General features: G+C 39.3%; 11 protein-coding genes across 24 annotated transcripts; 9 read left to right on the top strand and 2 right to left on the bottom strand.

Annotated features, from left to right (window-relative positions):
* The first annotated feature begins 1,574 nt into the window (after positions 1-1,574).
* marveld2a (MARVEL domain containing 2a) lies at positions 1,575-18,403 on the top strand. Of its 5 annotated transcripts, none has more exons than XM_023292446.3 (9): positions 1,575-1,658; positions 3,517-3,575; positions 5,651-6,622; positions 8,120-8,340; positions 10,695-10,730; positions 10,843-11,006; positions 12,283-12,454; positions 14,878-14,928; positions 15,249-18,403. In XM_023292446.3, the coding sequence occupies exons 3-9, from the start codon at positions 5,668-5,670 to the stop codon at positions 15,366-15,368; spliced, it is 1,719 nt and encodes a 572-aa protein (XP_023148214.2). In that variant the 5' UTR covers positions 1,575-1,658; positions 3,517-3,575; positions 5,651-5,667; the 3' UTR covers positions 15,369-18,403. The 5 variants fall into 5 exon arrangements, with proteins under 5 accessions (XP_023148214.2, XP_035814132.2, XP_023148217.2 ...); XM_023292449.3 differs by having other exon boundaries at positions 1,596-1,658; positions 3,517-3,608; XM_023292447.3 differs by lacking the exon at positions 1,575-1,658 and adding an exon at positions 1,667-2,002.
* A 1,161-nt stretch (positions 18,404-19,564) lies between these two features.
* oclna (occludin a) lies at positions 19,565-29,831 on the top strand. The gene is made up of 9 exons (XM_023292437.3): positions 19,565-19,636; positions 20,207-20,295; positions 21,216-21,882; positions 21,973-22,140; positions 24,852-24,979; positions 26,012-26,194; positions 27,562-27,733; positions 27,945-27,986; positions 29,138-29,831. Exons 2-9 carry the CDS (start codon positions 20,246-20,248, stop codon positions 29,234-29,236), a joined length of 1,509 nt encoding a protein of 502 aa, XP_023148205.2. The 5' UTR covers positions 19,565-19,636; positions 20,207-20,245; the 3' UTR covers positions 29,237-29,831.
* A 1,613-nt stretch (positions 29,832-31,444) lies between these two features.
* ankrd34ba (ankyrin repeat domain 34Ba) lies at positions 31,445-40,077 on the bottom strand. Its single transcript, XM_023292434.3, has 2 exons — positions 39,808-40,077; positions 31,445-33,739 (listed from the first exon to the last, which is right to left on the bottom strand). The coding sequence occupies exon 2, from the start codon at positions 33,689-33,691 to the stop codon at positions 32,102-32,104; it is 1,590 nt and encodes a 529-aa protein (XP_023148202.2). The 5' UTR covers positions 33,692-33,739; positions 39,808-40,077; the 3' UTR covers positions 31,445-32,101.
* Positions 40,078-49,914: 9,837 nt separating this feature from the next.
* On the top strand, positions 49,915-113,927 carry rasgrf2a (Ras protein-specific guanine nucleotide-releasing factor 2a). 7 transcript variants are annotated; one of them, XM_035958233.2, is made up of 29 exons: positions 49,915-50,655; positions 82,202-82,308; positions 83,400-83,547; positions 83,788-83,877; positions 83,964-84,217; positions 86,025-86,104; positions 86,724-86,917; positions 87,391-87,500; positions 89,207-89,325; positions 89,415-89,578; positions 91,751-91,814; positions 91,897-92,033; positions 92,124-92,206; positions 92,858-93,106; positions 93,257-93,349; positions 94,700-95,208; positions 98,476-98,601; positions 98,692-98,781; positions 99,582-99,688; positions 101,863-101,975; positions 103,987-104,047; positions 104,138-104,167; positions 104,373-104,476; positions 104,770-104,854; positions 108,039-108,236; positions 108,313-108,392; positions 108,475-108,592; positions 110,437-110,505; positions 110,600-113,927. In XM_035958233.2, the coding sequence occupies exons 1-29, from the start codon at positions 50,377-50,379 to the stop codon at positions 110,693-110,695; spliced, it is 3,957 nt and encodes a 1,318-aa protein (XP_035814126.1). In that variant the 5' UTR covers positions 49,915-50,376; the 3' UTR covers positions 110,696-113,927. The 7 variants fall into 7 exon arrangements, with proteins under 7 accessions (XP_035814126.1, XP_035814125.1, XP_035814131.1 ...); XM_035958232.2 differs by having other exon boundaries at positions 49,916-50,655; positions 91,748-91,814; XM_035958238.2 differs by lacking the exon at positions 104,138-104,167 and having other exon boundaries at positions 49,916-50,655.
* A 3,708-nt stretch (positions 113,928-117,635) lies between these two features.
* On the top strand, positions 117,636-126,555 carry ckmt2a (creatine kinase, mitochondrial 2a (sarcomeric)). Of its 2 annotated transcripts, none has more exons than XM_023292436.3 (10): positions 117,636-117,788; positions 119,849-120,043; positions 121,586-121,784; positions 122,465-122,560; positions 122,654-122,875; positions 124,396-124,481; positions 124,988-125,111; positions 125,600-125,734; positions 126,016-126,141; positions 126,244-126,555. In XM_023292436.3, the coding sequence occupies exons 1-10, from the start codon at positions 117,703-117,705 to the stop codon at positions 126,358-126,360; spliced, it is 1,386 nt and encodes a 461-aa protein (XP_023148204.2). In that variant the 5' UTR covers positions 117,636-117,702; the 3' UTR covers positions 126,361-126,555. The 2 variants fall into 2 exon arrangements, with proteins under 2 accessions (XP_023148204.2, XP_023148203.2); XM_023292435.3 differs by lacking the exon at positions 124,396-124,481 and adding an exon at positions 124,668-124,753 and having other exon boundaries at positions 117,637-117,788.
* A 4,429-nt stretch (positions 126,556-130,984) lies between these two features.
* Positions 130,985-139,503, bottom strand: ube2l3a (ubiquitin-conjugating enzyme E2L 3a). Its single transcript, XM_023293136.3, has 4 exons — positions 139,365-139,503; positions 136,092-136,187; positions 133,786-133,972; positions 130,985-131,805 (listed from the first exon to the last, which is right to left on the bottom strand). Exons 1-4 carry the CDS (start codon positions 139,389-139,391, stop codon positions 131,651-131,653), a joined length of 465 nt encoding a protein of 154 aa, XP_023148904.1. The 5' UTR covers positions 139,392-139,503; the 3' UTR covers positions 130,985-131,650.
* A 1,472-nt stretch (positions 139,504-140,975) lies between these two features.
* Positions 140,976-173,200, top strand: zfyve16 (zinc finger, FYVE domain containing 16). The gene is made up of 18 exons (XM_023293133.3): positions 140,976-141,170; positions 145,571-145,679; positions 146,723-148,671; positions 151,837-151,933; positions 159,492-159,668; positions 159,770-159,906; positions 160,110-160,326; positions 162,371-162,493; positions 163,295-163,450; positions 163,540-163,764; positions 164,197-164,279; positions 164,933-165,037; positions 165,588-165,738; positions 165,867-165,947; positions 166,026-166,188; positions 168,469-168,574; positions 168,673-168,849; positions 170,168-173,200. The coding sequence occupies exons 2-18, from the start codon at positions 145,610-145,612 to the stop codon at positions 170,324-170,326; spliced, it is 4,176 nt and encodes a 1,391-aa protein (XP_023148901.2). The 5' UTR covers positions 140,976-141,170; positions 145,571-145,609; the 3' UTR covers positions 170,327-173,200.
* A 6,847-nt stretch (positions 173,201-180,047) lies between these two features.
* LOC111583885 (SEC14-like protein 2) lies at positions 180,048-198,158 on the top strand. Its single transcript, XM_023293137.3, has 12 exons — positions 180,048-180,191; positions 181,695-181,770; positions 188,546-188,589; positions 188,891-188,953; positions 189,044-189,232; positions 189,887-189,982; positions 190,064-190,124; positions 190,197-190,280; positions 192,644-192,750; positions 192,838-192,977; positions 194,111-194,280; positions 196,133-198,158. Exons 1-12 carry the CDS (start codon positions 180,138-180,140, stop codon positions 196,264-196,266), a joined length of 1,218 nt encoding a protein of 405 aa, XP_023148905.2. The 5' UTR covers positions 180,048-180,137; the 3' UTR covers positions 196,267-198,158.
* Positions 198,159-202,610: 4,452 nt separating this feature from the next.
* Positions 202,611-250,374, top strand: LOC111583879 (metal transporter CNNM4-like). 2 transcript variants are annotated; one of them, XM_035958591.2, is made up of 8 exons: positions 202,611-204,118; positions 209,971-210,114; positions 217,001-217,135; positions 218,506-218,675; positions 225,369-225,465; positions 238,631-238,720; positions 241,314-241,489; positions 242,573-250,374. In XM_035958591.2, the coding sequence occupies exons 1-8, from the start codon at positions 202,648-202,650 to the stop codon at positions 243,107-243,109; spliced, it is 2,820 nt and encodes a 939-aa protein (XP_035814484.2). In that variant the 5' UTR covers positions 202,611-202,647; the 3' UTR covers positions 243,110-250,374. The 2 variants fall into 2 exon arrangements, with proteins under 2 accessions (XP_035814484.2, XP_035814485.2); XM_035958592.2 differs by lacking the exon at positions 238,631-238,720.
* A 2,436-nt stretch (positions 250,375-252,810) lies between these two features.
* Positions 252,811-276,911, top strand: LOC111583882 (metal transporter CNNM3). Of its 2 annotated transcripts, XM_055019337.1 has the most exons (12): positions 252,811-253,518; positions 255,055-255,389; positions 256,806-256,982; positions 258,133-258,290; positions 261,499-261,642; positions 261,713-261,871; positions 263,166-263,335; positions 266,233-266,329; positions 267,575-267,705; positions 268,257-268,383; positions 268,568-268,634; positions 270,815-276,911. In XM_055019337.1, the coding sequence occupies exons 1-11, from the start codon at positions 252,826-252,828 to the stop codon at positions 268,615-268,617; spliced, it is 2,241 nt and encodes a 746-aa protein (XP_054875312.1). In that variant the 5' UTR covers positions 252,811-252,825; the 3' UTR covers positions 268,618-268,634; positions 270,815-276,911. The 2 variants fall into 2 exon arrangements, with proteins under 2 accessions (XP_054875312.1, XP_023148902.1); XM_023293134.3 differs by lacking the exon at positions 268,568-268,634.
* A 5,603-nt stretch (positions 276,912-282,514) lies between these two features.
* LOC111583887 (interleukin-1 beta-like) lies at positions 282,515-287,915 on the top strand. The gene is made up of 6 exons (XM_023293139.3): positions 282,515-282,798; positions 285,349-285,400; positions 285,594-285,783; positions 286,283-286,465; positions 286,568-286,701; positions 287,351-287,915. Exons 1-6 carry the CDS (start codon positions 282,764-282,766, stop codon positions 287,564-287,566), a joined length of 810 nt encoding a protein of 269 aa, XP_023148907.2. The 5' UTR covers positions 282,515-282,763; the 3' UTR covers positions 287,567-287,915.
* The last annotated feature ends 443 nt before the right edge of the window (positions 287,916-288,358 follow it).

Below are 288,358 nucleotides of genomic sequence, written 5' to 3'. Positions count from 1 at the left end.
GTGTCTCTATGTGGTCAATTTATGTCTCTTTGTATTTGATTTGTGTCTCTATTTTGCTGTTTCATGTCTCTCTGGTCATTTTGTGTCTCTTTATGATTGGAAATGTCCACAGACACTTCAGAGTGCGGGACCCAAGGCCTCTGCTGTCTGGCCTCTCAGTAATCCAACCAAACATTTAGTGTACAAGAAGGGCCAAAGCAAACTTTAATTCCTCCGAAGGTTAAGGTCTTTTAATATCAGGAGGCCTCTTCTATGCACATTTTACCAGACTGTGGTGGCCAGTGTTTCATTCTTTGTGGTTGTGTGTTGGGGTGAGGGGACCTGCTGCAGGGACAGAAACAGTCTGAATAAACTGATCAAGAAAGTGAGCTCCACAACTGGTGTTGAGCTGCAATCAGTCCAACAGGTGGCTGGGTGAGAATGCTCAGGAAACTGAACTCTGTTATGAGCAATGCTTCTCACCCACTATACAGTCTGGAGGTGTTTTGACAGAACACCTTCAGCCATAGACTCATCCCCCCTCAGTGCAGGTCTGAGCAGCAGGAGGTCCTTTCTACCAGCTACAGTCAGGTTTTTCAATGGATATTTTAACGTAACCCTTAGAAGCATAAGTGGGTCAAAATGACCCGATAAGGTCGTTTTCCTGCAATATCTTGGTAATGAAAAGTTTTTATCATTTCATATTTCAGCTATTCCTCAATATCATTCCATTTAAATTTTTAAGTTACCTTTCATACTTTTAAAGATATTGTAATATTTGTATTACTCCCCCAAGCTCTTTATCACTGATAATATCATGCAAGAGGTGATGAAGTACACAAACTTGGAGGAACGGAGAGCAACAACAGCTGGAGGAAAGAGTAGAAAAATGTCAACAAAATGGAGGTTGACATTCTTCTATCGCTGTTCTGTGTAAAATTCTTATTTTTCAATTATTAAAATGTTCAAAATGTGTTAGAAAGTGAAAAATAAACATATTTCAAACATGAAATCATTCTTGTGTGGACCAGAATATAATACAAACAATGATACAAGTGATTTTTTCCTAACCAAAATGAGAAAAGTGGCATAAAAACACACTGATTCTTTTATGGGTCATTTAAAAAAAAATCTGTTATGGAAGAGTGTAGGATCCAATCACTCGTGTATCTAAGGGTTAATGATACTATACATATGTGCTTATTTGAATAGCATATACATTTTTCTAATTTAGTGTTCTGTAAGGTTTGTGGGTTGTCTGCGTCTTAACATGCTGCTGTTACATAGTAGTTTCCTGTGAACATCAATAAAGTATTATTCTATTCTATTCTATTCATGTGGAAACAGTGCATGTAGCTGTCACTGAGGACCAGAGTTTTCTCAGTAAATGTTGACCCAGAGTTTTAATTCGCTGAAGACACCTACTTCTTGACTAAGGCACTGATAAATTATTGATTAGTGATCAGACAGCAGTTTTCCAGCAGCTGTAGGTGAGACAGTGAGTCACAGTATCAGTGTGTCTCAGGTGTGTTACTGAACCCTGAACACAGGTAAACCGCTGCTCCGTGCTGACGTCAGAGGGATGGGCGGGTCACGTGGTTGGCTCCGAGGGAAACCTGTGGTTTAACGTTACTGAAATGGGAAACAGAAGAGGAAGAGAAGGAAGCCGAGCGAACAAGGTAGGAGCCCTGCAGTCTGCTCTCATATCTCAGCTTTTACAGTACGGATGCGTGTAAGGAGCTCAATATTACCCAGCAGCACTTTGCTGTCTGTAAATTAAAGTTTTAATGCGGTAAACTTGACGCTGCGTCAACTTCACGGACACTCCGAGGGAAGTTTACGTTTACGTTATCTGACCGGATAAAAGCTGCACAACCAGTCGTTTAGGCATAAAAACACAGATTTATCGCAAAAAACCCGCCAAGAAACATGACGTGAGCTGAACATGGAGTCAAAGAGAAGTGTTAAAGTGAGTTTTCCGGCTGACCGAGTCTCTGGCTGAGAGCCAGCTGAAGGTCCGCAGGTTGGTATCAGGCCTCCTTCACTCAGTCTCAGTATGTAGACATGAAGACAGTAAAGAAGCAGATATTCCCTGTTTGGATGATTATAACAGACTCATCCGGCTGATGTAGTACATACAGAATTCATAAAGTCACTGTCCTGATCGGTTGGAGCCGCTATGTTTGATCATATCTGTGGTATTCAGGTCCTTAACTCTGGTTAAACAACTGTTATTACCTGAGCCACGACTCAATAGCATTGACAGTCATTGCCACGATGAATCATTTGGTCAATTAAACGTGATTAAAATTAGGAACAACTCATCACAGCATCCTGGATGCACAATGGTATCCTTAAATATCTTATTTTGAGAATATCACTTGATCCACTAAAAGCAAAATTGTTGAATTGCAACTCTGACTGTATATTTAATTTGTTTTCGTAAATGTTAAAACTTCTGCAGGGACCCTGTGAAGTCCTCAAATATCTTGTAAGTGTGCAATTTACTGTAAGGCACAGAAAGTGTTAAATTGTCACAAATTAGGACACTCCATTACTTAGTTTTCTTGAAAGATGACTTAAACGATCATGTGATCATTAAGACAGCTTTGTTGTTAATCAACTAATAATTGAATTACAATAATAAAATGCAGTTACAGGCTGTAGCACTTTTCTTAACAATGTGCTTCACAAAAATAGAAAATGACAAAAAGGTTCAGCAGTTACAATGAGAATAAGCCCTGTAAAACTATAATGATAAAGTCACCATTAATCCACAGTAATTTCCTGGTTTTCTATGAAGGTTTTTAATAGTTGTTCAGACAGCAAAAGCTATTTAAATTTGTAAACTTGGGCTTCTGTGATTATTAATCATTAGCAATTCTTCACTGTTTTCTCACATTTTATTTAGTAAAAATCCATCAATTATTAAAGGAAATCCATCCAGATGGAAACATATTTCACATATGCAATCTAGCACTTAAGTGGCTCATCGTTTATTTTAAAGGTTCCAGAAAATTGATCCAGCAGCTGATTTGAGCTGTGATATTAACAGTGAGGGTGGAGGTATCCACATCCTAGAACTGCAACTAAATTATTTTTATTATTTATGAATCAGTCAGTTATTGTTACAGTTAATTATTTGACCGATAAAACATGGGTAGAAAATGGTGAAAAATGCCCATCACAGTATCCTGGTTGCACAATGTTGACCTCAAACACCTTCTTTTGTCTTGAAAAGGCCCAAACTTCCTGTATATCCAAAATATTAGGAATATTAAATATTCATTATCTTATCTGCAGATACATGATGCTTGTTTCTGCTCATTTTATCTATTTTATACTTAGTACAATACAATGTTCAACAGCACCACAAACGGCAGGATCTGAAATGACTCTACACATTGAATGAACACTTACTTAAATAGTTTAAACACTAAGACAAACATTTGAACCTACATGAACAAAGGATTTATTGCAATGCTATGGTTTTTTTTTGTTGTTGTTTTGTTTATCTCCTTTATCTTGTCTCTGCAGGTGATTCTTCAGCACACTGTATGTTCATACAAGGTTTGCATTCTGACCTGCAAGCCAATGTAAGTTGTGCTGAGTGACTGCGTGTGAAAGAGGTATTCAAGCACAGTTCATACTTTTTCAACCTCTCGAGGTCCAATCCTCTCAAAGACATTGGCTTTCAGGGGCTGACTGCTGGTCAAGAATGTATTTTTGTGCTGTCTGAACACACCAGTGGTTATTACAACAACAGCAGCATTCAGGAGCCATGTTTGGTTGCAGCACAAAAATGCATTCTTGACTCGGCTTGCATGAACGATGCTGGGATCTTCACTCATGAGGGCTCTGGCTGAAGGGTGTTTTCTCTGGTCGCGTCAGATACTGAGGGTTTTAGTTCAGTGCTCCTCGATACATTTGCATGAATGTGGGGCTTGAATGTCTAATATGAAGTTCCTATGAGTCTGGGACAATTTCTTTTTATTTTTTTTCATTTTAAATTTTTATTTTTGCTTCGCCTTTCTGTTTTTTGCCTGCTCTGTTCTGTTACTGATTTGATTTGTTAATAGCATGGTTAGAGCTCAAGAAATAATGTTGATGGTGGACAGAAAATGAACTAGCAATCACTGAACAATCATCCAAGTAAAAGTATCAAACATTCATTTACTTTGGACAAATTACTGAACAGGCCTGCCAGGCCCATGCCCAAGTGATCAAGAGGTCCAGAGGCATCTGGTCCAAAATCTCTATTCAGAACAGGCAAAAAATGACCACAGCGACAGACTTAAAATGACTACAGGAATAACCCTAACCCTAACCCTAGAAAATGACACAAGATTACTAGAAAGAGATGCAAACAAAGTAAAACAGATGCAAAGTGGATGCAAAACTACTGCAAATGTACACAATGACCACAAAGACACTCATAATGATTAGAAAGACACAAACAAACCATAAAAAATATGAAACTGACCAAAAAGAGATTCCCAGTTAACACTAATGGATTTGTAACTACTATAGACAAATCAAAAAGGAACATTTTTACACACAAAACAGCCACAAATAGTCTTAAAGTTCACAGAAAGACTCAAAAAACTACAGAGAGATGAAAACTGACAAAAAAACTGTCATAAGGAGATGCAAACCAACTAAACAGGGCTGTAAAATACACAGAAATGGATGTAAAACTACTTCAAACAGGAAAATGACTACAAATACACATAAAAAGTCCATTATTCAAACAGCTGTACTCATTACTACAAAGACACAAACTTGCCATTAAAAACATGGAACTGACCAAAAAGAGAATCCATATTAACACAGACACATTGAAACGAACCATTGCTGCAATCAAAATATCTGTAAATTTGCACAACAACGACCATATTGCTCAAAGCAACTGTAGAGAGATGAAAAATGACATAAACCAACTTAAAAGAGAGAGAAAAGTGATGCAAATTTACTCCTAACAGAGAAAATGAGTGCAAAGAGACATTAAAGGACCACCTCTAGATGCACAACAGCTGCAAAAGAGACACAAAGTGATCACAGATAGACACAAAATGTCCACAAACTGTTTTCTAACAACCAAAAAGAGACACGAAATGATCACAGAGACACAAAATGACCACAAGTTTTTTAGCAACCACAAAGAGACACAAAATGACCACATTGAGTTTCTTATCAACCACAAAAAAACACAAAATGACCACAAAGAAATATAAACAGAAATAAAAGAGACACAAAATCATGCAAAATGACTGCAAATGACTATGTTATCATTTTTAGCTTCGGGATTATGTGATGCCTCAATGTTTATAAAACCAGCAAAGAGTAAGTCAATAGTATAGTGTTTAATCAGTTAATCTTATTTTATTGACTGACAGAACAGTAATTTTACAGTTCATTAATCGTTTTTTTTGTTGTTCATCAAGCAAAAATGCAAAGTATTCACTGGCAGGTAAATGCAACAGGACTGTAAGTACTTAGACAACTGGAGACGACTTACATTTGTCCCAAAAGAATCTTGTTTTGGTATTTTTACTTGATGAAAGACTCTACCAATCAATAAAATATCAGAATTATTAGTGTTTTCCAGTAGATGAATTATCTAAGTGCCAGTTTAACAGTATGTTATGATTGCATGTGTGAATATTTACAGGGACCATCACCATCCTCATGTCCTATGGAGGAGGTTTTTACGGACGCACTGAGCGTGTCCGCCAGGCGCCCCACTATGACCAGGTTCCCCAAGGCTCGCTACCCCGAGCAGATTCCTACGACCTGCAGCCACTGAGGGAGCAGCGAGCGCCTCATCTCGCTCAGAGCGCTGACCCTCTTCCACCTCCGCCGCTGCCTGACCAGCCTCCCGTGGGCCCTGAGTTTGATCCCAGTGGCAGCGAGGACAATGTAGACCCAGACCCCGACCCTGCCATCGACATCAAACCGGTCCACCGCTTCATCCCCGACTCCTGGAAGAACTTCTTCAGAGGTAGCAACCGCAGCAGCAGCAAGACGTGGTCCATGCCTGCCTCCTCATACAACAACAACAACAGCACCACCGAGGGAGTGCGCTGCTCCCCCCCACATTCCCCCTCCATTCCCGGATCATACCGGGATCACTATGGCGGCTCAGGTGGCAGCTACAACTCACGCAAGGAGCTTCTGGAAGCACGGGATGGCCATGAGTCCGTGTCAGGGCGCACCCATCACACCGGTCTGACCTACAGCGAGCGAGTGGAGGAGTACCATCAACGCTACGCCTACATGAAGTCGTGGCCGGGGCTGCTGAGGATTCTGGGCTGCGTGGAGCTGCTGCTGGGAGCAGCTGTGTTCGCCTGCGTCTGTGCGTACATCCACAAAGACAACGAGTGGTTCAATATGTTTGGATACTCGTCTCCTGGAGGAGCGTACGGAGGAGGTTTATACGGTGCCAACACAGGTGGATACTACTACACTGGCCCCAAAACACCGTTTGTCCTGGTGGTGGCAGGGCTGGCCTGGCTCGTGACTGTGATTGTATTAGTGCTGGGAATGACCATGTACTACCGCACCATCCTGCTGGACTCCTCTTGGTGGCCTCTGACTGAGTTCGTCATTAACCTGGCTCTGGCGGTGCTCTACATGGCAGCGGGTAGGTAACCAAGGTGCATCTCCAAAACTGTTGATCTTCAGATTATCAAGAGAATCTGTGTGTTTTAAAAAGTTTTTTCCAGTACTGCAAACCAAAGTCCATAACTGGTCCCACTGAGCAAACCCCCATTCACAGAGTTTAGTACTTGAGTTACTCCTTTATTTACTTCTTTGAAATATAAAGTCCCACACATCTATGGAAGCAACACAAACATGACTGGAAGGAGAGAGAACCCAGAATTGTCTGTTCTGACACAAGTCACTAAAAAGGAACGCACCACATTTTTTGAAGTGAATATAGGTGTTAACAATACTAGAAGAAAATGATGGTTCCACATGTGCCAGTTATTTAGTTAATTACAGTTTTACAGCATCTACAAACTTGGCATTTTTACCATAACCCTGCACATCAACTCTAGAAAGATGTTTCAAAATGCTGCATTTATGTAACTTATCCAGTATGTATCATTTTTTTAAGTGCCACTTTACTCAAATAGTTCTTCAATTTTTGTCACCTGAGTGTTGGTCACAGCTGAGCCACTAATAGCTTCATTGTTACAATGAGAAATGCAGATTTTTTTTAGTTTTTTATAGCATCAAGCAGCTTGTTTTGGAGAATTTTTTAATGAAACGAGTGGGAAAATGTGATTTTGATGAAATATCACAATTTTAAGCTGTAATTCGGATAATTTTCCTGACTAAACTGTACAGCAGAGATAAGTAGTTCAAGAACTGTGGGATAGTTGAAAATCTGTGATTTTCTTTGTTCTTACCGTTTCTATTCAAAGTCCCACAACCCAACCTTTGATGAGGCACACAGATTACACAGTCACTCACTTTAAAGTGCCTATTTTACTCGCATACTTCACCAACAGCCTCATGCAAAACTAATTCTAATACCAGCTTGTTGTTTAACTTGTTGTTTTAATACACAGACAATAGCAGTGTAGCTTTTTCTTACATCGCCACATGAACTGCTTGAATCAAAACAAGCATGTTGTTGTGGCCACAAAAATAATAAAACAGGCAGTACAATTAAAGATTTTGTTAACTGAATAAAACTGGCAATTTCTCAAAGGGTCTTGACTATAGTTTGAAGTTTGGTCAGTTAATACTGCTTTATGTTCTCATTTGACTGCAATATACCAGCTTTATCTAATATGAAACATTTCAATTTACTGGCCCTTATTCATTTAAACATTAAAAAGTTATGTGAAATTTTCATCTGCTACGCAACTAGAAACTACAGCTGACAAATCAAAGTAGGGAAGTCACAAGTACAATATTTACCTTTCAATTGTAGTGGAGTAGAAGTGTCAAGGAGCATAAAATGGAAAGTAAAGATACATCAAAATTGTGTAAATATACTCACATTTCATCACTGAAGAAATGAAATGAAAAAACACGAAAACCTCTTGGCTTGATGTCAATAAATGTGATGTTTTTGAAACTTTTATCATTCACTTTAAGTTGAGCATGTCTGTGTTTTATCTGCCAGGCATAGTCTATGTCCGAGACACGACTCGCGGAGGACTCTGCTCCTACCCAGTCTTCAACAACGGCATCAATGGAGCGTTCTGCAGGACGGAAGCAGGCCAGACGGCTGCTATTATCTTCCTGTTCGTCACCATGGTTGTGTATCTGATTGGAGCCATCGTGTGTCTCAAGCTGTGGAGGCATGAAGCTGCTCGCAGATACCGGGAACAGTACGGTCACGAGGTAAGAAGATATCAGCCAGCTTCACATTGTTTGTTAGGTTGTGTCCAGAGTTTTCTGAGCAGTCTTTCTTTAGCTTAAATCATTTCAACACTATGTCACCTTGATTGCTTAAAAACAGGGTGTTTGTTGCTATAGTTCAGCAACAAACCACATAGTTTGCACACAAGCTTAAGGTTGTGGAGGCGTGAGAAGGTGGAGTCTGTGAATCTTACCTGAGACCTGGCAGTGTGTTACCTTTTGAGGGATCTGGTTACTAATAATTTAATTGATTGTTAATATATTTACCAATAAAGACGTGTGTCAGAAAATGTGTTGTACATTAGCTGCAATGCCTGATTGTGCTACCAGATGGAGCCTCTCATTGAGTAACACTGTAGCAACCAGAAGAGGCGCTCAGTCACACTACTGACAGTTCCAGCAGAGAGCATTGTGGGGTTTAGCTGTTGAAACATCACCATGAGAAGGTCTTCTGTGACACCTAATGCCTTCTGACCAGTTCTCCTTTTGTAAGTGAGATGAAGTACACTTAGACAGCATCACCGTAGCCTAGTGGCTATAATCTATAACATATGTCTTTTGAGCAGCCGTGTCACATTACACACACATGGAATGAAGTCCATGAACTGAATTTATTTCATGTTCATGATAAATCAGTTATGGATTGATACAGCTGATTAATGATTAATCATCCCCACTAAGAACCCACTTGTAACTATGGCCTTTGTATATTTTTTCTTAGTTATTTGTCATTTTTATCGTTTATTGGTAAGTAGCAGTGTAGATGGACAGGACATGTGAGAAAAGAGCAGAAACGCACGGCTTGAAGGCATTTGCACTGATGTGGTATGCCAGCAGCTTTTCAGATCGTTTGGTGAAACAAAGCATCTGCCTCGGTGTTGCAGAGGAAAAGGTGCACGCAGTCTAGCTTTAACAAAACTGCTTCATGCTGGTGCACTGTTAACTCCTCTTATGGTGTTTATTTCTTTGTTTATACGGCGGTCTCTCATATATTGTCCAACATTTTGTTAAATACAAAGTGTGACCAAAAAGCTCAGAGATGGCCTAATAAATAAAAAACTGGACCTCATTTAATTTTGGGTGAAAGTCATCAAAGTCATCTCCTTGTGGAGCAATACATTGTTGCCAGTGTTCCTGCAATGTTAGTAACACTCCTTGAAAGTCCTGTTCTGTAAAAAATGGCAAGCATCATCTGTAGTGAGCACTCAGTCACCTAAACCGGGAAAACTGGGCAAAGGAAGGAGTCGCAGGGAGACAAATCTGATTAGTAGGGCAGATGGAGAGTACCAATTATGTTACCTTGAGAGGGATGTATTCCTGGTGCACAACCATGTGAATGTTGTAGAAAGCAACAAGCATGCTCTTGGTGCTTCTGGCCTGACGCTTCCTCTCCAGTTTTGGAGACTGTGGCTGCTGTTTCTTCTCTTGATGGTAGCTGCAAACCCACCTCTGGTCACCAGTGATGATCCTGCCAGTGAAGGCTGGATCGTCTCAGCTGCTGCCCGACACAGAATGTTGTGTTTTCTTTCTGTAAAAGACTGAGATCCATGTGGAAAGCACAAATGCACAGCTCCCAGGTCTGATGTTGTGTGAGCACGCACACCACGAACAGCGTCAGAACCTTTTGGCCACACCTTGTACGATTGTTTGCTTTCTTGTTGAGAGTCAGATCATACTACTGACTTTAAGACCATAGCCAGGAGTCATTTAGCCTAGCCAAGCGTAAAGACTGCAGCTAGGCTTGCTGTGTCTTGAATTTATCTTTTTTTTTTTTTTTAATTCTTTCCAGTTTCCTGTTTGAGATATAGCATGTTTATCCAATGACACTCTCCCCACCCCTTTTTTAAAATTGTATTTATTTTTTTTTACTAAAGCAGTAAAATCATGCTTTGAAGCATTGTATTTATGGGACTGTTGCAGGGAAAATAATGTGATTTAAGATTTAAAGTGCAAGGGAGCCCAGATAGCTCAACTGGTTGAGCATGTGACCCATGTACTCAACGGCCTGGGTTTGATTCCAGCTCACAGCCCTTTACTGCATGTCTTCCCCCCATTCTTCTCCCTGCTTTCCTGTCTGCCTCTTGACTGTGCCTATCAAATAAAGTCAACAAAAGGCAAAAAAACTTTAAGATTTAAAGTGCAAAACAACCATAAATGGGTATTGGTGTTGCGTGAATGCCCATGCTGCCCATAAGTACACACATTACTTTACATAATGCAGCAATACCTATAGCACAGCTGTGAGTTTGATGTGCAAGATCTAAGAAAATAGAAATCATAGTTATTTTCTCCATATTAATAGATTTATATTTTTATATTTCTGTGTCTGTGTACAGATGCAGCCGTCTGACATTCGAGCTGGACGGTCACTGGTAAGCATTCTGCACATGCCAGATTTAATAGCCCATGTCTGGACCGATAAAGCAAAATAGCTCTTTGTATTTTATGAGGTAGCTCATGTCATGTGTTGCTGTGTCTCTGCAGATGGTCCCAGTTTCTGATCCAGCTCCCAGAACTCCAGAGCAGGTTCAGGGCTCCTCAGTCATTCCCATCCAAGCTGCACCAAAAGCTGCTCCTGCAAAGGTTTTACAGGGAACTATACCATCAGGACACATTCCAAAGCCTGTTATTGTCCCAGACTACATTGCGTAAGTATTACTGAAAATACAGAAGTGAAGAGAAATAAAATACAGTACACAGCAGGGCTGCACACCAGTCTGCCAGTTGTTTTGTGGAAATTTAGTTTGATCTTTAAAATGTCAAAGAGGCTCAGTTTAATGTCACAGAAGACTAAGGGTAAATTCACTTCTGTACTTCACATTGTTTGCTCAAGATTTGTACACAGATGCATATCTAACATCTGATTAAGTTTTAATTCTGGTCTTGTTCATGTTTACGTTGGTTTTATACAGACCAGTTGCTCTTTTTTTAGTTAATTATTTTGAATAAGATATATTTAAAAGATTATGCCGTTGCAGAACCCAAAATTTCATCTTCAAGAAGTCCAAAATCCAAAGGTTTTCAGTTTGCTTTCATACATAATAAAGATCACCAGCAAATTCCTTTGTTTGAGGAGCCAGCACCTGAGAGTGTGAAGAATATGTCTCTTTTTTGTGAACAGTCTGCAGTTATTTTTCTGGTGATCATTTGGCTGATATTTTAATATCGCTTTTAAAGTCTTCTGTCCTGCATCATGAAAATCATCATCAAGGCATGGATCTTCATAATAACAACTTTATTTATGTAACACTTTTCCTAACAGCATTACAACATGCTTCACTAAATTACAAAAATAAAACCAGAATAAGGAGATAAAATAAGAGAAGGGACATATGCACAGTGGAAGCAAAACCAGTAAAATGAATAACATCAAATGAAAATAAACTACAGGAACAGCATTAATCATTCACTTCTAAAAGCTTTGACAAAGAGAAATGCTTTCAGAGTTTTAAAAGAGACTGAATGACTTAAGTAGGCAGATTAGATTTTTGTGACCAAATAAAAGTGAAACTAATGTTACTGATTGAATATTCTCTGTTATAAATACTAATAAACTAATCAGTTTTCTTATTTGTTTTCCATCAGCTGCAGTACCAGGAGTTAAAACAAACGTAACAACGTATTTATGCGATTTCACCAACTAAATACTTGTGGGGTTCCCATGGCTTTGAGTTTTAGTTGAATAACCCTGTACTATACTATATATACAATACACCTGTACTATACTATATATGTACAATATACTGCAGGTGTCCGCCCGGGTTCCACCAGACTAATCGCTAAAATAATCGATAGAATACTCGATTACTCAAATAATCGATAGCTGCCGCCCTAATTAGTTTATTTTATTAGTATGGCATGTTATATAGCATTTTCGGCTGTGATGAGATAAATGAATCATGACTCTCCACCTCCATCCTGCAGTAAGTACCCAGCGATCCGGTCAGATGACGAGCGGGACCAGTACCGAGCTGTGTTCAATGACCAGTACGCAGAGTACAAAGAGCTGCATGCAGATGTGCAGGCAACCCTTAAGAAGTTTGACGAGATGGACGGCATGATGCGCACTCTGCCTCAGCACCCCACCAGCCAGATGGTGAATGGTTACACATGCCTCTCACACTTCTACATATAACACTCAGTGAAGCTGCATTAACCTTGCTAGATTCTCTCCTTGTGTTCAAGTGTGTAACTTTGAAAATAATAGCTTAGTGTTTCAGCGTGTGGAGAATCAAATGACCCAGGTAAGTCGTTTCAAACGCCCTGTAAGAGATTACAGTCTGTCTCTGGTCATTCATTGTAAATTCTATCATGTCAGTATGATAGACTTTATTTGTAAAGCACCTTTTGTATAGCGTGAAGCAATTGTTTTACAAATAATTTACGAGCTAATGACAAAACCATTCAAAGGAGAAAATGACACAAAGAAATCTGGGTTTGGCACAAATTTGGCATATAGAGCAAGAGAAAGCTGAGTGGGGGTTTACCAGGCTGAAATTAAATCAAGGCTGAGAGGATGCTGTTTTTTACTTGAGACTGAGATCACAATCTTCCTCATCCCTACGCTTGATATGAATATTAACTGAAGCTCCTGACAAGTAGGATTATATGCTGCACTGCTGCCATGTGATTGGCTGATTGGATAATTGCACAGGTGTTGCTTGCTCTATGTGTATTATATACATGTGTATAGAGGCTGTGAGACCTGACATATACACCAGTGAGCAGCAACATTTAAATCACCTGCCTGATATTGTGAAGTACCCCTTCATGTTGCTTAAACAGCTCTAATCCACACCCGGCAGTACTCTAGACTAACTTAATCACTGACAGCACTGTTGCAACTGCAGCAGCAGCAGCAGCAGCACATGATTTAGTTGCACCTCTCCACCCCTCTGTTGGTACGGCAAGGATTAATCAACCTTCCATACTGATGAATAGTTGTCGTTGCATACACTAGCTCTGCATTGATGTAAGCACTGATAGTGACTTCAGACTTGTATTTGTAAAATACTTTAATTAGAAAATATACCAATACACCAATCTTTTAGTGAGGGTGAACAGGCTAAACTATACACTACAATTTACTGTTGTTTCATAAACAACTCACCTGCTGGTTAAGGTAGATGCTGTTAGATGGATGCAGTTCAATCAGACAGGTGTGTGACCAAAAATTACTTTGAAAAGAGTAAAATGAGGTGTTCAAATGTTAGAGCAGGGATGGGCAACTGGCGGGCCACAGCCCACAGCATCACTTAGTGCAGCCTGCAAATTGCTTTCTAATTAAGGGACATATGCACAGTGCTTCCCAATTTTTAATCGTTGGCTTCACTGCTTTTGAAGCAGCAGACTGTCTCGACTAGAGGTGTAATTTTGCCTCCAACTGTTAAAGGCGCAGGAGGCCTTTAGTTAAGCAAGTATCTGCTCTCTTCTTCATTGAACACAGGAGGTAGCTAATCTATTCATTCAGCAACAGAGATGTCCGCGCCAAAACAGAAACTTGACCATTAAAACCGCATCTTTCAGGCAACATGGGAAACAGATTACCTCTTCACAGAGTTCAAAGGCAAACAAGTGTGTTTAGTGTGTCTTGAAACAAAATCAGCCATAAAAGATTTCAATTTAAGTCGCCACTACAACACCACGCACAAAGACAAATATGAAAAATACATCAGAGCCGCTATCGTCGCTGACCTAAAAGGGAAAAGTCACAGACAACAGAGCATTTTCACCAAAACTACCACTGCACAGGAGTCAGCTCTCAAGGTGTCATATGTTCTAACAGTTAGAGCATCACACCGTCTCTACCTGCCCGCCTTTATTCCATCCTGTTGTCATCTCTTCCCCAAGTGAACAATGAGCCAAACTGTCCACGTGATGGTAAAGAAAGTCATCACACCAGGACACTTTCCCTCATTCCTCCATAGACCAGTTTTGAAGACCGTTGAAGGCACTTTCAGATGTGGACAGGAGTCAGCTTGAACACTGACTGATTTGCAGCTTTGCAGACTGAAACACAGCAAGTTGTGGTGTGATGCTGCTTCCAACACAACTTCAAAAACTGACTCTTGACTTGTCGCCTCATACGTCCTACTCACTGACAGGAGCCCTTGTAACCAGATGTACATTTCATTCACTTCCCCAGTTTTAATGTTGTGTCTAAATCGGTTTATGAGCTCCAAGCTGCTATGCCTTCAACAAACTTACCAATAGTTTCAGGGCAGCAGAACACAGGGCTGTACTTTACATCTGTAGTCACATTTACCCCATCGGTCTGATTCACTGCCTCACATCAGCTCAGCAGTGACTTCATTCAGGAAGTGGTCTGATTGTACATCTGAAATATTACAGTCAGTGTTTTTGTTGTAAAAATGCGCCTCATTTCCCCGTCCTGTAAGTTCCTGTTGGCCCTTCCTGTTCCCTCCATGATCACATTCCTTATCAGCTCCACTCACATTGCTGCACCTGATTTTCATACTGAGTTTCACTCTTTAATCCTCCCTCTGTCTCTGTTTGTAGGAGGTGGATCGCATCAACAGAATCCTGCAGGACTACCAGAGGAAGAAGAACGTGAGCTTATTTTTTTTCACCTTGTGTTCCTGTGTTAGTTTATGTTCCAGAGATTCGTCTGGTTTTCTTCTGTTCTTTTAATGACAAAAGGTTTTTCAGACGTTCATGTCAACGGAGGCACATTATCATTCAGCTAAGATGTCCTCCACACAGGAGTTTATAGCACAGTAACAGATTAATAGATGAGGCTGATGTGACACCAAACACAAAGATTCTTTCATGAAGTTTGTTGGCGAGAAAAAAAACATAGAACATGGTTGTGTATATACAGAATGTATCTGGTCTTCAAAAACAGGTTGTTTCTGCTTTCCCCCTCCCAGGACCCCACTTTCCTGGAGAAGAAGGAGCGCTGTGAGTATCTGAAGAGCAAACTGTCGCACATCAAGCAGAGGATCCAGGAATATGATAAAGTCATGGAGTGGAACGACGGATACAGCTGAGCCTCCAAGACGTCTGTATGCTGCAACGCAGATACTGAACTGCTTTTACCAGCTGGCCACAGTGCTGGTGGAAATGACCAACTTGATGTGGAGAATGAAACCCAGACAAAACCACATGTGGGATTTCAGACTGTTTTGGGATCTGTACAGCAGTCATCTGGGAGAAACACTTCTATCAGCACCTCTATTATATTTCTATTATATTTCTATGTTTGTGTTTGTTTAAGCCAAAAGAGGCAGAATGTTTTATACTTAGAGGAATCATTTAACATTTTGGAGGAGTTTTCAAAGGAGAGTTAGATGACATGATGATCTGCTCTCATATGTAGCCGGTTAGCTTAGCTTAGCACAAACAAAGCTATTGCCACGTCAGTGTGACCTTCCCTTCAACTGCTTTCCAGTCTGTTGACATGTATTTTGTCCATCTGGCTGCACCACTCCAGCTGTTATGGTGGTTTATACTATAGTATCTTGTACAGTTTTTAACTGATCCCAGTGCTGTGAGTGTTCCTTTAGGTCCCTGTCTGCAGCCAACACACTTCTTGTATGACATCATGCAAGGGTCCAGCTTTTCCTTGATAATTAACCATACAGAGTAACATCTCCCCTTGATCAGTTGGCCAACCTGTGTTTCTGCAGGGTTCCATTTTTAATACACTGGGTCAAGTGAATAAACAAAAAACAGGTCAAAGAACTTAGTGTCTTTTGCTGGTAGCTTGGCTATTTGAAATAGTGGGACCCTGCAGGCATCCTGGACATTTGTGGGACTGCAGGGATGCCCCAGTAGACCCTCTCTAGGGCCACTTTGAGGGTGGAAACTAGTACCTGTTCCAGGTTAGGTGCTTCTGATCAGCTTTGAAAAACTGCTGTGTGGGGCTCATTGCTTATTGTTAAAATTAAGAAAATAACGAGCACCATTTTTCTGTCCTCTTCCAGTAGCAGTCCTGTTCTCTCCAATGTCGCCATCTTCAACGTAAAATTCACCAAATAGACTAACAAAGCAAACTTGCATTGTTCTGTTTCCTACATAGAATGAGAGTTACATCCACTACCTACCATTTTTTCTTGTTTTGACTCAGAGTTAATGTTGTGGTCGAACCTGTTGGATCCTAAATTGCAGTGGAACAGAAACGCTAAAAGGGCAGACTTCTGCCTTAAACATTCATAACACCTTGTGCTTGCCTCGACTTTCTGCATTGGAAAGCCGCCTAGAGTCACATCGTAAAATGAATCTCCCCACAAAATGGGCAATCTGGATTATCCTGAGAATTTAGATGTTTTAAAAAATGTTTTTCCAATAGTGTGAGCCAGAGTCCTGCACCAGTCCACTTGAGCAAACCCACATTTGCAATGCTCAGTACTGGAACCAGCTGTTTTCAGAACCACTCAGATCATGATTCACGAAAAACCACCTCATGTTGCACATGTGAGTGTTTTCACGTCCCCTTTTGCTGTCGACTCAGCTCAAATTGGATGGTACCAAAAAATGTACCAGGTACCTTCCACAGTGGGGGAAAAGACTGAGTGGAGTCGAACCGTGCAGCAGAAATAAGACTGAAACAGGGGAACCCCATAACAAATATCAGATATTAGCAGCTCTAAAGTTCACTAACTACCACATTACAGCTTGTTCTAGTGTTAAAATAAGCACTAAACACTAGGTTATGTACTATCTGTATGAGAGTGTTTGCTTAGAAATAGAAATAGTTATACATAACCCCGTGTTATTAGAAATACCATGAGTTTGTGAGTTGTAGAGCTGCTTGTATGAGGATTTAGTTTTTTTCCTACAGAGCCAAGCTAACTTGCTAACTGTTTCCAGTCTTTTTGTGAAGCTAAACTGTCTCCTGGCTGCAGCTTCATCATTTAACAGACAGGTGAAAAACCACAAAATGTGAAATTATTCCTTTAAGATGGTCTGAATATGCAATTAACTCTAAACTAAATATATATCTGATACTGTGACTGTAACTGTTGCTGAGACTGTCCATTTAATTTCACAAATGACACTGGATTTAGATGTTTGAATGAAAATGAAATGTAAAATAAAAATGCTGCATTATTTCTGTACAGATTTACCTCCTCTGTCAGTCTGCCTGGCCACCTTCCTGACAGTCTTTTTTTTTTAACATAGATGTCGCAACTTTTCAGCCTCATGAAACCACTGCTTATCCAACTGAATCCACTGCGAGCTGCTTTTTTAAACTGCTGTGCCGACTGTTTGGATTGTTTTATTTGCACGCTGTCTTTTATGTATCTCTGTCTCTCAATCCGAAAATAGTACTCAAAATGTCATTTTTGTAACACTGTTCGACCATTTCATAGAGTAAACATTTTGTATTTTATAGGCATTTAAATACCGGAAGTGCCTGTATATCTCCATTTATTTGCCCTATAAATTTCTCAGTAGAATGGAAATTTAGTCACGAGGTTTGCGTTCCTCTGTGATTGTAAATATGTTGCTGTAAATGTCCTTTTTCTTTCATAATTTAAGTGATCAATCGGTGCTTTGTGCTCTCAGAATACAATTCTGCTTATGCACTGAAAATGTGGTTCGTTTTCTTTGTTCATCAGCAAACGGATATGTGAAATAAAAGCACTAGATCAGAGGTGAAACAGCTGAGTAATCGACATAACAAACAAAAAGTCATTTTTATAACAGGCATTTTTCAGGCAGCAACTGTTGCTTGAGTAAATGGACAATTTTTTGGGCAAAATATTAATTATTAATGACTAACTGTTTGCTGCTTACTGCACCTCAACAATTACATATTGATCATTATATTCAGCTTATGTCCTCTGTAGTAGAATTTGATTTTAAAATCTGAGTGAGCCTCTTTCTTGAACATGAGTTGTTTGCATTATTTTGTGAGTCCCAAAAGTGAGAAGATAATGTTAAAGATTATCAGACAATAATTCCCAATAATATAAAGAAATAATAGAAGAAGAAGAATATTCTTTTCACCTACAGAAAGTTGGTAACAGAAAAGTAAAGATGATTTGAATTAATAAATGAATTTGTTTGACCAGTTTAACTCTGACCCGTTTGTGTTATTTTTAGGTAATTTTATTTAATAATAAAAATGGTTTGTTCTATATAATTTACTTGCATTATATTTGTTTAATTTGTTTCTATCACTCTTTTTAAAAGTTGTATATATTCTTTTCATGTTATTGGCAATTTTCACACATTTCATTCTTTCTAATTCTAGTGCCCTGACTAAAGCATATCATAACTCTGCTTAGGTTAGTGTTTACTAAACAAAGTTTATTATTACTCCGCCAAGGAGGTGGAGCCTTGGCAGAGTTATGTGACAATCAGCATTGGTTTGTCTGTCTGTCCGTCCGTCTGTCTGTCAGCAACGTTACTCAAAAAATGGATTAACAAATTTGGATGAAATTTTTGGAAGGTCAGACATGCCACAAGGACCAAGTGATTAGATTTTGGCAGTGATGCAGCTTTTAGTCTGGATCCACAGATTTGTTAAAGATTTCAGCCATCAGAAATCACAACCACTGAGCAGCCTTGGCGGAGTACTGCGTTCTCTGAGTTCTGTTGTAAGTATTCATGTTTTACAATTGTTTAACACCTAGATTTTTCATTTTTCATTTTTTGGTTTATTATATTTTAAAATTCTATTTTTAAATTAATTGATTTTAAATTCCCTATTCTAATGCTATTTTTAAATTTTTTTTTTACATTTTATTTAGATTTTATTTTGTTAGCTTTTTTATTCGACATTTTCCTGAATTTTACTTTTTCTTATTTTATATTTGATCTATTTTTTTTATGTTAAGTGTATTTAATTTCTTAAAAAAATATTTACAATTTATGTTTAATTTCTTAATTTTTTCCTTTTTTTTGTTTATTTTTCAGTTCAGCAGAATAAATTTTAAAAAATGCAAAGAATGAACAAATGTGTTAACTAACTGGAGGCTTCTTATGGATTTATTGACATTTATATTTCTGTATTGTCACACTGGCTGCACATTAATTAAATTAATTTCATGTATTCATTTATTTTAGTGTTTTCTGACACATTTTGACACTGATCGGCTGATAGTGACTCTGGTCCTCTAACCTCCTGAATCCCCTCCAGGTGTCTACTTGCAGTGAGGTAAACTACCTGCCAGGTGTAATGTGACACCTGTGGAGGGGGCGGGGCTAAACTGACTGAGCAGAGCTTCTTTAGGTGTGGTCCAAATGTTTTTATCAGCAGCTGCAGTTTCAGTTGAAGCGTTTCAGGTGAGGAGTCTCACAGCGACAGGTGAGTGTGAGGGATTCACTATGACAAATTTTCTTCTTTTACTTTTAAATCTCTAATAACTACCTCAAAGGAATATGTTTTTGTTGAACACTGCTTTAAATCGAACATTTCATGAACAGTATCTGTGCTGCTGTAAACACTCTGAGTTAAAGCAACATTAAAGTGAAGGATTATTATTAATTAAACAGTTGTCAGTAGTTTTTTAATATCCTAATTGTAATTTTGTTGATAAGAAATGGGAATATTTGTGCTTTTGTAGCTGTTGTTTATTAATGATGTGATGTTTTAAAAATGACTACTTAAAGAAAATGACTGCTTAAAGTTACTCTGTATGTGTGAGCTACAACAGTTCATAAATAAATCAATTGGTTGACCGATAGAAAATGATAAAACATGGCAAAAAATGCCAAATATCCTACAGTTTTTGCTTGTATCTAAGAAGTCGGTTTTTAATCTTTTATTTTTTTTTATCCATGTCAAAGTAAATTCAGCATATTTGTGTTTCAGGAAGTTCTGATTAAAGAACGGTGACAATAATTGATCTGCCCTGACTGTAGAATGTTCTTGTAGTTTGTTTTTGCAGATCAGCAGTCAGTGGATCCATCAGTCATGTCTTCAAGGCCCAACGGGAGTCCTCCTCCCTATGAGTCAGACGGATAGTGAGTGTCTTCTCTCTATAATATTCAGCACTTCATTTCCTGTTATTGATCACTTTATCAGTTTCAGATATTTACAGTGGCCAGCACGGACTATTGCAGGTCAATTAAATCAGCTGTTTTAAATGACCTTACCTCAGACAGATTGTACATGTAGTTATATTTTTCTTGTGGAAGATGCTTCAATATGATGGAGAAATATTAGAACCATGAGAGGATTATTTATCAAGCTACATCCACTTTTACAGAGATGTGTTGACAAGGTCAAAGTTACACTTATTTATGGGGTTTAGAGGTTCAGTAGAGCTCCTTAGAAATGGCGTATAAATATCATTTTGCTTATCAGGACAAATGTATACTTTTCTACATTTGGTATTTTTCTTTTGGACACATACACCCAAAAAAATCTGAAAAAAACCTTTAGGGGTTGTGTTATGAAACAAAAATATGAAAGATATTTCAGTAATATTAGTCTTTGTGCTGTAAAAGAAACTTCTAGTAGGGTAAACCAATTCTAAAGGCATACTTTCAATTTAGATGTTTCCATTACGGTATTTATACCAGAATGAGTTCTTTAAGGGAGATGATATGATATTTTTGTGATCTGTGTCCCACATTATTGCTTTTTAAAATAAGCAACATAATTTTCATGGTGGAATATTTTGTTAGTTATAATCTAAGAGCCAAACATTAGTTACATGTTGTTCAGTTGTTTATCAGTTGATGTTTGAAGCAGCATTTACAAGTAGTTTTCCCCATCATTTTTGTGTTTGTCATTGATTCAGTGAGAAAAATTAAGATGTCTTGGGTTTTTGGGGGATAAGTTCCATTTAAATCTTCTATCTGCATCTTAGATGAATAAAAATGAGATACTTGTTATTTGTAATACATTTCATTACATTATGTTTTCCATCTCTTTACAGCAATGGTCCTCCACAGCCGGCCTATTCTTACTATCCAGATGATGAGTTCCAACATTTCTACCGCTGGACGTCTCCGCCAGGCATCCTCAAAATCATGGGAATCATCGTCATTGTGCTGTGTGTGGCCATATTTGCTTGTGTGGCCTCCACGCTGGCTTGGGACACTCAGGGAGGCCTGTCTGGCTTTGGGGGCATCGGGGGCGGCTATGGTGGGGCCTACGGCGGCGGAGCCTACGGTGGTGGAGCCTATGGGGGCGGGTTCGGCAGCTTCGGAGGTGGCAGCTATGGAGCTGGAAACAATTATGGCTATGGCGGCATCGGAGGGAACTACAATGACCCACGTTCAGGCAAAGGGTTCATGATTGCCATGGCGGCCATCGTCTTCATCTTCGCCCTGGTTGTCTTTATCATCATCGTGTCCCACCAGAGCCTGTCGGAGAACAGGAAGTTCTACCTGGCTGTGGTGATCATCTGTGCCATCCTGGCGCTGCTCATGCTCATAGCCTCCATAGTGTATCTGATGGCAGTGAACCCCATGGCTCAGTCCTCTGGGTCGGTCTACAGCAACCAGATTGCTGGCCTGTGTGCTCAGTACCAGCAACCACAGACACAAGGACTGTTGGTCAATCAGTACCTCTACCACTACTGTGTGGTGGAGCCGCAGGAGGTGAACACTTTGGATTTTACGTCTTTCTGCCTGTATCTGCTCAGGAAGATTTCTTGTGTTGGTAACTCTGTGTTTTAACTCTCCCTTCAGGCCATTGCTGTGGTGTTTGGCTTTTTGGTCACTGCCGCTCTCATCATCATGCTTGTCTTCGCACTGAAGACCCGCCAGAAAATCAGAAACTATGGTAAAAGCAACATTTTGTGGAAGAAAGTGAAGGAGATCGACGACCTGGCACCACCTCAGGACGTGGAGGCGTGGGTGAGTGACAGTGTGCTGTTGGGCGACTACAACTAACCTTCTGAACCCCAAGATGGCCATTTTCTTTTCCTTCGGTCACATTTTTACTCACTATGGGTTCATTTTTCATAACGTAAAGTTTTCTATTTCTATGGAAATTGCACAACCATGACTAGAAGAGAGTACCCAAAAATGTCTTCTGTGCTGTCTGATAGTTAAAATGCTATACATCATTAAAAAGAAAAAAGGATAAGTCAATTTTGTTTTTTCAACAGTCCACAGGCGTTCCCAAACTGGAATTAAATGGTGCCTTAACTGTTTACACACCATTTCATTAGTTTGCACATCAACTATAAAGATATTTCTCCATGCTGAATGTATCTTCCAACAACTTGCTGCTCGGTGTACTGTCTTTAAGCCATGAGGCATTTGTGGTATTTCTGTTTTATGTCCTTGTAAACTGAATATAATTGAGTCAAAGTGTTGTCTGGAATTTTATAACCTTTTATAACCTTTCAGACACTGAATGATTCTATTTATTCGGTATTTCCTAAATCCAACCAACTAATGCCTCGAAACATTTCGTTTACATTGATATAAAACAGAAAATCCTTGGTAAATAATAAGTTGAGAAGGAGCTGATCCTAGCAGACGTCTCCTACACCTCTGCCTGCCTTTGTGTTCTGGTGCAATAAAGTGAGTGTATCAGGCGGTGAAACCAGTTTGGCGACAGTCACCTGTTTATCAGCTGGGGGAGGGGAGTGCAGTAATAGGCTCCTTCTATCTATAGTAGCATGCTTGGTTTCAAGGTGTGGCACGCTCATGGATGACAGTTTCAATCTTACCTCGTATAGTAAGAGGAATTCTTGGGCTTATTGCTGTCAGTGCGCCGAAGAATTTAAAAAATCAGTATTTACATTTGGCGATGAATCATCCTTTCTGCAGCTATTTTGTAACAGTAGCGATGAGTAGATGAGTCACTTTGTTGGAAGTCATCATGACATTCAGTCCTTGCAGCAGAGTTCCCTTCAGAGCAGTGAACAGGAAGAACAGGTTGGACTATAACTCTGAGCCATAAACCCACCAGTTAGCAGCACAAAACAACACAACAGCAACTTGATACTGGGAACCAGAAGCATTTATTTTATTACAGCTTGTGGGAACCTGCCTGAAAGTGCTGAGACGGTGCGACAGCGGCGACCTGCATACATGCAGACTGATGTTTTGCCGTGTTCAGCTGGGTGTAGCTAAATTACAGTACATATTTTCACAGGACAAGTTCATGCATGTGTGTCATGCCAGAGCTGGTAGAGATCCAATGTGTTTGTTGGAAGAAGACACCCATCAAATTGTCAGAAAGCACAGTTTACTGTTGCTCTATGCTTCTCAGCCACGGGTACTGAAAAACATAAACTACAATTTGATTCCACAACATTTTAACACAAAGTAGGTGTGACAGTGCAACAAAAAAAAATAGATTACTTTTGGACATTTGACTTCACTATAACGATAAGCTGCCATATAAATGTGGAAAATGAAGAGCTAAAAAAACAATTACAAAGACTACATTTACATTCTATATGCGGTTTGGTCTTTTACTGAATGATACAATTTAAAAATCTGTGATTACTAAGATTTTTCAATATCTTAGTAACTGTTTGCTGTGCCATTTACATAAAATTTACATATTAAGTTAAGTTAGCTGACAAGCTAAGCGCTAATTAGCCACACTTAGCAGTGTAGCCTCTGATTTTGGATATCATGTGATTTGGTTAAACTGTTTTAAATCCCTGTGCAGTATATTAAATTTATGCTTCATATGTTAGTCTAACTGCTTGGTACACAGTTGAAAACAGCAGAATAAGATAAATGTAACAGAACAAGTAATTCTGTGAGTTAGCAAGCTAAAATTGTAGCCTTCCCAACCACTGGTGCTGAAAAATGTGAGTGAAAAATATTTTTAACACATACTGAGTGCATCTGACTTCAAGGATTTGCAATTGAGTGTGCGGAAATGTACCAAAAAGAGGTAGAAGAAGTACTAAGATCTACTATTAAACAAAAAATTAACACTACCTCAATGTAGAAATATTAGCAGTAAAATATACTTGAAGTACCAAAGGTGCAGAACAATTTCTGATTTCAGCAGACATTTCTGGTTAATGTCTTTAAAAATGGAATATCTTTGAATTTTAAAGTATTTTTTGATACAACTATATTTTTCAGCCTTACTTTTCCACAATTTTATAATATTTCAGTAAATGACCATATTCACTAAGTGTACTTGGTTACTTTCCACCACTGCAAACCAAAGGAAACTAATACCACACTGTAAGATATTTGTAAAAATTTTGAACTGAAAATGCGAATGAAGTCAGAGTAAGTATTTATTCTGATGAAAATGTGCTTCTTCTTCTTTTTTTTTTAACATGCACATTTTCAGCACTGATGCACTAATATGTAGAATGTACAGTTGGCCAAGATGGAGATACTTTTAAACTGCAGAGGCTTGCATTTAGAGATTATTTATCTATTAACTGATTATTTAGTTTCTAAATAATGAGAAATTGATGAGAAATGCCCATCACAGTTACCCAGAACTACATTACCATTGATAAATGGACTAAATGCATACTTGAATATATTTAACTAAAATGTTTATTTCTGGATAAGCCATTGTATTTTATATATACACATTCTTATGTTGCATATCTATGCGAATCTGTCGGCAGGTAAACAATGTGTCTGTTCCCCCTGAAGCGGCTCCTCTTTCAGACTACCCTGAGAAGCTGAGGGGATCCAGGAGCTACCTGGATGATGAGAGCAACTATGACAAACCCCCCTACAACTACACCCCTCCGTGAGTGTACTGACAGAGTGGTAAACAACAGTCCCAATTCAATACTACATAGAAACTGTAAATGTTTGTCCTTTATATTTGACTATTAACAGTAGCAGTAAGGAGGAGGAAGGTGTTAAACATTCCCAGCTGGAGTCAGAATGGGGATGTTGGTATTTTTATGTGACCACATGGTCAGCTATCCCTTAATTAGGTGAAAATAGCACTTTCATAATCTATTTTGTCAATACGAATATAACTAAGGACCTCTATTTGCTATACCTTATCTTACTTCCTCACTCCTACTTCAACTACAGCTGTCTACATGGGAAGACAGCAAAACCCCACTTCTAAGAACATTTTGAATCAGTGCAAGCTGAATGGAATTTTTATATTGTATTGAATTGGGATTAGGCTTCAGCCTCATGTCTTCAGTCTGTTACTGTCATTTTGGAACTCATGTTTATGCAAAAATGTAAAGTAAGCTGTGATGTTTTTTTTTTTCTGGAAAGAGATCAAAATACAAAAGCACCACGAGTGTCTGAACAGAATGAACATTCATTCCACTTTCAGTACATTGTCTATAAAATGTCAGAATACAGTGGAAAAGTGGCCATGATAGTTATTATCACAAAGCAAATCCTCACTCTGGAAAGCTGAAAGCAGATTTACTTGGAATTTCTACTTAAAAATAATCCAGAATAACTGATTCTAATAGTTGACTAATGTAAACGGTAGAGCCGTTAAAATGCAAGTGACCTCTAAAGCAGTTTCGTGTATCACACATGATTGCAACCCTGAAACTATGCGACATACTTTTCTGCTGACAATGTGTGCATACCACGAAGGAAACAAGAAGTTATTGTTAACCTGTTTACTCATACACAAGGAACTGGCAGATCATAAATCAAGATGGCTGTTTCTTTCCTCCTCCATCACATGAAAGACTACCTGCTGAAATAATTATCTGATTCCACTGGTTTATTTTTGCTTTATGAACCAACTTTATCATGCATTTCAAATAACTTACCGTAATTGTTCTTCATCACACAGGCCTGCAGTTGAAAATGAGCCTTTGCGGAATGAGATTCCTTACAGCAGTAACTCAGAGGTAGCAAGTTCAGCTGGACGGCCCAAAAGGAGGCGTCCAGGTCGGCCACGCCGCGCCGACGGACAGGACTACGACACGGACTATAACTCCTCTGGAGACGAGCTGGATGACAATGACTTTGACAGGTACAAAGGAGGGATGTTAACGTTAGTTTATTAATTGCAGCTGTTAATTTAAATAAATCATTAAAAAATGTATTGACCAGGGCTGCACAGTGGCTTGATGGTTAGCACTGTCGCCTTGCAGCTAGAAGACCCCCGGTTCGCATTCTGGCCTTCCCAGGATCTTTCTGCATGGAGCTTGTATGTTCTCCCTGTGCATACGTGGGTTTTCTCCCACAGTCCAAAAACATGCTGAGGTGATTCTAAATTGTCTGTAGGTGTGAATGTGAGTGTGATTGTTTATCTCTATGTGTAGCCCTGTGATAGACTGCTGTCCCCTGTCTTCGCCCTAAATCAGCTGGGATAGATTCCAGGCCCTCATGACCCTAATGGGGATTAAGCGATGTATAGATAATGAATGGATGGATGTATTGACCAATAAGGAAAAAGATGCAAGATATGGCAATGCATGTCAGAAAATGTATTGCAGACTAACTATAGTGTCAGGTTAGGTTGTGCCACCAAGTGGAGATTCTTACTGTTTATTAAGGTGACGTTACAGGTGTGTCTGCTTATTTATTTATTTATTTAAAAGGATCCCCATTAGCTGATGCCAATGGCACCAGCTAGTCTTCCTGGGGTCCGAAAAAAGAAAACAACCTTACATCAACAGATCATATTTCCAGATCACATCAGTCAAAATAAACATCTTAATGTATATCATGTTTACGGTAATACTAACCATAGCACATTAGTGCTGTGGAATCCTACATTTTATTACATTTAAACAAGTTGATATTAGTCTCCATTAGTCTTTGCTGACTGCCAAAAATTGAGTTATGCTCCCTGCTGTTTGGCTGCTGTCGTGCTAATGAACTCTCAAGTTGCTCTGAGTATAAATTCATTTTAGAGGTGGCAGTAAAAACAGGCAAATTTCCTGGGCTGATATAGTTGCTCCATTTGTATTTCTGGACATTTGTTCCTGCCGAGCAGCTGTTTCCAGCAGCTGGACTAACAGTAACTACAGTGAATATGTCACTCCATCATGTAGATCCAATATAAGGATTATTTTCATATCAAACTGCTGTAAAGAGTGGGATTACTTCACAGGTGATTCACTGTGGAAACTTGTAGCTCGTTTGTTGTGTTTAATACTTTGGACTTTATTTCTGTTTATTTAAGGCATTCTATGCAAAGGAGGACTTTCTAAATTTTACTTCACAATCACCCCTGGTGGCTGACCTTAAATTAGTAACACTATTTCTCTTTCTGATAAAATCCCCCAGAACTGTACTACTTTTACATATCAACCACCTCAGAGTGTCTTCTTCTGGGTTTGACATGTTTTTTTTCCCTGTAATTTAAGTTTCTACCCTGTTTTTTTATTTCAGTGAATTTCCTCCAATTGCCGATGAGCAGCAGCGCAACGACTACAAGCGTGAATTTGACCGTGACCACCAGGAGTACAAAGACCTGCAGGCAGAGCTGGACGCCATCAACAAGGACCTGTCGGACATCGACAAGGAGCTGGATCAGCTGGAGGAGGGAAGTCCACAGTACCTGGTGAGATCCTGAAACACTGTCTGATATATATATAAAAAAAACAACAACAAAAAACCCCCCAGATATTTCCCTTAAGAACTGGTGGAGACCCCTAAGCGGAGCTCACTCAGGTTTAAGAAAAATGACTTGAGAGAGGCAGCAAAAGAAAGCCCATGTGTCCATCAAAGTCAATTGGAAATGTATGACTGAACTGTTTTTGTTTTTCCAACAGGATGCTCTAGATGAGTACAACAGGATAAAGAACATTAAAAAGGTATGTGGGATTATTTAGTGGGTCTACAGCATTATTGAAAACTTTACAACCTACGTTCAACATGTCAGCATGTCCCCTTACTTGATAAGGTGGATATAATGTAGCCATGCAGGCAAATGTCCCTTTATTAGTAGATACATTCTTGTGAACACAATAACTGAGGAATGATGCATAGTTCAAACTTAATACTCATACCAACACTGTATGGAGTAGAGGATAGACTAGATTCTGGAGCACCTTTCATAAATTTACATGGTAATGAGGTAAAATGGATCTCCCAGGAACTCTTAGAGCATTTTAAACTAGCAAGTTGAAACTGATACTAGGTATGTAGCCTTTTTTGGATGAAAAGTCTTGTTAAAAGACTACTTAGCTAAATTAGGGGGGAAAAATCTGCCATTTTCCACTGCAGGCTGTTTTAGGGCAGCTCAAACCTTCAGGGTTTTCTGACCGCAAGAGTCTCTCTGAAAAAGTACCTCCTCTGGCTTGGTATTTCACAGAGGCCCTGAAAGACCACTGTGGGGTTCTTACCACTTATTGGTTAAATTCAGAGAAGCCCCCTCTATATGTCCTCGTTATTTGATGCCTAGGATAACATCAGAAATTTCCCTGATCTGGCTGTTGATGTTGCACTGTTGCCTCCAAGTTCGCCGAAGCAATGACCAATAATAGTTACAGGTTATAATTCCAATTCTATAAGCATGTATTAGACAGAAAAATAGAGGCTTGTTATGTCATGGTAATTTTACATTTTCTATGTTAGAAAAGAGAAAACTGCTAGCTGACAAGGACAAAGAGATCAGACGTCACTGGGACGTACAGAGCAGTTTTCAGGGTCATGCAGAAAATACTTACACTGGAGTAGATATGTGTCATTCCCACAAAAACATCCCTGTAGGAGGTTCTAAAGGGTTGGTTCCTGCAGTCGGAAGATGTACAAAAGTTCAGGCCGTCGTAAAACAGCCCGCAAATTCCTGCAGTTGAAAATCACCCAATCCTGGATGACAGAAATGAGTTAATCTGATTAAATTTTGGTGTGCCTTGCTGCATAAGATTTCCTTTCAAACAGGTAAAACTACTAGCAGTGCAGTATATGTGTTTCTTCGCTACATGCAGTCAACTCAAACTCTGTTTTTCATTCATCCCCACAGTCTTCAGATTATCAGGTGAAGAAGCGTAGGTGTAAGTATCTGAAGTCCAAACTGAACCATATCAAGAAGATGGTGAGCGATTACGATCGCAGAGCTTGAACAAAACGTGAGGATCAGATGTCGGTCCAAGACGGGACAGAGGGACTCGCTCAGGTTCGGAACTCTCAGCGTAACTGTAGAGGACGGAGCCACAACAATTTACAACGAGCACATCGCAGCCATGTCAGTCTGTTCATCTGTACCATAGCAGCACAGAAAACAAATATTCTGGGATGTATTTTGCCACTGTTTGTATTATGATTATCACCTGCCGTGTTACTGTTGTGTTTATTTATTTTGCTGATTGAATCTGAATATAAAAGTTGTAGCAGAGTTCTGCTACTAGACTGTGGAGTGAATACAAATTCATACATAATCCTAGTTTTTATTGGTTTTGCTCTTTTTGTACTGTGTTTTAATTCACGTTTTTAATCAATTCTATTTTTTTATGAACATATAAATATGTGGGATGTTTTTAGGAGGTTGTAGAAGTAAGTTCATGTGTGTTTTTCTGTGTTTTTATTCATGGAGGGTTGAGCAGACAGACACTTTGAAATGATTATGCATATTGAATGCATAGTTATGTACTTTGACAATGATTTGTAAAGCATTTTTATTATAATAAAGTCATTTATGACACATTTTACAGCCACAATGGGAGGTGTATTTTTTAAAGAATTGCAAGTGACTACAGCTTTAGCAAATAAGTGTGAAAACAAGTCTAATGCTCAACTACTGCGGATTCAATGCCACAATGTGAGGGGTTTTTAGAGTGATTATAATGTATTTCAAATCATTCTGATGGAATATTTGTAGAAAAATTAATCTGTGTATGTTGTTGCCTTCAACGATGACTTTCATTGTACCAGTGGGATGTGCCAATTATTAGTAATTTCCTAGTTTTGCACATAATGACTGTAAAGCTGCTCTAGTTTAGATTTTTATATTAAAGAATCAAACCACTGCACATAATCTAAAACATCTAGCTCACAGTGACGCTTCAGTGGAGCTCAACATGGCTTTTTAGCATCTTTAAGCTCATTATTTTGATTCCAAATCTTTGAGTCCCATCCACTCTGTTTACCAGAAAGATGTTTTATTAAACTAATGGTAGCAATAAACAGCAGACAGAACAAGTTAACAACTAGTTTGTGAAGAAAGTTGAACCATTCGCCGCTAAATAGCCAGAAATTTTTTTAGGTAGTGATGGAGATCAAAATGAAGCTTAAGAAAGTAAATGAATACATTTGCATGTATTAACTTTAAATTTGCACTGAGATTTATTTATATTAAGGAATGAAATGCCCACAGATAATTTCAAAGAGTTGACAAGTCCAAAGCTCTCTAAGTGGCTTTTTAGCATGTTTCAGCTCCTCGTTTTGATGTTTCCAGTTTCATTAATCCTATTTTCCAGAAAGAAGCTCTGATAAACACAATCACATGTTGCCATAAACAGCAGACAGACAAAGTTAACAACTTACTGATGAAGAAAGTGAGACTTCTTGCAGCTGAAAAGATACATATTTTTCTCAGACATTGATTGGGATCAAATCTCAGGTAAAAGAAAGTAACCTAAAACATGCCTGCAAGTTAAAGCTAACATTACTGCAGTGAGGTTTAGTACAAAGCAGGGTCATCATAGCCAGGCTTTCTTCGTGTTCGTCGGCTCAACAAAACCTAAAACCCTCAAAAACTGCTGTTGCTGCAAATGCTGCTGTGAGTTTATATATCTATTTACCACTAAGTGAATCTCAGTGCAGCTGCTAATTTCAAACATGACAGGTGCAGACTAGAGTTCTGACAATTTAAACTTCATTCATTTTAACATGACATTGAAGAAGTACATTTTGGTTTGACACTGTCCCATAATGATGGAGATGTGGAAACCACTGATGTTTAGTTATTAATTGAATACTGTCTGTAATAAATATCAATACACTGCTTCATTCTCTAGTCTGTGTTGTATTAACTGCAGTACTAGCAGTGTAAAATAGGACCAAGAATAAAAACATATTTGTGCATTTCCTACATCACCAACTGAATTCATGTAGGTTTCCATGGCAATGAGATGCATACAGTTTGTGCTATTGTAACTACATGGCTTTGCTCAGTGGAATGTATAGCTCAACAGGTTTGCACACATAACATATTACCTCAGCTGAGAATCTGTATCACTCACAGAGAATCATCAGATGCTGCTTACAACTGATTTAAATGGGAAGCTCTCAGACCCTCCTCCAGCAAATCTAAAACAGTCTCTGCAGCAAATCAGGACATAAAAATACTTTTATTCATTTCCTACATCACCAGTTAAATGCATGTAGGTTCCGATGGCAAAGCAACACATACAGTTTGCAGTATTGTAACTTCACAACTTTGCTCACTGGGATTGATTATTTACAGTTAAACAGATCTTAAGTTATAGTATATCCCTCAGCTGAGAATCTGTAACACTTAGAGAGGATTGTCAGGAAAAGTGTTGGTGATGGGGAGATGCTTCTTACAGCCGATTTAAATCTCAAACTTTGAACAGAACCTCCTCTGGAGCATGTTAGCTGTGCAGCATCCATTAACATGGTGACCTAGCAGGTTAAAAGAGAGCTGCTTTACTGACACTGAAAACTCACCAACTCTTTAATTTTGCTTTGTAGTACCCCCCGTAAGTCTCCTTAATGTGGACTGCTGACACCTTCAACTTTATAAAGTGAAATTACATCAGATGTGGTGGTTTCAGCTTGATTCACCGCTATCAAGTGGCCTGAAAGATCTAAACTGCACACTAAAGCTACGAGACAACATAGCACGCTAATTAGAAATTGTATTCCTCTTCGGTTTTTCTAAATGAATTTCACTACACAGACACTGCATCACATGCCAACAGAGTTATAAACATTTAAACACACTGCTGAACTTTTTCTCTGAATTTCAAGCTGTACTTTTGAACTGTTCGGTCTGCATCGAGTGTCTCCTCATTAACATCCTTCTTGTCAACTCTTTGGGCTGCCCAGGAGGAGCAGAGGGCAGGAAATGTTTCTCTGAGAAACTACCTCCACTGCCAGAGCTGAGGTTATAACCATTAAGGATGGGGGTGTTGATTAGAGGTGGCAGAGATCGAGGCCTGGCCTGGGAGTTGTGGTCCAACAAAAAGGCACCGGACCCTCTGCGCTCATACCCAGACAGAAGTCTCTTGTTGGGACCCGACAGTGAATCCCTGGAGCCCAGAGTGCTGGAGCAGCGTATTGGTGCCAGCCTTTTACCATCTGTTGGGTCTCTAGCTCTTTGCTCTTCAGGGAGAGTTTGAATGTCTACAGCTAGCTGGGGGTCAGAGCTGTAGATGTCTGTGCCTAACTTGCGCCTCTGGATGACGCTGTGAAGGCTGGATGAGGCCATGCTGTGAAGGGGTGTGCTGAGGTTTTTGCCACCGGAAAGCGAAGAAGAGGAGGTGGATGAATCTGTACTAAGGTTTTCAGAATGCAGATTGGGGTGGGAGGCAGAGTGGGATGATAGAAGACCTGGTAAGGACATCTTTTGCCCTACATGTTTGGCACAGTCAGTCTTTCCATCTCCTTTATCCCTTGCAAATTTTCCTTCACACCAGTTGAAGCTGTGTGTAGTGTTGCCTCCATCTAGTTTGCAAACTCTAAAAGAGAGTTCATCGGTCAGGTTAAAGCCTTGGCCCATCTCTGAGGACAAAGCTGCATGAGTTTGCTGGGTGAACAGAGACGCCGGGATCTTTAACCAGGGCTCAGAGTTCAGCCTTAGCAGAGGCTGCTGCAGTCCATTTAGAGCCGCTTGGCCTAGCCCTCGAAGTCGTGACGGGGAACATGGATGGGAGCTTACACCACAGATCTGCCCTTCTTTAAAGGAAAAGATAGGTTTTGGGGGGCATAAGGAGGATGAAGTGCACTGGGGGGAGGTGATGAGTTGGACTTCAGATGGTGATGCAGGAGCCGTTGGTGTCACTTTGTCTGGCTGATCGAGAGGACCAAGGGGAGCCATGCTGAGGTACTGCTTTGCCTGCAGTTTCCCACATGGGAATTTGTCTGTTGTTATGATGATCACCTCCTTCCCCTTCGCCTTACATGTGTCGAGCAACAGCTTCAGCACTTTCCAGTCTCCGGCCATGACTGCATAGACTAACGCTGATGTCCCAGTATGGTCTTCCAGGCTAATGTCCGCTCCGTTGGCCAGGAGCAGAGACACCACTTCAGGATCGGCCAGATCCCGGCACGCATGCATCAGCGCAGAGCGACCTTCTTTGTCCTGGATGTTGGGGTCTGCTCCTTTCTCCAGAAGAAACTGAATGAGCTTGACCCGGCTGGCACTCTGGGTGTCGGTGTGCTGGGTCCTGCAGGCCACCATCAGGGGCGTCTGCCCTTGGCTGTCGCTCTCATTGATGTAAGCGCCGCCCTCCAGAAGCAGTCGAGTGAGCCTCAGACGACGTAGGAACACTGCTCTCAGCAGCGGATTACCTGAATCCATAGCTACACCAGGATTACAGCCGTCTCCCTCCATCCCTGTTAGTCCCAGATGGTGGTTTTGGAGATGTAGTCGGACAGATTTCTGTGGGTAAAAACAAAGCAATTTTAAACAGTGATTGAAAGTAGAGCAGCTGCATACAAAGGATTTTCATAGACAAAACAATCACACATGTGCAACAGGCACACAGGCATTCATGGTTCAGACACACCAGACATCCTCCCTTTTATTTACATTATACATTTATCCATTTATTTAATTTCATTTATTCCATTTTTATCATTTAGTTTAATTTTCTTCTTTCTTCTCCCCTCTTTTAATGTTCTGCAGATTTTCCCTGTTTTGTTACATTACAATTAGTAAAATATGAACTAGGAAAATCTCAGCAAACAAAAATATTAATTTATATATTAACCGTAAAAAAATCCAAAACTATATATAATGTCCATATCAAAAATTTGATGGTAATTCATTCTTTTACAGCATTTGATTGTAAAGTTAATTAAGATTAATTTACATGTTGGCTGTAAAACAACAACAACAAAAAAAAACTGTACATAATGTCAAAATCAAAATTTGAAAATTAGAATTTGCTCTTTCACAGTGTGTGATCATGAAATTACAAACATTTAATGCTGTTTTTTTCACTGTTTGGTGTGTTTATAAGTGTTCCACTATTTTTAATGTATTTTTCTTCGCATTATTTCTGCCATATTTTTACAGTTATTTTATGTTTTTTTAATTATATTTTACAGTGTATGATAAAACTAGGCCACATAATGTGGATGGGGCAGATTCTGTAAATGATGAATTAAAAGAGGCTGTGAAGCCCTAAAGAAACATGCTGAAGTATAATGTATACAGAAGTGTATACTTAATGCCTTGTAGGTACCTAGGGAGCCTTGTTAGGTGGGTGAATACTGATAAAAGAAAATGCTTGATTTAAGTGGTAATTTCAATATTCCATTTTCTTTGCCAATATGTACAATACAGAAAAGCAAAACATAGGAGATTCTTGTCTTTTTTTTCTGCAGACAGAATCCTTTCAGCTGTTCCTTTTCTGCAGCACCAGTAGAAGCAGCCACTTTCTATCAGCTTTTGTGCTGTTTGTCCTTGCTTCTCTCTATTAGGCCAGATAAGGTGGCAGCGTCTCAGACAGTAACATAACATTTTCCCGTATGAGTCACCGAAACCGAAACACTGCAGGGATTTACATCTGTAAAGGACAGAAATTATTTTGTATGTATGCAACGTAGCAGCAGCCATGTCATGTGTCTGTCTGAGGCCTATGGAAGTTCAATTTATCAAACATAAGCTGTAACATGAGCTGTGACAGTGTTGACACATTAAATGGTAAGTATGAAAAGAAAAGATAGGTTTATCTAAAGAGAAAAGCACGTCTTGGTAGTTGTTTTTAGAAAAAGAGAAAATCATTGATAACATAGTATGTAAAGTGTGGTAGAAAAATAGGAGTAACAATAAAATTACCAGTAAAACTCGTGGCTAAATTCTCGATCAACACGTTGCATCATGTGTTTAGAAGCATCACAAACTGTATATCTAGATGCTCGTTTATATCTGTATGTGTGTGGCCCTCTTAATTTACTGTGTAAAATAGCACAATTGCCCTGCATTACCTTATTCAGCAGTATACACTATTTAATTATTTTGTACATTTCAGATTCATACCGAAGACATCAAAACTATAAAAGAATACATATGGGATTAAGCTGTAAACAAAAAAGTGTTAATCTTCAGTATTAATGTACAATGTAGAAAACAATCCAAATAAATAAAAAGCATTGAATGAGAAGGTGTCCAAACTTTTGACTGGTAGTGTATATAAAATGTATCTGCTGGTAATTCCACATTATTCAATACACAGATGTATTAACCAAGAGAAAAAGCTCCAGCAAATCATATTTAAATCCCTTCTGTCTCTTTTTTGACGTTCTTTGTAACAAAGAACTATTTTAATAAATTACACATGAAACAAATACAATAAATGTTTTGAAGGAACTTGTAGAAGGACTAGTTTCATTACGTTGCTGTCATCAGCTCTCTAGAACATTTGTACCAGGAAGTGAGTATAATGAATTGTTCATGAGTTTAATACGTTTAGATGCATTAATCTCTCACTTATCGGGAATACCCCGATGAAGTAGGCTAGCTATCATTTGGCTCATCTTTTAGAAGGCATGGTTCAGTTCATTTTCTCTTAAGCAGCTCTTTTAAACATTTTTCCAAGTTTAATAAATTATCAATGAATGAGATGCATTATAAGGTGATTTTAAGTCAGCTCAATCACATAAAATACATTAAATCCACTAGAGCCATATGTTGCTCTTTAGATCATTTGGACCAAGGAACTAGTTTAATAAATGAATAATGAGTTAAATACATTAAAACATATCATTTAAATGCAGCTTAACCACGCAAACTACATTAAATCTCCTGGAGCCAGGGAGTAAAGCTTTAAAAAGAACGAGCTTTACCTTTTTCTTATTCACCTCTCTTAATCACATATATCGAGGAGCTAGTTTGATAAATTAATCATGACTTAATTACACTAAAATATTAGATCTAAAGGCAGATTTAAACACATAAAATTGGAGGGACTATTCTGCTAAGCTAAGGTAGTTAGCCTTTACCTATTTAGCTTTAAGAAGGAAAACTTTAGAATTATGAACTGGTTTGCTCTCGACCGTTGCACCAGAGGCCACTCCACTAGCCTTGCTTTTCTCTGATTCATCTCTCTATTTGTATGTTGTTAAATGAATCATGAGTTCAATATGTGATTTAAAGGCAGATTAGCCACATAAAAATGCAGGAGCTGTTAAAACTATGCTACGATAGTTAACTCTTAACTAGCATTACTGAGCTAGATTTTAGGAGAACTTTAGAAAGAGCTAGCGTTGTCACTTCTGTAGCTCTCTTTACCATTTGTATTACGTTGTACAAACCAAACCAATTGCACACATTCAGAAAGGTTTTCTAAAAGTAGTTTAACCACATGAAATCATTTTTTCAAATTCTGTTAAACAGGAGAATGTTGGTAAATTGAGCTAAGCTAAATGTCAACATTCAAGATTTGCATTTGTCACATGTTCATATAGTATGGGCAGTGTAATGGAACATGACCGTTGAAGTTGTGCAATAAAAACGAGACAAAAAGCATTAGAAAACTGATAATACAGGAGTGAAACTACCAAAAAAGAAAACAAAGACATTCTGGTGGGGTCTGGACACACTACTGTTGAAAAATTTGTTCTTATTTTTGAAAGAAAAGCATTTTTTTTTCAATGAGAATAACATTAAATGAATCACAATTTCAGTCTAGACATCGTTATTGTGGTAAATGACTATTCTAGTTGGAAACGGCTGATTTTTAACTACATAGGGATACAAAGGCCCATTTCTAACAACCATCACTCCTGTGTTCTAATGGTACGTGTTCGTTAATTGTGCTGAAAGGTTAATTGATGATTAGAAAATGCTTGTGTAATTATGTTAGCACATGAAAAAAAGTGTGAGTTTTCATGGAAAACATGAAATTGTCTGGGTGAGTAGTGTATATTTCACAAACTGCGAGTGCAGACACTTGGATTTGACCTCTGTTTTCTAGTTTATCAGATTTTTTTCTTCCCCTCAAAAATCAATGTTATTTTTGTGGTGTGTTATTTTAATGGTACGATTCAGATCTCTAATGTGTGGCAGCAGACATGAGCAGAATCTTGTTTGCGTTCTGTCACATTTGGACGCAACCATCTTCGCTTGCTGGTCGCATCCAGTTAAACGCACTGGCTTGATATAGTCAGACGGCATGTTTTCATCCGGCTGCTGACGTCAGCAGTGAAGTCTTCCTGCTGGCAGTCATACGCGTCAGAGACAGAACACCACCTGCACTTGATTTGACAGACGAGGTGGAGGAGGTTTGCCTTCAGTCAGGCTGCTCCTTATTTGGTCAACACTTAAATCTTCCCTTCACTGTTGTACAGGTCAGATACTTATTAAAGCACTTTACTCCACAATTATACATGCTGGTATTGTTTCCTGCAGGCCTCTTAGGATTACCAGACACTTGTGTTTTGGTGATCTCTGAAGCTGTGCAAGTGTCTTCTTGATGGTACATTTTAGTGATTTATTTTCGAGGTGCACATGCCATGACCACTTTAGTTATTTATTCATTGTAGAAAGTAATTCTTACACAACTCGTTACATTACTTTTGTGTTTCTCAGAAACGTTGCCTGAAATGCATTGTCACTGAATTTCCATTTAACGATGCAATTTTAAAGCTTATGGCCACATGTCAGCACAAAGCCCTCTCCTAATAGGAAAGCCATTCAGAAGATCTTCATTTAATGCTCTTTTATAATTAAAACACAAAAGCAACAGTAACGCTGGGGAAGATCAGCCCAAACAGCACTTCACAAAAATGTTGTGGCGAGAATTCTATCAGTTGCATGTCTGATAGAATTGTGGTGACACTGGCAATAAGCTGTCCTACCTCAAAATAAAAGTAGAACCTGTAACTGCAAATCTGTAAATATATGCAATTATAAGCACATTTGAAAGTGCACTTTGGTAAAAACAAAAATGATTGTAGAAATAAGTACAATTACCTCCAAGTTTAAAAGAAAGTGCTCATTAGACATATGCAGGTATAATATTGGATAATTATGCTTTTTTTTTAAAACAAGCAGTGTTGTTGTTGGTTGAGGTGGAGCTTATTTTACCTGTCATGTGTACCATGTTTAATAATTTAACTATGAATGAAATGCATCAAAATCTGGGTTAATTTAAAAAAAAAATCCCTGAGAGTTAGACACTACTTTGCTATGCTAGACTACTTAGTGTTTAGCCAGGCAGCTTTTAGAAGAGCAAATTTTGTTTCATTTTTCTCTTCTTCAGCTCTCTTGATCATTTATACCATGAACCTTCTTTTGACAAATAACCATGAATGAAAGCAAGATATTTAAAGCTAGCGTAACCATATAAAATCCATTAATCAGAGGCTAGTCTACTAAAAAGGTGAGTTAGCTTTTAGCTAGTGAACTTTTAAAAGTTCCAGATTTGTTACTTTTCTCTGATTCAGCTTTCTGAATGAATTACACCATATTAGCTGATTTAACCATGAATTAAATACATCAATTTTTTTTTGATTTAATGGAAATTTTAGTGAAAATACATAAGTCCCCTAGAATCCAAGATGCTAAGATTGGCTAATTATTATTTTTTAGCTCATGAGCTGTTAGAGGTACTAGTTTTGGAGGAGGAAGCAGGAGAACCCGGAGAAAACCCACACATCTACTAGGAGAACATACAAACTACATGCAAAAAGATCTTCTAACTGCACAGCTTTAGTGGTAACCACCAAGCCACGGTGCAGCCATTATTTGTACCAAAGATCTAGTTTAATAATCTAACCATAACACAATACAAAAATAAACTGTGATTGGTAACAACAGAATCAGATGCTATTATGTCATGTTACGCCTGGGAGCAATGAAGCGGTCAGTTGTTCAGCTGTACCTGGTTTAGGATCACAGGTAAAAATGAGGTACTATGTCAAGTCATTCTTATTTATATAGCACATTTAAACAACAGCTGCTGAGATTGGGTCATTAATTCACCTAACAAGTTTAAATAGTATGGTTAAAACCTTACAATATTTCATATATATATATATATATATAGGGCTAAATAACGTGGAAAGTCTACACTTTATTCTCACACTGTGCTTCGTTTCCCTGCAGAAAGCATACTTACAAGCTGCACTGCACATTCACTATTGTATTGCAGCCTTTTGTTTTCCTGTACAGTTTTGCAGATAGAGAATAGAAACTCCACTTCACCTGAACAGGATGAGCTCAACACTCATCCTGCAGAAGAGCCCACTGACACCACTGTGTGTGCTGATATCGCTGCACACGTTAGAGCCACTCTTAATGCCTATGTTTTAGTCAGTGATGATTAAACACTGCATTACGCAACATGGTTAAATATTATGCTTTCACTACCTCAAAGCTTAACATCATTTGTGCATTAAATTCCACTCACCAGACTGTCTTAAGAGGTCGCAAAAGGCAAAATTCAGCTGCAAACTTTATCAGGAATTGCTGCTACATTGTTGTATGTATGTAGGACTCACCAGGCTTCAGTCAGTCAGGATCAGTCCTCTCCTGCAGACAACTACTCTCCTGTTGCAGAGCTGCGACTGACGTGATGATGTATGTGTGTGTCACAATAAGTGAGAGGAGCTGCAGTAGTCAAGGTTTCCCAGATTGTGTTTGCTCCTCGGACAAAGTATGTGATGAAAGAGAGAGAGATGCAGGCTTGTCGTCAGGCAGGTCTAAGAAACGGTTAATCCATCACCACAGCAGCAGTAGCAGCAGCAGCAGCAGCAGCAGCAGCAGCAGCAGCTCAGGAGAGTTACAGGGAGGCAGAACAAGAAAGGTTGACAGAGATGAACACACAAGGTGAAGCAGTACAGCAACCTGCAGCATGTCTGATTTGTCTTTTCATTAAAGGAGGTCTGATTCAGCAAAGGCTTTTTAATTGTGAAACTAACCACGCAGGACTTTCTTTGCAGAATGGGAAATTATTTTGCCCACCTTATCAATGACATCTCCATGACAACCATCAAGGAGGCCGAATGACGGCACATGTTGTAATTGTGCTGAAAGAACTGTTCTTTGTGCATGTGCATGCGTGTGTGTGTGTGTGTGTGTGTGTGTGTGTGCGTGCGTGTGTGTGTGTGTGTGTTTGTGTTCGTGTGTGTGCGTGCGTGAGTGCGTGTGTGTGTGTGTGTGTGTTTGTGTTCGTGTGTGTGTGTGTGTGTGTGTGTGTGTGTGTGTGTGTGTGTGTGTGTGTGTGTGTGTGTGTGTGTGCACCTGTGTGACAACCAGATCCTGTGTTTTTACTGTAATTATTGTGATATCAAAAAAAAATTCTGAGAATTACTGGCAGGGACTAAAGAAAGAACAAGTAGAGAGGAAGTGACAAATGGTGTAGCATCAGTCTGTTGCCTTTAACATCAGAGAGGCTGTTGTGGATCTGTGAGCTGCATACAAAGTCCTATATGTGCTGGATATCTTGTTCACTATGACTTTTCCAGCACGGATACACACTAAAGAGGACACTATCCACAGCCTCACACATGTAAACAGACCACCGTGTGTGCATGAATATTCTGGCTGCCTAATGACCGTGACTGCTCTTCATCAGACTTTTTAAAAAACCAAGCTATTTGCCCCAATATACATCATTGGTCTGGCTAGCGCAGAGCCATGACAGCCACATCAAATAGGAATGTAAACTGGAATTATCCTTTAAACTACATTAGCAAATACAAAACATTTTGAACACAGTGTTATAAAATGTGCCATGCCGCATCATCTTTTCTTTGGACAATATTCTCGTTTGTATCTTCTGCCCAGACTATTACTAACCCAGCTGTTACAGTAATTGTCCAGACCAGGCTGCAGGGTTGTCATCACTTTGCTGTAGCCATAGAAACACTGTGAATTCACAGTGCAATTTGTAAATTAACCACAAGATGGTAGCATTGTAATTCCACATGTAATTCTTCGTTTTGTGACTGAACATTGAATTATTTCCACAATAATATAAACATTTGTTGGGTTTTCCATGACTAATTTTGTAGGGTTCAAAAAGATTTAATAGCAATTTTTGAAGTTGTTCAATAATTTGGTGGAGGAAGCTGCATAGTGGCTTAGTGGTTAGCACTTTCGCCTTGCAGCTAGAAGATCCTGGCCTTCCCGGGATCTTTCTGCATGGAGTTTGCATGTTCTCCCTCTACATGTGTGGGTTTTCTCCTGGTTCTCCGGCTTCCTCCCATGGTGACCTGTCCAGGGTGTCCCCTGCCTTCACCCTAAGTCAGCTAGATAGACTCCAGCCCCCCAACGATCCAAATGATGATTAAGTGGTGTATAGATAACGGATGGATGGATGGAATTTGGTGGAGTATATAAAATTATAGGGTTTTGTGGATGCAATTCTACTCCATAGCTTTGCACCTATTGTGAAATTTTCTGAAAAACCTGATTTTAGTTCAGTGATATAAAAAATTAAATACTAGCTCTAGACAGCCTGTGTAAGTATACCAGTGATTTCTAAACTAAGGTGTTGATCATGTCAGGAAAAATCTAAAAGTCTCAATTTCTGAATTTGGAGACTAGAGAGCTTGGTTTTCAGTCTTTTGTCAAGGATTCCATTTAAAAAAAATTTTTTTTTTACTTTGTTTCATATTCAAGGCTAAATTCATACAATATGTGAAGATCCTCTGTGGTTCAAAAAGTACAAAACTGCATGGTTTGAGTCCTGTACAGCAGCAAAACAATTACCTGCTCTTTCTGTGCCCTGTTCTGATGGAAATCACCACTGTGAACAAGTACTCTTAGCTGGGAGCAGGAGACACCCACGGCACTGTATGTTTAGCCATCATGACTAACCAGCCACCTGCTTGATTGCCCTCTTAGGGAAAGAACACACTTTTTATTTGGAGATTTTTCATATAACTTCCATGCAGTGCAGGTCTAAAACTGGGATCCTGCCTTGTAAGAGAAAAGCTGGAGAATGTTTACACACATATTTTCAGAAATTTACAATACCTGTTCAATTACATTCAAAATACACAGAGATTCATAAGAGTGTCCAGTCCATAGTTGGCTGTCAAGTTCAAGAAAGACGTTTATGATATGCACAGATGGATTACTAAATGGGCCCAGGAGCCTAAAGAGGCAGGGAACTTGCCCAGAGCCTCTTTTTCACATAATGGTTAACATTTCTTGTTTGCAACTCAATAAAACAACCACAAAAAACAACAATGATCAGCTGTAGTATCTGACCTGAGACATGTGTTACTTAATAAGTTAGTAGACTGGAATGTGCTTCGTCTGTTCTTGACTGTTTGGAGTAGCTTGATGCTGTGTTTAGATAGCGGTCCCTATGTCAAGGAGGTTGATTGACAGGGCTCTTTGTTTTACTTTTGGCTTCTAACAGAAACCATATGTTATGACATTCATACGTGACCAAACCTAAATAACTGAGTGCATACTGTTGTTCTGAGAGGTTTATATTGGCTCTGAATTCTCCATTGGGCAGACCATGGTGCCTGATCAGATGCTGTGTTCTTTGCAATAAAGTTATTATTATTATTATTATTATTAAGCAAGTCGGTGTCAATGAACATTTTCTTCAAAATCTGCACACCCTTGATGTCTGAGAAACTACACAGCACAAAACAGCAGCAAAGTGACCAGAAAGAGATGCAAACCAATAAGAGAGAAACTAAATGAACAAATGTAGCTGTAAAACATTTGCAGTGACAACAAAAAGACCAGAAATACATTAAAAGTGACAAAAAGAGATGCAAAATGAACACAAAAAGACATAAAACAGCTACAACGATACACAAAACAACATAAAGACATGCAAAAATAACACAAATTGGTGTAAAATTACTGCAAAGACACAAAACGACATGAATGAAATTAAAACTGAATAAAAGAAATAAAAAATGAACACAAGTAGATGCAAAATGACTAGAAGGCAATACAAAAAGACAAGAGAGAGATGCAATATAATTAAGTATCGATGCAGAATGAACACAAATAGATGTAAAGGCAACTGGAAAGACACAAAATGACTATGAGATGCAATCCAACAAAAAAGAGATTCAAAAAATTCACATGGGGACAACAATAGACACAAAACAACTATCAAGACAAACGCAGAAAAAGAGGTACAAATTCAACACAACTAGATGTAGAACAACTGCAAAAGCACACAAAGACCAAAGAGACTGTTTCTGTTCATTTTGAAACTTGTTTAGTTTCAAAATGAACAGAAACAGACAGAAAACCAGAGATGTGAACAACAGCAAAGAGGTGCAAACAACTACAAAACCCCCCTAAGAGCATCAACTCTGTTTGTAGTCTTATACAAAAGTATAGAAAGACCTGCATAGATCATGTATTAGCATCAGTCCACTACACTAAAGAGTAGCGATGCAGTGGGTCTCAGCTGCCTCTAGTTCCACATAGAAAAAAATAACACATCAGCTCACATGGAACAGATGCAGAGCCAACTGTGAATGAAGACGTGAAAAAGAAAGTTAAATGCTGATCTTCACTGCACACAGCAGCAGAGAAAGGCAGTAACATGCAGTTTAAATAATGCACATGATGATCAGTAATATTTGGTGATTCGTGTGCAGCAGACATGGTGGCAGAGCGCAGTAATAGTAATCCTCCATAATCCTTGCTGGCTATATCTACAGATGAGAGTGTCGTATTAAAACCCCTTATGGCCCCACCCAAGACCACCCAGCATGCCCTGCTGCCTGCTCTTAATCAAATAAAACATTTTTATCCAGCCACAATTTAAAACTGCAGCAAGAAACACAATCACAAAGAGACATAAGGTAACCACAAAGAGAAAAAAATATACTACAAAATGATACAAAATAATGACCACGACACATAAAATACCACAAAGACACACAAAATCACCACAAAGATATGCAAATTAACCATAAAGACACACAATATAAACAAAAAGAGACATAAATGATCAAAAATATCCCCAAAACAATCCTGAAGAGAAACAGAATGACCACAAAGTAATGCAAAATAACCACACAGAAACACAAATTGACCACAAATATGCAGAAAACAACCACTAAGAGACACAAACAACCAAAGATGTGCGCGAACTGTCAGTATTTCATCATGTGAAAACCACCTGTCATGTTTGTCTGATAAAGTGTAAGAATTCATGGGATAAGATACTGACCAGATATTTACAAAAAATCTGACCATTACTAGATTTTATAAGCTGATTCTTTAAGTAGTGTTGCAGGTGCTGCTACACGTTGAGCTGCTCCACTGTAGTTTATATTGTGATGTATCGTATGAACCACATTATGAATGACAGAACTCCTGTGAAATGCAGTGGAGTAGAAGTAATAATGCTTGAGCGATGTGAGGATGAACAGCTGAGGTGTCGGGTACATGCTACGTTTCTGGCAGTTGGTGGGATGATTATTTTGTGTTTTAAGCTTACAGAGCATACAAACCAGTTGAAAGTGAGCAGCGAGTGTCGGCTGACGGCTGGCTGTGCTGTAACGTGTGCATGTCCTTGCCCTCTCCTTTAACCTCAGAGGGATTGTTTCTCTCTCTGCTCCTCCCTGTGCAGCTCTGCTCATGATACTAAGCTGCAAAGGGACGTTTTTTTCATTTGTCAGCGTTGCCACAGTTTGCCTGTGGACACAGCGGTCAGATGTGGTCTTTAATGCTCTGGAGCTGATCAGATGCGACAGGATGAGGTTAATCTACCACAGGAGTTAATGGGCTGCCTCTCCAAGACTTTATAGTGTTTACCTACAAAAGATTGGATTACGTATGCACAGAGGCTTTTACATTCACTCATAGCAGCTTTCAAATTCTCACTTTCTAGTTAGCAGTTCATTACTAGAATTATGTAATTAAACTGGAGAAAGACTGTGTGGTCACTAAAACACTCCAGTTTTTGCAGTGTCCCACACAAAGAAAGACTCAGCTATTCATGAAATCATTAGATTTGGAACAAGCTGATACTGTGAGGAATAAGATGAATATAACAACAATGATTAAAGGAAAACAACAGTAAGAATATGTTAAGGGGTTAAAGGATCAGGGTTAAAGGTAATTAAAGCACACGTTAACTGGAGGGCAGCACAATGGCTTGATGGTTAGCACTTTCGACTTGCAGCTAGAAGATCCCTGGTTTGTGTCCCGGCCTTCCTGTGATCTTTCTGCATGGAGTTTGCATGTTCTTCCTGTGCATAAGTAAGTTTTCTCCAGGTACTCTGGCTTCCTCCCACAGTCCAAAAACATGCTAAGATTAATTGATTATTCGAAATTGCCCTTAGGTGTGAATGTGAGTGTGATTGTTTGTCTCTATGTGTAGCCCTGTGATAGACTGGTGACCTGTCCAGGGTGTCCCCCGCCTTCACCTTAAGTCATCTGGGATAGACTCCAGCTCCCCGTGATCCTAATGAGGATTAAGAGGTGTAAAGATAATAGATAGATGGATGTTAACTGGAGGGACAACATATACCAGTAGCTGCAGTATGCAGTATGTGCAATATCATTTATCACCTTTCAACAACTGTGTTGTATCTAAATTATACATTTTCTCTTATGAATGCTCACAAACAAATATATTAGAAAGACTATATTAAAAATACACTCCTCAAAGTAGGCAACAACTGAATACACCTGTGACCTCTGACACACAAGTTTGAAAACCAATTTGTTCAACTGCATGAGCATGGTTATACAATGAGCTGTGAACAGCATTACTTTCTCAGTTTTTGACCTATGGCGGGTGTCTATCTGCATGTCTGCATCATGGCTCTACATTGAACCAAATTACCAGAGAAATTTCAAAAATCTCATTGTGAGACTGGGCTGCACAGGCTTGGTGGTTCACACTTTTGCCTTGCATCTAGAAGATCCCCAGTTCGCGTCCTGGCCATCCTGGGATCTTTCTGCATGGAGTTTCCTCGGCTTCCTCCCACAGTCCAAAAACATGCTGAGGTTAATTGGTGATTCTAAATTACCCTTAGGTAATTGAATGTGAGTGTGATTGTTTGTTTCCATGTGTAACCGTGTGATAACCTGGTGATCTGTCCAGGGTGTCCCCTACCTTCACCCTAAATCAGCTGGGATAGACTCCAGCACCCTGCGACCCTATTGAGGATTAAGCGGTGTATAGATAATGGATGGATGGATGTTTCACTTGGGAGGTATTTAATAAACTTAATAAACTGTGGATGGATGAGTGTGAGACTTCAAAAAGATGGAAAATGATAAAGGAAGACTAGTGATCAACAAAAATAAGTGAAAACACAGTTGCAGCAATAATCAGGAGATAAAGAAAGAATCATAGTACCACTAGTCAGAAGTCGTGCTTCTAAAATGATGCCAGGGACAATCTACTAGTTTGTACCAGCTAGCTCTGAAAACAGATGGGCAGCTGCTTCGGACTTCATACAGCAGTTATCAAATGAAATCAGGGTTTTTGTGACAACTCAGACAGTGTGAAGAACAGTTCATAATATCAAACATGAAAAAAAAAACCTGGTGAATATTGGTAAGACATTCTTTGGTCAGATAAGATCAAGATGAATTAGTTTGACTCAGATGGGGTCCAACATATTTGGTGCCAACCTAGTCAGGACTATCGCAGTGAATGCATAGTCCTGACAGTGAAGCACAGAGGTGAGAGCGTGATCATATGGGGCTGACTTGAATCCAAATGAACATCTTTAGGGTATTTTAAAGAGTAACGTAGAGCAACACAACCCGTCCAGCACAGAACAGTGATACAATTTTTGGTCATTTGACATTTTAATGATATTACAAGTGTGTACTAATTTACTTTCATTTAGATGAAAACTGTTCCATCCTCTGGTGTGTTGTCTTCCCCTCAGAGTGCACCATTTACACGTGAGTGTATGTGTGTGTACGGATGGGTTTGAGGAACAGGGTGTGGTAGGAGTTAAGGAGTGGTCCCCTACCAGGCAGTTCTGTTTTAACATCCCAGTGGGCTCAGATCGGCGCCAGCGTGAGTTTCATTATTCTCCATGAGCCCTGCTGATGTGGGCGGCAGCTGCACTGGGAAAGCTACACTCCGGCTGCAGCAGAAAGTGTTTCACTGTGTATCTTTGTCACTGTGTGATAGTATGAAACAGGTCAGCGCAGCATGGAGTGGAGTCAGACTTCATTGCAATAAACTGATACTAAGCTGCCTAACAGATTAGACTGTGTGGTTCATTGTGTCTTTTGATGGCGTGATCTGTGTGCAAGTGTGAGTGCGATCCATGTAAAAAGCTGTATAAGTGATGGTGGAGGTCACAGGGAGGTCTCTCAGGGTTTAACACTCCTTCACCACGCCTTCCAGCACTATAAAACATGAACTTCACAAAGTCGCCATCTTGACTGTCTTAGACTGACACACTCATATGTGTATGCGTATTATTTTAAATTTTTAGCAGCTGCCAGCTGGCAAGCTAGTTAGCTGCATAATACAGTACTTTTTCCTCATAGATTGGTTGCGCTCTTATCTTGCTAGCTGTATCATTAGCATTAACTTATGTAACAAACTTCCAGTACAGAACTTCTGTCTCCTCCTTGTGGCAGAGAGAGCAATCACAAAGACACTGTTAAAGTGTTCTAATATGTGATGCAAAATGACTGTGAAAAGACATGCAAAACAGCTAACATGAGACACGAGTAACCCAAAAGTGACACACAATGATCAAAATGTGACACAAAATAACTCCAAGAGATATAACATTGCTACAAAGAGATACAAAACAATCAAAATGTGACACAAAACAATCACAACAGGATGTAAAATGACCCAATTGTGACAAAATCTGTGAAATATGACACAAAATGACCAAAATGCGACAAATAAAGGCTACAAAGAGATGTAAAGCGACCAAATAATGACACAATAAATGGTGCAAAATGCTCAAAACACGACACGAAGCAATCATAGATGCAAAGTTCGCAACACGTGGTACAAAACAACCGCAAAAGAGACGTGAAATGATGTAAAACATCTGCAAGATGCAGTTGGAGATAAACAACTATAGCGTCAGTGTGGCTTTCAATTTTAGTGTGTAGCACCTCTTTGGGATGAGTTGGGGACTTTTTCATGTCTGAGCCCAGCGCTTCATAGTCTGTCCATGACAGTTATTAAGAATAGCATTTGTCACCTTCACTTATATTCTCAAGTTGAAACAACAAGTTAAATTTTACAGTGAAGCAGCCGCTACATCGTGTAAAGTGAAAGGCAACGTCTGTGGCAGCTTAACTCAGCAACACACAAATATCTGCACACACACACACACACACACACACACACACACACACACACACACACACACACGCACACACACACACTCACACGCACGCTAAAGCAGTACAACATCTGTTTGTCCTTTCAGGCTGAATGGCAGATTCAAAACAAACACCCTTCTTCTGATGCATATCACCACTTTACAAAAATAGACACTTCTGCTTTTGTCCAACTCACAACTGTGTGTTTTGGGACACACACACACACACACACACACACACACACACACACACACACACACACACACACACACACACACACACACACACACACACACACACAAAGAGCAATTTTAACAGCTCTAACATTTGTTTGAGATAATCACCAGAAACAGACTATTTATCTGTCAGTATCTCAGTTGGGCAGGAATAATAACGATTTACAAACAGAATTAGTCTGTGAACAAAAGGTATTTGAAAGATCAATGCAGAAATTATTATGGAAAAATACACATAATTCTAGTAAGCAAAGACGACTACAAAAAAAATTAGCCATCTACAATTTAGTGTGTCTGACCCTGTGACTGTAGAAAAGATGGAGGCAGCAACCATGACCTAACCCACTGTTTCACGGACTACAGTGTAGGCTGCTAATATGAGGTACGGTGTAAAAAAGGTGATGTTTTGATGTCTGGTGGCATTTTCCTTCATTTACAATGTGGGCTACAACCTCCTACAATCACAGACACTGGCTGCTCCTGTAGGCTGGATTCAAACCAGACCAACATGATGGCTTGTTTGGAAATTTTCACCTGTACTGTGAAAACTGTTCGCCAAAATGTGTTGGTGAGAAATAAGCCAACATGTCTTCATTTTAGAGCACTAAATGTGAAAGTTTTGCTATGATATCTATAATGTAGTATTGCCTAATCCCCAGACAAACCATGTTCATGGATGAATAATACAGCCGGATGAGAGACTGATTTAATGAGTCTCAAATGAGACAAAGTGCTAATAAACAGTATACTTTTACAGGTGTAGCTGTTGAGGTCGATTTGACGTTTTTAAGCAAAATAATTCAACCTCTCAGTTGAAAGTGACAGCAGGAATTCTGCAGTGTGAGTATGGAGCTGCCTCACAGGTGAACTGGCTCAGCTCCTGTCAGTGTTCCAGTGAAGGAACGAGTCATTAACACCTGCGCTCTTCATGGGCAACAGAGAATAAACCAGGAGCTTTGCTCTCTCTGTTCTCTTCAACTTTCGGTTCGATCAATGACGCGCTCCCACCGCACCTGCGCTCCCGTGCGCCGCAGCGGCAGAGAGCAGCACGGCGCGGCGCGGCGGCGCAGCAGCGACCTGTCTCTTTAAGTTGGTGTCAAAGCCGATTACCGCTGATCTCCGTCGTGATTCTGTTTTCACCGTCTGTTCCCTCAGTCTATTTTTGTTCGCGTCGCTGACGGTGAGGTTCGCTTTTCCCACACATGAATTTACTTGTTTTTTCGTAATTTTTTAATGCGCCGACAGAAAAGCACCAAAGTTTCCAGCATGCAGATGCGCTGAAGTGTCGCTACTCTGAGGTTCAACCTGCGAGGAAAGACCCGCATCAGAGCCCCGGTCCGGGAGCTGTTGAGGCTGATGCGCGCTGCGCCACGGACGCTCCAACTTTTTATACCATGGTAAGCCTGGATTACCTTTTCCTGCAGACGGAGATATTAACCGCGTTCTCTTTGGCGTCTAAAAATAACAGCGGTGGCCGTGCATGGGGTGCTGCGGTGTGATGTGACGCCCCGGGTCGCTGTTTGAAGTTGGCACCGAAATAAACGCTGAACTCCGTGTGCGCATAAAATGCAGAAGAGCGTGCGGTACAATGAGGGCCACGCTTTGTATCTGTCGGTGGTGGCGCGTAAAGAGGGCAGCAAGCGCGGCTTCCTGAGCAAGAAGACCACAGAGAACAGTCGCTGGACGGAGAAGTACTTCGCCCTCCACCAGAACGTGCTCTTCTACTTCGAGAACGACCAGAGCGCGAGACCCTCTGGTATCTACCTGCTGGAGGGATGCACGTGCGAGCGGGCACCGGCACCCAAAGTGTCCGGGATCAGCAAGGAGCCCCTGGAGAAGCAGCAGGTGAGTCCCTCCTCAGAGCTGACCTGCTCTTTAGGATGAGGATGCAGGTCACTTTATAAAGAGGGAGGTGTCTGGTTTTCACTGTAATGTGCACAGTGGTGCCAGAAAGACACTTTAAGTTTACTTACATTTTAATTTCAGGATGCAGGCTAAGAGGTCAAAAGTTTAGTTACATTTAGTTTAAAGATGCAGGAAACTTTTACATTTTTGCCAAAAATATTACATTTACTGTCATAAAGGAAACATGAAAGAGGCTTAAAGTTCACCAATATAATTAATAAGAATGCAGATTGCGTTATAATCAGACTTTGCTAAAGATATTCAGTTTACTGTCAAGAAGTGAAATAAAAACATCAAAACTTCTTGTTTGAGGAGCTAAGAGTTTACCCATATTTTAATTTCAGGATGCAAATAGTTTTTTAATTAAGAAATGTCACTGTGTTACTTTAGCATGAAGGTGGTAGTAGTGTAACATTTAATTTACTACCATAAAGAAAAAGAAAAACATCAACATCTCATATTTGAGAAGCTAAAAGTTTATTTACATTTAGTTTAAGGATGCAGGACTTTGTTACATATCATGTTTTCACTTTATTAGGCACATTTTTTGCCCAAAACATGACATTTGCTGTCATGAAGAGAAAGAAAACCATGAAAGACGCTTAAAGTTCAACCACATATTGATTTAAAAATGCAGGATGCATTATAATCAGGGAAATGACTTTAATATGTTCAAATTTGTCAAAGATATTCAGTTTACTATCAAGAAATGAAATAAAAACATCAAAATCTCATATTTAAGAGGCCAGATGTTTGCTTATATTTAGTTTAAAGATGCAGAAATCTTTTAAATATCATAGTTTCACTTTAATTGACACATTTTTGCCAAAAATACTACATTTACTGTCATAAAGAAAAAGAAAACCACAAAACAGGCTTAAAGTTCACCCACATAATTAATAAGAATGCACGCTGCATTATAATCAGAGAAAGGACTTTACTTTGATATGTTCAAATTTGCCAAAGATATTCAGTTTATTATGAAGATGCGAAATAAAAATGTCAAAGTTTCTTGTTTGAGAAGTTAAAAATCTACCCATGTTTTAATTTCAGGATGCAAGCTGCTTTTTCAATTAAGAAATGTCTCGGTGCTACTTTGGCATGGAGGTGGTAGTAGTGTAACATGTACATTTCTGCCCCAAACATTTACCATAAAGAGAAAGAAAAACATCAAATCTCATATTTGAGAAGCTAAAAGTTTATTTACATTTAGTTTAGGGATGCAGGAATCTGTTAAATATCATGTTTTCACTTTATTATGCACTTTTTTGCCAGAAATATTTATCATAGACAGAAACCCCCAACGAAGCTTAAAGTTCATCTATATTAAAATAAAAATGATTTCGCTTTAATAGGTGTTAATTTACCAGAAATATTCAGTTTACTATCAGGAAGAGAAAGAAAAACATCCAACTTTTGCATTCGAGAAGCTAAAAGTTGCCCACATTTTAAATTTTTTATGTTTTCACTTTTCCACCGAGGTAACAATAGTTAATATGCTCATTTATGACAAAAATATTCAGTTTACTGTCACAAAGAGAAAGAAAACCATCTCTAATTTGAGAAGCTAAGAAGTTTACCTACAGTTTAGTTTTAGGATGAAGGCTGCTTGTGCAATCAAGAAATATGATGTTGAGACTTTAATGTGCGCATTTGTGCCAAAAATATTTAGTTTACTATTAGGTGAATAAAAACATCAAATTGTCATATCTGAGAAGTTAAATGCTGATCTCGATTTAGTTTGAGGATGCAGCTTGTTTTTATAATGGTTGTAATAATATGGACTCTAATATGTGACAACAATGAGGCAGACAAACAGAGCTCAGCACTTTCAATCAGCTCATTGTTTGCAGAATTTGTTCTTGTAATATTTGATCTATGAGAGCTAATTTTAAATGACCCACATTCACTTTTCTGTTGCTGCAGTGTATCAAGATGTTTTCATCCCATCAGCAGTTGCCATAATGTAGATTATTCTCTGTAAACTCTAAGAAAAGGCATATTATTGTCTACTGGCAACCTGTTTGTACAGTTTATTCTAATATTTAGACATAATCTAGATGATACCAGCTAATCTCCTCACCTTCTGCAACTTGTTAGATGTAACTCCTCTAGCTTGTCTTGGACATGAAGGGTGCTATACAAATAAACTTGCCTTGCCTTGCCTACCTTATAGAGGCTAACAGAGCAGACGTGAAGCAGTTTGTTCACAGCTTCAGTGTGTAAACAGTTCATTTGCTCATGTGACCGGTGGTTTCTACTTTCTGCATTGTGTTTATTGAACCGAGACATAGACCTTTTTTGGAGGTGATCTCCATTTATTACAGCCTTGACAGCCGATAAAAAACACACATCCCTCAATTTACAAGACTTGTACTCCTACACAAATTAAATAATACATAACTATGTTCGATTGGGAAAGTGAACTTATACACTACCGTTCAAAAGCTTGGGGTCACTTAGAAACGCCCTCTGTTGTTGAGATTCAAGGAAACAAGGGATGTCATAAATCAATGCATAGTATCTTGTTTTGTCCAAAACCCAAAGATATTCAGCTTACTGTCATAGATGAAGGAAGAAAACCAGAAAATATTCACTTTTAAGAAGCTGCAATGAGAGACTTTTTTTTGTTTATGAACTATCAAAAGTGTCAGGATTTCATTTAACACTTGACACCTAATCATTGGCAACTGAAGTAACTGTTGCAGCTCTAGTTGCAACAAGTAAAATGTTCATTTTGTGGGCTGGATATCTCATTTGCTATAACCTCTGCAGCATTAACACTCAATAAGTGAAAAGATGTTCACAGACTCACACATGTAAACAAAGACCACTATGCTAGTCTTTATTTCTCATGTTGAAATAAACCAAAATTACTCTTTTAAACATTAGCTGTCAACATGCAAATACATTACGAGGAAATTGTTTTTGTGCAATAAATGAAGCTAAATATGAGGACATCCATACTTAAAGATGGTTTGCTGATAAATGACGAGTGAAATGTCGTAAAGATGTAGTAAAGTCTTTAACATTAGAGACATTAGAGTATGACGAGTAATCTCTTATGAAAAACATAAACTACAACATGTTGCTTATCATACATTTAGAGGCTTATAGATTTATTGACCGTACATCAAGGGCAGAGATCTAAATAATATAATATAAATATCTTGATCCCAGTCCAATATACCAACAGTCTGATGGGCTTTAATGGTCTGTTTAAGTGAAAGTATTCCAGCTCACTGAATGTAGGCTGTGGATACAAGACTGCCACAGGCCACACATTCCATATGGTACTCTCCTGTACAGTTTTTTGCATGTTACCATTTATACAATTTGCTTTACTTTGGGAAACAACAACACAACCTCCAAGCAATAACCTACCATGCTGAGAAATTCAAATTTTGACAAGTATTTGGATCATACAGTAAGTTTAATGACAGTGCTTGTCTTCCAGCATGCAAATGTTCCACCAAAACAATTTTCCTGTAACTATTTTAAGGGGAACACGTTTTCTGCATCCTTTGCTTAGCTCCGCCCAAGACGATTGCATATGTATGTATGTAAACACTACCGTTCAAAAGTTTGGGGTTTGAAATGTCCTTATTTTTGAAAGACAAGCAGTATTTTTTCAATGAAGATAACATAAATGATTGAAAAACAGTCTAGATATTGTTAATGTAGTAAATGACTATTCTAGCTGGTTGATTTTTAATGGAATATCTACATAGGGGTACAGTGGCCCATTTCCAGCAACCATCACTCCTGTGTTCTAATGGTACATTGTACTAGCTAATGGTGTTGAAAGGCTAATTGATGATTAGAAAACCCTTGTGCAATTATGTTTGTGCATGAATAAAAGAGTGAGTTTTCATGGAAAACATGAAATTGTCTCGGTGACCCCAAACTTTTGAACGGCAGTGTATACGTATGATAATAATAATTCCTTGTTTTCTTGGTACTAGTTTTTACATATTTGAAATAAATATCTGAATCAATCAATCAATCAATCAATCGATCGATCAATCAATCAAAAGAAATACAAACAAGCCAGAGCGTTTTTTCTGCCAACAACAGAATAATGAGGAGAATGGTCTTGCAATGTGGGGGTAAAGATTCAAGATGTGATGAAACTATTATATACAGCGCATATGAAAAGTAGGGTTAGGGTTAGGATCTTGGAAATTTTCTCCTTTTATTGCTTCTCAACATTGAATCATGGTCAATTTAATTTGACTTTGACAAAGTGAAAACAGATTTCTACAAAATAGTGTCAATTATTTAAAAATATAAAACTCAGTAGAAGTGATTGCATAAGCATTCACCCTCTTCAAGTCAGTGTTTAGTAGTTACACCTTTGGACACAATTACAGCATTGAGTCTGTGTGGATAGATCTCAATCAGTCTTGCACATCTGGACACTGCAATTTTACCTCATTCTTCTTTGCAAAACTTCTCAAACTCTGTCAGATTGCACAGGGAACCGGAGTGAATGGCTCTTTTTAGGTCTAGCTGCAAATTATCAATTGAATTGAGGCCTGCGCTCTGACTTGGTCATTCCAGAACATTCACCATGTTGTCTTGAAACCTTTTCTGTGTAGCTTTGGCTGTATGCTTTGGGTCATTGGCATGCTGTAAAGCAAATCTTCTCTGAAGTCGCAGTTCTCTTCAGACTGCATCAGGTTGTCCTCCCTATACTTTGCTGCATTCATTTTACCCTCTACCTTTACAAGCCCTCCAGGGCCTGCTACAGAGTAGCATCTCCATATCATGATGCTGCCACCACCATGCTGAACAGTGGGGATAATGTGTTTTTATTGATGTATTGTGTTTGGTCTCTGCCAAGTGTAGCATCTAGTCTGATGGCCAAAAAGCTCACTAATACCCATAGTCTTGATGATATCTTCTCTGTATATTTGTGTAGTTAACAGAAAACAATAATGTGTATGAAACCTTCTGGTTTAATAAGTCTTTTTTAAATGCTCAGTGGCATGGAAAAAATCATTAGACCACCCTTGTTTTCTTCAATTTCTTATTCATTTTAATGACTGGTACAACTAAAGGTACATTTGTTTGGACAAATATAATGATAACAACAAAAATGGCTCATAAGAGTTTAATTAAAGAGCTGATATCTAGCCATTTTCCATGTTTTTCTTGATAACAACCAAAATCACTTAAGTTCTTGCATCAATAGCTACGATATTGTACTGCCAAAAACAATGCCTTTAAGCATTCCGTGCTTTCTTTTAGTCACATGATATGCACAGGAGTTTGTACTTGATTGCATAACCATTGTTTTTGATGACTGCAGCCATGTGTCTTGGCATGCTCTCCACTAGCTGCTGCTATTGTTCTGCTGTCACAGCAGAACAGTGTCATTCCCGTTGCATTCCTGTTGCACAAATTCAAACAAATTTGCTTTGTTTTTGGGCTTGTGGTTCTCCATTTTGTGTTTGATGATTTTACACAGGTTTTCAACTGGATTTAGATCTGGTGATCGAGCAAGCCAAGGCATGGTTTGAATGTTCGGGTTCTCCATCCAGGCTCTAACTGACCTTGTCGTATGGCAAGGGGCATTGTCTTGTTGGAAAATCCAGTCATTCGAGGCAATAAAGAGTTTTCCAGCTGATGGAAGTAGACTGTTTTCAAGAGTAGCCCTGTACATGACCTGGTTCATTGACCCTTCACGCAATTGCATGTGTCCTATTCCACCCATACTGAAACAACCCCAGATCGTCATAGATCCACCATGTTTTACTGTAGGGGAAAGACAGAAGTGTGGTTTGTAGGCTTCTCCAGGCTTCCTCTTAACCAGTAAGTTGGCTGGAATGGGCATCAACTGAAAACTGAATTCATCACTGAAGAGAATCTTAGCCCAGTCATCAACAATCCAATCCTTGTGATCCCCAGCAAAGAGTAACTGGGCTTTCCTCTGTCTTTGTTGTTAGGGCTTTTTCTGTGCCGTGTGACTTCAGACCAGCTTCAAGAAGTTGGTTTCCAACTGTCCTTGCCAAACAAGTCACATTTCTTGACAGTGCCCACTCCTTTTAAGGTCCCTGGAGGTATGACGATGATTCCTGACACAGGAACGAATGAGTGACGGTCATCTCATAGGGTAGAAAGACGTTTCCTGCCGCGACCAACTAGCAATTTGGTCGTACCGTGTTGGGCTTATTTTTTCTTGGTGTAATGAACAGCTGTCTTGGAGTTCTTCAGTTTTTTCGCTACCTGTCTCTCACTCATGCCAGTTTCCAGCAGTGCCAAAAAGGCTGTCTTTGTGGCTTCACATAAATCTTTTGTTTTAGGCATTATGTGAGAGCTGACAACTTCTGAGTTGTGCTGTGGCTTGAATGTAAGCAGGAAATCACTCTAGCCTTTGCATGTGCAGTGCTGCTTATGACATGAAATGGCCTCTTATATACCCTGCGAATACAATCCCCAGTTCTCCCTCTTGATAACAGTCACTGTACTATTGGCAGTATACGTTCGTTGCTTGTGCAGTTTCCCAACAACAAACAGCTGAGTTCTTTTTCCTGCAGATATGCTCACAATCCCTGTTTAATTACAGATAATTATGTCTTCAGTTGAGTAGGGAAGCTCCAGAAGAACAACCATCTCACAAAAAACAAATAAATAATTGTATATGTAGTGTACTCAAAAGATTAACCAACAAGTCAGGTTGCTGGATACTTAAAATAAATAATTCAGTGGTATTACTGATCTTTTAAAGTACTTATACTAACACCTCACCTGTGCTTTGAATCCTATTATCATACACGGAAGTACTGGTAGGAGGACAGACGAGGATGTACTTTACAATAGATTATTTACAGAACAACTTGTGTTTGAAGCTTGAAAGAACTTACCAAGTACTATGAAGTCAATTATATTGTTTAATTTCACCCCCTGTATTACATGCAAGAGTATTTAAAACAAAATTTGAAACCCATTTGAAAAGGTTCCCCTTGTGTCTTCATATTGAGGCTTTATGATCTCACATAATGCATGTTTTAGTGCACACTCACAAAAAATAAATAGTTTTTGTATCCACCAGTGCTGCAGGAATACTTTAAACTATAAATAAGGAATAAATGTGCCTTGGAAATGTTTTACATATAAAACCAATTTGAATATTCTGACTGCATTGGATAATTATTTGTGTTAAAGAAGGTTTTAAGTCTCATTATCTGCATATGTTAGAGTAATTTTATTTAGTTTCAACTGTATTGCTTTTACAGTAATTTTTTTCAGGATGATATCAAAAAATTTATATAAAAAAAACAACAACACGTGCTTTCTGGTTGTTAGAAATTTGAAGGAAAAGGTGTTGATATATAAGGATGTTTACTTCAAACCCCCTCACAACTAGTCATCATCAAAGGTTTACATGCAAGAAAGAATTGGTCCCGAGTGTTACATTCAATTCAATTCAATTCAATTCAATTCAATTTTATTTATATAGCGCCAATTACAGTCAAATTGTCTCGAGACGCTTTACAGAACCCATATGCCTGACCCCCAGAGCAAGCCAAAAGGCGACAGTGGCAAGGAAAACACCCTTTTAACAGGGAAAAAAACCTCGAGCAGAACCCGGCTCTAATGTGGGGGGACCCATCTGCCTGCTGGCCGGGCGGGTTGAGAGGGACAGAAGAGGTAGAGAGGTAGAGATAGAGGGGTAGAGATAGAGATAGAGGGATACAGATAGAGGGGTAGAGATAGAGACCTAACTAACTGAACCAATCAGAATGAGAAGCTGCCTCTCAGTTCACCAGGCTTTTTTACTCTCTAGTGCTGCTTCTGCTAACTCTAAAATGTCTTATAAGCAAAGTTCGTCATATCTTCTGCTGTTGGCTGCAAGAGTGAACACGAGTCTTCATGCACTCCTAACATCTGATGAACTGAAGACTCAGTGGATTACTTTTATCTTTGATCCCTACAACAGTAGAGAAATTCTTAGTGTTCGTGCATTGTGGGGCTAATGTGGCTAATATTACCATTAGCTTTGATGGTATGTCCATAGGTCAGAGCTCTGTGGAAACTAACACTGAGCGATGATCAGAGATGGTGGTAATTTCAAACTAATGAACAAGGACTGGGTGGGTTAGTGTGTTTTCATGCCGCCTGTTGTACTGCAGTTGAATCTAAACTCAGGTTGTGTTTACGTCTGTTAGCTTTTCTCCTGCTCACTGTGCTTACACTGCTTTTAAATTATAGCTGAATTTAAACCATCTTTGCAGTATTTTGAGCTGAAATAACTTCTGTTGTTCAGAAGCCACAACAGAATCAGAAGACAAGTTTCTGAGAGTCAACAGCTTGGTGATAGGCGGCTCACAGGACAATTTCGAGCACAGCTCAATAGTGGTCATAGTAAGAAGTCTCAGTTTCAACTGTGAAGAGAAGACTTGGAGTTGCAGGTTTGACAGGTGGAGTTGCAGCAAGAAAGCCATTGCTAAGATGTCATAATAAGAAAAAGAGACTTGTCTGGGCCATGGAACATCACCAGTGGACTACTGAAGACTGGAAGAAGGTACTGTGGACTGATGAATCAAAATTTTAAATCTTTGGTTCATCATGTAGGATTTTTGTATGCTGTGAAGTTGGAGAAAGGATGGTTCCTCAGTGTGTGATATCAACTGTCAAACATGGAGGAGGGAGCGTGATGGTCTGAGGCTGTTTTTCTGGATCCAGGGTCGATGACTTGTACAGAGTGAGAGGAACCCTGAACCAAAACGGCTACCACAGCATTCTGCAGCACCATGCAGTAATAATAATAATAATAATAATAATAATAAATTTTATTTATAAAGCGCTTTTCCAAAAACTCAAAGACGCTGTACATAAAATACAATAAGATAAAACAAAATTGTTAATTAAAATCAATAGATAGTAAAACAAGTTCAAGATAAAATACAGAATCACTTAAGGAAAGCAGATCTAAAAAGGTGAGTCTTTAAAAGGGATTTAAATGTGGTGAGGTTGGTGCAGTCACGGAGGGCATGGGGGAGGGAGTTCCAGAGTGTGGGGGCGGCGATGGCGAAGGCTCTGTCCCCCCAATGTCGCCGGCTGGTCCTGTGCGGGATGGAGAGGAGGTTTGTGTGGGAGGAACGGAGATTCCTGGGGGGGGTGTAGGGGAGGAGCAGATCGGTAAGGTAAGAGGGGGCAAGATTATGGATGGACTTGAAGGTGAGGAGAAGCAGTTTGTACTGGATGCGGTGTGAAATGGGGAGCCAGTGGAGGTTCTGCAGGACGGGGGTGATATGGTCGTGAGAACAGGTTCGGGTGAGGAGTCGGGCAGCAGAGTTTTGAATAAGTTGAAGTTTATTGAGAACTTTGGAGGTGGAGCCGAAGAGAATGCTATTGCAGTAGTCAAGGCGGGAAGTGACGAAGGCATGAATGAGGGTTTCAGCGGCTGAGAAGGAGAGGAAGGGGCGGAGACGGGCGATGTTGCGGAGATGGAAATAGGCAGTTTTGGTGATCTGATTAATGTGGGGTTCAAAAGTGAGGTTGCTGTCAAATATCACACCGAGGTTGCGGATGTGAGCAGAAGGAGATAGGGTGGTGTTATCAATGGTAATGGGGGAGTGGGGAAATGGTGTGAGTGATTTAGGTCCAATAAAGATGAGATCAGTCTTGTCGCAGTTTAGCAGGAGAAAATTTTTCCTCATCCAGGATTTAATGTCGGCCAGGCAGCTGGAGAGAGAGGGGAGGATGGTGGTGGCGGTGGTGTTGGTGGAGATGTAGAGTTGGATATCGTCGGCGTAGCAATGGAAGTGTAGGTTGTGGCGGGACAGGAGGATGGAGTGATTGATTGTGTCAAATGCTGCAGAGAGGTCGAGAAGAATGAGGATGGTGACTTGTCCAGAGTCTGAGGAGAGGAGGAGATCGTTGGTGACCTTGAGGAGAGCAGTTTCAGTGCTGTGATGAGAGCGGAATCCGGATTGAAAGGTTTCATACAGGTTGTTGGAGGTGAGATGAGTTTTCAACTGGGCAGCGACGACACGTTCTAATGTTTTGGATAAGAAGGGGAGGTTGGAGATGGGCCGGAAGTTGTGAGGGGAGGTTGGATCCAAACCAGGTTTTTTGAGGATGGGGGAGACAGAGGCGAGCTTGAGGGGTGAGGGGACACAGCCAGTACTGAGGGAAGTGTTGATGATGTTAGAGATGAGGGGGGAGATAACAGGGAGGCAGTTTTTGAGGAGGTCAGTGGGGATGGGGTCCAGGCAGGATGTGGAGTTTTTAGTTCCAGTGATGAATTTGGGCAGGTCCAGGGGGGAAACGGGCGAGAAGTGGTCCAGGGGGGGAAAGTTCAGAGGGTTTGGTGGAGGAGAGGGGGGATCAAGTGAGGTGGGAGAGGTGACAAGGCTGCTGTGGATGGAGATGATTTTGTTATGGAAAAAAGAGAGGAATAGGTTGCACTTGTCGGTGGTGAACGAGTTTGAGACGGTGTCCGGGGGGGCAAGGAGTTTATTGACAGTTGAGAAGAGGGACTTGGGGTTGTTGGAGCTGGTATTGATCAGGTCAGAGTAGAAAGTGGACCGTGCAGATTTCAGGGCGTCTTTGTATTGTTGGAGGAAGTCGGAGTAGGCTTGACGGTGAACTGTCAGGTTTGTTTTCTTGACAAGACGTTCCAGCTGTCGTTTATGGGCTTTCATGAGGTGGAGTTCGGGGGTGTACCATGGAGCAGAGTGGGAGAAAGTGACTAATTTGGATTTGAGGGGAGCAAGCTGATCAAGACAGGAAGAGAGAGTATGATTGTAGTGGTTGATGAGGTCAGTGGGGTTATTGATTGATGGGGGAGGGGAGATGGACAATGCAGTGGTCAGTGAGGTGGAGAATACAGAGGGGGAGAGTGATCTAGTGTTTCTAAAAAAGATTGTCCGTTTTTCCTTGGGCAGGGGGGTGGGGAGGCTGATGTCCATAGTTATTGCTAGGTGGTCAGAGATGGAGAGATGACAGCTGGAGATATTTAGGACTGTAAGACCAGAGGAGCAAACCAGATCGAGGATGTGTCCATGGTTGTGGGTGGGGAAATTGACATGCTGGGTGAGGTTGAGTGATTGTAGGAGGTCTAGGAAGTCAGAGGCAGATTTACTGTGAAGGTTGTCCATGTGAAAGTTGAAGTCACCAAGGATGAGGACTGACGGAGATGTAGCTAATAGCTGGGTGGCAAAGTGGGAAAAGTCAGGGAGAAATGAGGGGTTTGGTTTAGGTGGGCGGTAAATGATAGCAGTGACCATTGGGGTGGGACCGGGTAATTTAAAAACAAGGTGTTCAAAGGAGGGGGAGGCAGGGATGGAAAGTGGGATGGTTGTGAAGACCTGTTTGTGGATGACTGCGATGCCGCCTCCTCGACCTTCTGGGCGGGGTGAGTTGAGGTACGTGTATCCGGAGGGAGTGGCTTGGTTGAGTGGGTAGAAGTCCAGTGGTTTGTGCCATGTTTCGGTTAGACAGAGGAAGTCAAGTTTATTGTCCAGGATGAGTAATTGTAGAATGGGGCCTTTGCTGGTGACGGAGCGGGTGTTGAAGAGGGCAAAGTTCAGGTGAAGTGTGGATGTGTGATTAGGGGAGGGCTTCTGGGGACAAGGCTGTGAGGTCCGTGGAAGTGGGCGAAGGTTAGCAAAATGGCAGTTTCTGAGGGAGGGCTGCCGAGGTTGTCTGAAGCTGATGATGGTGGGGATTTGGCAGCTTGTTGAATTCTGGTAGAGCGGGGGTGACGGGCAGGGGGAGCCAGAGGGGGGAGGCAGTGGGTGTGCTGGAGGGGAAGATGGGGGGAGTTCCAGGTGGGGACAGAGGGGGGCGCTGTAGCTGGGAGGCGGTTCAGTGGAGCGTGAAGAAGAGATGGATGTAAACACTGGCACTAGTCAGTCTGAAGTGTGGACGGTGTATTGGATATTTGAGACTAAAAGTGATCTGCCGGACCTGTTTGGATGAATGCCATCACTGTTAAAATATTCTGGCCTGTTCCAGAAACAGTTAAAATTGTCAATAAAGTTAATTCTGCTGGCACAGCAGAACGAGCTTATCCAGGTGTTCAGGCTGAGCAGTCTGCTGAAGCGCTCAGAATTGTTGTTCACCATTGGTAGGGGCCCGCTAATAAAAATAGACTTTCCGCAGTCTTTCAGTAAGTCCGTCAGATTTTGAAAATCACGTTTTGTCTGCTCAGACTGGGGGCGCGCTGTGTCGTTGCAGCCGACGTGAAGGATAATGCGGTGTACAGAGGAGGGGAGTGAGCGGAGAACGGAAGGAATTTTAACAGCGATATCTGCAGCTGTAGCACCGGGGAATGACAGTGTGATAGCGTTAAAGAACCTGATGCCTCTCATGATACTGTCGCCAATGATGAGCGTAGTGGGGGCGAAGAGTGGGGCAAGTGGTGGACGGGAGGTTGTGAACTTACGGGAGAGGTGGAGTGGAGGGCTTCCAGCTGAGGTTGCGTCGGGGCTGGTGTGCAGAGGAGCCGCCGCGGGTGCCAGCTGTCCCTGTGGCTCGGTGTGGGTAAGGGGGGAGGTGATGGTGGAGCGATGGAAACGCAGCGATGAGGAGTCTACAAACTCGCGTTGTAGACAGCTGCTATGATGGTCCAAATCTTTGCCGACGGACCCGGCGGAGTGGCGGCGAACCGCGTCCCGCAGCAGACGTCGTCGGGAGGTTGCGGAGGATATCCGGGTTTGGGACCGCTGGGTTTGTTGCTCTCCGGAGGAGGACCGAGTGCTGCCGGTCGCCCGCGGAGGGGAGACCCTGCAGGTGGAGCCAGGCTGAGCCCCGGGGCCACCGCACGTTTGCGCGGAGGTGGTCTTTGCGCCGGCGTCCAGCGGCGACCGGGTGGTAGCCGCCCCCGATGAGGAGGCCGGCCGATCCGCAGCGTTGGACGTCGAGGGGTCCAGAGCCTTTGGCGGTCCGTCGGCTGTTCGGATGGGAGCCGTAGAGGCTCCGGCAGCTGGCAGGTTGGAGGAAGAGGAGGCGTCGCCGCCGATCAGCGTCGCCGCCGGGTTGGCGGGCCGGGGCTTGGCCGGTAGGGACAGAGCCGCAAAGCTGATGAGATTTGGTCGGGCCGGGGAGACGGTGTGGTCGTTGCAGCTGCTTCTGCCACGAATGACAACCTCGGACCAGGATGGATGTCGGTTTGGAGTTGAGCAGGACGAGGGCCGAGGGCTGGCGGGGACCCACGGGAGGGTGTCGTGGAGGGAGGACTGGACTGAAGCGAGGTAGCGGGACTGCTTGCAGGCGACGTTCATGTAGGAGGTGAGTATATCTGATTTGATTTTTAGCTCCTCAGTTAGACGACGGATGTCTGCCTTCAGGCGGATGATGGTTGTGTTGGCTGCATCTAGTTCAGAGGTGTGGGGGGCGGACAAGGAAGTGGTGTCCGGTGGAGAGTCCCTGGCTGTGTCCGCCATGTCCCTGGCTTCCGAAAGAACTAAACAGTGAACTAGGTTTGTTTCTGTGGTGCTATAGAGCCCTAATCTGCTGCTGTTAGCATCCAAACACTGTAACACACCGACGTGATTGAGCCACCGCAGCTAGCTAGCCGCTGCTGATAGCCACTGTCCGTTAGCAGTTAGCTGCGGTTAGCCTCGGACCGGCGGCTCCGTCCAAGTCTGAATGTTCTTTACAAGGTGGTTTACGCTCAAAGTCTTTTCATCAGAAGGTGTAGCTTTGTACAAAAATAAAAATCTGTCAAAAGTCTGTCACGGCAGGACAAGGAGTTTGTCTCGCTGCGACTAATAGTAATGTGGGAGCGGGAGCCCGACAAAACACGTCCTTCTACCCTCTGGTATGTTCCTAGTTGATCAGGAGGTCATCTTACAGCAATATAATGACCCAGAACATGAGACTTCTGATGAACTGGACAGAAGAGTGAAAGCAAAGCAACCTACAGGTGCCACATATTTATGGGAACCTTTGTAACAGAGTTGGGAAGAAATTTCTGAAGAATATTTGATTTCTATTGTGGAAAGAATGCCATGAGTGTGTTCAGCTGTTATATCTGCCAAAGGTGGCTACTTTGATGAGTCAAAAGTTTAGAATACATTTCGGTTTCTAAATTGCTATTTTTTAAAAAAATGTATTGTTCGTTTATTTGTTCTATGCTTTCATTTCAGAATACAAGACATTACGAGACATTAACATGCATAATTTCCAATAAAAAACTGGAAAAAATGGGTTGTTCTAAATCTTTTTAGCATATATGGTGGAAGGTGAAAAGAGAGAAGCTGTAAATACTGCCAAAGAAGTTTTTAATAAAAGACTCAAGTAAGCATCTGAATACTATTGTAAAGGCAAAAATAGGTTTTTAATGGCTAGACTCTTCTCTTCTGTGGTTCCCCGGTGGTGGAACGAGTTACCAAACTCTGTTCAATGTGCAGAGTCCCTCTCAGTCTTAAAGAAAAGACTAAAGAAATCAACTGCCTGTAGACACCATGGTCATATTATCACACTTGAACTTGTTTGGTGGCACTTATCCAGATTGTATTCTGCTGACTACATCCTTGCTTGTGTTGTATCTACTCTCAGATGTACGTTGCTTTGGATAAAAATGTCTGATAAACTAAACTGTAGAATTGTAGTTTGTCATTTTAATATATTGAGTTGATGTTGATGTGAAAATGCCAGTTTTAATCGTTTTAAGTTTATGACAGTAAAGTGTGCAAAACGTAAAAGGGACTGAATACTTTCTGAAGCGACTGTATCTACATACTTGATAATGGATATTAATCTGACTAAAGTTTTGACCCTACAGAAATACACATTAAAACCCAACAAATCCAAGGACTCAATGGATCTCCTGCGACCGAGTCTTTTTGTTTAATGAGTCTGTATTTTGTTCAAACTAACAGACAAAATGTCTAGTGTAAACCTTTGAAGCAGCAGTTTATCTATCACATATGTATGCAAATGCTTTTCAGACATGCTAAATAGAAAGCATGATGGTGACCACTTGACAAAAGAAGAAAAGCTCATTTTTAAATAGTGCTTCGCTACAATCTAAAAAATAATTCAAAGGACCTATTCCCACCACTTAAATACATGGTTGCAAGATTTAAAAAAAAAAAAAAAAAAAAAAAAAAAGCTTTTTTAGACAAACCTTTAAGTTAAAACAATATTTTGATGGTTTGGGTTGACACAATAATGTTGTTCATTGCATTAATGTAATATTGTATGTTATTTTAACTCAGATTTCTGCATTAGTTGATTTAAAACTAAATACAAGTGGAGGAAGCTTAATGAAAGTGGCTTGATAACGGAAATATTTTTTACCTTGCGTTCAGCATTTTAACTCCCCTCCTCTACCTTAGCGTGCTCATACAATGTCAGACAGGCTGATAATGAAAAATTTTTTGGATTGTGTAATTCATTCCCCTAACTCAGTGCAGTTTGTTGGATGACCGTAACTTCACTACAAGTTTTCAAAGCTGAAAAAACTTATTCAAACTGTTGTGGCTTTTTTTGAGTCAAAACATTATTACTCCAACAAGGAACACGGCAGAGTAATAGTGTTTGTGACAATCAGTGTTGGTTTGTCTGTGTTTGTGTGTCTGTTAGCAACATTACTCAAAAATGGACTAATAGATTTGGATGAAATTTTCAGGGAAGGTCAACAATCACACAAGGACCAAGTGATTAGATTTTGGCAGTGATGTGGTCTGGATCCATGGATTTATTAAAGATTTCTGTACCATCGCAAGATAGCGCCATGGCGTCACTGTAACTATGACAACAAGTGAGCACTACGTCAGCTGCCTGCTGACGATCACATGATTGCGATCCCACTACAAATCGACTGCAACAGACTTATCGGGACTTATCCATCGGAAATGATACAAGGAAAAATTGATTAAATTGTGGGGGTGATTCCAAGTCCCATCAATTCCTGCCGCCCATTACACATTTAGGTCACGTGATTCAGTATCCGTACATAACGTACACATGCATAACACACCTGTGTTCAGCAAAAGGTCATTTTGTTTGTGGGTACATCTAATTAAATGTCATCATATTAAATGGCCACATTCTATAGTGCTGTTATTTTTGATGATCGATAACTACTAAACAAATACTGCATTTCTAACAAAAAAAAAATGCTGCATTTCTAACAGTGACATATGGGGGAATGAACAGCCTTGGTGAAGTACTCCGAGTGCTTTTCTTATTTTTTTAGAGGGTCAATAGCACGAAAAAGTCAAAATAGGAAACAGTGTGTGAAGAAGAAGGCAGAGGAAGTGGAATACAGTAAAACCGCCACACATGATGTATGAAATGAGAATCCAGTTTTCAGTCATCATGCTTGCAGTGTGGAATGTCTGCACACAGACGCCTGTGATGAAACAGGCCTTAAGGGCAAAAAGAGGTGACAAACTGGTACCTGACGAATTAGTCAATCATCTGATATATATCAACAAAGCGTTCTGTCTCACTGCTGTCAGGTAAAGACAGTGGAGGAGGACAGTCTGTTAAGCTGCCTCCCTGCAGTGTGGCAGCCTGGCATTAGAGTCACGGGGGGCTGTCTGTCTGTCTACCTGTCTGTCTGCCTGCACTGTAGCTGCTGTTTACTCCTCACTGAGTGCAGCCACTGACCCTGAGCTTCATCCAGACTGGACAGTACCGTCGAGCTGCATTCAACACCCTCTGAAGCAGGCAGCTGACAAGACAGCATTTGGTTCTAGAGAAGAGCAAAATGTCAAAATGATGCCAGTTGTCAGTCAGACACTGTACAACAGAAACAAACAATCAGGTGTTAACGTTCCAGCAGACCTTGATCACATGTAATATGCAGTTCTGTTGAAAAATTACCCAACTCTAAACTTAAAGTCATGATACTTCATGAAAAGTCATTTTATTCTACATGTCTCATTGGAAATTTTGCTAAAAATGAACAATTTGTTCAAGATTCTGTAAAGCAAACAATTGTGCACTCCTTGATGAAAAGCTCAGCCATGGTCATGGTGTTTCCATAGAGGTACAGGACTTTATATTACAGTGAAAATGAGCCCACAGCGGGAAAAAATGTGACAGAATTAAAACAAAAAAACAAGAAATTGCTTGGCGTTCAAAGGGATAAATAGGAAACTGATTGACAGTTGTGTAAAGAAAATGTTCAGACGCTACTGGTCAGTCATTCTGTGAAGGGGGTGTGAGTGTTTTTGGTTTTGGAAAATTGAAGAAAAGAATATAATGCTCACAATAAGGAACAACTAAATATCTGAACTGATATTCTTCTTTTTCCAGTGTTCAGAATCAGTACTTTGTCTGATATTTGACAGAAGCCTAAATACTTGTGACTAAGCCACTCTACAAGGTTTTTCTGTATCAGAAGATTTTTTAGAAGCACGTTTCCTCCTTAAAAGTGACTTCTATAATTAACTGATGATCAAAATAGTTGCTGATTAATTTTCCGTAAATAGTCTAATCAACTATTGTAGGTCAGCATGACTCAGTTTAGTAAGAACAATAAAGTTGTAACCGCCTCCATATTTTAAATTGATGCACAGATATTGTGTTCTTTGTGTTGAGATGCAGTGCCACTGAGAGGAAGCAACCCAGACTAAAAGACTGATGACAAACGGTCATTGTTTGATGTCCAGTTAATGAAAGCCACTCTGATTCAGATCAGGCAGGTTTTTGATGGAGCCACATTAAAGTCAGACAAAACATCAGAGAGCATCAAAGCTCTTTTGATGTCCACTCTCTTTACAGACACTCTGTTAGCAACATTATAAATACAATCACCTGTTATTAATAACCATGTTCATTAGCAAAGCTGTGATCAGTGTATTGATCATTGCATATGTTTGAAACATTAAATTTCAGAGGCATGTGTGTCATGGACAGCCCTCATAAAAGGCAAAAATGTTTGCAGCAGATTTGTGGCAAACTTGTGATTGGTTTGTTGCAAAAAAAAAAAAAACCTGAGTTGTTCACTAGAGGCAAATTTTCAGTCACATTCTGGCAGCAATAAGATGCTTGCTAGTGGCAAACTTCTAGTGGCAAATTTTACAGCGATGTGATCTGGTAGACTGTTGTAGTTAAACTTTGGCAATGTTTTTGCAAACTTGCAGCAAGGTCAAATTCTTATATTCAGACTAGATCTGTGGCAAACAAAGGACTTTTGGCTAACTTTGTGGAAAACCTATGCAGCAATTTTCATATTTTACAAAATTTTCATGGGTTCTGACAAAACAACTCATCAATTTCAAATCAAAACTTAGTTTAAAACAATGCAATTAGCAATTTCTAAAGGCTGCAACTTTGGATAGCCATAGGGTTTATATTTTATTGAAATTATTTACCTTCTTTGCAGGCAATGCAATATTTAGCTTCTGCTCCAGAGCCATGAATGACCTGTTTCAATGTCAGAGAATGGTGCATGCTGCAGTGGTTTGCATGTCCTCGTACCTGTTGAGCTCCCTGCAAGTGTTTTGGGTCAGCAGAAGGCCTGGCAGGTTAAATGGTGATTCTAAGTTGTCTGTAGGTGTCAACATGAACATGAATGTCAGTGTTAGCTGGGATTAGCTCACGAAGTTAAACAGATGTCCACCGCTTTCCAGTTTTTGTCACGGAGTGGATCAGACACAATGGAGACAGGACAGACCAGTGTATCGAAAAATGAATTAATTTAATGTACAGGAAGTAATCAATCTACAGGAGCTAGCGTGAGCAGAGAAACAGAGGTCAGCGCTCCTAAGGGAGACGAATATAGGACTGGCGGCTAAATTACACGAGCAAGACAGTTACAAATACAAACCTAGAAAGACTTAATCTTACGAAAGCTGGTAATATTTTAGTGAGGCAGAAAACTAACCAGGACCCGGTAACACGGAGCTAGGAAAGTGAGCTGGGCTAGAACAGAAGTGTGGCGGGGTGGAATGGCGTCTAGGGCAGGTGCAGGGTCCAGGTGGTGAGGATCCAGAATGAGTATGGAGAAAGCCAGGTTTGGCTGTGGTTGTCGGGCTGAAGGTGCAGACAGAATCCAGATGGAGCAGGCGAAGTTGGTTGAGAACTGAGGCACAAAGACAATGAGTTAACATGCAGAATATTCACACAGAAAAAGAGCAGAACAAAGGCCTGGGTAAAACTAACTGAAATTATTCAACAGTCCAGCACTGAGTAGTGGTCTGAGTCAGGCTTTTATGGCAGACATGGATGGGTTGCAGGTGGACCGCTCAGGTGATTATCCAATGGTTGCGCCTGCACACATTCCACGCTTACACCTGGGGAAAAGGAGAAGCAGGAAAAGGAGAGGCACATACCAGAAGGTACTGCATGGTGCTGCAGAATGCTGTGGCAGCCATTTTGTTTCAGGGTACCTCTCACTCTGTACAAGTCACCGACCCTGGATCCAGAAGAACAGCCCCAGACCATCACGCTTCCTCCTCCATGTTTGACAGTTGATGTCACACACTGAGGAACCATCCTTTCTCCTACTTGACTGTGCAAAAAAATCCTAAGTGATGAGCCAAAGATTTCAAATTTTGATTCATCAGTCCACAGTACCTTCTTCCAGTCTTCAGTAATCCATTGGTGATGTTCCGTGGCCCAGACAAGTCTCTTTTTCTTATTCTGACGTCTTAGCAATGGCTTTCTTGCTGCAACTCCACCTGTCAAACCTGCAACTCCAAGTCTTCTCTTCACAGTTGAAACTTAGGCTTCTTACTACTAAAGATCTACATTTTTAAGTGGTCTGTCTCTTCTACTGTTAATTGCCTTTTCCTCACCATTTTTATAGCAACGCACTACTTTCTGCAGTACACTACGGTTCAAATAATGCTCTCGAGGGTATGGTGACACGGTGTGTTCCAGCACTACTTTTATGCAGACAGAGGGGATTGTAAGTAATCAAGAAAAGTTGGAACACCTGTAGGATTTGGTAGCACCAACTTTTATGGCTTGATCAACCTCTATTGCTGCAGTACAGCTTTAAGTTATTAAACCTTTTCTTGTTGCCTGAAAAAAAGCCTTTTTGTATAATTGTGAAATGTACTTTTTTTTCAGTTTTGGATAATCTTACCTTTTTTTTTAAACCTCTGGCAGTTCACCACTTTGTACCATCTCAAGCTATTCATTGTACTTGCACTACCCATCCATCCATCCATTATCTATACAATGCTTAATCCTCATTAGGGTCGCGGGGGGGCTGGAGCCTATCCCAGCTGACTCGGGTGAAGGCAGGGGACACCCTAGACAGGTCGCCAGTCTGTCGCAGGGCTACATACAAAGACAAACAATCACTCACACATTCACACCTACGGGCAATTTAGAATAATCAATTAACCTCAGCATATTTTTGGACTGTGGGAGGAAGTCGGAGTACCCGGAGAGAACCCACGCATGCACAGGGAGAACATGCAAACTCCATGCAGAAAGATCCCGGGAAAGCCGGGACGCGAACCAGGGACCTTCTTGCTGCAAGGCGAAAGTGCTAACCACTACGCCACTGTACTTGCACTACTTGAATTTTAATTTAAAAAAATGGAAAAATAGGGGCATTCTAAAACTTTTGACTGGTAGTATATATTTATACATAAAAATGACTAAATAATAAACCAAACAAGACTAAAGAATCTAGAGGAGTTGCTGGACTTTTCCCAGCTCTGTGGAATCTTCAGGCTTCTTAAAAACAGCTTCACCAAGGAGGCAGCAGCTTTAATATAACCTGAGAGACAAAAACAAGGGATTATTGCTGGGAGTAGACATTTCAAATGTGAATGACACCTGATTTGATTTACACTTTCTGGAATGTAACTGGTGTTCATGTTTTCAATAATAGCTGCTTTATCTGTATTTCTTTGCAAACAACAAGTTCATTTCTTTGTTCTTATGAGGATGAAAAGTCTTACATTGACTTTAAGTAGACTTTTAAAAGCCTTCTCTGTGGCAGATTTATTTGCAGAGCATAAGAAAGGAGACAACACTCTTTATGTACAGTATAATATTACATGTCTTCAAAGGTTGTGAGCATCTTGTCTGTGCACGGCACTTTTAATAAATACAGTAAGCTAGCTTACTAATGCACAGAAATGTCATATAAATCCTACAGTATTTACACATTTAAGATGCCAGAACTATAAAGAATGTTCTGTGTTCAGGTGTTGATGACAGGAACAGGCTGGACCAGTGTTTGCCCGATAAACGCAGAGACCTAAATGGATTAGTACAAGAGGAAATGAACAGGCAAATAAATGTGAACAACAATCAGTGAGAATTAAATTCCCTGCTGTGATTACAGCCTAATGAAGTGGAAACATTTAAGCCAGGCTAAAAGCTGAGGTAACTAATTGAAAGATTGTTGTGTGATTGTTTCTGTGTGTTTGCTTGTATCATGCACAGCTGTTTGTTTCAGAGAGCAACAGCTTACAAGAGAAATTAACTGCACAGGTCCGCACTATGTTTTACTGGTTATCTTAACCAGTGATTGGTCTGTGAAAAAAATCTTCTCCAGTTTGTCTACAATAAGCAATTTCCCCTCGGTGATCAATAAAGTTTTTCTAATTCTGATCTAAAAAAAAAAAAGACATTTACAGTAAGAAAGACTGTGATGCTCAACTTCAGACAAGGACAATTAATGGTTCCCTGTGGAGTTTTTGACTTCTAACAGCTTTAGTAGTTCCAGAGTGGCTTCCTGTTTGTTTATTGCCTTGTGCTATTCAAAGAAAATCATTGGATTTGTTAGGTTTCTCATTATACAATAGTGTTCTAAGGTCTTGGGAAGTGCCCTGAAATTGTCTATGTGGTAATTTAGCACGTGTGTCATGGCAGGCATGGGTTTCCAGTGACTCCTACAACTCATAATTTTCTATGATGGAAGCACTGAAAAACAATCATGTTTGTTACAAAAGACAATCATGCATTTTGGTTCTTTCTTTATTACAGGTCTTCTGGAAATATGACAAAATGTGAATTGTTAGATATACAAACTTTGGTAAACTTTTGTTGAAGACTGTAGGTCACTTTTACGTTAATGTTCCTCACAACTTCAGATATACCCAACACAGAGATGCAGAGAGCCATGATATGCACACAATGTTCATCAGTCACTCAAGAATAGAAGGTATACCAAATATACATATACATAAATGTGCCCAACTGTTTCAGTCGGGGCTGCGCAGTAACTTGGTGGTTAACACTTTTGCAGCTAGAAGATCCCCGGTTCACACCTTCCCAGGATCTTTCTTGCTGTTGTTCGCATGTTCTCCCTGTGCATATGTGGGTTTTCTCTGAGTTCTCTGGCTTCCTGTTACAGTCCAAAAACATGCTGAGGTTAACTGGTGATTCTAAATTGTCCGTAGGTGTGAATGTGAGTGTGATTGTTTGTCTGTATATGTAGCCCTGTGATAGACTGGTGGCCTGTCCACAGTGTCCTCTACCTTCACCGTAAGCCAACCGGGATAGACTCCAGCCCCCCATGACCCTAATGAGGATGAAGCGATGTATAGATATTGAATGGATGGATGTTTCTCTTGGGAGACATTCATATGGATCCTGCTGCTGTGTGATGCTGTAGGTATTTAATAAACTCAGAGGAAAAACTTCTACAGACAGCTAGGAGCAACAATCTAACCTGTCTGGTGACTGATCCTGTCTCCATGTTGAGGATCGTTTTTAATTACAAGTAACTAATGAAGCTACTAGCATTGTTGGTCCACATGTGCAAATGTGTGCAGATCTGTCACTTTAGGGACACTTATATGGATCTTGCTGCTGTCTGATGCTGAAGGTGTTTCATAAAACTCAAAAAAGATTTTCTCTGTAATGTTTTCAAAAGAAAATTTGTGCTGGAATGTAGAAAAAAAGCCTTTTTTTAATCATTTCACACAAATCAATGTACTATTGCTTGTATGTGTTTGTTTATTAATGTGACTGGGTGCAGTTTAGACTTCAGTCATGTTGAAGGTGATGTGGAAATGTTAGTAGGTCCAAACTAGTTAGGCTGAGTGCATGTTTGAAAGGTTCCGAAAGGTCTAGCATTTGGAAGGGTTTGTGATTTGCTTTGCTGCAAATGCTTGTCTCTATTCCAGCGTTAATCCCATTTGCAAAGCAGCAAATAACAACAAACAGCAGCATTATTTGAATCGACTCTTTGTTTACGGCAGTGTCTCCTTGCATCATCGTTATTGTGTCGTCTTCTGCATTACAAGAGTTGTGGGCTGTGACACCTAAAACAATGAGCTGAAGGAGGCTAAAATGCTCTGAAGAGCTCTGAGTTCATCGGTATGATCGAGTCTTTCCTGCCACACACAGTCATCTGTTGTTTTGAAGATACTAATGAAGTGAAAACTCTTTCAAATTCTCATCTTATTCTGGAGTACGTCAAGCACGCCGTAAAAAAACAAAATAGATCTGAAACTGTAGCTTTATGCTAATGTTGCTGCCCACTATAGGCTACTCACCCATGCACCACCTGACTTAGTGTTTCCATGGTGATAAGGGTTGATAGTTGAAGTGGCTTGTGTGCTGTGGCACATACAGGAAGTTGAGAGAGGTGAAAATGAAAAGGAGAGCCCAGTGTTTTGCGTATAAAATTGAGAATATAATATGTTAAATCACATTATAATGGTATTCAAAGTTCACATTTTATTCTCATTTTTTCTGTAGTACTGTCTGAGTTTGAGGTTGTATCTAACATGTGGTGCTGCTGTGGGATGCTGCTGTGCTTGACTAAGAATAGCATCTTTGCTGGTCTTTTTGCCTGCAGTCACTGTCTGAATACCAAGTCAACATAAATGCACCTCACACACAGACTCCACCACACACTGCTGGTACCTGTGCTATTTGTAGCTTACCTTTTACAGTCCTGTGAGTGGATGTGTGTACCTGTCTTTCTTTCTCTGAGTGCATCGAACAAAAAGTCAAAGTGGCCTAATTTTTGCTTCTCCAAGCTGTAAGTCAGCGAAGACCGTTCAGGTGTGGAAACACCCCAAAGCCACGTAGATATTTGAAATTCTGCAGACGGTACAGCTGCCCAGTGTGTGTATTCATGCATCAATGCATGACTTAAACTGCAGTGGTAACATTGTCTTAAGAAAGCTTCAACTAGCAGTTAAAATCCTGCGGTTCCTACGTTGCTCTCCAGTTACATAAGAATAATGCAGTCATGAAAATGCATTCACAGCAGTTTTAAACGGACATTAGACAATATCATCATTTTGGTTAAATCTTGGAAAGAAACAGTGTCATATATACACCCTAATCTCTTCAACTTGGGGAAAATGAGGCTTTTGGAGGTCTGACTTCACAAGTCATCTTGGTCAATAACTAACTTGGTACTTATGTATTAGATTAGCTTTATTTTCACATTTGATTACATTCTATGTTAAATTGTAACATAAATTTTAGATAACACATACAGAAATTGTTTTGGATTTTTGTATATGGTTTGATTATTGCCAGTTACTTCAGAGCTGATGAGGCCAGGACAAAAGTTATAACTTCACTCTAAACTTTATCAGCATTGTTGTTTAAATCCTGACATAAAACTCACTAAAACTCCTCTGGCCCAGTGAGGCGCTCTGGGGATGTCCTGTGGAAATGGGATGGTGGCAGTAAATTGTGTGGGTCCTGTGGGTTGCAAGGTGGGACCTACCTAGATCAGGCTTATCCTGGCACAGATGCTCAATAAAATTTGGATCTGGGGAGTGTGGAACCTGGGTGAACACCTTAACTCTGTCGTGTTCCCTGGACCACTCGTGACACTCATGTTAACAGTAAGAACAATTTGTATTTGTATATTCTTAAAAAACCCACAGAGGCTTATTTCATACTGTCAGAGCATGACATTATCTTACCGCAAAACTATTTCTTTAGATCCCCTTACACCAGTAAAATAATTTCCATACTATTGAAAGATTAGTATGGTCACTACCTGTCAAGAAAATGAAATGAAAGTGATCTCGGTACCTCAGCCTTCACTAAAATGTAACGTATAAATGATTGTTGTTGCAGGAGAAACATGCTGCTGTAATTTCTTGTTTTGATTCCGGACTCAGTAATGGTTAATTGGTCTGTTGCCAGCTAATAAAGTAATCGAGCCAAATATTTGATAATTCATTTCTTTGAGGTGGAATCATTTTTTAAGGAAAAACATAAAGTCTCTGACTGCAGCTTCTTTTTAAAAGTGCCTGTGGCATTTTTCGGTACTTAGAATTCCTGGTATTCCTGGTAAGTTGTGAAAAAGGGGAAATGATGAGTCAGAGTATTTTATTTTGTTGAAAACAAGGATGCTGTATATTTTCAGAAAGACCAAAATAAATGCACAAAAAATTGAAACATTTGCCAATTGTAGCGTCTCAGATATGACAAATTTATGCTTTCTTTATCTTTATGATAGTAAACGGAATGTATTATGGAACAATTGAGCACAATAAAGTAATAACATGATATTTTCTTGATTTTAAAAACAGCCCGCATCCTTAAAATAAATCTCAATAAACTTTTAGCTTTTCAGATATGAGAATTCAGTGTTTTTCTGATGTTTTTTCTTTTTTCTCATCTTGCTGACATTCCTTTTTTAAAAATTTTTATTCATTCATTTTTTTACCACTTTTTTTTACATTTTATCGACCATACAACTAATTGACTAAATGATAAACAGTCAAGACATTTATTGACAATAAAAATGATAAAAATATTTTGGTGGTAGTGGCCACACAAAATTAGTACAACTTCCATGTTCATCATCAAACTGGCCTACAAAACATATTCCTTCACACAGTCAGGGGAAAAGGTATAAAATAGTAAACACATTTGTTGTATTTGTGTGATATCTTGCATGAAATGATATTGGAACAGCCAGAGTAGTTGGATGTAGCACAGCGTCGCCTGTAATAGCTGCATAGCCTTATTTAAACTGGAATGAATGGTGCATTTTAGGAACTATTTTCAGAGGCGGATTCATACACACTTGGTGTTCTAGTGAATATTTACAGCAACGGGGAGTAGAGTGTTTAACAAAAATATCAGCAGATTAATGCTTGAATATTGATGGCAGTGTTGTTGGAGATAAGACATCGTATCGTATTGTGACGTAAGCTTTGTTAGAGTTGTAATGATTAGTCAGCTGATCAACTACTTAACTATCTGAACAATTTCCTGTTAATTAGGACCCAGGCAAGTGGTGCAAAGGTCACCTTATATCTGTAGATTATTATTATTCCGACATAATCACATTTTTGCTTAAGACTCATGAAAATATGCCTCAGAAGTGGTGAAAAACTTTCTTTTTTAAGGTTCTCTGTCACATGTGTGGTGAAATGGCTCAATAGTGACCTTCACCAAACTTCAACCAATGGCCACATTAGGCCTCATTTACATGTATGCAATTTTTTTGTTGTGATATTTTGGTACAGTTAGAAGAGTTGTACACCTGAATGAGTGTATTCAGTACCAGTTTGCTGCTCTCCACAGAGAGATGATGTGTAGAACTGAAACACAGCAGGTCACGTTGTGTTGTAAGTGAAGCAACAAATTGTCTACAAGCTGCAGTTCTCATACAGTGGTATGAGATTGTGGTGGAAAAAGTTTTCAGACACTCTATGCATTTGTGAAATATTGCATTACGAATCACTCTTAGGTCTTCAAGTGCAATTTCTTTTAGTACAGTCACAGCCAAAACACTAGACAAATCCTAGAAAAGCCATTAAAAACTTAAATTTGATTGATTCCATAAAAACTATATAAGAAATTTTTAGTATTGCGTCATTTTGGTATCAGTGATGTTCTAATGAAGGGTGTGTTTTTTTCTTAAAAGATACGATTTTTGTTGCCGCACTTCGTGTCTCTAAAAAGCCAGCACATTTTAAAGTTCTTCAGAGACAAAACAGGCTAAAACAAGGAACCTAATGCAGGAAACATGTCTGAAGATACAGATTCTCAGCCATGAAGCTTATAGCTGCCACCAGATAGCCAGGAAGTGCAGATGCAGTCCATCAACAGTTGGATACACTCTGCAGAAATGCAGATGAACCAACAGCTTGGAAGACAAACAAAGATCTGGGTGTCCAAGGGTTTCTTCAGCAAGAAATGACCACATCCTGATCCACATGTGCAGGGAAAACCACCAAATGACCTTACAGTAGCTTCAGTAGCAGTGGTCAAAACAAATTGGTGTCCAGTGATCCACCCTTGGTGGCCGACTTTCAGATCATGGCTTAAGGTCCTACAAGGCTGTCAAGAAGCCCCTGATCAATGAGAGGCAGAGGTTAGCCCAGCGTTGTTGGGCCCAAACACACAGGAACTGGACAGCCAGGAATTGGAAGAAGATTCTGTGGTCAGATGAGTCCAGTTTCCAGCTTTATCTTCCTCCTGCTAATGTGAGGGTACCCAGAAGGCCAGGTGAAGCATTATCTCCAGAGTGCTGCTGGTGTTGATCATCTCACTGTCTGTCATGGCACATTGAACTCTGCCAAGTATTGTGCCATCCTCCAAACCCACATGCTCCCTTCAGCACTTGCACTGTTCTGTTCAGGTCGAAACTGGATGTTTCAACAAGATAATGCCCCTTGAACACATCCAGGTCCAGTAGAACTTGGCTGTAACAGCACAGTATCCAGGTTGTAGAGTGACCAGCTCAATCCCTGGACATGAGCCCCGTTGAAAATTTGTGATAGATTATCAAAAGGTCTGTTTCAAAGCATAAACCAAAGAATTCAGAAGAAGTAAAAGCAGTTAAGATTACCTCTGAATAGTGTGAAAGGCTCGTGGGGAACATGCCTGCAGGATTAGAGCTCTACTTGTGCTAATGGCAGGACTACTAAATATTAATGTGATGATGTGATGGTTTATTTTTTTGTTCAGTTTTGAACACATTCTCTGTTATTTGTTGGCTTTGATACCGACAGTGTTGAGAACTGACATATTGAAACTGTCAAGAATTTAATTTTGTTAGTTTTTTTTGTAAACAACAAACGAAAAAAAATATTTGTGGCCTTTGTCTGTCTAATGCAGCCACACCTTTTGAAACACAAAAAAGATTTTTCAACAAATATTTCACGATAATATTTGAGATTGTGTAAAATTTTTAAGGTGTCCAGAAAGTTTTTCCACCACTGTATTTGTGCATAGCAGACGATGATCTGATTTTTGTGACTGGACGTTGGTGATGCTGGGTGCAGGGCGAGGCAGCTTAAACCTCCCTGTTTCTGTCTGTCTCTCTGTCTGTCCGTCTCCCTCATTGTTATCCTGAGCTTAAAGCAGGCTCGTGGTTGGGGAAGCGGCATTAGCAATGCAAGGAGCTGTACAAGCCTTGCTGGTTATGTAAACCCTCCCTCCCCCCAACACACACACAAACAAGCCCTTAAGCCTCTCTGGTCGGTAGCGGCACACGCTAGCAAGTGTCTCTCACCCGCTTATCGTTACATCATTACTATACAGAACTGCTTCCCTCTGCAGCGGCCTCACAGCAAACTACACTGTCAGATCATGGAAATACGCAGGAAAGTCCTGCCAGCAATGTGTAGCTTAGGATTTATTTGGATAATTGGAGGCAGTGACTACTAAAACAGACAAATCTCTTTGTTACTGGGTTGTGTAATGAATATAAACATTCATAAGAATTAATTCCAGGGCTGCAACTAGCATTTTTTTCATTATCGACTCATCAGACAGTTATTTACTCAATTAAGATTCTAGAAAAAACAAAGGAAGTGCTGCATTGGATCAAGAACGATAATGTTGGTAGTTTAAAAATGAAGAAAGTCTGAAAATAATCACTGCCTTGCCTCTTATAACTTAATATTAATCAGCAGTCCAAAAAGGATCCGGGGCTCTCTGATTTTAAATGTAAAAATGTCTTAAGTGAGAGACATTTTTAAGAGACATTTTTGGTAAGAACAGCCTCCCATTTCTTACTCCGCCCAGGAATGTGGTAGAATTATGTGTCGATCAGCGTACATTTGTCCTTCTGTCTGTCTGTCTGTTGTCTGTCTGTCTGTCTGTCTGTCTTTTTGCAACATTACTCAAAAACGGACTAACGGATTTGGATGAAATTTTCAGGGAAGGTCAGAAATGACACAAGGACCATGTGATTAGATTTTAGCAGTGATGCGACTTATAGTCTGAATCCATGGATTTGTTAAAGATTTCTGTAGCATTGCGAGATAGCAGCATGTTGTCACTGTAACTATGACTACAAGTGAACACTACTTCAACCGCCTACTGACGATCACATTATTGAGATCCCCCTACAAATCGACCGCTGTGGACTTATCGGGACTTTTTAAAGGACTGAGCAGCCTTGGCGGAGTACTGCACTCTCTGAGTGCTTTTCTTGTTTTAACAATGTGTTTGTGTGACACTCAGGGCTATGTTTAATCGTGAAAGAAAATACAATAGTGACAAATACATGCTTTCCCTTTTGCTCCTATATTGTGTAACATACTCCAGAATTTCACATGTACACAACTTTTACATAAAAACAATTTCAAATGTTGGCAGGTCTGTCTGTCAAAGCTTGTTTAGGATGTTGAGCTCTATTGATTTAGCAAATCATCAAATTAATTAAGTGAAATACATAAAAGCGTATTTATGGTGCTGCTGGGTTGATGTTTGAGTGCTTGAAGGGTTCGTTCTCCTTCATGCATGTGTCATTGTTAAATTTGCATATAAAACACTAAATGACACAGTGTTGAAAGTGTGATGTTGTTGCTGCAATTTCAAGGCATTAGGAAAGAATTCATGCACAAACACATGGCAGCGAAAAGTTTGCATGCTCAGTGGATTTACACATGCATTCATGTACTTTATAAAGTATTTATATCCTGACTATAGTGTCCCATTGACCCTGAGCAGGATATAGTAAATACATGTACAGTATGTATGATTAAAAAGACTGCAGTCTCTGTTGAACCTAAATATTACAGCAGTGACATAAATAATTTGTTGTTTTCTTTAAAACAATACATGGAATGTTCATCAGTCACAGCTGGTGTTGTAGGGATCAAGAATAAAATAATAATATAGGAACATAACAGCCATTTTATGTCTTAAGCCTGAAGCTTAAGTCTAATATTTGTGACTGACAGCCAGCTAATTCAGCTCTAGTTTGTCTGTAAGCTCCACACGCCTCACAATTCAGGGTCCCAGACAAACTCTGAGCCTTTTGCTGCTTTTCTTTGGCCTTTTATGGCAAATTGTTCTGCTTATAAACAGTACATGTTAAGGTAGTGCGATAGAGTACATTAAATTTCACAAAAAGCAACTTTTTGCTGACACGTTAGCCATACAGTAGAAAGTTAACAAGACGATAATGTTTCACTGAGGTTTTTACTTGAAATGATCTGATCCAAATAATTTATTAATGCAGGTTTAAGTGCCTCTTGTTAAAGATGAATCAGTTGAGCTGCTGAGACATAGCTCTTCTCAGATTACTGTACACAGCGTATTTAAAATCAGAGTATGTAAAATGTATGACTGTTAAATAAAACATTATATATGAAGTGGTACTTAAATGAAGTTTTAATATTTGAATAGTCAGTGGCAGTATTTTCTTGCTCTTTTAAGCTTAAGGAAGAGAGATATATGAACTGAACCTCATTTTGAATTGGATAAAAGTCTAATTACCACTGCTTGTAAGATAGCAGGATTGTTGTTTGTCTCTGCTATTTTGGTGCTTCCCGACTGAGTTTGGGAGTGAGAACTCTGACACATGGAGGCTTGATGTGGAAATGTGACGAGTGTTGAAATGGTCCATAGGGCTGCAACTAACACAATGCATTGTATGCTCACCCAAAACCAAAAGATGGTCACTATTGGTATCCTGCAGTAAAGGAAACAATACATTCCTACATTTGAGATCCAGCAATTTAGTTGAAAAATGACTGAAAATACTGTTTTTGTAGTGTACCAGGGGTTGGTGAAGCAGTCTGTGTCCTATTCAAGTTTATTTAAGTCACTGGTCAACAAAAATATACACCCATACACTGCTGTTCAAAAGTTTGGGGTCACTTAGGAATGTCCTTATTTTTGAAAGCAAAGCAGTTTTTTTCAATGAGGATAACATTAAATTAATCAGAATGACAATTCTAGGTAGAAACGGCTGGTTTTTAATGGAATATCTCCATAGAGGTACAGAGGAACATTTCCAGCAACCATCACTCCTGTGTTCTAATGCTACATTGTGTTAGCTAATGGTGTTGAAAGGCTAATTGATGATTACAGAATCCTTGTGCAATTATTTTAGCACATGAATAAAAGTGTGAGTTTTCATGGAAAACATGAAATTGCCTGGGTGACCCCAAACTTTTGAATGGTAGTGTATGTCATGAAAAATACAGTGTGTTGCACTGAATTGATCACTGATCTGTGTGACTTCAGCTTGAACATCACTTAAGGTTAAGACACAAGTTAAAGTATGACAGCCTCCATCTCATAAAAATAATAGCGTAATCAAGAGACAGCAGCCATCTTTCAACATGCAGGACGTTGAAAAACCTGAGGGTTAGGGTGAAGTCTTTTAAAGAGGCTTTTGATAATGTGTCTGTTTCCTCTAACACAGCACTACTTCTTGGTCATTTTTGGCCACGATGGACAGAAACCTTTGGAGCTGCGGACAGAAGAAGAGTCAGACTGCAACGAGTGGGTGGAGTGCATCCAGCAGGCCAGGTATGAAAATCAACAATCTACAAATGTTAATGTTTAATTTGCAGTATTGATTTGAGAATGAATATATTGACTTGTGCTCAGTTTAGGAAACATTTTCATCTACGTGTTACTTGTTACCTCCACTACATTTTGGACTATCTCTGTCATGCAGTCAAGCATCCTACTTATTCAACATACAGTTTCTTTTCATGCATTAAAAATTCAGAGAACACTCGGCTAAACTGCAGGGTGTGTTTCTTCAGAGCAGAGGAGATGCTAAGAGAGGAAAATACAACGTACTGCATCAATAAATAACTGCAGCATCGCTCAAAACCAGTACACAGAAGTGAAAGTTCTTCTAAGATACATTCATCATGGTGAAACATCTTTCTAGAGTTTATGTGCAGAGTAAAAGTTTGTAAAAGTTGTGAAAATGTTACATATCTTTAGTATGTGGAGCCTCCATTTTTCAATATTGGTAACACCTGTGGTCACTTGTGGTCACTTTTTGATTTATGGCCTTAGACCTGCTTTATACTATACAGAGGCCATTTGTGAGTTCTCTGTACTTCTAGTCATGATTGTTCAGATCCCTTTGAGTTGCAAGGCTTTATACTGCACTATAAAATGAGCCCACAGTGGGTAAACATGTGACAGGAGCATAGAAATGACCAGAAACTGCTGAGTTCAAAAGGTTAGGATGGCTGTTAAATAACTTGCCAGAGATTCCGACTTCTTCCTGCTCTTTCTTTGTGCTGATGCACATTTGACACAGCTACCATGTGTTATTCCATATTTGTTTAATGTGTGTGTGTTTGTATGTGTGCTTTCTGCTCGCAGTGGTTCACATTTAGGTCACACTGGTGCTGTATTGCTACACTGGTTACATCACAGACTTGAACTCGCCACTCGACCTCTATTTCTCGCTGCTCTGCCTCTCTGTGACTGTCTCTCCTATTTTTAATGTGGAACTCAGTAAAATGAAAACCACCTGTGTGTTTGTGCATGTAATGCCAGGCTGCTGCCTTTCAAAGTCACTTCAGCTTGTAATTGTCACATACCTGCACATGTCAGATCTTCACCCACTTGTCCTTTTCCCATGCTCCTTTTAGCTACTCTGACATCATCATCGAGCGTGAGATCCTGATGCAGAAGTACATCCACCTGGTCCAGATCATGGAGACTGAGAAGATCGCAGCCAATCAGCTTCGCACTCAGCTGGAGGACCAGGACACAGAGATCGAGAGGCTCAAAGCTGAGGTATGCATGAATGCATCCACATCTGCGTGCACATGCATACATAAATCCATGCACGTGCATGTGCACAGGCACACACACACAGAGCTTATGCAGATCAAAGCGTGCAAATGCATCTGATATGATGAGACCCATTACTTCGTTATCATGCAGGAGATCTTTGGTTTTTTTGAACCTCTGAAGTGGTGCCATGAATATTTCATTCTCTGTGCCAGTATATTCACATGCAGACTGTTGTTTTAGATTGTAGTGCTGAATAAAACCAAGGAGAGGATGAGGCCTAACCAGAACAACCAAGAAGAGGAAGACCCAGATATTAAAAAGATTAAAAAGGTAAACTGTTGTAATCACATCACAAAATGTGGAGAAGCTAAGTAAAAAGAATAAAGGGAGACACCTAATGTGCTATGGCCGTGCAGGTGCAGAGTTTCATGCGTGGCTGGCTGTGCCGGAGGAAGTGGAAGATCATCGTCCAGGACTACATCTGCTCTCCTCACGCCGAGAGCATGAGGAAGAGGAACCAGATTGTGTTCAACATGGTGGAGGCTGAGACAGAGTACGTCCACCAGCTCTCTATCCTGGTCAACTGTTTCCTCCGGCCGCTTCGCATGGCAGCAAGCTCCAAGAAGCCTCCTATCAGCCACGATGACGTCAGCAGCATCTTCCTCAACAGGTGCAAATATCAGCTTTTCACACTAATATTTTTTCTTCCTGTTTATAATCACAAGGGCTGTCACAGGTTCAAACTTATTTAAACTCCTTCAGTCTGTATGATGCCGTTCCTCAAGTCTCTTTCTTGTCTGACAAAAGAAACAGAGAAACATGAAAATGGCTTTATTGGGAATTCGGCTGTATTAAAATACAGATTATGTGGGTACCCAGATAGCTCAACTGGCTGAGCGGGTGAACCATGGACGGGGGACTACCCTGTCGCAGCGGCCTGGGTTTGATTCCTGCTCACGGCCCTTTACTGCATGTCTTCACCCTACTTTTCTGTCTGCCTCTCAAATGTACCTATCTAATAAAGCCAAAAAGGCCAAAAAATAACTTAAAAAAATTGAGAATATGTGAGCACAGAGAGCAAGAGAGAAGCGAACAGGTGTAAATACCACCTGAGTTTAGCTTGCACTGAAACACAACAAGCAACATGAAAACACAATAACATACCCAGTCCTGGTTTATTGGGTTTTAAATTAAAGTTCCACCGTCTCTGAATGTCCTTCAGCTTTTCACAGAGCTCTGATCTGTTTGCACATGATCAAAGCCAATAGTAACATTAGTCACATTATCCGCTAACACTAAGGATTTTCCTATTGTTGAGGGGACATTACCATCAAAAGTAAAAGTAATCCACTGGGTGTTCAGTTCCTCGCATGCTGAGAGTCCAAATAGAGTTCTGTATGATTAATTACATGACTGTTTTGAGTGACAGGTAGGTGCTGTCACAAAACAGTTCATGTCATAACACAGCTCCACTAATGCGCCACGAGCTTCTGGTGAGACTCCTAAAGGTTTGTGTGGAAAAAAGTGAGAAGACAAAGAGTTGACCTTTGTCCATTTGTTTTGTTTGCCCTAATTGCTGTGGTTGTAGACAAAGGGCACTCCAACAAAAGCCATGTTTAACGTAACTAGTTGATCTGTGCTCCCAACTCCCCCTACTGGTCAAGGCTCCTGCTAATATTCAGAACGTACACTTGCGTCGATATCATGTGCCAAATAGAGTTAAAGCAATTCCTACCTAACTTTACAATTAAGTACTACTTCATATTTGTTTTACATGCTTAGATGAGGAGGACAAAAATGTTACGACTTCAATCTAAGTGATTTTTGATACTGTTGTCTAACTTAATTTATGGTAGACATTCAATTTCATTGTGAGACTAGAGTGATTCTTTTGTGGTCAGTTGACACAGACATCATGTCCTCATCAATGGTATGCTTTGTGATTTCGGTACAGCTAACTTCTCAGCTGATGCATACCATACCTGAGTACACCTCTTCCAAACAAGCCTGGACAAGGCCACTGGACTGTGTCCGTGGTGAAAACACAAAAACATCAACCCAGTACTTCTTAAAGTTTTGTTGTCATGCTTATCAAAATTTTAGTCTTTGTTGTCAAAAAAAGGATATTGTGATCTACAGCATGGATCACCTGCATTCTGCCTCAGTTTTAATAACTGTGGTCAACGTTTTTGTGTGTTTGTTTTTACAACAGCAACTGCAAAGCATTTTTGTTCCCAACTGCATTTCTGGCTGACTTCTTCTCTGTGGTAACAGCTCATAGACATTGTCTTATTTAGACCCATCTGCCAAAGTAATCAGTTTGATTTCTTAGAAACAAAGTTTGAATAATTCCTTGGCCAAGGATAAAGTCAACACTGTCTCACATGGTGTTCAAATTTCAAATATTAAGTTACAGTCCTCAGAGCTAGACTACTAATCTCATTCAGAGTGAACTGACCCCGGTTTTCTCTCTTCAGTGAGACCATCATGTTTCTGCATGAGATCTTCCACCAAGGTCTAAAGGCTCGGATCGCTAACTGGCCCACTCTGGTTCTGGGTGAGTATTGCAAAGTTCTGTTAATACAGTTGTCAGGAAAATTCTTCAGTGGAGTCCTGACTTCTCCAAATTAATACTCAGAGTCGTCTCTCAAGTCAAAGCAAAGTTTTACTTGCGCAAGGAATCACTTGAACAGAGCAGAGTCTGAACGAGTGGCTGACAATAGATGGAAACAGTTTCGTTTTTAAGCAGGCACATGAACAAGTTACATTGCTATTATCAGTTTCTGAGCTACCAATTTCAATCGGCTGCTAGCAGGACCAACTTGTTGTATTTTCATGACCAAAGTGAATCATGGAAATTTACTGGGTACATTGGGTTGTATGAGTTCACAGTCACACAGTTATACAGTAGTTTGAAATCATAAAGAGCATTTAATCATAACATCATTATAATTTTATAACAACAGTGTGCCTGTTTTAGCCCATTAAATACATGTGCATTACATTAATGAACAGTTAAACCTTGTCTAAGATAAATCTCTGACTGCCTTCAAGGAAGGAAATCCATCTAAAAGTGCATTCAGCACCCATCACTCTGCTATTGTCTACTTAACTATGATGTCTTTGATCTCAAGCTGAGTGCTGAAAAGTTGTGTTGTGTTCTTTTTCCCACCCAGCGGACCTGTTTGACATCCTGCTGCCTATGTTGAACATCTACCAGGAGTTTGTGCGAAACCACCAGTACAGTCTGCAGGTGCTGGCAAACTGTAAGCAGAACAGAGACTTCGACAAGCTACTCAAACAGTACGAGTCCAACGCTGCTTGTGAAGGCCGCATGTTGGAGACATTCCTCACTTATCCCATGTTCCAGGTACTGCACACCGATGCTTAGACAGTAACTACTCTTCATGGAGAGATGTATTTACTATTCTTGAATAAATGGTACCCACAGGCACACTAAGGCGTAACTACACTAATGACAAATACAGTAACTCATAAATCTGCCTGCTTGTGCGTTGACAAAAGTTTTTTTTAGATTGGGAGAGGAAAAACTGTGTTTTAAAACATACTTATGTGCAGGTATGTCTAAATGATTGGATTCATTGGTTGTTGTTTTACCAGATTGTCAAAGTTATTATTTAAACAAATTCTTGAGCCCCAGGTTTTACTACTTTTAGAATAACTACTATTGAATATACTGTTAACAACATTTGTTTGGCTAACTTAAATGATGTTGATGCTCGTCCTATTTTTTTTATTTCATATATCATATATTCAGACACAAATGTCTCTAAGCTCACATGTATTGTGCATGTCCATTTGTCTGTTACGTTGATATTTTAGATCCCTCGATACATCATAACTCTCCACGAGCTGCTGGCACACACACCTCACGAACATGTGGAGCGCAAGAGTCTGGAGTTTGCCAAATCCAAACTGGAGGAGCTGTCAAAGTGAGTCAGCCCACCAGTTTTACGATACGTACCAAGAAGTAATTATGCTGTGTTTCACGTGAGAGTCTAGCAGTTATTACTGAAGTCTATTTGTGCAGAGGGCTACAAGGTTTCCAGACACAAACTGGCAGTTTTGAATGATATTCCTGGTACAGTTAAATTAATATGGCTGATGATTTCAAACCATTGTAATTGGTCTACTACTAATTTCTCCAACACAAAATTGTGCCTGGTTTAAATTTGGCCACCATCCTTGTTAGAGTCAAGTCTCCCTACGCTGTTCCAATTGGTCCTGCAATGTGCAGAATGGTCCCTCAAAATCTTATTATATACGTAAATATGTCAACCACCATCTGTGATGAGTGCTCAATGTCTAAACTGTGCCACAATGGTGTCCTTTCAACTTCAGTTTCATTTTGTGAAAGTGGAAGAAGTCACAAGGAGCCAATCTGTGAAGTAGTGCTTGTGGAGAACTGCAGTTATGTTGTTGTGGCCAAGAAATGTGCTTGTCTTTATTGCACTGAGTGGGCATGCTGTCGTATTGGAACACCCACATCATTGCTCAACAGCTGAATGTTTTCCTTTAGACATGTCAGGACGGCACAGTAGTCTTGACATTGAGTACCTGGGAGACAAATGCAAAATAGTGTGAGTGTTGAAGAGCATGCTCCAGGTGTTCCTGATGCTTATTTTGCATTCTTGCACAATGTGGCTTCTTCTTCTTCTGTTAAAACTGCTGTTTGGTTGGGTGCCCGTATAGCCCAACACGTTGAGTGGGCAACCCGCGTACAGGGGCTGGTCCCCGATGCAGCTGGTCCGTGTTCGATTCCCGCTCGCGGCCTTTTGCTGCATGTCTTCTCCCGTTTCCTGTCTCTCTCTCACTGCGCCTATCCAATAAAGCCGAAAAAAGGCCTAAATAAATAAATAAAAAACTGCTGTTTGGTCTCTGGATGGTAGCCGCAAACTAGCATCGTGTTACCGGTCTTAATCCTTAACATGAAGGGTGGACCTGTTGATGGAAATCCTCGCAAAGTTTGCTGTGGTGCTTTTTCTGCAAGTCTACAGTGAAATTGCAATTGCACACCTGCTAGTGGTCGCAAAGACACAGGCATCAAAGGTCCTGATGTTGATGATGCAACATTGTGCGGAATCTTTACTCAACAGAAACTTAACTTTTTGGATATTTTTTTCACATATACACAGAAACCACAGAATGTTTGGTCATGAAATTAGCTGAAAGTCCTGAAAATGCAGTGAAATAACGGTAGCATTGCCTAAGACCAAAATGTCTATGAGTACTGTATTAGCTAACTTAGGATATATGTTATCCAGCATGTCTGTAGCAGATGTTGAACTGTTGTCTCAGTGTTTTTATAAAACACTTGTCTTGTTTGACATTCAGGCTTTTGATGATTTCTCGTGTTAATGTTTCATCACATTTTAGATGTATTACTCACTAAATATTGAGCTGAGGGAGGGTACTTAACAGTTACATCTTAAATCAAATTGCAGCATTTTTCAGAAATATCATAGTTAGATATTTTCCCCAAATCATTCAGCCCAAGTTCATCCAGACTTATGAAATCCTCATGTAATATTTACCTGTGCAAATAAAAAACCAGGTGATGTCAAGAACTTGATCATAACTAGAGATAATTGATGTGTTCAGTGTGAGCTCACTCACTGATGTTTGGCCGTGTTGTCAGGATGATGCACGATGAAGTGAGTGACACGGAGAACATTCGGAAGAACCTGGCCATCGAGCGGATGATCGTGGAAGGCTGCGACATCCTTTTAGACACAAGTCAGACCTTTGTCAGACAAGGTGAGCTTCTGTCTCTGTGTTTGTGAACTACCAACACTGTGTGTTAGTTCTCCATCACTTCACTTCTGACTCTCTCTCTCTGTGGACAGGCTCTCTGATCCAGCTGCCATCCAGCAGTGAACGGGGCATGCTCAGTAAGGTCCGCCTGGGCTCCCTCTCCCTGAGGAAGGAAGGCGAGCGGCAGTGTTTCTTGTTTACCAAACACTTCCTCATCTGTACACGAACATCTGGAGGGAAGCTTCACTTACTCAAGGTCAGCCTCACGTGTCCGCAAATATTTCATTATCAACCCAACCTTAATGGTTCCATTGAGGTTTGAAACTTCTTTGTCAAGGGAGATCTGTTCCCTGTTTGGATCATCCACTTGCCCACTATATCATCCAATATGGAGTCAATCAGCCATTTTGTAGTTTTGTTTGAATTCTTAACTGTAAATTTCACCAACCATATAGTGCAGTACAGAGGCTGTACAGACTTAGACCATCATCCATTCTGGTATGAGAAGAAGAAGATTGGACATTTATGTTAGCTGTTGGCTAAAGGGATTTTCTTATATGGTGGAGTGATGGTGAGCATAACACTGCTCAGATGTCTCAGACATGGAGTTGCTCGTCTTCAACTGTGTGAGCCGCAAACATTATTAAAGCACCTAATGTAATCATATTTGAGACTTAATTTGCTCTGCCAAAGTTAGAAATATGTTGCAAAATATGATGCATTGCTAAAGAGCAACCTGCAGGCTGGTGACCCCAGCGGATGTGTTGGAAAATGAAGCAGAAGCTGGATTTTAAAAAATGAAATTGAGAATGTATATTCGTATGCACGGCTTTATAAATATAAGCCTCTTGGCTGTTGCAGAGTCCAGGAACAGATGAGGATTAGGAAAAAATAATGACCATCAGTGCCAATTTATTTAGTGTTGTGAGGAGATCCAGTGGAGAGAAGGAATCAAGACAGGTGTTGTGTGCTGAGTGTCCGACCTTTGATAATGTTGTGTTACATCACAGTACACTAATGTTTGTCAGTGGCTGTTTTTGCATGGGTAATGTTAGTTCACTAATAATATATTGAACATGTTATGGATACTGGGGCTCAGAGACTCAGGTGCAGGACAAGCGACAGGAAACATTCACCATACTTGGTTTCCTAAACTAAGAATTTAACAAGTTGTTACCAGATTGCAGTAACACCACGACCGGTAACCACAAGAATAACCTGGATAAACTATGGTAGGTTATCACCAGCTAGTAGCAGAGCTATGTATTGAACAACAACTAAGAGTAGAAAAGCACAAAAACTAACTGACTGGCTCTTTAAGGCAAGCTAGGAACTTAGCTGTACACAGACTTGGATGGGGGGCACCACAGAACCTGAGATGGGGGGTGCACCGGTGTGTGGCTTGGAAGGGATAGGAATCCGGACAAGTGTTGCAGGAACGGAGGGAGCCGGCTGGACTGTGGCTGTCTTGGCAGGGTGAAGGTGGAGGGTTGACGAAAGACAGAGGAATTCAGGCAGACCGTGGTGTGGAACGAGACTCCGGGTGGACGGTCAAGCAGAAATTCAGACTGAGAACAAGGGAGAAAACAATGAGTTGCAGGAGTAACAAGGCAGTTGGAGAAAACTAAAGTTGGTACTGACTAGGCAGTTCAACGATGCGGCGATGAGAGATGGCATCATCTTTCTTACATGGTCAGTGAGTGCAGATTGATGATTGTTCCCGCCTACTTATCCGCCAATTCTGTTGATTATCATTGGCAGTACCTGTCCTCACACCACATGCTGTACACCTGCCCACCTGAGGAGAGAGAGGGAAGGGGAAGGGAAAAAGAAGTCAGCCACTAAGTGTAACAGAACATTAGTTTAGAATATATACTTACAGCTGCTATCCCCATCTTTCTTGAGCAATGTCAATGTGAAGTGTAATATTCAAAACAGCAATGTTGTTATGTCCATGCCTTCTAATGCGGTGCAGAAGCTCTGGTATTAGTTTGTGTGACAGAGATTATCACAAATATCCAACACTCATGCAGGCTCACAAGTGTGTCTTCTATTTTGCAAACGCTAAGTGGTGGGGAGGCGTATGACCATTGACCAAGATCAAATTAAAAGTATACTAAAGTAAAGTTTGTGGTTAATGGTGTTAAACAGACAAGTTGCAGTAATCGATAAGCAGTTAAAAAAGTGTCAAGAATTACGCTTTTTCTGGCTTTATAAGAAAAACCGGACTTGTCTAAAATACACCTCAAACTTAACTCAAGCTTTTTTACATGTTGCTTGAAAGAACAACATTTTCTTCAGAAAGATGTTGTTACATCTCAGTTTGGTTAAAATCAAGGATAACCTTAGTTTTATTCTTTGCTTTTTCTCCCTCCTTATACTGACAGACAAGTGACAAAAATGTGTCATTTTCCCCCACTAACAGCAGGGAGGAACACTGTCTCTGATAGAGTGCACTCTGATTGAGGAGCTAGATGCCAATGATGAAGACTGTGAGTATCTTCCTACAATCTTTCTTTGTACCATCCTTCACTTTCCTAAGATGTGGCCACTGATTTTTTTTTTTTTCCACAGACAATGCAGCAGGTCAAGGCTTCAACCATCTGGAGTTTAAAATTGTGGTGGAGCCTCCTGACGGCCAGAGCTTCTCCGTTGTCCTCTTGGCTCCGTCCCGTCAGGAGAAAGCTGCCTGGACCAGCGACATCAGCCAGGTAGGAGGTCAAAGATCCAATGACAAATTTGAAATGAAACCACCTGAAACCAGGCCTCATGTTCTTCTGTTTGTCTACTTTCTGTTTCAGTGCATCGATAACATTCGGTGTAACGGCCTGATGACCAGCGTGTTTGAGGAGAACTCCAAAGTTTCTGTCCCGCACATGATCAAGTATGAAAAAAGAATTTGGTATTAACTGTTGACGCATATAGCTACACAATCAGAACATTCTGTTAAGAAAGAAGATAATTATACTTTTAAAATACATATTTTTTATAATAGGTTAGTCCAGAAATACAATGTTTCAGTACTCAAACCTTCTTCAGATATAACTGAGTAAAAAAGAACATGCCAGGCAGATATAATCCTTCAGACTGTATGCATCTAACCACTTATATGTATATCCCATCATCAAAAATAGACATGCACACTGCAATAAGCAGCAATAAACACCCCAAAATTGATTGTATAAAATCAATTTATCCAAACCATCCAAAGTGATAAAAGTGTACTGATAGTAAATCTCATACTAAGTGTACAGTTGTCCTACCTATGAATATTTCCTCCTATGCAGCTGTCTAGTAGCAGCCAAGTAGCCAGTTTTACCCTAAAAATTAAATAACACACTAATGCCGTAAAGGAATAATGATAATCAGTCCAAATTGTCTAAATGTGTAGCTGGCAAATTCATTTTATTAAATGTTGCAAGTTCTGTCCATATGTCATGATAATTTATCAAACTTGAGCAATTTATGGTAACATAAAATCCGTGTTTATTTGTGCTAACTCGTTTTAACTGAACACTGTGTTTTTCTCCTAAAGGTCTGACGCCAGGCTGCATAAGGACGACGTCGACATTTGCTTCAGCAAGACGCTCAATTCCTGCAAGGTCCCTCAGATCCGATACGCCAGTGTGGAGCGCCTGCTGGAGCGTCTGACCGACCTGCGCTTCCTCTCCATAGATTTCCTCAACACCTTCCTCCACACCTACAGGATCTTCACCACAGCAGCCGTGGTCATCGACAAGCTGGCTGACATCTACAAGAAGCCGTTCACCTCCATACCGGTCAGGTACGTGTGTGTTTGTAACAAGAGTGGCTGCAGACATCTCCGTAATCATCCATCCCTGCTGTGTGTCCCCTCACATGGCTGCCTTCATTTCATCTGTCTACCTCTCTGTTTCTACGTGCTCCTCTCATCCTCCCACACGCCATCATCCAGGATCGAGCAGCATTCATGTGACCGTCTGTCCATCATGTCCCTCTGTCCTGACTACAGTCTGAAGATCACACAGCTTGCACTGGACCAGTCCAAGTAAATACCATCACTGCTAATATATTCCACTAAAGCCTGGCTCAGACTACAGGAGACGGATTTTGAAATCAAGTTGCATCATAACAAGAAACTTCACAGATATTCTTCTCTATAATATCAGACATGCAAACACTACAGTATCTGAAAGAAACAGTTCATCTCACACTATAGGACATTATTAAGATTATTGTGGCAGAGGCAGCAGTCAGAGCACAGAGCACCACCTCATGTGATCTCATGGGGAAATAGATAACAAATAACATGGAAACTTGTGCAACAAATTGCTGTTATAATACTTACAGAAGCAGAAGGCTACAGAAGTCTGGATGAGAAAATGTCTGGAAGATGAGGTCAGTGTAGTTGGTCTATTCTTTAGCGAGAAAGATGTGAAATATTAACTATCAGCTCTAATATCTGTAACTGACATCACCCTGAAAGACTAAAAACAGTGTCTGATGCTCTAGGCAGTAGCGTGTTAATCAAAATTATAACTCATAAATATGTTTGATATCAGAGCACTGCACTGGGATTAGGATCCTGAGAGACCCAACACTAATCTCACAGCAGCAGCTGGTCAAAAAAGAACCTGCAGGTCCCTTGATTTAACACAACCAAAAGGATGGCGTCAACAAACGAAGCTAAAAAGAACATTAAAGCTGGTTTTAACAGTGTAGCATGACTAATTCTTATGAATGTACTTGTAATTTTGCTATGTTGTTACTGACAAGTATGCCTATATTTTATGAACTGTCATGAGAATAAATCTGAAACAAAACTGAAAACTGTCTCATTAAAGCAGGATTTTTTTTTTAGTAAATTTCACACATATTTAGTTTTTCAACAATATATTTTAACAAATTAATTTTTGTCAGTTAGAACCAACTTACTAACAACTAACAAAGTAGCCACTTAACCTGTACTTGTAAGTGTAAATGCAGTACAGTCTTGTGGAATCAGAGGTTAGTCGTCCATCTTTGTCTCTCTAACTGTGAACTTGAAGAAGAAACACAATATAGACCTATGTGCTTCTAATCCACATCAAAATGAGAAAATTCAGAACAAAGCAAATGTAAACAAATTCACATGCTCTCAGCACAGTGCTGCTAGCCAACTAAGTTAAAATGACTGTGCGATAGATTTTGTGATTTCAATGGATGCCACTCTATTGTTGATCATTAGATCCATACATTACCACTGTTATTACACCCTCCGTTCACGCCAAGATTTCAGACCAGATTTCTTCTCTTACTGTTGGTATGAGATAGGGGTAAATCGGCCTGGATCTTCAGCCGTCTGAGCCTGGCCTGATTCTCCTCAGAGCAACACGTCAACTCGTCTCCTTCCTCTCAGGTCTCTGGAACTCTTCTTCGCCACCAACCAGGGCGTGTGGGGAACCGACCCGTTGAACAACAAATCACCAAGGCTGTGTCGCAAGTTCTCTTCCCCACCTCCCCTCTCCATCCCCCCTCGCACCTCCTCCCCCGTCCACTGCCGCAAGCTCTCCCTCAGCTCGCCGATCGGTATGAAAGCAGGAGCTTTGGACCTCTCCACCACCCCCTCCTCCTCAGCAGCCAACTCCCCCACCTCCAGCCACAGCCCCTCCATCTCCTCTCCTCCTCCCGGCTCAACCAGGCCCCCGTCGGGCTTCTCCTCACCTCCGCCCACCGCCACGCGCTCTCCCAGCCTCCCCCAGGCCTCTGGGGTCTCCTCGCCGCCCCCCATCTCCACCAAGGCCCCGCTGGACCTGAGCCGCGGTCCCAGCTCTCCAGAGCTGAGTCCAGCTGCAGGGGAGGACGTCAGCGGAGAGCTGCCTCGCATCGACGCCTTCTGTGGGAAGCTGAGGCGCAGCATCCGCAGGGGTGAGTGGCTGCAACACAAAAGCATATGATTCACACTCTGTCAGTCCCATATGAACATCAGCACATGTGTGGGCACACGCCTGAGAGTCGACTTACTGTTATGAAGTTAAAAACAGGGAATAGCGCCAACATTTCCACCATCTGCTGCAGAAATGGCTTTAAATTCTCCTCATTCGATTTATTTATTACTAATATTACAGTAGACTGAGACACATCTTTGGTTGTGGCCTGCCAGCCCAAACAGACAGACAGAAATGGGTCACCATTACCCAACAGAGGAATAATCGTGCTCTTAGATCACCATCTGGCTCCAGCAGACAGCTTGTTCACCATAAAAACAGCAGCGGAGCACTAGGTCAGAAAATCACTGACAACAAACTGGAAAGGAAGAAAATGAAGAGTCGAGCAGAGCCTCTTACGTGGCAGCAGAAGTGCCGTCGAAGAGGAAAATGACAGTGAATGGGTGAAATGGAGAGCCCTCCAATAGCACCAAATATAGCAGCTTTTGACCTGCAAGTTCACAGACACATGAACAACACACCGTTTGTATGCATGCTCATTTAAAGAGAGATTATTTTAATCCAGAGTGAATTTTTAGATTAAATATTTATGATTAAAAATAAGATTTATGTTCATAGTCATGGGATAAAGCACAACGTGGATTTCACAGAAATGCAGCACAAAGCAAACACTCCTAATACATAGATCAGCCCAAATACAGATGAGTGACTAATAAAAGGCACAACCAACCAACCGGTGTTGTAAGGTGTTGCGCCACCATGTGCTGCCTAAACTGCTTCAGCACTCTTTTAATTTATCACCTGTCATTATTATAAAGAGCATTATTATTATTCATGTTCACTGGGGGTAGCTACAAGGTGCTGCTGTTACATTAGCAACCCCATGAAAAGTGTAGGATCCACCAGCTAAAATGACTACATTAACATGCTCCAAAACAATAGCAAATGAAAGTTGCTGGATGTAACTCCAGGAATTTGGTTTGTGTACAGTACCAGTCAAAAATTTGGACACACCTTCTCATTCAATGGTTTTTATTTGTTTTAATTATTTTCTACATTGTAGACTAATACTGAAGACATCAGAGCCATGAAAGAACACACATGGAATTATGTTGTAAACAAAAACGTATTAAACAAATTAGGAAATGTTTTATATTTTAGATTCTTCAGAATAGCCAGACAGCCAACATGCAGTCCTTCACAGTTTCTGAGTCTGTGAACGGCCTCTTTTTCGTGGCCCTTTCCTGAGCTGTGCAAGTCCGCTTCATTGTAGTACAGCTCCGGTTGTAAGATGCAGTCAAACTCTGAATTATAGCCGCTCTCTCATGACATCCCTCGGGAAAGTTTGTCCGAAACGCGGCATGTTTTTCAATGTGGTGTCTTCGGACATGATAATCTTTCAGCGCTGCAACGCACTCGTTGCAGAGTAAACGCATTGGTTTGGCGTTCGGACTTGGTGGTAAATAAATAAATACTTGTCAGTCCACGCAGGATTAAACCGACGGTTTTCCTCGCCGATTTGTCGTTTCAGGATAGAAAAAGACATGCTACTATTTTCGCCTGTATAGAACTGCTAATGTTAACTTTTCAAACGCGTCTCCTCAACACAATGCATTGTGGGTTAGTTGCTAGGTTACGGTAAGTGTTGCATTCAATGTTGGCAATAATGTTGGAATTTTTGTAAGAACTTGTCAGTGTTACTGAAAGATGTTTTTCTGTTTTTCTCGGACCCAAGTCCCAGTCACTCGGCAGTTGCTTTCGGGCATCTCGAGGGTTGCTTTCGGGCCACATGTGGCCCGCGGGCCGCTAGTTGAATAGGGCTGCTTTAGATGGTTGGAAAGGGGTCACTGGGGGGTGGGCCAGTTGTGAGGGGCCCGCGGGCCGGATGTGGCCCGCGGGCCGCCAGTTGAATAGGCCCGCTCTAGATGTTTTACACAGCAGAGAAAGTGTGTCTTAAGCCACTGTGCATTTACTAATATGTTGTTATTGTAGTGGTTAAACAGAAGTTACATTGTGTGGGTGTGTAGTCTAAGTTGAAATCAAAATTTTCAAATGCTCCTCATAGTCATTTATTTATTTAGCATTTATTTAACCAGGTTAGTCCCATTGAGATCAGAGATCTCTGTAGAGGCTAAGCCAATGCTTGAAACTCCTGAGGTGCTTGACCAGGACTTAAAAAGTTGACGCGCTGACAAACTTTACCGCATCTGATGAAGAGAGCCCAAGACAAATGCTTGCGTTCCAATAATCTCTGCTTTTATTGCTCTAAACAATTGCAGTTCAACAGTCTTTATCTAAAACAAACAATTTATCATTACCGGTTTCTTCAGCGGTCAAAACTGTTTTACCTTCCAGACGCAACACCTGCCCGGACAAAGATTGGTTCCTATTTATAATGTAGCGCACTCATTGGCTCCTACAATCTCCTTTACAAAGGAGACCTGGCCTAGAGGGCAGCAGCATAGACACATTAAAAACAGTAAACAGCAGATAAAATTAACAACATTAAAACTTGCTCACATACAAGGGCTTGAAGTTGAAGTTTAGATTGCAATTTATTCCAAGCATTAGGTGCAGAAAACCTAAATGCTTTCTTGTCCAGTTCAGATCGTACTTTGGGGACGACAAATTGTATCCATAGATCAGAGGTTGTGATTTCCATGTTTCCTTGTTAAAAGTAAAGACAAATAGGAAGGAATAATACCCAGAATGGTTCTGTAAATAAACCCATACTAATGACTGAGACGTTGGACACTTAAAGATGTCCAGTTAACTTTAGAATAGAGCACACAGTGGTGAGGAAGGGGACCACCGTTGATAATGAATCTCAGTGTCCCATGGTACACACTATCCAGCATGCTAAGACAACTAGCAGAAGGCTTCATATACAACACATCTCCATAGTCAATAACAGGCAAAAGGGTTGTTTCCACCAATTTTATGTTTCACATAAAAAGAACTCCTCTCTGAGGAGCAGTTGTCAGCAGATTATAAAACTGTGTTAAACTGATGCATTTTCTGTTGTCTTCCATCGGTCTGCATCTCAGCTGTCACCCAAGTGTCTCACAAACGTACACTCACTGTAACACTGTGACCCTAAAAAACAGCTACCAGCTAATTCTGAGTTAAATTGGATCTTTCTAATGACACTTTCCACCCTCTCTAAAGCTCTGTTATTCTGGTTCTTCTTCGTCCCTCATAAAGTCACCGTTACTCATGTCTGAGGTGTGACTTTGTCCCCTGACAGCCGTCTTGGAGTCAGTATCACTGGACAAGTTTATTCCTGAATCACCAGCCAGCAGCGAGCCGGGCGACATGTCTCCCTGCCGCTCTCCTTCCACGCCGAGGCATCTCCGCTACCGACAGTCAGGAGGTACACAGTGTACCAGACTCACACATTCTAATAACCTGGGGAGCAGGCTTGGGGTTTCATGCCATTTTTAATGTCTCTGCTTCCTTGCAGTCACATCAGGGGAGAACGCTCGCTGCACCATGTCACCAGCTTCAGCATTCGCAATCGCCACTGCTGCTGCTGGGCACAGCAGCTCCCAGGGTGAGCACATCAAGACATGAAGGTCACAAAGCTCACAGCTGAAGGAGGGAACTGTTGTTTTTCTGTCAATTACATAACTGTAAAGCAGCAGTTAAATGGAGGGAGGGGCATCAAATCAGCTGCAGCACAGAGTTATGACTGTAGTAAAAGTTGAAGTGAAGTCATCTATCCAACTCACATCCTCCAGTCTGAATACAAGACTTTTCCTTTTGGACCAAAACACATATCAGAATGTTCAACAGCAGCACTTAAATGCATTTATTCATGTATACACTGGCGTTACAAAGTTTGGGGTCAGCCAGACAATTTCATGTTTTCCATAAAAATCCACACTTTTATTCATGTGCTAACATAATTGCACAAGGGTTTTCTAATCATCAGTTAGCCTTTCTACACAATTAGCTAACACAATGTAGTATTAGAACACAGGAGTGATGGTTGCTGGAAATGTTCCTCTGTACCTCTATGGAGATATTCCATTAAAAATCAGCCGTTTCCAGGTAGAATAGTCATTTACCACATTATCAATGTCTAAACTGGATTTCTGCTTAATTTACTGTTATCTTGATTGAAAAAAAAAATGATTTTCTTTAAAAAGTATGGACATTTCTAAATGGCCCCAAACTTTGGAATGGTACTGTACATAATGTCTGGACTGTATGAACTTTCACATTTTCTGCTCTTTGGCCCTTCAGTACTTTACCTGCTGCAGGGATGCTGCTCTGTTTGTCTGGAATACGTTCTGTTCTTGATCTTAAATGTGTTTCCTGATTTGATCTTGATATTTTTCTCCCTTCTAGGTTTTAGTAATTCAGAGAAAGCCTGTGACAAAGAATTCATCATTCGCAGAGCTGCAACCAACAGAGTTCTGAATGTACTGCGACACTGGGTTTCCAAACACTCTCAGGTGAGTCAACATGTTGAAGCTTCCCAAATCCCAAACAGGTCAAACAGTGGGCCACTTATATACATGTTCCTAGATCTGACACATAGACATAGATGTTCAAGTCTCACCTCTCTGTGCATATTTCATCATTTGGTATCGCCTCCTCCTAGCCCCGTAAAAATAACCATGACAGAGAGCAACACCAGTAGCCAGTGTTCATGGAGAGATGAAGAAGATTCATATTTATTAGATGGTTATGAACAAGCTTTTATTGAAACAAAGAGATTCTAAGACACTGAAACAACACACCAACACACACCACCACATCTGCCTGTTTTTGTATGTAAGAGGTAAAACTTTAACAGAATGGTCATCTCCACAGATTTGACTCCCAATTCAGAACAGATTTTTAATGTAAAGGCACATATCTCTAATAACAAAACAGATGACTGGATTAGGTAGCAGGTGTCAGCTGTTTTTTACTGAGCTTGGAAAATCCATTTCACTCACTGGACACCTGCAACCTGGAATAACCTGCAGAATAATCTATAGCTCAACCAATTTTTATCCTTTAGAGCAATTTATCTTCTAATGTCATCTTATTTTATGTACAGCTGTGATTGTTTTAGGTGACTGAATTGCTTCAGTTTTTATCTTATCCAAGTTGACATATTTTATTTGTTTTCTCACTCTGCTAAATTGTAAATATAGCCTTAATAACTAAATGTAAATCCGTTTGAATAAATGTTGAGTGGATCATTGCAGGACCTAATGACAGCATCAGGAGACAGGATTTAACTTCTCCCAGAACCTAACTTTTTCTGGACTTGGGCCACATTATTTCTAGTCTTTCAGGGTGAAAGTGAACTACAGTAAAGGAGGACATTTTGAAGCACTTTGGAGCCATACATGAAACACACTGTCACCACAGAGCTAGAATGAAGGTGTTTTCTTACACACTAGGTTGCTGGAAACTACTGGAATTGATCTTTCAAAAACAGATAACAAAGCAGGAGAAACAGATGATGGCTCAATTACTGACTGAAACAATTATCCAGTATCAATTCCACTGTCATTAAGAAGATATAAGCAGAAATTTTGACCTTTGATTCAATATTTTTTGGTCTGAATAAAGAAAAAGTTCATGCAATGAATAACAGTCCAGGAGGCAGTTAATCCTGAACATCTGTATGATCTAACGGCTACACAAATGATGTTTTCATGTGCAGACAGCTCACAGTAACTCTACAGTCTTCACACTAGACCTGGATTTACAGTGTGTGACTATATCAGTCACAAGTGAACAAAATCAGTGATTCTGACTGAGACTGAGGGCTGCGATGTGAACGTGGCCTCAGCAGCTGGAGACGACAGCACCGTTGTGGAGGCCACCTGAAAGAGTGTGCCGTTGTCTGTTTTCATTGTGTCTCGTCTCTGTCACTCTTTCCCCTGACGGAGCTGCTCTTTGCTCTGCGTGTCTTTTCTCCCACCCAGGAAGCTTGCAGAAAGGTCAACCTCCTCCCCGGGGAAACTCAAAGGACTCTCATTTTCTTTTAAGATTATATAAGATGCTATTTTTGTAGCTGCATGCTGTCGTTTGAAAGTGAACTTTTTTTTATGTTGGACTTATTGATGAACGCACTTCTGGGGGATGAGCATTAGGTGGCTGCAACTTTCCAAAAATACAGACATATTTCCAATAAAATCTCCATTGTTCTACAACGTGGAAAAAAATGAAGCTCTAAAAAAGCCGTGAATTCATTTTTGCTCTTTTTACCATCCCCTACTTTCTTGACACTGCAGTTCTAGTCTAATTTTCTGGCTGTCAGCAAATTATTATATAAGACAAATTAATGTTCACAGTTAAATTACTGCCTGGAAAATACATACACTGCCGTTCAAAAGTTGTTGCTATGTAGATATTGATATTTATATATATATATATATATATATATATATATATATATATATATATATATATATATATATATATATATATATATATATATATATATATAAAACAAAAGCAGAAGTATCACAATTTTAAGGTCAAATTCAAACATGTTGGGTTCTGGGTATCAGAGGGTGAATGGGACCAGATCCAGATATTAGATACACCTCACATCTGCATCATCCTCATTACGCTCCAACTCTACGCTGCTCTGTAAATGTGTATTACTGTGTTTTCTGCTCAGGACTTTGACATGAATAGCGAGCTGAAGATGGGGGTGATCAGCCTGCTGGAGGAGGTGCTGCGAGACCCAGATCTGCTGCCACAAGAGAGGAAAGCAACGACAAACATACTAAGGTATACAGTTTGGCTGCTTCTTAAAAAGCTGACGTGCTTCATTGTTTCTTGTGTCCTCCCAGTGAGAATGGAGGAGTCAAAGTTGCCAAATGAGAAATCCGACAGCAGTTACTTATACTATGTTGTATCAGCTGTCAGTATCAAATTAACATCATTGAAGGGACTGTATTTATGCATCAAACCACTTCATGAATATCTTCCTTGGAGGACATGTCTGTTTTGTGTCCAAGAAGACCCCCCATGCTGGCAGAGGGGGACACAAGGAAGCATAAGTTAGAATCACGAAAAGCAGCCTGTGTGTGTTTGAAGGCATCATTGGGTTCTTGTTCTTATCTCCATATTGTCACAAAGACATCTTTCTGAGCCATCTGAGGGTAAACAACACATTAGTAGTACCTATGTCCAGTGCTACCATGGCTGTTTGGTCACATGATCCAGCTCTTGCAGGTCATAGCCAGTGATGGAAATCATGGATTCATATCCTTTAGTTCAGTAAAAGTACCAATACAACAGTAAAAAAAAAATGCTCTTGTACAAATAAAAGTCGCGCTTCAAAAATCTTACTTACACTTGGGTGACAGCAGTTTTTTTCAATCAAGATAACATTCAGTGAATCAGAAATCTAATCTAAAAATTGTTAATGTGGTAAATGACTATTCTAACTGGAAACGGCTGATTTTTAATGGAATATCTACAATAGGGGTACAGAGGCCCATTTCTAGCAACCATCACTGCTGTGTTCTAATGTTACATTGTGCTAGCTAATGGTGTTGAAAGGCTAATTGATGAGTTTTCATGGAAAACATGAAACTGCCTGGGTGACCCCAAACTTTTGAACGATAGTGTAAGCATAATAGCAAAATGTAGGTAAAGTATAACAGTAAAAATCTTGGTTTGGCTCCTGTGACTGATATATTATTATGTATCATCATTAGATTATCAACAGTGAAGCATCAATGTGTTAGCAGCATGCTACTGTTGAAGTTGCTGCAGGTCTAAACTACTTTATATCCTCCCTACAAGTTTTCTGACATCATAGGTAGACGGCTAGCTAACGGTGTGATTCCTGAAACCCAAGGCGTAACTCTTCTTGTTAATGAAGATCACTTCATTTTCACTGTAAAGCTGTAACAAAGCACAAATTGCAAACAGAAATCAGAACACAACCAATACATAAACACACAACAGAAAAAGTAAGGCAAACACATTAAGTACTTTCAGACAAGTACTGTCCAAAGCCACAACACTGAACTAAAAACAGCAGGAGAAGCAGCAGCACCTGGCTCCAGTCATGGCCTGAAAAACGCTAAAATTCTATTTGAAAATCCCCTGCTTTAACAGTATTTTCTACAGAAAAATCACTAGGGGGCACTGCTGCACATGAAATTCTGCTGAGGGGCAGAACAGGGACAGAAGATAAATCTAAGGGCTTTAAACATGATTAATGGGAGTGGAGTAAGGGGCGAAACAAGTTCTGACCCAGAAATCTGTTTTCAGTTTTGGTTTCAGAGGTTTTGGTCCATCCATCCATTATCTATACACCGTCTAATCCTCATTAGGGTTGTGGGGGGGATGGAGTCCATCCCAGCTGACTTACAGTGAAGGCAGGGTGGTTCATCGAAACATTTATCTAAACTCAAATATGAGAAGTTTAGAGGTAAAAATCACTATTATGTGGAGCTGTTAACAACTTTAGACATCTCAAATGTGAGCTTGACTACTCACTGTTCTTTGGAAGAAGCCAAAAGGGTCTCATCTTTAGTAATGTGTTGTAAATTTTTTGTAAAGCTTCTTGTAAAGTAAATATGGTACTTGACTAAATGTACTTGGTCTGTTGAAAGCCTCCAAACTTCAGAGGATGAAAAGTATATTACAGCTTAGAAGGATTACTTTATATACATTTTATTTATCAGTTTGGTTCTGTTGCTATAAAAATAAACTGAATAATGAACTAAATGTTACTTCTAGCAAATCAATAAAAAATATTTAAATACACTTTCTTTCTCTCCAGTGCCCTTTCTCAAGAGGAACAAGACGACGCTCAGCTGAGGATAGAGGACATTTTACAGATGGTCAGTATTTACACACTGTAGGAAGTTTATTCATGAAGCAAAAGATTTGAAACAGTTGTTGAAATAATTCATCTCCTGATTGTGGAACAGAAAAGCTGCCCTCTTCTGCACTTCATTGTGGTAAGAATCGTGTTGTTGTTGTGAAGAGCTCCCTCTTAATGAGAACGTGTAGTTTCTGTGTGTCGAGGTGAATTCTCCCTCATCTAACCACTGGATTCCCGACATGTGGAGTCATTAGGTGTTTGTGTGCTGCAGCTTTTAGTATTTCAGTACCATTTAAAATGCACTTTGTGTACATTTAGTGTGTGTGTCTGTGTGCTTTTAGGCAGAGAGTCCAAAGGCGGAGTGTTTCGAGTCGCTCTCAGCCATGGAGCTGGCAGAACAGATCACACTGCTGGATCACATCGTGTTCAGGAGTATTCCCTATGAGTCAGTATCAGCACTCACAGAGTTGTTTGACACGATCAGGTTTTTTAATACCTGCCATTACAAAGTCTGATCCAATATTTATATTACACAGTAACCCAGTGCACTGTCAAGAAAGTGTAGTCAGACAATTGACATTTTTGACCACAGAAATGTATTCATCATAAAATCAGTCAGTAATGTTTTTGAAAAATAGCTTCCTGATAGTGATTTAATGTAACTCAGGTTAAGATCAGAGTTCATACAGAGCAGATATTGACATTATACATAAAGTGTGTGTGTTTTCTGTCCTGCAGGGAGTTTCTGGGTCAGGGCTGGATGAAGGTCGACAAAACTGAGAGGACTCCGTACATCATGAAGACCAGCCAGCACTTCAACGATGTAAGACTAAAGTGTGGCTTTCTTCATGAGCTCAGGTGTAGTTGTTCATGTTCAATAGGTCTGGAGGGACTGATGGTGTTTCCCTGCTGGTTCAGTAGCAAATGTCACTGCTACATCCAACGATATGTGTTCCACCGACATAAACCACTTTCTAACAGCAAGTGCTGCTTGATACTTTCATCTGATGTCTAGAGACCATGTGAGATGGAAGAACAACTACTTTTAACTGGTCTACAACCGAGGCTGGCTTCATCAATGTTTCTCCTTCATTAACCATTTTTTTCCAAAAATCTAGGCATACATGTTTTCAATGGCTTTTGGTTGCTCTTTATGTTCCTAATATTTTAGAATTTTATATTCTGTTCTACAAATTGATTTCACATTTGGTGACCTGTCCAAGGTGTCCCCTATCTTCGCCTTAAGTCAGCTGGGATACACTTCAGCCCCCTGAAATTGATTTTACCAATTAATATCCTGCTCTCTCTCTTTTTTTAGTACTCTATTTTACTATACAACTTGGTTTTACAAATGTTTTTTGTTCTTTTTGTCGGTTTTTTAGTATAGATTTGTTGTTGCCTGTCTATCGACAACATTTTAGTCACCTTGGGAAGTTGTAAAATGTGAGGTGTGAAAAAATTTGATATCACTATGCAAGTTTCATGCACAATTTTAGTGCTGTATGTATAAATATACACTACTGTTCAAAAGTTTGAGGTCACTTAGAAATGCTTATTTTAGAAAGACAAAAGAAGCCTTTATCATCACAAGTACATTTTTACAGCACTTTGAAATGTTGTTTTTCAAATATCCCAATTGGGGTCAGAGCGCAAAGTCAGCCATGGTATGGTGCCCCTGGAGCAGGAAGGGTTAAGGGCCTTGCTCATGGGCCCAACAGTTTGAACCTCTGACCTTAGGATCAGTAGTCCAGAAACTTAACTGTTGTGCCACCACTGCTGTTTTTTAAAGAACAGCATTTTTTTTTTCAAAGATAACATTAAATGAATCAGAAACACAATCTAGACATTGTTAATGTGGTAAATGACTATTCTAGCTGGAAACAGCTGGTTTTTAATGGAATATCTCCATAGAGGTACAGAGGAACATTTCCAGCAACCATCACTCCTGTGTTCTAATGCTACATTGTGTTAGATAATGGTTCTGAAAGGCTAATTGATGATTAGCCTTTGTGCAATTATGTTAGCACATGAATAAAAGTGTGAGTTTCCATAGAAAACAGGAAATTGTTTGGGTGACCCCAACTTTTGAACGGTAGTGTATGTTTAATTTCTATCTATATTGAATCTGTATGAATGTCGTGCAGGTGTGAACGCTAAGCTGCTGCTGTCTCTTCTGCTGTTGGGTATCAAGCTTCTAAAACATCTGGTTTGAAAGTCTTCTTGATTATCATGGGTGTGGTTAACCTCACCACCTTTAGCTAGTCTGTTTGATCAGTTACAGAGGGCCCTAGCAATCTAATCAACTATCTCAAAGTGTTTTACTTGAAGGGATGGCACAAGAACAACACATGCTTGGTAGGTTGGCAAGAAACAGACACATAATGAACTGCACACTCCTTATATGCATTTCATGCTTGGTGAAGTTCTATATGATCTAATGTAAGGCTACTCACTGGTGTCCCAGCATGAAGGCTGCTCTTGGAAAGTGGTTTGTGTTGGTGGAGTACAAGCAGCATCCCACTGAACCCAGAGCAGCAAACTTTGATCTAAAAACAACCTCTGGTACGTAGAGGAAGACTGCATCGGGCATGTTACAGTCTTTCATGTAACCTGTAGTGTTTACTGTGTAGACACTGTTCCCTGACTTCAGCCTTTAAAGCAGAGCCTCCTCCCAGGTGACATAAGGCTGATAAAACTGCACCAAATATAGGTAGAAGTGCTGCTCAACCCCTCCCACATCGAAGGTCCCTGTATCAGGCCAACAGGCTGTATCTGTTATTAAATCCCATTTTTAGATGTTTGTAAAGTGCAGCACATTTGGCGAAGAGGCTGTCTGGCACTGTTGTGATTAAGATAGATGCAGCATTTGTTGTGTTCATTTCCACTGAGATTTTTTAGAACAGATTCAGTGACATCATTGTCACTGACTCACTGTTATAAGTCTGTAGTTTACTCTCTAATGTAAAGTATTGATAAGACAGAAGTATGTTTTTCAGGTCTCACTCTGACCTGCTGATGAGGAGATATATTGTATTTCCAAATTCTCCTGAACGTCTCTGATCCATAGAGGGTGTTCATTTTGGGTTAAGGCCACATTTTCTTTGTGGTTCCATAACTCACCAGGCCTCAATGTTCACACAAACACAGATATGAATCCAACACTTCAATGCTTCTTTAAACTTTGTCAGCTTTTCCTTATGACTGTCTCATGCCAAAAAGAACAACGCCAATAATGCTACGTCTCCTGCCATAATGCTTCAGAATTGTTAAAAAAAAAAACAAAAAAAAAAAAACAAACACATAAATTGTAACAAGAAACACTTCAATTACATCACAGATCAAAATGCGGAGTTCAGCTACAAGCATGTACAGCACTACTTCCAGCGAACACCTACTTTTAGGTTCATAGCACAACCTACTGGACGACTGTCTGCAGAAAAGGATCCTGCTGTTGGACCATCATATAGTAGGATTCAGTGCAGAGTCTCAGCTGTTCCACTACATAACATAAGGTGCCTATTTTGACTGCAATTTTTTACCGGTTTGGCACCCTTAGGGATAAAAAAAAAAAGGTTAGTTTGACATCGCTTCCCAAGAGGACAAATTCTAGATTTTGACATTTTGAGTTTCATATGACATCAGCTCATCATGTCCCTTGTTTGCAAAATCTTAATTTTTGCTGAAAATAGTAACTTAAGATGTCAAATAAATGTCGTTATTGAGTTAAGCACTTGAGTAAATGCACTTAATTATATTCCATATAAGACTGTTTTCAAATTAAGCACAAAAGTCATGTAGTTAAAATGAGTTTTTGAGACGTGTCACTTTAACTTTGGGTCATTTTGGAGACAGTCATTCTTGATCCTTTTTGATTCTGTTGCTGACAGATGTTTGCCCACTCAGTTTATATCACTGAGATGAATTACTAGAAACAACTCTCAGTACAAAGTGATCAAGCTGAACAGCAGCACAAACATGCAGAAACTAGAGTGAGTCTCCCTCCTCAGATGAGTAACCTGGTGGCGTCTCAGATCATGACCCACACGGATGTGGGCTCCAGGGCCAGCTCCATAGAGAAGTGGCTGGCAGTGGCTGACATCTGCCGCTGCCTCAACAACTACAACGGTGTTCTGGAGATCACCTCCGCCCTCAACCGCAGTGCCATCTACCGGCTGAAGAAGACCTGGGCCAAAGTCTGCAAACAGGTTTGTATCCTCTGTTTAAAAATTAGTCCTCTTCTGTGCACCAGACTTTTCTAACATTTCTCTTGTTTGTTTCTAGACAAAAGCACTGATGGACAGGCTGCAGAAGACAGTGTCATCAGAGGGGAGGTTCAAGAATCTCAGAGAGACGCTGAAAAAGTAAATACTTCTGAAGGAAGGATATGATAAATGTGTGAACCTTTTTACAACAGCTGTGTAATGTTATGCCCTGTGTGTGCAGCTGTAATCCTCCATGTGTCCCGTACCTGGGCATGTACCTCACTGACCTGGCCTTCATCGAGGAGGGGACACCCAACTTCACTGAGGAGGGCCTGGTGAACTTCTCCAAGATGAGGATGGTAGGGGATACTCTTTCTTAGAAGTAACACACATCAGTCAAGCGATTATTGTTTCATTATAAACATTTTTTTTGGTAGCAATTTCTTCATTTTTACAGCTGGATGGTAGTTTGCTAGAATAAAAGCTGATATGGCTATTTCCTGGAGGCAGCACATTCTTTTATGACTCTTCTTTGGAGCGTAGCGTTTTTAAAATCACAATAGCACAAGTGTGAGGAAGTCATCTGCTGTAATTGAGCTGCAATTTAAATGCCTTAGCTTTCCAGCTAGCACATTCACAAACAACAGTAATCAAAAATTACTGTATATGCAAAGGACAATCCAAAGGAGATCTTCACACATCTATTTCGTGAGCAGGTGCATAGAGGGACGAGCATATCCAAAAAGTTCAGACAGACTCCCGCACACTATCTAGCTTGCAAAGATATATTTATTGGTGCAACATTTCAGTACAAGACCGGGCAATGAAACGTTGCACCAATAAATGTGTCTTTGCAAGTTCAACAGAGTGTGAGAGTCTGTTTGAACCCTTTTCAACATTTTTGACATTTCACACTGAGCTGATCTGCCAGTGTCAGGAAAAGGCGTGTTTTCAGAGCACATTTTTTTGCATTTAGCATGTCATTGCATGGCATGTTGTTGCACAAATGACTCTTACCCTAACCCTAACCATCATGCATGGTATTTTAACACTGGAAAATGACATGTGAAAAGCAGGAAATGTGCCTAAAGTGGTGTGCTATTACATGGGTCATTCCAGAATTGGAGGACATTTGGGCTTCAAGATTTTTGAAAAATAAACCTTCTCTTTTACAAATTTCTGCTACATATTCATCCATTATAGGTAATAAACTATCAAAGACTTGATTTGGCTCAGCTTACACATCAATGGTACCATTTTTATTCCATGCTGTATTTGCTGTCTGCTAACAGCTCTGTCTGCTAGGATTTCTAATCACAGTAACAGGGTTGCTAATCTACGCTAATGTTAGCTTCTTCTCAGGAGTAGAAGCTCGATATTTAGCTAGCTGTTACTGCTAACCAAGAGGACAAACTTACTGATGGAAAAAAGTAAAAAGAATTTGTCTTATCCTGATAATATGAGGTAGAGTGAGACACTCAGTCAAGGCTGACAATGTTATGAAAATATGAAAAATTGAAACGAGGACATATATTTGCTCTCCCCATTCTTTTAGTAAACTGTTTGATGATGTTAATTCCAGCATATCATGTGATTCACTATGTTCTTCTTCTTCTACCAGCTAAAAAGGTTATGCTAACAGGGTCGCATGCATGTTTTGGGGCACATGTTCCATTCATGATAATTATTATTTAAAATATTATGTTCCCAGAATTACAAGAGACATCAGTAAAAAAAATAATACTCAAAAAAAAGGAGATTTAGGTTTTATTTTAACTGTTTCATTTGAGATTCAATTTGGTCATCAAGGGGGTGGGACAAGAGAAAAATGGCATTTTAGGGGGAACTCCAGACTTATTTGGTATTATTAAAAATATTTTCAAATATTATTTTCTCCTAGTTATTTTTTTAGATTTGGTCTCAGGGCAAGTAAATTTACACAACAAGTGCATGTTTTAGTATGTTGGACTTGGATTATTTGAAATTTGATGGGTGGGACATAAAATGTCCTCCAATTCTGAAATGACACTTATGCAGTTGTAGTAGATCATGTTAGAACTGCCCAGAGCAACTGAAAACTTTTGGTAAAGCATTTCTACTTTAATTATAACTGGAAAGAAAAAACATTGGCCAGGGCAGGTAATAATAAAAGTCACCCTACCACCCCTTGCTGATTGTTTCTTAACTCTCCCTGTTCCGTCAGATTTCTCACATTATCCGGGAGATCCGTCAGTTTCAGCAAGCACCTTACAGGATAGAGCACCAACCCAAAGTGAGTCTGATGAGATGCCTTCAAATCTACTATTGACTTATTTGTGAAATGTGAAGTTTTAGAATTAAACTTAAAATATTGTGTGTCCTTCCAGGTGACTCAGTTCCTGCTGGATAAAACCCTGGTGATGGACGAAGATACTCTCTATGAGCTCTCACTCAAGATCGAACCCCGAGTTCCACCTGGATAGCTCTAAATTCATTTCATGCACAAACATATCATACACACACAGTTACACATGCATGTATATACATGTTTTTACAATACCAACTCAACAAAGCTTCATTCTTCATAAAGCAGTCATTGTTCTTAGGAAACTCAGGAGAAAATGTGCCTTGTTGAATGAATATCTGAAGTGTATATTTAATGAACAGACCGTATAAGATGTGACTCTTTACCATTCGATTGAACAATAGTGACTGTAGTACCATCCTATTAGCTAATGAACATGGCACCAGAAAGTAACCAGTTGCTGCTATCACACTGTAAATAGCAACAATCTGCCTCTATAGTCTTGCATATAAACACTGTCAGATCAGTTTTACATTATTTCTATGATCATGGCTGAATGAACCTGCTCTGGGCCTCTGCTGACCCCCGTTTCACCTGCTCTCTGTGCACTGTGTACCAATACAAAGCCACAGGGTTGCTGTGTGGTAGTTTGCAGGTTAATTTAGGATCTAGATGGGTTGTTTACCCAGAAAAATTGAGAATAAAATGAAGCAGACAAGCAGAAGAATTGTGTTTTAAAAGTTTTCTGTAATTGTATAACTGGAAATTTGATACTTCTTATAAATACATTATAGAAAAAATGTTAAAAGTAAAATTTCAAAGTCAGATTCTGGTCTTCAGTTCTGACCAAAAAAAATTGGAGGGGGAATTCAGGAATGCACAACCCAAATTAAATATACACTACTGTTCAAAAGATTGGGGTCATTTAGAAATGTCCTTATTTTTGAAAGAAATGCAGTTTTTTTCAATGAAGATAACATAAAATAAATCAGAAATCCAGTCTCGACGCTGTTAATGTGGTAAATGACTATTCTAGCTGGAAACAACTGATTTTTAATGGAATATCTCCATAGGGGTACAGAGGAACATTTCCAACAACCATCACTCCTGTGTTCTAATGCTACATTGTGTTAGCTAATGGTGTTGAAAGACTAATTGATGATTAGAAAACCCTTGTGCAGTTATGTTAGCACATGAATAAAAGAGTGAGTTTTCATGGAAAACAGGAAATTTTCTGGGTGATCCCAACTTTTGAACGGTAATGTATGTCACACAGATGCTTGCAAACTTCGGGATACTTAAAGTTTAAAAGCCAAATCATGGCTTGCTCATGACTCATGTAGACTTTGAACATACATGCAGTTTCATTCACACTACAATAGATACTCATCAATTTGCTGCCCAGACGGTTATACCTCATGTTGAACACAGAAAAACACACCCATAGACATTTCTGAAAGGCTAAATGAATACTGTGTAAACCCTGCATTTATGCCAATCATGCTGTTTCAATATCATATTTTGCGATAATGAAACAGCATCTGACTCTGACTTTTTCCCGGCTACAGCAGCTGGTTGCAGGTTGAACTGTAAAACTGTGTCAGCGCAATTATTTATGAGGTGTGTTGAGCACAATGGGCAGATAATGCACAGGATTTCTGGAGAACTTAGAGCTTCCCACTGGGTTTGGGCTCTTGATGGAAAGCATATACACATCAAAGCCCCTTCAAAGTCCTGTAGCGACCACTTAAATTACAACTTTGCTAATTCTTAATTATAAAGAGGTACGCTACTGTTCAAAAGTTTGGGGTCAGCCAGGCAATTTAATGTTTTCCATGAAAACTCACACTTTTATTCATGTGCTGACATAATTGCACAAAGGTTTTCTAATCATCAATTAGCCTTTCAACACCATTAGCTAACACAATGTAGCATTAGAACACAGGAGTGATGGTTGCTGGAAATGTTCCTCTGTACCTCTATGGAGATATTCCATTAAAAATCAGCTGTTTCCAGCTAGAATACTCATTTACCACATTAACAATGTCTAGATATGTATTTCTGATTCATTTAATGTTATCTTCATTGAAAAAAATGCTCTTCTTTCAAAAATAAGGACATTTCTAAGTGACCCCAAACTTTTGAACAGTAGTGTAGATGAAAGAGAATCTCCTCATACAATGTCACCTCATGACAAGCATTTGTTTTGACACCTATTTTTTTTTTTAACACATGCACAGGCAGTGTGCATATAGCAGCACGTATGGACACAAAGTTTGGGCTGTATGCAGATATCCATACTTACGTGGAAAGCATGACGGATGAGTCAAGTCAGGACCTGATGATTAGCCACTAAAACACTTACAGCATCAGTTTTATTTAGTTATGAGTTCACCAACATTCCCAAATCAATTTACAGTAATATGGCAACAAACAAACTGCCACACAGTGAACCTAGGGTTGCTAATTCAATTCAGTTTTATTTCTATAGCGCAAGTTACAAGTCAAATTGTCTCAAGGCGCTTTACAGAACCCATATGCCTGAACCCTAAGGTCCCTGTTGCAGGTACTTTTACCGAGCTGATAATCAAGCCATGTGATGATGTGTGTCTGTGTGTGTGCATGTGTGTGTAGAGACATGCTGAGTTTCCTAAACAGCTGAAGTACAGTTTAAATATTTTATCTACCTTAATGATAACTGATTTGTCTGTTGTCGTTGGGCTCACAGGAGACGTCGGTTTGGGCTTCACTTTTTATATCATCTCATAAAACTGAAAGTTTATGTCATTGCAGATTATGTTGTATTACATTTGCATGTCACAGCAACAATCCTTGTAGTTTATACACATTTCAAATCTTCAAAAATACTAATTACAAATTTAAAACCTTCTTGTCCTGCTTGACAAGCAATCAGTCGTTTCAGTTTTTTAATAATTTTGTACACAAAAGTGTCATTTTTTAAGAGGAACGGCCTGAAAGGTTTTCTTACATGCCACAAAACCATACACTTAAACAGTTCTTTTACATGTTTCACCATTATTATTATTATTATTATTAGTTCTTGTCAATGTGATCATTTCATCATATTTTTAACCTCACTGACTGTATTAGTAAAATAGTATCTTTGCACTATTGATTTATAAAGAATGTCAGTAGACTCTAAAGTTGTTCATAGCATGAATATAGCATGATCGTCACCCTCTGTCCTTTAAATGATCCTTGTAGGAAAGGTTTTTTTGGAATCTTTTAACATTTAAATGCATTAGTTACAGACCTTCGCTTTCTTACACTGCTGTATACTTTGTAGTTCCACTTTTTCTGTTTTGTTTTCCATGCATTTCTCTGTGTAATGTACAGATATTTACACACTCCAGGCTTAAAAATAAAAGCAAAAAAAATATTAACTGTAATATTTGTGATTTGTTGTTGTAGCAGGTAGAAAAAGCAAACAAAGCAGCTTGTGAAAACACAGCTACAGCGATGGAAAAACCCTTAAAATTTTACACACTCAAATATCATGAATTATTTGTGGAAAGATCTTTTTTGTGTTTCAAAAGATGTGGCTGCATTAGACAAACAAACAAAAACAAATTCTCTATTTTTTTTTGTTTGTTGTTTACAAGAAAAACTAACAAAACTAAATTCTTAACAGTTTCAATGTTAGTTCTCAACATTGTCATTATCAAAGTCAACAAATAACAGAGAATGTTCAAAACTGAACAAAAAAAATAAACCACCACATCATCACATTAAGATTTAGTAGTCCTGCCATGAGCACACAGTAGAGCTCTAATCCTGCAGACATGTTCCCCACCAGCCTTTCACGCTGTTGAGGGGTAATCTTGTTCCATTCTTCTTGAATTATTGCTTTTACTTCTTCTGAATTCTTTGGTTCACACTTTGAAACAGACCTTTTGATAATCCACTACAGATTTTCAATGGGGCTCATGTCCAGGGATTGAGCTGGTCACTCTGCGACCTGGATACTGTGCTCCTGCAGCCAAGTTCTACTGACCTTTAATGTGTGGCGAGGGACATTATGTTGTTGAAACATCCAGTTTTGACCTGAACAGAACAGTGCACGTACAAAAAGGGAGCATGTGGGTTTGGAGAATGGTATAGTACTTGGCAGAGTTCAGTGTGTCATCACAGACAGTGAGATGACCAACACCAGCAGCACTCATGCATCCCCAAACCATGATACTGCCTCCACCATGCTTTACAGTAGGTACTGTACATGCTGGAGATAATGCTTCACCTGGTCTTCTGGGTACCCTCACATTAGCAGGAGGAAGATAAAGCTGGAAACTAGACTCATCTGACCACAGAATCTTCTTCCAGTTCCTGGCTGTCCATTTCTTGTATGGTTTGGCCCAACAACGCTGGGCTAACCTCTGTCTCTCATTGATCAGGGGCTTCTTGACAACCTTGTAGGACTTTAAGCCATGATCTAAAAGCCGATCACGTACAGCGCAGGTGGAACACTGGACACCAGTTTGGTTTGAAAACTGCTACTGAAGCTTCTGTGTTTTCGCTGCACATGCGGATCAGGATGCGGTCATTTCTTGCTGAAAAAACCCTTGAACGCCCAGATCTTGATTTGTCTTCCAAGCTGTTGATTCGTCTGCATTTCTGCAGAGTGTATCCAACTGATGAAGGACTGTATCTGCATTTCCTGGCTATCTGGTGGCAGCTGTGAGCTTCCTGGCTGAGAATCTTTATCTTCAGGCATGTTTCCTGCATTAGTTCCTTGCTTTAGCCATTTTTGTCTCTGAAGAACTTTCAAATGTGCTGGTTTTATGTAGACACGAAGCATGGCAACAAAAATCGTGTCTTCTAATAAAAAGCATGACCTTCATTCGTGGATCACTGGTACCAAAAGGACCCTGTACTCAAAATTTCTTTTGCATCATGGAACCAATCAATTTCAAGATTTTAACAGATTTTTTAGGATTTGTTTAGTATTTTGGCTGTACTGCAAGAGTTTGCACTTGAACACCTGAACTTAAAAACTTTTTTCCACCATTGTAGTACAATTTTAAGAACAAGTTAAATTATAGTTGCATAATCATTATTATCATAATTATTATGTTACTGACAAAAATACAAATCATTTAAAGGATAAATTGGTTTTGACTAGTTTAACTGTACATACACAGGATACTGTGTATGTACTGTATTGACACAGTTGTATGTCTTTGTCAACCAGTGAAGTTACTCTTTTCATCCATCTCTCCTTGTGTTTCTGAGTTATTACATTGAATAATGGCCAGAAAAGCATTTTTGCAGAACATTTTGTTTGACCTTTTGAAATTAATATCTCAGAATATTATCATAATAAACCCTTGTGTGAAATTTTATCAGAATTAGTATATGAATTCTTGAATTTTGGCCACAAACAGGTTTTGTGAGGTCACAGAACCCAAAATCAGCTGGGATGGGTTTGAGCCTCCTACAGTCTTCTACTGAATAAAGTGGGTATAACGGATGGATAGACAATACTAGTATTAAATATTATACTTTAATTAATACTTAGCATTTTAAGCGCACACGAAGTACACAGATGTTTTCAGAATCAATACAGTGTGCATGAAGGAAAAAAGTTGCATTTCTGCATCCGAACTGTTCCTTAATGTTACATAGGTGGTCATGACCCCTGTAGTAAAACTCCTTTAGGGTGCGCCCTGCAGTGTAGTGTGGAGAGGGTGAAGTGTACCGTGGCTTCACAAGTTTCAAAACCTGGCGAAAACCTGTATTCTCTACATGCTTGTTAGAAAATGTATTATAAATTAGCTGTAGTACCTGGTGGTTCCAACAGGTGGAGCCTCTCACTGTTTAATAGTGTAGAGACCTGAGGAGTGACCATGCAGAGGGCACTGCTGGGGTTTTAGCCACCATGACAAAGACTTCTGTGACACTTCTGTGATACCCTATGTTTTGACCAAATCAGGGACAAAACAGTCCAATATTAAAATGAGATGTCATTCCAAGACATCCTTGTTTGATACTTAGTTTTTACTTTAACACATATGTAATTTTACATACATTATAATATTATGATGTATTATGATGATAGGGCTGCACTTTCGCCTTGCAGCTAGAAGATCCCCGGTTTGCATCCTGGCCTTCCCAGGATCTTTGTTGTGTTTGCATGTTCTCTCTGTCCATGAGTGGGTTTTCTCCGGGTACTCCGGCTTCCTTCCACAGTCCAAAAATATAATGAGGTTAATTAGGGATTCTAAATTGTCTGTAGGTGTGAATGTGAGTGTGATTGCTTGTCTCTATATGTAACTCTGTGATAGACTGGTGACCTGTCCAGGGTGTCCCCTGCCTTCACCCAATGTCAGCTGGGATAGATTCCAGCCCCCTGCAACCCTAATGAGGATTAAGTGCTGTATAGATAATGAGTGGATAGATTATGATGGTATGTGCCAGAACTATATAATATTATGATGATCACACAGGTACAGTTGCCCTGAGCATTGATTCTTAGTTGGCACCACTGGACATGTCTCCTTCTCTGTTAGCTTACCATCTGCGGTGTCTCCGTAATGTTACTATGAAATAAGGCAATACAATACAAACAAAAAAATAAAATAAAATGATCTTTCAAAAAAACATTTTGCAAGTGAGCTAACAATAGGCTGGTGCTAGTTGTGTAGCAGAAAGCTACAATAACGTCATGTAATCACGATCAGTCATCAGTGATGGGCTGTTAGTTTCAGGATGAGCCAAACTTATCTTCCTCTTGAAAACGTCGTAAACTGAATAATATTGTGTTAGCTTTGGTAGTAATAAACTGCAATTATATTTTATTTAAAACTTTTATCCAAAGCGCCTCAGCACTCAGGATCTTTGCCAAGGACACTTGAACATGGTGAATCACAGAACCACTAAACTTCTGTTCTAACTCAGCTTTGTTTTGTTCTGTAAATCTTCTTTTTTCCCTGCCTTGGATTTAGCCTTTTGTCCATTTTTTCTTCAGCTGCAGTGTGCAGAGCTCTCAGGGTCAGACTGTGTGAGATTTGCAGCAGTAAGAGGAGATCATGCAAAAATATCAAGGTCATACTGGACGGTGATATCGGACCCTCGGTAGTCATGGTTAATCGTGGCTCTGCAGTTCCTCCATTGGTTTCTAACGGTCTGTGTCTGAACTTATGATTGGTCTCCAGTTTTTAATCCCACATGAGGGGGTGGAGCCCCCTGAGAGAGGAGAGTGAAAAGCTCTTTAACCAGAGACCTTCAGCAAGAAAGCAGCAGCTTCTCTACAGGTACTGTAGCACCTCTTCTTAATTCTCTGATCAGAAATTAGCCTCCTTTAAAGTCCAGTACCTATTAAACCTTCAGAGCTAGCATAAAGATGTAGTGTGTGTACATCTTGAATTTTAATATTATGTTTTTGTATGCTTTTCACATTTACAGATCATGCGGCAGGGTGTATCTGATTTTCAAAAGTCTAAATATATTAATAGGAAAGGTAGATGGAAGCTATGGACATGAGATGATATTTCAAGGTGATACAACCAGGATTAAAGACTAAAAGAAAGCACTTTTTTTTAGGCCTTTCGTGAATATTTTACTTTAAGTACTTGATATCTGTGGTGGTGTTATATCTTCTGTGTCCTCTGGAGAGGACAAAGCTGCTCTTGCAGAGTTAAAAGGTCACATCGGCCCGGGGAGGGCAGGCTGATCCTGGGTCTGGAGTGGGTTTGGTATAATCCCGACCATAAGACCACATGATCCTTAGCGTCAATTAGCAGAAGAGGCTTCTCAAGGACTGATTTCTCTGATAACCTTACATTTCCATTTAATTTCCCCCCTTCTCCTGTCTCCCTCTGCCTTGGCCTCATGTGGCCTTGATCTTGTGATCAGTTCAGAATGTCACAGTGTATCTGAGCCAGACATGGCTTGGGTCTTGGCAGTAGATCCTGGCACCACTACTGCCCTCCACTGATCTATAAATAAAGTTACCATTGACCCACAGAGTGCACTGTAAGAGGAAAACGTCACAGAGCGGGTAATAGCAGCAGATGAAAATCATGTGACTCCTCCATTATCAGTGTATTGCACAGGACTCACCGGCCATCTTTCACCTCTGACAAGGATTACCAGGAGTGCTGATGTCCTCACAGTTTCCCTCTATATTAAGACACAGTCTATTGGACGTTGTCTGAGAAGGACAAGCTAGAATATTATATCTACCAGCTGTTTTATTTAACTAGATTTATCTCTTTTGATGGGCAAATTTCACTAGCACTTTTTTTGGGTAATAGTTAATTCCCAAAGCATTAGCAGTCATATGAAACCAGTCATTCTGTGGCTGGGAGACTGTGATGATGCTAAGACGCTAAGAGCATCTGCTGTTCTCCTACTGCTCTAAGCTTGTTACTGTACTGAACCAAAACCTGCGTGGGAGGTGGTGGGGGTCGTCAGAGCAGCAGAATAAGTCTGAATAATGTATAATGTTGTAGGGTCTTAATGTTGTATTAACTATATTTCTAATTCTTGTAAACTTGTTTCAAGAGATAACTATTGTAGTTTCAAGCAATTTTAGCTGATTATATCAAGTTCCCACATTTTCTAGTTCATTTTAATTAATAAGATTAATAAATGAATCTTGAAAATATATACATTTAAGTGTTTCATTTTAAAGCGAATCACATAAATTCCACATGAGTAAAACAGCTACTGCTGCTCTGCTGAGCTAGGTTAGTTAGCTTTTTAGCAGGAATACTCAATCTACTGTTGTTATTTTGTCTGTTATTGATATAATATAAAAAATTTTCATTTGTAAAGTTCTGGTGTACCCTTAGTAACTGCCAAAGTGTAGTGTAGTTTTGGCAACAGGTAACAGCTCAAAAACCATCCAAGTGCAATTTGTGTAGTAGTGTAGTATTTAAACCTTTTAAGTTTAAAGCATAAAATTAAGATTTTATAAGTTCAACATCTGTTTTGCATCTTTCTGTGACATAGGGTAGAATAGCCATATCCAGTTCTGTGCTTCCTCAAAAGTCAGCATTGTTAAGACAGAAAGATTCCTACTAGAGTTCGCCAAGTTACAGTTTAATATGCCATTTTTTTTCTGGATTCACTTCACCCCTGAAAGGCATTTCACTAATTATGATTGGCTGTCTTGCTAAATTTTGGCATATTAAATGGTATCGTGGCCTGCCATAGTAATGAGAAGGCTATAGTGGAGGCCCTGTTTGCTATGACTAGATAAGTAGTTGAATGCACCTGTGACTGTAAAGCCTGAGTGACACTTGAAATGTCTCTATTCATACACAGTTCATAAACAAATGTTTGTCTCTTCTGTCATTTTTATTTGCAGTTCTTTTGCTACTGAGATACCCAGGAGTTACCCAGCTAGCAGAAAGATGGCGAGCTCTTTCACACGCCTGATCTCTGGCCGCAACACGGCTGTGGCGTTGGCCAGTTTGGGTGTAGGAACGATGGCCACCGGATTCTTGTTGAGCGAAAACAGCTCCCTGGCTGCTGAGGCCAAGAAGAAGCTCTATCCTCCCAGGTAAGACAGGGCAACACAGTTGATACTGGACAATGGTGCAAAATGTGATGGTTTCATTTCGTGAAAAATAACACAGGACTACACAGAAAGCTGTACGTGCAGTGGATGGACAGTCTCGACAAGCCAGTGAAAAGTCCGCACTATAATTATCATCCTTGACTACACAGAATCTGACTACGTGCTTCACATGCACATTTCAGAAGAATGACTCACTGCTATGTTTTCCGGAGCAGAAGTGAAAGGTGACGTTTATGAACTAATTTGTGTGTTCAAAGTACAGTGCCATGCCTCCACGAAGGCTACAGTACTAATCACATTTGTGAATCAGTGTGACTGTGTGGTTGTCATCAGCTCACTGTCACTGAACTTCTGAGAGTATGAGAGGTGGATAGACCGGCAACATCCGGGAGGCTCAGCCAGGCTCTCAAGTTACATCTGAGTTACCTCTGACTCACTCTCTTTTACACTTCACACAGTTTTTCACCTTCCCCCTCTCTTCCAGCCTTTGCTGCTATATATATGCTGTATATAGAAACAGTGCTGGATAAAAAACAATGCTGTAAAAAGTTTCTGTTCACTTGTTAATGTCACTGAGACTTGCTTTAGACTGGACTCCCTATGGTCCTGACTTGTCAGAACATTTCAATTTTAAATTTTCACTTGGTAAAATCCACAGAAAATAAAATACCACAGACCTTGTATAGCGACATATCTTCAATAACTGATGATAGACTGTTTCCAACATTTTGATTTGTTAGGTTTTCCACGCATAGTTTTGTCGGGTTTTAACCCTAATTGTTAATCAGGTAGATGTGTAAAATACGAATAATGTAAGTTCTTGACCCTGATATCTAAATTAGTCAGCTCAGTTTGTATAATAGATAACAATATAGAACCTTAACCCTAATATTTGAATATGTTAGGTAAATTTGTAATATATTTAATATTGGAGGGTTTAAACTTTTATATTTAATATAGTCAGATAATTTATATAATAAATAATATTGTAGGATCTTCATCTTAATATTTAAATCAATCAGGTAATTCTGTATAATAATAATATTGTAGGTTCTTACCCTAAAAATTTTTAATTAGTCGGATTAATTTATATAAGAAAACATTGTAATGGTCTCAACCTTAATGTATGAATGTGTTAAGTAAATTTATAACTGTTAATCATATTTCTCTGCTGGAAAGCACTTTGTCTAATGCTGTTTTTGATGTGCTATATAAAAAAAGTGACTTAAGTCCTTATTATCTGCATGGTTTGGTTATGAAAATTTATCTGTTCTGACTGGAGATTTGTTTGTGAACATTTAAAGAGTAACTCCACACAAGATTTGCAAGGACAAAAACAAAACTACACTAGCGTTTGAGGTTTTAAAGGTAAAAAACTTTTGAACGTCGGCCTACACCTGACATTCCCACTGGGTGTGGCTGCGTTGTAGGGCTGTGCTACATCACTGATGCACAGGTTGTCCTTCTTAGCAGGCTTATTGGACTGGGTGAATTTAAATCTCTTTGATTCTCCCTCTCCTGTAGCTCTGATTTCCCTGACCTGAGGAAACACAACAATTGCATGGCTTCAGCTCTGACTCCAGCCATTTATGCCAAACTGAGGGACAAGGTCACCCCCAACAACTGGACCCTGGATCAGTGCATCCAGACTGGAGTGGACAACCCTGGACACCCTTTCATTAAGACGGTGGGCTGCGTGGCTGGAGACGAGGAGAGCTACGAGGTAACATGAGACAAAGATCAGAGTTTAAGTCGAAGTTATTATTCTGAGGAAGCAGAGCTGTGAGGGCTTACGCTACCGTTCAAAAGTTTGGGGTCACCCGGGCAGTTTCATGTGCTAACTGAATACTCACACTTTTGTTCTAATGTAGCATTAGAACACAGGAGTGACGGTTGCTGGAAATGTTCCTCTGTACCACTATGTAGATATTTCAGTAAAAATCAGCTGTTTCTAGTTAGAGTAGTCATTTAACACAATGACAATGTCTAGACTGTGTTTTTAATTAATTTAATGTTATCTTCATTGAAAAAACTGCTTTTCTTTCAAAAATAAGGACATTTCCAAGTGATCCCAAACTTTTGAACAGTAGTGTATGTCAATATTATATTGCCTCCATTTTTCAAGCAAGACCCTACAGTGCTACAAATATACAAAATTGCCTGACCACTTTAAATAATAAAGTGATTTAATTGTTTATTATTAAAATAGTCAACTATTAAATTTGATTAAAAATGTTAATGTTCAGTCCGTATAGTATAAAATACAATGAAATTCACCTAAATTAAACAGTGAGCTGAGTCTCTACAATTAAAAGTACCTGGGTGTTTTAAAAGGTGCTATGATTCATTTTTGACTCCTGAAAACAAATTTACATACTTACTTGACTTTGCTACTGTCACCAGGTGTTTGCTGACCTCTTTGACCCCGTCATCAAAGACAGACACAACGGCTATGACCCCAGAACCATGACACATCCCACTGACCTGGACGCCTCCAAGGTTGTACCACAATCCCATCACTGTCCATCCATCTGTTGATCCTGCACATATAAAATCATCATTTTATTTCCCATCTTTATCCTCAATCTCCAGCTCACCCATGGCATGTTTGATGAGAATTACGTTCTGTCATCCCGTGTCCGGACCGGGCGTAGCATCCGTGGGCTGAGCCTCCCCCCGGCCTGCTCGAGGGCCGAGCGTCGTGAGGTGGAGCGGGTGGTTGTGATGGCCCTGGCCGGCCTGAAGGGAGACCTGGCTGGACGCTACTACAGCCTGGGAGACATGACGGAGAAGGAGCAGCAGCAGCTCATTGATGTGAGTTAGTGACTTTAGCTTTTAATCTGCACTTTTGATATGGATAACTTTGAAATGATTATTTTTTTAAGCTTTAAAGACCCTGACAGTCTATATACTTAATCAACCTCTTATTACAAGTATTTTTTTGTGTTGATATGTAATATGCAAAATAATGAAAGTATTTTTTGTGCATCAATTAGAGCTGAAAAACACTTGAATCAAAATGAAACAAGGTAATAAATATTAATAAGGGATATTAAAAAATGAAATGGTGTTCTTTTAGAAAAGTCTGTCAATTCATTACACAATGAGATCCAAACCATCATTTTCAAACAGAGGAAACAATAACTGCAGAAACGCGGGATTTCAAGGCTTCTTTTGTGAACAGCGTGACAATTATATTTGTAAAACCTTAATTTTATGATTCTTGAGGGTGAATATTAATTATTGTCACAAATTTTATAAAAAGCTAAAATAAATAAATAAATAAATAAATAAAAAAAATTCAGGATACACAAGCTAAACAGGAAAACATCCACTGCAAGAACATGTCTTTTTGGAGCTTTCAGGTTATTTGAACTAGTGAGGTAAAGTTTAAAAAAATCCCCCTTAAGTCAAAAAATTTAAATATATGATATAAAGGTAATTAAAGCAAATAAAATCCTGTGAATTTCACTGGAGTTGGAGGCAGCTGTTTCTATCTACTCAGCTAGGCCAGTTAGCTTTTAGCAGCACTAATTTATCTGTACTGTTTTCTCCATTGTGATTAGATTTAGTTGCTGCATAATTTAATGTTACACTGTATGTTACATAAAAACATACTTTATCAACAGATTACAGCATTAAAATAAATATTTTAAATACAAAAATGCAGGAAATATGAAAAAGTAGGTAAATTAGCTAAAGCTACATATACAAGCTATTTCGCTATGTTAGCTAGTTCTAGCCAGCCAGAGCACATCATTGCAGTTCATGTTTAAATGTGGTGTTGCCTAGTTATTAATTTCGACAGAAATGACATATTTGCGGCATAATTCTGTTTAAATTTTAAGGTACTACATGTCAAAAAGTAAAATTTTGGTCTTAATTTAATTTTGACCAGTATGTATCCATGTTTGTAGCACAATTGTGTCACTGCTCTGTTATTTGTCACCTAAAGTGGATTTTTAACTATTGTCACAAGCACAATATTCTTTTCTGTTTCAAATAAGCTAAAAGTTAGTCTACATTGAACAAAAGCTAATTTGACTTTAATGAATGCATTTAAATAAATTATTTAAAGGTGGTTAAAGAAAGTTGAATTTCTTCTCATTTATTTTACAAGAACTGAACAAATGTGGAATCAACATGTACAGCATTCTTCCAAGAGCCCCAAGGGGTTACCAGCACTGGAAAGGCAGGTTTTGGGTTTCAGGGAGGACAACACCTGGCAGAAACTAAAATGAAATAGACTACATAATGTAGTGGTTGCATATAGATAAGTCCCAGTCAGTTATGGATGTTTTTGCTCTGATCATTTCACGCTGGACCACATGAAGGATCACTTTCTGTTTGACAAGCCTGTGTCTCCATTACTCACCTCGGCTTTCATGGCCCGAGACTGGCCTGATGCCAGAGGGATCTGGTAAGGACATCACTGCTCAGTGAAACCCATCTCAGAGAGAAGACACTTTGCTGGATCCTCCCTTTTCCCTTTAGTGTGCAAAGCCCAATGTTCTCCTTCCCACTATAAGAATGTAGTGTCATGTAGTCTTTCTACACTCTGACATCCTTCTACCTCTGTCTCCTCCGTCACCTCCCCCTCCTGTAGGACCACTTCTTGTTTGACAAGCCCGTCTCTCCACTGTTGACATGTGCCTTTATGGCCAGAGACTGGCCAGACGCCAGGGGCATCTGGTATGATCTATTTAGCTCGGCTGCATGTCCACTGCTGTGTGACTATTTATGATTATATATGTTGGTGGGAAAAAGGCAGTTAAAACAACATAAATAATGTGTATTCTTTGTGGTAAAAAAGCATGTTCAAATTAACCGTGCACTGCATGAATATCACAGTGAAATCTCAAGTCATGAAAGTAGAGTTTTACCTGTGCAGCTCTTTGTTTAGTGCCTTGAACCAATTCTCTGCAGGCACAACAACGAGAAGACCTTTCTGATCTGGGTGAATGAGGAGGACCACACCAGAGTCATCTCCATGGAGAAGGGAGGCAACATGAAGAGAGTGTTTGAGAGATTCTGCAGAGGACTCAAACAGGTACAGTGGATTCTGTAAACACATTTATCATTCTGATCATTTATATGAATCAGTACAAGCTTTTTTTATTTCGCATTTAGTGATGGGGATGTACAGTTAAGCCCAGATTATTTACATTGATGCCAAACTTTGATTTACAGTAATTTTTTGTGCTGAATAGTATGTTTCTTTTGGTTGGAAAGGAAAGAAATAAGTGAACAATGAGCATTGATTGATAGTGTTTTCAAAACCAGGTTTGCACATGAAAACAACAAATTCACATCAGATGTTTTGGTGTAAAAAAAAAATGGCAATACAGTTTTTGCTTGTTTACATGAACAGGAAAAGACAGGTTTAATGTTAGATATCATATAGTGATGGGTTGCTCTGACTGCAGCTGGAGGAAAATTGTCTGACGGACTTAAAGTATTTTAGCTTTTTGGATGCATTACACTCAGCACCTGCATCTTTGTCAAACCTTTCAACTTTTTGCACATGGTGTCGCACAGGTGGAGCATCTGATCCAGGAGAGAGGCTGGGAGTTCATGTGGAACGAGCATCTGGGCTACGTCCTCACATGCCCTTCCAACCTGGGCACCGGCCTCAGGGCTGGTGTGCACGTACGCCTGCCAAAACTCAGCAAGGTAACATATACCATTTATTGTAGACTTGTAAATGCTAAAATGGACTCCTGTTTGAGTCACGTATGGTGAAAACTATAGCAGCTAGCTGTAGTAGGAAATCATTTCACCCTTTAAAATAATAAAACTTCTACTACTTATTCACTTTTCTTCACATATAGAATTGTTCAAAAATGGTTAATCATTTTGCAAAGAAACCAACATATAATAACTCTTTCTGTTCTTGATAATGTGCTTTTAATATTGCTATCACAGTTTATAAATGATTGAAAATCGCCCTGCAGGATCCACGCTTCTCCAAAATCCTCGACAACCTGCGGCTGCAGAAAAGAGGCACAGGAGGAGTCGACACGGCTGCTGTTGGAGATACCTTTGACATCTCCAACAACGACCGTCTGGGCAAATCTGAGGTTGTATTTACTGTAAAAACATTCACATCCTAAAAGAGTGTAATACACAGCTGTTTGAGCCACCATCATGCTGCAGAAATGAGCTGTGGTGTGTGTTTCCAGGTGGAGCTGGTTCAGCTGGTGGTCGATGGGGTCAACTACCTGATCGAGTGTGAAAAGAGGCTGGAGAAGGGCCAGGACATCAAAGTGCCAGCCCCCATCGCTCAGTTCAGGAAGTGAAAGCTGGACTCATCAGTGTGAGCTGAGCCTGCTGGAGGAGCTCAGACTACAGGGGAGGTCGTCTCTTAATGCCTCCCACAAAGGTCGCAAATATTCATGGTAAAATAATCGTAGACATGATCTGCACTTAGGGGAAAACTCTACCTCAAGTTAACTGTAAACCCCGACTTCACTAAATAAACAATATGAAACATTTGGACTCTTTGATATTACTTTATTACTTCTCATGTACACTACTGGTCAAAAGTTTTAAAATGCCCCAATTTTTCCAGTTTTCTATTGAAATTCAAGTAGTTCAAATCCAATGAATAGCTTGAAATGGTACAAACATAAGTGGTGAACTGCCAGAGGTTTAAAAAAAAGATAAGGTTACCCAAAACTGAAAAATAATGTAGATTTCAGAATTATACAAAAAGGCCTTTTTCAGGGAACAAGAAATGAGTTAACAACTTGAAGCTGTTCTACAGCAATGGAGGTTGATCAAGCCTTGAAAGGTGGTGCTACCAAATCCTACAGGAGTCCAACTTTTCTTGATTACTTACAACCCACTCTGTCTGCATAAAAATACTGCTGGAACACACCGTGGCACCATACCCTCAAGAGCATTACAGTATTGTACTGCAGAAAAAAGTGTGTTGCTATAAAAATGGAGAGGAAAAAGCAATGAACAATAGAAAAGAGACAGACCATCATAACACTTAAAAATGTAGGTCTTTCCTTCAGACAAATTGCAATAGAAGGTCAAGGTATCAGTGAGTACATTTGTCCTTCACCATCAAAAGGCACTCAGAAACTGGGGGAAACTCTGACAGGAAGAGGTCTGGAAGACGCAAAGCTACAACAGAATCAGAAGACAAGTTTCTGAGAGTCAACAGCTTGGTGATAGGCGGCTCACAGGACAACAGCTTCAAGCATAGCTTAATAGTGGTTGTAGTAAGAAGTCTCAGTTTCAACTGTGAAGACTTGGAGTTGCAGGTTTGACAAGTAGAGTTGCAGCAAGAAAACCATTGCTACTTCATCAGAATAAAAAAACAGGCTTGTCTGGGCCATGGAACACCACCAATGGACTACTGAAGACTGGAAGAAGGTACTGTGGACTAATGAATCAAAATTTGAAATCTTTGCTTCATCACGCAGGATTTTTGTACACAGTCAAGTAGGAGAAAGGATGGTTCGTCAGTGTGTGACATCAACTGTCAAACATGGAGGAGTGAGAGGTACCCTGAACCAAAACGGTTACCAGAGCATTCTGCAGTGCTATACAGTACCCTCTGGTAGTGCTGGGCGATATGGAAAAAATCATATATCACGATATGGATTATTTTATATCACAATAACGATATATATGACGATATACCACAACAAACTATGTTTTCAGTTATTCTCTGAAAAGTTTGACAAAAATTTAATTGCTTACTTTTCTCCATGAAACTTTAACCTGTTGCCAGGGCTGGATCCGAATATTAGATCCCCATGGTGGTATGCGGATATTTATTTTGAGATCCGAATATTCGCCCCCTCCTACCTCCACCCCCACCCCGCGTCGGGCGTTACGAACCGAGCCGAAAATTCGGCTCTTTCCTCCGTTAGCTCACCGCCTCTGACCTCACGGACCGAACCGAATATTCAAGTCATTCCTTCGTCCGTCCGTCAAATCCCCCCCCCCAAGACGGAGTCTCTTTGCGAAAAATCTCTTTTTTATTCTACTTTATTTTCACGTATATAAACTTAGAGTATGCATCGTGACAAGAAAACACTAATACAATCGTCGCAGGCTATTTAATGATAAATATGCTGTAATAATTGATAAAATTAGGTTAGAAACGATAGAAACGATAGAAGAGAAATGGCACGATAGACACTTTTCTATCGTTCTCACGATATGTATCGTCATATCGCCCAGCACTACTACAAAGCATTTTCTAAAATCACTTAGGGCTGTTGTGAGTGTGATTCTTAAATCATCAAAACCTCCTCTAACCATACGGGCAGAAAATATTCTGTCTACTGAATGAAAAAAAAAATTTAAACTGTTTAAGGAATGAAAATAAACATGGTTGTTAGAAAATTAACGTAACAGAAAAGAGTCATAATGAGTCAAACAGGTTAAAACTCAGGGTTTTCAAACACTATGGTTGCTTTAACATTAACACAAAACGATAAATAGTATTAAAACATGAATATATTTTAATGCATGAGCTGCACCGTCTTGATGCTTGTAATAACTGGTAACAAGTCAACTGCACCAGGAAGCATTTGTGGGAGAAGTTTTTTTCAAAACTTTCTCTCTATGCTGTACAAAGTGATTTTACTATAATGAAGATAATATTACTGATTTTAAGGCCTCAGATATGTGCATCAACTGTGAATTGAAATCAGAAACTCTGCTCTACTCTTTCTGGGACTGTTTGAACCTTCAAAAGCTATGATTCGGCTGGGAACAATGTTTAACTGCTGTCCATATTTCTTTATCTTGTTCACCTTTATATTCAGAAAACTTTATTCAGAAAACTTTATTTTATCCCCAGGGGGCAATTCTAATTATATTCTGCAAGAAGGTATTAAAACCAGAGGAGGTATGCACCGGCAGAGATAATGTTTTTTCTTTTTTTGAAATGAAAAAGGGTTTTGAGCAATTACACCTCCCCAAGATTGGAGGGCCACAATAGGATACTTTTTTGCCCTTTTTAAAAAATTGTTGATTAAATATAGCTGTTCGATCATTCTACCATAAACATAAGATTATTTTTTGAAGTATGAAAGGCATATTTATTTATTTTTAATTTTAAGAAAACTTAGTTTTATTTTTATTCTAATTATTTTGCTGATATATTAAGTTGAGCTATTTTATGTTTTATGGGTGAACGCTTGAGGAACTCACCTCTGACTGTGTTCTGTATAATAACCTGTTGGAACACCTAAAAGACAACAGAAGTCCAGGAGAGGGCAATATTTCATGCACCTGGTCAGGTTATTCTTTGTCTTTGTGTGCTTACACACAGAAATCCAAACAATCACATTTGTTGAAAAAAGATTAGGGAAAATAAAAGTGTGCAAGTCAGTGCAAATATGTACATTTACCAGAAAAAACTACAGTTTTCTTTATTACAAATTAACTTGCAAGTGTTACTAAACAGAAGCAATGATTTTGAGGAAATCTAAAGATATAAATGGTATATGATAACGAAGGTTTTTATCACATTAGACATGCACTCATGTTATTTGAGGCAAACAACATGAAGTAGCCTCCAGTTTGGGCATTACGGGGTTTTCATCTGCAGCAGACCGGAACTGTTTGGTTTTAAAACCATCCATCTGTCTGTGAAACCAACCAGCCTTCTCCTGAACTCACTTCAAACTGTTAAAGATGTCACCAAATGAGACAAAACACTGTTGTTGACTGCTATTCTCGGTGGTACCTAAAAATAATCTGCTCCTGCACAGTGCTTCACAGTGTAAGTCAGTAATACAAAACCATCTACATGTTATTATACAGCTTTGGGTCAAAGGATTTCATTGACATTTCCTGAATTTCACCATGAAGAAGAAAAAGACTGATGAGTCTAACGAGTTCCGTACATTAATTATTAAAATATTGGAAAGGTTTTGCACTGTTTGGTGATGACACCCTATTGATTTTCTATGAGATTTCACCTTTGCAGAAACACATGATAAATTATAGAGTCAGTTACGCTGTGTGGTTACTGTCATTTGAAGCCACACCTGAGCAGAGTAACTTAATGGTCAAGAATTTGTCTCTGGACGAACAGTTCAAATACTTTTTGTGGACCGCTGGCTAAATTAAACCCTTTTTTCAAACCACAACTGCAGAAATGAGATTCTTAATTCAACTTTATACATTTTACAAGGAAAGATAGCATTTACATTTTGATACATTAAGAACAAATAAATATCAAATTCTGTAAAAAAAATCATTTAAATTGATTTTGATGCAGAAAGCATGTATATTAATTCATAAAAATACTCTGTACAGTGGGGAAGAGAAAACATATGAGTAGGTGGATATAATTCTTTTTATTTTAATGTAATTCTGAATTTCAGTCGTGAAAACTCTTAGGAGAGGAAAGATATTTGGGAAAAATTGGGAAATATAATTTCAATATAATATATATATATATATATATATATATATATATATATATATATATATATATATATATATATATATATATATATATATTCACTATAAATCAAGATCTTGTGCAGCTATAAATACTTTGGTGCTTCAAACTTCCCATTCATTGAACCCTGATGCCCTTTTAGTACCTACATTTTTTTTCTCTGCTTGGCATTTATGTTCAACAATTAGGGTGGATATAAAAAAAAAACTGGCTGATGGCATTGTGTTGATTAAGCTGTTTAACTGCTGTTCGCAGAAATACTGGAACCAGTCAGTGTTTGTTCAGTTTTGTGACGAGTAGAAAAAAAGTCAAAGTTTGACTTCTGCAGAGTTGGATAACTTTTAACAGACAGTTAAAAGACAAAACTAATATATGTGCCTGTAGGACCATGTCTGCCATCCAAACATGCAACAGCTCATCAAACATAAGCACATCTGCTTTTCCATTGATGTACAATATATGCACTTTCTGAGGACGCCAACAGAGGTGGAAGAATTTTAATTAGATGTGTTTTTTTTTCTTCAAAATACAAAAACAATTCAAATGACTTGTAATGTTGATGCCTTTTCATAAACTTCTTTGCTTACATTTAGACTCTGCATCAGTAACAAACTTTAATTTGTATGTACTGGAACAGGTGACCTCACAGAGTACAGTGTATCTTCAGAGATAAAGAAACCAGAGAAAAAACAAAGGGAGAGGGCAACAGATACAAATAACAGCATCAGATGCTGTTCATTTTTCAAACAAAGCCTAAAAATGTGTAAACAGGTCTGCATAAGCCAATGATTAATCTGAGAAAACATTCAACATTTATAAGTAAGCAGAACAGCACTTTTAATTATCTGATTTGACTTTCCAGGATGCCACCTCTGACAATTTTCTTATTTTTTTCTAAAAAGAAATCAGTAGAAAGAAGTCAATAAGAACCAAAAGGTGACACCTAGAGGCCGGAGCCTGCCTATTCACCAAAAAGTCCTGCTTTTTTTTTTTGGCAAAGTGAAACAGAAACACAAGCCTCTATTAAGGAGGAGTGGCTGGAGAGTGCTAAACAATGCAGGTACATCTCTGTGAACGTCGGGGGTAAGAACAGAGAGAGGCTGGAACAGGAACAGAGAAGAGGCCGGCGGCAGGTCAGTGCTGTGTTATCAGTCCACAGGTCGCTTTTCACTGTGTTTCTTTGTGAACTCTTCTGCGTTCTTCATGAACTTGGCACGATCTTTAGTGTATTCCTCTGCCAGGTCGGCCCTCAGCGGATGCTCCGGCTGAGGGATGTTCACCAGAGCGATCAGACACTGAATCACTGCAGGACACAAGAGAACACAAGTCATTTATACACACAAATATTTGTTCATACAACCAATGATGTTACAGATGATGGATTTCTCAGTCAATACAATGGAAATTAAAATTCTGACTTCTCTAAAAATGACAAAACACTCCTACAGTAGTGAAATTGAGCAGTGTTTAACTGATACGATTAAATGCTGTCAGTATGTTTTATTTTCCTCTCAGTCTCTCTTGTCGTCTCCTCTCTGCTCTGTGGAAACAACCTGCAGCTCACCTGAAAACTCTGAATTTTTGACTGCTGAGTCAGTCACTGTTACACAGAGGAGCACAAAATTTTTTTTCTTTTTTTTTTTTTTTTTACAGAAGCTGGTGCAAACTGTATATTTTTGGGTAACTGTTATTTTGGATATGGGTCAATATATAATTGCGGGACTTTTTGTAACATAGTTGACAGGTATCATAGTTAGCATTTTTGCTGTTTTCAGGCCTATAAATCAACATGGTCGCCTATAACCAAACACCACATAGCATTTTTAGAGAAAGATTCTTGTAAAATATTATATATACAATTTAGTAAAATTGAAATTGAAAGTTATTTGTAAAGATATTGTAGTAAACCTGTTGACGTGATAAATCCACACTTGACTCACACACTATTTTATGTTAAATAACTCAGAAAGCCTTGGAGTCTGGCCAGGCTTTTCTTCAGGAGGAAATGACATCATGTGGAGCAGGTCATGTGATCTGGAATTAACTCACTTCCTTGAGAGGTGTTTCTGTAATGGGTAACTTAGTTGAAAGTGATTTCTCCAACACAGATAAAATTTGTTATTTTCCATATAAAATTTGATATATTGTCAAAAAAGAAGAATCTGTCATGATTACCTCAACTTAATCAAAAGAACACAATCAAAACATTTTTGAATTAGCTAATTTTATTATTATTTTGCTAATTAGAAGGTGGTTGTTCTTAAATTTGGACGGTTATTTAGCTGACATTCTAGTGATATTCAATCATTTTTTTATTAATAAGTGATTGTTTCCATAATAAATAATTATGGAATTTGTAAAGACATGATCAGAATGAACATAAAAAACATTAGTTTATTTACTTTTAATAAAAATTAATGCCAGACATATTCCATGGACTTCAAAAGTCCCTCAATTATATATTGATCCATAAGCAAAATACCTGATTTGATAAAATATCACATTTGTAACCTTAGATGTGGCTGATTCTTCTGAGGAACCAGCACATCAGAGATGAACAGTTTAAGCATCATCACAATGTTGAAATTCTGACAATACTTTTCTTCAGCTCTGTTTTTTCCGTTTTTTGCTCTGATAAACAGTATAATTTAGGTTACTTTTTAAAGATAACGTGCCTTTCAAACCCAGGGGTGTGTTTTGGGGTTCAGAGGGTAAATAGTTAATCAGATTCTTAAATATCCTAACCATTTTAATTTGAACACAAACTTACACATGCTTAGTAGCACTTTCTAGGACTAAATTCTGTTATATGGAACCTTACTGGTTTACAGCATCTGGATTTTAGCCTCATAAGAGGAGGTTAATGTCTCCTTTTCAGATGCAACCTTTAATCAGCGCTATAAATAAATAGTATATTGATTACTACTTACCCGACTGTTATTTCTGGTACTGACTAGTGAAAGTAACAACGTTTAATCATTTAGTCGACTAACTGTGGACAAAAAAACCTGTAGAGCTTTTTCATCTAAGACCAGACTCCACACACAGGAGAAATACTGCATGGTGGATGCTCTCAGTGGTTTCAGAAAAGCTGCATATATAGATTAGAGCTGCTCAGCTGTGATTAAACTTGCCTATGTGGTTTCTCGGAGAGGAGTTCAGCAAACAGTTACAAAATGTAAATACATTAAAGCATCAAAAATACCAGCAAGGAGGAAGAAAGGCCACATTTGGAAGACAAATATCTGATGTCAGCAGTGAAACACAGACGCTCTTGGCTCACCTTGGCAGGTCCTCGTGGCTGGCTTCCAGTTCTCCACGCTGATGATGGGCAGGCAAACTTGGCCCTTCTCGTCAATGTTGGGATGATAGATTTTTGTCTTGAAGGTGATCTTGGGCGGCTTGAAGGGGTACTCAGCGGGGAAGACAATCTCAATCCGAAAAGCTCCTTTGTCATATGGAGGACAGTCCTTGAAGAAGACAAGGGTTTGTGGATTTGGGAGACAACAGAAAAGTTCAAATTCAGTCATCCTATCTCAGTTAAAATAATGTTGAAAAATGTTCTGGTAATGGTACAGTTTCCTTTGTCTGCAGCTGGCAGGCTGAGCTCTTTCAGATGATGAAGTAAACAAACTTGTGCTGTAGCTTGATGTGTTAAGATAGAGCGTGCTGATGGTGTGATCAAAGGAACACAGCAGCAGAGAAAGCTGCGTTTCCACCTGAACTTTTAGTTCCAGGAATTTTCCAAACAATTAAAGCTTGAGTTATTCTCCTGTGTTGAATCTATACTAGTGTCCTTACGTCATTGGAGCATTTATATTTGTGTGCTGGTGTGAGTCTAAAAAAAAATGTGAGAAGAAGTTTTAAACCAACTAAAAGCTACAATGATCTGATGGTAATTTTTTTCCAAACAAAAATAACAACAGTGTGCCAATACTAATACTTTTACTACCACATGGCTGCTACTACTATTGTACTGTTGTTGCTACTGTTTTGTGTCCAACTGCTCAACATGGTTTGAATTGACCCCCAGGGACAAATAAATTTCATTTGGAATTTAATTCAACTTAATACAATGACAAGCAGTAGCTACTTGATGTAACTCCAGTTCTATGTAGGATCGATACTATCAGCTTCATCCCAAACAGCCAAGGTACTGAACAGGGGCTTGTTCTGTTTGCAAGTCAGGATCCTTTGGAAAAATTTGTGACTTTGCTTGTTTTTCCTCTTTTGTCAGGTAAAATTAGGTTACCTGACACAAACTGAAGTTGGGCTCAAACTAAGAATTGTTTTCATTCCTGTTGATTATTTTCTGTCAATTAGTAATTTGGTCTAAAAAATGTCAGAAAATTGTGAAAAAATGTCTTGTTTTGGCCACAACCCAAAGATATTCAGTTTACTGTCATACGACTAGAAAATAATTCAGAAAATATTTACATTTAAGAAGTTGCAATTTTCATTGCACCTGGTTTCTCTAATGAAAACGCAGGTAGAGGAGCTGACTTAGCCTCAAGAGAAAGTTCCTGTGGTGGAAACTTGACTAATAAAAGACCAGAGTGACATTTGCAGGTACATTCACGTGTTTTTATGGGTTTCAGCATAGTAGGTAATCGACACTAAAATGTTAGCAGGGCACATTTCCTCTTTGATGTTGGATAGTGGGTCGTTCAACAAGCTGCAGGACAGGGTGTGTGCTTTCAGTCAGACAGGAAGGAGAGATTCACCTGGAAGATAATTTAGTTTGTTGTTCGAGCTCAGTGGTCAACTCTGACTTTATTACTTAATGCAAGATTTGATGGGCTGTATTAACTGTGCACAGGACAGGTTTGAATGTCAATATGGGTTCTGTTGCTGGCAAAAAAAAAGCAATTTTCAACTTCATAACAAACAATGTTCTGCTGGTGGATCAGCCTTCACTCAGTGTAATCACCACACTGATTTCAGGCTTTTTCATGATTAGTCTTTATACAGTAAAAGAATCTAGTCTGTGTTACCTTACTTGACAGAAATGTAAGCATTTTCCTGTTATTTCAGACCATTTCATTAGAATAAATATCCATCATGCTTAACTAAATACAACCCAAATTAACTGGTCAAAAAATATCTATATTTTTTACATTCACTTCTTATCATTTTATCTTTTTGCTGCAGGTGCTTCTTCTTTCACACTAGTTAAAACCTGTTATAGGGAGCCAAAAATTCCTGGATGCAAGAAACACTCTGGATTTATTGAAAAGCTGGAACAAGCTGAAACTGTCAGTCAGCAAGGGATAAGGTGATTTTAGCCACAATATAATTTAAGCTTGATGTAACGTTGCCATAAATGTTGTAAAACAACAAATTACCATTTGCAAAGACAGATTTTTGACGTGGACATTATTTACAGTTTTGGCTCATTTTTTTTTTCTTCAGTAAATTTTTCCTGTTATTTTGTTACATATTATCAATATTATCATATATTAACAAAACAGAGAAAATCTGTAAAATAACAGATTGTTAAAAAAATGATAGCTAAAAAAACCTTAATGTATTTACAGTGTACTGGAGGAAGGGGAACAGGGTAGGCTACAGCTGCAGTTCAGTACTTACAGGAACAATAAGGCCCTGCCAGGCCAAAATATTTGACTCATCCACTATAATGTTGCGGAAATGCTTCATCCCAGATTTGCGAAGGTCGTCGAGCTCCTGCAACAAAAACACAATCGATTTGAAAAGCTACTGAACCATGAGATCACAGAGAATATATATGATATGAAAACATAGATATATATTTATAATCCAGACAGCAGTGGAAGTATATTACTTTGTAATACTGTCCTGATGGACCGAGTCCAGAGAGACGGCAAACAGTTGCATAATGAGTCAGATCTGGATCAGTAAGTTTGACCCAGTAAATATTCGCAATAAAATTAAAAATGACTAATAACGTTGCTGCTCATTGACTAAATCGACTAATGGTTTCACCTCTCTGTATTAAAAAAATATTTAGGACTGCAACCAAAAATGCTTTAATTGAATAACATAAATATAAAGAAACTAGAAGTTCACATACACTGTATAAAAGGACACAAACTTTTTTCCTCACTGTCTGACATTAAATCAGACTAAGCTTCTCCTGTTTTAGGTCAGTTAGGATTACCAAAATTGTTTTTATTTGCTAAATGCCAGAATAATGACAGAGAATTTTTTATTACTTTCTTCCAAGTCAGAAGTTTACATACACTAAGATTACTATGCCTTCAAACTCTTTGGGAAGGCCCAGATGATGATGTCATTGCTTTGAAAGCTAGTGATCGGTTAATTGACAACATCTGAATTAATTGGAGGCTCACCTGTGGATGTATTTTAAGGCACACCTCAAACACTGTAACGTGTGACATCATGGGAAAATCTAAAGAAATCATATCAGGAAGACAACTGTGGAACTCCACAAGTCTGGTTCATCCTTGGGATAAATTTCTAGATGCCTGGTGGTTCCATGCTCATCTGTTCACACAATTATATGCAAATATAAACACCATGGGAATGTCCAGCCATCATACTGCTCAAGAAGAAGACGGGTTCTGTGTCCCAGAGATGAACATGTTTTGGTGTGAAATGTGCATATCAACCTCAGAACAAAAGCACAAGACCTTGTGAAGATGCTGGATGAAGCTGGTAAGAGAGTGTCATTATCCAGAGTGAAGCGAGTCCTGTACTGACATGGGCTGAAAGGCTACTCAACGAGGCAGAAGCCATTACTCCAAAAGCGACATTAAAAAAAAAAGTCAGATTACTGTTTGTAAATGCACACAGGGACAAAGACCTTAATTTTTGGAGATATGTGCTGCGGTCTGATGAAACTAAAATCGAACTGTTTGACCATAATGACCATTGCTACATTTGGAGGAAAAAGGCAGAAGCTTGCAAGCCTGAGTACACCCTCCCAACTGTGAAGCACGGGGGTGGCAGCATCATGTTGTGAGGGTATTTTGCTGCAGGAGGGTCTGGTGCACTTCACAAAACAGATGGCATCATGAAGAAAGAACATTATGTGGAAATATTGAAGCAACACCTCAAGACATCAGCCAGGAAGTTAAAGCTTGGACGCAAATGGGTCTTCCAAATGTACAATGACCCTAATCATACCACCAAATTAGATACAAAGTGGCTTATGGACAACAAAGTCAATGTTTTGTAGTAGCCATCACAAAGACCTGCTCTCAGTTCTGTAGAAACTTTGTGGGCAGAGCTGAAAAGGCATGTGCGAGCAAGGCGGCCTACAAACCTGACTCAGTTAAACCTGTTCTGTCAGGAGGAATTGGCCAAAATTCCAGCAAACTATTATGAGAAGCTTGTGGAAGGATACCTAAAACATCTTACCCACGTCATACAGTTTAAAAGCAATGCTACCAAATATTAAAGAAATATAGTTACATTTCTGACTTCGAAGAAAGTTATAAAAAAAATTCTCTCACTCATTATTCTGGCATTTAGCAAATAGAAATAATTTTGGTAATCCTAACTGAGCTAAAATAGGGAAAGTTTAGTCTGATTTAATGTCAGACAGTGAGAAAAAAAGATCACCAAGTGGATTTTTTTTCCGAAAAACACTAGATGATGGAAGGTGAAGTTGACAAGACAAACTTAATAAATAAATTTAGTTGTGTTAAAAGAAAGTTTGCTGTAAGATAAACTGAGTATTTTGGGATTAAATATTGACTAATCAATATTCAGCTGCAGGCCCAGTCATTTCCTGTGGTTGGTATTTGTTCTGTTTACTGACAACAGGTAGTAAACCTGAGCAGCCTTTTCTGCTTCGCCTTGCCAGCAAGAACTTATCTTCTTCCTCATTCACCTGAACTGTCAAACTGGATAGTTGGGGGATTTCAGGAAGCTGTGACAACACTTCACGGATGTTTTCACAAGAGGGTGAATTCCTCACCACAGAGGATTTGGTATGTCAGACTCGAGGGATCAAAAACAAAAGTGAAATGGTTAGAGAGCTGGCAGCAATTACAATCAAGTCAAAAGGGGTTTTAAATGGAAATCAGGAATATCGCAGTAGAGAAACAAGGGATGTTATCTTGGTCCCGCGCACATACATAACAACGGTAGTAGTCCAAGTATTCATTTTCATTACTACTAAATCTTAGGATTTAGGACATTCTAGTTGTGCCATACTGCTCAGAACACATTTCTGAGTTCTAACCACTTCTAGCCATGGTTATGTTGTTTTCACGGAGGTACAGGATTTTATACTGTAGTGAAAAAATGAGCCCACAGTGAGGAAAATTGTGACAGGAGCAAAAAACACTCAGAAACAGCTTGAAGTTCAGGAGCTTAATGATATTCAAGCTACATAAAAAGAGAAACCAGCAAAAACACCAATATTCGGTAGCTTTTGGTTTAAAAACGACTCAAACTGGGAGGTAATTTTCTTCTAAACGATCAATCGACTAATCGCTGTAGGGATTGATTATTTGTTTAAGCGCAGCCGAGGTCTGACGTCACGCCCCAGCCCCAAAGTCTCCATGTTTTCGTCTCAGCTGCCTTCAGACGGTGACAACGGCTCAAAGAGCTGTCTCTAACCCAGCGTTTGCTCGCCTCTGCCTGCAGACATCCACACAATCCGGCTCGGCTGACAGCCCTCTGAAAGTGCTGAATCACGGCCCGCTGCCGCCTCAAACTAACTAACGGGTTCCCTCTCAGTCACAGTCAGTCGGACGTCATTATGCTTTCATTTTGTCGGACACACGAACCACACACACCCAGACATTTTCTCTCGGTCCACAGCGACGTAGATACACGAATATAGTCGAAACAAGTCGATTAAACGCTCTCAAAGTGGAATAAACAGATTAATTTCGGATTTATTTTTACCTTGCATAGTCTCCTGGTCGTAGTCATTGTGATACCGAGGTTGTCTTCTTCTTCTTCTTCTTCCTGCTTCTGTCGTTTCCTCTTCTTCTTTCGAGTTTGGTGAAAGCGGCTGAGGGGCGGGGTCCTGCTGCGCTAGCGCCTCCTATCAATCCGGAGGGTGTAGGACAGACCGGGGCTCAGGATCTGTTTTCAAGAATATCAAAGTGGGTCAGTGATAGTTGTCAGTACCTTTAAAGATAGATAGTAAAATAAAGATTTTAACGCCAACTACTATCGGTTAAAAGCGGGTCTGAGTTCTGTACGCCTGTACTCAGGGCAGAAGTTGGAATGCCCTAAAACCTGCCTAAGAATCCTTTCAGTTTTAAAATTTGTTTTCCCAGCATCATAGTAATTCACGCGATAAAAGGAACAGCTAACAGCTAAGTCGGCGTACTTTGTTCAACTAAAACGGTTTTCATCTCACTGTATGCATTGTAGGCACGGATTGGAATACATCAGAACTTGCCTGGGAATCATTGCGTTTTTAGTACAGTTTTAGTGTCAAAGAAATTCAGTAATAGTTGTCAGGATACCAAATGGTGCACCATGAAAATAAGCTGCTAAGAGCTAATTCGGCCCAGGTTACTTTCCAAAAAATAACCACATTTAGGCATAAAAGGTTCTCAACTCTGTGTGCGTCGAAGCAAAAGCAAACAAATGAATTGCCCAGGACTTTGCCGCCACCCGGTGGCACTAACGTGTTACTAACCAGAGGATAAGCCCAAATCAAAACAGGGTAGAGTTGGGATTTTATGGCTCTTTGAAAGGAGCCGGATCTTGAGGAGCCTTTCCTTTCAAAGAGCCGTTCAAAAGACTGACTCGTTGTTATATTCATTTATTTTTTAGAAGTCAACCAGGGGAAGCTCGTTTTTTATCAAGGAAACAATCACTGGTAGAGGTTATAAGATACGATATGGATCAGAATAATTCAAACTTATACATTCCACCAACATATACTTTATATATACTCTATTGAACTTTATATATATATATATATATATATATATATATATATATATATATATATATATATATATATATATATATATATATATATATATATATATATATATATATATATATATATATATATATATATATATATATATATGTCATCATTTGGTGGTCATTTGTATCCCTTTGCAGGTAGTTTGTCACCTTTAGGTTGCCTGTGTCGTTCTGTGGTCATTTTATGTCTCTTATTAATCATTTGATATCTTTTTCTGGTCATTTTAGGTTTCATTTTGTCCATGTTGTGTTTTTTTCTGGTCATTTTGCACTTTTTATTGGTAATTTTGTATTCCTGTGCTATTAGAATTTATTTTTTATATTTCATTAAATTGCAAAAATGGTGTAAAATCTCAATTGTTGTTGTTGCTGCTGCATTTAAGGCTCGCAAAAATGGTCATTTCGATTTTTTAGTAAACTCCATAACTGTACATTCATATGTATTGTATACTATTATGATATTATATTGCGAAAATGAACATAGCTGTCTGAAGGAAGTACATGAGCACCACTATGTGCAGTTTGTGTGCAGGTAAAGTCAGACTGCCTCCAGCTCTGAGGCTCACTCTGACCTCCCGACAGTCTGTGCAAGATGGCCGCCTGAGTGGAGCTGTTCTTCTCCAGTAAAACTAATCCAGCGGTGAGCTGCTCGGACTGCTTCAGCTGTCTGCTCAGAGGATGACACGACGACACCGTCTGCTCCTGATTTAAGTCTTAAGGAGAACAGAAGCGTGGAAGTCATGGAATAAAACAGCGCTGGTAAGGAACCAGAAACAAACCGGGTTAACAACCCACAGCTAGCTCTCTATATTAGCCAGCTAACGCGTCCAATAACTACTAACAGGCTAACTTTAGATTCACCTGCTTTTATAACTCCAGCTGACAAACTGCAGGCTGTTTATCGATGTAAACAGTTAGCCACCGACACCTATATAACTAGCACCGAGGGTCACTGTTAACTGGGTTTGTTTAGGTGAAATGTTGCTAATGTTTTCTGCTAACGCTCTCATACAGGCTGATTAGCCTGTTTGCTAATTTCGCACAGAGAAGTTCGCTTTCACACCGACACTGAAACATGTATGTAAAAACTGCTTTTCTGTGATATATAAAAACGTGCATTAATGAGGCGAAGTCGTAAAAACAGTTAGATAACATTGGTTAGGTTGCCATCGGTGCTCCAGGGGTTTCTTTGAGCCGTCAGGTTGTGAGACTTCAGCTGTAAACATGTAAAGTCAGTGTCTTTGTCCTGTTTGTCACGGTGTCCTCACAGTATTTAGACAGAGCGACACATTTCGAGCAGCAGAACTGGCTGACAATGATATAAGCCATAACCAACCATAGTTCACTCAGTATTTACACAGTTTGCCTTCCTTAGCCAAACCCTACCTGTCACCAGGTACCAGCAGTTTGTTAAAATTTGAAGAATACTTCATAAATTGTCAAGTATCAGACGAGTCTAATCAACAACTACAAGTTAATCGACTTTGATTATCAACCGTAAGGATGTATTTAATAATAGCGACTTCCTTCTTCCGTAAATATTTATCCTCCGTGGTAACTAGTTATTGAGTGACAGCAGCAGACAGGAGGCATGGAAAAGCTCACTGTGGAAAAAGGAGACATCAGTGTGGTTTTAGTGTTTGCAACAACTTTCTTGTTGGCTGTAGGAACAGTTTGAATTCCATTTATTGCAGAAAAACACAGAGTCAAATGTATCATCAAATTCAAACCTCAGACTCTTTGAAAGTAATCTAATGCATAAGATTTGTGACCCGAGGAGTGGACAATGAAGCAAATTTGACATAGACAGACATTCTTTGCTTGCTTATCATAACCTAAAACTCAAATTAGAGATAAAGGTTATCACGGTGATGGTTTTAAACTTCAGTCAAGGTTTTCATTATCACACATAGAGCACACTCTCATAAAAGGTGACATTTGACATGTAATTTGACACTTCCTCTGCACAGAATGAAACATTGGCATGATGTCTACTTGAGTCAGATGAACAAGTTATTGCAGTGGAGAGCTATGAAGAACATATATTACTATGGCAAATAGCAATACTGTTACTGTAATAGATGCAGGAGAAAAGTGTTGGTATGAAAGTGTTAGTGTTTATTTTACCACTCTGAATGCAACCACTTATTTCTGAAGTCACACAGCACACTAGAGCTGTTAAGCTTTAAATTTCATACATTTAAACACCCCTGCCTTTTGTAATATGGCAGCTGGGATAACCCCCGTGTGACCATTGACATGATAAAGCAGCGTACAGAAAATAGATGGATGGGTGGACATTTGACCATGATATTTAACAAGTGCATTGAGGTCAGATTTTTTTTTCCCATAATGAAAGAGACGTGGAACTAACTTTTAGACAAATAAAAGTGAAGTTCTAGTTATTGAATATTGAATATTGAATTGAATATTCTCTGTGATAAATGCCAATAGCCTAATCAATTTTAGCTGCATTGTAACCTGCAACACCAGAAGTGTATAACAGGCTTGGTAACAAATTAGGACAACCATAATTATTAATTTTCCCCATCACCCACTGAATGCACGTAGGCTCCCGTAGAACCACAACGCAACACATACAGTTTGCCTGCTGTATTTGCACTGCTTTGTTTAGTGGAATTAGTAATTAACATCTCAACAGATGAAATCTGTTCCCTGAGCTGAGAATCTGTATTGCTCAGAGAGAATATTGTCGGGAAAAGAATATGTGAAAGTTATTGTAGCTGATTTAAAACCCAAACTCTAAACACACCTGTGCAGCAGGTTACTTGTACAGCTTCAGTTACATTTGTGATCTAGCAGGTTAAATGAGAGCCACCTTTGTGACACTAAAAACTCTGGATTTAGGCTTAACTTACCTCCTTAACACATTAATCTTGTTTCATAGTACAACACTGTTTTCTAATTGCAGCATCATCAAGAACCTTATCTTTTACAGACTTCTGCTGTGTACTTAAGGTTCTTTTGAAGACAGCTGCTTGTCACTTTAGAACAAGGCCTTTTCAAAATGACAATTCAGACTCTCGTTATCAAGCAGCCCATTTTTAGAAATATTTTGATGTTTTTCTTCCACTTTGTTTTCAGTGAGATATTTTCAGCCACTTTAAAGATGTGCTTTCTTAGAATTTGACCCATTTTCATTCTCAGTAATTATTCCCCAGTCCTGATATTACAGCTCTGTGAGTTCAGGCAGTGTTTCAGATAAAACATTTGTACTTAAGGAATGATGAAGTGATAAAAAGCTGGACTTGCGTGCAAGTTTTGTTTGTCCTGTGGCTGTTACTGATTGTGAGACTGAAGCTGAACTTTGTGGGAATTATAGTATTATCAATCCGCACTTCTGCACCACTATTTGTGCAGGCTTCCTCCTTGTAATGTTACACAAGAGTTGAATTGAGGATGTTAATGAAAGTTTAAAGGTTTTACTGTTTCATTTTTTGGTTCACACTTCCCTGTACTATTACTTGTGGAACTAAGAAAGTCTCATGACATTGGCCTCATGTGGGCAAACCTCCCACAGATATAGTTAACTGATGATGAAAGAAAATCACATGATTGAGCTTGATATGCCTGCTCTGAAACTAGTTTGTGTGGAGGTAGTGGTAAATGGTTGTTGTTGTTGATGCAGGTAGTGTACGCTGTTGACTTTTCAAAATTCAGATCCAAATCTGTCTCATTTATAGGCATATTCTAGATGTTTTGAGGCTGTATTTAAATGCAATTTTAATATTTCCAACAGTATGTGAGGACTAACAGAGTGACAGCAGCCAATTTAATACTTTACTGCTTTTGCGATGCAAATTGTTGACTAATATTAGATGTTACAAGTCCTCTTTATTTAGTTTTGCACCTGTCTTGTATATGTATATTGTCATCTGCAGGAGATTTCTGAGATTCGTTAAAGCTATGATGCAAACTAACTGTATAAGGTCTTTTTAGCTGCATGGACAATATTTATTTAGTCTGACTAGAAATTCAACGTAATTGTTCACATAGATGATAAATTGAGTGATCTGACAAGATGCACAACTAAATGCCCCAACACGTTTTAATCATACTATACGTGTTTGACATGTGGTCCTGCCCCCTGTGAAGCATCTAATCAGCTGGAAATTAAACAAAAGAGGAGGAAGATTAAGCTTTTTGCAACATTAATTGAGTAAATTTAATCCATTCAGTTGAAGAAAATGATCAGGATGGACCCACATCCTTTTCAGGGAATAGATTTTGTGTTCCTGCTGGTCTTTTTTTTTCTTAAGCAACACGTTGTTCTCCTGTAATCCTTGAACAGGAGCAGAGTGCAGGAAGACCTTTATGGCTAATAATGGTAAACTGTTTTCCCCTTAATCTGGCAATTAAAAAACAGGAGCCAGTGGATGAAAGTCTGAAGCTGGCATGAGAGTTGTTCTCAAAGACTTTTTACCAGCTAGCAGTGGAACATGGGCCAAACATACCTAGAAAAAAAAAAAGGTTTCTAACTCTAATCATGTCAAAACATCTTAAAAGTTGTCTTTTTCTGATGGAAAAGTTTGCATTACAGTGAAGTCCACCAGTTTAGTTAAATATGTACACAGTAATGTCACAGTTCAGCTGCATGAGAAATCAGAAAGTTCGATTTGTAATCTGGCCCTAAAATCATCATCTGGACTGTTGGCAGCTCAGCGTCAGGGGTCTGTGTGTCTGTCAACTACATCTAGGTTGACCTAGTAAATATTTATGCAGCTTTAAGGTGTGGCTGGCTGCAGTTTGTCTGATTGTGAAGTCTGATAACGATGCTGCCTGGTTAAGCTACTTTTGTGATTTAGTAGTTAAGGCTGAATTATTCTTTGCACTTTAAAATCTAATGACATATCTGCCGCTTTGGTAGTATAATTTGACATGCTTGACTTTGTTTTTGTCCAGTCATGCCGTTGCTATGAAATTGACCAGCATGCTTCGCTACACGTAGAATAAGTAAACAAGACTGTCACAGTGGGTTAATGTGTCAAGAAATGACCTACTTTCTTGCTCCTTAAGTAGATTTGTACACTACCACACAAAGCCAGACAATATTAGCCTAATACATAACATAGCATTTGAAATAACACTTAAAAAAGCGAAACATGAATATTACTACCAGCCTTTTTGTTTCATCTCAGGAATCGGAGGGGGTAAAGGGCCCTTTGTTGTAGCCCAGTATGGACAGCTTCTTTAAAGCAGCTGTATGTGATCTGGACAAACTGCTTGATGACTTTGAGCTCAATACTGGTAAGATCACTCACAAAACACATGCATACTAACAGCTGATGATTCATTGTTAATCCATCAACTCCTGTAAGCAATTTAACCATTTTGTGATTTGTCTGTCAGAGAATGTGTCTTAGATTTGTTGTACAACAAAATTATGCCACCAGATGAAGCCTCTTACTGTCTAATTAAATGGAGTTAACAGGTGTGTTTTTCAGACCCCATGTAAGAGTTCTACAAATTGTAAAGCAAATGCTCTTTGGCACGTAAGGAAGAAAAACTGCCACCTGTCATCACTTGTCATTTTGATGAAGACAATAGTAGAAAGTTGCAAACGTTTCTTAAAGTTATTCTCTGGTGGTTGTCTTCTTTAACTAGCCATCTGAGGCTCATGCTAAATTAGCATGTTGATCAGAAGCAGTGAGCAGCTGCTGGTAATTACTTTGATAATTCCCACAGGGAAACTGCTCTGTAAACAGTTGTTCAAATATGTGTAACTTACAAAATTTTACAAGAAAACATTAGGGTACAGAGTAGATGATGGTACATGTGGTTCCTGAATTAACAAGAGGGAAATGTAAACAACAACCAAGATGGCATGTGAAAAATCCTATGTAGTGTCGATGTAGCCATCCAGCTAACGGTCCCAATATGTGAGCTCTGATGTGACCAAAGTGGCGGCATTTATTGTTAATAAAAGTAGCAAGCATTTAACTACTTTCCAACCACTTTTGGATTTGGGGTTCAGAGTAATTCCCAAAGCCGTGTCAGTGAAATGCATAAAAGTACACTTAGTAAACCTCAAGAGCTCCAAGTGGCTTCTGGCCATTTTTTCCTCCTGTCACATCTTTCCTCATTGTGGACTCATGTTTTTTAACAGAGTAAAAACTGCATCTTGATAGAAACAGCTCAACCATTTCTAAAAGTAGAGAGAAATAGAAATGTCATCTTTGCAGTCTTATTATTGTATTACTGAAAATTATTTCAAAGTTAGTTATGATATTTTTTAAGTGTATGTGGGTTTAACTTTGATCCTTTTTTTTTTTTTTTTTTTTAAATTACAGAGGAACTTGAGTGCAAACCTGTTTTCCTGAAACCCTCAGCATACCCCTTCTCCTCACTGGGCCCTCAGTGTTTACCCTCAGAGGGGTCCTCCATCCCACCGAGCCTTCCTGACCTGAACTCTCTTCATTATGGCTCTGCCACCGGCTGCCCCGATGGCTCCAACAGTCACAACCGTGGCGCCGATGACAGAGAGGTCAGAGGTCAACCTCTCACCGGGGTCGACCTACTGTCGTCTGTGGACCGCAGGCCAGCAAAAAGCTCCGCCCCTCCCTTGCCGGACAGAGCTCTAAAGCCAGTGTGCGACCTTGTAAACGACACTAGTTCGGCCATCCTGGTCAGAGCCAACAGCCACGATGCTTTCAGTGAACTGGATGTGGCGGAAAAGCAAATGGAGGAGGAGGAGGCACTGCTGGTGGACTTCGAGTGCCCTGTGGTGACAGAGGAGAAAAGTGGAGTAAGCCACAGTGGTGGCTGCAGAGAAATCCAGGAGGAACAAGCCTCTGCAGGGAACGATGTACAGTTGAGCTTGGACTCCCAGGAGCAGAGCGGTGGATACTCTGCCTCACTCAGTCTGCTGGACGTCATCCTTCCTGCAGCAGCGGAGAGAGGCTGCGAGCCCACCGATGATTCACTATCACCAACAAGTAGTGAGCCAGCTGGTAGAGAGGAGGACAGTGAAAGAATGGCCAACTCTTTAGACCACAGTGAACCAGAGCCAGTTAATAGCACTCAAGAAACCTCAGTGAATGAAGAGGATGAGCCGCGTGAAACCTCTGAAGCAGAGTCTGCTGCAGGAGCCTCGTGCAGTGAGCCAGTGGGCTTGTCATGCCTGCCCATAGCTGTGTCTATGTGTGGAGCTCTGGTTAATCCAAAGACCCCCGAAGATGAAGTTACAGAGCAGTGTGATGAGCCGGATGTCTCTGAGAGCACAGAGGCAGACTCTGTGTCAGCTTTGGAAGCTGGGGGAGACGGCTCACATTTAGAGGAACCAGGTAACTCGTATGTGCCTCAGCTGATTGCAGAGGACAGACTGTCTCCAGAGGGACAGCATGTCTCTCCTGAACCTGCTGCAGCTGTTACTCCTGCAGACCTTCCCTCTTCAGAACCCAGCCCGGTGGATCCTCCAGAGTTTGGCTTTGAGTATCTGCCTGAGAGTGACCAGGCTGAACTACTGGTTACAGACGAGGAGTTGGATGCTTTCCTGCAGGCTCACACTGAAGCAGAGCAAGGTGCAGGCATTTCTTACTGCAGCAGCTCTGGAGATTTTATCCAACCTGAGTCTCTCTCAGAGTCAGACGGGGCTCTGGAGGAGAGGGTGGTGGAACAAGAGCTGAGGAGGTGTGGCCAAGCGAGGCTGGAGGAGCCTTGTCCAGAAAGTGACAGAATGATTTGTATATCTGTAGAGGGAAGCTTAAATCCTGGTGCTCCATCAGTATCACAGGACTCTTGCCAAGAAGATTTGTCCGGGGTGAGCGATTCTTTGACCAGCAACACTTTCCAGTCCCAGCACAGGAGTAGCCCTGATCAGCAGCCCTCCTATGGAGGTGCCAGACCTAAACAGCTACACTACCAAACTGCCAGATCTCCACCAGCAGGAGAAGAAGGAGAGGAGCAGGCTCAGACACTCAGTGCTTCTACAACAGGAACAGAGGGTGAGGAGAGTTCACCTGTTAGCCCCGGTGTAACAGAAGAGCCTACAAACTTTAGTCCCACATATGCCACTCAGGAGTACAGTGAGGGGTATGATGAACTCTCAGAGCCCCCACCTTACCCCGGGGAGTCTCCCACTGACGGTGCCAGGGCGGTGAACTGGAAGAGGGATGGAGTGGAGGAGCTGGGGAGCAGACAGCCAGCTTGGGTGCCAGACTCTGAAGCTCCCAACTGTATGCACTGTTACCAGAGGTTCACTTTTACCAAGAGGCGGCATCACTGTCGAGCCTGTGGGAAAGTATGTCACTCACTGAATCCATTTTGTTTTACATTGAAATATGTGTGAAAATCCTTGGACATTACAGGCCAGCTGTAAATACAAATTCTAATTAATCTGTCAATTTTTTTTCTTAAATAATCAGTTAATATTTAAAGGGGACATACTCAAGTGCTTGTTTTCGTTGACTTGCACTTACAATTTTAAAGATATTCATTTTATTATTATGGGAAACAGAGATAACTGACAAACACTGGCACGTAATAAGCTGAAACCAGTTTATTTATTTTTTTTTTTTAAAGTTATTTTTTTGGCCTTTTTTTTTTATTAGATAGGCGTAGTGAGAGAGAGACAGGAAACAGGGGAGAAGAGTCGGGGGAAGACATGCAGCAAAGGGCCGCGAACGGGAATCGAACCCGGGCCAGCTGCGTCGGGGACCAGCCCCTGTACATGGGTCGCCCGCTCAACGCGTTGAGCTATACGGGCGCCCCGGAAACCAGTTTATTTTTGAGACTTTGCCTTAAAAGATTCCTGAACTCCAAGCGGTTTCTGAGCATTTCTTGCTCCTGTCACATTTGCCCTTACTGTCGGCTCATTTTTCAGTCCTGCACCTCAAAGGAAACAGCACATACATGGCTAGAAGTATAGAAAACTCAAAAATCTCTTTTGTTCAATATGACACAGAATGCCGTAAGTCATAAAAAAGAAAAAAAAGTTAAATTCCTCAGATTATGTCATTATTTTACATAAAAACACAAAATCAACATGTATGTCTTTTCAAGTGCCAACAGGTGTTACAAATAATTAGGGCTGCAACTAACGATTATTTTAATAATCGATTAATCTGCCGATTATTTTTTCGATTAATCGATGAATCGGATAAAAAAACAACACATTTTTAATTTCCGCCGCTTTATTCAGAAAGAGAAGATTTGGACTGACAGAGCAAATAAGATCATTGAAGCGAAGCCTTCGTCTTCAACCATCGACAGAAGCCTCATGCCAGTGAGCATCATGTTGAGGATGCTCTCAGTCAGAACAGCTGCTTGCTGTGGTGGACATGATGTCTTGCTCATCATGAAGCCTGTCATTGTTTGCTGTTCAAGAAATGAGAAAGATAGTATAGTTTGAGTATGTATTATAGCACAATTTACAACAACTCAGTAATTATCTTGTTTTATTTGCAGTATTAGGTTAAGGCAAGTAAGTAGTCCAAAGAACAAAACACAAAGTACGCATGCACACACACACACACGCACACACATATAGATAGATAGATAGATACATAGACAGACAGACAGACAGACAGACAGACAGACAGATAGATAGGACAAGCACCATAAAAAATACTACATACTAAATAAGTTACTTTAACCCCTGTTTGGTCTAAATGCAGTTCATCCTGCCTCACTCCAACACAGACCAGTGTCTTCACTCAGACTTTGTGAGAAAATTAAAACTTGAGGCTTAATCTTTAAATTATTATCACCATTGTGGGCAAGTTACGTTTATTTATAAAGCATATTCAAACCTTGCTTAAGCTGATTAAAGTGAAATAAAAAGTTTCACACACGCGCGCGCGCGCGCGCACACATACACACACACACACACGTGCCCTATCACTGTCATTAATCAGCTAACAAACGCTAGCATCAGGAGAGCTACCAGAGAGACTAACGTTACGTTTCCTCACTGTAAAACAGAACAAACGTAGGATAATGTAGTGACTTACCTGCTGTTGAGCTCCTTCATCCTCATTGGCGACTCCAACGTGTTTCCGTTTCAGGTGCTGCATCATCATCGTGGTGCTCCCGTACATCATATCACTTTCGTAAAGCTTGCATGCTACGCGTGTTTGTTGTTTTGTGAAGCGTGAAATGCTGCCACAGTTTTGAGGATTTCGGTCTGACTATTTTCTCCGTGTCGGTCATGTTTGGTTGAAATTACTCTGAATTTACTTTCGCTTTGCCGCCACCTCGCTCTGTTCAACTCGCTCTACAGGTGGAGTTATTTAAAAAAAACAAACTTTATTTCAGTCAGCCAGCATTGACAAAGCTCTGCAGGTGAAGTAGACGCTCCGCGACATGGCGAGTGACGCACGAATCGCGCGACACAACGAATCGATAATGAAATTCGTTGCCAACGCTTTTAATAATCGATTATTATCGATTTTATCGATTCGTTGTTGCAGCCCTACAAATAATAGAACAAAATGGTGACTATGCATACCATAGATATTTTACTACTTAAAAATGAATTTGCTTTCATACCTGTCTCCTGGTCTGTGTAAGCATAGCCTTCTGCTCTATTGAGCAATATAACAGACAAGTTAAAGTGCTGTTTGCAGACTTTACAATCAACGTCCATCACTTTGAACAAAATACAGCCACACCAACAACTTCTTTGACATGGTGTCAGTTTGGAGCTGACTATGAGTTAACGTTCAGTAACTGTTAGAGTTGAAGTTGTGAAACCACAGGGGTGTTCACTGGTAGTCTGTTCCTCCTCCCGCCAATAAATAATGAATTAATCCTGGAACACTTGTTAGATGTAGCACCTTTCTCCTGGTTAAAGTAACACTGGAAATTGTCAGACTAATGACAATTTGGTCGAATAAGGGCATACATACATACAGAGATGTGTTTGTGTGTGTATATAAGCAGAATAGAGCAGGACAATAAAAAAAATGCATTCCATTTAGTACAAATAAGTTACTGACAGAGACATACTTTTGTTTATTGACAGCTCTGTTAGTGTTTAAAATACATTTTAATCCTATAGGTCTTATAGCTCAAGTCCTTGTTTCACATCCATTGGTCCTTTTAAATATATAACTGCAGACATGAATGAATGAGACATGACTTGCGTGTTTTAGAAATAGTTAAATAAGACAGATTACATCCCAGCACCAAATATAGCACAGTGATGGAAGCAGAGAGCATGAGTCAGCAGTTCTTTTTCCAGCTTCTCTATAGATCTCCACAGAACCGTGTGTCCTAAAGCTGCAGCTAAGTCCTTTAAAGGCCAGTGATTAAAACAGAATTAGAGTGGACCGTTTAGGACTTGTTATTGTTCACAGCACGAGCTCATGCTGTCTACGGGACTCCATACACAAACACATTTGGACATGCTGTGAATTGTTTTGTTTTTTTTTTCTTATATGTCCTTTTCTCTGCTTTGTGTCAGGTTTACTGTGCTGTGTGCTGTAACAGAAAGTGTAAGCTGAAGTATCTGGAGAAGGAGGCTCGTGTGTGTGTCATCTGCTTTGATACCATACACAGAGGTAAGACCTTTTTTTATGTCTAGATACAAAAGCTGATTCAACTAATGCTTACATGTTTATTTATTTAGATCTCCATTAGCTTCTACCACAGTGGTTGCTATTCTCCTTGAGATACTCAAAATGCATCCTAATAAACACATGAAAACATCTTAATAAACAATCAAGTAAAGCAATCCAAAAATAAATGAATAGTCATCCAAGTTGCTTTAAATATGTTCAGTTATATATTGCCAAGATACGTTTTTATTAGGGATGCACAGTGATATCGGCAAATCATCAGTATCTGTCGATAAAGGCTTTAAGTAAGTTTTAATAAGTTTTGTCTTGTTTGAAAATGTTGCATAAAAATAAATATGGCACATTTTGCTTACAATTTGAAGTAGTCTGCATCTGCCAGTGTGCCAGTAGGATGTGAGAAGGTATAACATGTTAATTCCATTACAGGATAGACATGTTGTTCTCTGCTATTAGGTAGTAATATATGTCCTTATCTTGGTATCAGCAGTTGGCCAAAATGAGTTGGAAATTGGAAAATAACACATCAGCTAAAATCTGTCACTTCCCCTACACCTGCAAATGCTAGCTAATTTTCTGTATATGTAAGGCAGTGTTGAGATGCCTTGAACAGAAATGATTTTTAGAGAAAATTAACTTTTAGGTAAAAAACTGTTTGTCTTTACCTAAGAAACATGTGGGTTAACTATATGTTTGATACGGACAGTGCAGCCTTTCAGATAATGAATCATTTGTATCTATAACACTGCTTTCTTAATAAATAGAAGCCAAGCGTAGTGAAGTTTAACTTCAACATAAACCATTTGACTGAACAAATGGGGTTAGAACAGCCCTGCATTTTCCCATTTTCTTTATGATATTGTCAGTATGTGTTAATGTCATTTCAGTAGTTGAAAGAGAGATATTTCACGTCTGCAGTGCAGTAGTTGACAGTAGTCATTCAGGAGTTGTTTGAAGTTTAATAGATGATGGAGACGCTTTATTCTTTTCCCCTCTCTCCTCCGCTGTAAAATATAGTCAAACCTTGAAATATAATAAAACTGTCTATCTGCTTATGCATAAGTGTGCATCCAGATTGTTATTTTTCACTAGCCTATTATAAAATCAAAAATGTATTTTTAATATCATAGTTTTTTGAGCAGTTGGCACTGTTGTTTGCACAGACTCACTAATTAGTAGTCAGAGACAGCTTCTCCGTTTATGCATGGTGATCAGTGTTTTCTCTTTAACTTTCACATTTGTGAAGTGTTTCTGCTTACTTTGAGTGTGTAATCAGATGACTGAATTACTGTCACAAGTCATTTTCTCCTTCTGAATCATTTTCTTCCTTCATCTTTGATGGCTCAGTTCTCGTGTCTGATTTGACTTATTTGGATTTTCTCCATGAATCATTTCTGCAGAAGTCAGATGAACCTTCTAACTCGTTTTTACTTGTTATGAAATAATTGCTCCGCCAAGGAACGCTGTGGAGTTGTGTGACAATTGACGTACGTTTGTCCTTCCGTCTGTGCGCAACGTTACTCAAAAACGGAATAACAGATTTGGATGAAATTTTCAGGGAAGGTCAGAAATGACACAAGGACCAAGTGATTAGATTTTGGGCAGTAAAGCAGCTTACAGTCTGGATCCACAGATTTGTTAAAGATTTCTGTAGCTTTGCAAGATTGCAGCAGGGTGCCACTCTTAACTATGGCTACAAGTGAACACATGATTGCGATCCTACGACAAATCAGCTGCTGCGAACTTATCGGGACTTCGGAAATTATACAATGACTGAGCAGCCTTGGCGGAGTACTGCGCTCTCTGAGTGCTTTTCTTGTTTTCTCTGTAGCAATAGAACACATTACAGGAGCCATCAGAAACTCCTGCAAGTTAAACTAAGCTAAACAAACACTTCAAATCTGTCTAGTGCAACAAAGCATTTTCATTGTTTCCGCTGATGCACCTCACATTTAGCAGGTCTGTCTGTGTATATCTTTGCGGCATGGCCAGGTAGATAAATCATTTTGTTTTTAACTTTGGTAAATATGATTTTAGAGCGTCTTATTTTGCTCTTTACAAACAAAATTTTGGTCACACACCTGTCAAAACTGCTGCACTCCAGAAGCTTATTGGAGGCTAGAGGCTTCTTTGTGTACAGCTGATGCTTGTGATGCATTTTTGCAGTCTACTGATAGTCTTCAAGTGAAGCAGTTAGCGGACATCTGTAAATTGTAGCTTAAGAAAAAAACCTGGGTTACACTCTGTTCCTCTAAACCTATATACAAATAAATTCTTAATTTACAATTTAATATTTCAACCAAATTGTTGGAAGCCAGCAGTCAAACCCCACAAAGGAATCATGTATGCAACCTTGCACAACCCACAGCTGTCTTACCTCAATACCACAAAATATAGCAGCTACTTTTTGTAAATCCAGCACCCTGTCAATTTTTAAAAGGTTTGTAGGAGTAACTGAAGAAAAAAAAAGCTAATTTCATTGAATTTGACACAGTTTATAATGAAAGAAGAAATACCCACTTTGATTTACCCATATGCTGAACATTTTAAAGGTGCGTCATTATCTTTCTTAGGGATGTCCCGATCCAATCTCAGGATTGTGGTCGGGGTCAATCAAGGCATTTTTGAACTGAGGAGTATCAGTACAAACCTAAACCTAGTCCTTTATTTACTTGTGCTGTCACACAGGTGTCCTGAAGGGTGAACACAATTTGTAGCAGGATACTAGGGATGTCAATTTTGAATTGTTTTTTTTTTTTAATTTAGCAATCAGCAGCATCATCAATCAATAGTGGATTAATTGATTACACAAATTGAACACGGCAGGCATTTTCCCCTGTGCTGATATTGCTGTTTTAGTCAACCAGCACATGATTTGGACCACAAAATCAGCTCTTTTACGTATCGTACTGAGAAATAGGGCTGTAATCTCAACTCCTCTCAAACACACAAGTTCGGGCCAGAAACCATTAAGCATCACAGAAGTCAGGGACCAAAAACTTGTTTGGGACACTCCAAAATTTTTTTTGTCAGTATTAGATGTATGATTATGTGTCGTAATGAATTAAAGATATAAATGACCTAGTGAGTCAGACTAATACATGACCTGACTCTGTAAGTCTGTCCACATTTTGTATTGCTGTAGCAGCTTTCAGCTCCTCATTTTGGTTTTACAGCTGCAGCCTCCAGATGTAGCAGACAGCTGTTTGCAACATAAAAACACTCTGATACCCACTCTACACTACCTGCCCAGCACCAAAGTGTTGTATAGTGGAGCCTTTAGCTGAAGAAGAGCCAGATATTTCTCCAGTAACTAATGAAGACAAATGCTCTGTATCTGCCCAATGTTTGGCACACCAGTCTAAAACCTAAAATACAAGGTGATGATAATATATACTTCCCAGTAACAAAAAAATCTTCTTACCTGTAATATTTACCAGCTGTAACAGTAAATATTAACATACAAATCACCTTTAAAACCTTAAAATAGACTGAACTCTCTAAATCGCATTAAAACTTAATCACATTTTTATTATGCAGTTGATGAATATTTAAGGCATGAAAGACAAAAAATGTGACGTACAAGGGGCCCCGAGGGCTCTCTGTCTCATGTCCTCCTAAACAATATATATATATTTTTTTTTAACACATTCACATGAGGAATTGCAGGTATATAGCAGGTTGGTGTTTATCAGTTCATTCAGTGTAAAAAAATACTGAAAATCTCTATTCCTGTTTAATGGTAAATGTCATGGTCAGAGGCACCTTGTTGTGGTTAAGGACTGCAGCACAGATACAGAGAGAGCTGGGCGGGGGGAAGATGGATAGAGAGGACAGAAGAGAGGGAGGAGAGTTATAGCAGGACGCTGCCGTTTGTCCTTGATTGTGTGTGTGTGTGTGTGTGTGTGTGTGTGTGTCGTACCGGACCCGCCTAACGCAGCAGACATGTGATGCTCACACGCTGTCTAAATTAAGAAGAGATCCACTTTTGTGGCTTGCAGATGCTCGAGCTGCGAGGCTTCTCTCTTCTCCGTCACCCCACTCCTCCCTCTTTGCCTACCGCTTTTTTCTGTTGAGCTGCATGTGAGGCTGACTGCACACACCCCAGCCTACAGCTAACAGCCTTTTACTGCTAACAGAGCGAGGAGCAGCTTCAGAAGAGCTGCGATGACTGGTCTGAAGTCAGTCTGAGGGGTTGACTTGTTATAATAAAGAATGTGGATTTGTGGAATTTTAGCAGAGGGGATGAGGATGGTAATGAGGTAAGATGCGTCTTACTTTGTCAACTTTGTGCTGCTGCTGTGTGTTGTTGTCGCGTTTGTAATCTGTGCTGACATTTCTTTTAATATTAGTGTATATTAGAGCTGCACTGAAAATGGGGTCATTCACTGTGTATTTTTGCCTTTGCTTAAAGTAATTAGCCTGGAGCCCTGGGTGGCTTTTTTTTGTGCCTTGTCATCCTTTTGCTGCTCAGCAAGGTGAACCAACTCTGCTTGTGGTGATGCCATTTTACTTTTCTCTATAAACAAGGTTCTGAATAATAATGCAGTCGCTTCAGCCTGGTGTGACTGTGCTCCTGTTTTATTGTAAGCCACACTGTAGTTGTTGTCAGTACACAGCTGATCGATAAAGCTCTATGATGCTTAATCAATATAATGTAGACAAGTGCCACATCAGCACTTTCCGGGAGCGCGACCAGAAAACCTCTCAGTCATAACCAGCCTTCCTGAAAGTCACAATTCACATCTGTCCTTTATTCATCTGCCCTAAATGAACCGCTAAATGATGAACTGCAAATTGATTTGAGTGATAGGGCTGCACAGGGACTTGGTGGTTAGCACTGTCGCCTTGCAGCTAGAAGGTCCCCGGCCCGGGGCTGGGATCTTTCTGCATGGAGTTTGCATCTTCTCCCTGTACATGTGTTAGTTTTCTCCAGGTACTCCAGCTTCCTCCCACAGTCCAAAAACATGCTGAGGTTAATTGGTAACTCTAAATTGTCTGTAGGTGTGAATGTGAGTGCGATTGTTTGTCTCTATGTGTAGCCCTGTGATAAAGTGGTGGCCTGTCCATGGTGTCCCCTGCCTTCACCCTAAGTCACCTGGGATAGACTCCAGCACCCCACGACCCTAATGAGGATTAATGGGCATATAGATAATGGATGGATAATTTGAGTCGCATTTTTAGAAAGAAAACATATATCATCTGACTCCAGCTTTTCAAATGTAGACATTTTCTGGTTTCTGTCCTCCTCTATGACAGTAAACTGAATATCTTTTTGTTGTAGACAAAATAGAACATTTGTCCTTTTGGGCTTTGGGAAACACTGATTGGCATTTTTTTTTGTTTTTGCCATTCTCTGACATTTTATTTATCAAACAACTAATCAATTGATCAACAAAACAATCGACAGATTAATCGACAGTTAAAAAATTGTTAGTTGCAGCCCTAATTTCAGCCTTTTTAATGTGCTAATTGCACAACTTCAATCTATGAATTTGATTTGAAAATAATTGTTCAGCCCTACTCTGCAGCCTGGCTTTTGATTAAATGTGGTTTATATACATTAGTTACTTTATTCATTTGTTTCATTGTTTGTCTCCTTAGCCTAATCTGTTTCATCCCTTTTTAATATATCCTTTTTTACTTCATTTTTATGTTTCTTTACAAATCAGTTTTTATCAAGTTATTGAGATTTTATATCTTTGTTTTTCTTTTGGGATTTTTTTTTAGCTTTATGTCTCGTTTTAGTATTTTACTTTATTTTAGGTCTTTTTTTAATTATCAGTTTTTTTAAAATCTAGTTTGTATCATTTTATTTTTATGTTTGGTCTTGTTATGCTGTTTAATCAAGTTTTTATATGTAGTCTTCATTATTTTATTTTTATGTTTGGTCATTTTTGTTTTTAATCTATTTTTTCAGTCTAATATAATTTCGCTCTTATTAAGGGCTTATCAGTCATGTGAAAACCACTCTGAACTGCACTACACTGTGTCAGTGGTGTTATGAAAATACGGTTTAATAGACTGATTATCTGAATAATATGAAGGACTTTGACATAGTGTGTTATGGACCAATGTCTCTGAAAAGCTGTTTTTAGTGTGTAAGGGTTAAACATAAATATAAACCATAGTCATCCAAGAAACTGACCTCAGGTACCCCCTTATACAGCTTCCACCAGAGTGCATTAAGGTATTTTAACCACCAGGGGGCAGGAATTACATTTCAAACAACTTCACTGCAAAAAGCCTTGATATCTGTTACTCAAGTCAATAAATTTTCAAGTTATTCATACATGCTCAGCTGAGGCAGCAAGGTTCTTAAATTTTAGCTTCAGTTGCAACTCTGGTTGGTTTTGGTGCTTCGAGCACGAATCAAACTAGTCCATCTATTTACAGATCTGACCATTGAAACCAGTCTGTTTGCAGCTATGTACTTTTATTTCCGGCACATAACAAATTAAGATATTTACAGATCTGACCATTGAAACCAGTCTACTTGCAGCTATATACTTTTATTTCCGGCACATAACAAATTAAGACATGCTGGTCTTGTATTGGGTAAACAAAGCTAAGAGTCTGCAGCTGCAGCTGTGTGAGGCCACACTTGGTCATAGTGGTGCTTTGAGAAAGTTTCCTAAAAAGACTAAGAAAATTTTTAACTTTACTACTTCTTCATTCAGCAAGCGCTAAATGACAGGTAATTTTTATTACATCTTATGTTTTGTTGTTAAATTTGACTTACAGAGATAAGCATATGCATTTCTTGCAAAATGGTTATCTTTGAAAACCACTGAAAATCATTTTACACTTTCTGCTGTTCTGAAGGTTTTTCCAGAATGTTTTCCATGAAGAGGCAAAATCCTAAAAGCAAACTATGGGCTCTTTAAATCAGACTGGCGTTAACCCTTTATGGGGCAAGTGATCATATTTAGTAACTTCCACACACATTAAATATCTACCTCTCAGTGAGGTCGAGACGCATGTGGTTTTCACCCAGCCAATCTTCGAAGATCACTCTACATTACAGAACACGGCATTGTGCCATTTGACCAATCAGCAGAGACCTGGAACGTATCAAACTTTCTCTTTTCCCCGAAGTTGGAAAGAGACAGACTTGCGGCTCGGTTCTCTTCCATATTTTCGGTCGAAACGTCAAAACTAACCTTGGTTAGTTGACCAAACTCATGCATTTTACGGTTGAGTACTTGTGCTAAGTGACAATATATTCATAGCAGAACTACTCAACCGTAAAAACATTCCAAGAAAAGAGATAATATAGACATTTCTTGGAATTATTTTAATTTTTTGTAATTTATTTTTTATTTTTTTTAACCACTAACGGGCAAGGAACCAAATATGGTAACTTCTTTGATGTTGAATTTCAACATGAAAATTAAAAATTTAGAACAATGTCACAAAAGTAAAAAATTCTTATATCCTCCAATAACACTCGGGATGAAATGTTGAATTTCAAAGTATTTCAATGAGTGCCCTTTAAAGGATTAACATGAACACACCTCTAATGGTATCTTTCTCCTTGTAGCCCAGGCCCTGGAGCGGATGATGAGTCCTACAGGTCCCAGCCCAAACCCCAATGTCCCCTCTGAGTACTGCAGCACCATCCCCCCTCTGCAGCAGGCTCGAGCCGCCGGCACTCTAAACTCTCCACCGCCGACCGTCATGGTGCCAGTGTCTGTTCTCAAACACCCAAACAACGACAGTATGGTTACTCTTGTATATCGTGCACAGTGTGTAACTTGCTGATTGTTTGTTTTCCTGAGCTGTACGTTTATAACGATTTCTCCTTCTGTGTGTTTTAAGGTTGTCCTCGTGAACAGAAGCGCGTGTGGTTTGCTGATGGCATCTTGCCCAACGGAGAGGTGGCAGACACAACCAGACTGTCGGTGACGAGCCGCAGGAGCTCCCAGGAGTTCAGTGGTGTCACCGCAGACCAAACAGTAAGACTATTAGCCGCACAGTTTAGCTAGCATATTGTCACATCCTTTGCGTAAATACCACAAGCTGCTGAGAAACTTCTCAACTTGCAGTTTGTCACCAGGCTTTCCTGGGTAAAAATATTTAAGTACTGTGACCAATTAAAATAAATCTAGGGTTGAAGCAGGCGAGGCTTTGTATCACAGCACTGACCCTCTCATTTCAGCCTGGCTCAGCAGGTCCAGAGGCTGGGGTCAGTGGTTCGTCCGCCCCTGAGGCGTCGGAGTCTGTAGAGGTAGTTCGGCCACCGGTGTCTGGACCCTGGGACTATGCACTGCTCTCTGGAATAGGTTCTTCAGTGAAGCGGGTTCCTAGTTTGCTGCCAGATAATGAGGATGAGTTGCCACCGTTGCTCATCACCACTGGAGAGGATGACGGAGGAGGTATGTGTTTCATGTGTTAACTTAGCTTTGAACTTCAGCAAAAGAGGAATCAACATTGAATTGTCTAGAATCACAACATTTGGAAGCATATAGTGTATAATAAAAGTTAAAGCCAGTCTCTATCTTTGTCTCATTTTGTTTTGATCCTAAATTTAAATCTTGCAGTAACAAAAACATCAAATTTCAGTCTGTTCTTAGACCTCTAGTGAACACTGCTGGCCTCAGACTATGGGAGTTTCTGCACACTTTACCACCATTTTACCACTCCTGACTAGGGCTGAAATGATTCCTTGAGTTAGTCAAGTAATTTGATTACTAAAATTCCTCAAGGCAAAATTCTCTGAGTCGAGGCTTCGTTTAATCCACTACTTACTAGACCCCAGGTCTAGTATGGTGACCGCGTGATAGTCCGGACCCAGACTTCATCCTCTATGGACCTATCATCAGTAAATTATAAAGGGATTTTAAATTTGACGGGACACTTCTATTTTAACTGGCACAGCTTTGCTAGTGTTTATGGCGTTCAGCAGATCAGAAAAGACTGAACCAAGTCACTGTGCAGCACATACCACTCAAACCAATTAAGCAAGTATCAAAAGTTGTCGATAAAATGAATAGTTTAAAAAACAATTGACATAGGTTTTCTTTGTGTAAGCCAGCTCGACAAAAACTGAAACCTAAGAGTTAACGGGTATTAGGATGGTTTTCAACTTTCTTTGTTAACTCAGAATTTCTGCTTCAAACTCGTTCACATAAACGGGAGTTTAACGATCATTTGACTCATTTTCTACACAAAATGAAACAATGGCGTTGAACTGTTTCAGCAAATAGTCATTGCTTTAATGGAGAACAATGAGGAATATAAAAATATATGACGGTAAAAAGAGCTGTCACTGGAAATGATGCAAGACAGGAATGTCGGTAAAAACTGTTAAATGTGTGTAATGTATTTATTTTACAGATCAATGCAGCTGATTATTTCTCACAGACAGCTGCACAAAAAAACTATTAAACTTCATGTATTCAAACATATTGTACTGAAGTGCATGTAGGTCTGACAAAGTCTCATAATGAAGGATATCACTTTAATTTGTGGCCTAATCGAAGTGAAACTAATGTCACTTATTGAATATAATAAATATTAATAAACTGATCAGTTTTCTTATTTGTGTTCTATCAGCTGCAGTAGCAGCAGTTTAAACAGACCAAACATAAAAACACATTTATGTGATTTCTGCATCACCACCTAAATATTTTGAGTTTTAGTTGAATACCCCTGTACTACACTATATATGTAAAATACAGCGTGTATGTCTGCCCATGTTCCGCCAGGACAGCTATTCCTGTTGCACAGCGCACTCACTTCCTCTTTTGATGCTGTAACGCGCATGCCAAGCGCAGAATCTGATCACTCAATTAATCACCAGAATAATCGATAGAATACTCAATTACTAAAATAATCGATAGCTGCAGTCCTACTCCTGACATTTGGAAGATAAATCTGATCATGTGAAGTGTTAACAGATCCAGTCTGAAACCTCATCGGAGCTGCCCTGAGAATACATAACATGTTTGATATTTAGGAGTTAAAAGCTGGATAATTTTGTTACTAACACTAGCTACATATATCAAAACTGATTTAAAGCTAAAATATTACCTCCAGTTCTCACTAAACAATTGACAAACCGTCTTGACCACATCTTGCTTTTGTTTTTCATCACTGCAGAGTATTAGTGTTACAGCAAATTGTTGCACCATCATTTCCATCTGCTTCCCTATGAGATCATGAGGTGGTGCCCTCCTCCCCGATTGTTCCCACTGGCACGACAATCTTAATATTATTCTGTCGTGTGTGACACACTTTTTTTGTCAAATCTTTAGTATGTGCACGTCTGAGATTAGACGAAAAAGAATACATGTAGATTTGTGATGCAGCTTAATTTCAAAAATTCATCAGGATTTCATAACTCCTATAGTCTGAACTGCGATGGACTTGTTTTGTATGCAAGAAACATCAATTAATGCTGCTTTGTTTTCTGTGCAGATGTTTTGGTTGAGGAAAGTCCTGCCCCATGCCAGATTTTGCACTTACTAGAGGAGGGAGGACCTTGTCCTCTGACGTTCGTTCTGAATGCCAACCTCCTAATCAACGTCAAACTGGTTACAAGTAAGTAAAATACATAAGACCTAATAGAAATGTTCAGGGACTGTGTCTACAGAAATTATGAATCCTACCTGATTTAGTATTAACTGGCATTCACTTCTAAGTAGTCTCCTTGTGCAAAAACATAGGACTTCCAGTGCTTCTGCAGCAGTTGAATTTAACCTGAAAGTATTGTTTTGTAATTCTATGTAATGTTCTATGTCTGTGTAGAGCTGAATTTCCTAAAATGTGTCAAAACAGTGACCCATCGATTTGAATTTGATTTTGGGGAGAAGGAAGAAGTTGCAGGGAGCCAGATCTGATTAGTAGGGCGGGTTTGAGAGTGACAGCAATGTTGTTGTGGCCAGAAAACCTTCCCTAGATGTAGAGACTGTTCTTTTTCCACTGTGAAAACTGCTGTGTCTGCTCTTGACGATAACTGCAGACCCACCACTGATCTGCATTGATGATTCTCCACAGGATGGCTGCATCATCTTGGGTGCTAAATGTGATATTTGCTTTCTGTAAAAATTTGAGCTCTGTGGAGAAGGTGCAAATGCTCACCTTGTTAGTGGTCGCAAAACCAAGTGAAACACAGGTCATGATGTTCATAGCGCAAAATCACGCAAAATCCTGACTAATGGTCATCACACACTCCATGCACATGCACCGGAAATAGTCTCACAACTTTGTCATCACATTGTAAATTGTAAATCCTTGAGATGAAGAATCTTTGGATGCTTTCAACACGTTGGTCACGTTTTCCTGAAGAAGAACTCCTGTGAACTGTCTGGGGTTTTTTATTTGTTTTGTTTTATCTTCCAGATTCCAGCAGGCAATGCTGGTGCTTTGGATCTAATGGACTGCAGGCTCTAGGACAGAAAGAAGTGGTGTTTCTGTTGGAGTGTTTGCCAGAAGAAAAAACTCTGCCAAAAGACCTCTTCACCCTCTATCTCAGCATTTACCAAGACGCCCAAAAAGGTTGAAAGTGCAAATGAATGTATATTTAAAAACCAACTTTATTTACTCTTGAAAACACAAATCTACAGACTTACCATCTTCTGTTACAGGAAAATTTTTGGAGGAGCTGGATAACGTGACATTCACAAGCAGTTTCTTGGGCAGCAAGGATCACGCTGGCATGCTGTTCTTCTCTTCCACCTGTCAGTCTCTGGATGGACTCACTCTGCCTTCACAGCCTTTCCTGTTCGGCCTGCTCATCCAGAAACTGGAGGTTCCCTGGGCCAAAGTCTTTCCACTCAGACTGCTTCTCCGGCTCGGAGCTGAATACAGCGGTGTGTAGTTTACCGTCAATCCTGTCTGTGTTTTAAACCAGAACTGTCACCAGAACTTCCACTTAAATGTTTATGTACTTTGACTTAATATAGGACTTTTTCTTTTAATAGAGTAATTTTACTTTGCTGTCTTGGTACTTTGACCTAAGATAATAAAACTAATATTTGTTCCATCACTGTTGACTGGAAGTGTAAGTAGCTTTGCAAGTAATGTACTTACTCAGATTTGTCTTCTTCTGTCTTCTCAGTTGTGAAGATTAGATCTTTCAGTATTTTATGGAAAATTACACACAAAAGATTGTGCAGTTTAGAAAAAATGACGTCAGGTGTTTTTTTGCTTTATTTTTGGAATATTCCTAGAAGACTTTTGGAAAATAAATTCTTTAGAGTTTACGCATGGATGAACTAACCTAAATCTTTTCTCTTTTTTAGTTTATCCCACTGCACTGATAAGTGTGCGTTTTCGGGACTCTGTGTATCGAGAGACAGGACACACCATTATGAATTTATTGGCTGTAAGTACCACCAGACAACCAGATGTTCAGAACTAAAGCCACACACTTGTGTTCTTAATCCCGCTGAAGCCACATGTTTAAATTAAGCAGCTGGCTACTGTTAATCATTCACGACAATAAGGTCACTCCTCAAACAGGGCTGAAGACTGTTGTGGTTTAAAAGAGAATCACTTTACAGCACCATCCCAGTCGTAACTGTAGACCACTGCCAGAGCTGTCTTTTTTTAAAGCAAGATTGTAAACAGATAAATATTTTAAAGCTGCTGAAAAATTCCACTCATTTCTCTGAATCCATACCAGCAAAGAAACAGGCACTGTTTGTTTACTGTTGTTGAGAAGAGAAAGAGGCAGCTTGATCTGAGAACATTTGATGCAGTTGATCACATGATAAACATATCCTCAACCACCTTGTCTAATACAGCACACAACACAACAATGTAGTTTTGGACTAGCGCTCATCTAAATGTAGACATTTTCTATATCTGCCTCAGTATAGAGGCAGAGATATACAGATATAGGCAGTGATTTCTGAATAGGAACAATAACAAAATTACATTGTGTGACACCAACTATGAGCATAAAACATTTAAATAATTTTAGATTTGTCGACTTTGCACACCTGATTCACAACTTAAAATCTGGTTTCCCTCCAGGATCTGAGGAACTACCAGTACAGCCTGTCAGTCGTGGAGGGCCTGAGGATCCACATGGAGATGGGCCACAGCTACATCGACATTCCCAAAAGTAGTTTTAACGAGGTGAGGGAATGTTAAAAGAATGATTTTTGTGATAAACAAAAATTGGAAATAGAATTAAGTCAACTGGTGATGCAGCACAAAAACTATTGAAAAATGTAACATGGACAAGTTAACCTGCTGATTTTAGATCTTCTGCCATGTTGGTTGTTGGGCTGTGATGTACAGTCTGCTGTCTGCAAAGTTTATACTCAACTTTTTGGCTACAAAATACTGCAACAGTGTTGACTTGTTTGACACAGTGACAGTTGGTTTGGAGTAAATGTTCAGTAAACCTTAAATAACTCAGAGAGCACATCCCCCACCAAGGCCAATGCCTTAAACTTGCTTAAACTGTATATTTTCTTTCTATGGACCTGCTCCACCTTTCCACCAAGTTTTATGAAATTCAGCTAGCTACTTTTTGCATAATCTTTCTGATAGACAGACAGAAAAATGGCACCAATCATATATCTCCACCTCGACAGAGTATAAATGTAACAAAGGTACACATGTAGACTCACAACAGTACAGCACAATGGTCAACTGGAGGATCTCTTTCTATGTTTTACAGATGCAGAAAGTGGTAAATGCATCCAACGAGCACGTCATCAGCATCGGAGCAAGTTTCAGCATAGAGGCCGACTCTCACCTGGTGTGTTTCCAGAATGAAGAGGGAAACTATCAGACGCAGGCTAGCAGCATGCCTGGAAAGACTCGCACAGGTGAGAATCCTGAGTCACGCTGACAGCTCCAGTTTCCGTTTATTATTGTGGAATAATGAGGATGAGGGAGGAGCTGGTAAATTAACATCACAAATGAAGTAGTAACCCTTTAGTGTGTTTTCCTACAGTGACTGGGGCCAGTTTTGTGGTGTTCAATGGAGCGCTGAAAGCCTCCTCAGGCTTCATTGCAAAGTCCAGCATTGTTGAAGGTAACATAATGGATTTGTTGCTGTATCAGTGCTGTGAACAATGGGAAAACATAACTTAGCTGTTTTGTTATTTGTCAGATGGGTTGATGGTACAGATTCCTCCAGAGACGATGGAGTCTCTGCGTTCGGCCCTGAGAGAGCAAACAGACTTCCACATACCCTGCGGCAGGAATGATGGCGGCGAGCTCAGAGAAAACGTCACTGTCCGCTGGGTTGACTGGACTTCACCTGTCAACACAGGGTAACTGTGCAAACAGTTATTTACACACTCTTATGAAATCTGTTCTCTGGTTATGCTTTGTGTTCCAAGTTTTTTTTCCCTGTTCCCCTCTGCATGTAGAGGGAGTGCATTAGCATAGACTGTCTTTTTCAGCTGATTTTCTCCCTGTTCATTATGAATTTATTTCCTATGTGGCAGCAAAACACGTTGCAGTAGTCTTCACAGTGAACTGGAGGTTAACCCTCCTAAATTTTAAGCTTTTTTGTTGTTGTTTTTTTTACTCACTGTGGGCTTATTTTTCACTGTAGTATAAAGTCTTGCACCTCCTGTCAAAACAGCAGAACTGTGGCTAGAAGTAGAGAGAACTACAAAATGTCTTCTATTTAGTATGACAGCTGTAAAACCATAAATCAGAAAAGAAACAACAAAATGTGATTTTGTTTGTTTTATGAAAATGTGAAAGACCTGGAATCAACATGTACAACATTTTTCTAGTGCCCACGAGTTGTTACTACTGGGACAAATGATGATATTTTACTACTTACGTTTTTAATTTGTTTCCATACTCATCTAGGGTTGTCACGATTTCAATTTTTTGAGCCACGATTATTGTGGAAGGAAATATTGCGATTTTACGATTATTCACGATTATCGACATTATGAAAGAAAAAAACCCAGTGTTTGTATTTAAATAAACTCTTTAATAATACTTAAACTTTTAAACATTTACTGTTCTTATAAAATAAAATAAATTGTTCCAACACGTCTTTGTAGTAAATAAAAGTGCAAATTGCATTACAAAACAGTCATTAACTTGAGGAACTTAAAGGCTTCTTTAGCTGCCATCATTAAAACAAAAGTTAGTGAGTAAATTCTAGTAAGTTCTAGTGAAGTGCCTCTTTGAGACTTTTATGTATTATGGAATGTTGCAATTTAATGTATGGTTGATAACGTAGTGTTTACTTTGTAAATCAAACAAAACAAAAAGACATAAAAAGAATACATTTAAAGATTCTAAAAACACTTCATTTTAAGCTTTAAATATCCTCCACAATTTTAGACAATATAACTACAGAAAAAAGGATAAATGGGAATCTTATTTATTTTTACTAAAACGTTTATATAAACAATTCACCACTAATTTTACAACAATTAATCCAAACACCCGGATCATTTCCCAGGGAAAACTCTAGAGTCTGACAGGAGGTCCAGGCAGACAGACAGCCTCCCAGTCCTGGAGGTTACTGTCTCCTCCACTACCACTGTCAGCGGGCAGCGGGGCTTCCCGGACCACACTCCCTGCTGAGGGGACCGGGCCGACAGCATCTTCGGAGGAGGGCACGGGCTTCCGGAGCCAAAACAATCGGCGGGTCGGGAGCTCCGGTTCCCTCCTGCGCTCCCATTCCCCACCCGCCGCGGCCCGCCGCCTTCCCCTCGCCTGCGGACGCAGGAAAGCAGCCCGGCTGCGACGGGCGGGGAACGGGAGCGCAGGAGGGAACCGGAGCTCCCGACCCGCCGGTAGTTTTGGCTCCGGGAGGAAACTCGAGGCACGGGGGGTCCTCGGGGCGGCCCGGCCGCCGGACCGCTGACTTCGGAACCGACAGTTACCGCGCGTGCGGCGGACAGTCCCATCTTGGCAACCTCATTGCGCACAGCGGCCACAATATTAGGGACACTTCGGCGGGCCGGAAACCCAGAAATTATTTTTTCTTTCTGTGCGACACGGTACGGGCCACAGACCGGTGGTTGGGGATCACTGCTGTAGTGTTGCCTACACACGTGCATTAGGCCTACGTCATCCCCCACCCCCGGAGAGCCACTCTCTCTCCACTCTCCACTCAGCGCAGCTCACGCTTCTTGCATTGCACCTCTCGCGAGGCTTTTCTACGGATAATCGTGGTTGTGAAAAATGTGACGAATATCTATAAGCCAAAATCCCAGATTTTTTTGTCACATGACTGTTGGTCACCACTGAGTGACTAATGGCTTCTTGGTTATACCACTGAATGCACAAGTTTTGTTTTTTTACAGGATCTAATACAAACATTTTTGCAATTTAACAAAAATAAATGATTTTGATGGAATATCACAATTTTAAGCTTAGGTTTGATTGATTTTCAGACAGAACTTTATGTCATACATGATGTGTTCAGGGCGATCAGAAAGTTTAAATTCTAATGATTCTTTCTTTTCTTTTTTTAAAGTTTGTTCCCACCCATAGGGTGGGAAATTGTTGTAATTAGCAGCTCAAAATTTATAATATCTGTCAAGTGATTCTGGGACTGTAATGTTCTTCTACAGTAAAACTAGTGGCGTCGACGGGAGACCTTTGGATGGAGTCCACAGTGTGAGGATGCAGCAGGACGCTGAGTTTGAGGCTGACGGTCGCTCCATCAGATGCACAGAGGTGAAGCTTCCATTTTAATTAACGCTCGTATTCTCGCAGCCTACATGCACTGGATGAATTTCCAATCTTACAGTTGAGATGTGTGAATGTCTGTGCAGGTGTTCTACCAGCTGAAGTCTCCCGACTGCAGCCTGGCGTCCGTGCTGTTGTCCTGCAGCGTGTTTCAGAAGGAGATGGCATTGGCAACCTGCAGTGCTCTGACACCTCATCTCGCTGTTCTCGCCTCCAGCGGCATCAACTCGATCTCGCTTCGCATCTCCACACAGGCTGACATGGTAAATAGCAAAGTCTTAAGAAGTTTTGAATTCAGTTCCACAACAAAAGTCATAGAAGATACTAAGTTAATCCTTGTTTTTGTATGATATAGTTACTTATATTACTTGTTTTATTACATGAATCTGCTAAAATATGAATCATAAAACACAGTTTTACAATTCTTGCTTTCTATACTTCTCATTCACAAGTATACCAAAATGCCAGGTTCATATGTAAAAGTACCAATTTTTTTTTATATGTCTGAAGATACCTTATTAAGAACAAAACCACAGCCATAAACTACAGATTTCCGGTTTCATGTATTTGTAGATTAGATTTTGCCCCTGATTCTCAGATAGTCAATTGTTTTGGTTAATAAGTAAGTTGTTACACCAACAGTAGATGATGGTGAAGGTACAAGATGTGCTCGGGGTCCTGTGTTTACAAATGACTTGTCCTTTAATGGACTTCACTATTGGTTACCACCAGAGGAGAATATCATTTGATGGCTACACATGTACTCATAAAGCTGGAGTTATGTCCAGTGGCAGTAACCACTATTTACATTGAAAGTTTGGCATTTCCACTTTATTTTTATGATGTAGAGATCTTTCGCTACACCGTTGCAGAATCAAAATTTGCTGGATGTTGCTCACTGTGGACTTATTTTTCTCTGCAAACGGAACGACTGTGACTAGAAATAGTAGAAGTTCTACCGCGTGCACACACGGCAACCATACACTTTTAATTACAAGCTTTGTTTCAGAGAAAGCTCTTTAGGCCTTTTTTAAAACTTTCCACTATCTGTGGAGCTCTCAGGTGATCAGGGAGGGAGTTCCAAATGCGAGAGGTGTGGCTGAGTTGAAGGCTCTGTCTCCCATGATCTGGAGCTTGGTTCTGGGCAGGTGGAAGAGGTCACAATTATTGGTGCGGAGGTTTCATGTGGATGATTGGTGGCAGAGGAGTTCTTTCAGGTAGTCTGGGGCATTACCTGAAATGCAGCGATGGGTGAGGAGAGCGATTTTGTACTGAATTCTGAAGGAGACGGGGAGCCAGTGGAGTGAATGGAGAATGGGTGTGATGTAGTCTTGCTTCTGCACTCTCATCAGGATCCTAGCAGCACTGTTTTGAATATATTGGAGTTTTTTTTCAATATAAATATGGAACAAATTCAAGTCTACTCTAAAGATAACATTAAAACTTAAAAGCACATTTATCTGAGTCTCAGGACTAAGAACAACCTATGTGTGCCAAAAAACAGATCTTAAAGTCTTTATATGAATGTTTTGTGTTGAGCTGTTCTAGTTGTGTTGAGTGTGTCTGTGTTTCGTGTCTCAGGTGGAGTACCAGGCTGGTTCTAGAGGCAGGCTCCTACCTCAGCGCTACATGAATGAGATGGACAGCGCTCTGATCCCCGTCATCCACGGAGGTAGTGCTAGCGTACCACAGACAGCCATGGACATGGAGTTCATCTTCTACATCACACATGCCATCTAATGAAGACTATGAAACACTCTGAACACACTGAACACAAGCAGTGAGAAGCTGTGGCAGGACATGCTAATTAATGCAACAGCTGCAGGATGTGCAGCCAGTTGCAAACGTTCCCACTCTGAAGCTAGGGATGTGAACTGATTTGGTTTTCTCTTAAGGAACCGCTGAGTGTTTCATGCTCACCAAAGCTGCTTTAATACAAGAAGCCAAACACTAAACAAGGAATATGACAACGCGACCAAATGCAACCAAACTGTTCAACCCGATCTCCTCTGCTTGGCCTTTCAGGCTCCCTGTGGGTCCGCTCGGAGCTCCTCAGTGAATGTTTCCCACGGACGCTCAATTGAAACGTCTCATTTGGATGTATTTATTATAATTTACCATGGGCTTGTTGAGTTAAAAGAGGAAATTAAAGCAAGGGAACGCAAAGAGGTGATCAGGTGCTACTATATAGCCGCTTAACATCCATAGTTGGCCCGCTGTAAAAATGTACACCCCGGTGATGCAAAGAAATCTCATCTCACTTTCTCTGAAGATACTCGGCTCTCATTTCATACCCTGGTTTAGGATGATACTGCACAAGCCTCATGCAGGAACCTTTTTCTATCCTCCGATTGACTTTTCATCAAATTTACTGAACTCTGCACAGTTTGTTGCTCATTTTAATGTGACACATGTAAGGTTCAAACATTAGAGCATCTGACAGCCTTGCATTTGGTTAAATGTTCTGTTTTGTTTGTAGGCCAATTTGACTTACAAAATATGCTGTACGAAAGAGTAAAATGTCCTGCTGTCAAAAATCAACAGACAAAAATATAGCAGCATTTGTAATATGGTATCCATACTGTTGCATTTCCACACTTGATACGCCTAACATAGTGAGTGTGGGGCTGTCACATTCACAGCAGTTAAAAAGCGGTTTCAAAATTAGTGCAACAAGTAATCAGTTACTTTCACAGACTATTTGTTAATCAATTTATCCATTTCAGTAATTTTTCAGGGAAAAATTAAGTGTAAATTTTCTGATTGCAGCTTCTTAAATGTGAATTTTTCTGATTTCTTTCCTCTATGACAGTAAACTGAATATATTTTAGTTGTGGACAAAACAAGACAGAGATTTTTAATGTAATGAATTAATCCAGAATTATATTATATTCAAATTCTACATCTAAGTTCCCCTGCTGGCTAGTATATATTCATAAACAAACCAGTTTGTGTTGTTTTTCCTGCATGAGGCCTCGTGTGAGCTTTTGTCCATGAGTCACTTCATTCACAAATGATCTTGGTTAGAAGTGAACCGGACTGCTGCATTTTCAGCCCTTGTGAGGGCTGGTTGACCGAGGTAACACCTTGTCCTGAAACTTAACTTAAAACTAAAGCCTCATTTAGACCAGATTAATGATCAATTCTGTGTAGGGATGTGTGGGCATAATGCATCATTCCTGTAGCTGACTTTACAACAGCATGTTGAGCCTACAGGTTCAACTCTCCCAATGGATTTCATTTCTTTTTCTGCATTGGTTCCAAAATAGGCCTTAATAGTATGTTTGATCACAAAAGTTTTCATCAACATCTGAATTGCTCTATTTTTACAAAAGATTTGCACTGAACTAATTAAAATGCAACAGAAGGGATTTCTATTTCAGGTGAAACGGCAAGTTTGTCCAAAATCAGGATGTAATTTCAGCTGTAATACATAACATTTAAGTCACGAATCAGGGCAGGTAGTTTTAAAGTCACCCATTCTACCCTGGAGAGAGAAATCCTGCCCGACTGGGGCGAAAGGCTCATTTTCTGCACCTTTGATCTCTGCCACGATGCTTGTGCTAAATACTCTTACTTTCATTACTGACCACTATTTGACAGCTGTAACTCAAACATCAATGACTTTTCTCTTTCAGTGTTTCAGCCTCACTTTAATGACACTTTAATCAGATTTTGCACGACTGATGAGACATTTTGTAAGTCATCAGGTTTGTTTTTTGTTTTATTTTTGTATAGTTACAGTACATTTTGGAATAGAGTTGGACAAGAAGATGGATCCAGATCTGAAGAAGCCAGGAGAATGTTAGCCTAGCGTAGCATAAACAGAGGGAGACAGCTCGCCTGAAGTTATTTAAAGCTAACAAAATCAGCCTTTCAACCCTATGAACTACAAGCAGTTACTGAGCACTTTACGCTCCTGTCACATTTTTACTGACCATGAGCTCATTTTTCACTGCAATATGAAGTCCTGCACCTCTATGGAAACATCACAACCATGGCTTTTGTGCAGTTTGACACAGTTAGCCATGAATCATGAAAAATGGAAAAAAAAATAATTATTTCCACTGAATTACTTATATTTTTGTACATACAACAAAAAAATGTATGTACAACATTTTTCCAAGCACTCACAGGTGTTACCAATACAGGTAAAACATAGTGATTCCACATACTATAGATATTTTTACTGCTTCTATTTTTAATTTGTTTCCATCCTCGTCTACTCTCTGCTCTGTGTAAACACAGCCTGCAATTTAGCCAACAAGTCCCAAAATTTTCGTCATATGGCTGTTGGTCAATGGCAATTTTAAAATGAGGTTTGTAGAACACTGTAATTTTGATTAAATGTCTTGATTTTATGCGTAGATTTGAAAAAAATGTTTGCCTACGGAATGGCATGGCACAGATGGACCAAAACAACTCTTACTTTACAGTTTCTGGCTATTATAAATGGTGTCATTTTAGCTATTAAAAAAAAACTATGACATGCCTTTCAAACCCACTGGAAGGTTGTGTGGCTCAAAGGGTTAAAAATTAAAAAGTTGTGATTTTCAGAAATAGTCCAACACAGAAACTCTTGAAAAAGATGTAAATAAAGATATAATGAGTTCATTTGAGGTGCTGCATTTTGTTACCTTTGGACTGAACCAGGCTAGCTGTCTTTATGCTCATCTATGCTAACCACCAGCTAACCCTGGATTTAGCTGAGTATTTATTACAACGATGTGAATGCTGTAAGCCTTCTCATCCAGCTCTTGGCAAGAAAGCAAGTATTTCCCAATTTGTCCATTGTCATTTGAAACAACTGTCTACTGCACAGTCAAAGCTTTAGAGCATGTTTCAGACTTATTAAATGTATCTTCACAGAAGCTTTAAGGCACTTTAGAAGCATTAAAAAAGACTGAGGGTTTTCAGTGTGTTGGTGCATCAAAGCCCTTCTTTTTCACCAAATTTAATGTCAGACAGATCTGAACTGCCAATCTCCTCTTAGCAAGTGCCGTGGGTAGAGGAAGGTTCATAAATACTGCTTAAAATCAGAAAATAAAGCCGAAGAGAGGCTCTGCTCCAATTAAACACAACCACATTAGCATGCACTGTTTGAAGTAGCTTTGTGAAACCACCATCATCCGAGGTCAGGTCTCCATTTTTAGGGCAAAACGCAGTCACATCTCACCTTTCAGCCAAGAATTTCTCAGTCCAAATGTATAAAAAATATACTGTGTGCAACTGTGCATATAGATTGTATCAAACCTTGTGTTTTTTGTTTGGGTTTTTTTTTTGATATTGAAGAGTTATTTTTGGAATCATTCGTATAAAAGTTTAAAAACTACAGAATAATATTTTTGATAGGAAATAGGCTACATTAATTTTGCAGTTTGTGTAGCACATATTTGACAGGAAAAAAATAATGAATTCCAGACATGAGGTGTCATAAGGTGGAAAATATCAAATCCCAAAATGCATCTGAAGACAGAATGAAAGCAGCTGCACAGACCCCTATGAGTTTCAATCTCTTCAGCAGCCATTTAACCTAGCAAACACAGCCTGCATATTCTGTACGTAGTATAAACATGTTGAGATTTGATATTTAGTGCTCACAGCTAGGTAATTTACTCACACAAGACATCTTCTCAGCATCATAAAACAGTTTTTCTGACACGTTGACCTTCGTGTTTAGTTCTCAGTCGTGTATGAAGGTGTACTTGCAGGGCTTTCCATCACAGAATTTGTCAAGTACCAGCTGAATTTTCTACCCAGCATGAGTTGTGTTTACTAAACACTGGAAGGGTCAACTGCCACAACTGACTAGATTTTTAGCTGGTGGTGTGCCTGATGGTGGACATATCTCAGCAACTGTTGGATAGGTTGACATAAAATTTCATTTATAATCCCCCAAGGTTCAATCCTAATAACCCTGTCTCCTAGAAATTATGCTTACATTCTAGAGCTCAACTGATAATGAATTTTTTGAGGGGCCCCGATATCAAATTTAGGGAGTAAAAAAAAGTTTGATATTGACATTTGAAATATGTATACAGGGTTTTTCTTGTTAGAAAATGAGTCTGTTACACAAATCTGTGCATTTTCCTGTTATTTCTGACCGTTTGATAAACAACGTCATCTATGCTAGAGAGTCAAAGAAACCCCAATCAACAAAACTGATTGAAAAATGTCTTCTTATCATTTTGACACTGGCTAAAATACAAATAAAACCCTGTGTATACATAAACATTGTTATATTACTTTATATTTAAAAGGGAAAGCAATTGTTTCCAGCAGCATATTTAACAAACTAGATGGCAACTTACCATGAAGATGCTGGTTAACTTTGTGCCACCCTCTCCTCAGCTGTACTCTGCTACATGTGCTGCAGACAGTTCTGAAATTTTGCTAAACAGTGGGGTCAGAGTGCCCTCTGCTGGACAACATGTGTGACGACACTGTTCCTAATACAGAGACTTTTCTAGGTGGATATCTCTCCCTGTGTTTTAAAAAAGAAATCATTTTATCCATGCAACAATTGTTTAGCAAAATATGTCTATATACGCAAGAACAGCTACAAATCCTTAACAGTTATACTGGACCAGCCTACATCAACGATGCATTAAATATCAGAGCAGATCATTCTGTCATTTCATCGTTTCTGCGGACTTAAAATGGTGGATACAGACACACTGGGTTTTGTGTGCCAGTGAAGTGGTGCAGAATTGTCATGCTAATTGGAAACTTGTAACTGCTAATGCTAACCAAAGGAAGTATACACTACCGTTCAAAAGTTTGGGGTAAGAACAGCATTTTTTTTTCAATGAAGGTAACATTTAGTGAATCAGAAATAAAGTCTAGACATCGTTAATGTGGTAAATGACTATTCTAGCTGGAACAGCTGATTTTTAATGGAATATCTACATAGAGGTACAGAGGAACATTTCCAGCAACCATCACTCCTGTGTTCTAATGCTACATTGTGTTAGCTAATGGTGTTGAAAGGCTGATTGATGATTAGAAGACCCTTGTGCAATTATGTTAGCACATGAATAAAAATGTGAATTTTCATGGAAACATGAAATTGTCTGCATGACCCCAAACTCTTGAACAGTAGTGTGTATCTTTTGCTGTGGTTGTTGTTTCAGGTACATCCTCGTTGCGTCAAGCAACACTGGGCGGTTGGAATTTATAATGTGACATTATCTGTTAACAAATTCTCAATTTTACATGTAGGTTACATAGAAAACTGCAACATTTCAGTCTGAGTGATTTAAGACACCATTTGCATGTGGATGAGAGGCCCATAGCTAGAGGAATAATAATCCATATTATTGTGTAAAAGGCTGAAATCACCACAAGCATATTTCTCTGCCTTATGTTTTGTTTTTTTAAAAAAAAGTTTTCGTATTGGCCCTTATTGGACAGCAGGTATGCTGATACCGATTTATCTGTGATATAATATCAGATAATTATATTGGCTGATGATATATTAGTCGTGCTTTTTTTTTATACAACTAATATGAAACAGCGAATGTGAAGAAATGAATACATGTGTTCAATTAACAAAATGAGTGAGAGGTTTTAGAGGACCTGGGGAAAATCTATCTTAAAAAAAACAAACAAAAAAAAACCAATCCAAAACGAAAGAATTTGTTTCAGCATGGTAAACTGTCAGTTAACCAACAGTGAGGTTCACAATGCTCTAAGAACAGATATGAAGCCGCGGAGGCTAAAATGCTTTGTTCATGAGCTGCAAAGGCAAATTTCTATCAGTTTTAACTAACTTTTTCCACCTCCTACACCAAGAATAAAATCTGTTCTAACCAAATTTAAATGATGCAGCACACAGTTGGATTCATTGCTGTTGGACGTTATTGGTATGCCAACTTGAGACCCTACCTGATCCATTAGACCGAGAAGAAATTAGACGTCTGTAATGAGGAAATGTTTAATTACATATCTGGCAACATGTTGATGCAGAATTTATCAGTAAAATAATCCTTTCTTTTCTGCCAAAAGTTTCAGTCTTGAAATATAATGTCCACTTAAAGGGACTGCAGCATTATTAAACAGTTTTGTATTTATGTTTCAAGTCTTGTAGCTGTTGGTTAGGATTTTGGAAAGATTGCAGTTTTTGATTTAATGCTAAAAAATGAATGCTTTTTTTTTCTGTTCGTCCAGAACCTCCATCTTTCCCTGACTTCTGAATGTGCATTCTCTGTGGTGTTTTTTACACCCGCCATCTACCCTGACCTCCTCCTGTTTGAGTGAAGCAGTTCACAAATGTGTAGTAATGTCTAGAGCAGCCTGGTAGCACGTCATACCTCTTTGTTGCACCTTATATTTCCAGTCCATAATTTCAATATGCACTGTCCGAAAAAGGTCAAAGATACCAAAAAAAAAAAAAAAGTTTTGAAACTAAAAAAAAAATTAATTCCTAGGAGACAGGGCTAAACTTCCTCTGACTTTTCTTCTAGCAATATCTGAATTTTATCACACAGCACAGACAAAAACATCAATCAAAACTCTTCTAATGTCAGCTGACAATGATCCGTTCATGTTTTCAGAGCGCATCTTCACTAAACTTTCCACTTTCATGATAATCCGTTGACTTTCTCTTCTCCGTCTGAGCCTGTATCAGTGTCAGCTGTGGGTTTAATGATTCCCTCACTTATGTTAGTGTTTTCCTCAGAGTGAAGCATGAAGCCTGTTTGAAGGGGGAAATGTGACCTTTTCATTTTCAACATGGGAGGAACAGTGATCATGTTTCGCCTGCTGTGCAAATAAGCTCCAAACTGCTGCCAGCAGTTTGTAGAAAAAGTATTGATCTGGACAAAGTGCACGCTGTTTTCATTTTTGAACCTTGGATCATAGAACAAGTCTGTTTTCCATTGTCACTATCAGGGCGGTGATATTTTCTGAGGTAAATTATTATGATTATAATGATGGATTTTTCTTTCTAGAAGACATCTTTATGTCAACATGCGAAATACTTTAATGCTTTCTGATTGTTTATAAAGTGTTGTTTCATGTAAATCATCTATTTATTCATAACACCAGCTTTGTTTCTGTGACCCTGGGGTCCTGGGCCCTAACCAGTTTCTGAATAGCATCTGTATTTAAAAAATAAAAAGACTTTTATGGAAGAAAAGGTGTTCTATTGAATCTCCCTTTCTATTTTCAAAAGTAAAAGCTATTTCCAGTGGGGGAAGGTAAGTAGAATAGTTTTGAAATGGTTTCTACTTCTGCTCTGCTACATTTCACAGGGAAATATTGGATTTTGTTGCAGATCCCTTTCTCCATTATTTGATTATTGCTTTAGCCATGCAATGTTAGAAAGTAGTTTAAAAAAAACAAGTTTTTCCAGAATGTCTTGTTTTATTTCACCAACCACTGAAAAAAATACCAAAAATTCAGTGTACAATGGTGGAAAAACATTTTCATTTGTGAAATATTGCATTAAAAATCACTGTTAGATCTTCAAGTGCAATTTCTTTTAGTACAGTCACAGCCAAAATAGTAAAAAAATCCTAAAAGTCATTAAAAACTTAAAATTGATTGGTCCCATAAAAAATGCATAACAAAGTTCAAGTATTGGATCATTTTGATACCAGTGAGCCACTAATGAAGACACAATTTTTGTTGCCGTGCTTCGTGTCTATATAAAGCCAGCACATTTGAAAGTTCTTCAGACACAAAAATGGATAAAACAAGGAACCTAACGCAGGAAATACGCCTGAAGATACAGATTCTCAGCCAGGAAGGGTACAGCTTGCGCCAGGAAATGCAGATACAGTCCTTCATCAGTTGGATACACTCTGCACAAATACAGATGAACCAACAGCTTGGAAGACTAACCAAAATCTGGGTGTCCAAGGGTTTCTTCAGCAAGAAATGACTGCATCCTGATCCATGTGCAAGGAAAACCACCGAATGACATCACAGGAGCTTCAGTAGCAGTTTTCAAACCAAACTGGTGTCCAGTGTTCCACCTGCACTGTACGTGGCTGACTTTTAGATCATGGCTTAAAATCCTACAAGGTTGTCAAGAAGCCCCTGATCAATGAGAGACAGAGAATAGCCCAGCGTTGTCCAGTCTCCACCTTTATCTTCCTACTGCTAATGTGAGGGTACCCAGAACGCCTGGTGAAGCATTATCTCCAGCATGTACAGTACCTACTGTAAAGCATGGTGGAGGCAGTATCATGGTTTGGGGATGCATGAGTGAGTTGGTCATCTCACTGTCTGTCATGGCACACTGAACTCTGCCAAGTATTATACCAGTCTCCAAACCCACATGCTCCCTTTTTGTACGTGCACTGTTCTGTTCAGGTCAAAACTGGATGTTTCAACAAGATAATGCTCCTTGAGCACATCCAGGTCCAGTAGAACTTGACTGCAGGAGCACAGTATCCTGGTCTTAGAGTGACAAGCTCAATCCCTGGACATGAGCCCCATTGAAAATCTGTGGTGGATTATCAAAAGGTCTTTTTCAAAGTGTAAACCAAAGAATTTAGAAGAACTAAAAGCAGTAATTCAAGAAGAATGGAACAAGATTACCCCTGAAGAGTGTGAAAGGCTGGTGGGGAACATGCCTGCAGGATTAGAGCTCTACTGTGTGCTCATGGCAGGACTACTAAATATGAATTTGATGATCTGATGGTTTATTTATTTTTGTTCAATTTTGAACACGTTCTCTGTTATTTGTTGACTTTGATACCGACAATGTTGAGAACTGACATATTGAAACTGTCAAGAATTTAGTTTTGTTAGTTTTTCTTGGAAGCAATAAGCAATAAAAATATTGTTTGTATTTGTTTGTGTCTGTCTAATGCAGCCACACCTTTTAATACACAAAAAAGATTTTTCCACAAATATTTCATGATAATATTTGAGATTGTGTAAAATTTTAAGGGTGTCCAAAAACTTTTTTCCACCACTGTATAAGAAACCAATGCATCCAATGCACAAAGCCGAAACCTGTACAGCATTCATAACTTTGCTCTGAAGAACAACTAAAACCATTAGTCCATTATTAAAGCAGCTGCCCATTACCAGTAGTCATTACTCCACTGCATTAATTTATTTCATTGAATTTTTAGACTTGCATTAATAATGCAAAACATAACCAGCACAGCAAATTCTAATTTTGAATGCCTGGCCTGTAATGAAATATTGCTGCTGCTTTCCTCAGGTTTCACCAGGTGACAGAGACTCTTCAGAGCCTGGAGCTATGAGATGACAATCTAGCCCTCTTTGTGTGGGTGTGGGAGGGTCTAAACCTGTTTATAAAGTTACATTATAGGAACCAAAACCAAGTCCTTATGATGCAAATCATTACACTTAGGGTGAAGTCTCATTTTAAAGTGTTTAGACAGTAATACTTATAGTTAGGTTTGGACTAGCTCTTGAGAAAATGAATGTAGTGTCCTCTGAAGGCGTGGATACACAACTTTTAGGTGTGTAAAGGGGGCGTGGTGTTTTCACTAGTCCACCTTCATCTCCCTCCCCGGCTGTTCATTCACACACACTGCTTCTGTTGGAGAGACGCCACAACTCAGACATGAGCGGACGAGTTGGAGACCTAAGCCCCACGCAGGCAGAAATCTTATCTGAGGTAACAAATTATATTCTAATCATATTATCCCAGGAAGTTGCTTTACTGAGCGGCTTTAGTTTGTAGTTGTCAAGTGGAAGTATCTGAGGCAGCCAGCTGCTTTTGTAGAGCTGTCATTCACTCTGATCCAGATGGTAACGTCTGCCAGAAACATTGTTTTTGCTAATCAGTAACTATCAGTTTATCTGAAGATAATTTACTTTACTGGAAAATTTTGATTTAATCTACTTTGTAATTGTACTTGAACACATCTAAGTAACAACTATAGCTAACAGTTACCGGTCAGGTTCATATTTATTAATAAATGGATATAACAGGCTTGTAAAATACAAATGTGTTCAACAAAAATGGTTTCTGAGACTGAAACAGGTAAATATATTGAAGGTTCTTGTTCATGTTCATTGAGGAGGAGCTAGGTCCTGAAGGAGCTTCTGGTAGTCACTGAGGAGATTCCAGATGCCTTTTAGGGGGCTGACCGTATAACTGAGTCCCTTCATGGTGTTCTAGAGGACTGTTATGAGTTCTACAAGTCCTTAAAGGTGTTTACTATTCAAAAAAAGGCTAGTGATTATCGAGGTGGTTCTGGACTGTGTAAAAAGTTCTTATAGTCATTGAATAAATTCTAGATGTTTTAGTAGTAACTGACGAGGTTGTAAGTGTCTTTTAGGGGATTGAGAGGTAACTGGCATCTTTCTTTGGCTTGTAGTGGTCCATTATGAAGTTCAGCTAGTTGTTTAAGGTGTTAATCGTTCAAAATGAAGTATTTTAAGAAGTTCCAGTGGCCACATTAGGTCCTTTATACAGTTTAAATGAAACTGAAAAGGTTGTAGATGTCCTTTAGGGGTTCGATTGGTAACTGAGGGTCTTCATTGCGTTCAACGAGTCAGATCCTCCAAGTTGTTCACTGTTCAAGAAAAAGCCTTTGGTGACATTCTAAAGGTCATTGAGGTGATCCTCGGTTATATAAGAGGTTCTGGTAGTCATTGAATGTGGTTTAGATGCCTGTTATGGGGTTCTAGTGCCATGGATGAGGTTCTAGGTGTTTTAGGGGGTTAATTGGTAAACAGGGTCCTTTATGGGGTTCCAGAAGTCTCTTATGAAATTCTACAGGCCCTTTAACATGTTCAGCGTTCATAATTCAGGAGGTTCTAGAGGCCACTGAGGAGGTCCTGGGTCAGTCACAATGTTCTGGTAGTCAATGGAGATGTCTCTTTGGAACTTCCTGGGTTCACAGAAGAGGTTTAAACTCTTCGTGAAGGTTTTAGATATATTGTAAGTGGGTTTTAGTTCTTTGGGAGATTGTTGTTTTTCCACTTTTTGCACACAGTTTTTAAATGACAGAACTAGGCCTCCTCCGGTTTTCTGTCTTTATGCTAAGCAGAGCTACAAATCTCCTGGCTTCTTGTCTAACTCTCTGTCTATTTACAACAGTGTGAAACTGTTCCTTTAATAATACATAAACTTTCTGATCATTTTGTCTTCTTTCTGGTTCTCTGGCTGCAGTTTCGGGGGAGGATCCAGGACATCCTCCCCAGCCTGCCTGCTCAGCATGACCACTACCTCCTCCGCTGGCTCCGAGGTGAGACCTGCAGCCGCCGGCACCTACAGAACCCAGACAGGCTTAATAGACTCAGGAGATAGGACGACTGCCAAATAATTACAAACTAGAGAAATAGCTGAGGAATGACACCTTTTCTATGGTTAGAGCACCTGAAAATATTTGAAATGGACCAGCAGAAATAGAAGCTTGAGTTACTTTTTACTGCACTATATCTATCTGACAGCTGTAGGTATGTTTCAGAGCAAGAAACCAAACCATAAATCACCTAGTCTCTGTTTAAAGTAGTTGATAAAGTGCTTTAGGGTTCTTGTTTGCTATATATGCCTTTATCTTCTCGCAGGTTTTGTCTTTGATGAGCTCGCTTGTCTATTTCACTGTCACATAGACAATTAAAGCAACACAGGTTACATAACTTCAAGTTTAGTGGAAAGAAGAGCTCTTAGAAGTAGCATAGTTCACCCGCTTTTGGGCAGTGATTTCCAAAGTATGACGAAAGGGTTTATTTTATATCATTTATATGCAAATATAATATAAATATATGTTTACATAAACATGCTAATGTTGTATTTACAGTCATATCCATATGTAGTTTTTCTAATTTTGTCTCTGTTCACACCGCAGTGGATTTCAACTGAAATAATCAAGGTGTGTTTGAAGTTCAGACTTTCAGTTTTAGTTCCAGAGGTTTACCGAAAATATTGCCTTAATTGTTAGATAATTAGACGTCCATTTTTACATTCCCAAAAGTAAGTGAACAATCTTACATGATATAAAGATTTTTTTTTAAAAATAACTGAATTCTGGATGTCCCAGCATGCTGAGTGGTCTCCTTTGACATGCTTTACTTTTAGCACAGCTTCCTCCAGCTGCTGTTAGTTTGAGTCGTAATCCCTAATAGTGGTTGACCACAATGTTTACTGCAGATTATTAGAATTCAAGGAGACAGATACACGATATTGAAAGCTGATTTACTCATTTGCTGTAAAAAATTTTGAATACTGCACATTCCAAAAGAAAACTTAAAAGTTTGAAATGCCTTTATTTATGTCTTACATGCTTAATTAAAAGAAATCTTTTTTAACATTTATATTTTAGTTGATTGGCTTTTGCTTGTGACATGTAACCAATCAGATAGTGCTATAGGAGGGACAATGCTGAGACACCAGACTGATACTTTTACTGAGGCTGTGAATACATGTAAACAGTGGTGCTGACTGAGAGAAACTGATAAAAAGTGAACACACCACTTAACTTTACTCTGAACAAGGACAACAGTCTGTCACTACTCAGAATACCCGAGATACCTGTTGAAGCTAACGCCTGAAGCTAAGCTGACTCTCTCTGACGTCTGACAGTAACTAACAAACCTGTTCCCCACACTGTATCCAGTTTCAATGGGGAAATACCAGACCTGGAGGTATCGACACCTGTCAGAGGAAGTGAAAGACTTATATGTGTATGATGCCATTCTCTGACTCAAAACAAACCTCTGTGTACAACTTTTAGAAACGGAAACATAGTTTAGTCGCACTTTTCTGTTATCTTTGTGTGTCTCATGTTGCATTTAAGGTCCTGATGACACTGAAAATGGACAAAACACATAAAGACAAAACCTAGGAGAAGATAAGGGAAGATGAGAACCCTGAAGTAGTTTTTCAAATACTTGAAACAACAATAAGATTATTTATAGTTTAATTTCTTGATCTAAAAAGTAAGTCGTAAGATAAATGAGCAGCAGAGGTAATTAAAGCATGGAAATACTCCTACATCAGGCTTACTGCCACTGATCCTGCACAAGAAAATACAAAATATGAACAATTTTAGCACAGCAGTGTTATTCTGGTGGCTCTAAAGGCCCCTTCCATAAAAATGGAATAGTTTATAACCCACTACAAATGTATTTTACTATATTATCATTCATTATCTGTTTCTGTACCTGCATGAATTACAGATCTCCATAGGAGGAGTTACAGTTAAACAGTTTATTGGAATCAATAAACTGCTTATGAAACATTTATTCCCCCTTATAGTCTTATATTTAAACCTAAACAACTTTTTGTGTAATCACGGAACCTCTATTATTGGCTTGAAATTAAGAAGATGCTGGTACCATTATATTTAGTAGCATAAATTAATTAATTTATTGCAATAGAGGACACTGAATACATACATTTTATCTGAAAACAACGCATTTTAAAATGTGAAAAAACTTGCTAAAATATAAATGCTAAAACACTTTCTATGGTGTTACATTCCTTGTTCACAAGTGTTAATATAATAAGGTGCAGAGGTTTTACACAATATGAAGATTCATTTATTAATTACACTGCCTGGCCAAAAGAAAAAAGCTGCCACCAGGATTTAACTAAGCAAATAGGTAAGAGGCTTCCATTGGAAAATTGCTGCAGTGATGAATATGTTTCAGCTGCAACAAAGTATTTAACCCTAGCTGATGCGGTGAGGAGTTTCTTATTTCTTAAACAACCATGTTGAAGGATCCTGTGGTCGTTGAAAGGATGTTAATCTGTGACCAGAAGGGTCAAATTATTGGTGTGCATCAAGCAAAGAAAACAACTAAGGAGATGTCTGAAACTATTAAAATCAGGTTAAGAACCGTCCAGTGCAGATAGTGGTGAACCATTGTCTTCAAGGAACAAATGTGGTCTGATGAGTCCACATTTACTCTGTTTCAAAGTGATGTGGGCATCAGGGTAAGAAGAGAGGCAGATGAAGTGATGCACTCATCATGGCTAGTGTCTACCATACAAGCCTGTGGGGGTTAGGATTATGATGTGGGGTTGGTCAGGTTCCCAAAGAATGAGGTCAGCTGACTACCTGAATATACTGAATGACCAGGTCTTTGCATCAGTGGAGTTTTTCTTCCCTGATGATATGACATGTTCCAAGATGACAATGCCAGGATTCATGGGGCTCACATTGTGAATGAGTGGTTCAAGGAGCATCAGACATCATTTTCACACATGGATTGACCTCCACAGAGTCCAGACCTCAGCCCCATTGAGAATCTTTGGGATGTTCTGGAGAAGACTTTGCACAGCAGTCAGACTCTCCCATCATCAATAAGATCCTGGTAGAAAATTAATGCATCTCTGGACAGAAATAAATGCTATGACACTGCAGAAGCTTATCAAAACAATGCCACAGTGATTGAGTGCCATACTCAAAGCTAAAGGCAGTCCAACAAAATATTAGAGTTTGTGACTTTTTTTTGGCGAAGCAGTGTATAAAACAAATGCAGCTGCTCTAAAGTTCTAATTTAATATATTTGTAGCTTATTGGTTGCAAATAATTTAGACATACTGTAAATGCTGGTGTCCACAGACCAAGGAGGTGCACAGATAAATTAGTGTTAGTACTTTATTATTCAACAGCAAAAAGTGTTTTAAAAGCTAATTAAAAGGAGGAACTTCTACTACTAGGAGTTTTGGTCTTAAATTCAGAGTGTGGATTATAATTATGTCTTATCAATCACTTCCTTTTGTCTTAAGAATTAAAGCCAGGTCAATTTGTTATTATTGTTTAAACTTTTTAGCCCTTATCTTCTAGACGCAGCTGCTGAATCCCATTAAATCATACTCAGCTGTAATTATTGACTTATCTAATCATTAAAGCCTTCACAGAAAATAACTCATCACAGCTGGTGACAGCCCAAATCACTTCACCTCTTACAAACCGATACTGTCAGTGGCATTATAATTGGCATTACTTAAGGCAGTGAGGTGTGTCTTTGTGAACCAGTCTCAGTGATTCAGAGCAGTCTAACAGTAGTAGTTAAAGCAGAAAGTGAAGTGATCATTATCGATAATCATCGTGACATTTTGGTTAACGAGGCGCTTGCTGGATTAAAGCCCAGATTTGTCTCATGTGTCTCAGCTTGAAAAGGAAACTTACGTGCTCTTGTGTTAATATGTGTAGTTAAACTCTGTAGTTAAATCAGGATAAACAACATATTCAAGAGATGGTTCATTCCAGAATTGGAGGACATTTGTGCTTCAAAATCTTTGAAAAAGAAACCCTCTCTTTTACAAATTTCTGCTCCATATACATCAATAATAGGTAATAAACTATCAAAGGCTTGATTGGTTGCTAATCCATGCTAATGTTAGCTTTTTTCTCAGCAGTAGAAGCTAGATATTTAGCTGGCTGTTACTGCTGACCAAGAGGACAAACTTACTGATGGAAAAAAAATCAAGAAAAAAGTCCAAAGAATTTGTCTTTTCCTGATAATATACATAACAGGGTTGCATGAGGTAGAGTGAGACATTCAGTCAAGGCTCACAGTGTTATATATAACATAGAAGAGAGGACACAGCTTTGCTCTACCCATTCTTTTGGAAAATGTTTGATGATGTTAATTCCAGTGCTTCATGTGATTCACTATTTTCTTCTTCTTCTACCAGCTAAAAAGGTTATGCTAACGGGGTTGTTGTGGGACACACGTTCCATGCATGATAATTATTTATGTTGATTATAAAAATTTTTCCACAATTAGAAGAGACATCAATGAAAAAAATAATATTAAAAAAAGGAGGTTTAAATTTAATTTTAACTGTTTTATTTGAGTTTCAATTTGACCATCAGGGGGATGGGACAAGAGAAAAAGAATGACCCTGATCCTGACTGGATCAAAACTGCAAAGCAAAACCTTTAACATCTGTATTCCAAAGGCACCTTTATAAATGCTCAGTGTATAATGTACTTAGGCATTCAGAAAAGTAAACGTAGTTCTTATAATTGTGTTAAATCAAAGTGTAAATTAATGTTCTTTAATGTTCCTTAGGAATGCTAATGTAACGGATAACCCAGAAGTGCTCAAAACTAGCCTAGAGATGCCAGTGACTAGCCTCGGAATGCTTGTTTCTAACCTCAGGATGCTAGTTATCAGCCTAGGAATACTAGCCACTAGGAATGCTAGTTGTTAGCCTATGACTAGTTGCCAGTCTTGGGTTGTAACTGGCCAACCTAAGACTGCAAATCTTGAGCCTATGATTCTAGTAGCCAGCCAAGTAATGGTAGTTATTAGAGGAATATTAGTAACTAACCAGGAGTTGTTAGTTATTAGCCCAAGAAAGCTAATCATTAGCCTAGAAATGCTAGTTTCCAGCCTTGGAATATTATTGCCAACATACGAATACAAGTTCCTGCCATAGAGATACCAGTAGCAAGTCTAGAGATGCTAGCAACGCACATAGGCATGCCAGCATTCCTATGAAATAAACTTGTTCAAAAGTAATTTGACCAGATAATGAATGAAATCCTGAGCTCTCTGTTGGTTAATCAGTGATTTCTTTCCTGTAATGCTGCCTGCTCTGACTTCATGTCCTTGACAGCGGAGCATTAGTGTTTACTCAGGAAGCTTCAAACTGATCAACCCAGTGTCGTATCCAAACTGTAAATGTTTGATTTCCACTCGAAAAAAGTGATGCTCCAGTCAAGCTGCAAAGGTTTGTTAAAGATTTGTTCAAGCCAGCATAAAAATGTAGAGGTGCAAGTTTAAATTTTACACACAGATATCTGTAAAAGGAAATTACAATAATAAAAAAAAACTACAAATGTGATTTTATAAAAGGTGTTAAGGTTAATATGTACATAAGTCTCTAATTTGTTTGTAGCCTAATCTATAATAAAATAGCCTGAATCTGCAAAAATAACCCACAGATAAAGCTTTATAATAAATGTAGTGAAATACAAAGGACAGTGTTTGCCTACAAAATACAGCGGAGGAGAAAAAGAAAGCAGCACACCATGGAAACACTTGAAGTATATTAAAATTGTTCTTCAGTGCATTCCTTGATTAAATGTGCTGAGTTACACTGGTATCAGTTATTCCACGTCAGTGGACTGGTTTGTTTAATGGTCCACAGTTCAGGGAGGCTCAGATCGATTCCGACTCTGGGATTGTTTGCATTACCTCTTAACCTGGACCAGTTTCTTTGCTCGGCTGAAAACAGGCTGAAAATGTGATGTTTGTTATAAATTAAACTACACTGTGAAAAATGAACATTGCATTTTTTTTTTTTAGCAATTTATTGGTATTTTACTGACTTTTCCTGTTTTGTTTTTTTAAATTACAGATAATAACTTGTAAAATCCCCCTTTTTCACAAGTTTTTAAAAAATTGGAACAGTACAGTGTTCTATAATTTTTTAAAGTATTTTTTGGGGATCCTTTTTTCACTATTTTTCACTATTTTCAGTGTGTTTTTACAAGTGAAACAATCAGTTGATTAACAGAGAAACTAATAAGCAGAATAATCCTTAACAAAAACAATCATTGGTTGCGTTCAATACAAAATAGTTAAAATTGATCAACTACAAGTGTAAAATCCTACTTTAAAAGAATTAATCACTAATATATTTCTATATATATACCACATCTATTTAAATATATTTGCTGACAATCTAATTACATAGCAGAATGAGAGTCATATTGGAGATTTCCCTGCACAACAAATATCCCATTTTTAATATAAAAAAAACTGCCAGTATTATTTTATCTAATGATGGCAAATCTAGATAGTCAAGACTCTTCTGAATAAAAAAATCGCTATATTGACCAGGGATAAGAGCTTAAAGATAAAGAAAATAGAATCATAAAGCTCACAGGGTTCAACACTCTCAGTGTTTCAAAGTGTAATAACTTAATTTTTACCTGTAAAAGAACAGATGCTTTTGATTCTGCCTCATAAAGATTTTAGGTGAAAGTTTCCCACATTTTAGCTCAAAAAAATGTTTTATTTTCCCAAATGATGTGGGATATTTTTCTTTTGCAGCTCGTAGCTTCAATGTTCAGAAAGCCGAGGCCATGGTCAGAAAGGTAGGATCTTTGTTGGTTGCTTTACTGGACTTTTTTTTTTTTTTTTTTTTTTACAGTACTCTGCTCCTACATGACATTTTAAAACACAAACTGCTGTTTTTTACACATTGCATTTCTTCAGAAGCATAGACAAGCTTGCAGAATGCAATGCAAAACAGTGCATCTGAAGCTTTTTGACTTTTAAGCACCTCACAGAAAATCTGCATCTAGTTGGGCCCCATGTCATGTTAAAAGAAATGTGATGATCCATCATTCCCACTAAAAACAAAGATTAGATTGGTCCTCCTCTGTGTCTCTGCAGCATGTGGAGTTCAGGAGACAGATGAGAGTGGACTCCATCATATCTGACTGGAAGCCTCCAGAGGTAACCTGCTGTCTGATAAATACTCTTCAGCTTCAGTTCCTACACTGTGATGTTCATGTGAGCAGTTTCTCCTTCGTCTTCGTCCCTCAGGTGATTGAGAAGTACGTGTCTGGAGGGATGTGCGGCTATGACAAGGAGGGAAGTCCCATCTGGTACGATGTGATTGGTCCTCTGGATCCTAAAGGTCTGCTGTTGTCGGCGACCAAACAGGACTTCATAAAGACCAAGATCAGACACACAGAGATGCTGCAGAGGGAGTGCAGGAGGCAGTCAGAGAAGGTCAGACTCTGATTTCTGCTTCTGTGTTCACTTCCTCCTCTTGTTTTGCTTCATGTTTTTATCCTGTCATATTCCCATTTCGGGCTGCACAGTGGCTCGGTGGTGAGCACTGTAGCCGCGCAGCTAGAAGATCCCCAGTTCATGTCCTGGACTGGGCTTGTGATCTTTCTGTATTGAGTTTACATGTTCTCTCTGTGCATGTGGCTTCCTCTCACAGTCCAAAACTTTGCTGAGGTTAATTGGTGATTCTAAATTGTCCATAGATGTGAATGTGAGTGTGATTGTTTGTCTCTATATGTAGCCCTGTGATAAACTGATGACCTGTCCAGAGTGTCCCCTGCCTTCACCCTAAGTCAGCTGGGATAGACACCAGCCCCCCATGACTCTAATGAGGATTAAGTGGTGTATAGATAATGGATGGATGGAGCGATGGTCCCATTTCTTCTTGTTTCCTCTCCTCTTTTGACTCCTCCTTTCCTTACATGTCCATTAGTCTCCTCTTCTCTCTTGTCTCCTCATCTCCTCTCCTCTTGTCTCCTTTCATGCCTACTAGTCTTCTCCTTTCTTGCTTCCTCTCCACTTGTCCCCTCTCCTCTTGTCTCCTTTCTTATTTCCTCTCTTGCCTCCTCTAAAGTTCCTTCTCCTGTCTGTCAGTTGTCAACCAACATTGAGGCCATCACTCTGATCTATGACTGTGAAGGACTTGGACTGAAGCATATATGGAAACCTGCTATTGAGACCTATGGAGAGGTTTGTCATGCTCTCACACATCTGTCACATCTGTCACATCTGTTCACTGCTGCATGTTAAGCATATATATCTGTCCTGTAGATCCTCACCATGTTTGAAGACAACTATCCGGAGGGGCTGAAGAGAGTGTTCCTCATCAAAGGTACCTCAGCACATCTGTTGTGTGTCTGTCTGATGTCCAGACTGTATTGATGATTTTGTGTCTTTGCTGCAGCTCCCAAAATGTTTCCTATGGCCTACAACTTGATCAAACACTTTCTATGTGAGGAAACACGACGCAAGATCATCGTTTTAGGAAGTAAGACCCATTTTCTTTCTGCATTGTTCTTTCAGACTATCTGAGGTAAATGCTAACATCAGCACGCTAACAGGCTGATTTTTGAATCCCTGAATGTCAAAATCTGATAGTGGGTTTAAAAGGCGTGTTATCTTTAAAAAATCATCAGAATGACACCATTTGTCAGAGCTGCAAACTGTATAAAGAGAAAAAAAATTGTTTGATTTTGTCCTTGAATGAATCATCCATGTCATGCTATGTTGGGAAAATGAACCAAATCTGAGCTTAAAATCAAGACATGTCTTCAAAATGTAGCGTACTAAGGAGCAGAACATTCCAGAGCAACACGAAGATCCAAAGACCCTCTCCCAAAGCTGTAAATTTGGTAAGACACCATTTCAGGAGACAGCTAACCCAAAATTCACCCCCAAATGGAACATCTGCTGATCAGATGTTTACTACTAAAGGACCACTCACAGCACTCTTGGAGACAACAGGATGCCTCCTACCTCCACTAGAATCTGATTAGGGTCATTAAAGTGTCAACTGTGAGGGAAATCACACCTCTGACCTTCTGATCTCTCAGTACCTAACACGCAGAACTTGGTATGCAGGAATGAATTGAGAAGCTTAAATCAGAACATTAAAGAAATGCATCATCTTTGGAGTGACAATCTGGACTCAGTCTCTGATACCAGGTTGATCAGGACCAGGATGGAAGAAGAACACATCAAATCTGAGGTGTTTGTGGAAGATGCACACACATGATACCAGTGACGATCACAGTTCATTAGTTTATCTGCATTTATTCATTCATTTATTCACAGTCTGTTGTTGTCATGTCATTGTTGTTTATTGTTTGTTCATAGAATTAGTTAATAAATGTTTGTGTATAATTATAATCGGTTCTACCGTATATTTCTTTGTTTTGGGAACTGGAGGTCAATGAAATCAGAGTCTACGACTTTCAGAATGAGACTGATCAACTTCATTTCAATCAAAGTCTCTTTGCCTCTATCTCTACCCTTTTACCTCTTCCCCTCTACCTCCATCCCTCTATCTCTACCCCTCTATCTCTACCCCTCTACCTCTTCCCCTCTACCTCTACCCCTCTATCTCTACCCCTCTACCTCTTCCCCTCTACCTCTACCCCTCTATCTCTACCCCTCTACCTCTACCCCTCTACCTCTTCCCCTCTATCTCTACCCCTCTATCTCTACCTCTCTACCTCTTCTGTCCCTCTCAACCCGCCCGGCCAGCAGGCAGATGGGTCCCCCCACATTAGAGCCGGGTTCTGCTCGAGGTTTTTTTCCCTGTTAAAAGGGTGTTTTCCTTGCCACTGTCGCCTTTTGGCTTGCTCTGGGGGTCAGGCATATGGGTTCTGTAAAGCGTCTCGAGACAATTTGACTGTAATTGGTGCTATATAAATAAAACTGAATTGAACTGAATTGAATTTGAGACTTAGCTTAAATTGATGTTTTCCTCAGGCAAGGTGAGGATGGTGCCTCTAAATTAACGAGTGCAATTTTAATCTCAAAGTGTAGTTTCTACCATTTCTACATGTTCCGCTACAAAAATCACGTTTCATTTAAAATGTTACCAGAAAAATGTGTAAATTCTGTGTTCCCTGGCACAGCTGTGAATAATGACTGACTCAGCTGTGACCAAAGTAATGTTAAAGTATTCACATTAATTTACAGAAGTTTGTGTAATTCAACTGATTACATAACAAATTAGTAATGTACATGTAAATTGTATTGTAATGTAATAATCTTACCAGACATTGTTTATTAAAGACACGTTAGAAAAATACCCATAAGTTCTTTGAAATAGAAGAACTTGTCATGTAAAGTCAGGAAAATTGAATGAATGAAGATAAATTGTTGTTGTGACTTTTGTACAGTTCTGTATAAGAGTAATAGTATTAGTGAGAATGGATTTATCACTAATGCATTGATATTTAAAAGCTCTGAAAAAAGTTTTACTAATATAGTTAGTCAAGGTGGAGCTAATTTTTTAAATATTTTATTTAGAATTGCAACTAATGATTGCCGTGGCTTCATCTGATTATTATATTTACATCATTTCACAGATTTTTTGTGTGCTAAAAATTTAGATGATGGTAAAAAATGCCATCACATTTATCAAAAGTTCAAATTGAATTATTACAAATAAATGACCACTATTAAGATTAGTAAAATGGAAAAGCAGCACATCATCACTCCACCTTAAGAGTACTGTTTACAGCAAAGCATATTTTTGTTTCTTATATGAGAATGTCGCTGAAGCTGTCAAATTACTGCAGTAAAAGTATTAAGTACTATAAAAAGTAAGCATTTGAGTAAATTTCCATTCAATTCCAAAGGCCCTTCCTGTGTTTGCAGGTAACTGGCAGGAGGTTCTGCATAAACACATCGACCCAGAGCAGCTGCCTGTGGTGTACGGAGGAACCCTGACCGACCCTGATGGAGACCCTCGCTGCAGAACCATGGTGAGAACAGACTGAACAAGCACCACGCTACTTTGCTCAAACGCAGTGACTGAAATGATGGATGTTTGGGTGTGTTTGTGATTGCAGATAAAGTACGGCGGCACAGTTCCCAGGTCCTACTACGTGCAGGACTCGGTGAAGGTTCAGTATGACAGTAGTGTGACCATCAGCCGAGGCTCCGTCTTCCAGCTCGAGTACGACGTTACTGCAGCCAGCAGCCTGCTGAGGTATGGAACTACTTTATTCAGAGTTTGTGACCTGTTTGAGGCCTGAAACACCGACTTAGTAACAGGGTTTGATCAGTGGCCTCGCAAATGTAGCTGTAAAACATTAAATCCATAAATACAGCAGATCTTCTTTGGTTCTTCTGTGTCTGAATCTGGTATCATCCCTAATGAGTCCACCTCTCTGTTGTCTTACTGACCCCATCAACATATGCTTTATATACATCTCGGTATTCATCAAATCCAATGCAAAAGTCATGAATCCACACAAATACACAAACAACTACAAAATTAAAAAGGCAAAGAAAGTAAACAACAAATAAAGCAACGTAATGAGTTTATTTGTTTTAGTCTATATTTGTGAGGCACCTTTTATGACATTAAGTGATTTTACAGGTGAGTGACAGTAACAGGAAAACAGTTTCAGACTTAGGTACACAAGAAAAAAAATAAATTAATAAACAATACAAACAATAGAAACAGGTTTTCCTCTACAATTATTGCAGTTTACTGTTATCGACAATAACTGTGACATTTAGAAAATGAAATCTTGATGTGAAGTTAATAATACACATGTAATAATGTTGTAAGAACATAAAGTATAGTTTTGTTTATATGTTCTTCACCTCCTTACACTCATATTTTAACTATAAATCATTTGGCTATGATAATCATGTAGTGAGAATGTGATATTGCGACAGGACTAGTACTTGTGGGTTCTTGAAAACCTGGAAACTTTTAGACCTAATTTTGAGTTTGTACATTTAGAACAACGGTAAACTATTATGAAAACCATCAAGTTATCGTGGAAAATAATGTTATCTTTTGCTGAGAGGAAACTGAGAGATCTTTGCAACAGCCGGCAGCTAAAATGATGCTCAAGGAACTCACAAAAGTTAGAACAGCAGGCTGACAGAAACATTGAATGCCCCACAAAGTTGGATCTTTTAAAGGCACAGCGAATCATGTCATAAATTAAATGTAGTCGGGCAACCAAGAACTGTAATTGACTGGATCCTTCACATGCTAACATCAGTCTGCTGGTGTCCAGATTAACCTTTACAGATGTTTAGAGTTTAACAATCTTCCAAATGCAAGAAATAAAATAAAAACCTTCTGTCTTCATTCCTTCCCAGGTGGCAGTTTGCCAGTGATGGAGCAGATATTGGGTTTGGAGTGTACCGACGGACCAAAGAGGGCCGCGGTCAGAAGGTGGCTGAGATGCTGCAGGTTTTGCCCAGTGAACGCTACAACGCCCACCTGGTCCCTGAAGACAGCTGCCTCACCTGTACAGAGCCGGGAGTCTGTAAGTGACCGCACAGTAGTTTACATTAAAGTCACAGGAGCTGGATTATGGAGGACAGGCTGTATTACTTCCTGTGAGGATGGTCTCTAATGATGAAAAGTGTTACATAGAGACGTGATTACAGAATGTCCATCTATCTATTATCTATACACCTCTTAATCCTCGTTCAGGTTCCGGGGGGCTGGAGTCTATTCCAGCTGACTTAGGGTGAAGGCAGGGGACAGTTATCAATTGACCTCAGCATATTTTTGGACTGTGGGAGGAAGTCGGAGTACCCGGAGAAAACCTCTGCATGCACAGGGAGAACATGCAAACTCCATGCAGAAAGATCCCAGGAAAGCGGGGATGCGAACTGGAGATCTAGCTGCAAGGCGAGCCACTGTGCAGCCCATTACAGAATGTCAATACATTAAATGAAAAACGCAGGTTTAAAATTCATCTTATCTTTAAAGAACTTTTTGGAGCCAGAAACTGGAAAAACAGAGAAAAGAGTTGGTTTAACATCTTCCTGATAGGTCCATAAGAAGTTGTGTGATGTGCTGTTTTTCAGGAAAATGACCCAAATCTAAGTGTTAAATCGTGATATTTCATTAAAATCACTTTATACTATTTCTCGTTCAAACCTTTGCTAAAAATTAACTGTTTGTGTCATCCTGTAAAAAAAACAAAAAATTCTTTGTTCCTCAGTGCAACTGAGAGCCATGACTGACCATCAATCACGTGACAGAAATTCAGGAATTTTCAGATGAACTGGAGGCTGTGTTCACACAGATCAGAAAGGGGGTGAGAAGAGAGACTGAGAGGAAAACGAAATTTACTGGATCAATAAAATAAATGCAGGATGGTTTAAAAAACAGTATACAGAGGAGAAAATTGTCAGCAAGTTCTTGAAAGATACTTCCAGAATGGTGAAATGTCTTTTTAGAGTTCCACAGTAGTGTGAAAAACACAGAATTTGTTGAGGATGTAAAAATGTAAATAGTTAAATATACAGGGTGTCTCTAAAGTCTAGACACATAGGCAAGAATATGTATTTTTAAATTTTGAAATTTTTAACATCATTTTATTCAAGATGTAATTTTTTGATATATTGAATTTAATATAAATTTGATGATTAATCCAGTATATACTTAATATTTAATCTGTGGAGGCAAAAAAAAATCATTAATGAGATTTCCTATGTGTCCTGACTTTAGGGACACCCTGAAACCATAATTTTTTCCACAATTTGTAACATTTCTGGGCACTTGGAAAATGTTGTCCAGAGTTAGTTTAATCTTTTTCAAATTTGTAAAATAAATAATCATAGAAATTCAAATTTAATATTCTTTTTAAAATGATTTATGTCGCATTAGAAGATTTTGTTGCCAGAGCCAGGCTTTTTTCCCCATTCTCAGTCCCCGTGCTGTGCTAAGCTAATCTAAGCTAAGCTAATCTAATCTAACCTAAGCTAATCTAACCAGCTACTGTCTTTACTTCCCTGTACATTTTACCTAACCATGTAAACTTAGTGATGTCATAGAAATATAATTTTGTGAAATAAACAACAATATAATAAGAAAAAAATGCAGTGATTGACCTCAGCTAGTCACAGCTAGCTAACTGAGGTAGCCAACTAATTAACATATTTCCCTTTATCTTGTATTTGAAAAAAAAAAATTATGCCCCAAAGTGTTGATAATGTAGTCTGTTATGTACATAAATGTTACATAAAGATGCAGCTGCTGAATCAAATCATAGTGTATAAGACCAGATGCATTAGTGTTTTCCCTGCAACCTTTAGCCAGACATGTAGCTTCATATCTAGCATACAGACATTACATTAATCAACTGTGTCCTTTGCTTTGTGCAGATGTGCTGTGTTTTGACAACAGCTACAGCATCCTTCAGTCCAAGAAGGTGAGCTACAAAGTGGAGGTTGTTCCTCCTGCAGATGGACAGATGCAGAGTCCACGCAGCAGAGGAGGAGACATGAGGCTGCAGTGAGGACGTCCACACCTGAACTACACATCACAGATCCCCGACAAGCGACATCGACATCGCGGCATCAGGGCTGGATTTACCTTCTTAAAGCCCCCATTTGTCCCACTTAGTGTTAGTTTAAACTTAGTAATTCGTTTGTAGTAGCTGGATTAATACGTGAACACCAGCCTGAAATAAGTGCTGTTACACCTCAACATGACAGTATGAAAACATGATGTCCCTTTTTCAGCACAACCAGCACTATTTGAACACCTGTATTGTTGTCATGTCACATGATGTAAGTAGCCTATGGATATACACTACCGTTCAAAAGTTTGGGGTCACTTAGAAATGTCCTTATTTTTGAAAGAAAAGCAGTTTTTTTTTTCAATGACGGTAACATTTAATGAACCAGAAATCCAGTCTAGACATTGTTAATGTGGTAAATGACTATTCTAGCTGGAAACAGCTGATTTTTAATGGAATATCTCCATAGGGGTACAGAGGAACATTTCCAGCAACCATCACTCCTGTGTTCTAATGCTACATTGTGTTAGCTAATCATGTTGAAAGGCTGGATGATTACATGAATAAAAGTGTGAGTTTTCACTGAAAACATGAAATTGTCTAGGCGACCCCAAACTTTTGAACGCTAGTGTAATTTGAAACAGAACTTTATGACACTACATTCACTTTTCAACACAGAAAAGACTGTTTGCTATCTTTGAACGTGTAGCCCAAGGCATCAGTACAGTGCTACCAACCAAGTGAGCATTTGTTCAAATTACTACAAACACCAGAGTGTGAACCTGGATTCTTTTGTCCCCCTGATGTTAATCCAGCCTTAGTTTTCATTGCAAACAGGGACCACTCAGGTTCACAGAAACATAAGTTTCAGAAGACTTTATTTCAGCAGCATTTCAAACCAGAACCACATTAACTCTATAAGCTCATCATTTAACGTTGAAGGAACATTTTATGAGCTATTGCCATGTTTTTGTACTTTAATCTTTACTGTGAGAAGCTAATGAATGACTCTGTCAGGACTTACTTTCTGAGGTTGTTTATCAAGTGGAGATCTGCTTGATTCTTGTAGTCTCACCGTCAAATTGAAAGATAATAGAATTTGTTCTTCCATTTTATAACGCTATATTGTTTTGAAATGAAGGATGTTGATAATTATCTTTGATATGCCCCAAAACACCCTTCGAAACCATGAAACATCATTATGAAGTCTTGTTGTAAATGAAACAATGATCATTTGTTATTAATTTATGGAAACTTCTGTTACCTTTAGTTCGTCTAATAGTAAGTACATAATAAACACAGCAATTGTGTATTCATAAAATGTAGTTTTTTTGTTGTGTGTGCATTATATACACTATCCCTCAGGTGCATCTGTGTACAAGCAGACAGAAAATGATCACAACAGACAAAATGTGATCACAATATAAGCATACAGTTTGACAAATAACACAGAAGGATGGAAATGAAACACAGAATGACCACACACAGTTACAAACTGACCAGCAAAAATGCAAAAAAAATTGAAAAAACCACAAGAACACACAATATGACCACAAAGAAGCACAAGAATGCGGGTTTGTCTTGCCCCTTTTACATGTCCTGTACATATCTGTTGTCTCTCTTGACAGATCAAGAGAGAACATGTCCTATGACTGACTGCTGTTTTCTTTTATTTCTTGTTTGTGGGTCATTCCAGAATTAGAGGACATTTGGGCTTCAAAACCTTTGAAAAATACAACTCTTTTACAATTTTCTGCTACATATTGTAAATGAGGTTTGTTTTTGTAAAATGTAACATGTATCAACTTGAAATTACGAAAGGGCTGCCTTAAAATTTGGAGTTAAGTCAAACTTATTTTGTTATCTTGATTAAATATCTCTTGTGTCAACCCTTTGTGTGAGTTTAATTAATTTGGATTTGTTAATTTATTAAACTCTTTAGGGATAGTTGTTTGAACTTGCAAATCTATTTTAGGTCAATTAAAATAGTTAGCTGTGTGAACTTTTTTCATTTTGTTTTTAGATTTGTGAATTGATTCAACTGTTTAGGGTAGTTATTTGAACTTGTAAATGTAATTCAGGTTAATACAACAGGTTTGTTCATTTTAATTAAGTTAATAAAGTTACTGAACTTAAATACCCATTTCAACATAACTGAAGTGGTATGTTGAGGTTAAGTTTGTCATAGCACGTTCAATTTAAATTTGTACATTTACTCAACTTCATTTCTAGTTGTTTAAAATACAAAATCTTTGTCAACATGTCCAAAAAATGACCTAATCATTCCAGATTGTGTTTACCAAAACCTATTAAAAAGATCAATTAAAACTGACTCAACAAAATAAATGTTACAGTAAACTATAGGTAACTACGGCAAGTTAGTTTTTAAGAGACACATGACAACCACCAATTAACATCTAATCAATTTCACATTTATCGGTGCACGTCTTGTCAACAGTCATGACTTGACATCCTGCATTCAGTGTAAACAAACAAAAAAAACAAGTATCAATGTGATCAATACTGCCCTTGAAGAGAACAAGTGGCTTCATATGTGCTCACCTGGTATTCACCAAAAAACTGAAAATGCTATCAGGTGACAGCCACAGACGTAACACTTTCATCTTTTATCTTCAGGAAGCTCTGAAATGCTACTTAAATTGCAAAGCTGTTGTCAAAGCCAGGGTCTTGAAATTGAACAAGGTCTCCTTCCAATCCAAATTTGGTCTTTGAGTGAGTAGAAGTCATCAATGGTCTCAGACAAGTTGTCAGTAGTATCCCTTCCAATGTCATCTGCACTCAGGATGATGTACAGCAGCATGATGAAACTGTCTCAAAACAACAAAAATACAAGCCAAATGTTACATATACTTTTGCAACCGCATCAGATTAACAGATCATATCTTTAAGAAACAAAAAATACTTAATCACAATCAATGCATTCATCTCACAAATTTTCTTACTTCCATTTTAACTTTATTGATTCCAAAAACTTTAATTGTGAGACAGAAAAGAATCCCCACTCCAAAGTTAGGAACCACTATTATAACACCCTGACAAACACAGTTCCAATTAATAATTTGTTCATGGCATATCTGAACATTTCGTTGGATCAACTCAGGAACCCATGCAAGTCTCATGTTTGTGGGAAATGAGTGAGGCACAAAAGAACATTTGAACACTTACATCACTCTTTGCTTTGTACAGCTCAAAGAACATCATCAGATACTGGCCCAGGTTGTGTACTCATTCATACCTTTACATTTATGTTAATTGACGTGCCCCCAGTTTGGAGAAGCTGGAGTCCTGGTGTAGGAAGCACTGTACAGGGTCAGCAGCAAAATGTACTTTAGCCCTGTAAAGCCGTTTGTATCGTATTTGATACATGAGTTTCTGAGACCTCCATCTCAACATGATAAATAGTTTCCTTAAAAACCTGTTGTATGTAAGCTGATACATGTATTCTGCCCCCTTGTGGATTATCATTTCACTACTGGCAGTTGAAGTCACATTTTGCCCCTTTTCAAAATGGCTACCAATGAAATCATCCATGCACATTTTTCAGGAAAATCATTGCTAATTTTCAGGAAGGTAAAAATAACATCTAAATTGTTACTCATTTTTAAATAAATATTTTCTGCATTGAATGAATTCATATTTACTGAGTAATTAATTGTTTATGTTTCAATTATCTTGTGTTAAAATGTCTATCAAATATGATACTCCAGGATTATAATGTGCTTTTTCCCCCTGAATTGTCATGCATCATTTTTTAATGTAATCTTCACTATACATACTACTTTAATTACTTTGTTAACTTAATGAATGAAATGCCATCTTCAAATGCATTTTGAGTATTTGTACAATAATTCCTCTGAAATCATAATCGCTATACTACATTGACCAATTTTTAGATGTCAAAACGACTAGAGGAAGAAGAAAGAAAAAGAAAGTACATTGAAAATGTCATCAAGGAGATACTGGATGGAAACACAAGTGACATGGAGCAGTTAGCAGAAGATGAGGATGAGGAGGAGATAGAGCAGGTTCTAGGCGTGTACAAGCATATGGGATTAGTACATATGTTCAGTGTGAGAACCTACTGGGAGATGGAGACAAAGCTTCCTGCAGTTTGTTGTTCTGTTCTTTCTTTTATTACTTTTTGAACTGTTTTATTTGAGATTCGATTTGGTCATCAGGGAGGTGTGACAAGAGAAAAATGGCATTTTAGGGAGAACTCCAGACTTATTTGGTATTTTAAATAACATTTTCAAACATTGTTTTCTCCTATTTTTTTTTTTTTTTTTGTTTAGATTTGGTCTCAGGACAAGTGCATTTACACAACAATTCCATGTTTTAGTATTTTGTACGTGAATTATTTGAAATTTGATGGGTGGGATGTAAAATGTCCTCCAATTCTGGAATGACCCTGATACTGACTGGATCAAAACGGCAAAACAAAACCTTTAACATATGTATTCCAAAGGAACATTTATAAACGCTCAGTGCATAATGTACTGAGGCTGACTGCATTCAGAAAAGCAAACGTAGTGCTCACAATTGTGTTAAATCAGAGTATAAATTAATGTTCTTTAATGTTCCTTAGGAATGCTAATGTAATGGATAACCCAGAAGTGCTCAGCACTAGCCTAGAGGTTCTAGTGACTAGCCTCGGAATGCTTGTTTCTAACCTGAGGATGCTAGTTATCAGCCTAGGAATACTAGCCGCTAACCTAGGGATGCTAGTTGTTAGCCTATGACTAGTTGCCAGTCTTGGGATGTAAGTGGCCAACCTAAGACTGTAAATCTTGAGCCTATGATTCTAGTAACCAGCAAAGTAATGGTAGTTATTAGAGGAATATTAGTATCATAAACTATATATACAGTCTATGATTAGTAACTAGCCAAGAGATGATAGTTATTAGCCTAAGAAAGCTAATCATTAGCCTAGAAATGCTAGTTTCTAGTCTGGGGATATTATTGCCAACATAGGAATTAGAAAAAAAGAAAAAAACAAACAAACAAAAATGTTTTAGGGGGAACTCCAGACTTATTTGGTATTTTAAAAATATATTTTCAAAAATTCTTTTCTCCTAGTTTTTTTTAAATTTGGTCTCAGGACAAGTACATTTACACACAACACCTGCTTGTTTTAGTATTTTGTACATGAACTATTTGAAATTTGATGGGTGGGACATAAAATGTCCTCCAATTCTGGAAAGACACTTGTGGCTCCAGCTGTCTCCGTTTGTTGACTGACTCATGCTGTCAGGTGGAGAATGTAGTTGATAGGACAGGTGTGACCACCAGGTGTCACTGTGAGAGAAGACATCAAATACTATTGGCTGTATTACGTAACAGCTGATCAGGGAATATTAGGAGCTAATCATAAAAACAGACGGCTAATAAACAATAAAATCTGCTCTCAGGTGCCAGTACCAGAAAAAATAATCGCCATTTTAATTAAGGGAAGTGAAGCTTAAACATTTCAAACATGAAACTATTTTCCATATATTAATGTAATTAAAGTATCACGTACTCCTCCTGAACACACAGGAAGCTTGTCTCATCATTCCTGTCATTCAGACGGAGTAAATCCGGGCAGCAGGGACTCTGTGGAGAAAATACCTCAGCATCCTGCATCGCGGGCCGGGCTCGGTGCCAGCAGGATGCGGGCTGGTGCAGGATGAGGAGGATGGGGGAGGATGGGGGAGGATGGGGGAGGAGGTGGGGGTGCACAGATGCCATGTGCCTTTACATAACAGCAGCTGGCTCCGGATACAATTGGACGAGAAACCGCTGGCAGCAGCAGCTCCAGTCCACAGAGTAAATAAGATGAGGGATCCAGATAGCAGGAACCTCCAGGGAACCTTAAGAGAACGTTGCCAGAACGTTGCTGTTTGTTGGGGAAAGTGAGGGAACAACTTAATAACCAGAAGGGGACGCCTAGCAAACCTTCAGGGAACCTTCAGAGAACGTTCCCTGAAGGTTGACTGAATGTTACTGCTCGTGTGTTGAGGGAATCAGCAAATAATATACCATTAAGGAACGTTCCCCAGAGGTTCCTTGAATGTTACTGCTTGCCAAGCTTTCAGCGAACGTGACCTGAATGTTCTTTAAAGGTTCTCTGAAGGTTACAGTGTGCTGGGGGTGTGAGGGTTGTTCACTTCGGAGCGTCGCTGCTGCAGAAACGTCGCATCCCAGTGAGCTGCTGTCAGGTGTCCTGCAGGAGGGTGTGTTTGTTTACCAGCCCTACCTGCCGCTGTCCGGTAGGCGGTGTTACCGGGGGGTGTGCGCGGCGGAGGGGGGCGGGGGGGCGGAGCCGCTCGGACATGAGTAAATGACGTCAGCTCCCAGGTCGCCGAGCAGAGAAACAACATGGCGACAGAATGGAGCGGGCAGCAGGGTTACATTCTCACCGTCATCATCTGCCTGTGGAGCGCCGTCGGCGGCCGCACGGAGACGGCGGCCACGGCGGCGGCGGCGGCGGGGTCCGGCGGCAGGGGCAGCGGCGGCGGCAGCCAGGTGCTCGGCATGCGGCTGGAGAGAAGCGACAAGCCGGCCAGCACCAATGACGACGGTGTCATCCAGGTGACCGAGGAGAGCTCCGTGCAGCTCCGGTTCTACGGGCTGCAGCTCCACTCGGGTGCCTGGACGCAGATCCGCTTCACGGAGCTGACAGACGGCGGCGGGGACGAGGAGGAGGATGAGGAAGAGGCAGTGGCGATCAGGGGCGGCAGCGGCATGATGGACGCGCCGGACAGGACTTGTGCTGATTTCACGAAGGACATCAGCGTCGGGACCTTCATGAACGTGAGCCAGCGGGGCACGTCGGGGCTGCTCAGCCTGCACATTAAGCCGCTGCGCAAGAGCGAGATGCAGAAGGAGTACGCAGTGTGCACCCTGAGCGCGGCCGGGGACCGTTGGGTGCTGCTGGGGGACAGCGATGGCAGGCTGCTGGTGCTGGAGGAGAAGAAGTCACTGCTGCCCATGTGGCTGCAGGTGATCCTCATCTCCTGCCTGCTGGTGCTCTCCGGTATGTTCAGCGGCCTCAACCTGGGGCTCATGGCGCTGGACCCCATGGAGCTGCGCATCGTGCAGAGCTGCGGCACCGACAAGGAGAAGAAATACGCACGAAAGATCGAGCCGATCCGCAGCAAAGGGAACTACCTGCTGTGCTCCCTGCTCCTGGGGAACGTGTTGGTCAACACCACCCTCACCATCCTGCTGGACGACCTGATCGGCTCGGGGCTGGGCGCTGTGGTGGCCTCCACCATCGGCATCGTCATATTCGGGGAGATCGTCCCGCAGGCGCTGTGCTCCCGCCACGGACTGGCCGTGGGAGCCAACACCATCATGGTCACTAAGTTCTTCATGTTGCTCACCTTCCCGCTGTCTTTCCCTGTCAGCAAGCTGCTGGACGTGCTGCTGGGTCAGGAGATCGGCACCGTGTACAACCGGGAGAAGCTGGTGGAGATGCTCAAAGTGACGGAGCCCTACAACGACCTGGTCAAAGAGGAGCTCAACATGATCCAGGGCGCGCTGGAGCTGCGGACCAAGACCGTGGAGGACGTGATGACCCCGCTGGCCAACTGCTTCATGATCCAGGCGGACGCGGTGCTGGACTTCAACACCATGTCGGAGATCATGGAGAGCGGATACACCAGGATCCCGGTGTACGACGACGAGCGCTCCAACATCGTGGACATCCTGTACGTGAAGGACCTGGCGTTCGTGGACCCGGACGACTGCACCACACTGAAGACCATCACCAAGTTCTACAACCACCCGGTGCACTTCGTGTTCCACGACACGAAGCTGGACGCCATGCTGGAAGAGTTCAAGAAAGGTGCGTAAAACCTGCAGCCATCAGCTCAGCGCGTCCTCCTCCCCCTCCCCCTCCCTCTCCCCCTCTGTCTGTATCGATCAGGGTATTGATGAGTGGAACATCTCAGCCTACTTTTCAGCACACAGAGAGAGCAGAGGCTCAGTTTATCCTCATGAAACACATGAAAACAATCATTAGCTACAGCCCTGACTTTAATCTCAGACCGAGGAACCTGGATTTAGAGCTCAAACTGAATTTCCTTTGTAAGGGATCAGTGAAGTTTATCTTTAAATAACTAACACAAAGTGGCATCTCATCTGAAGATAATTTGGTTCATCTATAAAGCTGCTCTAAAGCTGCAAATTTCTTGTTGGAGACGTCCTTTCACCACTTTTGTTGGAAAAATGACCCAGACAATTTGACCATTTACCAAAATATCTCCAAATTTCTGTTGGTCAGTTAATCATTTTTGCTCTATATCCACATCTCTCAGCCTCAGATCAGAGTTAGTGCCACACCTAATGATTATTTTCATTTATTTCAACTAAATGTTTTGATAAGACATCCAAAGTTGCAGATTTGAAGGTGACATTCTCAAAAGTCTTCCCCAAAACACGACAAATATTGAGTATACAGTGATATAGGACAAAGTAAAGCTGCAAAGCTTCTCATTTTGAGATTCTGAAATCTGCAAATATTTGACATTTAAATGGAGGTGCACACTGCAGCACTGATTTACAGTGATCAACAGCCTTCTCTGCTGCTCGGTAGTAATACTGTAAAACACGTTTTTGCAAAAATGCAAGACTAGATGTCATTTTCAAATATAGGACTGGAAAAACTTCAACAATCTTTATTTGTTCAGAGCAATGAAAAACATGCAAAACACAGCAGCTCTCTCATGGAATTACCAAACCCCAAAACCTGCCACTGGATTTGAAAGGCAGGCGATCTTTAAAAAAGTGCCAACTTTACACATTTATAAGAGGCAGAAACTGCAACAGCAAATAAAATCATCAGAATTGAAACTTTTCAGCAACATATAATAAGAAACATGCTGGTTCAAAGTCTTTTTTTGTAAGATACGCTTTCAAAGGATTTCGACTTTTACTTTTTTATGATATATGGCATTCTAACTGTGTCATGCTGCACTAAAAAGTTCTCTCTCCTACTAGTCATGGCTGTGTTGTTTGCATAGAGCTGCAGGACTTTAGATTGCAGTAAGAAATGAGCCCAATGTGATGGGAGCAAAATGATTAATATAATTATGATTTGGGGAAAATGTCACTGTCACAATGATTTGAAGTAAAAAATATCCTAAAGCATATGTGGATGTGCAGTTCCATGTCCTAGAGCCACGACTCTCCATCGTATTGTATTCATTGGCCACATCAGTGATAATCTGGCTGCACGTTTTTACTCCCTGTCAAGCCTCTGGATTTCACTGCTGATCACCTGCAGTCAGAGAGCGGCAACTAATCACTGAAATCAGCTGATGGGATGAAAATCTGCACATTCAGGCGCACAGGATTAGAGGAGGAAATCTCTGCATGACATCCACACCTTAAAAGCCAGACTGGTATCAGATATATCACAACAGTGTTACAGCTTATTGTGGTGATGATGATATCAGATGCAGGAGTCACAAACATGCATGCTGCTTCTTTAACACAGATCCATGAAGCTGTTTTATGCAGACATGGATGCTGTAGAATGACACAAAATTTGTCCAGAATAACACAAATGTTGTCCAGAACAACTCAGCACTTGTCCAAATAGTGGTATTTACATTTTTAATGTGGTTTTATACTCGTCTCCTCTTTGCTCTGTGTAAGCACAGCCTGCAGTTCACCTGAAACCTTTGTCATGGGATTCTAGGTCCCAGCTCAAGGTCAAGATCATGAATCTTTATTGTCATTATGCAATTAATTTCCACCAGTCACATAACAAATTTATTTATTTTTTGGTAGTAGTGGTTTAAAAGTCAACATTAAAAGATATGGACAGTAAAACATAAAGTGCATTAAAAATAGGTATGTCTGATATTGACTTTTTTTGCCAATAACCGATAACAGGTCTCAATTTCCGATTCCGATATCAACTGATACCGATATATGTGGGCTGTTTTACTAATCTTAGGTAACATCACATATCTCCTGTCGTCAAAGTAACACATCATGCCTACTTTTATTGTGACGCCCCATTGGATGCATTCTCAAATGCAACAAAGATTTCCGAATGAAAACGTCTGTGCAAAATAACAAAACTACTTCAACTTAAGTTATGTAAAAAAAAACATATTTATGCCTTTTTTTCATTGTCTCAAACAACAGTTCACACTCTCCCTCTCTCCCTCCCTCTATAATCCAGGCATTATTTTATCAGTTTTCATCATAGGCAAAAAACCCCAATTATGATATTGACCGATATTACATCTTTATGCCAATAAAATCCCTATTACAATCCATTAAAAGTAAGAAAATATATACGCAACAGACTGATTGCAGTGCAGCAGTGCAAGGGGCAGTTTCAGTTCCATCTCGTCTCAAGCTTTTAAAGTGATGTGCGTGAGGCTGTACAGAGTTTACCCTCAGTCTGGTGGTGTGAGTTCTTATAGACCTGCCCCTCCTGCCTGAGGGCAGAGGCACAAACAGTTTGTTACCTCGGTGGGTTCAATCTGCATCAATGCTGCCAGCCTTTCTCTGGAGGCATCCAGCATAAACAGAGTCCAGGTTTGGCACAGGGCATCCCACAATCCCCTCAGTTGTCTTTACCACCCTGGCCAAGTCCTTCCCGTCGTGTGCTGTGCAGCTGCCATACCAGACCACCATACCAAGAGAGAAGATGCTCTCTATGGTGGTTTGTCAGCAGCTGAGAATGGAGTCCAGCCTGTCTCAGCCTCCTGAGGAAATCAAGTTTTTGCTGGGACCAGATGAGAGGCGTTCAGGATCCATGTGAGACCAGCTGGATCCATCATTGCTTTTCATGCCTTGAGCCAAGGGACACTGAAACTTTTTAAAATTTTTTACATGATCAATTTTGTGCAAACACTTGGTTTTTGATAATATTTTTAAAGGACACATGCAGAATAAACTGATTTTGATGACATCATGATTTCATCATAATATAACAAAGCTTAGAGCTGGTTAAATTTTCCTGACTGAACTTTATGTCACACATTGTTAGTTCAAAGATTGCCAGAAAGATGAAAATTCGACTGTTTCTTTTTGTTTTCACAGTTTCTTGTTTTAAATATGCCACGCTAATATCACAACAGTATGGGAGCTGCAACTTCTTTTGGTGACGGTGGTATCCGATGGAGGTATCAGATGTCCTGAACATGCACATGATTATTTACTATCCGATTTTTAAAGCTGTGTTATACAGACATGGACATTGTGGAACTGGCTGCATGAGCCTCACTTTAACCACTTAATTTGTCCAAAACATGCCAGAGAATGAGTGGAGTTTCAGCTGTCACCTGCAGCTGTGGCTTTTTATAGAATCTGAGCGTCAGTCCTGCACACAGGCAACATAATGCTGAACAAGGTGGAGTCTCATCAACAGAAAATCTGGACTCAGCTGCGTCATAACAGCTTCATAGATTTCAGTAATTGAGTCTGAAAAATCAGGCTTTTACTTACTGGAATAATCATTTTTCATCAGACAGATCAACATTTTGATGATTTATTTTTGCAGTCAATAACCAAAGCTCTGCTGCAGATTGGCTGACCATGACCTCTGACCTCCCTGCAGAGAGGAGGAGGGGAGGGACTCATGATGATGATGATGATGTTTGCTTTCTGAGGCATGAGTCAGCATGTCCAGCACCGTTGGCTACAACACTGCTGGGACTGTGAAGCTCACGGACTGCTGTTATGGAGCAGAATGACTCATACAGGAGGAGAATTTAGATTAATAGTTTCACTTTAAGGATTTATTTGTTTGCCGATGTCTCTGAAGAAAACAATTTCTGCTGTCCTTTCAAATTCAGAACAATGTTAATGTTTTCATTTCAGGATCCACACAGCCTTCTTGCTGGAAGTTGTTGGCCACCTTCACCTCTCTGCAGGACTTTATTTACATGTAAACCCTCTGTATCATTTTTCCTCACTGTGGGCTCATTCATCACTGCAATATAAAGTCCTGCACCTCTATGGAAACAGCACAGCCACGACTTGAAGTAGAGAGAACTCAGAAATATGTTCTATGCAGTATGATACAGTTAGTATGACCTAACTCACAAAAAACTGAAACAAACATTGAATTCGTTGATTTTTTTATTTTTTTTTAAATTGAAAAGTCTGGAATCAGTATCTCCAACAATTTTCAACTGTTCACAGGTGTTACCAACACTGGAAAAAAATCCACATACTGTAGACATTTAAATCTTTACATGTTCACAGCCTCTGTAAATGTTTTCCACATCAACTCTATAAACATGTTTCACCATGCTGAATGTATCTTTCAACAACTTGCTCCTCTGTATACTGTTTCTGAGCCATGCTGCATATACAACCGTTCAAAAGTTTGGGGTCACCCAGATAATTTCATGTTTTCCATGAAAACTCACACTTTCATTCATGTGCTAACATAACTGCACAAGGGTTTTCTAATCATCAATTAGCCTTTCAACACCATTAGCTAACACAATGTAGCATTAGAACACAGGAGTGATGGTTGCTGGAAATGTTCCTCTGTACCTCTATGGAGATATTCCATTAAAAATCAGCTGTTTCCAGCTAGAATAGTCATTTACCACATTAACAATGTCTAGACTGGATATCTGATTAATTTAATGTTGGCTTCATCGAAAAAAAATGCTTTTCTTTCAAAATTAAGGACATTTCTAAATGACCCCAAACTTTTGGATGGTAGTGTAAGTAGTTCAAAGGTCATCAACAAACGTGAAAATTATGAGAATTCCCTTGTTTTTACTGTTTCTCAGTTCTGATAAATGGTGTAATTTGGGTGATTTTTAATTTTCCCCCCCCAAGAAAACGTGCCTTTCAAACCCACAAGCGGGTTTTGGGGTTCAGAGGGTTAAGTGGTCACCAGTGGAGCAGATGATTCATCAACTGACACACAAATTAATAATGTTTCTTTTAGCCTGGAAACAGCCTTTGTTGTCACTTTGTGCACATTCAAACGTAGCGGCAGGGACCAAAAATAGCTGCTGCTGCTGTTTTGACGTCCACGAGCTGCGACAGGTTGTCTGTCCTGGCAGCCTCTCTCCTGTTGACCTGATAATGTTCCCTCGCTCACCTGTCGCTGGCAGCCATCACTGCTCACACCCGTAGTCGTGTTGTCTCAGGTTTAGCCCACAGCCGGACCTGCATGCACACATGAGCAGAGTCTGGAGAGCACAGCCAGGAGCGGATTAATGCCTTTCCTACCCCCATTCCTCACCGCCTTTTCTTCCTCCTCCTCCTCCTCCTCCTCCTCCTCCTCCTCCTCCTCCTCCTCCTCCTCCTCCTCCTCATCTTTATCTCAGTCTGGCAGTTTCTTCAGCTCTCTTCTCTCCAAAGCTCTTAGTCTACTCTGGGCTATTATGAGGCATCAGTCTGGCCTCCCAGCAGCCGAGATAAATCCGCTGACAGATCGAACAGCAGCGTGACTGTTTGGAAACACAAAAACAAAAAAGGCTGTTTCATCTAGCAGGATCTAAATCTGTTTGAAGGCCAGCTGCTGAAGTTTAAGAGGCAGCAGCTGCAGTGAAGCTCTCAAACTTCTTCTGCCCCCTCGTGTTTGATGCTGCCCTACTTTACTGACAGCTGATTTCTGGAGTCTAAAATGAAAAAAATGTGACATTGATATTCAGCGGTAGACTTAGGGCTTCTTGTAACCCTTCAGATGATCTGTGTCCTCTCCAGGTAAATCCCACCTGGCCATCGTCCAGAAGGTGAACAACGAGGGAGAGGGGGATCCTTTCTACGAGGTGCTGGGATTGGTCACCTTAGAGGACGTCATCGAGGAGATCATCAAGTCAGAGATCCTGGACGAGTCCGATCTTTACAGTGAGTCAGCATTTACTGGTTTTTGACAGGCACAGATATAGATGTCGTCATGACACAAAAACACTCGCACATGGTGTTAAACACACCGATGTCCTGATAGAACAGCTTTTCAACACGATGGCCTTCTGTCCAACAAAGCAAACACAGCTGCACCAGTTGGCAACCTACAGTGCCCTGCTGAAGTCATGTTAGACAGAAGAACAACAAAAAAAACAATTCAATACAATGCAAAGAAAAAGTTTCCAAACTTCTGAATGAAAGAGAGCAGAAAGAAGAATAAACTTATATAATCTGCCCCTTTATATCAGCAATCAGTTTACAGTGAGCATTAAAAACAAACAATAAACAACAAACAAAATGATTCTGATGTCTGAGAGGCCTGCAGAGCCACTCTCCCTCATACCAGAGTTTTCTCTCATAACAAACACTATGATAGTCTTACCTAATTTCTTTGTATTTTAATAATATGCTGGTTTTAATTGCTTTTCTAAATCTTGCGTGTGCTTTAGATTCTTTTGATTCCATGTCTAGATTGTTCCATGAATTGACTCCTTTTACAGAAATGCAACGTTCCATGAATTTGGTCCTAAATCTTGGTTTTATGAAGATGTCTGGCCCTTTTAAATTCTGCTTAGTTTCTCTTTTTGCAGATCTGTTCTGGACATTGACTGGTAAAGTTTCTTTATGAGCATTATACATAATTTTCAGAATACTTTAATCTGCTATGTTGTGGAATTTCAACAGTTTTAACTGAAGGAATAATGGGTTTGTTGGATCTCTATATTTTTTTCAACTCATTATTCTTATGGCTCTTTTCTGTAAAATGAAAACTGGCTGGATGTTTGTCTTACAGGCATTTTCCCAAACTTCAACACAGTAGGTCAGATATGGAACAGTCAGAAAATTTCAGAACATGTACAGCGCTTTATTATCCACCAAATCCTTTACTTTGTATAATACGGCATTGTTTTTGATGTTTTTACTTAAGTATAATTTATGTGATTTCCAGTTCAAATTCTCATCAACCATGACACTCAAAAACTTAGTTTGTCACTGTACTGGTAACATAGTTTTACATACAAATATAGGTGTTTATACATTATTTGCATAGAAATAGAGGGAAATACAACCAAAAGTATCAAAAAACACTCTACTGGTAATGAACATTTGGATATACATAAAATAAACATATTCTTCCTCTGTTTGCATTGAAATTGTGTGAAATAGAAGCCAAAACTAGTAAAATTTTCACTCTCTTAACTTAGTTTTGCATATTGGTAATTTGCCATTGGTATCAGCTGGCTAAGTTTGCTATTAGTAGCTCCTGAATGCAGTGTCTTCATCACTATAGGGACAAAAATCAGTGGGTCACTGTGATATTGAAAATAACTTACCAATGTAAAAATCGTACAATTCTCAATCGAGTTTTGCGGTTAAAAGAAGCATTATTTTTATATGATTTCTATTACTATTTCTGTTTCTGTGAGAGTCGCTGCCCGATTTGAGTTGCAAATATGTAAATGTTACAAGATTTACTCCACCAAGGGCGCACTATTTGTCCTGGATTGTATAAAAACATGGAACCAGTCTCACAGTCTGGGGTCGTATGCTATTAATGATCTCACTGGAGATCTAGAGGAGCACTGGATGAACCAGTAATGTCGGTCTTTATAACAATATGTTATATATCAAAGTTGGATATGAGGAGATGCAGTGCAGCAGCAATTCACACAAGGCTTGGTCTATACACTACACTGTATAAAAAAAATATATAGTTCAAAGGCAAAGGAACTAAAAAATTAAACAACTGTAAGAACTGTGGGCTGCACAGTGGAGCAGTGGGTAGGGCTGTTACCTTGCAGCTAGAAGATCCCCGGTTCATGTCCCAGCCTGGGATCTTTCTGCATGGAGTTTACATGTTCTCCCTGTGCATGTGTGCATCCTTTCTGCTTCCTCCCACAGTCCAAAAACATGCTGAGGTTAATTGGTAATTCTAAATTGTCCACAGGTGTGAATGTGAGTGTGCTTGGTTTTCTCTCTATGTAGTGTGTAAAAGTCATAGTTAAAAACTGTTAAAAACACTGACAGTATTAACGGATGGTTTCAGTGTTAAAGAGCACAGAAGCAATGGAATGTCTGAAGACTTGTACCTGATGAGAGTCACACATGTACCATTTTACCACAACCATCTTGGACTTTCATCACAGCGAACAGTGACAGAGTCCCTGCTGTAAAACGAGTTATCTGACTCAGCAGCAGCTGGATGGGAGTGAGCAGTAAACATAGAAGCTGATGTCACTGAGATGAAATTACAAACAGGCTGGATAACATGCAGCATCGCTGTGTGTGAACCCAACAGAAATCGCTCAGGAATTGCAGTAAATTCTACCATCACTGAATGTAAATACACTGACTGGCTGAGTTGAGAAAATGGTGTCTTCAAAAACTTGAAAACCAGAGATTTGTTTTCCTCTTCAGAGTTGAGGCCAATTAATAATCTTTGCTGGAATGATGCGCATGTGGTTTGAACACAGAAAACGCTCGTAGCCCTTGTGGATGTTTCTGAAAGGCTGTGACTTTGCACATTTGTACATTATATAGCAGTTAGATATAGGTTGGGCTGTAGCACCATGTCAGTAATTATTCCTGAGGTGTGACGAACACAGGGGTGCCAACAGAGCACAGGATTTGTGGAGAATTCAGAACTTCCCACTGTGTTTGGGCCCAGTGGATGGAAAGCATGTACATCAGAGGAGCAGCTGCTTCAGTTACAGCTCTGTTAATGATGAATTCTAAAGATGTGGGTGACTGAGAATCTCCTTGTTCAGCCTCTCCTCTATACAAGCACGTTGTTGTTTTCTCCTGCACATAGTTGTAGTGTGGACAGTCTGTGGTCAGAAGGTTTGGCTTGTGTGTGGATGTCTGCACAGGGAGGTACACAGACACAGAAAGCAGGAATTGTCCTTTAGATTGGAAGACAGATGCTGCTCTAATGCCTTTCAAGTCATGGTACCATTTTTGATGCAGAACATTTAAAACAACAGCCGTTGCACAAATGTATTCTTCAGTTAAAAAGACTGGTTGGTGATATGAATAACAACTTTTAACATTGTGGTTAAAGCCCTAAAGTGTTAATTATGATGTCATATTACCTGAGTAATTTACACATTAGCAATTAAAGCCCTACAATAATGATATTAACTACTACTTTACCGGACTATAGTACATGTTAAGGATGTCCATCTTCAGTAGTATTGTTTGCCTGAAATCTTGATGCTTGGTAAGAAGCTATAGCGAGCTGTTTAGTAGAGCTCAGCATAGAAACTAGAAACAGGTGTAGGATTAAACAACTCCGTGGTGTCTGCAGCTGTCTGTGTGTCCACTAGGGAATACATTGAAGCCTTAGCCTCTTATTAAAATATCACATATCCCTTATTGAATCTGTACACAGTTGAACTGTAAAAACAGTAACTTGGGATTGTGCCCCTGGACTGTTTCTTCAGTCAGTCAGTTGCATCCGACGGAATCGGTGACATGAATAAAGTTCTTCCTCCAGCTCCCTCTGTCCAACATTGCAGTCAAAGGTTCTTTGCCTTCCAGATCAGTGTCTTCTTCTAGCACCTTCCTTAATGTTGTGCTAGGCCTGCCAGCCCTTCCAACAGTATCAGGTTTCTGTAACAATGACCAGCTGCTTCGTTGTGTCTCACCACATGTCCAGCAAGGGATAGTCTACGTTGCCTAATGGTGGTTGACAAGCGTGGATGTGAGCCACATAGCGACATGTTGGTGAGGTGTGATTTCCAGGAGAGACGTTTTGTACCATCCGTTACATTCTGCTATAAGTCCCATCAATTTTGAGAGTGTCTTCGTTAGTGACCAGGAGTCAGATCCATAAAGCAAGATGCTTTCCACTGATGCCTTGAATACATTTTGGTTGCCATTTTAATTGGAGATACCCATGTTTTTGACAGAGTGCAATGCTCCCCAAGCTTTACCAATGTTTGTTTCTATATTATGTTGGTGTGTTGGTGTAGCCTCCAAGATATAGGAAATCATCAACTTTTTCAATTTCTGACCCATCTAGTGCACGCAGTGTCTCCTCAGATGTTGGGTTAAGGTGCATGAACTTTGTCTTTCCAGCATTAAGGAAGAGTCCAATCTGTCTTGTTTCTCGCTCTACCCATTGCAGGTTTTCTGGGAGGACTTCTTCAGGGTGTGTTCTACTTTAACGATGCTTTAGGGTCAGACCATCAGAGGGCAAGATTGTATTCCTCAGTGCATATGGACTGTTTCTTTACTTGTTGTTGCAAAGTTTATCATGGATATCACAATAACTAAAAATCTCGTCAATAAATACCAGTAAAGGTTCTTGAGACAAATCCATTTTAACATATTTAAAAATAGCACAGACACTGTTCTAGTTTGACAGACTGATCAGTAAAGATGGTAGCTACCACATTCTGAGGTTGCCTGTGAACCGTTACTACGACAGACACAGCACACATTAACATTTCTACATTTGGACACTGTGACAACTTGGATGTTTGGAAGATCAGCTTGAGCTATTTTTCTGTGTTGCTATGAGACACCGTTTAATTGTGGATTTTGGTCATCTGTGATTCGTCCTTTATCACTGACTTGAACATTAAGTATCTCCATACACAACACTTGCTGTGTTTTTTGTTGCTGCAGCAGCACATGTTGTTATTGTTCAGTATCTGCAGAATCTTACTGCCTTCACTGCTTACAGAACCACAGAGAAACAAGTAGCATTATATTTTCAAGGTTTTGGCATTGCCTTGGTACCAAAGCACTGAGGTACAGCTTCTGGGGACATCTGCAGCTGCTAATCAGTCAGCAGAAACTAAATTTGCATGTTTTCTGTGCAGCTTGTGAGCCCCGCAACTCTTCAAGCTTTAATTAGCGGCTCACATGGCACCAGATCATTTTATAATACTTGGAATACATATAATTTCTAACACAGCTGCCATGTTCATATGCATCATTTCAGAATAGACCTTGCCTCCCTCTGGTGAACCACAGTGGCGTTGGATGAGTAGCTAACAGGCCGGCATGGTTCTAAAAAATTACATACACCACTGTTACTAACAGTTATTCAAAACAAACACTACCATTCAAAAGTTTGGGGTCACTTAGAAATGTCTGTATTTTTGAAAGAAAACATTTTTTTTCAATGAAGATAACATTAAATTAATCAGAAATACAGTCTAGACATTGTTAATGTGGTAAATGACTATTCTAGCTGGAAACAGCTGATTTAGAGGAACATTTCCAGCAACCATCACTCCTGTGTTTTAATGGTAGATTGTGTTAGCTAATGGTATTGAAAGGCTAATTGATGATTAGAAAGCACATGTGCAGTTATGTTAGCACATGAATAAAAGTGTGAATTTTCATGGGAAATATGAAATTGTCTGGGTGACCTCAAATTTTTGAACGGTGGTGTATATACACTTCTTTGCACTGTAAGTTGTTTTCATTTTCATGCAAAATTGTTATTACTAAATTAAAAAACAAATAGGTTGTAGGAAACTGCTCAAACATCAGGGTTGTCCATGATGTTATAAGAACACAGCTTGGATGTGTTTTTGTGTTGCGGAATAAATGGAAAAAAAGATGCTGCTGCTCTGGAGAGACAGTCAGACATGGAGCTGATAGCTCATAACAGCAGGTCTTTATACAACCTCCTATAGGCTCTGTAGAGATGCAAAACACACCCAAGAGGAAACTTATGAATACAGAAGGACAAAATGAAGAGAAATGTGGATTACAGTGATGTTTGCTATTTCAGCACCATGGACAGAGCCGTGGATTTACCATTAACTCTGAACCCGAAGCGGTTTCTGGGTGTTTTAGCTTTGATCATGCTTTCCTCATTTTTCACTGCAGTATTCTATGGAAACAGCTTCATGGTTGCATTAAGAAGTTTTCCCACAGAATGACACACCACAGACTCTTACAATTTCTAGCTCTAATAAATGAACTAATGTTGGTGATTTGTAAAAAAAGAAAACTTATCTTTCACACCCGCCTGCAGGTTTTGGGCTTCAGAAGGTTAATATGCAATATGTTGTGTACCATATTGATGATATTTAAAAAGTGAAATGTTGATATCATGTTATTAATGCATTACGTTTTGCATCATTACGACAATGTTGTAATGATCCAGCACCAGAAACAATGTGGTTGACAGTATCAGAGGAACCACATACAGTTAATTTACAGTTACAGACTGTCTCCTCCTCCCTACAATTTTATTTATAGTGGAATTCATTACCATAAAACGACATGCAAAGGGGCGTCCCGGTAGCTTAACAGGTTGAGCGGGCGACGCATAAACAGCAATTATAGTCAACGATGCAGTGGTCATGGGTTCGATTCCAGCCCATGGCCATTTGGGGTCCTTCCTACTGTCCTTTCAGTAAAGCCGAAAAGGCCAACATAGTAACTTAAAAAAAAAAAAGACACGCAAAGAAGAAACAAGATGAATTTGACTGATTGAAAATAGATTTGTATAGGTATTTCAATAATATTATGAGCATGAATTCTTTTGATCGTGATCATTGTATGGTGAAAACCTGATATTGTGACAACTCTACGACAAGTGAACTAAGCATATCCAAACCTCGAACTGCTTCTGTGCGAAATTATTGAAAATACTGAAACATTCAAATAAAATTGGGATTGAACACAACCAGTTGTCTTATGCAACAAACAGAAGTTGTCTCATTACCATTAACCCACGGAAATCTTCTATCATGAAGACAACTGTGTACATCATGAAAAAAGCATAGTTTTTAATTTTAAAAGGTTACATTTTTTTTTTTTTTAAACTTTTACTAATGCTCATGTTTTCTCTCTGCAGCCGATAACAGAAACAGAAAGAAGGTGGACCCCAACAAAAACAAGCGAGACTTCTCAGCCTTCAAGCATGATGGCGACAGTAAAGTGAAGATCTCTCCTCAGCTCATGCTGGCGGCTCATCGTTTCTTGGCTACAGGTTAGTTGTGAGGAGGCAGCCTTGGTGACGGATAATCTGAGATTTGTTTCTTAGCCCTTCAGCAGACTGTTTTTCTGCATTAGGATTCTATCGATGTTAGGTTCAACTACCTGTTATTTCAATTAGCGATGAATCTGCTGATTGTTTAATGTCTACAAAATGTCAAAAATATCTCGCAGTGAGAACTCTAAACATATTGAGCTTCTTATCGCTATCCACAAAAAAGCAGCTAATCCACACAACTGAGAAATGGAAATATGTGGAATTTCAGCCTTAGAACAGTCAATATAAACCCATTGCAGTTTGATGTTCCAATTAGAATCAAAATAGAAAAAAATGTCGTTAAATCAATCAAATAAATAAATAAGCTAAAATAACTGTATTAACAAAAATACAGTGCAAATGATTATAAAAATATTAATTGAAATAAAATGAAAAAATAAAAATGCATGTTTTTTGTTATTTTTATTGTTTATTAAAAGAAGAAAAGCAGTCAGAAAGAGCAGTACTACGCCAAGGCTGCTCAGTCGTATCATTTCCGACGACTGAAATCTTGAAAAAAATTGTGGCAGAATCACAGCAACATGGAATATGGCCATTTAATATAGATGTACCCACAAATAAAATGACCTTGCATTGAGCACAGGCGTGTGTTATGCATGTGTACGTTATGTACAGATACTGAATCACGTGACTTAAATATGTAGCGGGCGGGTGGGAATTGATGGGACTCTGAAACACCCCCACATTTTAATCAGTTGTTCCCTGTTATTTCTGACAGGTAAGTCCTGAAAAGTCTACAGCCGTCGATTTGTAGTAGGATCGCAATCATGTGATTGTCAGCAGGCAGCTGACGTAGTGTTCACTTGTTGTCATGGCTACAGTGACGCCGTGCTGCTGTCTCGCAATGATACAGAAATCTTTAATAAATCCGTGGCTCCAGACTGTAAGCAGCATCAAGGCCAAAATCTAATCACTTGCTCCTTGTATCATTTCTGAAAATTTCATCCAAATCCGTTATACTGTTTATGAATAATGTTGCGAACAGACAGATAAACAGACAGACAAACCAACGCTGATTGTCACATAACTCCGCTGAGGCGTAATAATAGCATTATACTCTATCATACTATCATGCTATTTGAAATTACCTATTAATTACTACTACTTCTGTAGCTTTGTCTGCATTTTTGCAGTGAAATAATTTCCTAATTTTATGCTACTCGGCATATTTGCAGATTATTTAAATGTGAAAAAAAAGAACACTTTAGTAAATGTTCTAAAATCATGTTTGAGGTCCAACTGAAGCCATTGATTGAATTAATTAGCCTGTCTTTTAATTCAATGGTGATCTTGTGATTGTCCCTCAGAGGTGAGCCTGTTCAGCCCGTTCCAGATCACAGAGAAAGTCCTGCTGAGGATCCTCAGACACCCAGACGTCATCCAGGAACTCAAGTTTAACGAAAATGACAAACGGTCCCCGCAGCACTTCCTCTACCAGAGAGGCAAACCTGTCGACTACTTTGTGCTCATTCTGCAGGTAAAACACAAACACTGCTGAAATGTTAATAGCACTGATTTGATCTCTGGAGCAGTGCATGAAGTCAGTCGTTTGAACGGCTCTTTTAAGTGAATGATGAGAACCGGTTTGCAGCTGCGAGCCGTTCGTACATGCAAATTGCTTTCTTCATGTGTTACCTGTGTGCCCCATGAGTCTGGGTTGTCCACGCTGCCTTCACGTGAACGACTAGTGACATCTCCGAGTTTGAGTTGTCCACAGCAGCTCCATTCACATGAATGCAGCTATAGATGCAGCTAACTCAGAGGAGGAGTGTGAGCACCGCCCAAGTCCGACTGACTGGAGACTGGAGTGGAGCCACATTTAGCGCTGTATCAGGGAGAAGGAGATATTAGCGACAAAAAAAAGCATAAAATGAGTCAGAGTCAAAGAAAATGTAGCAGCATGTGGATACACTTTTCTGGGGACGATACGCAAGTTAGAGCACAATGCAATATTTATCTGAGGAACATTTCTTTCAAGTCCGGATCAACGAACAACTTACACCGCCATATATCATAGATTTATATATAAACAATAATATAAACAATGTAGACCACATAAGAACATTTTAACAATACAGAAAAAATATAAAAAGAATAAATAAGAATAAAATGTATCTAAAAATATACAGAAAACTCAATAGAGAATATATTGGTGGGATGTGTAAGTTTGAATTATTCTGATCCATATCTTATAACTGCTGACAGTGATTGTTCTCTTGATAAAAACGAGTTACCCCTGGTTGACTTCCATAAAATAAATGAATATAACAGCGAGTCAGTCTTTTGAATGGCTCTTTGAAAGGAAAGGCTCCTCAAGATCCGGCTCCTTTCAAACAGCCAGAAATCCCATCTCTAGAAGTCAAAAATGAAGCCAAAATAAAATGAGTTTAAAACAAACTGTAAATAAATTGTTAGTTTAACAAGCTAAAATAATGAATTAAACGGTTGGTGGACAGTAGTAATAAAACCCGACACAGAGCTTTGTAAAATTTTTAATTAATAATAGTAAGGGTTGTTGGATATATCTCTCTTTTAATCTTATTGCTTCAATCAAGTACCAGTTTGTGAATACACTGTCATGTCAATGCTGAGCAGCGCTGCTAGTTGGTTGTTCATAATGAAGTCAGATTGGATAACACAAGTCGGCCTGTTTTATCTGGTGACAAACAGATTTATCTCAGGTCCCTGCGTCAGTCTGCACAGGGTATTAGCACACATGCAGGCGCTAAACACAGTCAGCTATAAAGACATACCTTACTTAAGGTAATTAGGTGGTTGTTTAAAAACACAGTGGATCTTTCACCTTTTATTGTTTGATTTAATTTTATATATGGTTACTTACACCATCAGCCAGATATTGGCATTTAATTACAAATACTAAAACTATATTAGTTTTTATGTCTTACATTGACTGTGGAAAATTTAAAAACCTAGATTTTTTTATTTTTTTTTTTTTAGCTTTGGGGCAACAAATATTCATTTTCATTATTGATTAATCTGTATTGTAGTGATTATGAGGTCTTACAGTGTTGTAAAACAACAAAAAGTAGTGAATCTTTAGGTTTGAGGAGCTATTTTCACTAAATGTTTGGTATTTTCTGCTTGTTTTGTGGCTCTCTTATTAAACTTTTTGTCAGCGACCTTTCTGCCAATTGGCCAACTGATCTGGATATTGATCATTTTGATACTAAAAACAATAATAAACCTCTAATATTAAAAAATCAGTTTACTGTCAGACAAAGTCAAGCAGGACATCCTCATAGAGAAGCTGACAGTAGGTAATATTTGGCATTTTTCCACTGAGAATGTCTTTAATGGTTCATCTGTTATCAAAATAGATGCAGATAAATGTTTTGACCACTGACAAATGAATTTTAAAACTATTTGTTTGATTTGTCCAGTCTAAATTGTAAAATCTGGTGTTGTTCTGAATGTGTGTCTCCCTAGCATTCAGCACAACAAAGCTGTAAACAAAGCATCTTTATAAATGATTGATCAAACACATAGCTCAGCACAGTTGCTAATAAATGTGCGTTATAATATAGATCTACTCTCCCGGGCATTTAAACAGTCGCTATGGTGGTCATGGGTGTGTCAGAGGGCCTCCTTGCTCTGCACGACCTTCACTAATAGATCCTCTTATGTAAGATGGAGACAAATGGAGGGAGAGAAGGGATTGAAGGGTTAAGGAGGATGGAACCAAAGAAAAGCAGATGAGAACAGACAGTGAGCGAAAATCAGCCGAGCATATGGAGTGTGAAATACACAGCAGAGAGGAGTTTAAGGATGAATGTAGAGAAGAAGGGAACAGAAGAGGATTCACCGTCTGCTAGTAAATCCCTCCTCTGCACCAAGAAGAGGCGAGCTGACAGGATGGAAATATTCACCACACACACACAGACAGTATATGGTTGTCAATTATATATTTAAATGTATTATATATTTAAAATCTCTGCTGCAGTGGTTCACAACCACTTACACTATCCACTGGGTACAAGGAAATATTAGCTCCACTGAATAAAACAGAATGACATGAAAAGAATTACAAGCTGATTTAAAAATAAAGCTACTTTTAGAGAGCCTGAACTTACATATATATATATTTTTAATATCTAGGCAGCATGTTACAGTAACAGATAAATGGTTGTGGATAGCTAACAGTAATAAAAACTAACATTAGCTGTGATGGTAGTGAAACAGTGGGTGAAAGAAAGGGCTAAATGGTTAGCCACAAGTAATTAATGACTGTAAAATAATGTTTTAAATCCCTTAAATTATTAACAGATAAATAGATTAAATGGTCAGCTACAATATCAAACAGGCTCAGAGAGTACTCCACCAAGGCTGCTCAGTTGTTGTATCATTTCTGATGGATGAAATCTTAAAAAAAAAAAAAAAGTGACCTTGCAGTGAGCACAGGCGTGTGTTATGCATGTGTACGTTATGAGCAGATGCCGAATCATGTGACCTAAAGCTGCTGACGTAGTGTTCACTTGTTGTCATAGTTACAGTGACACCGTGCCGCTATCTCGCAATGATGCAGACATCTTTGACAAATCTGTGGATCCAGACTATAAGCCACATCACTGGCAAAATCTAATCACTTGGTCCTTGTGTCATTTCTGATCTTCCCTGAAAATTTCATCCAAATCAGTTTGACCATTTTTGAGTAGCGTTGCTAACAGCCAGATGGACAGACAAACGTATGCCGATCGTCACATAACTCCACCGTGTTCCTTGGCAGAGTTATGAGAAGTAAATAAAATAGGTTAAATGTTACGTAATGGATGAAATAATTTGCTTCAAGTAATGGTTAGCTAAAATAAAGGATTCACTGTTAGCTACAAGTAGTAAACAAGTGGTTCAAATGGACAGCTACATGTTGGATAAATGCCTGAAATAACAACTCTTAAATATACACCACTGTTCAAAAGTTTGGGGTCACCCAGACAATTTCGTGTTTTCCATGAAAACTCACACCTTTATTCATGTGCTAACATAACTGCACAAGGAGTTTCTAATCATCAGTTAGCCTTTCAACACCATTAGCTAACACAATGTAGCATTAGAACACAGGAGTGATGGTTGCTGGAAATGTTCCTCTGTACCTCTATGGAGATATTCCATTAAAAATCTGCTGTTTCCAGCTAGAATAGTCATTTACCACATTAACAATGTCTAGTCTGGATTTCTGATTCATTTAATGTTATCTTCACTGAAAAAACTGCTTTTCTTTCAGAAATAAAGACATTTCTAAGTGACCCCAAACTTTTGAACGGTAATGTTTGTTTTGAATAATTGTTTGAATGTTGGATAAATGGTTGAAATCGTTCAATGTAGATAAATGGGTTAACTACTTAGCTGAATTATGGATAAATGATTTAAATATTTAGCCAAATGTTGGATTAACAGTTTAATTAGTTTGCTAAATGTTTGATAAATGGTGGAAATAGCTTGTTAAATGTTGGCTAAAAGACAGCTAGACTATTGGTAGTGCAATAGCCAAAAACAAGAGGGAGGTGGTTGCAGTAGATATAGCTGCTGGATAATGATGGATAAATAATGGTGATACCTCTAAATAATGGAAAATGGTTAAAATAATGAACCAGATGTGATGAAAACATTGGGGTTCTTTATCCAAATGATACTATATCATGGTAGAAAATCCTGCAGACAACATATATAGATACTGGTAATATTGGCACTTACACCAGTCAGGCATAACATTATGACCACCTTCCTAATATTGTGTTGGTCTCCTTTATGCTGCTAAAACTCCTCTGACCCAGTGGTTCATGAACACAGGACCTCTGGGGATGTTCTGTGTCACTGGGATGGTGGCAGTGAATTCTGTGGGTCCTGTAGGTTGCAGGGTGGGACCTACCTAGATCAGGTTTATCCTGGTACATCCCACAGATACTCAGTAAGATTTGGATCTGGGATGTGAAGCCCGGATGAACACCTACACTTTGTCATGTTTCCCGGGCCACTCCTGAGCAGTTTTTGCAGTGTGTCTGGGTGCATTGTCCTGTTGAGGGTCAAGTACTGCTGTTGCCATGGAGGGTGGGGAGTTACTTGACCTGCAGCATTTAGGTGGGTGGTGCATGTCAAACATCCACATGAATGTCAGGACTCAAGGTTTCCCAGCAGAACATTACATTAATTACATTATAACAAGATGATGGATGTTTTTCACTTCACCTGTCAGTGGTCATAATGTTGTGGCTGATCGGTGTAAATAACGTCAAGAGTTCAGTAACATTACATTTGAAGTGAAACAAACACATTAGAAACAGGTTTTGCTGAATGAGCTCAGTGGACTTGATAAAAATGGTTGTACACACTGCCCTAAAGATAACGCTTGACCTTTAAGTCCCCCATTTAAAAGCAGAATGTGAACATTTAACAAATACACATGCTGTGGCTGTTGTGATGAGATGTGTTTGAAAGTGTGTGTTTGTGTTTGGAGGCTTTGTTGTTGACACCTGAGGTGTGGATAAAGTGACTGCAGACACTCAGCCTGCAACCTGAGCACAGCTGCTCCTGTTCCACACCTCAGCTACATATATATGTGTGTGTGTGTGTGTGTGTGTGTGTGTGTGTGTGTGTGTGTGTGTGTGTGTGTGTGTGTGTGTGTGTGGGTGTGTTTGAGGTAAAGAGACACTGAACCCTGCACTGGATGCAATATTTATAGGATGTCAAAGTGTTTCTGTTACCTGCCACAGGACACGACTTCTGGATTTTGCACAGCAGAGCCTCCAAACTACCTCAGGCACATGACTGCTATGTACAATGTCAGGTCATAATAATAGAGTTCACAAGATTCCTGGAAAACCTGGAAACATTCAGATGTTTAGTTTTTCATTCCTGGATAAAATATTGAAGGAGGGGTGGTAAAGATGTTCAGGGGCCAGATAATGTTACTCTAGCAGGATGAGAGTGTAAGAGCTGCAACACCCTGAGAGTTTGGGCTCTTGAATGTGCCACAGACATCTCCTTCACCAGTGAGGATCCCTGATGTAAAGATTGTTTCATCCCAGGCCTTTCGACAGATAGCCTCACAAACATTTTTGACAGGTTCATGGTAAAATCGCAAATGTGCACATGCAAGTGGTCAACAATATGCATGTAACACAGGCGTTGATATTGACCGTCATCAGGTGGAATCCTAACTCATGAGGCTTGACTGCTCTGTTTATGCACAAGAGAGACAAAATCTAAACTTTTTGATGGCACCCTGTAACTTTATTTAATAAATATCTGTAATCTGTATTTTTTTCTTGAATACAATCAAGCAATCCCATCAGACCATGTTTTGTTAGTTTATTTGACAGGAACCATGTACAGAAGAACATTAAACACAAGGTAAAGATGCTCTGTACCAGATTATGGCGTACTCACTAATTTCCATCTGCAGTCCCTGGAATAGGCAAGAGAGAAGCCAGAGAGGCAGAAAAAGCAGTATACCACATTTACCATGGTAAAAGTCATTTCAAGGGCTGCCAGTGCTGACAGGCTTGGTTTCTCCGGATCCTTTTTTTTTTTTTTGTCAGTTATGTGATGTTATGGGCTGCACAGTCGCTTAGTGGTTAGCACCGTTGCCTTGCAGCTAGATGATCCCTGGTTCGTGTCCCGACCTGGGCATGAGATCTTTCTGCATGGAGTTTGCATGTTTTCCCTGTGCATGCGTCAGTTTTCTCTGGGTTCTCCGGCTTCCTCCCACAATCCAAAAACATGCTGAGATTAACTGGTAACTCTAAATTGTCCATAGGTGTGAATGTTTGTCTCTATGTCTAACCCTACGGTAGACTGGTGATCTGTCCAGGGTGTCGCATGCCCTCACCTTAAGTCAGCTGGGATAGACTCCAACCCCCACGACCCTAATGAGGATTAAGCGGTGTATAGATGATGGGTTGATGGATGGATGTTATGTTATGTTGATTATATTATTAATGCAATGTCTTGGTGCCACACGTAGTCTGCTATGGTCTGGATTAATAAACCGCCCTGCAGTCAGCAGTTGTTTTTGTCATCATCTAGTCATAGTGGAACAGCTTTTTTTCATATCATATCTTTTAAAGGAAGCTTTTCCCTTGTGTAATAACAACATGTCAAGAAAAAATACTTCTTAAAATAAAGAAAATGTCCTGTGTGTGTGTGTGTTTTGCAGGGACGGGTGGAGGTGGAAGCTGGAAACGAAAACATGAAGTTTGAAACTGGTCCATTCTCCTACTATGGAGTCATGGCTCTAAGCACACCGTCACTGGGTAAGACAGCACTGGACATACATGAGCAAGCACATATGTTTGTACTTCTATCCCCTAGGTTACTATAGCCATGTTAATTTACTCACGTACTGTACTTAAGTATGGTTCTAAAGTACTTGAACTTTAAATCAGTAAGTTTTGCTAAGTAAAATAAATGTATTTATATAGTACCTTTCACAGATGCGAAATCACAGTGCTTTGTATTCATAAAAAAACTAAAATAAAAACAAAGCTAATAATAAAGATCATAAATTGACAAAACAGGGGACTAACGGCTAAAGTACAGTGCATCAAAAACAATAAATAAAATAAAGCAGCTACAGGTCAACCAAAAGCCTGTCTGAATAAAAAGGATTTCAGCTGCTTTATAAAAGCTTCACAGGAGTTGACCAATCCCAGCCGTAGAGGAAGAGTTTTGGTGCAAGAGCTTGGAAAGCACAGTCACCATGGGTTTTAAAAAAGCCTTAAAAGTTAGCACCAATATTTTAAAACGCTACTCTCTGCTTTGATTCGTCAATATTTTTAGTTGCTTTACAGCAGATATTTGAGCAAAAACAATGAATTGTTTATATTTAACAAGTAAAACCAACTCTACCTTAATCAGCTACTATATGTAAATGCTGCTTCCATGTTAATGCAGAATAATAATAATAATTCTGCAGTATTGCATTTAAAAACATGGCACTGATCGAGCCCATTTTGGTGTATAGTAAATATTTTTACTTTCACCAAGTTTATAAAATTAGGTTTTAAAATTAATAAACAATCAGCAGTATTCTCTGCTCTGAAATGCTTGCGGTATGCTCAATGAAGGTGGTGTTTGACAGCTTTCACATCAGCCCAACTATACTAATCATGAGAGTTCACTTTAACTTAACCAGAAAGGCTAACTGTGAAAGCACAAGCTGTAGATGTGGAATATTTGTGGGACTCTGTTGCCGAAGCTTAAGTCACCTGCTATTACAGCATTTTCGATCTGGACCCGTCTTCTCAACAACATCTGTCAGTGTTAGGTAATTTACTCCTGCGTCAGTGCCAGTTGTGTTCTTGTAACTGTTACTTTTCCACGTTTGAAGCTCCCTTAAAGATCCCATATGGTGAAACTCCATTTTCATTGTATATAGTTGTTGTTATAATCTTGGAGGTAAAGTAGAAGCTGCTGAGACATGAAGACGTTAACTTTTAATGTTCCTCAAGCCACCCTCATGACTAAATGAGCTTCCAGATTTATAAGCCAGTAAAAATTTTACGCAGGTGCTACCTCATACCTACCTAACCAGGGGTCATCCAGCACTGCCTGCTGCTCCCAGGTGAACCTCTCAGAGAGCAGCTGCCTCTCAGTCCACCAGGTTTATTTACTTTTTAGAACTGCTTTTGCTATCTGTAAAATGGCTCAGCCACGAGCAAAGTACACTAAATGTTCTGCTGTTGGCTGCAAATGCAAGGGTCCTAACACACTCCTGACATTGGAGGAACTGAAGAACCTAAACTCAGACAGTGTTTTTGTCTACTTCTCTCCTGGTCTCTGTGCTCACATATGCTGCATGAACACTACATGCTAACCAGCAGTCACTTCAGAGTCCAAACTGCTGATCTGCAATGCTGAAATACTGAATTTATAACCACAACATTGTCTAACCAACTTACAAAACACACAAGATTAAAAAAAAATGTACTGAGAATTCAACAATTGTTCCATGTCAAACAAGACAAGCACTCAGCGCAGTGCTCTGCCAGGGCTGCTCAGTCATTGTATTAGCTGACGGCTGAAGTCTTGAAAACATTTGTGGCAGAAATCATGGCAACATAGAATGTGGTCATTTAATATAGATGTACCCACAAACAAAATGACCATGTGCTGAGCACAGGCGTGTGTTATGCATGTGTACGTTATGTACGGATACCGAATTGCGTGACCTAAATATGTTGCGGGCGGCGGGAATTGATGGGACTCAGAAACACCCCCACAATTTAATCAATTGTTCCTTGTATTTTTCCCGACGAATAAGTCCGCAGTGGTGGATTTGTGTAGGATCGCAATCATGTGATTGTCAGCTGTGTTCACTTGTCATAGTTACAGTGACGCCATAGCGCTATCTTGCAATGACACAGAAATCGTTAACAAATCCGTGGATCCAGACTATGAGCCGCATCATTGCCAAAATCTAATCGCTTGATCCTTGTGTCATTTCTGACGTTGCCTGAAAATTTCATCCAAATCGGTTAGTCCGTTTTTGAGTAATGTTGTGAACAGACAGATGCCGATCGTCACAGAACTATGTCAAGGCAGGCAGACAGACAGGCAGACGGGCAGATAGACGGACAGACCAGTGCCGATCATCACATAACTCCACCGCATTCCTTGATGGAGTAGTGATTGCTCTGAGAGAAAGTTGGAAGCAATAGAAAGTCACCTTTTCAGCAGCTGTATGGCCAACTGTTATTCTCCATAATGTCAGTCACAGAGTTTTCTTCCTGAAGGGCATGTGGACAGCAGCAGCTCATTAGTTTTCAGAGTGAAACAATCCATTTGAAACAGGGCTAAAACCAGAGCTTTATACAGTCATGGTGAAATGAACTGTCTTTGCAGTGTTATAAGCTGAAAAATTCAAACACACATTGTGGGGACATGTGAAACTTGCATTCATTTGCTGAAAAGGAGCACAAGATGAGGCCTTTAATGTTTGTGCTTTCACTCTTCAATATGCTTTGTCCATGGAGACCAATTTGTTGGCTATGCTGGCATTTGACAGCCACACAGCATCTGAAACGAACTGCAAACGTGTTCCAAAAGCTGTAAAACACAAAAAGCTATGTTGGAAAAACTACAGAGAACTATATTATAAATATGGCTGCTGAAGAACAAGCACTCATCTCAGGAAACACTTCCGAATCTGAACCCTCAAAAAGCTAATTGAAGCTGTGTCCTGAGGTGAGACCCTGCCAAAATGTCCCACTTTCCAAAAATATCCTCACTCTCTAGAACTCAGATTGGTCCTTGTAATGATACATGTACCACATGACACAGCCAGGAAAACACAAGACTTTGAAATGAACAAAATTTTAAAATCTCTTTTCTACCGAGTTAGCAAATGCAATGCACTGACTGTAGCACTTTATGCTGCTGATGATCATTCAGTTTGAAACCACTGGAGCACTGTGAATGTGTGCTGCATGTCGCCGTGAGTTTGATAAATGCTGCTAGACAGTGATGACAGAAACTGTATTTTTTTAAAGTTACTTTTTTTTTTTTAACCTTTTTTATATATATTAGACAGTGGAGGGAGAAACAGGAAACGTGGGTAGAAGAGTGAGGGAATGGTATGAGCTGCATTCAAACCCATGACTGCTGCGTTGGGGACTATAGACCCTGTTTATGGGTCACCCGCTCAGCCACCTGAGCTATCTGTGTGTCCCAGAAACTGTATTTTTATATAATTTTAATTTTAGAATATAGATATGAATTCTATTTTTATGTCTTCACATATGAAAAGTATCTTGTAAAAACAAACAGAAAAAAGCTGTTCATATTGTGATCAGAAATTCAGTTATAATTTCTATGGGAGGGTGGCAGCCACACATGGCCATAAACAAATATTCTTAGTTGACCTCAAAATTGATTTCAGTTTGCTTCAGTTTGCTGATGCTTTCTGACAAAGTGCTGAGTCAGCGAGCTGGTAGTAAAGGGATGTGTTTGAAGAGAAGAGTGGAAAATCCAATAGGCTTAGTTTAAATGAAAAATCGATCAGAGAGGCTGGACGTACTGCATCGACCTGTTGCCAGAGATATTTTGGTGTTTGTCCTTAAATTATAGAAGATCTTATTGGAGCTTTGTATAGATTTATTAAGCTGTTGTCAACAAGACGGGGAAACAAACAGAGGCTATTGATTTTGTTTTTGCTTTTAGATGCACTTAGCTCTTATTAGCAAAAATCTTTTATTGTGGCTTTCAAACAGGGCTGGCTTTCAAACTGACATTTTCATAAGAGCTATGCAGTTTATATGTGACAGTTCAGGGTTGCTCCTTTCACCTCACAGCAAAATTGAAGGCTGTAATTTTATTTAGCTGAATGAAAATGATAAGTACATTCGCTAGCCTCCTGAATCTTGAGCTGTTTCTGGGTTTTGATTTGCTCCTGTCACAGTTTTTCCTCACTGTGGTCTCATTTATCACCGCAATATAAAGTCATGCACCTCAATGGAAACAACACAACCATGACTAGAAGTAGTGAGAACTCACAAATGTTTTCTGTGCTGTACTACACAGAATAAACATAAATCACAAAAAGAACAAGAAAAGCACTCAGAGACCACAGTATTCCGCCAAGGTCGTTCATTCTCCCATATAGCATTGTCAGAAATACAGCATTTTTTAAAAATAAATGCAGCATTTGTTTATATGTTATTGATGATCAGAAATCATGGCACTGTAGAATGTGGCCATTTAATATAGAGGTACCCACAAACAAAATGACCTTACGGTGAGCACAGGCGTGTGTTATGCATGTGTACGGTATGTACGGATACTGAATCACAAACCTAAATATGTAGCGGGCGGCAGGAATTGATGGGACTCAGAAACACCCCCACAATTTAATCAATTGTTCCTTGTATCGTTTCCAGTGGATAAGTCCTGATAAGTCCTCAGCAGTGGATTTGTAGTAGGATTGCAGTCATGTGATCATCAGCAGGCAGCCGACGTAGCATTCACTTGTTGTCATAGTTACAGTGACATCGTGCTGCTATCTCTCAATGATACAGAAATCTTTAACAAATCCGTGGATCCAGACTATAAGCCACATCACTGCCAAAATCTAATCACTTGGTCCTTGTGTCATTTCTGACCTTCCCTCAAAATTTCATCCAAATCAGTTTGACCGTTTTTGAGTAGCGTTGCTAACAGCCAGATGGACAGACAAACGTATGCCGATCGTCACATAACTGCACCGTGTTCCTTGGCAGAGTTATGAGAAGTAAATAAAATAGGTTAAATGTTACGTAATGGATGAAATAATGTGCTTCAAGTAATGATTAGCTAAAATAAAGGATTCACTGTTAGCTACAAGTAGTAAACAAGTGGTTCAAATGGACAGCTACATGTTGGATAAATGCCTGAAATAACAACTCTTAAATATACACCACCGTTCAAAAGTTTGGGGTCACCCAGACAATTTCGTTTTTTCAATGAAAACTCACTTTTATTCATGTGCTAACATTATTGCACAAGAGTTTTCTAATCATCAATTAGCCTTTCAACACCATTAGCTAACACAATGTAGCATTAGAACACAGGAGTGATGGTTGCTGGAAATGTTCCTCTGTACCTCTATGTAGATATTCCATGAAAAATCAGCTGTTTCCAGCTAGAATAGTCATTTACCACATTAACAATGTCTAGACTGTATTTCTGATTCATTTAATGTTATCTTCACTGAAAAAAATGCTTTTCTTTCAGAAATAAGGACATTTCTAAGTGACCCCAAACTTTTGAACGGTAGTGTTTGTTTTGAATAATTGTTTGAATGTTGGATAAATGGTTGAAATCATTTAATGTAGATAAATGGGTTAACTACTTAGCTGAATTATGGATAAATGATTTAAATAGTTAGCCAAATGTTGGATTAACAGTTTAATTAGTTAGCTAAATGTTTGATAAATGGTGGAAATAGCTTGTTAAATGTTGCCTAAAAGACAGCTAGACTATTGGTAGTGCAATAGCCAAAAACAAGAGGGAGGTGGTTGCAGTAGATATAGCTGCTGGATAATGATGGATAAATAATGGTGATACCTGTAAATAATGGAAAGTGGTTAAAATAATGAACCAGATGTGATGAAAACATTGGGGTTCTTTATCCAAATGATACTATAACTGTTACGATAACTGTTTTTGAGTAATGTTGCGAACAGACAGACGCCGATCGTCACAGAACTATGTCAAGGTTCCTCCTCCTTGGTGGAGTAATAAAAACAAACTGGATTTCTGCACGTTTTAAAAATATGGGGGAAAAAAGGTATATCTACATACTATGTAACAGATATTTAGGTTTTTACATTTTTACAGCTTCTACAAAAGGTTTTTTACAAGCTGCACATTAGCTCTATAAAGATGTTTTACCATGCTGAATGTGTCTCCAACAACTTGCCCCTCTGTATATTATTGTTGAGCTGTGCTGCATTTATTATATTGATCCAGTGTGTTTTTTTCCTCTTAGTCTCTCGCATCGTTTCTTCTCTGCTCTGTGAAAACATTGCCTGCAGTTCACTTGAACACTCAGAATGCTGCTGATGAGTGCTGAGTTGAGTCTTGTGAAAAGTTTTGAACAAGACATATTGAACAAAGTGATTTTGAGAAAATCTCACAATTTTAAGCTTAGATTTGATTAATTTTCCTGCCAAAACCGCGTCACACATGATTAGTTGAATGACAGCAAAATCCAACAATCCTTTGGATCTTAAAGTTGATAGATAGTTTAATTTTGGTGACTTATAAGTAATAATAAAGATACCATGTCTTTCAAATCTGCTGGCAGGATATGCGGCTCATGAGATTAAAAAGCTCTAATTAAAGCAGAAACAAAGTACAGTGGGATGAAGTCATGAGGAACCAAGTGATTCATAAAATTATTAAAACTTGGGATATTAGATATAACAAAAAAAACTATACCTTGGGGTCTGCTAGATCCCCCGTCAGCAGTGAGCCTTGATTCCCTATAAGGTTTCATTTTTGGAGCTCTCGTCATCAGTGCTAATAAATTTATCCTCACTAAAGTAGCTGCAGACACTATAGGCACCTAACAAGGTTTGGGGATATAGCAAGGTGTGACTTCACTCATCAGTTTGTACTGGAGCCGTTTAGCAGCTTATGGATGGTGCCATCCTCCCGACTGGAGCCAGAACTTTGCAGATAGGGAGCACGGCTGCTCTCTGGAAACCTCCCTGTGGCTTCAGGTTAAAGTCAATAAGATGTTAAGCTTGTAAAGTGATATTCACAAGTTGTTCCAAAGTTTGCAAACCTGTTAAATTAATTGACGTGAAGAATCATGTTTGTGCATGTGTACAAAATATTTTTATTTGTAAAAAGAAAACAAATTCAGAAAACAGCTTGTAAAGTGTGTGAAAAGACATAATTGTTGCATAGAGTTGCATATGAAGATGCTTTAATTTTAAAATGGTTAGTTGAGCGATGAGGACATATACACTACCATTCAAAAGTTTGGGGTCACTTAGAAATGTTCTTATTTTTGGTAGAAAAGCAGTTTTTTTTTCAATGAAGATAACATTAAATGAATCAGAAATCCAGTCTAGACATTGTTAATGTGCTAAATGAATATTCTAGCTGGAAACGGCTGATTTTTAATGGAATATCTCCATAGGGGTACAGAGGAACATTTCCAGCAACCATCACTCCTGTGTTCTAATGCTACATTGTGTTAGCTAATGGTGTTGAAAGGCTAATTGATGATTAGAAAACCTTTGTGCAATTATGTTCACACATGAATAAAAGTGTGAGTTTTCATGGAGAACATGAAATTGACTGGATGACCCCAAACTTTTGTACGGTAGTGTAAATGTCTATGAATGATATTGAGTACAAACAAGATAGTGAGTGAAATGTTTCGCTGAATCCTGACTTACTAACCAGTAACTGATTCCTCACATCCTGCTTCAGCTCAACAGACTCACTGCAGTTTTTCACACACAGCTTTTGTCTGCAATGAGGAATTATCAGCAACATTTCAGGTGAACTTACATTTGTTTTTCCACTGAAATGCAGGTTAGATAATGTGGGTATTGTGTTGTTTCCAACTTACATACAGACTGAGAGCAGTTTGTTACTTTACATGAGGAGGAAGTTGCTGTGGTTTAGTGTGTACATGTGCTGCACGACATGCGTGTTGGATGATGTAAGCCTACTTTAGAAGGCCAGAGTGCAGCTTGGTGGTGTCAGTGTCCAGCACAGCCTCTTTAAACCACATTACTGCAGCAGTGGTTGCAACACTGGCGACTCCTGCTGGTTCAGCATCACAACTGCTGATAAAAAGCTGCAGTGCTCCTCTGGCTTTGTCTCGCTTGCCTTTCCTTGTGTCTTACTCCCTCCTGCTGAACACGTGAGGAGAGATGCAATGAAATGTTGTTTTTAGAGAAAGCTTTTCTTTGTTCTCTGGATCAGCAGTCGATCTGCAGATGTTTGTCACTTTCGGAGTTTGTATTTGCACAGATAATGTGATTTACTGTCCAAATGACCACTGTCAGTGCAGTTGGTGTGAAATGTCTCTACAGTTTGGCAAGGATCTGCACATTCAATAAGAACCTGCAATATGTGTTTCTGCTGGGAACAGATCCATCAAACCACAAATGCACATAAACTGGCAATGTTATATTTATTTATTATCTGCATCGGAATTCATTAGGGTCCGAGCACCGAGTGGTGTGAGAACCCTATTTGAATGCGAAGAATTATTATTATAATTTTTCAGATATTTTAAACACATTTTAAACACGCTCAAAATCACCTAAAAATTTGTAAACAAATCAGAACTGGCAAAAAATGTTATATTTTATGGGAATTGCAGATATGTGTGTCACAATTCTTTCATCCTCTTTACACTGGCTTCCAGTTATTTCTGCCTCTTTATGTTGGCTCCAAGTGTGTTTCAACTTTGACAAACTGGTTCCTGGTAGGTTGTATCCTATTTAAAGTGACTCCCAGTATGTTTTAGTCTTGTTACATTGGCTCCTGGTATATTTCAGCCTCTTTACACTGACTTCAGTATATTTTGTCCTATTTTTTAAACACTAATTTAAGCTTTAGTATTTTTTGAAACTTGTCTGTGTCATTTTGCGTCCTTATAAAGTACACTGTAACTCTGAAAAACATGCTGTTTGCACGTACTGTTTCTACAAACTCTGTGATAATCCTGGAAACTGGTCAGCTACGTCTCGACACACCGCAACATGCATTACGTCCCAACCTATGTGGGTGTGCGAAGACCCGTTCAACGCTGTTTGCAGCTTTAATTTATATCCTTATTGTAAATCCTATCTAATCTAATAACCAAGGTGATGATATAATTGTTACATAATTTGTAGAAATAATTTAGTTGCATATATGTTGTAGGAAAAGTGGATATTTCCAAAACATATCTTCCAAAAGTATCTTTCCTGCTTCACGTGCTGACTCTGTGTGAAAAATTAGTCCTAAATAATATATTTTACCACATTTGAAGTTATTTTGTGTCTAAATATTATAACAAACATTACAAACATTATAACAAACATTACATCAGGTTTAAACATCTTTTCTACCTGACATAAAGGCTCATTGCAAAATTTGAGGCCATAAAGTGTCCAAAAAAAGCCTTATTTTTAATCATAAAAGGTCTTAAATTTGGAGACAGTGTCTGGATCTACAAGAATTCAGATTGATCCTTGTGAATTTAACACTATTACTTTAATTGCTTTACACATTTCCGTTATTTCTCCACCAAGGAACGTAGCAGAGTTATGTGACAATCGGCGTTGGTTTGTCTGTCTGTTTGTCTGTTAGTCTGTTTTTGAGTAATGTTGCTAACGGATTTGGATGAAATTTTCAGGGAAGGTCAGAAATGACACAAGGATCAACTGATTAGATTTTGGCTTGTACTCTGGATCCACAGATTTGTTAAAGATTTTGGTATCATTGCGAGATAGCGGCACGGCGTCACTGTAACTATGACGACAAGCGAACACTACGTCAACTGCCTGCTGATGATCACATGATTACGATCCTACTAATAATCGACTGCTGCGGACCACAAATTTTTAAAATATTTCATCTGTTGGAAATCATACAACGACTGAGCAGCTTTGGCGGAGTGCTGCGCCACAACTGTAGATGAACTGGACTAAACAGCTACGAAATTTAGTCTTGCTATGAAATGTACTACAGCAATGCTAAGTTAATTGCATTACACTTTTTGACTATCAGATTTAGATAAATTCAAGTGGAGTTCTGCATCTACATATTTGGAAAAAAATGCTAACTGTTGAAAACATGGAGTTTTCCTGTTAAAGTTTTAAAAGCATTAAATGTTTTCTAAGTGACAAATTGGCTGGGTATCCACATCTACTGATACATGTGATTTTAACACTATTTCCTTATTGTTTTTCACATTTATATTACTTAACAAGCATTACAGATTGCCTCCGATGAAATGTTTCTGATGAACGATGGAAGTTTCTTCCTTTACTCAACAACACAAATACAATCTGAACTGTGTTGATCTGTTGTTTGTCCCACAGCCAAAATAACCAGCAACTGTAACCTCTCTCTCCTTTTTTTTTCTGTTTCTCTGTCTCGGTTTCTGTCTTTGCCCACAATGAACTGCTGTCTGTACTTCGTGTGCACATTATGCAGCTCAGTGTGCGTCTCTGCAGTGTTCAATGTTTACGTCAAACACTCGACCATTTCTCATCATGACTGCTCAGTGTGTCCAAATGTGACTTTAATGTTTTTGAACTTCAACCTTAGAGTCATGAGTTAGTCCAGTGATGCTACCAAATGTGATGTAATCAGTGCAGATATAAATGTAATGTACTGTAGTATAAATAGTTTTAACAGTAATATTATTCTCACGTGATTGGTTTGTCTGTCGGAGTGACTGAAGGCCAGTCCTAGCCTTAGTATTTGGTGGTATACAGTGCCTTGAAAAAGTATTTGCACCCCTACAAAAATCTTGTATTTTTGCATGTTTCTCACACTTAAATGTTCCAGATCATCAAACTAATATTTATATTTACTGAAAAAGCAAATTTTAAATGATCATTTATGAAAGAATTATTGAAAACCTGTATCACCCCTGTGAAAAAGTAATTTCCTCCGTAAACCTAACAACTGGTTGGTCCCTTGGCAGCAACTGCAGTTAAAAGTTTGTTTCAGCTTGTGATCAGTCTTTTACATCACCAAGGAGGAATTCTGGCCCACTCTTTTCTACAGAATAATTTTAATTCAGTCACATTAGATCATTTTTAAGAATGAACTGAGCCTTTTAAGGTCTTGCCACAGCATCTGAAGTCCAGACTTTGACTCAGCCACTCCAAAACCTTTGTTCTTTTTGAGCCACTCAGAGGTGGACTTGATTGTGCGCTTTGGGTCTTTGTCATGCTATATAAACCATTTCTGTTGAGCTTTACACCATGAACTGATGGTGGATATTCTCCAGGAGGATTTTCTGATGGAGACCAAAATTCATGGCTCTATCAATGATGACAATTCGTCCAGGTCCTATGGAAGCAAAGCAGCATCAAACCATCACACTACCACCTCCACATTTCACTGCTGGTATCATGTTCTTCTTGTGGAAAGCAGTATTAGAATTACACCAGATGTAATGGACCCATGTCTTCCAAAAAGTTCCAAATTGGACTCATCAGTCCACAGGATGTTATCCCAAAAGTCTTGGGGCTCATCCAGATATGTTTTTGCAAATACTAGACAAGCCTTTATGTTCTTTTTGGTCAGGAATGGTTTGTGCATTGTAACTCTCCTATGGATGCTATTTTGGGCCAATGTCTTCCTTATTATGGAATCATGTAGACCAGTGGTGTCAAACTCATTTTCATTCAGGGGCCACATACAGGCCAATTTGATCTCAAGTGGGCCGGACCAGTAAAATCATAGCATAATAACCTATAAATAACCACAACTCAAAAATTTTACCTTGATTTTAGTACAAAAAGTACATTCTGAAAATGTTCACATATAATGAGCTACCTTCTTATAAAACATTATAAACAACCTGAAATTTCTAAAGTAAAATAAGTGCAATGATAACAATATTATGCCTCAGTTTATCATTTACACATTCCAACTTACAGATCAGAGTGTAACTACAAAGGAACAAAGTTTTTAGTCACATGTATCTGGAAGTGAACAATTTAATATTGTACTATATAATCAAAACAACTTGTCAAGATCCAAAAATAATTTTAAACTTACAGTTTTACAAATTTACAATTTGCAGTTAATGGCTTCTCTGTAATTTTTACTCTTTTCACAGTCATCCTGTGGGTTGGTTTTGGCCTACAGGCCGTATGTTTGACACCCCTGATGTAGACGAACCTTAACTGAGGGCAGTGAGGCCTACAGTTCTTTTGATGTTCCTCTGGGTTCTGTTGTGACTCGTGGGTGAGATGGAGTTTTGGTAGTTGGCCCACTCCTGGGAAGGTTCACCGCTGTCCCATTGTTCCCCATTTGTGGATAATGTCTGTCACTGTCTTTCCAGACTGATAAAGGTCAGCAGCTTTGTTTCACATTGGTTCTTGAATCTCTCTAGATGTGGCATCATGTGCTGCTTTTTGAGACTTTCTAGCTACTTCACAATACCTGACCGGTTCTATTTCGTGATGTTTAGATGCAGCAAGCCTGGCAGTAATCATATGTGAGAGAGGATGTTAAGACTGAACCCAGTTGCCAAATTAATTTGATAGATTGGTATCAATTACTTTTTCCCATAGGGCAATGTGGGCTGGACAGCATTTTTCCTTCAAAAAAAATAAAGTCATCATGTACTGCATTTCTTGGATTATCTTTGTCTTCCATTGAAATTCGTTTGATGATCTGAAACACTTAAGTGTGAGATTTCTGTAGGGGGGCAAATACTTATGCATGCTGCTGTATATTTCAACTGACACATACACCAGAGAACATTGATGTGTTTATTTTTCAGCTAAAAAAGGACAGCAGGATTTTCTCTATATCTATTTTACTGGTGCTTAATGTGCTAGTAATTTCTGAAGACATTTCCTTGAGAAATACGACTTTCTTCTTTTTAGAAAACAGCTAGAAATAGAGACAGCTATTCTGACACCTAATAAAACATACTAGAATTATTCAGACCCTTCAGATGTCATTCCTGCTATTTGCCCACTTTCTTGTCTTTTAAATTAAATTTTGGCTGAATAAAACTGCCATTTCCCCCTCAATATACGCTCAAAAACCCAAATGGAGTTTATTGGGAATCAGTTCGTCCTCCTTTGATGAAGACCACACTGGAGGATTCAGAAACCCTCCGGACCGTGTGACTGAATGAATGAGCAGCGACTGAGGCTCTGCTCACATGAACAAACAAATGAAGCAGCTCATCTCTGTCTCTCTGTGCCCCTCCTCCCCCCTCCTCTCTCTCAGCCGTCACCCCTCCTCTCTCCCCGTCAGTGGCGTCCCCCCCTCCACGACGCCTCTCTCTTAAGAGGTTTTCTCTGTTCTCTCGTTTCCCAGGTAAACACTCGCATGGGCCAGAAAGGGAGGGAGGGAGGGAGGGAGGGAGGGGGGTCTTCTTAAAGCCGATTCTCTCACCATTTTCTTTTTCCATCATCTTCAGAGTCCTGTTCCAGCAAGTATCACTTTAACTTTACACAAGAAGGGAAGGCATTCTGCAATTTAGAAAAGTCATTGCTTTGTTGCCCTCTTTGTCTACTCATGACTGTCATAAAGTTGATGTTTGAAATTTGCAAGACTGCTGTATTTGTAGTTCAAAACTGATGCTATTTAAAAAAAATTTTAACTAAGCCAACGTTCTTGAATGTTAGTGTCTAAATACAGGAAGATGCATAAGAACTTTACCTGAATGCGACTAAAATCAGAAATTATCTGTTCAGATTTGGCTCATGTCACTTTTCTACACTTATTTTGCTCTGGTTATTCCCAATTTTCTGACATTTTCAAAGCAGCCAGCTCATTAGAGATCCTAAATTGGTGAAAAGTATCATCACAATTCCCCAGAGTCAGAACTTATGTCTTCACATTTGCACATGTCGTCTGATCAACAGTTTTAAATAGTGAAGTTAGGAAAAATCTTTATATGTTTCTGGAATTTTTAAATAAATTAGCTTTTAAATGTAATACTTACTTTTCATGAAGCATGTAGTGAAAAATATCATCAAATTGCTTGTATGGTTTCATCAGCAGTTTTAAAGTTAAGCATGTCAAAGCTACACTTACATAAATATCATAAAATCAATAGATCATTTCATTTCAGACATTTAATAAATTAATTGCATACTAATTATGTACAAAATAATGTAAAGACCAAAAAACTGAATTGAAGTCCTCCTTCTAGCTTCTTCTGGTGCTTTGAACCACAGCTGGGATTTTCCTTGGCAGCTGGATTCACACTGAATAGACTGTATCTGTAGGGGGACACTATGAGATGTGACTGAAGGCTCTGAACAGCTGCTTAAAGGACCTTAAGTTAAGATTTTTTCTTTTACTCAAACTCTTCTTAATGAATACAGTATTTAGCTGCAGGCTTGCACATGCTCAGTTGAAGCTGAGGATTAAGGAAAGCTGAAATTGCAGATCATCCGTTAGCGTCTTCAGTCAGTCAGTCACATAATTACAGGATAAGAAACAACTTGCTGGATGGGACTCTAAATTCTAACCCTGTCACCACCTCTTTCTCTGTAACTGCTGATCAACAGCCAGATGTTCTGATGACATTTATCAACAGCTGGACCACAGACCTCTGGTTAACAGTTTTGACAAATATGCTTATTTGCTTTCTGTCTTTAAATGAGAGTATTGCTGTCACTCTCACTAAATATGAAGCTACAGCCAGCAGGTAAATAGCGTAGCTTAGCATAAAGCCTGGAAACAGGGAACTAGCTAGCCCAGCTGTGTTTCAATAACAAAAAAAGCTACATCTTATTTAATTTAAGAATGTAAAAATATTAATGTAGATATGTTGAACTGAGGGGAATTAGATCTCTTGAACTAGGATTATGATGAGTCATTACTCAGTGGCAGAAATCTGGAATTTACATTCCAGATATCTGCAGTGGATAAGTGAAGTATGGCTATGTGAATATTTGGATTGTGAATTACAGATATCTGCAGCACATATCCAGTCTAGCTAATACATGTTAAAACAGCTGCCACACCAATATGATTTTATCCTCCTTCTAAATTTTATTTAACCCGAAAATCCCATCAGATTGAAACAGTTTTTTGAAGGGGACCACAGCATGACAACAAAGTAAAATTTAAACAGCCAACGGACTAGAGAGATACAAAATTAGATGCAGTTTAGCAATAGCAGCTGCACTCCTCAGTCACACATCTGAACTTTTCAAGAGAGGAAGAACTCAGTCATTGAAGGATTTTGAAGGTTGTTCCAATAAGTGAAGGTCTTTTGGACTCAGACTGAACCTTGAATTGCTCTAAGAATCTTTGTGGACTATGTTTGGAGCCTTAGCATCCGATATTGTTCCCTTTGTGTGGAGCCTGACTACCTGTTCTACCGGTTTCCAACTTTATGCTCAGCTAATTAAGCAAATCAGCATATTTCCCAAAATGGTAAATGACTCCTTTAAGCCCAGATGTTCACCTGTTCCTCTCCACTTGATCTTGTTATTTACTAAACCCACTCAGCCCTTCAAACCAGACTACAGTCCCTCCATGACATCACTAAAACCAGCCAATGAGAGGGTTTCATCCTCTGTGCTCAGAAAGTCCTGTTGCAGCCAGAAGATGCTCAAACGATGCACTTTGCCTCGTTGCATGGCATGTTTGTGGCAATCTTTGCATATCAAACTCATCTCCACGCCATCGGTCGCTCGTAGCACATGATGTTAACATGTAATGTGTGTGATGTGTGTGTTGCAGTGTGTTCACCACAAATACTTCTCTCACTACATTCAGTCTGCTGCCATCATTTTTCCGTTTTCTGACAGCCGTCTTGTTTTCATCTCATTTGTCCTTCAGTCATTTCTGCTTCTGTTAATGTTTAACTGTGTTTGCTTTTCTTTCCATTTCTTTTTATTCATTGTTATTTTTTGCGTCCTCTTCCTCACTCTGTTCTCTTAATCCTCAGAGTTTCGTTCTCCATCACACGGGGGCAACCTCAACCGCTCGGCATCTCTGAGCTGCACTGAGCGCGCTCCGGAGAGCGGCTCTGTTGGCGGGAGCAACACTCAGATCCCTGGCACCCCCTTCCAGTACATCCCGGACTTCTGTGTCCGAGCTCTCACAGACCTGCAGTTTGTCAAGGTAACTCCAACAGGGAACTTATATGAGCAGCAAGACTCTTATTTAGCATAAACTCTTACCTGGGTGTTTTTGCTCCTGTCACATTTTTTTTTCTCACTGTGGGTTAATTTTTCACTGCAATCTAAAACCGTGCACCTCAATGGAAACAGCAGAACCATGAAGGAGAGAGAACTCAGAAATTACTTCTGTGCCGTGTGACGCACTTGTAATGCAACAAATCAGAAAAGGAAAAGTTGATTTTGTATATTTAGTTTCAAAAATTCAAACAACATTACACTACTGTTGAAAGGTTTGGGGTCAAGACCTTTGTTTATCACAAACACAATTATACATAGTGCAATGTGCAGTGAAATGCATTGTGCACCTGTTCCAAACCGAAACAATCAGAATAAAGAATAAAAACACACAAGGAAAATGTGTGTGCGTGCGTGTGTGTGTGTGTGTGTGTGTGTGTGTGTGTGTGTGTGCGTGTGTGTGTGTGTGTGTATGTGTATATATGTATATAAATTTGAAAAATAAAATAAATATATAAATCAAAGTGAAGTAGTGACTTCACCTAGAAATGTCCTTATTTTTGAAAGAAAAACGTTTTTTTTTTCAATGAAGATAGCATTAAATGAATCAGAAATACAGTCTAGACATTGTTAATGTGGTAAATGACTATTCTAGCTGGAAACAGCTGATTTTTAATGGAATATCTCCATAGAGGTACAGAGGAACATTTCCAGCAACCATCACTCCTGTGTTCTAATGCTACATTGTGTTAGCTAATGGTGTTGAAAGGCTAATTGATGATTAGAAAACCCTTGTGCAGTTATGTTAACACATGAATAAAAGTGTGAGTTTTCATGGAAAACATGAAATTGTCTAGGTGACCCCAAACTTTTGAATGATAGTGTATCTGTGAAGTTTGTCCTTATGATCCAACTTTGTTTTAAAATATGTTTGGATTTTAAAGCTCCTTTAGTCTAAGCCTGGCCCCAACAGCCACAGGTTCCTGCAGTGTAAAATGGCCTGATGAGAATAATGGGAACCTCCATACAAACTGTTCATGTCTGTTGACTGTGGTTTTATCCTCCTCAGATCACTCGTGCCCAGTACCAGAACGGTCTCCTGGCCTCCAGGCTGGACAGCTCGCCACAGTCTCCAGATGGCAGCCACACTCGCCTGGACACATCTGTCTCGTTGCCCCCCGTGACGCCGCCAGGGATTCGCACACCACTGCCGCTGGCCACACCTCCCGCTAAACGCCCGCCATCCAACGCTCAGCCGACGCCGCCGAGCGGCCGCAGTGCTCTGCCCCAAGGCGCCTCCTCCTCCGGCCGCAGGCCCAGCCAGTCTTTGCCCCAAGCCACCCCCCTTCCAAGCAACCATACCCACCTCTCCCAAACCCCTCCCTCCTCTATAAGCACGGTGCCGTGCGCTCTGAACCCCCACCCCACCCTGCCCTCAAAACCCCGGCAGTCCCCGCCCTCTGCCGGCCCAGAGAACGGGCCAGGAGAGACCACCACTCTGCTCAGTGAGCAGCAGAACTGTGTGGGCCGCCGTCGGCCCAGCCACCCCCAGCCGCACCCCCACGTCCACACCATCAGTCACGCACACACTGAGAGCACCATCTAACTACGGTCCCTGTGGGGAAACTAAACTACCTGTGCACTCACATTTAACTTACACTGGCACTACTTCATGTTCCTGCTTGTTGTCTCCTGAACTTTTCTGTTTAAGGGAAGCTGAGGATCAGCAGCACATCAGAGACCAACACAGATCCTCATGTGTCCCTCCCTGCATGTTCCCCTCCCAACATTGAAAAAGACCAAGGAGAGAGTACAGCGATGAAGCAGGGAACACTAGTGAGTATGGTTAGATACAGTATGAAGATGGGTTGTGTACTGCATGTGTGTGTTCTTAAAGAATTAGTTCACCCAAGTTATATACCTGCTTGCAGATGCCTTTTTTGTGTAGGTTTTGAGATTTCTGCCTCCATCTCAGTACAGTGGTTGTGAATGGGATTAATTATGTGGTGCTCACAGCTTTGGAAAATTGCATTTTTTAAAACTGCTGGTTGCTCACTTTCAGAATTTTTTTCTTTATCCCATAAAAATAACTCCTATAAAAAGTGTTCACATAAACATAACTGGATGCTGTTTCTGGAGAGACACATTTCTGTTAAAATGAAGCATTTTGCTGAGAAACTGGTATACTCAAACACAATTTGGCCAAAGCAACCGTTAACAAAAAGAAGAAAATGTGGCAGAGAAAATGGCAGCAATGTTTTGATGCTGCCCCCAGTGGTCGGTGACTTGTAGCTTTTGAAGGAACCGTGCATTTGCGATGATGTGAAAGTTATCATTGAAAAATACCCGAGACCCTACACTGCAGATGCAGTTAACGAAATTATCGTTACTTATTATAAAAAGCTTGTAGTACTGTTCTTAAGTAACTTTGATGTACTTTATTTAAATTTTTTGATATTTTATTCTTCTACTCCATTACATTCCAAACTTAGATTATACTTTAAAAAACATTAAAATACAATCTCCTTCGTGGTATTAGTGGTTTTATTTAGTAAAGTCTTTCACTACTTCTTGGATCACTACCAGACTACAATGTTCTTCTTAAAAAGGATTTTATTGTATTTGAAAAAATAGAAAAAATCTACACAATGGATGAGGTATTGTCATTCTCAGTCAAAAGTGAAAAGAAGGTAAATTTTGTTTTACCATTACAATTTATTAATGTTTAGAACGGCACAAACAAAATCCCATTTACCTCCTTTGTATTTTAGTGTCATCATTACATCAGACTCTAGATTCATGAAGAAAAATGAAACAATTTCAAATTTTAGTTCAACTTCATGATTTTTTAAATCTAATTTTCCACATTAAGAGCAACAAACAAAATTCCTTCAACCTCTTTTGTATTTGTTTGCGGATGTTTTGTCCACATCTATAGACAAAAGTCAGCAGAATTTAGATCATCTTGAATTTCCCTCGGGACTAATAAAGTATCTATCTGTCGTTCAACTTTCTGTATATCCACGGCAATTTTCCATGTTTTTAGCAGAACAACAAAATCCCTTTTACTTCCATTGTATTTCGGAGGTAGACACCTCACAACCTCAGCACACAAAACTGGAGCTACCTGCTTCCTTTGGGTAATTTATGTGAACTGACCCTTTGAGTCATCACTGGTAAGATGATAACAGTCATCAGTGCTGTATCCCTGCTACACAGTTTACTGTTGAGTTTTCAGTTGTTTGTATTTAGTTTACCTCTAAGTTTGATTTGATTTTACCAAAGAGGAAAACTTCCAAAGGTTTTAAAGTTGGCAAAGAAGTTTTCATTTACAATAAGTTTGGTTTTACTTAGGTTTCCTGTTCTTTGGCAGTTTCTTGTGTTCTTTGAAACTGAGGTGACTTTAAATAAGTCAGAGTTGTGACAGATTTGAAAGAATTTATCTGTGTCAATTCAGCTACCAGCAAAAAGACCAGATTCACTGTACTGAGTGACTCCTGCAAGCTGAGGAGAAAGTTAAACTACCACACTGCTGTTGATGCATGTTTTACACCACTTAAATCAGATCACTTCATATTTCTGACCTTTTGCAAACCATGCTGGACACATTTCTGAAATTTCAGGGAGCCTCTGACTTTTGCTAATTTGTGCATGTGAGAAAAATCTGTTTTTAGGCTTGAGTTCATCGTGCGTCTGTATGTTTTTGTCCAAATATTAATATTTGGAGGAGATAACAGCTCAGTATGTATGAACTGCATTACTACACAACAAAAAGAAGCCAGAGTTAATGTTAAACATGTACATTTTACATTTCATTCACTATTCAATTAAATTGTAAATATAGACGAATTACTTGGATATTTTTGTTTAATTACCTGTTTTTATTCTTATTTTTTAAATTCTTGAATATATCAATTTAATAACAAAATATTGAAATATAATAGTAGTGTTAATATTTAGAATATTTAGAAACAAAATGTCCTCTTCCATTTTAAAACTTAAGTCATTTAAAGGCTGACAGAAAATAAATTAATTGGCTAATTTAATTCTGTTATTTGAAGATATATTTTCTTCCACTTATTTTATTTTTTATTAAATTCATTAACAAAAACACATTTGTAGTGTACACGTTTAAAATATATTTTGTTCTTACATATTTAAACTCAATTATAAATCCATCATTCAACAGCAATAAAATTTAATTATAACATTTACTTGTATATTTTTTTACTTACCTTTTTTGACATTTGACAGTTTAGTCATTGTCAATAATAAATTACAAATTATTTGTATCTCATAGAAATTAACAACCAATGGCTGCCCGAAAAGTGCAGAAAAAAAGAAATCAGCAGCATGCAATGCATATATTATAATTCCACATAAATTGTAATTAAGTGGTTAAAATGTGCAAAAACAGTGGTATGGTCCTTTAATGCAATAACACAAGGGATGTGAAGGTGGTTTGTCATCCTGGCTTACCTCCTAAAGGCAATATGTTTTAAGTTTTTTCATTTCCAACAGTGATATTGAAATATTTATTTTACTTAATATTAATTTGTATGTATTTGAAATTTGAATTGTTTTATATTTTAGGGTTTTAATTTATTTTAGGCTTTCTTTGGTTCTTGAAATCGCTGTAGCAGAAGTTAAAGCTGCACAAATGCTGTTTATTGTCTTCCACTTTAGCATCTCCACTAAAAATCCCTCACTGTGAATACAGTCTGGTGCAGCTCCAGCATACAGACACGAGGAGTTAACCAAACTGGATCTTAGCTGGTTGCAACACTGTGCGTTCACTGACATGTCAAAACTCCTGGTTATAAATTACATTGAGCTTTCTTATTCATTTCCAGCAAGTTAGTATGTGTTCAGGCTGACACTGCTTAATATTCAACAAGTGACACAAAGACCAAATAACCCAAAGCAACAAGTGTGCCCACAGCTTTCAGCAGGAAGCATTTTCACAGCACAGGTGGCTGCTTTTTAATTACATACCATCTGCTCTGCAAGTTTATTCAGGGCTTTTCTGCATATTCGGCCCAAATGTAATACTGGGTCTGATAAACAGAAACTGAACCAAACAATAAAAAGGAAGTCTTTCTGCAGTAGTTCAACTTTTTGGGAGTTATTCGCTTTGAGAGTCACCTGAGAAGACTGGCACCACTTTCATATCTGTGCCCTAAATAAACAGAGTGAGCAGCTCTTAGCTTAGCTCAAATACTCTGAACCGGCCACTTTTGAGCACCTCTGGTACTCATCAATTGATAACATAAGACGTTTATTCCACTGCTTGAATTTGGGACAGGTGTCAGGTGATGTAAACATTTACATGAGTGGTCCAACAATTGCTGGTTTTAGCTATTCTCTTTCCATTGCATGTATTATCTTACAGCTTTTGCTACTTACTCTTAACTCAGAGTGCAACAAAACAACTATGAATAGTAGTTAATGGGCATAACTCCAGTTGAAAGATCACGTATGAAATAAAACAAGGAGGAGGTTTGATATATTGGCCTTGAGATGGGTTGTGACAATGGGGGTTTGATCGGGATCAAATTAGCCACTTTGGAAAGATGAGGTAGTTTTATCTGGATTATAAGTCACATTTTATGTTGATGATGGCGATGTTGGAAGGGAGAAGTCTGCTGCTCAATTAAGACTTCAGACCAACACAGTTGTTTTTCAGGGTCGCCTAGACGTACCTGCCCTGGAGTAGGTTCTTTCTTCTCACTCTGAAAACAGCCATGAATGAAGTTCTACAGGGCTGGTTCTGCATTCGGAACATGCAGCAACCACCCTAAAAGAAGCCACAAGTTCCTGCAGTGGAAAACAGTCTATAGAGTAACCAGGAGCAACAGAGTGTCTTTGCATTAAAGCAGTAATTTGTTTACTTGTCAGATGGTTCGTCTTTGACATTGTCAGTCATAATCTGGAAGCACTCTAACACTGACTGCCCCCACCTCACCGCTTTGTTAACCTTTGAGCTAACGCTAAGCTCCTACGTTAAGGATTGACAGCTTAAAATCAGGGTAGGATGTTGGAAACACTCACAGCACAATTACTGGTTGAAATTTAATGGACTACAAACGTTCCACTGCATGTCTTCCCCCGACTTCACACCACTTCCTGCCGAAACTGTCCCTGTCCCCCTAAGACATTCCAGACCAGGGATTAATTCATATACTTGACCCAATGTGAAATACATTTTAACGTGTGTGTGTGTGTGTGTGTGTGTGTGTGTGTGTGTGTGTGTGTGTGTGTGTGTGTAAATGATACTGTACTTGTTCAGAAAGCATGTGGAGGATGTTTGGTTGTGTTCCTATGGAGAAGAGATAAAGAGATTAACAGACTGAAGCAGCTCACTCCTCACCCTCTGTGGCTGACAGACTGAGCGCGATGCTAAAGCTGCTAGCATGTAATCTACCTATTTTTTCCTACGTATGAAACTAACTGTAAAGAAGAACTATTTTGTTGATGATATAGTTAAGGATATTTATTTGAAAAAGATAACTGCTGTATAAGCTAGCACTGATTTGAAAACACTTTAAACTTACAAGTAGTGTAAATCAGAACAAACGAGTATTTCAAAACATCTCTCGTTTTTTCAGATGACTTTCAGAGTACTGAATTACCTACCTGACAAATCCTTCTCCTGCCCGGGGACCCCAAGTACCCCAGAGTCACTGTGTATCAACTAGTTTGTTATAACTAATAATCTAACAGTTAAGGCTTTATTATCTTCTGTTAATCTAGCTTAAACAGTTTCATTTAGGAGTGTAATGGTACACGAAATTCAAGGTTCAGTTTTTGAGAATCTTTCTGACCCCAATTCTTCTCAAATGTTGCATATTGTCAATAACCGTGTTTCCGTGACTTATTTTATGCACATTTGGGAGTTCTAAGCTCTGGGGAGGTTTTTATGACCAAAAAGGATTCATAATAAAAAAGGGTGAAACCGACTTTGTTTACAGTTATACAGATGTGTCTTCAATAATGGAGGTCAATGAAAAGGATTTTCTTTTCATTGCAATACCATGACAAACCACTGGGACAAACTAAAAATCACACAGCGTCAACAGCTGTAAAGGCTTACCTTTATCATCAACTAATCAATTGATCAAAAAACAATCCAAAAATAATCTAGAATTAAAATAACAATTTGTTGGAGCCCAGCTAGCCTGCTATACGCAGATAGGCAACAGCTGATGCACTGCCAAAATGTTCCCGGTATTTTGGAGTTTTTATTCCAGGAGGCGAATACATCAACATAATTAGACTTGTGACCAAACTGAACGTTTCGTACCGTTACACCCCTACCTCCCTTCATAATTTCAGTTTTGTGCTTACATGATTCAGATTGCAAAACTGATTTGGAACCACAGAGCAACCTGTAGCCATTCACTAGAATCACCAGACACAAAGGGGTGCCCGGCAGCACATTTTTGCCCAGGGGCCACCTAAAAGGTAAATCTGGCCATGGAGAAGATTTACACTGTGTGGAAACTATAGATTTTATTCAGCAGGATCTTACAGTTTACTGAGCTGTAAACCTGTGTATTAAATGCAGATATATAGTTGACATAGCCTTACCCTCTATTTCCAGAAAAAAATAGACCTGCCTGCTGGTTCATAGGTCTCATGTAGCAATTGATTCTGCTGGTTTCCAGTGAAGCCACTGGTTGGCTGTGTGATTACCAGTTTGTGTACTGGGAAATGTGAAAACTTACTTAGTAAGGCTGTATTTATTGTAAACATTGTATTTATTGTTTTTTTGTGCACATGGTTCTGTGAAACGGGCTTCCAGCTGTGAGATGCAGCTCTTATTGGGTTATTTTGCCCAGAAACACTGTGTTCAGTTCCCTGATTGCTGTTTGTGTTATATTACTGTAAATACTCTGTACATGAAGAGATGCTGAGAGACCTATTGGAAAAAAATAGCTCTATTTATAATGAGAGAAGATGATGTGTTTTATTTCCCTTGTTTTCCTAGGAAGGCATTGCATAGCAATAAACATTGCACAGAGTTGACCTATTTATTAATTCATTCCTGCTATCTTCTGTAGATTTCTACTCTTTTTATTTGTCATCAGACATAATAACCAAAGCTTTTCTCTCGGCCAAAATCTCTCCTTTTCTTTCATTTCTCCTCCCACGCTTCCCTCTCACTCTTCCCCATCTATTTTTCACCCTGCCCTCATCACGACTCCTCTCCTGCTGCGGTAAAGTATTGAAATTCCTCTGGCTTTGACTGCCAGTCTGATATGCTAAGGCATTTTTATTGTTCAGGCCCTTTTCTGTTATCAAGGGGGCAGCGGGGCTTATCGGCGACTCCTGCGGTGTTGTTTTTTAGGCCTGCAGTGGTGTAATGATTAGACCTGTTCGAAGGTTAAATATTTTCAGCTGCAGAGTGAGTTTTCCACATTCTGTCTCATTCACAGGTAGATTGCGCTGAACTGAACAAAGTGAAGAGAGAATATCGCATCTGTTATTATCCTGTTTAGATATATAGGTCAGACAGTGTTTATTACGTTTCAGAGTTGCAGTGGTATGAGACGGACCTGAAATACAAAAAAACGATACTTAAAATCCAGGCCTTGACTTCATAAATTCTGTTTTCCTTTTTCCTTTTCCCAGGCTGTGTACATCAGATGCAGAATACCTGTTTGGCAGGTTTTAATATTCACACACGGCTGCAACATGCTTGGCTTTTTTGTTTGTTTTATTTTGCAGGGGTTTAGCAGAGATGGAGGAGCACTTCTAAACATGGATTGTGTAACTTAAAGCAATGTGTATATAATGTTTTATAACTACTGTAAGGCATTTCAAGAAATCTATGAGGTTAATAAACCTGAGATATATTTCTCTACAGAAGATCTCTGTTTGATTCTGTGCCTGCAGAAAACTAACTCTGATGTGAGAAAGGGATGCAAGTAGTCAGCTTCTCAAACTGTGGCTGTCTAGATTAAAACATACACTTATTGCATGAATATGTCATTATTGTGAATAAGCACAGCAGGTATTACGCACCACAGATGGACTTCAGACTAAAATCGGTATGTCTTAAGGCTCATTTTTCAGCTCTACATTTTATACTGGGATTCTACTTGAGTTGCTCTGCATGTTTTAAGGTTCAAAAACATTTATCTTATGCCAGCCCTTTATGCAGCCACTCAGTTCATCCTCTGTCTGAAACCAGCTCTTTTAGCTCCTGTACCTTTAATTCCTTCCTCACAAAGTCCACTTTCTTATCATTGACCAAAATCTGGAAGCTGGCATCTAGCGCTTGTGAGCTACACTGCCGGTGGGTGTGCTGTGTTTGGAGCAGATCATCATACAAAGAAAGTGGAAAAACAAAACACTGGAGTGTTCATAGCAGTGTGAGGTGTCCCGTCCCTTTCGGACATGCACACTTTTCCATTAATCTTAATGTCTGAATGAGCAGCCTGGAATGGCAATCTTGCTAAGAGGGACCCAATAACATTTCCATATTACTTTCAACACAGTACGAGTCTGAACTGCATGCAGTCGCATTATTGACACGCATGCATAAGCGATGTCCTTAATGTTGTGTGAACCAATTTGGGGACTTTTTGAACATTTCCGCACTAAGATTGGTCCCAACACATCAAAGTGCAAAAGACAGTTTGCTGACAAAATCAAAAAATACATTCCTTATTAAGTTGGCTCCACATCTATTACAACCTGAAGGGTGCATAGAATTTTTTTAAAAAATGTGATAAAGACAGAAAACACAGCAATGTTGGGTTATTTTTGAGAGTCTCCAGTAATAAATGTAATCCAGGTTTTGATAAAACATTAACAGGATGTGAAGTGTAGTTTGTTAGTTTTAGCTGTTTGTAGGAGTTTTTCCTCTGAGTTGAATAAATACCTGCTCCATATGAGCATCTCACTGTGGTGAGTTCTCTGAATGAAGCTGGGAGGAACATTAAAATGACCTATGTCTAAATGACAGAATATCATCATTTTAAAAGATTGATAAAGCCAGCAATGTTACGTTCTTGTGCCCTATTCGGGCATTATCAATTACTTACATGCATTTTCCTCATTTTTTCAAACTTTTACAACATTTAATGTGAACATCCAACATTGTAGCATTAAATGTATGACTGAAAATTAAGAAAAGCACAATAGGTCCAGTTTAAGACAGCACACACATGCTCATATTTAATTTTGGAGCATTTTTTCCCCCAATTATTGTAATTAACACACTAACATGGGCCAGTTCTAAAGTCTAAAACAGAGGATCCTACCATACTGTTTCACAACCTTTGGTTATATCTAACCTCGCAGTTGGAGAATAACTTGTTCCATGTAACAAACATAGATTTTAAACAGCTATGAGACAGAAGTGGATGGTACAAATACCTGAATGAGCTGAACTTATTGTTCCATTAGCAACTGTGCTATTATTTATTAACAAGTTAGCTCCCTCTTTCCCCCCCTCTTCTGTATTATTATGATTATTATTATTGATAAAGTTACATAAACTCCTGCAAATAAAATACAAGGGTAAAGTAAATGGAGCAAAAAAGGAAAAACAGAAAGAAGCTCAAAGTGTTTAGTGTTTTCATGTTGCCAGCTAGCTAGACAGCATTGTTGGTTCACGGTCTCTCTGGGACTTTAGCCAACAATTTTGCTTTACCTTTAAGATAAATGATCCTGTGGCACCCATATTTAGAAAGTGACTGCATTAAAATGCAGTTTTCAAGTGACGCCAGCAGATATAGAATGGCATATCATCAAACATTACAGAAATAGATCAATGTTCTTGTAAAATAATAGTTTCCTGAGAAAAATAAAAGTAGTCCTTTAATAAAATGTCCTTTTAAAAATATGTGATTATGACATTTGTTTACCTAGTTGTGTATAAGATTTATTTCCGACATATTTATTGATTGATTTCCTGTATTTATTCAAATGAATGTTAATAGATTGATATCATATTTATTTATTTACTTATTTTAGATTAATATGCATTTATTTAATGTACAACTAAACAGCATTCCCTAAGCAGAGGCTCAGAGTGATGGATGACTTTTGGAAATCTAACGAAGATGGGCGGGTGAACTCTCACCGACTCCAATCCGCCGCTGAAAACAAAAACACTGAGGTTCCAGATCCACAATGGCCTCTGAGGCCGTTATTCAAAGCAGCGGCCTGTTTGTGTTGAACCAAAATGGCCGTTAGGCAGCTCAGTTGCAGTGCTCGTTTTCATTGGCTAGCTTAACCGCTCGGGTGGGCGGGGCTGCTGCGGGGCTACAGTCACATGATTCGCGCACAGTCAGGTTGACCAATTCCAATATGGTGGCCAGCTTGGCAGGTCTACGGTTCCTGTTGATGATATTGTTGTTCTGCGGGATCAGGTACGGCGCCTGCAGCCAGGAAGCTCCGCAGGTCCTGGGGCTGCGGCTGGAAGACCCGGAGGGCCTAGTGTGCATGAAGAAACGGATCATCTCTGCGCCAGAAGGAGCCACGTTCAAGCTCCGTCTCTTCGGGGTTGTGAATGGAAGCTGGCCGTCGGTGGCGTTCGCAGGGGCAGCTGGCGGAGCGGCCGGGGCAATCGACGACGCGCAGGACCCCTGTGAACAGGAGTCCAACCGCCGGGATTCCGCCTTCCAGGTGAAGGAGAGTTTCGTGAAGGATGAGGAGTACAGCGGGCTGCTGACGGTGGAGGTCCGGCGGGGGAGCATCTCTAGCGGCGAGCAGAAATACCATCACCTGTGCGTGCTGAACGGAGAGGAATGGGCATCTGTGGGCCCGGACAGACTGCGGGTAAACACCGACAAGTGTCTGCCCGCAGAGTACATCCCTCCATGGGGTCTGGCCGTGCTCATCGTGCTGCTGCTGCTGGCCTGCGGGATGCTGAGGACCGTGAACCTGAGCCTGCTGTGGCTGGACCCGGTGGAGCTGTACGTCCTCCACAGCTGCGGCTCCGAGGAGGAGAAACGAGCCGCTAAGCGTCTGGAGCCCATCAGGAGGAGGGGAAACTTCTTGGTGAGTTTGTGGAACAGGATGGATGCGAAGAAAACGTGCTCTTAGAACGTGCGTGTTTGCCCCCAATAAAACATAAAATCACATCCACTATAATATAATATTTACTCACTGTGTCTGAATTTAGGGATTTCCTTCATATAAATTAAAACACTTCCTGCATTGATTGGTCAAAAAAAAACTGCTCATGATGTAAAGTGTGTTTGTGGTCATTTTTAATCTCTGCACTTTTTGTTTAAGTTGCTTTTTACTTCATTGAGCATCTGTTTGGGTTGATTTAGCATCTATTTTGACTTGTTTGTGTCTCTACAGTAGGTTTTAGACTGTGTGAGCTAGCAGTGGATCTTCCATATCTCCTGCATTTGTTTAGCATCAGTTTGCGTTTATTTTCTGTTGTCACTTTGAGTCTTGTGGTAGTTTTGCGTCTTTGCAGTCGTTCAGCATCCATTTGTGTAAAGCCTTGTGTCTGTTTTTAGTTGGGTCTGTCCATTTCTGATTGTTTTCTAGAGTCTGTGTTGTTTTGTGTTAAATAGAGGGTGCTTTGTATGTCTTTGCAGTGGTTCACTCTGATATTTTTGACCTTTACAAACTTTAGTTTGCATCCATTGCTGGTTGTTTTCAGTCATCTGGTAGTCTGAATCATTTTGCATCTCTTTGGCCTCATTTATGTGTCTTTGTATCTCTGTAGTCAGTGAGTATTTTTGTGATTGTGTAATGCAGTGTTTTCTATCTAGTAGTTGACTTATTGTGTCTCTTTTTAGTGCCTTTTTAATGTTGCTTTTCTTGTCATTTTGACTCTGTTCATTTTGCATTCATTTTTAGTTGGTTGAGTCTCAGTTTTAGTCATTTTGCATCTTTTTCTTGTTGTTTGTGTTTCTTTGCAGTTGGTTTGCATGTCTGTAGTCACTCTGAATGTCTTTGTGGTTGTAGTTTAGACATTTTGCATCTTGTGTTCCTGTTGTGTCTCTTAAGTTATCGTGCATCTGTTTTCATCACAGTCTCTTTCTAGTTGTCTCCTTGTGGTAGTTGAGTCTTTGCAGTTGTTTTGCATCTGACAGTGGAACTTAATTCTGTGTCTGTTTTTACTTGGTTCAGTCTCTTTCTGGTTGTTTTCAATCCCTCTATTGTCACTTTGAGTTTTGTGGTAATTTTGAGTCTTAATATTGAGTCTATTTTTGGTTGTTTAGTCCCTTTGTGGTTGTTTTGAGTCATTCTGCATGTCTTTATCTCTGCTTATATCTCTTTGCAGTTGGTCTGCATCATTCTCTTGTCACTCAGAGTTTCTTTGTGGTTGTGCTTTGCAGTCATTTAGTGTCTAGTAGTGGACTTCTTGTGTAATATCATGAAATCGTTTAGCATCACCAAGGAATATGTCCCTCTCAATATTTAGCACCTGTGAATTTTTAACCCTGAGTAAAAATGTGAATTTCTCCATCCAGACTCCAGACCCTGAATGGTCAAACGAACTCTATGCCCATGAAGAGAGGTGAAAATGCTGCTGTGTTTCCTTCATCCCAACATGTGTCTTTTCTGCCTCAGACATGTTCTCTGCTGTTCCTATGTGCGGTGGGACACTCTGTCCTGGGTGTCCTCCTCTACCGGGCGCTCGGCTCCATCGTCTCTGCGGTGTTCACCAGCGGCGTCCTCATCTTCTTCCTGGCTGAGTTGGCTCCTCATATCCTCTGCTCCGGCTATGGCTTCCAGCTGGCGCCGGCTTTGACCTGGCTGGCCCAGGTTTGCATGGTTCTCACTTGCCCCCTGTCCTGCCCCCTGGGGCTGATCCTGGACCTGGGTCTGAGGAGGGACATCAGCACCTGTGGGATCAGGGAGAGGGCCATGGAGATGATCCGCACAAGTGTCAATGACCCGTACAGGTAAAAAAGACAACCAGCGAGAATCTCACAGCTGCAGACTGTAACATTTATTTGGTAAATGAAAAATAAGTCAACAAAGGCTTAAAGTTTTGAGTCTCATGTTCTATGCTGCTCATCTTTAGTAGCTTTAGCTGAAATGGTTTGAGATGTGACTTGGACTAAAGACTTGAGATGTAAAATGCACTAGCTGTTACATGACTTACAACATGACTTGAACTTGATCCAAAAAACTTAGACTTGATTTGGCCTTGTACCAAAAGTCTAGAGATGTGACTCAGACTTAGTAAGAAGATTTGAGGTTAATTTTTAGATGTGACTTGGACTTCGTTCTAAGATTCGACTCAGACCTTGTTCAAAAGCCTTGAGACTTTATTTGGATTAGCTCTCTGAATACTTTTAGACTTGACTCAGAAAAGGTTCAAAGATGAGACTTTTCAAAGACTCTCAGATTTCGTCCACAGACATAACTTATACTTGGTCCAGAAGACGTGAGACTTGAGTCAGCTTAGGACTTGGTCCAAAGACAAGACTCAGACTTGGTCTACAGGATTCGAGACTTGACCTACCTTACCGTTCAAAAGTTTGGGGTCACTTAGAAATGTTTGTATTTTTGAAAGAAAAGTATTTTCTTTCAATTAATCTAACATTAAATGAATCAGAAATACAGTCTAGACATTGTTTATGTGGTAAAATGACTATTCTAGCTGGAAATCTAGCTGATTTTTAATGGAATATCTACATAGAGGTACAGAGGAACATTTCCAGCAACCATCACTCCTGTGTTCTAATGCTACACTGTGTTAGCTAATGGTGTTGAAAGGCTAATTGATGATTAGAAAACTCTTGTGCAGTTATGTTAGCATATGAATAAAAGTGTGAGTTTTCATGGAAAACATGAAATTGTCTGGGTGACCCCAAACTTTTGTACGGTAGTGTAAATGCTGACTTGGTTCATAAGACAAGATAAGATAAGATAAGATAAGATAAGATAAGATAAGATAAGATAAGATAAGATAAGATAAGATAAGATAAGATAAGATAAGATAAGATAAGATAAGATAAGATAAGATAAGATAAGATAATCCTTTATTACTCCCCATGTCAGGGGAAATTTTCCATGTTACAGCAGCAATATACAGTAAAGGCAGCAATATACAGTAAAGATAAATAATTAAAATAACAATAATATATACAATATATACAAGAATGAAGGATGAGAAATGAATAAATACAGTATTACTAACTATAAATAGATGACATCAGCAAAAAGTGGCTTGTGGAATAAATGTGAAAGTGCAGAAAATGCCAGCTCAGACACATGACTTAGACTCAGACTTGATCCGAAGATGTGCCCCAGCTCTGGCCAGTACATTCGAGTACTGACACGATGGTGAACCTGGTGTCCTGTATGTGCAGTGAGTTTGTGAAGGAGGAGTTCAGCCGCGGGACGCTGCGCACTAAGACGGTGGAGGACATCCTGACCCCTCTGAAGGACTGCTTCATGCTGGCCAGCTCAGCCGTCCTCGACTTCTCCACCATGTCGGAGATCATGCAGAGCGGATACACCCGGGTGCCCATCTACGAGGAGGAGAGGTCGGAGCAGCAGCAGTCACTTTGGTTGCACTTTGACATATATTGTATATGCATGTATTATTTGATAAAAACTGTAGTTCTGGTTGATGAACAACTTGTTATACATATAAACAAACAGACTCAGTCTTTCTCATGAGAATTCAACACTTTGCAGATATCAAAGAAAAGTAGGTGTACTTTGAAGAATCTTAAACACAAAGCATATTTTTGACTTGTTTTTCATCATTTTAGAAGTGATATATTTTGTAGTTTTGAAGTTCTAAATTGTAGCACAATAAAAAAATAAAGAAAAACCTTATTTTGTAGGTGTATCCAAATGTACACTGATTACTATGTCCTCAATGCAAAATTCTCCCATGTGAATGTTTTTCTATTTTTCTCTACACACCAGTTTTTGTGGTTCTACGAATGAGTCAAAACTATCATTTTGTTATCTGAAAGCAGCAAAAAAGTGGAATCTTGGCTTACAATGCTTTCCACACATAAAATTTTACTCAGGTTAGAGCCTTAAGGGTTGGTGACATGACAGATAAAGACTTTATTTTAAGTAGGAAATACAGATCCACACATAGATGCCTGCCTAAACTTTCTGGGCACTGAATACAACCCCACCTACAGAGAGTGTTATTCATTCTCTTTTTGATCAGCTATAAACAACACCTTAGTTTAAAATGAATTAGGTCTGAAAGTTTTAGAAAAACTGAATTTGAGTGCCTTATAAAGCATAGTATTATTATTTTTAAAAATTCAGTCAATAGGAATGGTAAAAAAAAGGGGGGGGGGGCTGAAAATACATTTTAAAACAATGGAAACTACTTTTACATTAATAAACTGTAAAAGCAGTGGCTTTGAATACAGTAAAATATTGTACCATTTATGAAAATACAGATTTGTGATGGGTACTTTTTTTTTTTACCATTTCAAACAGTTTTTTCACAGAAAGCTGCTGGATTAAAACTTTATTCTGGGATTTTTTTGAGTGTTTTCTGTAGTGTAATTGAATTTCAGATCTTTAAAACTTAAAAAAATACAGCTATAACCTGTTAGAAAATGTTCACTTTTTCCTAAAATACTGCACAGTTCAGGGTAGCGTTTGGTTTCTATTCACGGTTTGGTACCAGTCATCATCACGTGTTTCTGCTTCTTCCAGGTCCAACATTGTTGAAATCCTGTATGTGAAAGACTTGGCTCTGGTGGACCCCGACGACTGCACCCCCATGACAACCATCACCAAGTTCTACAACCATCCGCTGCACTTCGTCTTCAACGACACCAAACTGGACGCCATGTTGGAGGAGTTCAAGAAAGGTGAGCTCCAGTCCGCTTTCTGGATCAGTTCGTGTCAGTTCAAGCTCATGTTCATTGAGCTCCAAAACTGAGTTCTATAAAATGTTTTTGCTTTATTTTATTTGGCAATGCCTCTATTTTGAATGCAAGAACATCTTATGTAGGCAGCTATTTTAGTGGTTCAATATCTTCAGAAAAATAATGCCACGGCCATGAAATTTGGTGAGGACACAGACAAAATTGTTTCCAGCAGATCTAAAATGTCAACTAGCTCCAGCAGAAGCCAGATTTGGAATTATTGGCCTTTGAAAAGAGAAAAGTTTTTAAACAAGGGTTGTATTCAGCCCCCAGAAAGTTTATGTAAGTGTCTATGTATGGATGTACCCATATTTCCTACTTAAAATACAGTCTTTATCTGTCTTTTCACTAACCTTTAAGGCTCTAACCTCAGTAAAATGTTATGTGTGGAAAGCATTGTAAGCCAAGATTCCAGTTTTTTGCTGTTTTCAGATGACAAAACGATAATCTGTACTCATTCGTAGAACCACAAAAACTGGTGTGTAGAGAAAAATAGACACGGGTACTGTTGGAAAAATATTCACATGGGAGAATTTTGCCTTGAGGACTTTCTGCGTGCTAGAAAGGCCTTTAGCATGAAAAGTAGTGACATCTAGAGACTACATAGAGCCATTGTTTTTCAAAGTTGGACATTGTAGGCTGCATATTTAACCTCATTTTTACAACCAAGGCCTATCTGTGTAGACTTTGCTAAATTGGTGCTATTGGTAAGCAGAATTAGTTTTTAGCAGCTCTGCTTTCCACTTTCCCACTATCCTTTACCAGGATGCTGCATTCATTGGTGATCTCTTTTGAAACGAGTCTTCACTATGATGTGATTGTGATTCTGAAGAAAATTTGAAAATGTCATAATTCTTCTGCTAGTTCTACATTCACAAGAAATACTTTATGCTATAATTTCTGTGGAGATTCAAGGATGTTTAATTCCAAGTGAACTTAGGGCAGGACAGTGGTTGGCACTGTTGCCTTGCAGCTAGAAGATCCTTGGTTCGTTGTTCTTTCTGCATGGAGTTTGCTTGTCCTCCCTGTGTGTGGGTTTTCTCTGGGTTCTCCCACAGTCCAAAAACGTGCTGAGGTTAATTGATAATTTTAAGCTGTCCGTAGGTGTGAATGTGAGTGTGATTGTTTGTCTCTATTTGTTGCCCTGTGATAGACTGGTGCCCTGTCCAAGGTGTCCCCTGCCTTCACCCTAAGTCAGGTGGGATAGACTGCAGCCCCCCCGCAACCCTAATGAGGATTAAGTGCTATATAGATGATGGATAGATGGATGGATAATAAATAATAAGGCAGAGGACATACATGTTGTAAAATGTATAGTGGTCTAGCTGTAGTACCTGGTTGTGCCACCAGGTGAAGCCTTTTACTATTTAATGAGATGACAGGCTGCAGCTTGTTTGCTGTGTTTAATATTGTAGGGATCCGAGGAGGCAGTTTCTCCGACTACAGGCACGAAGCACCACAGGGATGTTGTTAAATAAGTAATTCATGATTGTTATTCCAGTCGTGTTCTGTTTGAATTTTGATGTGGATGGCTGAGGTGGTTTTTGGCGTTTGTGTGGCAGAGAGCATTGTCTGATTTTTTTTTCTAGCAACCATGACAGAGAATTCTGTATCGTTTAATAATGTCTGGCCAGTGTTTTGCGGTGACAACTAGCTACTCAGCACAACATTGTTGTAGCCATGAAGTTGATGAGGACACCATATCATGTGGCAGACAGCTAATTTCTGATCATCTGGTGTTATATTTGTTTAACATTAAAACCATGATCATGTCTTTAGTTGGACAGCAGATTTATAGGTTGCCAAAGAGCAATTGTGCCTGTCTCCATTGTTTGAAATATCTGTTGGACTTCTTATGACTACAAAGACCATAGCATACTATTGCATCATTTTTAAAACCTGATAGTTATGTAATTATGCTAATTACACAAATTGCTTAACATGCAATTCTTTAAACCAAGTTACATTGCAGGACAGAAAGTAGTATTTTGGGTAGAATAAATCTTTGAAATCATAACTTACTTGATAGAAAGCACTATTTAGGTGGAATAAACCCTTAAAACTATCAGTATTTGCACAGAAAGTGTTATTTAGGTGGAAGGAAGGTGCACTTTTGCTATCACCTAATTTAGTAGGTGGGGTTGTTGTGAAAAACTACAGTCCTAGAAGTGTGATTCTGAAGCTGCAACTTCCTGTTCTGCAGACACATAATAATGATTAATTCACCTATTTGCATGTGCCCCTAGGATATACGGGGTCTGTCTTTGTAGACTATGGCATGTTTTTAAATACATAAGCTTTCAAGGATAACCATAAACTGTCACAGAAGTCTTTGTCATACCAATGGGCCAGCCATTGGTGGTTTAACTCCCACAATGTTCTCTGATTGCCAACACAGAACTGTCTCTAGTCTGAGCAACCACCTCCCTAGTCTCTATGATGTTAAAAACAAAACAAACTGCAGTCTAGCTCATTAAACAGAGGCTCCACCTCGTGGCACAAACCTGTAACTACAATTAATGTAACACTTTCTGTTATGCATGTCCCTGTCTACTGCCTTATTGATTATGTGTTAATTGCTGTGTTCCAAGGAGGCACTTGCTTGGACTGCTGGCATTTCTGTATATGCGACACAAAGGATTATGTGAATGTTGTTAAGAATAGTTTGTGATTATTGTTCGAGTTTTGTGAGTTTGAATTCTTATTGTTGCGGATGGGTTGAAGTGGTCTGAGCATTGTGGGGGTTTAGCTAGTAACAGGCTAACATGACTTGTGTTGAGTTTAATGGCTTCCAGCTGGAGTTCAGGCATTTCTTTGGATGTGTGGTTGGTGAAGTGGAACTGGAGTGTGGTTATCATCAAGCATCCGTGTTTACAGATGGCTTTATCAGCCCATGGGAAAGCTGCTGTTGTACTTTGACCACTTCAACAATCAGCAGATTATTGATCATTACTGTGGCACACTATCAATTAAGAAAAGTATTTAAAACTTACATCCATTATAGGAGATCATTTTAACTGTCTAAAATGTCTTCTCTTCAACCTGAAATCCAGACTTAACTAAGATACTACATTAAGATGCAAACTGACCCTTTAATAATGAATTATGTTGTTTGTTCTTCCTATGATTTGACCTTTTTGCCTTCAATCAGGCAACTCTCACATGGCCATCGTGCAGAAGGTGAACAACGAGGGGGAGGGGGATCCTTTCTACGAGGTGCTGGGATTGGTCACCTTAGAGGACGTCATCGAGGAGATCATCAAGTCGGAGATCCTGGATGAGTCCGACGGCTACCGTGAGTGTCTGTTTGTGCGGTAGCTGCTTCAGTGTCTTGTATCTTTACTAACAGCCGTCTCGTCCTGCAGTGGACATGAAGGTGAAGCGTCCCCTCGCTCCGCTAGAGATTCCTCTGGAGCCTCGCAGCGCCCACGAGGAATTTTCTCTGTTCAAGCCTCCTGAGGGAGAACCCAAGATCCGCACTTCGCCACAGCTGCTGCTGGCCACACACCGCTTCCTTTCCAGAGGTGTGTTCATTTATCTGTTAGTCTTTACTGAGAGGCCTGTGTGTGTTTGTACCTCACACAGAAATAAACTAGATACAGTTTAATGCAGCACATATAAAGATTTTGTATACTACAAAGGTGAAAGCAGAAGCTATATGTTTGGTCAAAACAGAGTTCTGACCAGAATCTAACTTCATGACATTTTAACTTAACATATAAACATTACGTTCCCATAGATATGTATAATATAGTTCTACTTTAGTCAGTAAAATGTCTGGTTCACTGGTCCAGAGTTGTAATTTCTGTACTTCATTTCAGTGAGATGAAAACAAACATTTATTCATTAGTCTCATTATTTTGTGAGGGAAATGTTGTGTTTTGAGAGTCACTGGGGCAGATTCCATGAATGTTAGCCCTCTCAACTCCAAAATCCACTAGTGGGTTGAAAGGGCTCTTATCTTCTTAAAAATATGAAAACAAAAGCATTTATCTGCCAGAAACTGTCAAAGAAAAGAATTTCACCTTCAGTCAGTTCTTGAACTTTATGCGTGACGTGCATAAAATTTAAGCTTAAAATCATTATGTTTCTGCAAAATCATGTCTACATGTAGATATATACAAAAAAACATTTCCCGCAGATTCTGTAAAAACCTAACTAAGACCAGAAGTAGTCACATGACAACAATTCTTCATTTTAAACTGCACTGCAGTCTGTGTTTACACAGAGCACAGAGGAATAAAAGAGTGGAACAAGTTAAATATTTAAGTGAAATGTATAGTAATGGCGTTATTCCAGTATTTGTAGCACCTGTGGGTTTTTTCAGTTATTCTAAAACAAATACTAAAAGACATTCAACGTGTGGTATGCTGCACAACAGACATTTCTAAGTTATCTTTACTTTTATTCGTGATAGTGCTGTTTCCATAGAAGTGCAGGACTTTATATTGCAGTTAAAAATGAACCCACAATGAAAAAAAGAATGTGTCTGGAGCAAAAAACACCCAGAAACTGCTTGGAGTTCAGAGGGTTGAAGAGCTACTGGATGTTGTGGGGCATTCTGCAGTTTCCAAGTGACAATTAGTTTTTCTGACCATTCTGACCCACAATCCTCTGCACATATACTCATTCTGTGGCAGAAAAACAACCTGTAAGCATTACACTTTATAAACTTTGTAAATGTAGTGGCTTTAAGATAGAAAAGAAAATGAAAATACTGCTGCAAAGTGCCTTCAGATGTTACTGAACTTGAGTAAATGTGTTAAGTAACTGCCCAGGCAGCAGGTTTACTATATCGTGTGTCTCTGACCCCTGTAGAAGTGGAGCACTTCAGCCCACTACGAGTGTCTGAGAAGGTGCTGTTCCACCTGCTGCGCCATCCCAGCGTCAACCAGGAGGTACACTTTGACCCCAGCAACCGGCTGAGCCCAGGACACTATCTGTACACCCGCAATCACCCAGTGGACTACTTCATCCTGCTGCTGCAGGTATGTCGTCACAGTCTCACATCTGAAAGGGGACTAGAGCACATGGCATGTTGTGTTTTCACTCCTGAGTTTCCAGAATACATGATTGGAATCCAGATTTTTACTGGTTTTATTTTTCTTGAATAAATCAATGTATGGCATTTCAAAGTTTTTTTTAATGTTTTCAGTATTATTCTATACTATAGAAATTAGTAAAAATAAGGAGAGTCCTAAAATAGGTATTCCCAAACTTTTGACTTATGCTGTATATTGTTTTTTTTATGTTTGTTTGTTTGTTTTATTAATGTAACCCTTATTTAACTATGTAAGTCAGTTGAGGACTGATTCTCATTTTCAATAACGACTGCTTATGTTTAGTGACAGAAGAAGATGGAAAGAGACGTGTTGTACACACGTGGACAAAATTGTTGGTACCCCTCGGTTAATGAAAGAAAAACTCACAATGGCCACAGAAATAATTTGAATCTGACAAAAGTAATAATAAATTAAAATTCTATGAAAATTAACCAATGAAAATCTGATGTTGCTTTTGAACCGTGGTTTAACAATTATTTTAAAAAATAAACTCATGAAACAGGCCTGGACAAAAATGATGGTAACCCTAGAAAAGATTGAAAATAATGTGACCATAGGGACAAGTTCAATCAAGGTGTGTCCTCTAATTAGCATCACAGGTGTCCACAAACATGTAATCAGTCAGTCTGCCTATTTATAGGGTTACAAGTAGTCACTGTGCTGTTTGGTGACATGGTGTGTACCACACTAAACATGGACCAGAGGAAGTGAAGGAGAGAGTTGTCTCAGGAGATTAGAAAGAAAATTATAGACAAACATGTTAAAGGTAAAGGCTATAAGACCATCTCCAAGCAGCTTGATGTTCCTGTGACTACAGTTGCACATATTATTCAGAAATTTAAGATCCATGGGACTGTAGCCAACCTCCCTGGACGTGGACGTGGAGGAAAGTTGGTGACAAATGGAAGAGACGGATAATACGAATGGTAGCAAAAGAGCCCAGAACAATCTCTAAAGACATTAAAGGTGAACTCCAAGGTCAAGGTACATCAGTGTCAGATCAGACCATCCGTCATTGTTTGAGTCAAAGTGGACTTCATGGGAGACGACCAAGGAGGACACCATTGTTGAAAACAAATCATAAAAAAGCCAGACTGGAATTTGCCAAGCTGCATGTTGACAAGCCACAAAACTTCTGGGAGAATGTCCTATGGACAGACCAGACAAAACTGGAACTTTTTGGCAAGGCACATCAGCTCTGTGTTCACAGATGCAAAAATGAAGCATATGAAGAAAAGAACACTGTCCCTACTGTGAAACATGGAGGAGGCTCTGTTATGTTCTGGGGCTGCTTTGCTGCATCTGGTACAGGGTGTCTTGAATCTGTGCAGGTACAATGAAATCTCATGACTATCAAGGTATTCTAGAGAGAAATGTGCTGCCCAGTGTCAGAAAGCTTGGTCTCAGTCGCAGGTCATGGATCTTGCAACAGGATAATGATCCAAATCACACAGCTAAAAACAGCCAAGAATGGCTAAGAGGAAAACATTGGACTATTCTGAAGTGGCCTTCTATGAGCCCTGATCTAAATCCTATTGAACATCTGTGGAAGGAGCTGAAACATGGCGTGTGGAGGAGGAACCCTTCAAACCTGAGACAACTGGAGCAGTCTGCTCATGAGGAGTGGACCAGAATACCTGCTGAGAGGTGCAGAAGTCTCATTGACAGTTACAGAAATGGTTTGGTTGCAGTGATTGCCTCAAAAGGTTGTGCAACAAAATATTAAGTTAAGGGTACCATCATTTTTGTCCAGGCCTGTTTCATGAGTTTATTTTTTTTAAAATAATTCTGTTAAACCATGGTTCAAAAGCAATGTCTGATTTTAATTGGTTAATTTTCATAGAATTGTTATTTATTATTACCTTTGTCAGATTCAAATGATTTTTGTGACCATTGTGGATTTTTCTTTCATTAACCGAGGGGTACCAACAATTTCGTCCACGTGTGTATGTTATTGAAGCTAATCACTAGCGCAGACAGGGCAATGGGGAGGAAGTAGATGTGTAGACGATGGTGTCATCAGCATACAGATGGATGTGCTAGTTGTTTACAGCAGGGGTAATATTGTTGATGTAAATGTTAAAGAGTGTACTTGGTCAATACTTGGTCCATGTACTAGAAAAAGTAGTAATAATGGTTTATTTTATAGAGTCAGTGGACTCAATTTAAACAATGGTGGGTGAAATGAGCAGTTATAAGTCGATATAAAACTGGATCTATCTGGTCTATAATATGATCACAGAGAAGAGTAAAACTGACATTTTACATTTGAATCATCATTGTTTCATATATTTTGTTGGGGTTGAGCTGTAAATGGTGCAGGATTTTAAACTGCTACAGTACAGCACAGTTCCACTCTCTGTACAACATCCTGCCTAGTCAGCACATCACATCTGGATGTTTAACAAAGTAAAAGCGTCATTTTCCAAGACAGACGTGACCCAAAAAAATGTAAATTGCATCAGAGAAGGGTTCAAATAAGAACATATGAAAAACTGTATCCAAGAAATATATGTTTGAAATAACTGTTACAAAGTTCTGAACAGTACACACAACAGTAAAGCAGATAAAAATGAGAGTTACAAGATGGATTTCAAAACAGTTGGACTCAAGCCTTTATCAGATTAGTAACACCTGACCTTAGCTGTGATGTTTTGCATCAGCAGGAATGAACATGTCACTGTGAGGGGAAGAACTGTGGAAATAACTTCAGAAAATGAGTCAATGTTGCTGTAAATCAAACATGATTACTTTATTGTTTGCATTTGGTAATTTAACAGCAAATGCTTGAGAAAGTCTCTGTGCTGTTTGTTTCTTTACAGGGTCGTGTGGAGGTGGAGATTGGCAAAGAGGGGCTGAAGTTTGAAAATGGGGCGTTCACATACTACGGCGTGTCTGCTCTGACGCTGCCATCTTCAGGTGAGGTCACAGTGTGCTTTTTTTTAGGTTATCCTCTTCTTTACATCCTCTTTCCTGCGGTGACACATAAACCGTTTGTCCTCATCCATCACAGAGAATTTTGCAATTGCTTAAATGCACCTTGAGGAGAGAGGAGGCTTCTGAAGGAGTGAATTGTGAGGAAACACAGGTGCATCCTACTTCTGAAGTTTTTTGTCAAGTTGCACAGTATGAAGTCTGCAGCTGTACAGCACTTCACAGGCAACTGCTGTCTCCTAAAACTGATGCTATGAAGCAAATCATTTCTCATTTGGCAGCTTTGCCTCTTCCATCCTAATGCCACTTCTTCATCTCTCTCTCTCATAACCTCGTTGAGAGGAACTGAAACGCAAGAAAAAGATGCGAGGAGACACATGACAATCACGAAAAGTGTGTCCTGTTACAATTAACCACAAACCAAAGTGATATTTAAAATAAGAAGATATCCATGTAACCACTGTGTGTTACAAAGAAGAGCATCAAGACTTCACATTTAAGAAGCTTAAAGAGCGAATATTTGATATTTCTGCGTAATAAATAAATAACCAATAAGAAAAGTTCATCATCAGCGTATGTGCAAATTCATTTTCAGACAGCTGCTTCATTGTACATGGTGATATAAAACATATAAAGAGAAAGGTGGAACTTGTAGAACTGCAGATGAATGAATGAATGTTTTTATTTCGGACATGTGAGAAAAAAAGAGCCGCAAACACAAATCAAAATATTCAAAACAACACAACAAAACAAAGCAAAAAATAATAACCCAACATATCCGAAAAAGAGTAGGACGAAGCATAATCTTATTTACTCCTACCCCTTCTCCATTTTGACCATCAGTCACTCAGTACCCCACTCCCACTCTGAGACCATGTTAGACTAAAAACTGACACTGAAAGGACTGACGAGGCACAAGCACAGGACCACTGCTCAGAGAGGAGGCCGTTTGGTCCTGACACAGCTGTCTGAACAAAATAGCGAAAAACTGTCCAATCAACTGGGAAAAGGAACAACATCCAGTGTTCCTTTTGATTCAAGTGCCTGAAATTAACATCATGTATGGACTCATGGTCATAAAGGTTCATACAGTATTAGAAAATGTCTTGAAGGGGGGAGTTATTAGTATTAAATATAAATTGTACAAGACATATATGTGCAATGTAGTCTACAACTGGCTAGGGTTAGGGTTAGAGATATTGTGCTGATGCTGTGTGTTTGTGATTTCAGTGCATCAGTCTCCAGTGTCGACCCAGCGTCACTCTCCCAGGGATCCGTTCGAGTCAGCAGAGGCCACCAGCCCGTCCAGCTATTGTCCTGACTACACCGTCCGAGCTCTTACTGACCTGCAGCTCATACGGGTGAGTTAATATGTTGGAATTTTCTTTCACAGCTGTCATCCCTATAAAGGCCCATGTAAAGACAGACATTATTTGTTTAGACGGGGCTGCACAGTGGCTCGGTGTTTAACACTGTTGCCTTGCAGCTTGAAGATCCCTGGTCCGTCTCCAGGCCTGGGCCTGCGATCTTTCTGCATGGAGTTTGCATGTTCTCCCTGTGCCTCTCCGTTCCTCCCACAGTCCAAAAACATGCTGAGGTTAACTGGTGATTCTAAATTGTCCACAGGTGTGAATGTGAGTGTGCTTCTTTGTCTCTATATGTAGCCCTGTGATAGACTGGTGACCTGTCCAGGGTGTCCCCTGCCTTCACCCTAAGTCAGCTGGGATAGACTCCAGCACCCCATGACCCTAATGAAGATTAAGCGGTGTATAGATGATAGATGGATGGATGTTTTTAGACTGTGAGTGGAACCCACGCACAGAGAGATCATGCAAACTCCACACAGAAAGAAGCGAACCAGGAATCCTCTGGTGAGGAGCAGTGCTAACCACCAAGCCACCGTTTGTTGCAGGTGACACGTCTGCAGTATCTGAACGCTCTCATGGCATCACGCGTTGGCCAGAGTCCAGATCCTCCTGAGATCAAGATCCTGCCAAACAGTCAGACCAAGCTGCTCAACGACAGAAACACCACACAAGGTAAGTAGATGCTAAACGCTGTCTGACCTGCCGGGTCTGCTGCCTCACCGACCAACTAACTTTGTAGTGTTTCTAGGAATGTGCTTTTCTGTTTGCTTTCAGCTGAACCAAATTAATTTTCTCTTTCTCTTTCTTTTTCTTCCTTACGTGCCTCCGTGTGTCCTCTCTTCTCTGGCCCGTCCAGAGTTTCCTGTAAACTTTTCTTTCTTTGATACCATTGAGAACTACTGTTAGAGTTTATTTTGCATGAGGTAAATGAAATGCAGCACTCACTCCGACATGAATAATGTCTCGCTCCTGGACCGTTTTGACCCTTTACCTTCTGAAATCAACCCAACAAGACACATTCATTTCAGGATGTGGGTTTGTGTGTGCAAGTGCTTCAGTTTTTTCATTTTTGTTTTTGCTATTGTCTGAAATCATCTCACTTCTCTCTGTTTCCCTGCACAAAACAAAGAAAAGACAGCAACTTGTGTGTCACTGTAATGTCACATAACAAAAATGCAAAGAAGGTGATAAATTATGTCCTCAGGCATCCATATTGGAGTTTAATGGGTTTTAGATGAGGCATCTTAAAAGATTATTCCGCTTCATTTCAACCTACTGTTTTTTCCATTAATGTGACTATTGTCTTGTCTTTTTGCTTCGTGCTAACTTTGAACTCCCCTCCTATAATGGAGGTGGAGTATGCAAAGTTAATGCAAACCATAGAGGCCCAATAGGCACATTAATGGGAAAGACAACTGACTGAAATAAACTGGAATTACCATGAAAGTGTTCAAGTCTGGCAGATTCTCAGGTCATGGTAATCTTAAGTGCTTCAGTAGAAGATAACTGACTTCTCAGTTCTGATTGACTGATGGAGAGTTCCAATTCTTTATTAGAACTGTCATAACTGAAGGTGTGAATGCTGGCGAAAGTGTCTGGGGAGATCTCAGGACTGTATAGTATATTCCAGGTAAGTGGTGCAGTAGACGGCCAGCTCTGTTTAGAGATAGTTGTACCAGTTACACTACCGTTCAAAAGTTTGGTTTCACTTGGAAATGTCCTTACTTTTGAAAGAAAAGCATTTTTTTTCAATGAAGATAACATTAAATGCATCAGAAGTACAGTCTAGACATTGTTAATGTGGTAAACGACTATTCTAGCTGGAAACAGCTGATTTTTAATGGAATAGCTACATAGGGGTACAGAGGAACGTTTCCAGCAACCATCACTCCTGTGTTCTAATGCTACATTGTGTTAGCTAATGGTGTTGAAAGGCTAACTGATGATTAGAAAACCCTTGTGCAGTTATATTAGCACATGAACAAAAGCATGAGTTTTCATGGAAAACATGCAATTGTCTGGGTGACCCCAAACTTTTGAACTGTAGTGTACATGGATGGCTTCCTTCATTCTCTGACCATCTGTCTTCTTTGTCCACAATGGCATCCTCAGAAGACTGTCCTTTATCCTTTACATGCTGGTGGACCGCTAAGTCTTGTCCTGTGGAAGTGGAGCACTGAATAGAATGTACAGTCTTTGGTTGTTTGACCCTTTGTTGTTGTGTTTGGAGAGATTTTCTCAGGCACATCTGCTACATGCGGGATGACAATATTGTTCCGCTTGTTGTTCTTGACTTGTTTGAGAGAGGAGTGAAGGAAGCATCTATGTTAAACTGGAACATTCATGTGTAAATGGTAGGGCTCTACGATGCCACTTACCAGGTACTCATAATGCAGATTTGAGGTTCCTCCTCAAACAGTTTCACCACTATTCGCACTTTAAGTCATGCAGTTTGGGGTGAGAATGTATACATGCTACTCCCCATCAGTCAGTTGGATGAGAAATCAAACATCTCCAAGAATCTGAGACAAGTCCAAATGCTTTTCATTGAAGCACTTTCTCTTTCAATTTCAATTTCTCTCTTGCTGATTGAGAAGGATGGTTAATTTACTTGGTGTTTAGCCTCAGTTCCACTTGTTATGTTACTGTTATGGTGATGGATGTGGAATACTAAAAATTATCAGGTTCTACCTTCTCAGATTGAAGCTTTCACTGGTGTCCTCTTTTTTTTCGCGGTAAAATAAATATTTTTGGGGCTAGTCGGCTAAAAGCAATCAATCTGAGAACGTCAGTTCGGGCTGTGGAGAATTGTTACGGATTTTAATTTAAATGTTAGAACAGAGAACCTCCAAAATATCTGTCAGAGTGCACATAGCATCACCTTGTTAAAGCTCCCCCCATTGCCTTATTAAAGCCCCTACATCTCCTTATCAGAGCCCCCCATCACCTTGAAGCCCCTCCATCACTTCAAAGCCCCTCCATCACCTCAAAGCCCCTCCATCACCTTATTTAATCGCCTCCATCACCTTAAAGCCCCTGTGTGTGTGTTTATGACTCACCCCTCACTCACCCCAGCTCTCCTCTCATTGGTCGGGTCCCACAGGTGGCAGCAGAGTCCAGGAGAGCTCCACAGAAGAGGAGGCTCATGGGTAGTGCAGTTTCTGTCTGCCCGCTGTAAAAACAACAACAACAACAAAAACCTGCGACAAAATATAGATTTTAGTTTGTTTTTATTGAGAATCATCTATGGCTGGAACGTAGTTATTGGGTAAGACTGGAGTGAGAGTGATTTTATTTGTCTGTTGTGTAGATCCTTTGCTCACACTTCTCATCTCCATCTCCATTCCTTCACGTGCTTTCCATTGAATTATGATTTTATGTTGTTTTATACTCTTTGGACTATATTTATATATAATATACAAATATAGAAATATAGCATGGCAAGAGGAAGTATGTGAACCCATTGAAAGGATCTGGTTTTCTGCATTCATTTCTCATAAGATTTAGCCTAATCTTCATCTAAATCACAAGTATAGACAAATAAAATGAACATCAGTTAATACGACACAAACAATTCTAGCATTTCATTTTCTTTACTGTAACTTAAAGACATATTTAAAATGCTGATCATTCCAAACGGGTTGCTTACCGTTTCTTGCCACTGTATATAAATATGCTTTATTTTTATTTGGCGGTGCCTTTCTTCTAGATTTGACCTTCTGTATTAAACTCATTGCATTGCCATTCCTCACTTTTGCCTGTCTGAGTGCCAAAGCTACATGTATGATTTCTATGTGTGTGTTCTCTTGTGTATACCGCAGCATCCGTCCATTTACGACACTAAAAAGTTGGTTCAAAGCAAATTTGCACATTAACTGTGTGCACTGTTGGTTACGTATCAAGCTATTTTGAAAGATGTGAGGTGCGTCCAGATTTTTATGCCTTCCTCTCACATCGCTGTCACACACACAGGTGTGTGTGTTGCCAAAAACTAAAACTTTAGCTTTGATCAATCAGTGGCTGATCAGTGTGGATGCTGTAAGTTGGAAAACAAGCAGGGAGAAGACTTTAAAGTGGCTGAGGGACTGCTTCCACAACCTTTTACTTGCTAGAAGGGTAGTAACTAATTATTACTTTCTCTGTGAAGTAATCTGTTGATTCGTTTCTTGATTAATCAATTAGATATTTGGTCTATAAAATGATGCCAAGATGACAACTGTCTTATTTTGTCTACAAAAATAATCAGTTTACTGTCTTAGAGGAAGAACCAGAAATTATTCACATTCAAAAATACATTTAAGATCTCTTTTTAAATATTTAAGCCAAATAAACTTTCAATTAGTTGTCAACTAATCAATAAACTAATCGTTGTAGATCTACTAGTTAGACTTCAGATAGATGCCTATATGCATCTGCAGCACAAAGCAGTCTTGTCCTTGAAGTCGGACTGGTTTGTCGTGAATTCTGGGTAAATTCAGACTTCCAGTTTCCATACTACCATACTGCACAGTGTGCCAGAATAAAATTTAGTTTGTCCCAACACACAGTGTGTCAAATGCAGTATGCAAAAAATACCAGGATGTCCTACTACATTTGGAATGCTAGTCCTCTGTACAGTTACATCATATATGTCACAATGTCCATTTTACACGAGCTGGAACTGCTGTGAGCACACAGACGGATGACAGCTTATTTCATACCGCAGTGATCAAAGTTTAATACTATGACAAAGTAGTATGTCCCAAAGGTATGCATACTGCATGAAACGGTAGCACTTTGTGAGGGTAGCTGTAGTACGTATTAAAAGCAAAAAGATGAAGTATGCAATCTGAAGTGCAGTCTTTTTCTTCAGTTCTGCCATTGGGAAGAATTGCGAGACCTTTTTCATTCAGTGAAGAGTAACAAACTCTTCTTTAGGAATTACTTTCAATTTGTAAAGTTGTATCGATTCTTTCATGTCAGCTGGTGTCGGCCATGTTTCATAGCGTTGGGCAAGACAGAGGAAGAAACAGTTGATCGGTCGTGTGACTTAAATATTCACTACATCAGAGCTTATTCAGAAAAGGAATGTCCATCTCCCATGAAGCTCATTACCTCGCTTTAGAAAAAGAAAATCAGACTCATTTAAGGAAAAAAAATTAGAGGTTTTTTACGGTTTCCATAAAGAATCACTTTGTAGTTCAAAAAGCAAATAAAAACACGTCACAGAAACACGGCTACTGATTGTTACAGCAGAAACATCAACTTCTTTTTATGTTTGTGAAAGTATTCAGTGGTTGGACCCCCTGTTTGACGGCGTAAATATTTTCTAAAAACAAATTTAGGCACCCTGCCTACAGCCCTCTCCGGCAGCTTTTACATCAACAGGATGCATCGACCAAGACACTCACTAGCTGTATTTCCATGACATATTTTTATGCACACTTTGAAGTATCACGTTGGCAAAAGTTGGCTTCTAATCTGCTTGATAATTACATGCAAAGAGTATTCTCACAATTATCTGAGGAAGCATCACAGCACTGTAGCTGTGGTCCAGCAGAAGGTGCTACAGATCTGATCTGTGTAATTCAAACTGTGCAACTGGACGTCAGATTAACCATAAATTGTGGTCAGATTCAGTAACATTCATGTGTGTGTCCAAGGACATTCAGAAGTCAATTCTAAAGCACCTTATCAGTTATCCTACATATTGGAGTTGTTTTAACATTCCTCTGCATGTTTATGTCTGTTTGTTTTGCCTATGAATGTGTGTGAGTGTAGCACACAATGATATTTCACTAGTACATATCAGCAAGAATCCAGTCTTCACTCAATTACTCATATTGTATGGTCTAATATGCATTTGAAGCATCTGTCAGTCATTGTTGCATGTGCGTAAACGTGGAAAATATCAGAAATTGTCTCTGAATAACCGCTGTGTTCCCTGATATTCATAGGCAAAGGACATGATGAACAAAACCATTATTTTAATAGAAAGGTTTAGATTGTTTCAAGTCCATCTTAATGAAATATCCACATGGCAAATGAAGGCTGAATCATTCATTCTGTTCTGACCATGAATCAGAGCCTAACTACACTGTAAAACGCGGGAATAAAAAAAAACATATCTACAGTCTTGTTCTGTGCAGAACTGCAAGTGAAGGTGAGGACAAACCATGTAACACTCCCAGGAAAAAATGGTTTAGGTATGGGGCAATCACTTTTGGATCTTTGCATCTTTCCCGGAAGGCTTAACTACAGATTTGTGAGGACCTGAAAAAATGCGGAAAAAAAAATTACAAAAAGAAAATCTGTTTTCTTTGAACTAATCTCATTTCAATTTGCTGCTTTGGAGTCTATGAATGAGACTGTGTAATGTCATCAGAAGGTGGTGATATCGGCTACATGGCTGCAATAAACAGAAGCAGAAGCCAGAAATAATATTGGTTTGCTAACTGCTAAAAAACCTGGAAGAAGAAGAAACAAACAAAACTTTCTCCATCTATGGCAGAAAAATGGAGAGAATTCTTCAGGAAAGTTGTAATCATTCTCTCATGTCTGCTAATGTCAGCCATGTTTCATGCTGTCCAGAGATGAAGTCAATGAAAGAAACACCTGATCAGTGTGAGTGAAATGTTGTTACTGTCACACCTTATTTGGAAAATGTGTTTCCATCTCCAGCATGAACACTTTTCAAAGGATATACCTTGAGTGAGTGTTAAAACCTTGCTTTGAAATTGGGAAGGTTCTTTCAAATTTTGCTGTTTCTATTGACTTAAGGCAGTACTTCAAATATATGCTATGAAAACATGGCTAGTGGTACATTTAAGCATGTTTCATCACTTTAAGCTGGATTTATGGTGTGTTTGAGCAGCTTGTGGACGTTAGACAGCGTTTAAACCCTCTCCAACCACAACCTTCTCTTTCTCAGATTCCACTTCTGCTTTTATCATTTATTACTCAGTTTTAAGTGTCAGTTTTCATATGAATATGCCAATGCAACACTGGAGAGTTTTGTATGTCTTCTCCTTTCATGGCTTCTCCCTTCAGTATGTTATGTAGCTGCTTTTTATACATGTAAAAGTTCGGCAAACTTACTAAGCTCAACCACAGGGACTTATTCTCTCCCACAGAAAACTCTGCTCCTCACCTGCCTAAACGCTCATCTGAAGTTTTTCTTTTCTTTCTATCTATGTCACCATGGAGTTCCTGATTGTATTAGGAATAAATACTGAAGTGGTCTTTGTTTGCCTTCTTCAGCAGTAGTGTCTATACTGGACTTGTAACCGTCACCATTGATCTATGGATTCATCTGCCCAGCATTGTGATTATATAGCCATATATTCACTTTAACTGAATCTGCTTGTACAATCATCCATCCACCTGCAAGTCATGGTTTCACGTAACTCTGGTTGGGAGGCTAAACAGGTGCTACAACTTGCCCAAGGGTGACCTGTAGGCCATCGGACGGAAGGAGCATGATAGACGGACTGACATCATGGCTACACAAGGAACGGGCAACACTCACAATTCAGAAAGCAAAAGATCAAATTAGATGGAGAGAAATGATTGCCTATGCTGAATGGCATGGCGATCGATTGATGTCACCATGGAACACATTTGTATATAGCCCACCTAGCAGCTAGTTTGGCCCTCAAACAACGAATGAGCAGCTGCCTCACAGAGCTTCATCTCTATACTCGTGGACTTGTGGTAGAAGTACGTAACCAGCCCCACCTGTCTAAACTCAGTCTTCCTACGTACACCCAGTTGTAGGCATCTGCCTGTTGAACATCTCATTAACTTCAGCTGAACTTCACCATGAATTTTGCACAGAACAAAAGTAGTGTGGATTTTATTCTCTTTCATTCAGTTGATTTGTTTTAGAGTGGAGTTGAGGCAGATGGTCTGTAGCTCTGCAAGAAAAATTTTGCCACGGTCAGCTAATCATATGTTTGTTTTCTGGATTAATCGATCAGTTGTTTGATCTATTAAATGTAGATGAGTGTTTCCCAAAGTGCAAAAGAACAAATGTCTTGTTTTGTCCACAACCCAAAGATATTCAATTTCCTGTTATATAGGAGAAAAGAAGCTTCAATCACAGAATTTTGACTTTTTTTTATTCTGAAGTAATTCCTCAAACCAGTTCATTGATTCTCAGAATGCCTGGTGATTAATGAAATAGTCTGCAGCTAAATGATTAATCGTTGCAGCTCTCATGGTCTTCACAGCCAGCGTGAAGAGACGGACTAATGTATTAAGCTAGACTTGAAAAAAATCCAGACCTTTAAAGGATAATTCTGCTTTTTTCTGGCTTGGCATATTTTCCATCCGTGTGTTTTTATGGATCAGGGTAACTTTGCACTCTTTACCTCCTTTGTAGAGATTCAAGAACACAGGAGAGCTCCCTGCAGGTTTCCAAAAAACATGAGTCATTTCATTTTTTTGCTTCCAGCCAGCTTGAGTGGCCATTTTGCTAACTGCATAAGTGATATCTGGATCTGAGAGCACAGAGTAACTTTTTGAATTTTTTTTCCTGCATTTACTGAAAGACAGATGATGTACCCTAACATTGCAAAGTTGCGTGACCCATAGAGTCACTTTAATGGTAATAGAGCAGCTTAAATAAAGCAGAACGATCCTTTAAGTAGCAGCAGGGTTGTTTAGCAGTCAGCTCTGCATCAGCTTTGTTACATTTGCACCATTTGTCTCTTTGTGTGTTGATTCGTTCAGTGTTATCACTCTTGCATATATTGCCGTATTCCAGGACTTTCTGAAAAAAATTTTTGACAATGTGATTCTGAGTAAATATTTTTCAGCTGTTTACTTATATTATGTTGTATTAAGTTCATTTCTACAGTATCAAATGACTGAATGTAAAAAGATCGTCATGACTTTGTGCTTCTTAAACGAATTGAGAGAAATGTTTTGAGTGGGGGCATTTGACCATGTTAAGAACTTTTTTTTCATATGTGACTGACTGCTTACAGCGTATAACTCCAGGATGTAGTTAATAGGTCTCAGTTTTCAGGTACAACATTGCTGTTACCACAAACAGTTTAATCAGCTCCTCCTCTTTCTGTCCAGGTTACATTTGTATAGAAACTCACTTTTATTCTAGTTTTTTTCGGGAATGCTGCCAGTTTTTGGTTCATTGAGACTCCACTGCATTTAACACTTTCAGTAATTTCTTAGGAAATAAACTCGAATCCTGTTCTGAACATGTTGTTTTATTTGCATTTTTTCTTAAAACAAATTTCACACACATACTTTATTTAAATGTTTTTCTCTGAAATGTTACAGTACAATCTGTACACTTGCTTGGGTTGATTATCTTTACAAGGTGTGATCAAAAAGTCAGGAGACAGCACCTTCAAAACGCAAAAATTTTACCCGATTCATATCCTCATCTAAGTCATCTCCTTGCGTAGTGATAGTCTACTGCCCATGCTTCTGCATTGTTTGTACCACTTCTTTGAAATCCATCCATCCATCCATTCATTATCTATACACTGCTTAATCCTCATTAGGGTCGCAGGGGGGCTGGAGTCTATCCTCAGCATGTTTTTGGACTGTGGGAGGAAGCCGGAGCACCTGGAAAAAACCCACACATGCACAGGGAGAACATGCAAACTCCATGCAGAAAGAAGGCAAACTGGGGATCTTCTAGCTGCAAGGCGAAAGTGCTAACCACCAAGCCATTGTGTAGCCCCTCCTTTGAAACCCTGTTCTGTGAACATGTAAAGCACCATCTACATGAACTGACTGTACTAAACTGTGTCAAAATGGCAACCCTTGATGCCCAGGTAGCTCAACTGGTTGAGTGGGTGACCCATCAGCAGTCCCCAATGCAGTGGCCTAGATTTAATTCCAGCTCACGGCCCCTTTGCTGCAGGTTTTCCCCCGTTATTCTTCCTGTTGACTAACCTATCTATCTAGTAAAGTGAACAAAAGGCCAAAAAAAAAAACTTTAAAAAAGAAAAAAAATGGCAAACCTTCAACTGTAACTTGTTTTTTTTTTCAGAAAAGGAGGAAGTTATAGGGAGTCAAATCTAGTGAGTGGGGATGATTGAACACAACGATTGCCTTCTGTGTTTTCAAAGCAATGTTAGCAGGCATATTGTTATGATGGCGCACCATCATGCCATGGCTCTGCTCAGATATCAGCTGTGGTTGTCCACAGTGTGAATAGTGGATATCAGCAGTTTTGAAACTGTGAAATGACATGGCAGATATCCAAGGCACCTTGCTTTTTCAAACATACTGCCACCATAAACACATACGAGTAGCTGTTTTACCTGCATGTCAGAGCAGCCTGAGATCCACGTTTCAGTAAATTTCCACCCCAAGTCTCTGATGAGCTAAACCTATGTTCTCCAAGCTCCTCACTGATGAGTTCTTTTTGTTTTACTGCATTTTCTAACAATGTTATGTACCACAGCAGCCACCACCATTTCTACGAACACTGTTTCAAAGCTTTGTTGAACCAGTATCCTACAGGAAGCCTTCATATGTGAAGAGTCATGCACAACATTTCAGACTAGTGATAATGTTTTCGACATCTGTTATTTGGACCAGTCCAAACTGACCTACTGAATTCATCTCCAGGTGTTATTTTGTCTGGTCAGAATGGTTTGGACTGGTGTAATTCTGACTAGTGAAAATGACATTGTTGATATCTGTAGTTTTAATTCTGGGTAGTCAAACTCCGTTATTATCAGCGTGTCTGGGAGGCGGTTTTCAAACTCTATAAACTCCAAAACTTTGAACAAAAACACGCCCACAAATGATGCTCAGATTGAAGTCCCAAATGTCCGCCATCTCCTGGTGTAAAGTACCAACTACATGAGGCATCATATTTGCAGCTATGGCTTGTTATGTTCAGCAATGATGCTTGTCGCAATATTGCGACTTTTGTGCTTAAAGTGCTAAGTCACAATTATGAGATAGTAATTCATAATTATGAGATAGAAAGTCATAATTATGAGACAGTCAAAATTATGAGATACAAAGTCATAATTAATGAGGCCAGCTGCTGTTGGGATGAAATTAAATTTGCAAAAAAAAAAAATCATGACTAGACTTTAATGTATGAGCTGAATGTGTAAATAGAAAACTGTTATCAACCTGTCTTCTACTGTAGGTTTAAGAAACATTTACACTACCGTTCAAAAGCTTGAGGTCACCCAGACAATTTCCTGTTTTCCATGAAAACTCACATTCTTATTCATGTGCAAACATAATTGCTCAAGGGTTTTCTAATCATCAATTAGCCTTTCAACACCATTATCTAACACAATGTAGCATTAGAACACAGGAGTGATGGTTGCTGGAAATCTTCCTCTGTACCTCTATGGAGATATTCCATTAAAAATCAGCTGTTTCCAGCTAGAATAGTCATTTACCACATTAACAATGTCTAGATTGTATTTCTAATCCATTTAATGTTATCTTCATCGAAAAAAACTGCTTTTCTTTCAAAAATACAGACATTTCTAAGTGAAGTTTTGAATGGTTATGTAGATGAGGCATCACACAGTCAGGCTAGCACCTCTAACCGCCCTTCTAATACCACACATGGAAAGAAGCTGCAACAATATAAACACTTTCCCTGCATTGTATCTGCACTGCTTTCATTTTTTCTGGGGGTTTCCAAGAATGGACCTCCCCCCCTCAGTTTGGTTTTTACCATGCACAGGTAAAGCCACAGGTTTAAATGTCATGACACAGTTTTACAAAAAGTTGCAGCAGATACTAGCCTAAGTGAGTTTGAGATTGTTACGCAGGTTTCATTGTAGCAATACTACATGTAAGTCTGCACACAGTAATCTGTAAATATGAATACCATTAATATGTGGAAAAGATTCTACAACTATATGAATGGCGTTATGGATTAAAAAGATAATTATTTGTACAATTCTAGTGTGACTAGACTGTGTGGGTGTAGAGAGCTGAATTTGTCCTGAAGACTAACCTCACTAGATTAACCTCACAAGACTAACCTCAACAGTAAAAGTACTATGACTGATCACACAGCATTTTACAGTTGGAGCTCTTCCAGGTTCAGAAACTTTTAACTACTTTATATTCGGTCACTGCAGCACTTCCCATTCATTGTGTATGTATGAAGACGTGCAACACATTCTGATGGCATCGTGATGAGTTAAAGAGATGTAAGGGTTGTGTTGCTCCTCATTTGCATAAAGTTGAGGTCTGGTCTACTTTATGCAATCAGGGTTGTCCAGCTGCCACTCAGCACCTGTGGAAATTCCAGAAAATGTTTTTAAAACTAAGAGTTGTCAGTGCAAAAGGAAGACAGATTCAGCAGCCGGATGGCTTATTTCTCGCCTCACTGTTCTCAGAAACAAATCTTGGTTTCCTGTTGAAGAGCCCCTGTCAGGCATCTGGTGTGACACTGCCAAATCAGTGTTACCATTAGGTGTTGCAAATTAGCATTTGCTATTAACACTATGATACTTGCACTACGTAGCTGTTTTAAGTTTATATTTGTATACTATAGCTGTCCCTACAATAATTGTAAAGAGAACAAAAACAAAACATCAATAAATACATTAGTTCAGCAGTCTGAGGGCCTAGAGGTCAGGCAGCTCTAAAAGGTCTGTTATACAATTTTCACACTGTTCTCTTATTTTTGCATTTAAAAACTAGTCAGTTTGTGTCCTGAAATGCAGTGTGAATTGAATATACAGTTGTTGTAAAGAGCATGACATGCTAGTCATTACTTTCCATTGACTCTTACAACTCTGAGTTTTTATTAATGACAATGTGGTCATGATGTCACCTCCTGAGATCTTGAAACGATAAGCGAGTGGTAAAGATTACTGAAAGAGAAACTGAAATGTCAGCTGCACTGTCAGTTGTTCAGCATTGTGCTTACTCTCTAAAATATGTTTAATGATCTTTTTAAATCCATTTATGACCTTTGGATGAGATATACACTACCTGCCAAAAGTTTGGACACACCTTCTCATTCAATGTTCTTTCTTTATTTTTACTACTTTTTACATAGTAGATATATACTGAAGACATCAAAACTATGAAGCAAGATATATGGAATTTTGATACTGCAGACACATCGAAATGATGCCACAGCGAATGTGTGTCGTTCTCAGAGCTAAAGGCGGTCCAAGTAAATACTAGAGTGTATGACTTTTTTTGGGCGGGCAGTATATTCTTATTAATGGTATAATTCACGATGTATGCATTTTCAAAAAAAGCTGTATTGTAATTTACAGGCACCTACAGTTAATGTTGATTATAGTGGCAACACTATACAAATACAGTATATTATTGAGAAGTCTAGTTAAAGCATTAAACAGTAAACATATTCTAATGTAGAGTGTTGGAACCAATTATACAGAAACCAACTCTTTAAGTAATTTACAGTTGTGAATCTCCTAAAGCATTACACCAGTTTGATTTCATTTACCAGAGAACTGCATAACCCTGACCTCACACACACACCTCAAACACAACGCAGGTGGGGGGAGTTTGGTATGATGAGCTCATTTTTCCAACAGGCTCCCACAAACAACAAAACCGCATGTAATTTCCTGTACACTTTTGAACTTTTTACTGTAGTCAATTGAACCAGTTAACATGTTAAACTGGTCAACCTATGTTTTTGTAAACTGTAAGCTGTTCTTCCTGAGCATGGAAGATGTTTGGTCATTCTTCTGAGACTACTGTGTTGATCTGCCTTTCCCTTGAAAATACACCAAGCTGTTAAATTGGGTTAAAGTCAGGTAATTGTTTTGACTTTTTACTTCTGTAGAGATTCTGCCAATCTTCTGCAGGCTGACAGTCATTTTGGCCAGTATTTTGGTTTATCCACAGACATTCATGGTATATCTATACATGTCATCTCAACACCTTTTACACTTTATGAGCCCCATATCATAACACTCCTACCTCCATGCTTCACTGTCAGGACTATGCATTCACTGTGGTCGTCCTGGTCAGGTTCACACCAAACATGGTGAACACCATCTGAGATGAACTAAGGCATTTTGGTCTCATCTGACTAAAGGATGTGCTCCCAGTATTCATCAGGCTTCTTTTCATTCCTCTTCAGCAAGTTTCATCCTGCTGATTTGTGCCAAAGAGTTGCCCATTGGTCCCAAACTGACAAAGTTCTGGTGTTTACAGGTCACTTTATAACCACGTTCATTTAATTAGGTTAATTAGAAATTACAGGTGTAGTCAGTTTAGTTTCAGTGATCACAGGCTTTCTAACTTGTGTGTCAGTGATCACACGTGGGTTCCCTTTTGTTATAATGACTTTCTATTTTGGTGCCTGTATTTTCAATACATTCTTTGTTTTTGATTGTTCAAAAGAGGAAACACTGCTCAACTTAGAAATCGTGCAGTTACTGAATGGTGTTTCAATCAGATTCAGCTCAGAAAATCAATAAAAGCCAAACTTTCACATTTTGCATGAACCAAAATTATGGGTGGACAAAAAAATCTGAGTCTCAAAACGAGGATCTTGAAGGCAGCATCTCTTTATTCAGGCAGTGCACAGAATCTCACACAACAGCAGGTTATGGGAGAGGAGCTCTCTGAACAAAAGGGATGACAGTATTTATACACTTGTATAATGTTGTTTAGCTGCGTGTAAGTTCTCTCTGTTCTGAGTAGTAACTCTTTTGCTCTGTCATGGGAGAGTAGCACTAAATCTGCTGATCTATCACTCTAAGTCTTCCTGTATTTTTGCATCAAAAATAAATACATTTAACACTGATTGTTGGTGTTTGAGTCATCCCAAAAGCTTTTCTTCTCAATTTATCATCCTAACTACCTGGAAATTACATATTTGTCACTTGCATGTCATATTTTCCATTTGATGTGGTTTTGAGTGTCACTGAAAGAGGCAGCACACGTCAAATCTCATAAAGGAAGCAGAGGCTGCTGCGTATAAAAAGACAGGCTGAGACACTCAGTGGAGCTGCAGTGTTTACACGAGGGACGACACTATCAGCTGGAAACCTCAGAGAAATCAGAGTGACAGAAAAGAATCAACAAAGTAACTGAAGTCAGTATTTCATCAACAATGTGTGACTTTGACCTGTCCCAAGCTCTGCCCTGGTGAGTTCAAGTAAGAGTCTTTGTTCTGGTACTGTTTGAATGTAGTTGAAACCAATACTGGCATATTAAGAGGAACTATTCTGAGCTTTTTGACCCTTAGATGCACGAGTGATTGGACCCTGCACTCTTCCATTAGTGGGTCAAAAATGACCCGTATAAGAATCAGTGCATTTTTATGCCATTTTGGTTAATAATAATCATTTGTCTTATTGTTTGTATTATATTTTTGTCCACACAAGAATGATTTCATGCTTGAAACATGTTTTTTTCCCACTTTTTAACAGATTTTGAACATTTTGATAATTGTAAAAGAAGAATATTACATAGATATGCAATAGAAGAATGTCAACATCCATTTTGTTGACATTTTTCCACTCTTACTCTTCCTCCAAGTTTGTGTGCTTCATCACCTCTTGTATGATATTATCAGTGATAAAGAGCTTAGAGTAGTAATACAAATATTACAATTTCTTTAAAAGTATGAAAGGGAACTTAAAAATTTAAATGGAATGATATCAAAAACTCATTTTTTGAATAGCTGGAATGTGAAATGACAAGAACTTTTCATTACAAATATATTGCAAGAAAACGACCTCACTGGGCCATTTTTAACCCACTTATGCATCTAAGGGTTAAAAAAAAATCTCTAAGAAGTGCTGAATTAGCAGTGGTCTACTTAAAAGCAACAGTTATTGTCTCCGAAAAGGGAACAGTGTCAATTTGTCTGTTAACATGTTTCACTTCACATTTAAGGCACAGTGTGGTCTATGGTCTGGATGTGAGCAAAACATAATGCAAAAAAAATGACCACTTAACTGCAGGTGTATACTATTAGGTATGGCTAAATTCATGCGCTTTTATACACTACCAGGCAAAAGTTTGGACACACTTTCTATTTATTTGTATTATTATCTACATTGTATATTAATACTGAAGATTAACACTTTTTGTTTCCAACATCATTCCATATGTGTTCTTTTATAGTTTGAAAATCTTCAGTATTAATCTACAATGTATAAAATAATTAAATAAAAAACACTGAATGAGAAGGTGTGTCCAAACCTTTGACCGGTAGTGTATGCAATATAGAGTTTAATTTTACCTGAATTACCAACCAAATTATTATTATTACTAGTAATACTTTATTTTTTTGTGGACAGACTAGTTTCATGTTATGTAGATTTCAGTTTCATTAAAGAAATGTATTTTCAACATAGATTAGATTGATTTGTTCAGCACCTTAAAAATAGATGTTGATCTGGATAAAAGAGACACAAGATCTACTGTTCACCACAGTAACACTGAATAAGGACATCTTAGCAAAAAAAGCTTCTTTCTGAATTCCAAGTACATTCTGGGCTTTAAAAAAAAAAAAAAACTCGTATTACAGTTTTTACTCACTGTGGGTTCATTTTTCACTGTAATCTAAAGCCCTGCACCTCAGTACAACCATGAAGAAGGAGAGAGAATGCAATAATACTGCTATAAAATAATTCATGAAAAAGAAAAACAAAACCTGATCTTTTTGATTATTTATCTTCCAAACAAGGAAAAAAAACCCAAAACAGAATCACTGTAACACATTTTTCCAAGTGTCCACAGGTGTTGCCAATTCTATAGATATTAGGTACTTGCATTTTAAATTTGTTTACGTAATTGTCTCTTCTCTGCTCTGTAGAAACACTGCCTGAGGTTCAGCTGAAAACTAAATATTTGTCACTTGACAGTTTGTCACAACTGACGCAGTAATGGCTTTGCAGTTGCACTGTGGAGAAAACAGTTATTTTTTTCCACAGTATCTGTTCAAAACAATTTTAAACAATTTTTTCTTTGAGACGTGCAGAATAAATTAATTTGAATATCACAGTTTTTACAATAGAATAGAATAGAATAGAATAGAATATTAGTCACACAAGAGGAAATTCGAAACATTGCAGCAAAAAAGTGACAGTAAGAAAAGCAAGAAAACACAACTATAATTTAAAGAGGTGAGGTGTACACACTATATACACTACTGTTCACATGTTTGAGGTCACGTAGAAATGCCCTTATTTTTGAAAGAAATGCATTTTTTTCAAAGAAGATAACATTAAATTAATCAGAAATACAATCTAGACATTGTTAATGTGGTAAATGTCTATTCTAGCTGGAAACAGCTGATTTTTAATGGAATATCTCCATAGGAGTACAGAGGAACATTTCCAGCAACCATAACTCCTGTGTTCTAATGCTACATTGTGTTAGCTAATGGTGTTGAAAGGCTCATTGATGATTAGAAAACCCTTGTGCAATTATGTTAGCACATGGATAAAAATGTGAGTTTTCATGGAAAACAGGAAATTGTCTGGGTGACCCCAAACTTGTGAATGTTAGTGTATACAATATAAATAAAAAAAAACAGAAGAACACAAGGATACTAAGAACATACATTTAAGGATATTTACATGAATTAATTGCACTTTTAAGCTTACATTTGATTTGTCTATTAGTTGGTTCTCTCTCTCTGGTCAGTTTGGTACATTCCATATTTATCTTCATTTTGTATTTCAGCTCCATTGAATCAGATGAGGAAATAATTGAACCGTGCTGCTTCGACACAAAGGTAATTCTCCCATTCATTACATTGTCGCAATTATGCTGACATTTGTCCTGAGCTGCATTATTATTATTATTATTATTATTATTATTATTATTATTATTATTATTATTATTATTATTATTATTATTATTATTGTTGTTGTTGTTGTTGTTGCTGTTGTTGTTGTTGTTATGTAGTTTTTGTTTGTACTGTGCAGGAGCTTCAGGATGAGATCATTAGACTGGATGAGGGACTGGAACTGGAGGTTTTTCGCAAAAAGAGGACCCTGCAGGGTGTTGCTAACCTGGTGCTGGCCGTCAACAGAATGAAAAAGCCCCCATCTAGCTGCGGCCATGAGCTCAGTGAAGATGAGCTCTGCAGCTTAATCATGGACAGCGTGATGGAAGGTAGATTTTGTTGTGTTCTGCATTTCTATTCTCTTTGTAGTCGTTCTGACTATCTGTAGTTGATTTGCATCTTGTTGCAGTCATTTTGCAAGTAGTAGTGGTCATTTTGTGTCTTAATGGTGTTTTTGTCTCTGTGCTCATTTTTCATCTCTTTTCCAGTGGTTTGCATCTCTTTCTAGATGATTTTTATCTGTCTTTGGCTTTGCTTCGTGTCTCTGCTGTTTGGCTGCATCTGACTTCATTTTTCGTCTGTTTTTAGCTGGTTGTCTGTGGTCAATCTGCACAACTTCCTGTTGGTTTCCGTGTGTCTTTGCAAACATTTTGCCCTCACTTCCTGGACTTTTCGACTTTTATTGCTGCCGTCTTTGCGGTTGTTTGACTTGCTACCACGAAATGCTGTCCATCACGTCAAACAGAGGCTCTTTATTGGGGCTGACAGACTTTTTGGGTGCTGTTCAGTAGTCCACCCAGACGTACAGCTTCCTTCTTGTCTACACAGAAACTGTTGTGAAGACTGACAGGAACTCGAGTACTCGAGGAGAGACAAGAGTGACTTTCGAGCGTGTCAACAGTGGGACGCAGTTCTCATTGTGCGACAGTGTCCAGAAAGACATCGTGCAGCAGTCAGGAGACCTGAAACTGCAGGCCATCACACTCAAAGGAGGACAGTACGAGCATAAAGGTACCACAACCACTTACTCAAGTACTCTACTTACACCTGCAGGTCCTGGAGGAGTTCAGTTCTTCTAAAGGCATGTGTTTCTGTGTGTTTTTATCACCTCAGTGAATTTTAAGATGGCGAGGTACGTCACTCGCTGTGTCTCTGCTGCTGACAGTCAGATGGTTCTCCTCTCCATCACCAACAACATGCACGTGTCCTGCACCATGAAAGATGATAAACCCGAGCTGACTCTGGAGGTAAACACGAAAACAACACATTCTCACACATTTGCCCCATACAAAAAGTCAAAATCTTGACTTACTATCTCATTATTTTTCCAATATACGTCAAATTTATAATTCCAACCCATAATTTATATTTTTTGTGTCTTAATTTTTGACTCACTATGTCAGAATATTGCATATTTATTGCAAAAAGACAGATTTTATGATTCAAAATCTAAAATTGGAGTTTTCATAGTTTGAGCTTTTTCTTAATAAATTTGGATGTTTTCAATCTTGTAGCGTTTTTCTTCTAAAATTAGACTTTTCTCATTTTGTGTCAAACTATGAAGTGTTGTTGCAGAACTTAGTGTGATTATTTTCACAAGACATTTTTAACTAATGTCAGCATTGTTGAGTGGTTTATCATAGTTTTGACTTTTTAATCAGAAATTTGCATTAAAAAGTCAAATTTCTGACTTCCTGTGTCATAATTTTGAGTTCTGTCTCAGTGTGGATACTTCAGTATTAGATCATAATTAGATTTTTTCTGTCATACTTTTTGATTTGTATATAATCATTTCAATTTACAGGTCACATTTTAGCCTTCTTATTTCATAATTTTGGCTTGCACTTAGATGGATGAATTAATGAGAAACATGTTCTGTTCATCTGTCACTGTCAGAAATGCTGTAACGACGAGCTAAAGAAGATCAGCAACGACCAAAACATGGACCGTTTCCTTTTCTTCAAGAGGGCCTCGGCCCTCACCCTGTACACCTTTGAGTCTGTTAAATACCGCGGCTGGTTCATCAGCACCTCGTCTGACGATGAACGCCAACCTGTGGAAATGTGTAAGGTGGACGCTGCCTGCCGTCTCACCAGCTTCAAGATTAAATAAAAAAGAATGGCTGAATTTTTCTATTTCTCTGCTTTACCACTAGATAGAGCAATTGCTACAACAATTCATGAGCATTTTAATGCTGTAGAAAAGCTAATAATACATACAGTCACTGGAAGTCATTTAACTTTATATTAATTTTGTTTATGTGAACATGCTAAATAAAAGAATATATCTGTCTTCTTCGATGGAGACGTTTGTAAAAGGATATCCCTCTAAAGTTGCATCTGTTGTTTGTTCCTAATGTTTACTGATTTCACTTTATTTCTCTGTCCTGTTATCCCAGTGTTGTTTTACAAGTAAAATATTGTGTGTAATGGGCTGAAAAAAATAACACATTAATACTGTCTGATTTGTTTGTTGTTTTCGTCTCTTACATGATACTGCAGATTATGTTTCACATGACAGATTTAAACATTTGCAACATTTCTGTTAAAGGAAATCAGGGGCATTTTCTATAATACAGGAGCAAGAAAAAGTATGTGAACCTTTTGGAATTTCATGGTTTTCTGCATTAATTTGTCAGAAAATGTGATCTGTGATCTTCATCTAAGTCAAGGATACTGAAAAATAAGTTGTGCCTAAAATAATAACACTAAAAAAATCTTACATGCCTTTTTGAACACACTCATTCAACATTCAAAGTGGTAGTGGATGAAGTAAGTGAACCCTTGGAATTAGTAACTGGTTGTAATATTGACTTACTGTGTCATAACAGTTTATCTATAATTTGTTTGAAGACAAAACTGTCACACATTCATCTCATAATTAGATTTTAAGACAATAATTTGT

Source organism: Amphiprion ocellaris, chromosome 17, assembly GCF_022539595.1.
Source record: "Amphiprion ocellaris isolate individual 3 ecotype Okinawa chromosome 17, ASM2253959v1, whole genome shotgun sequence".
Classification (NCBI taxonomy): Eukaryota; Metazoa; Chordata; class Actinopteri; family Pomacentridae; genus Amphiprion; species Amphiprion ocellaris.
Note: the sequence above shows the minus strand (reverse complement) of the source record. Positions and strands in the feature narration are given on the sequence as shown.

Bases quoted from the DNA above. Each gene is read 5' to 3' on its own strand.
- LOC111583882 (XM_023293134.3), top strand. From the start codon at position 252,826: ATGGTGGCCAGCTTGGCAGGTCTACGGTTCCTGTTGATGATATTGTTG. The intron at 256,983-258,132 runs GTCGGAGCAGCA...TGCTTCTTCCAG, and splicing joins CCCATCTACGAGGAGGAGAG to GTCCAACATTGTTGAAATCC. The intron at 258,291-261,498 runs GTGAGCTCCAGT...GCCTTCAATCAG, and splicing joins GTTGGAGGAGTTCAAGAAAG to GCAACTCTCACATGGCCATC.
- LOC111583885 (XM_023293137.3), top strand. From the start codon at position 180,138: ATGAGCGGACGAGTTGGAGACCTAAGCCCCACGCAGGCAGAAATCTTA. The intron at 180,192-181,694 runs GTAACAAATTAT...CTCTGGCTGCAG, and splicing joins AGGCAGAAATCTTATCTGAG to TTTCGGGGGAGGATCCAGGA. The intron at 188,590-188,890 runs GTAGGATCTTTG...GTGTCTCTGCAG, and splicing joins CCGAGGCCATGGTCAGAAAG to CATGTGGAGTTCAGGAGACA.
- ube2l3a (XM_023293136.3), bottom strand. From the start codon at position 139,391: ATGACTACGACCAGGAGACTATGCAAG. The intron at 136,188-139,364 runs GTAAAAATAAAT...TTTTTGTTGCAG, and splicing joins CGACCAGGAGACTATGCAAG to GAGCTCGACGACCTTCGCAA. The intron at 133,973-136,091 runs GTAAGTACTGAA...GTCTTCTTCAAG, and splicing joins GGCAGGGCCTTATTGTTCCT to GACTGTCCTCCATATGACAA.
- LOC111583887 (XM_023293139.3), top strand. From the start codon at position 282,764: ATGTGTGACTTTGACCTGTCCCAAGCTCTGCCCTG. The intron at 282,799-285,348 runs GTGAGTTCAAGT...TTTGTATTTCAG, and splicing joins CTGTCCCAAGCTCTGCCCTG to CTCCATTGAATCAGATGAGG. The intron at 286,466-286,567 runs GTACCACAACCA...TTATCACCTCAG, and splicing joins AGGACAGTACGAGCATAAAG to TGAATTTTAAGATGGCGAGG.
- rasgrf2a (XM_035958232.2), top strand. From the start codon at position 50,377: ATGCAGAAGAGCGTGCGGTACAATGAGGGCCACGCTTTGTATCTGTCG. The intron at 86,105-86,723 runs GTGAGTATTGCA...TTTCCCACCCAG, and splicing joins CTGGCCCACTCTGGTTCTGG to CGGACCTGTTTGACATCCTG. The intron at 86,918-87,390 runs GTACTGCACACC...TTGATATTTTAG, and splicing joins TCACTTATCCCATGTTCCAG to ATCCCTCGATACATCATAAC.
- oclna (XM_023292437.3), top strand. From the start codon at position 20,246: ATGTCTTCAAGGCCCAACGGGAGTCCTCCTCCCTATGAGTCAGACGGA. The intron at 26,195-27,561 runs GTACAAAGGAGG...TTTTTATTTCAG, and splicing joins GATGACAATGACTTTGACAG to TGAATTTCCTCCAATTGCCG. The intron at 27,734-27,944 runs GTGAGATCCTGA...TTTTTCCAACAG, and splicing joins AGGGAAGTCCACAGTACCTG to GATGCTCTAGATGAGTACAA.
- zfyve16 (XM_023293133.3), top strand. From the start codon at position 145,610: ATGGACAGCTTCTTTAAAGCAGCTGTATGTGATCTGGACAAACTGCTT. The intron at 148,672-151,836 runs GTATGTCACTCA...GCTTTGTGTCAG, and splicing joins ACTGTCGAGCCTGTGGGAAA to GTTTACTGTGCTGTGTGCTG. The intron at 168,575-168,672 runs GTGAAGCTTCCA...ATGTCTGTGCAG, and splicing joins GCTCCATCAGATGCACAGAG to GTGTTCTACCAGCTGAAGTC.
- LOC111583879 (XM_035958591.2), top strand. From the start codon at position 202,648: ATGGCGACAGAATGGAGCGGGCAGCAGGGTTACATTCTCACCGTCATC. The intron at 210,115-217,000 runs GTGAGTCAGCAT...TTCTCTCTGCAG, and splicing joins GGACGAGTCCGATCTTTACA to CCGATAACAGAAACAGAAAG. The intron at 241,490-242,572 runs GTAACTCCAACA...TATCCTCCTCAG, and splicing joins CAGACCTGCAGTTTGTCAAG to ATCACTCGTGCCCAGTACCA.
- ankrd34ba (XM_023292434.3), bottom strand. From the start codon at position 33,691: ATGGAGGGAGACGGCTGTAATCCTGGTGTAGCTATGGATTCAGGTAAT.
- marveld2a (XM_023292446.3), top strand. From the start codon at position 5,668: ATGTCCTATGGAGGAGGTTTTTACGGACGCACTGAGCGTGTCCGCCAG. The intron at 11,007-12,282 runs GTAAGTATTACT...TCCATCCTGCAG, and splicing joins ATTGTCCCAGACTACATTGC to TAAGTACCCAGCGATCCGGT. The intron at 14,929-15,248 runs GTGAGCTTATTT...TCCCCCTCCCAG, and splicing joins ACTACCAGAGGAAGAAGAAC to GACCCCACTTTCCTGGAGAA.
- ckmt2a (XM_023292436.3), top strand. From the start codon at position 117,703: ATGAGGGGGTGGAGCCCCCTGAGAGAGGAGAGTGAAAAGCTCTTTAAC. The intron at 120,044-121,585 runs GTAAGACAGGGC...CCTCTCCTGTAG, and splicing joins AAGAAGCTCTATCCTCCCAG to CTCTGATTTCCCTGACCTGA. The intron at 126,142-126,243 runs GTTGTATTTACT...GTGTGTTTCCAG, and splicing joins ACCGTCTGGGCAAATCTGAG to GTGGAGCTGGTTCAGCTGGT.